A 288,358-nucleotide genomic window follows, 5' to 3' on the forward strand; every position below is an offset into this window, starting at 1 on the left:
ACCACCCGTAATTACTTAAGTAGTTTTGTTGTTTTTTTTTTTTTTTTTGGCCATCATTATAACTGTTCAGTGAAATCCACTATTAAAAAACTAATCATTGTAGTATTTGTGTTACAATTTTAGGTGTTCCGAACAGCAATTAATTCTTTAATGAGTATGAATGATTAATTCAGGACATAAACTGTATGAAATAATAACAGAAATTAAATCAGGCATGCTGCACCTGATTAGGGTTGGGGGAAGAAGTTGCTATTAAAGAAGAGAGCAGTTTGTGGATTCATAACAGTTACAAAAATAAAACTAAAAGCCCAGACTAATTTGTTCCTGTATGGGGCTAAACTGAACCCCTTGTGGGCTCAAATCAGGTGCTGAAATATAGTTTCCAGTGGCAGCCTGAGATGACCTCAGACACTGGAACATTCTTCTGGGGCTGGCCAATGTCAATGCAGGACCACCTGGAGATGCCCAGTGGGAATGTCTAACATGCCACAACAGCTATGAACCGAGACCCACCCTTTTCAATCACTTACAGGTATGTGTATCCCTAAGATACATATTTTTTCTAGCAATGGAACTAGGAATTTTTGTATTCGCTTAGTACGGGAGGACAGCCTTTAATAACCATAGTCACAATCTCTTCTGTTAATGATCTAAATATCAATTACAGGAATTTACAGATAGCCATTGGTTTTGAGGAAAAAATCTAGCAGGTATTCTTTATGTTACCATTTCAAATACATCCAATGCCAAATGTATTTATTTTATGCTGGAGTACCCTAGAAACTATATGAAAAACAATACAGAATATCTACACCCCACATCCACAGGTTCAATCAGAAACATCCCCAAGTGCTTTTTTTTTCTGTAAATCTCCTGGAAGCTCCAAATGCAATGAACCATTTCCTCAGGAAGACAGACATTCATAGAATCATACCGTGGCCTGGATGGAAAAGGACCACAATGATCATCCAGTTTCAACCCCCCTGCTATGTGCAGGGTCGCCAACCACAAGACCTGGCTGCCCAGAGCCACATCCAGCCTGGCCTTGAATGCCTCCACAACCTCCTTGGGCAACCTGTTCCAGTGCATCACCAACCTCTGAGTGACCGCATTAAAGTGGTCTGAGCTGGGAATCTTTCAGATTCGTACCAATGGTTCACATGTTCACTAGAAACAGTAAGAAAAAGAAGATTATGTTCTTCCATTTCCATTTGAAAGACATATTCATGTGTGCATGTGTTCATACGTACTTCTACAACCACACAGCTTGCTCTTTCTTTTCCTTTATTAATACTTTTAAACTTTTTTCTACTTTGGAGGAAGAGTGATACCAAATAAGTACAGGTGATAAGGACAGAGCTCTTCAGTATACCAGTGAATATTAATTCAGGAACCGAACAGTGACATATTTACCTAACAAGTCTTCAGATCAGGTAATTGTTTAGTTGTTGATACAATGCCAGGAAGCAAGCTCTGATGATCATATGTCCTGTAACTATCTCAGAAGTTCAACAGTCAAAACAATTACTTTTTAATTTCCTTCCCAAAATCTAAGTATCTCACAAGATATTCAAACAGAATTTTGCTAGAATTGGGAAATCTAACCAAATGGTTTACTTGCAATTTACTGTTTAATTTATATCTGTACTCTAAAAAATAAAACCTCATGACTAACACTGGGAATCTATCTGCAGTTAAGAAGCCAATGCTCGTTGGTTCCTTCTTTTCTAAACTGTTGACAGATGTAGAGGAACAGTTTTAATACAATAAGGAGTGGTGTCGACTCACCGTTGGCATCTTAATAGCCATTCCAAATTAATGTCCTTGACAAGACAAATACGACACTAAGTACAGGAAAAAGAATCACTGCGAAATGGGATGATTTTTTGAATAATGATGGCTAATATACTAAAAGTAATACGTTTGGAAAATTACAATTGAGGAAATTGAATAGTATGCCTTGTAAACCTTTTTACTGAAATTAGAGTTTGCCATTAATAAAATGTGTAAAATTGAAAAGAAGAGTTTTCTTAAAAGAATGGCTTTTGGAGATGTCTTAAGAAGCCTTATTTTGACAATGTTAATTGTTGCCTCTTTTTTGATAAATGGATTATGCAAAATTAATTCTCTCAGTATGTAGATCTAATCCACAACACGGGACCACTCTGTCAGAATTTTAAAGTATTTTGAGTTTTCTAATGAATAGATACAAAAAGCCATTCTCAATTAATTTATTAGTTTGAAATTTGAAATTGTAAATCCATCACTGTCTTTATCTACAGTTTCCTGCATTTGACCAAATCCTACTGTAAGAATGCCCGGAGAAAATCATTATAGGATATTTTTGAAGATAGAGTTTTATCATAGTATTCCAAAATGTTAAACAGCTCTTCTTCCGATAGGTTGATTTTGTATTCATGAAGAACCTGTAAAAGACAGAAGCAACTTTAAAATTTATTCTTCCTTTGGAGAGGAAGAAATAAAAACACTGCTATGCTAAAATTACTTTACAAAACAACTTCATGATTTAGTCCTATCCTATCTTAGGTTTCTTAGAATAGTAGAAAATCAAATCCTCTTTTTTATCTTTGACTTCCATGTCAATATTGGCTTCCTGGGATACATTTCTGAAAACCTGTGTATGCAGGGGGTTTCGTTCATGATCCCAAACAGCACTTGCGTTAGGGGGAGCACTGAAGATGGGGAGCCCCTATGTGTATAGAAGCAAATGTACAAATAAAGCATGTTTAGAAGGCTTTAAGTACTACTGGGAGATGGGATGGAGAGATGGAGTATCTTCCTTTGTATCCTTCTTGGATGATCTACAGTGTTCACATCCAGGGAAACAGAAGGAATAACACTGTCACTCAAACTGTGCGAACCCCAACGTACATAATAATGCCCACATGTACTCCGTGTTTTTACTTTTCACAGGACAAATGCTTGGCCTGTAGGCATACCTTTTGAGCAGTTTAGGGATTACCCAGTTTGAACAGGATTAATCTGGTTCACCTAATGTTAAAAATTAGTGCATTTTTCAGTACTTCTGCAGTTTTAAATGTTCATAATGCCCTAATATGAAAGCAAGCAAGACATTAATTTCTGGGTGTTACTTCTGGTTTCACGTGAACTTGAGAATTTGGACCCTGCCAGTGACCAGCAAAGCTATTAGTACTGGTATGCCATGCCACTAATCACTGGCTTTCTGGAAAGATCTTACTGGTTTTGCAACTCCCTCCCAACAACTCAGCATCTGAAGTTGCTAATTGTGCATTTAGTACAACCGTAAATAGCAGTGTTACTGAAGTTAGGAGGGTGCTAATTTCTCCATTTCAGTAAATTTAATTTTCCTAGGAAATAAAGGGATCTGTTCCTTCACAAAACACCTTACACCTTGTCAATGGCTGACTAACACCTTTGTAGCAGTATTCTGGAACTGGGGATGGCTTCTTCATCTAAGCCCATGAAGTGTCACCGTATTTATTTATTTGTTTATTTTAGCCTAGCTTAGGTCATGTTAAAGACGCTTGATTTGCAATTGTTGACAATGCTTTAACTTGGAAAGATAATCATCACATGTCCTAGAGGAATATGACAAATTAACAAGTCTGATCTTCATTCCTACTCCCCTTAGCTTGATGTCCTGAGGCAGTACCCAGGCTGGCAAAAAGCTGTAGTGACAGCCAGGGAGCTTGTGGCATGAAGATTATATGGCTACAGTGGTACTTCTCATCCCCCAGTCTTCACGTAGGGACTTAGGTTTCAGTTACATGGCTGTGCCAGGAAATATCATGTTCCCACCAATACTAAATAAGTAAAGATTTACAGAGAAGTTCAGTGACTGGTATAATCTAAAGGGGTTTAGGCTGTTCTTTGCAGTGCCAGGCAACAGGCTGGTTTTCTGCAGCTCCAGGGAAGGCAAGCTTCAGAATCACACCCCACGATTACTTACTGCATTTAAGCATTTGCTTGCTGTGATTGAGCATCCTTTCCACCAGTTTATCAGTTCTTTAAAGCAGTAATAATACCAAGGGGTGTCTCAATGCACACAGCATTAAATGAGTTTAGGGACCCATTGTAATTTTTTTTTGCAATTGAATAGCAAATATTCACAATTCTTCTAGAACACACTGTGATTACTAATCCTAAATAAAACAGTGTAGAATACATTGAAATTTGTAAAGATTAAACTGAGTAAAAATCAGAATCCCCATAGATCTAGATGAAGAAGCAACTATTAATTCCAGATGTAATATACATATATAGAATACACAGGTATTTGCTATTTGAGGGGATACAAGGTGCCAAAATATTTGCAGAGCTTTTGGATCCCTCCCCTGGTACAAAACTGTACTCCACACAAAAGAGTGAAGAGAGAAATGAGTAATAGAGACTCTCAGATAAGGACTGCTTGGGTCCATTTCACATTCTGAAGGGAAGACACCAGTTGGAAGTCTACAGGATCCTGCAGCTACTTTCCACAAAGGACTTGTTGGGTTCAGCCAACACCTCTATTCTTATGCATTTGTGAAAGCTCTGTATTTAAAGGTTGTATAGGAGCAGACTGCCCAGAGAAGCTGTGTATGCCCCAATTCTGGAGGCATTCATTGCCAGGTTAGATGAGGCCCTGAGCAGCTTGAGCTGATGCGTAGCAAGCCCACTCACAGCACAGGGTTGGAACTGGGTGGTCTTTAAGGTCCCTTCCAACCCAAACCATTCTGTGATTCTATGATAAGGACTAAGATTTTCTCTGCTTTATTTATGCTGTTATAGCAGGACCTCACTAAGACCCTCAGCCTGATGAATATATAATCATATGTGGAGAAAGATTACCACAAGTAATAGTCAGAGCTAAATTTACAGAGGGAAGCCAGGATGACTTTATATACCATAGTTCGGCACCATTTTCCAGAAAATGTTCAATCAGGAAGCTCACATTAAAGTACTGCAATTTTCTGACTGTTAACTGCTCAACACAGCTTACTTGTCTGAAATCTGCAACATTTAACAGTCCAGTACGACTTTCATCATAGGATTTAAAAGTGCGCTTCATTGGTCTCCAGCAGTGCAAGATCTGGGGCTGAATTCTCAGCATTGTGCTGTAGAACAACATGGATTGCGGTCCAGGACTCATCTGTCAAAGTTGGATGAGAAGGACAAGCATTAATACAATGGACACAACTGGGCAGAACAATAATGCAGAATGAGAAGGTATCGGAAAGTAGTGCTGGCTTAATTGGCGAACTGGCTGCCAAGCACTTGTTTACAAATTATTGCAAGATACTGTTTACATAAGATAATTTTAACCTATGACATTTTAATATTCTTGGATAGTGCAGATGGTATATTTACTTAATCACTGTCAACGCCCTAACTGTATTATTTGAAACTGATTCTGAAGTCAGTGTTACTTCTTCTCAGATCTGTGTTTTCACTTGTGTTGCGCTTGTCCTTGTTTCAACTCCCTCTTTCAGGCATTTTTAATTCCCTGCAGCGTTCATTTTCCAGAGTGAAATTTTTGCTTTAAAATGACTGAATGCATAAGCCAACTATGGGGGCAGCATGTGATTTAAGAAAAGCAAAACCCCACTCTGCATTCTTCCCTATAGCTATAATACCTTGTAGTCAGTTTTTTAACACCTCTGCAGTTAAATAGCTGGAACATAGAGTTAATTTTCCACAGGAAATGCCTTTCCTTGTTTTATCCTGGCTAAGCTCGTTACACATTGTGATCTGCACAACTATTACTGTAGTACTGCCATGAATAAGAGACTTTGGGAACCCAAAGTCAGCAGGCCTGGAGCCACCTTCAAGGTCTGGATCTGCTCTGCTGCCCTTTTATTTCTTTAGGTATACCTCAGGCTTCTCCCTTACACTTGTCATTGGTTATGTCACTTATGCCACTTTTGTGCCAGGCACACTTGATGCTACAGTCTCTACAAATGTCTCATTGTGAAGGAAACATACAGAGGATGTTATACCTCTGTTAGGTGGACACAGGCAGACACAAGCAGACACTGTATTGTGCCTATATGTTGTGTAACAGGCATGGTGGTCAGATACACCACTGCTCTGTGCTCATGGTGCGTTCTGCCTTCAGAATACGTAGCTGAGGAATGCATGGATACATGAATAATGCAATTTCCAACCCCAAATACTGAGTACTCTTGTGGATTGAAATAAGGGAAGGAGCTTTTTACAGCGAATGCAACTTGGATTATTTTCATAGTGTGGAGGCTTGATGCTTCCCTCAGGCTTTAGAGAAAGAACTGTGCCTATGACATAAAGGAAAGGTTTATTATTATTACCATTATTAATTATTATTCCTTTTGATGTGCATCTGTCTGCTTACTAGGTGGAATGGGGTGAGCAATCAATGAGGAAATTTCACTTTGAATATTACATTATAGAAAGATGCTCAAAACATGGACTGAGACCTTCATTGCATTTTCTGAACAGGAAAAATAAAAGTGATTTGAGACAACTACGTAGGGACTCAAAAATTCCTTCTTTATCTACTCTAGTATACTGGGATGAAATTTTACAGCATCAAATTTGTGTATAAAGGAAACCTTATGTAAGTTAATGAGGTTCTTTGATGCAAAACTTAATAGTTCTACCTTTCTGTCCCTACTGGTAGTGAATACTTGATAATTCCTGATGATACTCTCTTCATACCTTGGTAGCAAGCTGTTCGTTTCACATCTGAGAACAGTTCAGTAATGTAATTTCTCTATAAAATGCTGCTACTAACCATATCTAAACTAATTAGGCACAGTCAAAAACAGCTCACTTGAATGAGCAGATTTGGATTTTGGCACTGTTCCTAGTACATAATTTAATCGGGACACTATTACCAGTGCCTTCCTTTCTGGGCCTCTACAGCCAGTCTTCTATGCTTCTTTTCATCTTTCCTGTCTTAGATCACTACTATAGGCATTTGTCACGTCCTGCCCATAAGGGCAACAGCCTGTGGCTAACTGTTTTGCTGGGCCTCTTTTGTCTTTTGAGGAATAGGTATGTGTTAGGAGGACAGCTGCATGGATACAATGCGCTTGACCAGTCATGGCTACAACATGATTTTAGTGACTGGTAACAGTGGTGCCTCCATACTTTTCTTACAGGGCTGAGCATGGGGCTGGGACACAGCCTGCGGAATGACAGCCATCTCATGACACATCCAGAGCACTTTTTATTCCTAAATTGATTTTTATTTAGTTCAACAAAAGCACTTGAAACTTCAGGTCCTATGTTTTCTACTGGTAGTAATTATCCAAATTTTAGCACATTTAGCCAATTTACCATCCAACTTGGGTACACGGGAACATGATCACAAGGAGTTAGATCCTCAAACTGAAGAGGATACCAAACGAATACCAGAAATTAATATTGTGAGATTAAACAAGAGAATGCTGGAATACTCTGTCACTGCAGCAGAAACTGAAAAAAATGTAATTTTGATTTTTATAAGCATTGTACGTACCGGTTTTTGTGGCTTCGGTATAATCACTCTTTGTAGCAGTGTGCTTTTCTGTGGTTTTAACAACAAAATACAGCTCTGAAAGAAGTCATAGTATGCAAATTTTCCATTTTTCTTGATATCGTATTTTGTTGTTATTTGGCTAATTTCTTCTTTGCTTAAATCCAAATGGAACTTCTCTGCTATATCTGAAATAATAAAGAAATGCAGAAATAGCATTTACTTTGTCACTCATCAAAACAGACAATCGTGTATTGTGTTCACAAGTTTTAGCAGGGATATGTTGACGTGTTCACTTTCAGTGATTTCTGCATAAATATATTCCACAGCCATTGCTATATGCAGGTATGTACATACATCTAAACTTACAGAGGCAGCTGTTCACATTTAACAGGGCTTCAGCAGACTAATAACATGTTCCTTTCATTTTAAACACACAAGAAATATGCCTTGATACTGACTGTAAATTAATCTTCTGATAAGCTAACATATTTTTTTTTACCCAGGACTTTACATTTGATTACACAAGTGTATGTTGTGTTATCACGCGTGGACGTCCTGACAAAAGCACAGAACACTCTCTCAGGAAGAGAACACAACATAAAACAGCGTAGCTCAATTTCTCTGAGAGTAAAATCCAGGGTCCTTTCAAATCAACAGGTATTCAGCTGTTGCCACCAGAGAAACCAGAAGCACGTGCAAGATCACAAGGAAGAGACTGGCAAAGTTATTCAAACTTCACCAGGTACAATAAGGGCTGTGTACTTGGAAGGTGAGGAGATAACTTGGCTACAAACCAAAATTATCAACAAGCAAAGCCATGTACTCCTTTTCTAAGTGGCAACTAATTCTAAATAGGAACAGGAATTTTATTGCACCCAAAGCTACAGTAAGCTGTTCTTCCTTGCACAAGCAGGGTGGGACCTGGAGCAACCATACGTGAATGCAACGTGACTGGAGGCCCATAGCCAGAACACCAGAAAGAAAACAGAACACATCTGAGAATGAATAAAGCACTTTTCGGATGGTAACAAACCTGGGAAGTCAGACACTGGGATTTCTCCTATCTTGCTGACATCCTTCTCTTGACACAGCTTCAGTATATCTCTCCAGGAACACTGGATATTCTTTCTTATCTTATTTTCTATTTCTTCCCAGTTAGGGACAGGCGCAGAACATTCTGTTGTTGTCTGAGGATGGCTGGATGCTGATGTCTGAAACCAAGAGATAACAGTAATTTTTCTACCAAGTCTTATTGATTTTGTAGATAACCAACCAAATGACAAATTCGGATCCTGGCCTTCCAGCATTGAAACTAATGCACCATCTGAGCCATTTCTGATTTGAATTGTTTTTGCAAAACTGTAGGTAGAAATGTTAGAAAACTCGAAGTGTTGAAATGACACTATTCGCTTACTCAGCCTTAACCACTTTTTAAAAATTTATCTTACTTGTAAGTCATTTACAGTTTCTCCAAACTTTTTTTTTTTTAAATAAAGAACAGATACTGTATTTAGAAAAGCTGCGTAATACCATCTTAGAACAAAGAAAATAATGAAAAATCACTGAATAATGCAATAACAGTGCTTTGATTTCTTACTGAGAAACTCAGTTCTGCGGTCTCACATGCAGAGCCACAGAAAGAACAGTGTGAGAAGATGCCAGTGCTTAATGTCTTTTTGACTGCTGTCTCAGCAGTACTTTGGATGTATAGCCTCAGCCTACTTCTATATGCTGGGTGCACAAGTCATAGTTATGCTCCTAGGTCCAACAAATAATCTCATGTTTTCTGAGATTTCCCAGTGTTCCTACAGGAGTCTCACTGGTGCAGGATTGATGAGGACTCACACATTTCCATGCAACGAATGCTACAGAGAAGAATCTTAATAGGTGTTCAGGCTGGCTGGGTCTTCCCAACAGCCATACATTCTGGGAGACTTACATTCCTTTCCTACGGTCTTGCACCATCCAATCAAGCATTCACAGACTGTAATGAGAAATTTTCCAGTACTTTCTCTGAGAACTGGATCAAAGCATGAAGGACACATGCTAATAGCCTGGCTTTTCACGAAAGAACTTACAGTTAATGCATTAATTGAGCTAGCAATGGGCCTATGTTTAGATTTACCAGCTGTGACAAGTTGTTTGCATCTTTAATTTGCTCAATCTGTTATTTCTTTTTCAGTAGTTAAACATCTCTATGTAGAAGTAGTCAGAAAACTCAAGCATTTTATAGGACTTTAATAATTTTAGTATTTTATTTTTCTTTTGTAGGTTTGGTCACAGTCAAAGAACATGGTACAAGCACATGCAGCTCCACAAGTGGATAGCAAATACTTTTGCCAGTAATTATTTCTTAATGTTTCTGTCAATTCTGCCACTAGCATAAGAGGCCAAAATGGCAGTTGAGGGGACCAAAGTGCATTACTGCCATAGTAAGTATAGATAGGGATGCCAAAGTGAAACAAGACTACTCCCTTTCCCATGAAATTCTCTCATTTGTCTTGGATCAGTTGTCTTCATAGCAAGTCTACCAATCTGACTCCCAGCCATCAACAACTATAATTTAGCATCTGCCAGAAAGCAGAGCAAGACCACAATGTTTTGCACAGGCTAGCAAACTGCAACTACCAGTCCTGCCTGGCTTTGTCAGGCAACCACTTACATTTTTTTATGTGCTTTACTGCTTTTGCAGCTGTTGGGCTGTTGTAGTTTGGGCAGATCACTTCGTTCTCAGAAATGTGACTGTACTTAAACAACAAAAGAATTTTTGCCATATAGATCTGATGGATGTGTCCAAGGTAATAGCAGAGAATGCTATTGGTATAAATTGATATGTGTGATTTTAGGGGAGTTACTGATTAGCCCAATTTTTTCACTGTAGCAATTATTTTGCAAGTAACCCCATTTGTTTATTAATAGGCTTTGTGCCAGATCTCATGGGCAATCAATAGAAATACTGACTCTAAGTTCCAAAACTATTATTTTCAGTCTATGCACAGGAGTGAAAATTGATAAAATTCATAAAACAACCATACTTACACTCTCCTGCCCCACTAGAGAAGATGATGTCTTGGGATGCTCAGGCTGAGAGGATGCACAGGTAACTGGCTTGGTAGATGTCTCAGGACTAGTAGCACTGGGAGTGGTTGATGACATTGTTACCTGTTCTGAGCTGAATTTCTTAGAAAATTCCTGATATTTCAATCATCCACCAACATCGACATCCACTGTGTTCCAAAGATTTTCAAACTGATGAAGAAAGATAACTGCTGTAAATGCTAGCTTTACGAAACCGGAATCCTCTAAGGTACTAAGGATATGACAAAGTATATTGAAAAGAAAGGGAGAGGATGATTTGGAACAGAAGGAATCCTAGGGTCCATCTTATTACAAAAAACATTAAAAATCACAGCTTCTCTACAGAAGCCTGAGCAAGGCTGGGAAAACAATGAAAAAGGGATTTCTGCGGGACATTTTTTAATTGAATTCGGCCCTCGGTGTACGTTTAGACTACTTCGTCTTGTGATTAGACACAGAGATTAAGCTGCCATATAGAAGAATAATGTTTTATCATGAGATGTAAATCAAATCCACAGTGCACATGTATCCTAGCTAAGTACCACTGCGGCAAATTTCTCATGCTATCAGCTACACCTAAGTTCTACAACCATCTCAGTAGGCCACTAAGGTTCTCCAGTTATTGTATTTGCATCAACAAATTATTTCACCCTGAGGGCATAAAGGAATCAGCAGGAAAGAATATAGCAGAAAATCTTTACAGCCTTTAGAATCACATATAGTTATGATACACTGCTGAGAACCATATCTGTACAATACAGACAGCCTATAGAGGTCTTGGAAGCAGCAGCTGGACTAAAAGCATATGTGGGGATAGGGTGTCTGCTTGGCACAAAGCAGGGCAGGGCAGCCCTGCCCTCTGAGTGATGCATGGCTCTGTAAGGACAAGGCCAGGATGTTTTCCATTGAACAGCCCTTCATTCCATAAGTAGCTGCACTGAATTTAATGGGACTACTCATGATATAAGCTACTAATCAAAGCAGGGATTATCACAGTCTGCCCTTAAATGAGCTGCACTAATTTTGCAAGTGTTTCAAGAGTCATCAGTATGCCTTTTTAGGGTCTTCATTATTGATTTTTAATATAAATCTAATTGGGAACCTCAGATTGCTTTTGATTTGATCTTTTTCGGCAGAGACTTAAACCCTAAAGGAAACTAGTCACCTCTTTGATGCATGAGCCAAGTTGCAGTCAAACTTCAAAGGGCAAAGGATACATTTTGAATTTCCTTTCAACTTTCCCCCATTGGCCTGGCTGCTACCACATTATGAATTATAAACAATTCTATTTAGCACTTGTGATTACACTTCATATGAGGATCTCAAAGTGTATTACAAACTTCAATTAAATACAACAATACCCTGATGAGCTGGGTTAGCTATAGTTAGAAACTATTTCAACACTCAACGAAATTTGGGGGAATTGGGGGATTGCAAGTAGTTCAAGCACATCAAGGTAGTTCAAGCAGAGAGGAGAAAAGGCCTGTTATAAAAAGGGGGGTGTCAGTTGGGAAGATATTAATCAACACCCCATTTGCTCCATAGTACTTTTTACGAGAAAGGTCACAAAAATTCAGAAGACCAAGAAGCTAAATTTTAGGAAGAAAGTATTCGCCTGCGACTTGATACAGATTTCAACTTAGCCTTGCTAGCAGCAAACAGTAAATGACTGTTATCCAGAAAAGGATAAAAGACGGCATTTTCTCTGAAGTCATCTAGAATATTATTGCTAGTAACACTGTTGTAACAACTCTGAGCAGCTATTACAGCCTGAACAGCAGGGGTTTGGTTTAGCAGTGGCAAATCCTGCACCCAGATTGGAAGGCCCTCCTGGGGCATCTTCATATAGCTATACGTAGGCATATCCTTGGGAGGCCTGTCAAAATCAAAATATCTCTGAACATACAGGGCTTGAATCTCACAGAGAGGCTGCTGCTTATATAAATGAGGCTCTTCAGGCCTGCTTTTCATTGCTATTATGGATGACAGTTTCTATCAGGAAGTTTTTTCTTAACTTGTCTGAGGTTCTTTCAAATTATAAAATAGCTCCTCTGCCCCTTGGCTTCCTCTTGACTGTAAAGTAGACAGGATCTTGTCTGGAGGACTTTTCAGCAGGAGATGCCTGCCTTACTGCTTCCAAAAAGGAAAGAAACGAGATTTTTCACAACACAGTTGGTGTATGTTTGCTCTCCTGTCTTGGCGTGGTCTCAGCCATAAGTCAACCCTGGCTCTTCTGCTCAGTGCTTCACAGAGATGAGGAAACAATATCACTAAGTTTTCTCTTCTGCTTTTGTCTGGTTTGGAAGCTCAGGATTCACAAAGCCTCAGCAGTTGTGCTTGGTGCCTCACCAGCAGTATGACTACTAGGGCTGAAGCACAAGATCATTTGTTCTTTTATATAATTTATATTATTTTCAAGGGTAAAGCAGAAAATATTTTGATATTTTTTCACCGCTTTAATTTGCTAATTTACACATGCATAGCACTGCCCAATAATACAGAAGACTCTACAGTCTCTCTGATGTAATTACAAGCAGGCCCCACTCCTATCTGCAATTTGTAGTCAGAAGTGTTGGTGAGAAATACAGAGCCAAAAAATAAGAGCACGTATCTGCAATGAGCAAAGTACCAAAATAATTTTCTGGCTTGTAGACATGCACAAGACTCTGGAGACTGTGTCTTGTCTTTCAGTTTGCTGCCAAAAAACACTGACACAGTCACAGGCATGAAGGCTGGAGTGCTGTTAAGTAAAACCTTGTAGTCAAGGTTCACTCTCTCTTCTTTATTATTCACCTTGTCTTTGGACCAGCAAAATTCAAAATGAAACAGCATTAGCAAAGATAAAAAATTACTGTTTTCGCTGTAAGCTCAATAGAAGCAGAATCTTAGGAAGGACAAAAATATCAAGTTCCCTGAGATTAGCATGGGATTAATCAGGTGGTTTGTAGTGTCAGATTCATGTCATGATTCCAGTCACTGGAGCTAAATTCAAGGTTACGTAAACCTTGCTGGTGTTAATCTAGGAGAATCTTTAATTCAGAAAAGTAGCTGAGAGATGGCTGGGCAATGTCAAATACTTGCCCCTTTCTTTGTCCAAGGACAGCAGAACAAAATATCTACCAAGAAAAAGGAATTTGCATTAGATCCCCAGGGAAGTATTCTCTGTTCTATGCTGACAATGCCTTTTCCCTCCCATCAACCCTGGAAGTGAATTAACTTAAAACTGTAAAAAGAAACTTTTAAAACAGCAAATACACAGATGAGGAGCTGGGCAAAGAAAGCTGCTGCACTCTCAATTCACACCTTCATTATTAGCAATAGCATCTCCGTAACCTCGCTTTGGAAAGCCTCTGATTATTACAGTTCACAGCCACAGTCAGAGATAAGGAAAAAAATATTCTCAAGTGTAGCAAGAAATGTTCACGGGATAGTCTTAAAACATTTTCATTTATTCCAAACTGTTAAACCTCTATCCTATACACAATAGCATTCAAACACATATCTATAGCCATAGCCAATTTACTTAGCTGTACACTTAAATTAGCAATAAAAAATAAAACAGTTGTCTTACTTGCTCTTCTGTCAGATGCTGAAAATGTTGGTTACAAATATTCCAGAACACCTCTTTTGATATTGTGTTATCTTTTGAAGAGTCAATATCTTTAAAATCTCATGCAATCATGTTCAAGCGAACGGTTGCTACTTCTGGTATCCGTGAGAGGATGCCTCTCTCTGACAGCTCCCAAGAAAATTTAGGCAGAATGACTTTTTGCCCTTCCTCAGTCTAGACAAAACATACACACAGAATCAGTAATGGATCTACTGAATAAATTATAAATCATGGTGTGGCACTCAGCCAGCCGAAGAGAGAGAAGTCCACAGAGAAGGCGGCCTTGGAGATCCCGCAGGCAGTAAAACCTGCTTCCAGGAATTCTGGCTTATACCACAAAAGAGAAAAGGGGCTATGCAAGTAGTTAAAGGGAAAAATAGACTCACTATAAACGTGATCCAACTGGTGACAGGCCAACAAAAGCACAGAATTCCAAGACTGATCTAAACTTTTACAAAGGTCTAAAAAATTGGGTGATCTTACAAAGAGGGCTATTCTGCTAATGCAGAAAAAGGGAAGTGGGGCTAACTAGCCCAAATATCCCAAACGTATTCTTCTCATCTGAATAGTTCTTAGCACACAGTGAAAATCTCTTTGATTTACAGGGCACTTCAGTACTGAAATGAAAGAGAGGGCAATTGTTTTCCTTTCATTTCTAAGTCCCAGGTATATTCACTGCGGCCCTTTTTGATCTGGTCATCCACATTAGGAATATGGCAGCTAAACATTGCAGCTGAAGTCTGCAAAGGTACAGAATGTACCTTTGTGTAAGGGAAGAGTAGAGAACTGTGTTAAAGCTTGCACAAGGTGTGCACCGATCCTATTTTCCGTGTGTTGCTTTCAAACTTAATGCCAGTGTGCTGCCTTTAAAATCTAGCACCAAAGCTTATTCCTAGTAAGTAAACTCCCATTATGCATTCTGCAGTGAGAAAGTCCACATCTTGAGTAAATGCAGTAAAAGGTCATAAGGCAAGCAGAAACAGAAGCTACAAAATACAGTTGGTTAGAAAAAAACGCAGAACGAAGAACTGCTATGCTTTTCTATAGACATACCTGAAACACAGAAGTTTCACTGTGCATATGAAAAACTATATTTCATAAAATTAAACATCAGTGAAGTCTATTCAACATTTGCATTCTGCCTCCAATAAGCCTCAGTTTTTAAAATGAAATGAAGATTGACTCATAAAATTAGTCTCAGGAACGGCACAATAATAGTAATTAAAAAGCAGTATCAGAATTTTGAAAAAGCAACTACTTATTTTCAGGAACGGAAGCCAACCTCCCACCCACCAGCACTGTCTAAACTAAATATGTAAAATATCTTGGAAGTAAAGTTTTCCTAAACACAAGTGGTAGCCATTTTTACTGCACGGTGGTAAGAGGTTCTGGTTTTAAAAACATAATAATCTGCTTTTGGTTCAAAGACACAAAGACATTTCTTTAGAGCACGTTGAATGTTAATACTGTATTTTATACCTCCGTATTTAAGCGTATAAGCTTTGCCACCTTCTTGCTCTATGCAAAGCAAAATTCCAAAGAAGAAACAGATGGCTTTTTGGTCCTGAGCTCCTGTTCCCTTGTCACGCCTCACATGATCGTTATAACTGACTGGAAAAGAAAATATGTTTCCTACAGAACCGCGAGAAGCCTGCCTCTCATCAGAAAAGACTCCCTTATTTTCAGATGCAAATAACACTTTTCACAATTAACCACGCTTTACATAAAACACATCTGCAGGATAGGTATTACAGCTGCACTGCTCAGAGAAGAAACGCAAGAAGTGGAACTGTGCGTGCAGAGCCAGGCCCTTTCTGTTGTCAGGAAATGAAGACTGCCAGGCTCGGTCCAGCACTGGGTGAACCTTCTGCCTGCGGACTACCTCTGCTTTTAATTATTCTAATGAAGCCAAAGACTTAGGGAAAGTATTACTGCTGTGCAGCCCTTTAAAGAAATACAGTTGGAAAGTGGGAGCTTTCCTAATTTATTTAATTTCAAGAGCTTTCTGTTTATTTCATAAGACCTGGTACTCTTTGATCTTAAAATGGTTAGAGAGCCAATAAAAAAAAAATCACTTGTACTTCTTGGAAAGCATAGCTCAAAAACTAGAAAACCTTTTATATTAATTCATTGCCTTACATTCATCTACTACGTTCAGATAATGCATTCAGTGTATGCCATCAACAGCTAAAATAACCATGTTTGGCTGAAGTAGCAGTGCTGGAGCCTAGAATTTCAGATTCCAGCTTGGGCATTTATGTATTTAAATGCCATTTCTGCATCTGAAACAAAGCTTAGACGCAGCACATTCCTTAGCTTCTGTCTCACTTTAACCTCACGACTGAGATGGAGTAACAGAATTTGGGGTGCCTTCAGAGGATCATGTAAATCCACTTTCCCCTCCTGCTTTCAGTGAGAGAGACGAGGCTTTTCTCATGGGCGGCTCTATGTAGATCACTAGCTGTTCAAAGCAGTACTGCATTTTTCTTCTTTAAAAGTTCCCTGCACAGTCTCATGTCCTTTTCTATAAATGGCATAACTATGCTGATTAGTAATAAAAGAAGGCTCCACCACCCACACCTGCTCAGTGAAGCTCCATCCCTGCAGCTCCTTCTTGTTTCTGGGAAATTTTTCTATTAAGAAAATTTTTATTTATAAAGTAAATCAGAACACCAGGATAAATTACAATTTCGCTGGTCCCGTCACATGTCTGACCTCTCCCCTTTCTGGGAAGGTTCAGAAAACAAAGGTCTTGGGAAACTGCTTGTGTAAGAAGCCTCTTGTATCTCCCCCGAAAAAGGATGCATTTTCCTTTTTGTAAGTGAGAATGACCTTTGCCAGAAGTAATCATCCTTTTGACAATTTACATAGTTGTTGGGGTTTCTGTGCTTAGCCCATGGGCCTGTCCCTTACCCTCACAACAAGTATCTTCAGGCTGATTTCCATGAACAATGCTCCTGCCTGGTATGCGGCAGCCACAGTTAGTTGTCTGAGTGGGGTTGGTGTGGAAATGCATTTTGTTTGTATACTCAACGTAATCAGTAACTCACTGGCCAGCCAGATCTAGCTCTCGGATTCTGATCAAAAAGCTCCAGTATTACAGAGAGGCTTGTTTTTTATCACTGGCATGTAAGTGGAATTGTATTCTCATCTGGCAATGATCAATCTAGCTTCATTAACCTGAATGCTGATTTAAGCTGGCTGATGATTTGATACCTGGTGTGCAACAAGAGCTTGCAATAATAAATGCAATTATAAAAAAAAGATGAAAACTCCATTGGGGGTCATTTTGTAATGCACTATTTTCCTTTTGACCAACAGTTTGCAACAGACAAATGCAAGTTTTGAGGTCACAGTTATGGGGTAAAACACTCTTTGTAATGTTTAGCATTTGTAATGGCACATGATGATTTGACAAAGTGATTTAACACAATGCTTTTGATTACTTGCCAAACTTGATCTTATCTAGAAAAATGCCACTATCCTCTACATGTAATTAAAATATCTGCTGTATTAAATAAGCCTAGGTAGAACTGGATAGAGAACTAGGAGCCACAGTGAGAATTCCCTACTCCTCTGTGTCCCCACCAGTGTCTAGCCCATCAGTAGTACATCTGGTGGCCCAATACTGTGTTCCCAAAACCATTACCCCTCCTTTCTCCTTTTCCACTTCTCACAGTAAATACAGAGTGAAAGAAAGGCTTTAATTGCAAAGAACAGTTCATCATTTCAAAATCTTGCTTTCCAGCCTTAAGTAGGTGCATAAGCATCATGAGGGACAAGGTGGAAAGCAGGGATGAAATTAAAATTCCAAAATACGCTGGCTCTAGAGTGCCAGGGTAGTTTGTCTGGGATTTTATTTCAAGAAATAAATTTTCTGAGCTGCTTTGGTTGTGGCATCCTCTAAGTATATTGTTAAACCTTTTGGTTTATTATTCAAAGTGGAGAAGGAGAGGAAGATACAGCTTTGGGGTATCTCAGCTTGACCTGGCCTCTTCCTTCTCGCTGCTGGACTTGACACTTACAGTTTACCAAGTGCTCAGCAAATCCCTTGACAGCCCCAGCTCCAGGAAGGCCATTTGACAAACAGCAATTGATCCCATTCCCTCCTCCTCTCATTGCAGGTGTGCTGGTCTGTTGATTTTGTGTAAATCCTCGCTGTTGTAGACCTGACCAGCTCTCCCTCTACTATTGCTTTTAATACACTCTTTAGTTTTTTCCCTTCCATAACTGAAATAGCTCACAGAGGGGAAGGACGTGTGAGTACATTCTCTTTTAGTGGGGGGATGTCTGATTCCCAACTGTAGTTTGCATTAGAGCAGATTGCATTTTATTATTTTAATACAGAAGAGCTCCATTCAGGTCTTATTAATCGTTAGATTAGAAGGTGAGCTTATTCCCAGCTCCAGAGTCTGGACTTTTACAAAAGTCCTCCGAAAGCCCACTGGTGGTTAATAGCATCCCACCCAAGACAATGTCCTCTCTGTCTCCTTCCTCCTTTTTCAGCTCTTCTTCTTCCTATCTTCTGTATGGTTAGCAATATCAGGGCTAAGTGACATAACCACAGTTCTTCCTTGCCTGAATACTAAGCTGCAGTCATACGGCATAAAGTATTTCACATTTCTATTATTTCTTTTATTTACAGTTCTATTTTCATGTTGTGTAGCCCTAAGAGCTCTACAGAGCTGTAATTCAGTGGGCATCCTACACACATAAACCAGATTAGACATATAGATGCCATAGACTGTATTGTAGAGAGTTAATCAGAATGTAAAGCTTATTAGCATATGTCAAAGCCATCAAAACATCCATGTGATGCATATAATATTTAGAAACAGTTTCCACAAGATTTTAGCATCTCCTCTTATCCAGCTATTTTCTATACAAAAAATGAAAAACCATTCTAAACCTGTATAGTTTTTGGGTTTGTGAATGTTTGCCTTTGTGGTTATGGGCTTTATTTATGAGGTGCCATGTGAGACAAAAGTCATCCCAGGCTCATACTTTACTAGTTCAGTAAATTTTCCGTACTTTAATGATCAAGCTGCATACTTTACTTGTTACTTTTTAATATACTTCAGTGATCAAATTGTATGGCATAATGATCAGTTTTCCTAATGTGCCTGAATGAGTTGCATATCTCATTAATTTACATACATACTTTATGGGCCCGAACTGTAGCATGTTTGGATGAAGTGAATAATTTAACAACCAGACTTCTCCCTGAGCGTGCACAGGAGCCCTGGAATACATGTGAACCTGAGGTGGGATGAAATTGCAAAGGCATGGGAGATGTGGGGTTGAACCCAAATGGTTAACATGAGATTTGAGAGCATCTGGAAGCTGAACCAGTGCTGTGAATCTGGTTCATATTTGTTTTGTCTTTCCAAAAATGTTCCCTTGTGGATTAATTTGGGGTTTTAATGATGGATTTATCCCTTCTACACCAACACAGCACAGAAAAGCATTCAAGGAGAATGTTTGATTTTGAAAAAAGCCACACAGGCTCCAGTCCTGCCGTGGACCAAATACTTCCTGAAAGATGTGGAGGTAGTTTATTTTTTGGTAAGTTGAAGTGGGAGGTACTCAGGGTCCTGGAGGAGTAACTGCTGAAGAGATTTCATATTAAAATGTGTCTTTTTCAGAGTTTGAACCTAGGAGTGTGCAGCTTGTCAAGTTGTTATGGGAGCTTAGCACCTACGTGGAGGATGAGAATGCATCACAGCAAAACCTTCCCTAGCAAAAGCAGAAATCCGCTCTAAAGTCAGGATGAAAGCAGATCAGTAGTACAACACAAAACACAAAAACATTCTGAAAAAAATCATATGGGTGTATTTCACGCAATTGGTCCTTGGGCTGGTACAACTTGGTTGAAAGCAACTGAAATTATATAAGCAGAAAGCAGGATAATGGGGAAATGCAGCCCTTTCTGACCTGTAAAAAGTATTCCAATGTTTTACATTTGAGAGCCATGTGATGTTATATCTGCTAAGGCTGCATATTAATTTCAACAAGCTGAAAACATAAATATTTAAAAATTCCCAACTATTTTATAAATAACTATAATTAAATGTAGTCCTGCCACCAAGGACAAAGTAACAGTTGCACTACTATAAATATTAATGCTAAATTTACAGAGAATAAAATACATTTAAGTATCCTTATAAAATTTTGAATAAAGCTGCACTTATAATAAGCGCTATGGTAAATCTGTGCCTATTGGTAACTGATTTGCAAAAAGTCTCTAGCACGCTAAAAAAGTCTGTAACACAGGACAAACTTTTGGAGCTGCTTGTGGGTCCTCCTGTATCGAAGAAGTCTGATTCCTCCTTTTCTTGTGAAGCATTCAAACCCTGGCAGACTTCTGACTCAAATATGAGGAGGCTAAAACAGAGATCTCACTAGTTTTCCAGCTTCTGCTTTATGACACAAAATGCAACCACCATATAGCTCTACACGGATTTGTTTAGCACAACGTTCTATTATTGCCATGGCAATGAAGTGTTAGGCTTTTTATATGGTTTTCCACTGGGTGATGATTATTATTTTCCACATTTTATTTGTGCTTCGAGCATACATTTTTGTAAATGAAACACAGTTACTTCTTAGAATGTAAGATTAGAGTTAGTACTTGCATATTTAATTTTCCTTAGAACTGCCATCTACTTAGTAACAGGCCTTCAGCCCAATTTGAAAATGAACTGCAAGGTAATGTCATTTGGACACCTGTATATTCACTGTTATACCTGATTCCCACTGGAAAAGATAGAAGATAGATGGAAGACACTAAAGGGAGGGGAAAAACTTTGAAATTAAAATAGGATAAAAACTTCTTTTATTTACATATTTTGACACACTCCCGTAATTTACAAGTGCAGTAAGAATTTCTGCCTGACAAAAAAGGATGATGTGAGTATGAACTGAAGGATCTGTTCCTGCAGTCTGCCTCAAGTAAACTGAGACACTGTAGATACAAACCTCTGCCACAGAGAACAGCAACTCTAATTTGAATTATTCCAGCATACACATTCAGAGCACCAGAAGAAACTGTCTATGGCTGCAGTTCGAGATTTTCTCTGTATTTGGCTGATCACCATGTCTGACCTTTTTGCTGCATCCATACTGCTTTTACTGTTTGGTGCCACTCGCTTTCCTCCCCACCCTTCAGTCCATATAGACAGGTCAGGCATATTAGGGTATCCCACATTCCACGTCATCCTGCTGGGGTGATCTGTCAGCATCTGTGGCCATGCTCTCAGCTTGCTGTGTTTAACCCTAAATCTACAGGAGTGCCAGACTTCTGAGAGCAGTTCATAAGGAGATAAGGGTTCTGTGGACCTCAACAGAGATCAACTGAAAGATGCATGAATTTTGGATGCTTAGGTTGTCAGTCACTTTTAATACATCTTATCTGTTAAAGAAAATAATAGCTTGGTGGCTACTGTTACCTCTGAAGGGAGGTTTATGTTTTTTAGGAAAGCTTACCAGTCTACTGTCAGCTCCTTACAAAGGTTAAGGTTCTTGAGAAGGTTCCTGAACTGCTTGTGTGATAATTTAAAGCAGAAACAGTCAGGCACTTGCTGAAATTCTAGTGTTTTAATTACTCTAGTGTCTCCTTTATCAACTAGAGAAAATGCCTGAGAAGGAAGAATTCAAAGTATTTAAGCAAATGTAGACAGTCCACAAGAGAAGTCTGTTTTCATATTCATTTAGCAGTTCCTATGGAAATGAGATCCACATGCCTTTCCTTACGGGTGTTTTAGACATGAAGAAACAAAAAACATTTTCCAGAACCTTACTTAGTTTGAAGTTTTCCATTCTTCCAAAAATGAAAAGCAATTGTTGAAATAATCCAAAAATAGCCTGCATTTCTGTGCCACAAGTATAAATATGCAAATAAACAACAACCTGCAGTAAAAACAAATAGGAATCATACAAAGCATCCAAACATTCCAGAACAGGCAGTGCTTAAGACAAGAGAGAAAGCGAACAAAAATATTTGAGGTCTGCCTAATATATTTTTAATTAGAAATACTTCTAATGAAATTCGCCTGAGCATATTTGATCTGCCTTTTGTTCCCAAAAAGAGTTCCTAGTACAGCAAATTTATTTTCCTCTGCCTATTCCCTAAAGGACTCAGCAGTCCTTGCTTCTCATTAGTGTCAGCTCATCCTGAAAACTTGTTTGCTCTGTTCTCATTTTTCCTTACACGCAGTGCCCAGCCTGTTCTTGGTGGAATATTTCCCCATGTTTCCCTGGGCAAGTAGGTTAGATTCAGCACAGCTGCAGCAGGTGACATACAAGAGAGTAGTACAGATGAGTGGCCAAAGTGCTGAGGTCTGGACAAGTTGTAGGTCATACCCACTCCCAGGCTGCCTGGATGCTACCAACTTAACCATGCCCCTTCATTCTGTTCTGCCCCTCATTAGTGATACTGCACGTGTGCACCACTCATTCAAAAAAATGTAGATGATTACACCTTTCAAAACTTCATATTAAGGTCATACTACTCGGCTAACAAGGTGTCTTGTTACTGTAATACAGCAAGTTTTGGTTTAGTATTAGAACTGTTCTAAATAATGAGTTTAAAACTGTATATTTTAATGTACATGAAGCGTGCTTAGCAGTAAAGCAAACACCGCTATATCCAAAGGACATTGGATCCAAAGGAATCTTGAACACTAGAAAATCTTAAACTATTTGTTATAAGACTTCAGAGATTGTATTCAGTTGTAGAAATGTCATGGATGGGATGGGATGTACTCTCTTCTCAACTAGCTGGACTTCAGGAATTGTGCTTTCAGATCTGCCTCTTTCTAACAATATACTTCCTTCTAAGCTTCTGTTGTTAGAGACCCCCATAATGTAAGAGGGAGGGACTTCTACTCAAAAAAATGGCTCAGAAACAAAGGCATAATTTACTTATTCTTTCATATAAAGGGAATGAGGAAAAGTTTTGCTTTTCCCACAACAGTCTGGCTCTCCATGGAGAAAATGAGTCAATCTTTGCAGTCAGGATAACACTAAATGATATACTGAAAGATTGAATGAATTATTTGTTCATACCAAAAGTAATTTTCATCTCATACCTTCAACAGACAAAACTGTGACTTTTCCCAAAGTACCTAGGGCTAACAGTACAGATACTACTGTCCATTTTGAAGCCAGGTGTGTCCCATTAAAATATAACAAACACCAACTTGTGCTATTGTATTTATCAGCTTTCTATTTTAATAATGCAGAGCACAGCAAGTATTTTTTTTTCCCTTACTGTGACAAATGCAAAATAATCATGAATACGTCAGTGGCCTGTCCAGTGGTTAGTGGCCAAAAATGGCAAGATAGCCCTAGGAAGTTTACAGCATGATAGGTGTCTCCAAACATCATGAAAAGAGATTTCTGTAAAGAAATAGCATCTCCCATGGCTCCGTGTTCTTTTCCAGTTGTAGCAGTGACATCATTAGTGATGTCTTTGTTGCAAGCCTGTGTTGTTTGTAACCGCAGAGCCTAGAGATTGAGATTTCAAAGATGCAATCATTGATGAAAAGAAACTTCAACCCCCATCACGTTCCCAGCCACTGTTTCCTTCCCCTTCCTTGTGCTGGCAGCAGTTTTGCTGTAGCCATGCATAACTGCTCAGGCTTTTGTCAGGCTGAAGCTCCTGACCTGCATCACTGGGCAGGAACACAAGCACTAGCTTTAACACAAGGCCAGTGGGAGGACCATATAGCTGGGGATATGGGAGCAATGAGACAGAAGCCTACCCCTAAGACCACGAGCTTAAACTGGACTTGCAGCTGCAGAGGAGATGCCATGGCTTTACATTTCTTTGTGGTAGGAATGTTTCCTTTAAGGTCTTTTTGATTATTCTGTTCCATGCTTGAAAACAATCTAACTGTGGCATCAAGAACTATTTAGTCTCGAGGCTGCTGCATTTCAGTAGACTCCAACACAACAGTCTAAGTCTACTTAATAGCGTTTTCTCATTCAGGGCTTTCAAAATTCTATAGAAAATGGGTTAGTTTTATCATCCTCATTTTATGATGGGAAAACCAGGAAGCTTGCTGCTTGACAGCTAATGCGCCTTATCTGTCTATGTCAGAGCCAGGAGAGGCCAAGTGCATAAATGCAGATAGCTGCAGAAGCCCGGCTGACAGGTGCTAACTTCTGCAGCCACTATAATGTCTTCTCATCTGATCATATGTCTGCAGCTTCTGTTGCTACATGCTCTTTCATCTCACACTGATAAAGCCATAATGCCTGCCTGCAGTAGCACATTATATCTACCTACAGTAAGTTTCAGCTTAGGAAAATCAACAGAGATATTTAAAAGACAAGACATTCACAGGCCTCCATGCAGTTTACAAAAAAACAGAGAAGGCAGAGGGGGTTTGGGGAAGAGGGAGCGTCAGATAATTTGCTGTTTTTTTCTTTTTCCTTTCCAATACTTATCTTCACAAAACCTTGAGGCTCCATATGATTTGTTTGTTCTGTGGAGTTACCAGAATGCAATCATCAATTAAAAAGTCTGCTGTTGTCAGAAGATGCTGCTCCTACAAAGGCCAAGGTTTTTGGTAACACTCAATTAATAGTAGAATAGTTCTGAAGCCTTTGGACTAGTCTCCAGCCAGGCAGAAAAAAGAGAATTAGAAAAACGCAATGACCACGTGAAACTTACCTTGTACAACAAATCACAAGATGATGCAACTATTTCTTTTATCTTAATTAGGGTCTGCTCTAAGCTGAGCGCTGCAAAGCTTGCAGGTGGTGTGGCTTGCTTTTGTCTCTGTTGGTATTTAGATGCTCTGCCATCATCAATTGCTCTCAGGAAATCAAAATAAGAGAGCTTGCTGTCATGAATGCTGATTGCTAGGCTAAGGGAAAAGCTCAGAATGAGATATCAATGATTTTAAGTAATTATCTCACTGTTGTCTGCACTGATTAATTATTATGATGTATTATTTGTACTGCAGCAGTGCTTCAGGATATGTTTGTGCTATCAGTGTATGAATCCTGTTAGCTCCAGCCCAACCTCTTTCTCAGGTCTAAGCCACTAATCCTATCAATTAAATGCAACTGCGCTCCCAGTGAAGATTCCAACCTGTCTCCAGATGCTCGAGACCTGCTTTAGCCTGGGCCCAAGCACACAACCTTCCAGTCCATCAGCATTAATATGGTGCTTTTGAAGCACAGCAGAGTATTTCGATCACAGTCTGCGACTGAGCTTGTCATCACCGATGTGGCCAGAGGACACGGGTCCTCAGCTGCAGCCTTGCAAAGCCCCATGATCAGTATGGGATCCTGAGCAGACCACTTGTGGTCAGACAGCACTTAGGAGACCAGCCCAAGGGCTGTGCGGACTGCATGCACGACTTGCTGGATTTATGTCTGCTGAAACATCTGCTAGATCAGGGACACTGGGGATTTTCCTGTTCTGCCACATCAGAAACTGAGTGGGTTACACAGCTGACTACAGATAGCTCCAGGTAACAACACTGAATATATTTTTGCATCAAATATCACCATGGGAAAAGATGAGCTCTTGCATATGATTTTGGGATTTTTTTTTTTTATTTTGTGTGTGTGTGTGTGTATGCGCAGAGAACTTGAGTTACCAAACTAAATCAATTTTTATTCAATGATGGATAGTTTCCTTTAAAAAGTCTAGAATTAAGGCAAGTTTCACATATGCAGATAGTATATGAGAATAAAGGTTATTTAGCACGAAAAATTAAGATGAAATGAGTAGCATTAACCATAACACGAAAAGCTACTTTCCTGCAATGTCCTGTGACTCATGACCACTTAATGAAAAGACACCTGGTGTATTTTAAGCAAGGACTTCAAGCCCGCCTAATGAGCCTGTAGAATTCATTACCACAAGGGAGTACAATAGCAGCAGCTTGCTCTACCTTTACCCAGTACAAATCCAGTGTAGTCAGCTTACAGAATTTTCTATCATTCGAAGACAACGAAAGTCTTCAGATTACAGTATACTTTGGGACTTTTTCATACAGGTTCACTGGCTTCCATGAAATGATTTCAAACTGACCTTAGAATTACCAGCAACAGAGAGGTCTTTTTTTAACAGACTTCAATCAATACTGAAGATTATTTTCACATATGCATTAAGTAAGCAGCTCCTATGCTACAAGAGAAAGGCTGGGAGATTTTAGTTTTGCATTAAGCTTTTTTTGGTCAGAATAATGGTCAAGGCAAGTCCTAGAGAGCCAAGCCTTGACAGAGAAGATATCTCCACTAAGCAAGCCTGATTTTCTTGTGTAAAAATGAATTACTCTAATGTACTTTCATCATCTGCTTCCACAGTAAATCACCAGGGACCAATGCCTCAGCTACCAATCACCAGAATATCCAGTTACAAGAATGTCTAATTAATGGGGAGAGCCAGTAAAACAAAGAGGAAGCTTTATGAAACAGGCTGGAAAAGAAATTAACTATAGACCCCATATCTGCTACCAAGAAAAAAAAAATATTCAAGAGCCCTGATTTTGCATCTTGCAGCTGCACAGCACTCCCACATACTACCCATGTCAAGCTGGCTCCAATATTGGAGACAGTGTGTGGAAAAGGAAATAATCAACACCATTTCAGCTGAGAAATAAATTGCCAAGTGGGCATTAAAATTTTAGTAATAAAACTAAATGCATATGCTAATCTACTCTGTATTATTTAGAAAAGACTATTTTGGATCAAGAAAGGAATAATCTGCACAAAATTACAATGAATGGAGGTGTTTATCATCAAGAGGTCTTTGAGAAAGAAACAAGCAGCAGATTCCTATTAAGGTTTCAATTCATAAAAAGTTGATCACCCAATTAAAGGTGAATTGTAAAAAGACTTTGCTAACATTGTTTCAAAAAAAGAGTCTCATTTGATAGGCTGTAGACAAAACTGAGTGCTGCCAGGCCTGTGACCTGTGGGGGGCTGTTTGGGGCAGAGAAGCCCAACTACCCAATGGTGGAACAGGTCCTTTGTGTTCCTCAGCCTCTACCATGAGAATTTTCCTCTCATTTTAACATGCAGAATTAAAAGCTGCTTGGCAGCAGTATTGGATCTTTTGAAAGTTATTGCTATTTTATAACCTGATTTATTTCTGGTTTTGTTTTGAACAGGGTCCCTTTCACCTGTTTGCTCTATTACAGTGAAATAAATACATAAAACCAGCAAACAAATACGCAGATTCAAAGCACACCATCTTTCTTAAGCAGTCCTTTCACTCTCTTTACCTGCAGAGCCAGTACCCAACCTAAAAACATTTTTCACCCATATGCAGTTTTAAGCATGGGGTCCTCTCCATTAGCTTTGTCAGAGCTTCTAATATGCTTAACACTAAATACAAGCTTGTACATACACACCTATTTAGAAGACTGCTGAACTGATCATGATCAGGGTGATAGTTGAATTCTTGTAGAAATCTCTGTGGGTCACATGCTGTTACATAGCCATCATTATTTTTATCCATTTTATGAAAGGCCTTCTTGAAATCTTGGAAGTAATTCCTAAATTTATCCCAGAAAAGTAACAGATGTTTATTTTAGCTCATTTGTTGAATCAGATGGAAAGGATACAAATAAATATACAAAATAGGCGTGAAGGGGCAGAGAAGGATTTTGATCTTATTCTTGTGTGGTAAGTTCACATAATTTATTCAAAGAGTGCCAAATTGTTCACAAATAAACCTCATCCCTCCCTCACCCCCATTTGATTTGAATGTGGAACCGTGTGGCTAAAGCCTCCCCCTGCAAACAAATGCTACTTGAGTGATTAACTGGCTCCTCTCCTCATCCAGAACTGCAAACAGAAAATACACTCTTCTCTTTTAGAATCGTAGAATGGCCTGGGTTGAGAAGGTCCTCAAATATCATCTAGCTGCAACCCCCCTGCCCTGGGCAGGGTTGCCAAGCACTAGGCCAGGCTGCCCAGAGCCACATCCAGCCTGGCCTTTAGAGCCTGTCCTTATCACTTACAAAACACTTCGTACAGCTGATAAAATTATGTTGAGCAGCATACTTTCAGCAATTTGAAGCCCCTGGAACTTTGAAATAGTAGGAAGAACTGTTTTAACAGAGTCAGAGTAACACCTGCAGAAGTACAGGGTCTGATTCATGACCAAGGGAAGAAGTGCAGAGCTTCGGCTGACTCATGGAGACTTTGGATCAGCACCTTAATATTTCTCTGACATATTTACAGCTTCTTACAAATGATTAAATCCAGGCCTGAAAATCTTGACTCTTCCTCTCACTTTATATTGTCTCTTATATTTCATTGACATCAGGGTTGATCAAAGTTTGGAAACCCAAGTAATATCCCTCTCTGCCTTTTGATTCAACAGAAGCCTCTCCACATTTGGGCTCAGGAGGATAAGGCAGGCGCAAATATCTTTCCTTTCTGCATGTTTTCAGCTGGTGCAGTCACTTAAGATTAATGAAAGATCAAAATAAATGCAAACTATAGCTTGATGTAGATAACCAAGTATACATAAATTAGCTACATATATTCAGCACTTCGAAGCAGATACCCTCATAGTAAAAATGACAAGTTTTTATCTGGGTTAATAACTACAGCTGTACTCCATTTGCTTTGGGTTTGCTCTTTCTGACAGCCCCAGGGTACAGAGAGCATGGAGTCTGGGTTCTTGAGAGAATCAGGATTTAGAGTATAAAAGGTGTATGACAGTGATAACAAAGTACAGCTGTGTAGCACACACAATCAAGCACAACTGCCTCTGTCTCTCAGTGAGCTGGTCTGTGGATCTAACAGCTCAGACCAGCTTATTTTGCTCCTCCGTAAGCTACCGTCAATCATCAAGCATCCAAACTTTTACATCTTTTTTGTGTGAACAAGGGTAACCTGGAACGTGCTAAATCTCATCTACTTTTTAGCAGCACCCAGCAAGTCTTTCCTCCTCAGAGTCATCTGCTCTCAGCTCCATTTGCTGGTGCTGTATTTCTTCTTACAGCATCACAGAATCCTTGATTTTCCATTTGTTTTCAAGAAGTTGTAAGTTTTGTACAATCCATACAATAATATTTTCCTTGCCAAATATTTCTCCTATGAATCCATCCTTTTGAAGTTTACATTTGATATGAACAAAGAATAATTTCCTCAGGGTCCATGAAGCACCACTGTGTATGCAAACAGCATACAATGTAAAAAATCTGAATTATTGTATGGCTTCGGTGGGTTGTTAGCAATTTATTTTGTGTTTCAGACCCATCACATCCTCCAGTGTTATATGGACTAAATTGGGAATACTAGGTCTCTCTGCTTAACAAAGTTTCAGCTGTCAATAAACCATTTTAAATACATTCCTCTCAAGTTTTGTGAAAGTATGGATCACTTCTCACCATCACAAATTACTCAAACTGTTTTTCAATAGTTTTAACTCAGCTTGTAATTCAAGATATTTGACTTGCATGTCGTGTCAAAATCCTTCATTCCATACAAATATTTTCTGGTCCGGGATGCTGAACAGTGCACCACTGCCTGACAAAATTTCTGGGAATCCATACCTTAACAGATTCAGCGTGAGTATATGAAATAACATGCTCTGATGTTAAATTCAATCCAAATGCAATTTCAGGTTAATGCCCAAGTCAATTAGTTACAACAGGTGGAGATGTACCGACATATGATGTTTTCTTTCACATTTTTAAAAGGTCTCATGAGCCTCCTGTACTCTGTGAGGCATATCAGGTCATAACATATTGACATCACTCTACTGTTTACCTCTAAACTGTAATGCCACTCAACACAGAAAGCTGATCTGAGTTGGCTATGTGGGCTTGATGTGTAATGCCTTTGCTACCTAGCAGACAGTAACCTTCATGACGTTCTGCGTTGTGTTACCTTCTCCACAGCTTCTCCAAACCCAGCCCACCTTCTGAAATAGGGCAATCATTGCTTATAAAATGTATTTCCAGGTGTTAGGTCATTTTCAGTGCTGTTTTCAAGAATAGATGCATTTAATGCTCTATAAAGTATGTTTTTGATTAGTAATCATCTTTCCAACCTAAACTTTATTGTAAAATTGAACGGTTTTAACTAAGGAAAAACACTAAATAGTCACAATTTTGATACTTCGGAAGCCAGTTTGTGTGTGTTTTGTTGCTTGTTTGTTTTTGCCATGGCTAAAAAGTGGTTTGTGTCAGCTCTGATCATAGCAGATCAATAAATAAATGTGTGACATTTCTTAAAAACCCACTGCAGAGCCAGAGATCTGATCCCTCAGTCATTTCCTATAATAATGGTGTTTAGAAGCACTCTAGAAACACAGGACACACATTTTCACTGATTATTTTTTCAGTGATACTGCCCATAAACCATTTGCTGAAGACTGTGTCTATCTTCTATTGCCAATATATTTTTGGGTTCTGATATTTCTTCATGATAACTTTGAAGAGCATCTTCAAAATTTTCTCCTCATTTTCTTTTAGGATACATAGAATGTTCTGCTGTACTTCTGATATTTTCCTACTGTCTCTTATGAGTGTCCTAACTTGACTAAACAGATTGTCTTCTTTTTTAACATCTTACTTTCCTCACGTTTTTCCTGTATCTTTGAATCTTTGATTCCAGACAGTACATTATTCCTAAACTACTTGGCTGATTCATTATTTGAAGATCCAACAAAATTCTTCAGAAGATTCCTCCTTCTGCATTCTCATATGAAACCTGTGTCTTTCAAAAGTTCCATTTCCTTGAGAATGCACTATTAATCATACTTTTTGTGGCTGCATGCGTTGCTCTCTTACCCTCGCTAGCCATTAAAAACATTGATAGATTCTACTCCTGTAATATTCCAGAAGATAGTCTGAGCTTTCCTATGATGAATTCAGTCGCTGCATATTGGTTTCAAAGCATGATGTGAATTTTTCCATGGAAACCACAATATTGCTGGTGTTTTTTAGAGCCTCTAAAGGCCCCTAAAGAGTTATCACCTTTTTGCTCACTTTCAAATATCTTTTTTTTCCGTTATTTGCTTCCTCTTTTTCACATTCTGCTCCTGTTACCACGCAAGATTCAATGCAAAACTTATACTGGAAAGAACATAGAAGGATCCTATGTGCACATTAGATGGTGCCATTGCATTCAAGTTGGTTTTACTGTTTTGAATCTCCAAGTACATAATTACTGCCTAATCAGCTTAGTCTTCTTCACTCTCAGATTTGAGATCCTATAGATCCAATATCTCCTAATTAGATCTATAGGTTTCAAGTTTCATTATGTTCAGAAGCCTGTAGATTTTCTAACAGAGACAAAATTCTAAAATCTGCTGGTAGTTATTTTGAGTTATTGCAAGGTGCCACAGCTTAAGAACTGTGGCTTTACAGAGATGGCAAAGGGGGAACAATAGAGGAGGATGGATCCTGGGTCTCAGCAGCCCAAGTGACCAAGAGAATCAAACCTAGGAAACAGCATACAGAAACCTGAAAGCCAAAAACAGAGACTGGGCACTTACAAAAATCACCTTGTGCTTTGTGATTTCACTGAGATATTGATCTCCTCCATCACTGGATGACTGTTTAGCACTGCTCCTTCCATCTTCAAAGGGTGTGCTTTTAGAATATGACATCATCTACATCATACCTTCATTCCAGAAAAAGATGCTGGAATTCTGTTTCCTTCTGTGCCATACAGTTAAATGATGGCTTTTCATCATCACTGCAATCTTCCACTTAAATCTTCCCAATGAAAGGAAAGGCTGGGGTAAAATCAAAACAGTTTCTGAAAATCATATTTTTGGAAAATTGAAGCATTCATCATTTTTGATTTAAAATTTCCAAGCAGCGATTATTCCACTCACAGCAGTAAATACGTGTGTGGATAAAATGAGGATTAAAATCATAGAATAAGATATGTTGCCAAAAAAGGAATATTTTCTTACAAATGTTTTGTATTTTTCTTGAAGAGCTGGTGAGCCACTGTTCAATGTCTGTTTCTAATTTAGGCAGTTTGTTCTTGTGAGTTACAACAAAAGAAAAAGAAAAAAAAATTGCACAGCAGTATGTTTTGGACTGTAAGAGTCCAGAGCTTTTGTCTGCCTCACTGTGCATAGCACAGGGCATTGAAACTTCTCCAAAGCAATGAGGGTGAGGTTTGCAACCCCTGCATAAAGCCAGAAGAAAGGATATGGATGAAATGCAGCCACTGTGCAAAGAGCAGAGAGACAGCTTAAGCGAGATCACAGAAGAGTCAGTGGGTGCTGTTCCCAGTGGTACTAAAGTGGGTCCTTTAAAAGTAAATGTATTGACTCCTCATGCAACTGTCTCCTCCCAGTCAGAACTGGACAGGAATCAGTGAAATAAATTTGTTTTTCAAATTGTTTAGAATGAAATGGGGGCTGAGGCCCACTTGCATTATCAAGGTTAGGTTTTGCAACTATTATATCCATTATTCTGACCAAGAACAGATCTCCTTGTGCTGATTAATATAGTAGGAAGGCACAGTGCCCACCTCCATTTTCCATATTTCAGCTGTCCTTCAGGTCTTGGAAGCTGACATTTGCGGGATTCCTGCCTTCACAGCCACTGTGCAGCTGGATTTCATTCACCAGACAATGACTCCAGCTTAAATCATTTATGTCTTTCTCAGGTCTAATATGAAATCTGAGGAGTTCAGAGACCTGGACTCAAATTCTCTTGCCCTTTTAGTTTTCCAAGAGAGAAAATCAGACAGAAACCACTATGACATAACTGCTTCCATTCGATGTGAAGTGGATGGGAAAGTGCAGCAGACAAGGAGAATATTCAAGAGAACAGAAAGGTGACAAGAATAAGTAACGAGACTTACTTTTGCATACTGCAAGTGGTTAAGATGTGAATCCATTCCCAGAGGAAGGCACAGATGCCAGAAATTTGAAAAGATTAAGAAGAGAATTGGATATTTTATACATACAAATCAAGGAAAGCCAGAATCTACCAAATAATTTTAATATAATTTTTGAAAGTGATATGAAAGTCCTATCTGACAGGCTTAAACCAAACTTCGTCATAACCCAGCATGAGACAGCCCCAGCACAGGGGCAAAGTATTCCGCATCCACCTACTATTAGACTATACCTACTAGACTGCTTCACCTCAAGCAGAAACATCTGACTCTGGTTACTGCCAGGTAACTGAATCCAGTTACCCTTGGCTCAGTCTGCCAATTTCTGTTTTGTTGCATACAATGATAAAGCAACCGCTATGCACTTTGAGCTATGTGCTTGTGTATATTGTTGTCACATACATAGTTACATACACATTTGTTGTTACGGTGAGTTCTCAAAACTTCATAATTCTAAATGATATGGAGCCAGGATTTCACATCACTATGATTTATATTAACCCTGCATGTCTTCCCCATTGGATTAACTACTCTCCAGCTGCTTCAGAATGAGTATTTGTGTCTTTGTGGCACGCTGCACAATTTCTGCTTGCAGTACAACATCTTCTTTATTTACTTTCTATTTATAATACTAAAGATAGTGCCACTTTGTAGTTGGCATTGCATTAACGGGTCAAAAGTTGGAGCTTCCTGACTAAAGCTGCTCTTCATCCAAGTGTAAGACTGGAGACAATCAGCTGCTACAACAAAAGGAGCAGGAGCCCAGTATGAGATTTCAGGTCTAAGTTTCACATCAGATAGTTACATCTATGGTAATAAGCAAAGGCTGTAATAGTAGTGCTTAACCATTTCCCAAGCTGCCACTTTATCTGTCGGACAAGGCTGCTCTTCTTTTTTTTTTTTTATAAGTGTATCACCCTACCAACAATGTCATGGGGAATTATTATTATTAGTATCAATAATTTATTAGTTCCTAAAACACCTAAGGCACTTTCCAAGCACAAAAGAAAGCAAATTTGGGTTCTTGAGGTGTACTTTTACATGTGTTTTGCTCCTGAAGGTTTACAGTCCTAAATAAAAATATAAAAAATAGTTCAGGAGAACAGTGAAAGCCTGAGCAGAAAACATTATATTCATTCAGGTGTTGTCTGTCTACAGCTTGGTTTTAACTGTGTTGTAGTGGGGCAGAGGATTCTCCTGCTGCCCCATTCTGTTCTCGTGCTGCCCCATTCTGGTGGCAGGAGTGGGAATCCCATAGCAGCAGCAGGCTAATCACTACCCACTCACCATGGCAAACGTGGATCATTAGACTCCACTCGGAGTAGGGTATCATTTTGTTGTTTGTTTGTGAAATGCTCTTCTCAAGAGCAATCATCTATTAACTCTGTGCATTTTCTTTGAGGCAGAGACTCTTCTAGCTTAGAGATGTTTATTTCTCTCATATGGAGCAAGGGCCTACCCTTATCATGGCTGTCTTTTGCTGCTTCTACGCAGTCATTTACTGACAATTTAAGTAGCTGCTAGAGGGTTGTGACTGTACTTGGCGCTCATCTGAGGGACAGGGTAGGATATGGGACCAAAGCATGCTACATGCTCAACCCTTCCAGCTGCAAGAGAAACACCCAATGATCATGATCAGATTGGTTTAAGTCTACATTGCCTGGTCTCAGACAAGACCTGCAGGGTGACAAGACTGCATTTGTTCTTTTCCCTCAAATCGTGCTGATAGAAGTGTTTGGACTGGAACCACAAGATTAGACTATCAACAAACCAGTCCAGGAGTGCTTTCGACACAGAAGTCAGGTGGCACTTCTCTGCTTACTGAACCTTCTCAGCCACTGCAAGAGAGCAGCTGCCTGCAAACAGTCTATTAGGAATAGTCCTCGGGGCATTCTTGCTCCCAAACTGTGCTGGGAGAGATCAGGGAAAGCATGAACTGACATAGGCCAAAGCATTGGAGGGGATTGTTTTGGCAGGTTAGCATCACAAACAATGGTGTCTGAGACTTTCCGGACATGGATTTCTCAGAAGACACACAACCATGATGTCTGTAAAATAAGTAATGTACTTTCATGGAGAATATCTTAAAAATGAGACACTGAGTTAGGCTTGTCTCTAGTGAGTCAAGGGAATACCACTGTGCATAATTCTAGTCCGGTACCTACTGAAATTCCTTTTCAGAGACTTTTTTTAAATTATGTTTGTTGCATTTGTATTGCAGCAATGCCATCTTAAACTAAACACAGGAATAGAAAGTTACATACAAAACTCATAAATATTTCACTTGATCTGTTCCCTAACTTTTGTTACATGCAGAATTTTAGTTTGCTGTTGGTGCTGCTCTTCCAGCTTTGAATGCTTCTTTTGTTGATTGTTACAGATTGTTTTTACATATGCATTGATGCCTTCTGCAATGAGTCTGCTGAGCCCTGTGTCAGTGGGTGCAAACCCCATCCCCAGTTTCTGTAAAAATTCTTGCTAAGATATTCTGTTGCATCTTTATCATACCATGAAAAAGAAATGCTCTTTTAAAATATTCATATGTTCCTTCCTCATAGAATGGCATTACAGATGTCCTTAAGTGCTATAGCAGCTTAAATCTCATTGACTTCCCTCTCTTACAGAGGTGCCATACCACACGGAGAATAAGTGACTTTCTACGAGACTTGAAAGATAGGATTTAGCTTTGTAATCAGAGAATCAATTCTGAAAGCACTACCCCAAGGACTAAATAGTCAGGAGTGCTCTCCAGCTCTCAGAACTGCTGCCTTTTAGTGTTTGACTTGAGACACAGAGAACTGGACTCGTAAAAATTCAGACCCATATGTCTCAAATGGGTCACACAACTCTGAGATGCTCAGAATTGTAATCATCCTTTAGAAATATGAGTTTAGATTCATAAACACTCTTCATATTTTCTTAGGCATAAACCCTTCCATAGATTTTTCCCCTGCAGTTCCCTCCCACCCCCCACCCGTTAGTGCTCCAATGCATGGTAATGCCTAATTTAGCTTCAGCTTCACTCTAATTCCTTTATTCAAGTTACAGACATAACGGCACGAAAGAGATTTGAGCTATTCTATAAAAGGAGTGGCTGATGGGAGTGAAGTTGTGCAGCAAATAACTGCAAGAAAAGGATACTCTTCACTGTGCCGTGGCATCCATGAGGAATAAGAATGGAAAGTAAAATCTAATGGAGTTGAAAAAAATTCAGAGATGAATCAGCTTTAAGAAAAAAAACACGCAGTTAATGTAGTCTGTAACCAAGAAGCAATACACTCAGGTTCTACATGTTAGAGGTTATTATTTTTTTTAAATAGGCCTGTAACGAAGGCAAGTTTTAATATTATGTCGCATACAGCTGACATCTATGCCATCTCAAACAGTCTGTAGCACAGCTCCTCTTTGTTGAAGGCAGACAAGTATTTCTAGCCACTTCACAACAAATTGCTTGTCTATAAAAACATTTCAGGATATTATTTGCCATCTTTACACAGCATGAAATTACTTTACCCTCTTTTGTTACGTTCTTGGTATGTAGCATTTTTCTTTTGACTGAATCATTTTTGTTTAGGTTGAAAATACTGTAAGCAAATTTAGCACTTTGAAAATGAGAGGCTGGTAGCACAAACACCGTCTCTTACAGGTATGTAATAGACTCTCTAGGACCTCCTTGATAGAAGCTTTGTGTGCATTTCCCACCTGACTAGAGACACCTGGAACTGATTTTCACTCCACACAAACTAAGGTAGGTATTCTGTGTGTATAAAACAAAACTGATGAAAAACAAGCTGATGATAGCTGGTGACCTAAGGTGCCGTTCAAGGAAAAAATGTATATTGCATTAAAGGGATCAGTAAAACTGAAGTCAAGATAAAGTCTTGTCCTTGAATTCATGGGAAACTTATGGATCTAATTGTATTCCTGAGCTCAGTGTGATAAGACATAGCCTCCTGTTAGACACTGTCATGATCTAAGGTCCTAACCATAACAAAATAAAAGATTTCTTGTGCAATGCAATCTATTGTCATTCACTGCACTACCAAAGGCTCTGTAATCCTATAAAAGATGCATTATTGCAAGAGCTAATCATTTAGAGTTGTCATACCTTGCCCAAAGCTTCTTAAATTCCTCTGGGGTGATTGCAATGCCAATCTGAACAAGACTTTTTTCATGTTCCCTGGCTGTATAGTGCCATTTCTTTCACTGTCAAATTCCTGAACATTCTGGAACGTAAAAGAAATCATCTCTAACAAGAACCAACAAGTTTGACAAAATGCTTGATCTCCCTGTAAGCCTAATGAATAATGGGAATTGAAAGAGAAATGGAAAATCATGCATGTCTGATTTTCATTTAAATTTTTTTTTTATCTGCTTTTTTACTCCTTCCTACATGAAAGATGTGCAACTCCCAAAAGTCCTAATCGAGATTAACATCACAGGTGTTTAGGTTATATTCTCTGTGTTGCAGATTTCTTCCTGATGGCAGAGAGAGAGATATGAAGGTAAGAACTGCAATTGCAGATGTGGGTACACCCAGTGCTGAAGCATGCCAGCAGGAGATGAAGACATTGGAAAAAAGGCGGACCTGCAGATTTTCTCACTGATGTGTTCTATACTTAATATAAATGAAATTTTGCCTTTTTATTTTAAACCATTCATTTTACAAACGGAGTTTATTGTCCAGTTTACACAAACATTGCTCAAAAAAATTACATTCGTTTTAACTTGTGCTACCTTATTGTCCAAGCATTGCAACTATTCAAAAAAAGCTCCAAAAATGTTGAAAAAGTTTTTGTGGGATGGCTCTGTGAGAGCCTCTTTGGATGGTGTAAACATCCCAATCAGTGCTTCACTGTGCAGGGCAACACTGGGCATCAACATGGCAGTAAGTGTGTGGATAGGGCATAATCAAATGGGCTTCAGACAAAGCCCGTGACTATGCTTATAACAGAAATATTAAATAAAAACAACAGAAGTAAAATAAGAAGAAAGTTTCAGAGATAACTTATAGCATCTACTATATAATTAGCAGTACAAAAATTGAGCATTATTGAAATTGTTCATTTTTTTTTACTCCCATAGTAAGTTTTTATCATTAATGAGCTGTTTTGCACGGGTCTTTTTGAATATTTATAGAATCTGAAGATCAACATTGCATAATGTTCTGAAATCTATTAGTGCTGCTTATTTATTTAAAGAAAACATTCTTCTTACCCTTGCTAGGTCATGCCATCTGGTTCTTGCTTTGATAACAAGGTAGTAATGAGCCTGATCACAAGCTAGCTCTGCATCCGTTATCATGTTGGTTGTTTTTTTTTTTCCTCAGAAAAGAAAAAAATAAAATAACAACTACGTTCTGCGCTAGTGGAATCTTTAATCTCCACAAGTTTCCTTTCCTTTTGTTGTTCTTCACGGTAGCAGTGGTTTTATTTCATAGTTTCTAAGATACCCATTAAAGACTGTTACTTCACATCTGTGTAAACTTAATTCTTTAAATACTGCTTTATTTCCCTAGCTGCAGGTTAGCAAAGATGCTTTAAATTTTGTAATTCCCTATTTATTTTCAAATCAATGTTGTTGATTCTCCCTCAAACTCAAGAGCCAGCATGGATCATCTGTACGCATACAAAGAAATGTTAATTATCTCAGAAACAATTATATCCTGGAGTGACTCCAGGAAGATTATCCTTGATTTACATCAATAGCATAGATCAAAAACGTCTTTGTGAATCACCAAGGCATGGCTGGTGAGTTTAGGGAGTAAGACCCACACTTGCAATCAAATTCAATCACCATTACAAGTGGCTGACTTCTGGGCCCTGGTGCTTCTGGTGGAGTCCATGCATTCAGGGGCAAATGGATGCCTCAATTAGCATCCAGCACACTCTGCTATACTATGCAGAGGTGACCACATCCACACGCTGTGCAAGAACACATTTAGAATTGAGGAAATCTTAACATTTCACCTTTCTTTGAAATGGTGCGCCATTTCAACCATTTCAACCCTTTTGGCAACCAACTCCTCTTAGACTTTCTAAGCACTTCCAGTTAGAAAACTGAGAAAATCTGTTCATTTAACACACAGATGCCTATCTCATGCTATTTCCTAGCATGTTTCTCTCTCATGTATTTCTTTATAAACATGTACTTCAAGCACAAGGCTTCAGAGCCTGGTTTAGCTGTACTCTTGGATGTGGTCTCAAATAAGACACAGAGGAATACTGGATCTGAAGACCTGGCAAGATGAGATAAATACACCTGCTGAATTCTATGGCACACAGAGAACCAGAATCAGGTCCTGGAGAACCATCATCCTGCAAAATCAGTCCTTTTTGCGCTCCCAGATCTCTGGACATCAGCCTTGGCTCCATCTGGCTTTGGAAAAATGAATGCCACAGTAACCTGTTTTAGGTGTGTGGGAACCTGTTGACTTTTCCTTACTCTCACTGTTTAAGATAAGATTCCATAAACCTTAAATATTGACCAGCAGAAACGGTCTAAAACTTAGCTGGGAAAATGCAAAGTGTTCTCAGTGCTTTCAGTCACTATGTTTTTTAATTATTGGACTTCTAAATGCGTAGCAGTATTTGAAAAGAGGGAGATAAATCCCTACTGTTTCAATTTCTAGCTAAGTCCAAACTGAAAGAGAAAGGAGAGTAAAACATTAATTGGTCTAATGCTCCAACTGTTAGCAAGGCCCAGTCACCATCAGTTTCCTTTCTTGTTTTATAGCGATGTCCTTGATTCACTCAGTTGTCCAACTCAGGAAATAAGAAAAACAAACCAAGCAGATAAATATTACTAACATCAGAGCCAACTGTAATGCTGTAAGAGACAAATAGAAACTGGGAAATAAGCCTATGTGTATATATCACATCTTCATTGCCACAGCAGAGATGAGTTGCTGATCAGGATTTTTTTCAGTCTGCTGTACTCCTGTATCTTGTCATTATGACTTTCTCTCTGTTTGCATAGTTAAACAGAATTTCACAGCGAGTTTTCAGATTAATTTGTAGGGTCCAAATGCTATTCATTATTAAAGTTGAGCTTAAACTTTAACATTCTGAACATATTAGGCAGCATCACTTCCCAAAGTCAAAGGAGTTGTTGCAGTATTCTCCCTGTCCTCCACCAATACTGTCCTTGTCCTACAGCACCTCAGCATTTCTGTGCACCGCACCTGATTTTGTCTACACTTAGTACCCTGATGGCATAAAGGTCTGGAGCTTAGGGCCTTGGGCTAAGGCAAGAGACACTAACTAAATGACATTAGAATATATTTAACTATGTTGACTACATATTAAAAACAAAACAACAACAAAAAACAGATCTTTGCTCTAAACTTGTTTTGACAACAGGCAAATATTTTAATGCAGTTATCAATACCATATTGAGAGGTGACTCATATCTACCCTTTGTCCTGCACATCCTTAGAAAATCTGTCATGAAGAGAGACTTTATAGCAATTAATCTACAGCTGAGCATTCTCCCATTTAAAACAGCCATAAAATGCTCCAACACCTTTCAAATGGTGCAGATCTACAGGAACCTGAAGTAATGTTGGTCAATACAGTCAGCTTTGTTAGGGTTGCCCAAGCTGCTCTGAGGAGAGTGCCCCTTTCCTCATTGCTGATCTTTCCACTTCTCCCAGGAAACGGAGATAGAATGAACTGAGCAAAAGGCTATAACAACTGTGGGCTCTCTCCTTTTGTAAAATGAGATTTCTCTTATTCTGTGCATATCCATGGTGGGATTTCAAGGAGTACATTCTAATGCTAATTACAGAAAATAATAAGCAAATGTAAAAAAGATGGAAAACAACTCTTGACTAAAATCCCTACGTTGTAGACTCTAGGGACTAAGAACCTCTTCTTTAAAGCTCACTCTCGTGAATAGATGGACTGCTCCATGAATGAGTAGTACAGAGTTATTTTCTTCTAATTGCAGAATCTTTAATAGCTTTGCTCACAAGAAGGATTTTTTTTTTCCTAGCAGAGACTGCAGAGAAGACAATTAGGGAAAAAGGAGTTTTTGATTGTATTTGAACTAGAAGTTTCTGAAGACATAGAACATACTAACTCAAATATATTTTTCAGACTCATTTTTCTCACAGCCCCTCCAAACCAATGTTTAAAACAAATGTTTGTATCACAAATAACAACCAGCTTCACTGTCAAAAGCAAACCATGGCTTGATGTGTTTACCCCATAGACTTATGTCATCATTAAACTGACTGAGAAATTCCTCAGCAGTAATGCAGTGATATTCAGCATTATTTACTCTGTGGTTTGGGCTGTTTCTAATGTAGCTCCTGGCCTATTTGGCATCTAGAATAGCAAAATCAAAATATAGCAGACTTTGAAAAGAACATATTAAACATTATCTGATAAATAGTACTTTAATACAATGAAAATAAAACAAGAAACTCTTCATTCATGTTCTTTACAGACCAAATATGACAAATTACAATAACTGTATTAGTAGTGTCCAGCCAGTTTTCAGCCACTGTCACAACTGCTACAGTTCTCCCAGTATGACGTGAAGAAAGTTCCTAGTGGATAATCTCAATTGAAGAAACCAGAGCCTAGACAAGGCCTTCTTCTTTTGCTTTACCCTTCTCTGGAGCCTGGATGTTTTGAGGAAGGGAAGAATCAGAGTGGAGAAGGGGGAAAGGAATACTGTGAAAGCCGTTTTTTGTAGTCATATTGCCTCTCTCCATGAGGGAATGCGTGGATAGAGGTGATATATATGGTATAGGTATGAAACTGCTGCAGACAATTAGTTTGTCACGTCCTTAACTGTGCATCACAACTACTGCATGCTAGACCATTCCCCTTGGAGTAATTCTATCATGGCTAAGTCTTCCTCTGCTCTGAAATCAGCATGAGCTATTTCAGGAGATCTGTCATCAAAACTCACCTAATTTCCAGCTCTTAGTGTCACCTCAAACTATTCTGCCTGATGTTTCTTTGCAGAATGATTCAGTCCTGCACAAATGGCAGCTTCATAATTTTGCAACTTTAAGTTTTGTTATAGCACAGCCCAGTAGGATCAGGAAGAGGAGACAGTCAGCTTCACAGCAGGGCACAGGTGTACTTCTAGTCCTGAAGGGCTACAGTATTTTTAGGCCATAGAAAAGCTATTTTGGTCACTGTTCCAGATCTTTGTGATTCTGTCTGCACATTGCACAGTGATACTTCAGGAATCTGTTTCATCATGGTTTTGGAGAGACTAAGTAACATATTTTGAATTTTCTTGAGACTTTTAGAATTTTTCTGCAATACAGAATATATGTATATATGTCATATAGGAGATACATAGCAAAAACTGAAGTGTCATGGGACAAAAGGTGAAGAGAATTTGCTCGGAATGAGCTGTTAGCTATGAAACCTTCACAGTACATTCCAGTGTTCCATCTCACTTGGATATACACACTGTTCATCAGTATGTTTGAATTCCTGAAAGGCTATTTTTACCCTAAATCTTTTCATACGTTGATAGAGACAGTATTTCATTAAGACTGAACTAACTTAACCCCTAAAACTTAACAAGATGAGCCATCTCCTTGCAGCAAAGTGGTTTATGTAGAAGGACCACACTGTATAGCACATGGCCTCTCAAACCTTTGGATGAGAGAAATACATCGTCACCAGCACACCTTCCCATTGAATAAATACTGTTACCAACTTGTAGGTATGTCTTCCTTCACATGTTTAGCAAACTTCTATTATGTTTTATAGTAACTTCAAAGAAATTCACATCAGATTTTAAAATGGGAAAACTTGCCAAAAAAATGTACATGTTGACATTTCACTAAACCGTGCTCCTGACTGATAAGAAAAATCCTAAGCTAATAGTCTGATCTAAAGGAGTGTTTTCTTTCTTTCCAAATGATTTACATACACCTCCACACAAAGAAATTCTGTACATACGCCTACTCCGGGAGATCACTAAATTGTATTCACTACACTGCTTTTTCATTTCTCCAAATTTGATTCTGTAAAACCTACTTCTCCATACTGACATGCACTAATCCCTCCCTTTTTACAATTCCACTCTCTACTGAAGTCTAGTAAAGAAAACTTATATTTCTGTTTTATTCCTACTAAAGCTTACGAGAAGAAAATCAGGTCTCTTATCACAATGCAGGTCACTTATCACAATACAAGCCAAAGGATCAGATTTCCCCCTACCGTAAAAAATTATTAAAAAAAAAAAAAGTTAGGGGTTCTTTTTTCTTCATTTTCTAATTTTTGAGACTGAATTTATATCAAATATTTGTTACTTTTCCTTTTTACAGTGATCAGAGATAGTACCATCCTGAAAGAAAATCTTTGAGCTTCATTACTGATAAAAGCAAAAGCTCAAATACAGGCAAAATACTGTTGATTCTTGACTTAAACCAAAGAGCTAGCATACTTGCTTTCACCCAAGCTTATCTGTTTCAAACATCATTTATTAGGCTAGTGAGTGAAGGTGCACATATTTTGATGGACAGATGTTCAGCCAGCTGTAGACACAACCTTCTAAACTTACAGGTCTGAATGAAGAAAAACTTGAATATTGTGTCAGCCAGCCAAAAGTCAGCTTTACCTTTTGTCTTGTTTATAAAAAGGAAATAATGACAGTAAAAAATAATAGTTACGTTATGGAAAAACGCACATCTGAGAAAAAATAATAGATGAATAATACAGAATTTAAAACAGAACTTGAAGCCAGTGGTAAAATTCCCATTGAATTCAGTGGAATCAAAATTTTATGCAGAAAATCTATATTTAAAGCACTAAAGAGAGATATACAAAAGAAATGAGAAATGAATAATTACTGACTAGCTTTAGCCACAGTTCCATCCTAAGAAAATGAATTCAGATTCAATCAGATTTATTCTTAAGAGTCGAAAATTGAAACTCTTACTCACACTGCCTTGGAATCAGTGAAATTACTGATGGGACAAGGCAAGTAGTGGAAATTATGAATATATTCTTCTGGTCTGCTTTCCTCAGCAACAGTAAATCAATGGAGACCACATCCTCATTATGGGTGGACTATATATCTACATCTATAAAAACAGTAAACCTAGAATCTCACTGGAATTCTTGATAATCCAATAAAACTATCAATTACTCTAGTAGAAAAGTCCCTTAACAGCTTTAACATTCAAAAGCACTACTTTAAATTAAAACCATAAACCAATAAGTAACCAGATCACACCACGGAGCTCCAGTCGTACATACTGCCACTAAAACACATCACTAATGGCTTACTAACAGATTTTTCATTCCTGAAAGAAGCAGTTACTGTCTTCTCTCTTTTTCATACAGAATAAAAAATGTTTCTGGACATCATACTACAAAATCATCCATTGTAATTTAGGACACGATATAATCCCAAAACTGTGAAGAAGAGTAAGAAGTGCTGGGGACAAGGGTCTACTTGAGACAGAGAGATCAGTCAGTCACTTTTTGCAGTCTGGTAGTTACAACTTAATCACGCATCTCTGTGGACCGTCAGCTTACATCCCATATGTTCCAGTTTCCCTCCAAACGTGGGTTAGAAGTTTAACTTAATCAGAAATCAAAGATCTACAGAGAAAAAGGTCATCCATGTGCTAAAAGTCACATCTCTAGTCTCTTTCTTTCTAATTTCACTGATTAGTACTTGCTAGAAAGAGAAAAATTCTGGATCTTCAGCAAAATCTTGTTTAATGTTGCATTGGTGCTAAAATTCCTTTACCTTCCAATATTGCTAGAAAAACGAGGTAACTCAGTCCTCCATCAACTACCCCTAGCTTTTCTTTTAGTAAATTGAACTGACAGTAATCCATGAACTGACAGGCATGCCATGATCTTCCAACCCTGTTAGAAGAGAAATAAAATAAGCTATACAATGGCCTATTTTGTTGCTTAATATACCATTTTGAATAGTAAATGTCTAGGTGTTTTATCCTATGGCTTAACTTGAAATTACTCTGAAAATTGATCTCTCTTTTTTACTTTCACAGTAAGCCATTTAAATATAAATCTATTCTGTACAATTTCAATTCTACGTAGAAAGAAAGAACAAAATTTCCCTGCTATTGAGGCTGGTATTTTTAGTAGAAGCAACAAGTAACAGGTAATGACATGGATGTCCAAACTTATGGCCTGCCTGGGCCACTGTGAATGAAGAGGTGGGCTGCATAAATGTAAGTTGCTCTGAAAATAATTTCTCGTATCTATTTCTATGGAAACCGAACCGATACAAAAAGTACAATAATATTATCTAATAGAGATAATTCACAGCTACAAAACACTATTTTTCAACACAGTCACCACCATTAGCTATGCATTTTTACCAACAGCAAACAAGTGCCTGCATGGCATGCTTCTAAAAATCTGCATGGCCATCCAGAACATGGCCTGTCTTCCACATCACTGTAATCACTGCTGAAACCCACCACCCTCTGTCTCACTGTGCTCACACTCACTGCTTTGTCTCCGTAAATGTTCAGCTGTTGATCAATGTAAACGGGTCAAATTTAGTCTTATTAATGTGATTGGATGTAGCCCATTAATGTAGCCAATTCAGACCTCTATGCAGAGTCTTCCTACCCTCAGTCATATCAGCAGTCCTCCATTCACTGCGACACTTTCAGCGCAGGACCCACCTGCTTCACAGCCAATGAAATGTACACCTGTCCAAGCTGTGAGCAGCCAGTTACTCCCAGAGATGGCGGTGGGAAAGTGTCTGGTTCCACACTGGGCCAACCAAAATTCAAACCACATTCTGGTGACTGATGTCCAGAAGCTTCTTGAATTCTGGAAGGAACTTCTTCCTAATATCCATCTGTTCTTTTAGTCCTATGGGGCTAATCCTTAGGGGAAAGGAGCACAGCCACGTATGTGGCTGTCCCCTATCATTTGACTTCTATATACCTATAGCAGCATGAAAGTATTCCTAACATCAAGTAAAGAGCAAAGGGGGAGTGTTTCTGTTTCCTGTGCAGTGACTAAATTGCAAACAGTCTGCTAAGAAATTGAGCAGACTGTTGTGGAATAACAACTAAGCTAGTTGTGTTGGTGTTTCTGTTGAGGGGTTGTTGTGCCTCTGCTACCATGTTGTCAGGGAGACCCAAGATGCTTCCTTTTCCAGGATGCTTCCAATGTTTTGCTTTCACGCACTGTATAGATGGAGGAGGTAACAGACTACTAAACTGTGCACTGGACAAATGGAGGCAGGTGTCCCCTCTCAGCTACTTGATAGTGTCTTTTCTCCCTTTGGCTCCTGTTGTTTTTTGTAAGGTCACCAAGAAGACCCAATCTCAAGAGTACTGCTTGTTGGTTCTTAGGGTTAGATTCATTCCACCCAGAATGGTTTTTGTTATCTGATTCTAAAATTATCTAATCCCCTCCTGCCACATGCAGGGACATCTTTCACTAGATGAGGTTGCCCCAAAGCTCTACCCAACCTTGACAGGCTGAGGAAGCTGGGCTTGTTCAGGCCAGAGAAGAGAAGGCTGTGGGGTGACCTCATTGCAGCCTTCCAGTACCTAAAAGGAGCCTATGAACAGGAGGGGAGTCAACTCTTTACAAGGGAACAGCAGGATAAGGGGAAATGGCTTTAAGCTGACGGAAGAAAGATTTAGGTTAGATATCAGGGGAAAGTTCTTTACTAAGAGAGTGATGAGGTGCTGGAACAGGCTGCCCAGAGAGTGTGCGTGCCTTGGCCCCTTCCCCACCCTATGGCCTTGGGCTGGGCCCTCACCCCATATGGCAATGTCTTTCCTGTACTGGGAAGACTTGAAGAGGACGCATGAATTCACACAGTCTCAAGTTCAAAAAAAAAAACCTAGAAGAAAATTTATTGTTTTCATTATCTTTGTGGCTTTATGTGTTGTTGTTTTTTTCTGCTTGTTTTTCTGTTGGTTTTTAATTGTTTATATTAAATTTTCTATTTTTTAAAATCTTCTGCTGTCCAAGCTTGAAAAAGTCCTTCATGCTGAACTTCCTGTCACAACCAAAGTCCTCTGCTTCTCCATAGGAACAGCCACCCTCGGTGACACCTTTGACATCTCCTCACGTCCCCGGGCAGCTCAGGTCCCTCTGCTGGACTCCTGCTGCCCCGGTGCAGAGGCTCAGAGGCCCTTCCTTCTTCCTCTTGGTGAAGAAGAGATGAGAGGACTTGGGAAGGGAGAGGAGGTGGGGACGGGAATGATGGGTTCAGAGGAACTTGTCTGTCAAAAGAAGAATTCACAGGAAATGAATGTCTCTCTGCCTCTGCAGAGAGGTCTGAAAGCTGGGGCTGTATCAGATAATGGCAAACTTACAGGACGGGAGGATCAGGGTTGGCATCGAGGCGGCTATCTGCAGGGAGGTGGACCGGACCTCAGGCCACTCCAGTAGTAGGGGTGGGCTCTGGGTCTGGCTCTCCTCTGCCACTTCCTGAGAGCGATGGGCTGATGGTGGCTCTGCCCTGATGGAGGTGGATCCACCTCCATGGGCTCCTCATCGCTCTCAGGAGGGTCCACCTCCATGGGCTCGATGGTGTCAAGCCTCTCCATTAGCCGCCTCTTCTTTGGAGGAAGACAATCCATCCTGCCTCCTTCACAACAAAAACACCACTCAGCTCTTGAGCTCAGTGCAGCCACTGGCGTCTCTCGCTCAGCAACTGGGGTTCTGGGCCCAGGGTTCCCCTTTTCCAAGGGTTTGGAACACTGGGCTGTGAGGCAACCTGTGACATTAGGAGCCCATGTTGATGCCATTCTTAGAATGTGCCTTGGTGACCAAATGTCAACGGTTTACAGGCCGGTTTGGACCGGTTCCATGACTAAGGGGGCACGGGGACCGAGTTTTGAAGAAGAGAGGAAAGATATTTTTGTATAGGAAATAAAAATACAAGAGACAGAGATATACACAGGTTGCTCTGAATTTAATGTCTCGTATTTATTTCCATAGACACTGCAACAGAAACAAAGAATGTAATAACACTATCCAAGAGAGCAAATTCTCAGGTACAAAACACTGTTTTTCAACATAGTCACCATCATTAGCTGATCTCTGTGTGATCTGATCAAGATGCTCTTCGTTTTGTAATGTGACAACTATGCATGGCCATCCGGAATGTGTTTGTTTTTCACATTGCTGTTGCCACTGCTGGAGCACACACCCACTACCTCACTGCTTTCACATACACTGTTTGCTCTCCATAAGCATTCAGCAAGCATCAATGAATGTAATCGGGTACCATTTTTCACTGGGGGAATTCAGTTGCATACCTTTGCTTCATGCACACTTCCATGTGAGACACCATTTTGTCAGATTGCCTCTCTGTTGCCATCTGTCACATAGCAGCAAAACATAATGGAATATTGCTGGGCATGTTCAGCCTCTACTTCCATACCATCATCATCCACCTCTGACATTACAGACCAACGTAATAAAACAGTAGGCATTACTTTTGGAGCAGCCCTTGTAAAATACATATTTCTTGCACATATGTAACAAAGCTTATCTTAATTTCTGATATTTTTAATTAAATCTTAAAAAAAAAGAAGAGTAATAAAACTTTGTGCTTTATCCTTGACAATAGCTGCTCACTTATGTAAGTACAGCCAAAAAGTGCTGTCACAAATAAGGTGTGATTGTGAAGTGAGGGACATTTTTCTCTTGTAAGACAGGTCTTGTGCTGTTAGAGACACGATCAGATTTTTGAGTTGACTATATGATTGCAACTCTGTACATTAGAAAATGCATAGGTAACATATTAACATTGACTGAAAACAGTCACAAATATTCCAAAAAAGTGATGATTGCTTTTTTGCAATCTTGAAACATTTTTTCAAATGAATTTATAAAAATGAAAAGCATGGTTGTGTATTTTTCTCTATTCACAGGACTATATTTATCCAATGTATGAAAATGCATACAATTATTTGCTGTAACTTGAGTTAGCACTGCACTGTGTCCTCCCCATGCCCTGGTTTCAGCCCAGACAGTGCCAGTGGCACATCAGTTTTTGGCTCTTGCTGACCGTTGGGTGCACGCCTGGGGCCAGGCTGGGCTTCTTAGTGGTGAAGAGCCACTGCCATGATGGCGCAGGGTTGGGGGTGGCCACAGAGTGGGCTGGGCTGGGCTGGGCCACATGCTGCCTGTGGCCATGCATTGAGCATGTCTGGTTTAACAACTGCAGTGGCCCAAAGTGACTGCAGTCTCTCAGTGCGCCCTTTCTTATCACAGAATCATAGAATCATAGAATCACCAAGGCTGGAAAAGACCTACAAGACCATCCAGTCCAACCATCTGCCTATCACCAATAGTTCTCTATAAACCATGAACGCTCCAGGGATGGGGACTCCACCACCTCCCTGGGTAGCCCATTCCAGCTTCTGACCACTCTTTCAGAGAAGTATTATTTCCTAACATTGAACCTGAATTTTTCCTGTTGCAACTTGAGGCCATTCCCTCTAGTCCTCTCAGTAGTTACACGGGAGAAGAGGCCAATGCCCAGCTCACTACAACCCCCCTTCAAATAGTTATAGAGGTCTAGTTATAGAGTTATAATAATAATAGTTATAGAGTTATAAGGTCTCCCCTGAGCCTCCTCTCCTCCAGACTAAACAAACCCAGCTCCCTCAGCCACTCCCCGTAAGATTTGTTGCTCCAGAACCAGCTTTGTTGCCCTTCTCTGGACATGCTCCAGGGCCTCAATGTTGTTCTTGTAGTGAGGGGCCCAAAACTAAATACAATACTCGAGTACGGCCTCACCAGTGCTGAGTACGAAGGTACAATTACTTCCCTGCTCCTGCTAGTAACAGATTGTATTTCTAATGTAAGCCAGGATGCCACCTGAGCACACTGCTGGCTCATGTTCAGCCATGTTACTTCTGCACTGTCTTCCAGGAACTCTGCCCCAAGCCTGTAGTGTCACCTGGGGTTGCTGTGGCCAAAGTACAGGTCCCAGCACTTGGTTTTCTTGAATCTCATCCTATTGGCCTCAGCCCATAAATCCAGCCTGTTCAGATCACTATGTAGGGTCTTCCTACCCTCAGGCAGATGGACACTTCCTGCCAACTTGGTGCCATCTGCAGACTTACTGAAGGTGCTCTCAATGCCGTCATCCAGGTCATCAATAAAGATATTGAACAGGACAGACCCCAATACCAACCCCTGGGGAACACCACTTGTGACTGGTCACCAGCTGCATTTAACTCCATTCACCACCACTCTCTGGGCCCGGCCCTCCAGCCAGTTCCTTACCCAGCAGAGTGCAGTGTCCAAGCCCCGGGCTGACAGCTTCTCCAGGAGAATCCAGTTATTTCTCTTGTTATTATATTTTTGTTAATTGTACAGATTAAAAGAAAAAAAAAAATCATTTAATGGCTGAACATGTAAGGAGCATTAAAATAGTAAGAATAATTAACAAATTGTCAATCTTTTCTATGAATGTAAAGCTTCTGGATAAACAAGGATATTTCATGTTCAGTTGAAGAAGTATCTAGCATTAGATAAAATGTTTAATAGTAGTGATAAGGAAATCTGGCCATAAAAATCCAATCAAAGCTGGAGAGAATCAGTCACAATAGTAATGTTGGCAATGACAGCCTCAACTATGAGCACGTTCATCTAGAGAAAAAAAAAAGTGATAAAATTCTCCCCCAAACTGCATACAAGATTAGGTTATATTAAATTCCAAGATTATGTCATAGTCCTGTGCAGAATGGATCACAAAACGCATGGTTTCTAAGTTTTGTTTAAAGGAAGATGATTGATGACAACCTCACGGTGAGGAAATACTGTAATCCTTCACAAAAAAGAACACACACACACATAAATTGTGGATGTTATCCCAGGATACCTGATAAAATTTCAGTTGCCAACTTCCTCATTTTGAAATCTATGAATAATCATCCAAGTCCCAGGGCGTAAAGGTAAGGTTTGTGTCTATTGCCTCTTCCCCAGGACAGCCAGGCCAGTGAAGCCAGAGGTGCTATATGCCCTTGTTCCTAGTGTCACTGTGATGATGTGATATATCCAAAACATTTATATGCAGGCAGCAGATGAAGATGATGGGAGTCCCACATTCTTCTCAGGCAGTAATTGGAGGTTAGGGTAGATTTCCCACAATGGTGGTATTTCTAGATGCTCATTATCTACTGCTGAAATTCCACTAGCTCTGGGATGAAAGCAGCTGTGTTCCTAGACAAGTCAAGAAAGCAGCTGATGAACATCTTGGTAGAAATGTCAGGGAAGTTAAGGCAGGAGCAATGCAAAAACTGCCAGTTGGAATTTTACCTAGACAATGTTATGTTAATACCACTTTGTTTTGCAACAGATGCAGGAATCTTTAAGGACAAGCGACTGTAAATCAGTTTCAGTTTGCATTTCACCTGAAAACATATGCCCAGGCAGTTTCCAGAAACATAAGGTATTCAGTGGCTTCAGTTCTAACAACAAATCCCTTTTAATTACCCTTATTCATACAGAACTTTCATCCTCATTTATTCCAGAGTGGGCTTATTTCACTCAGCATAAGAAGAGTAGAACAAGATTTGCAGTGATTCAAAAAGGACAAGATTTGTCCTTTTTGAATGATTAAAAGCAGAAGCAGAGCAGAGTGCCTGGGCAACATTCCATCCAACTGGACTGTGCTGAGCTTTCAGGGTCCAAGAATACAAGTACAGTGATGCACATACCTAGCTGCAGGTATATGATGATTTTTTATCCTTTGTGTACTGCCAAAACTTCAGAAATGTGTCATCTCTAGTGTAATAAAAGAACAATGAAATCACAAAGACTGACTGTTCAATGGCTTCTGGTGTGATACAAATAATCTTAAATGCGAGTTGTACACAGACAGTCAATGGAGAAGAAAAGCAGCAGGTAGAACAAGTTTGTTCTGCCTAATAGTGACAAAATGCATGTTACTGCATTAGCTGCAGGCAACATATAAGTCTCTTAGGTATCACACTGTAGCATAAATTGCAGCATCCAAAGCCAGTATCCCAAAGGTATGTGCCACTGATATCAGATTTTATTGGTAGGGATGGGTTGAAGCTTTACACATTCTTAATAAGTGTACTATTAACAAGAAAATTTTAAGATAAATGAAAAATGTTTTATGTGTTTTACCCTCTCTCTTTCCCTCCCCTCTCATTTCAAAGCAATTTTGCTTCCTATGCACAATTGCAGAAAGATATCCACCTGAGGGTAAGAAGATGTGCAGCTGGATGTAGGTAGTGTTCATGGGGAAAGGCTCTGTAGTAACAAAGCATTCATCTTATCATATGATGGGGAGCATATGTCTCATGTGTCTATGCTGTGAGGTGGGGAAAGGAATGCAACAACTCTGCCATCCCCTTACAGCTTGCACATTCTGCCCTTCAATGGTAGTTGATAAAAACAAGCATAGTCCACAGTACATGGATGGGAAGACTGCTGAATCATAGTAAAAACAGACTGGAACAACCTTTTCTACAGAACTATGCAGACTGTTTTCAAAGGTGTGGTTCTGTTTTGATGCTTGCTGAGTTTTTATTTACCTCAACATCTGGAAAAAGGGCAAAGTAAGAATTACTGACATAACGCTGCTTAGCGGGAGCTCTTGCCTAAATATAAGTAAACTGGGGAAATATTACTGCCCTCGTGTTTCTTCTCCCGTCCATTGTCAACTTTCAGCAAAGTATTTTGCTTTGAAAAGTGGAAAAAAAGAAACGTACAGCTGGGCGCCATCAGCATCACAGCTACAATCCCAAATCTATGACCTCATCCATCTGTCTGAAGGACAGCATGCAGAGAGAGATAAGTGGTCAAGGCTGTGATAGGCCCTGGGAGCACCACATAAAAACATGCCTCAGAAAGATACGTACAAAATCCAATTGGAAGTCTTGGCAAGTAGAAACTAAACAATTTTAATGTATTCATATTGTGGATTTTTATTTATTTGTTTGCTTATTTATTTATTTACTGAGATGCTGTGTCCAAATCAGGTAACCCAGTTTCAAAAGCTATCCAACATCAAATAATTACTGTGGAAAATTACAACATAACAACATACTCAAATTAACTCAATTCAAGAGTTACAGAAGGGTTTTTCTCTCTTGCTGTGGACCAGTCAACATCCTGAAATGCTACTAGATGTCTGGAGGAGATTTCTCTGACACAGCCACTGCAGGCTCCTTTGAAGTAAGAGCAAGAGTGAGCAAGAAAGAGAGCCAGAGAGACCAGGGAGCTCCTCCAATCTCCAGTTTGATTACAAGCCACACTGCAGTCCACAAGTAGTTCAGAGAAGGCTGAAGCTTAGAAATCTGAAAGATGACACAAGAGCAGTTTAGGTCGTTCATCCTAAAGTTTCTGTTAAGAGACTTATTTTTCACCTAATCAAATACTGCTCCTATCAACTAACACTGTAGAGCTACAAAGAGGGCTTAAAGACTCTGAGTTAAGGCTAAGTAATTAATCAGGAAACCTCCACCCATTTTGCATAAGAGGTGTACTGCATGTTGACATTAGACCTCCAAGTTCCAACAGTGTCTCATCATTCCCAGGTCATACAAGTTCATTTTGACACCTCGGAGCAGTGGAAACTTTTAAGGTAAGATGCTGCTACAGGATGACAATTTTATGTTTTTAAACACAAGCTGAGATTCCCTTTTATACAATAACCAGGCCTGTTTAGCCTGTCAGTGACAGAAACAATCCTAGAGGATTTAACTCTAGCTGTGTGAGCAGGCAAAATAAGACAATAACCATCCTTCTGGGAAAAGCTCAGGAGAGGGAAAAATAGCTAACATTTTTCCTACCTTCTGCAAGCCAGCTTTACTGATTTTCCCATGTGACTACTTATAGAAAAAAACAAAACCATCTTGAAAAATTACTACTATCTGAATAATAATATCTGATATTGCTCTATCACTCTGTCCCTCAGCCTTTTAATTATTTCATCAACTGTTTTATTTTTGGAAAGTTTGTTAGCTTGATCTTCAATCTGCTTCTTTCTAAAATTGAAAGACTGTGCAGACAATTTACTTATTTTTTGGAGTTTCAAACATTTGATTCAGCAATAATGAACAAGACTTTAACAACAAACAAGACATGGACATGGAAGAAGCTTTTTTGATGCAGCAGTAAATGATAGGTTGATCAAGTAATAGCACACATCAATTTCAAGGCCTATATTGTGCAACTATTTTAAAATGTATAGCTGGTTCTTAATAAAAGTTTGCTTTTTGATACTACTATGCAAAATTTATCTTGCAAATGGAGATCTTAGACCTTCAGATCAGAGGCTTAGATTATAATGAGTCTAGGTTTTTACATCAGCTACAGAGCTATCTTTATCCTTTAATACATACTCAGTTAATGTGAGTGGGCTAAGCCTACATAAAAGAAGTTAATGACTGTTTTCTACTGGTTTTGAAAGAAGAAAATGTCTCTTAGAACATATTCTTCCCTCCTATGAAGGTGAAATTTCCACTTTCTGGATCACAAGTAAGACACTTCCACATTTTTTCCTTTGTGAGCAGTAATCAGAATACCTTTTTTTTCTATAAGAAAATCTACATGGACAGTATACTCTTTCTGCTGAAATACCACAACCTTAATAAATAAGTCACTAATGTAAATAATGGTTAAATATTTAATAACTTTAAAAGACAGAAAAGAAATTAAATTAAAAGGTATGTAACATGTTCCACTTGTACCTATTTCACATCTGCTATGGATTTACTATAGCTCGTGAAATGGAAAGTTAGAACAATTACTTTTGTTAAATCTTGAGCATGTATTTCCATATAAGCAAAATGCAGAATTATTCAGCAGTCTTATTTTTATAGATTTATTAAGTATGTTTTATAGTATTCCCTCAGCTTGAAGATAATATTAAAATTTTAACTCTCTTTCTAAGAATACACCCCTGAAAAGAGTTTTTCTTTGATCTGAATGGCATAGAGAATATTAACTCTAAGCATTCCAAGAGGGATCAAAAGATGACAGTGATTGGTGGCTCCCTTATTAGGATGTCAGATGGAGTCATCTGCTGAAGTGACTTTGTCTTCTAAGATGTCTGCTATCTTGCCTGAATACAAGAGATTGCTAAAATATTACCAACTTTATCTGCCATATCCCACTGACTATTATATTTTCCTGTTAGCCCTGCATTAGCACACAGAGGATGATGTAGTTAAACTCAAATTTTCTTTACACTATTCCTTGCTAATTAAGTTTAAGACTGATGCAGAGGCAGTATATATCCCGAAAATAAATGAATTATTACTTGCAGGATGTCATCTGGAAGACTATCTTCCTTGTCAGTGTTTTTTTTTTTTTCTTGAAAAGCTTAATAAACCAGTAAAGAAACCTTGTATTGGGATTGAAGAAGGGAGCTGTCATAAGAGCGCATGGGAAAGTATTAACCACGGCCATCTAGTAGAAAGGCTAAAACTACTTGGAATAGGGTTATACATATCTGGATCATACAAGAGACAAAAACAGATAGAATGGATTAAGTATGATTTTTGTCCATGCATGTGTCAGCAAATTAAACCTTTCAGAGTTTAGAGTTCCACAGATAAAAGACTAAGAAAATATGAGTATTAAATTACTATGTCTATCACCAACAGGGAAAACGAGATTTAGATTCAAAGCTTTGGGAGAGAAGGGGTAAAATCACAAAGTAAAAGAGTGGGTTGTAATCGGTTGGGTAATTATCACTAGCAGAAAATAGGTTGTTCAGTAGATTATCAGAATGTGTCAGTGATACCCTGTTGATGCTGCAAAATCTAGTGAAGGGAAATTTTTTTCTAAATTTTATCCTAATCAACCCAGCGAAAGTGTTTGGAAAAGCAAAATGCAGCTTAGGTGGGACTGTTGATAGAATGACAGAGTTCACAGGTCTTTTGAAAGGAAGGCAGGAGAACAGTAGGAAAATAATGGAAATTTCTACTTAGTCAAGGAATTAAGGCCCCATGGGAAATGTGTCTATAGGAAAAATATCTTGAAGTAGTGCATCAGTGAAACACATCATTGTAGTATAAAAGAGAAGCGTGAATACATATACGACTAAATTTTAAGAGTAACTAGAACTCATTCCATAAATACTTCAGTAATATAAGTGTGGTCAAGAAATGTTTGGAGTTTCTATTTAATGGGAAGGAGAACTACCAACAAATTACATTAAGGGGAATGAAGCATGTAAAGCCTGTTTCTGTATCAGTAATTGAAAAAAATCAAATACAAGCAGGTGGCTGGAACAATGAACACTAGTAAAAAATAAGGCAAGAACGAACTATAAAATATTACTAGGTATTCAAATTGGTACTTAACTAACTAAAATGGTGTCCCAAATTTATGCAGAAAAGCAAACACACCACCTAGCTTTAAAAAGAGGGAAAGAGAACTGTAGAGTTGCAAGAAATTTATTCCTGCTTTCAGGCAGTAATTACAGAGTCACAAAGAGTTCAAAGCCTGTTAAAAGACACAAGAGCCACTAGGGATCCTTGCAATCTACCCAGATTTCAGGCAAGCTTATTTTTAAAATTACACTACCCTCCAACCAGTGCTACTTTCAACTTGGTTTCCTAAAGAAATAAGCGTAATGCAATCAACCTTTTAATCCAAATCTTTGTCAGCCTTTCTCCCAGATTTGGAATCCATCTACCAATTTCATTTAAACCTGAGATTGGTAGAGGTCTTAAGAAAAAAAATGGTTACAAGTTTTGCCAAACTGACAGTCATGAAAGGAGAGAAACTGTTCATTCTCCTAGTTGGAAAGGCAGGGCTGTTATCTCTTCCATTCGTCAGCAGCTAGACAAGCAATCAGCACATGTTTCTCTGGGCCAGGTCCGTGTTGTGTTGTTTCTTGTCCAGTTTCCAGCTTAAAGTACTCAGTGAAAACTATGTTATTTGTCTGCTTTCAAGTAATAAGTCTCAAGTACATTAACCATCTATGTGAGAGCCTAAACACTACTCCCTGCATATTCCCATCTCACTGGAACTGGGTCTTGAAGTTCTTCGTTCAGAATTGAGAGCTGTAACTGAACAGTTTGCTGTGACAGTCGATTTTGGAAGCATAATGCTTTTTGTAAGTATGGATATATCTCCAGATTTATCAGCAGAAGTGGAAGACAGAAATACTTATTAATGTGGTCATTGATTTTGAGTTTAGTGTACTGCATCCTACTGACAGTCTGTATTCCACGTTGGTGAGTCATATGCATTATTTTATCTTGCCGGCTCTCTGATAGTCTCTATGTAAAAATGCCATTGGACATCTCAGCAAAGATAACTTCAGGGAACATGTGGAAGATCTGTTCTTCCCAGCGCAAAAAGAAAGCTTTTTTGACCTCAAGAACAGGATAGACAAACTCAGCTTGCAAAAGACAAACAGGCTGATTTCTTGACTGAAGTACAACTTATATTTTGCTTTGGGGAAAACTTGGAATGCACCTTCAGGAACATTCTTTCCCTAGAAAACATGATACAGAAGGAGCCAGTCAAAAGGTCTCAGATAACTCTTAGTGTCTCATAAAAGCAAATTAAGAAAGACTTCCAGACTTTGAGACAGTCTGCTAAAAGTCCTGAGGACTAAGCTACAGCTAAGGCTATTGTGGAACAGATACGGGCACCTTAACCATCCTAATCTGCTAAAGAATTTACAGGTAGAGAGTTGTGAAAACATAAAAGATTTAATCACTGGCAGACTGGCAGACCAAAATCAGCACTTCAAAAACAAGGGATTGGGCTTAATTCTCTGTAAACTTCAGGTAATATTCCATTTCTTGCGCAGGAATGAATTCTTGCTCAAGAGAAGAGCAAGTGTAACATGGTACATGACAGTCAAACAGCATCCATTATATGACAAGCAGAGAGATAACAGTTAATAAATATTCTGAAATTTCATTTTAGCAGTTGCAGGATGAGAGACAGAAGTCTTAAAACAAGGCTAAGAGGCACAGGAAGCATTGACACCAGAGCTTACTTGGCCAGATGGACTGAACAAAGTTATCAGTGCTGCAACAGAACATCATCAGGACAAAATGAATTGAAGAAATGATGTAAACCACTGTGTATACATATGGGAGCAACAAATCTGCCATGGATCCAAAACAGTGACCAGTTCCAGAGCTGAGCATCCAAAGGTGATGTTTTAACTTCATCAGAACACCAAAACCAGTAGTTGTTAATGTAACTGTAAAAATATCAGACTTAGTGCATTCCCAGTATAGTCCCAGCTTTCTGCACATGAAATTGACTCACCTCTGTGCTGGCTTGACATAGTAAAATGACTCAAGACATATGCTTGAGAACTTGCCACATATGAACTGCTGGCAGGTAGTCAGATGACACTTCAAACAGTTTACTTCCTCCCAGTAGCTAGTGACTGTGCTATACAAAGAGGTTCAAAAGCTGCAGAGCCAACAGACATGCTGTTAAGAAGGTAAAGGAGATGGTGGTCTTCTTAAAAACATCCCAGAGGGCTTGCAGAGATCCCATGTCGTCATTAGTAGAGAAAGAGAGAAGGATGTCCCAGTGCCTGAGAGGTCTGCAGCAGACAAATAGGATGCTTCTCCTCTACTTTGCTTTCTTTACAGCAGAGCTTGGCAAAGGGTGATAAGCAAATTCTAGTGACTGGAAGCTGTCCTTCTGCAGGCTCTTCAGGAGTCCTGTTGCAATATGAATCCTCATATTGCTGATACAAATACAAAATATTCGTCTCCAATTATTTTTATCTTAATGGCAGAAACTTGAAGGTCCCGGTGGGCCTACAATCCATTATGTGAGAGCATTGTTGAAGGACGCATTAAGCACGGCGCTGAAAGTGGTATTCAGGGTCAGAGTTCAGAGCTATAGTTAAATGTATGTTTGATAGCCCTACAACATTTGGCCTCTTTTGAAAAGTGTGTGGAGGTCCTGTGGCAAGGCTCTGAGACAAAAGAACAGACTACAGAAATGAGCTTTTGGAGCTGTAGGAATAAGCTGCAAGTTTTGAGGATGTGTGACAGCAAAGACAAGGCAAGCTCAAGTGCTGCTTTAAAAGATATGTGGGTGGGGTCTTAAGAAGAACAGAAAGGTCAATTAGTTGGAGAGGAAACAAAAGTTTTAGGATGATATGGGATAATATGCATCATTAACAAAACTGCTGACTTCAGATATTCCTGTCTTGTGAACTGCAGTCAGAAATATGAGCTTTGTTCAGGGTATCCTCTGCCTTATGAAATACCACCCTTAAATTTGAGAGAAGATAGGCAGTGGATATGCCTCCAAGGATGTATTAGGTTAATGTATTACTGGGGTTAAAGCAAGAGGAAATATGTGTCCAGAGCTGGAGTATACATCTTGCAAATATAAAAGATATATATATTTTTAAGGGAAACAAAGCTCATCCCACTATGATAGGCGATGGTTTGTTTGGTTTTGTCTGGATTATGTACACATTTCCATGTATTCAAAAGTAAGAAGTGAGGAAAATCAGTGGTACATGCACCTTTGAAACCAGGGTGCCAATATCAATGACACTGGCTGGTTCAGACAGATAAAGGCCATAGATCAAGGCCTGCAGTAGTCACAGTCATCGGATGCACCACTGTCCCTGATCCCTTGAGAATGTTCAAATACAGTTCCTGAGTAATGAGCCACACTGATTTGATAGAGAATCACAAGCTTACTCATCAGATGTTATCTAGAGGGCAAAACCCCAATTGTTGAACAATGCAGTGAAACATAGTCCTTATGAATTCTGTGAAGTGAGCTCAATCACTTTTTTACCTGAATCCTAGAGTCTTTGATGAAGGATCCATATGTGTTTGCTCTCCTGATGCAGTGCTTTGAGTGTTGTACAGTTCTGAATATATCTCTGAGAAATGAGAGATCAGCCTAGGACAGTACTTAGCATTACAAAACCACTATGTACCCTCAGTCTTTCTGAAGGCCTCCTTTCTATACATATTTTTTTCTTTACATTAAATAGAACATTGTCTGTATTAATAACAGCACCTTTTTGAAAGCTGTTTGCCTTTTTTCTTCTCTTTGTTGGCTTCTCTTTGATATATGTGAGCTGATACCATTTAAGTCACTACGAAGAACAGCAACTTTTAAGTTATCCCAAAGCATCTTATAAAAAATCCCATCAGACGAATTATCCTGACACTTATAGCACAACTTGGATAAAATGAGAATTTAAAAATAATTTGCGAGGTTAAGAACAATGCATATTACTATGTCTTAAGGCAAAGATGATCAAAGTAGCACATATACAGTTAAGGTCATTATTCAGAAGGCTATCTTTAGGTATTGGAAACCTGCCTTCCCAGCTCCTTCTGAAGCCTACAGAGAAAGGAGGAACCTAATTCAAACAGTACCTGGAAGAGCAACTTTTACTCGAATAAGCCTAGGGAGAAAAGACTCTCCTACCTGCAGTAAGCCTTTGTGAATATCTTGTGTAGTTAAGACTTGAATTATAAAATAAACCCTTGAAAGAAATTCGGCTTACTCAAGATCAGCCTGTCAAACTTCGATGCGCTGGTGGAAAAGGCAGCTAAGATCATAATGATTGCTCCACTAAACCTGACATAAATCATGAATGAAAGCCCTTGTTTATCATAACTTGATATCTGGCATAGGAATGTAAAATAAAATCTTTAGTGGCTTAAATTAATACACCTAGCTGTGAATGCTGGCAGCCTGGGAGCAGACACGCTGTTGTTCAGCCTCCTCTGTTACACTGCAGGCATAACAGGAGGTCAGGTGGGTAGCTCCTCAGACCTACTGAACCACCCTCTCAAATCATTCCTATATAAGTGAGCAGAGGTCATGAATTAAAGCCCATGCCATCAAGCCCTCATTGCTACTTTGTTGAACTGTTTAGACTTCCAGGATTTCATCCATCTTCACAGAGTTTTGGGGCATTCATGGATGGAAGGAGAAGGCTCCTGTCCCTGTGCTGTGGAAGCATGGCATTTTCTGCACTCCGCTTAGTGCAAGGGCTGGACTTACACTAGAAAAACAGCTGTGGTAAATGACACTGGTAACTTAACATGCCACGTGCCTCAGTACCTTCCTTCTGAAAAAAAAAAAATGGAAATACAAGCTTTCATTTATTTTGAGAAATCTAATCCACACTATATACATCACAGTGGAGAAAGTATCAGAAGGGCAGTGAGAGGTAGAGAAAAATGTTTCCATCTTCTAGAATTTGTTAAGCCCTGCTCAGTTAAAAGAATACTTCTTTTCTAAGCCTTCACTTAGAAAATGGCTGTGAACACTGCAGAGCAACATCTGTTTTGTGAGTGCAATCCATAAAAGGCTTCCAAATGCCCTTAAAAATTGTTCCCTCTTTTCTCCAGTCTGAATGTCATCTCACAGGAAGCCATCTGGGACAAGCATGCTAGCTATTCTGCTGCAGTGATAGCGGTATTGTCCTCAAGTGCCTCAGGATGAGTCACATCAATGCAAAAGTCCAATTTTAGTAGAAGCCCCCCAAAGCAGAAGTATCATTTCAAATAAATAAGACTGATGTAGCTGAATCCACTGGATTCAGAATGTAATTCAGTCACTTCATCACCTTTTGCTCAAAAACCCTGCATCCCTTAAAGCACCTGTGCTAAATCCCCAATCTGGTTATGACATTCCCAGCACAGATGTGATAGTCTGAAGCCCAGTATGTATGCATGTGGAGGAGCCAGTAATAAGAGGTTTTGATTATTATTTTAAATAACAGCATTTTTAAACTTAGCATTTCTTATCACTTTAGAGCAGCGAATGAACAGTGCCATCCACTGTTCCTCTGCATAATCCACAATACTTTCTTAGGATAGTTTTAAGTAAATTTCAACATTATAAGAAAAAAAAAAAAAAGCCAGATTTACAACAAAGAAATAGACAGCGGTTAAAAGATGCAAGTAAAAAAATATTTTTAAGGATAAATCATAGAATTGCAACTCTAAAAGCAGATTACAACAAAGTAGATTTTCAAAATATCTCTCAAATGTGGACAAGCCATTCTAATTTAATTAGTTAGCTTTTACTCATTTATCGTAAAACTAAATATTTCTCCTATCAATTAGGCCATCTACTGCCGTGTTAAGTATAAATTCTCTCTTCATCTTACTATAAGAACTACATTTCTTCTTCAGTGTGATCATCAGCTGTCTGGAACATGACCGTCATGAATGATACTGCTAAAAACAGTACTTTTAGAGAGGCTTACTAGAGAAGAATAAATAATACAGTGTTAATGAAACTCTGTATTCACAGATTAGTATGATCAATACAAGACTACATGATCCTGAATGTCTTTGACAACATAATTCAAACTTTGCCTTTTAGATGTATATTTTAGAAGCCATTCCTATGAAAAGATTTCAAAGTCATCCAATCTGTGGTGATGCAAGTTTTGTTTGCTAAAAACAGGTAGCCACACTCTATAACAGTGATGCAGTTCAATAATGCAAATATGCTCTATGTTCTCCAACCCAGAAATCCTAAAAGTATCATACCTGATTTTCCTTTTTGCTAGAGCACAACTTCAGTGTCTAGCATTTTGCTAGACAGATTTCACAATGCTTACTTTGCATCCATTTAAAACAAAGGTGTAATATTCATTGACCACAATGATGGATGAAGTAAACCCTACCAGTTTGCCTTTCACTGCTTTACTCTATATTATTTTCTTGCAGCGTATGTCTAGACTATCAAGTAAAGACCACTTTACAATTCAAAGTGACTATAATTCCTGATTTTTCTTGCATTACAGATCTCTCATTGACACAAATAATGATAGAAATACTATTTAGAAAACTGTATAACTGCTGAGTCCTAGGTAATTCAAAGGATAATTACTTGTTCATGATCAATGGCCACTGATTATATGCTGCACAGTACAGAGCTATAAAACTGACAAATTATAAAAGCATATACCTATAATACGCTGTACTGGCAACATGACTTTTATGAACCCGATGCATAGCACCCAAAGTTTTTGCCAAGACATTTATAGAAAGGAGAAAACATACAGTAGAATTGCTTTTACTGATCAGGCTCATGCTCATTCATATTTCAGGATCAAAGATTATTTTCCAAAAGCCTTTTCCTATTGATGCTGTTGTGTTTGCCGCTCACTCACAACGATCAGTAGGACACCAGGTTGTAAGGGTCAGACTGGAACTGATTTCTTTGATTTTCCTATTAAGTTTTCAAAGGTGGGAGAGCATTTCACGTCTTTCTGAAAGTCACTGGCTGTACACAGAGAAAGCTAGAGCTCCTGTGAGAGTAGATTAGACCTGATTATAACTTCACTGAAATGTTATTGCAATAAAATATCTAGTACAATTCCCTCTACTTTGGACATAGATATTTTGACCCATTCTCCCCATACTTGTAGCTGTTTAGATTCCCCCAACTTGGGCAGTCTACTCATATTGAAAATCAGTTTTAATGTTAACAATATTAAATTTCAATGTCATGTTCTTTACCACAATAGCCTACCGAGGAAAAACATAACATAAATTGAATTAATTTTTTATTACATTGTGTTTGGAATTACTAAACAATGACTATTGATAAGTGATAATGGCTTGGATCTCCAGCACATTCATAGAAGAGGCTTCTTTCCTACTGAAATGGTGAAATAATGCCAAACTCTCAAGTTTCCAACATGCAGTTCTCATAGAAATAAATAAGAGATTTACAAGTTGCTCATATGAGGAATGGGTTGTCTCTTCTACAAACTTCTTCTTTTCCATGTGCTTAAGATAAACCAAAATCCTTAATGCCTCTAGATACAGCTATCATATTAAAAGACAGGAAAAAAAATTGTGGTAGGAAAAATAAATTATATTGTGTATTGAAATTCACACATCTGTAAATTGTTGATATGTCAAAGAAGGACAACACAGGTGCAGGACTTTTCTGAGATAATTTCTGTTAATAGTGCCAGTACACTTAGGGTCATATGATTGCAAAGCCTTATGAAACTCTTTCCAATTTTCTGTGATTTTATACAAAAGGATCTTCTCCACCTAACAACTGAATGCAGGAAATGCAGGAAATAACAAAAGCACCCCTGAGATTAGGCATTGATAGTGTTGCCTCATCAAAAAATGTACTACAGTGACAAACCTAGTGCTGGAAGACCAACACTTGCTAAAAATGCATCATGTTATTACTTAGAACATAGAACAAGAGGAACAGACTCCTTAAATCTTTTTTCTACTATTTATGAACTATCTAAGTTAATAGAAGGTTATTTTCAACTAAAACAATTTTAGTTATTGATCCCAAAGCATGATACAGCATCAGGCCCCAAGTTTACTTTTGGAAATGTTTGTTCTGCAAACTGACTAAAAAGTGACTGCAGGAAACTGAATATCTCACTTTGTTGATCTGCTCCCTTAAGTGACCGAAGAGTCACAGACTGACAATGACGAGTTTTTACTATTTCCCCACAGTCTTATAAAACACAATTCACTAAGACTGAATGACTTGCAAGAGGCACTCAACTTACTCAAAGCATAATTTGAAGACAACAGGCTTCCACAGGAGAAAAATCTAGTTGTAGATGTCCCTGTTCAATGCAAGGGAATTGGACTAGATGACCTGTAAAGGTCCCTTCCAACTCAAACAATTTTATGATTCAATGAAAGTAATGACAACAACTGTTTTATTCCTTTGTTCCTTTAGGATCTGCCTGTAGCAATAGCAATTAGAAGTAGTTTTTCACTTGTAAATTGAGTACATTAAAAACAGAAAATTCTGAGAAGAAATAAAAACAGAATCACAATTTTGACAGTAAATCTGAGATCAACAGTAAAACTGCACCAAGCCCTCTACCATGCACTTTCAGGTGAAGGGAAGGAGGTGGAGAATCTTTTAGGATTGCCTTGTTTTCTGGAAGCGTAGACAGGTTTCAGGTTCTGCGCATTACTTCTTTTAGTACTCCTCTGACTGAATATCTTCCTAAAGGAATGATGAAAGTGGTTTCTTGAAAGAGCTGTCCTCTTGTACAACCTTTAATCTGCCTTTTATATAAGAGGAAGCCATGATGATGACACAAAGGATGCCACTCAAGACATAAAAAGTAAGGATGCCCAGATACTCAGGCTTACTTACAGTTGTTTTCATCAAAACCTAGGAACAAATCAGTCATGTAGTCCAGAACAGATCTACTCCTCGGAGCAGAATCACTCACCAGGTTTGAAATTAGGGCTGACATGGTAATATGTGGCTACTATGTTATCCCATGTTGTATTTCATCCCAAGGTGACAATGATCCATGATGTTTAACATTTACTCTACCTGCCTTCTACTCAAAACCAGCTAGAATGGACCTGAGCTGATGCATGAAATATTGCTATTGTTGAAGCCATCAGAGTGGAATTCAGCTCCTCTGACATCAAAGACTTTCAAAGCAATGCACAACATTCGGAGCTGTTTAATGCAACCTTCTTTTTATGCATCTAATACCTCTTGACACTACCATGCTCCTTTGATATCTCTTCAAAACACTGTCCAGACTACTCAACAAAGCTAAACTCAGCTGATACACTAATGCAAACCTAAGAGATGCGATACTGAAAATTATGAACAGCTTCTTAATACAAAGAAGTAGACAAACCACAAACTGCAGCTTAGGTTATGTCTTAGAAGAATTTGCTAACCAAAAATGTATTGACATCTCTGTCAAAGGAACCTGGCCCAATGAACTGAAGTTTTGACTGTAGGATTCAGTATGTAGTCTCTATGTATGCATAGTGAATGGTTCTAAAGGAAAACATTAGGAGGCTGCAAATTTAGAAGATGACAGTGCTGTTCTCAGGAAAATAACAACCTCTGCATAGCATATAGCATACATTTTTAACATACATATATATTAGAAAGAATAATAGATAAAACAAGTAACAGCAAAATCTCAGTGAAACGCATCTGACACCTGAAAGCTAGGAACTATTCCTGTCCCTTGTGTGCAGTATATACAGACATAAGCTAGTGATTCTGAGAGAGATTTCGAAAACTTTCCGTAAGCATAAGTCTGCTTCCCAACTGATGACTCAAAAGAAAGTTTCTAGAAGTAATGATTATGAAGAGGATTTGTTGCTGGAAAGTATGTGAACATACGAACATAGACAAAAACTGTATGCAGAGTGTGAATTTTAATAAGACACAATCTGGCCTCAGTCATTATAGAAAAGGTTATTAAAGAAATGGCCCTTACCACAGATTCTTTTTCTTCAAACAAACTGAAAAATTCATGATACCTACATGTCTAGAATTATGGAATGAAATTATAATGACCTTTCCATTACCTTGATATAGATTATTTAGTTTGCTGATAAACTGTGCCACCAGTGAATGAATACATAAACTTGATTTGCACAGACCAGCTCAAATTCAGTTCAGCTTATCAGCTGCGTTTCATTCCTTATTTGATTTGGAATCAGTAAGTACTTGGTGAACCTTGAGAAACTCTGAATCTTAACAGTAGTGTGTTAATTCAAAACATCTGAGACCTACTCCACGGACTTTGCCTTTCTTTTCTCATGTTCCTCTTGCATCTTAAGATGCAGTTTTTCAATCAATTGTGCCACTAGGTTGGGTTTGTTGGCATTCTTGACCTGGCTACCAAGAGTGCATCAGCTTTCAGGGAGAATCTTTGGCTAGAGCTTGATGACCTGTCACATTGTCATGCCAATGAATATGTATTTAGACTATAAGGTAACAGGCAATGGATTCATGCAAGAGAATCCAGATATTTTTATTTTGCTACACTTAAAACACAGGTTTCCATAGTTCCCATGGCAAGTAATATCTATAATTTATGTAGGAGAATTTTAAATAAAGGTTTGTAGCAACACTTATCTATGATTGTCTACTGCATTTTATAAATGTGTCCTTGAACTTTTACTTTTTTTTTTTTATTATTAAATTGTTTGTTTATTTTCTCTGAAGAAATCTAAGGAATGATAATGGAGGGAAAGAAAAAAAAAAGTGGAATAAAGTCTCTGGAACAATAACAGAAACATTAGAAGTAAATAGTTCCTTCAGTGATTCAGCTCCTGGCTAAGCACTAGACAAATATCTTTCTGTTCATAAAATTCACCCTAAGAAAATTCCATTTCCCTTTAGTCCCCCACAGAGATCCTGGGTGGCAGTAATAATATAGAGGATAAGCAATTATTTACTTCATCAGTTGGTCTGGGAAATACTTTAAAGTTTTGCAATCAAAAGATAATGGTCTTCTGAAACTACTTTCTGCTATTTGAATTTTCTTCAGAGACTGTTGTCACTGCATTAAATCATATGGAAACAAAACTTGATAATATACCTACTTCCCCCGGTAAATAAGTTAGGGAATCTGGTACTGAAGCTAGAAAGATAGCTTGTGCTTCATAAGAAACAATTATACAGTATATCTTATCCGTGAAGATGAAATATCTGTTAGGATACAAATATTTTGTTTAAACCTTAGACAATATGGGGAAGCTAAGATATACTGCATCAGTTTTTATTGAGTTGCTCACATTTGTTTTTTTCTGGCCAACTTGAAGTTTAATTGTATTTATCTAAAATAGTTTAATTTTATGTCCCAGGTCATTATCTAATTCAGTTCCAGCATCAGCAGTTTGAATGGAGATGAACCACATTCCAACCACAAAAAATCATTACATTATGTAGAAATACAAGCAATTCTTACAGGTCTTTCTTTCAATGTAGGAGCCTCCAGACGTTGGTGATTAAATGGTTGTTTCATCAGCTTGTCTTTCCTTTTTATAGTCTCAAACACCTTTCCCTTTGTTAACAATTCCATTCAATAAAGCCCCAATTCAGTAAATGACTTAATATCATGTAGTAAGGAGCCTTACTGAATGATGGCCTGAATGCCTCAGTTGTGATTATTATCTACTGCAATCTATGACACTGATTTCTTTTCTTATAAATTGCTAGGTGAATTCTTTCTTTCTGTGGTCATATATATATGTGTACAGATGATATACTGCAGAGCTAAGGAGAATAGTTTTTATGTAATTATATTAGAAAGGAATTGTGATACATCATCTATATAAAACAATCTAATAAAAAATGCCAACAGTCCTTCTGAAGATATGCCCAGTGCTCATTTTGCTTGTGTCAACCAGACTGAAAGCTTTAATTTTTTCCAGTCTATTATTTGCTCATTGGATTCAGAAATAGAGTCTTCAATTTAAGGAGTGCAATATGTAGCAAATCAAAGTAACAAAAAAAATCCAGCTGTGCACTTCAGGGACGATCACACCATCCACTGCATGAGACATACATATCATGACATTCCATCAAAGCTGACAGAAAGGCATTTTAGCATAGTTCTGTACATTGTGAAGGCCACAGAACTGGTGAAAATAGACAGTTCCTTATCAAAAGTTCACGTTCTAAAGATAGACATAAAAAGGCAATTCAGATTACAGAATGTGAGATTAAGTTATTTTTGAAAATGAACTATGCAGCAATAGGCTCAATACCATGTCCGTGTCAGACATACGTTACAATCTGTCAGATGACAAACTGCAAATGCAAATATGTATATGTAGAGAATATAGTACACTATAGAAATGTGAGCTTATAATAATTACTGCACAGTTATAATTCTAATTAACTACACGTAGCATACTAATTTTATCCTCTCATCAAAACAGATTCCCTTTGTCTGTCATTTCTCCTATGTGTACAAGAACATGGGGATATATATTTATTGCTACACGGCGTGTTTGGATGTACGCACTTATGACATCACCCTTCTTTTCCAAAATGCTGCATCTCAAATTAAGGTGTAATGTTATCCTGCATATATTTATGCCTATCTTTGTTTTAAAAATCAATCGCAACTAGTTGCATTAAGATACAATACTAAAACTAGTAGCTATGAGCTATAAGCCTTTTACAGTTCTAGGAACACTCTAAAGTATACCTGATGCCAGGCTTCAGCACAAGGCAGGAAACAATTTAGCTTCTGTTACGAATCTCATGCATCTAAGAACTTTGAGTTAGGAGACTTTCGAATAACAGCAGTCTTCCTTGCCCTGAGATAAACAATCTCTTTTAATAAAAAAAAAAAAATATTTTTAAAAGATTTTAAAATAATAAAATTTTGCAGATGAAAGATGACAACCCAGTACCGCAGTTCTAAATTTCTTACACACAAAGGGGATGACAGTGAGTCTGAAAAAACAACTGTCACATTTTCAAATGACACAAATGAGAATGCCTTAGATAGCTGGGACACCACATGCAATCGAGAACAAGAACGATCAAACAATGCACTCCTTATGGTGGGATGTATAAAGGTAAGAATATAATAATAATGACTAGGAAAAAAAAGCACACAAAAAAGCTCAGAGCCCAACTAATGTATACTGTATATTGCCCACTCAGATTATTTTCAATGTTTTTCTTTCTGTGCTTCAGAATATATGGATAAACATTTTCAAAACACTCTAGAAGCTAGCTAGACAGTTTGCTTTACTATTAATTCCTTGGTGTTGAAATACTCGCATAACTATTTTTGGGGTAGATTTTTTTTTTTTCTGAGAATGTCAGTTTTAAAGTAGATCACAAATTATTGCAAAACTTGACGAAGAACATCAAAGGGAAGTTCACTCATCTTTCATAAAACATCCATCGGATTCAACATTTTAAAGTCAAATTTGTAGCTATAGTTACAGGAAATACTGTAATTCTAGACTGTACATTAGAAAGTGCTAGTAGTAGGTTAGGATTTAGTTTCAGAATATGGATTAACAGCAAGGAACTAGTGGCATTTTTTTATTCCAACATGACAAGAATAGCTCAGGAAAAAAAAAATTAGTTGGAAGAAAAAGGCTGCAGGCAGTTGCCCCTGAGCTGGGCAGTGATACGAAGAATCCAAAGCGTGCTGAATAAACCTATTAAAACCTTTTAGATAAGAATTTGAATTCATTTTAAGTCCTGGAACAGAAGAAACTCAAGTTTAAATCTATTTCTATCTTCTGAAATAAAAAGAGGAAGAAACATACTTTTGTTAACTCAAAGACATGATAAAATTTCTTTACTTGGTTTGTATGTTTTTTTTTTACAGAAGCTGAAAACCTGCTCACAGAACTGCATAAATATTTAAGAAAACTATAGATTCACACACATTTAGACATTAAATGGTGAGTTCACAGGTGAGATCAGTACTCTGTTAGACTACTGCAAATAGGAGATGAGCAGAATAATAGCATTTGCTAAATGTTACTCTGTGGACCTTAGCATGAAAAGGAAATATGGCATACAAAAAGACTTTTCATGTGTTGATCACATGATATTCAACATATTTCATACAATTGTTTTTACGCACTAAATGTCTAAGCCAGTAGCTATCACATTTCTTTTTACCAATATGGAAATCTTCTAGCATTCAGCATTTCTAGGAACTACCACACTTGATGAGAGACTGTGATAGGCAGAAAGAGGCAGTGATCTACTTGGGCCCAGGGACAGCCCTGAGCAGGGAGAAGATTGAGGAGAGAGGAAACAGAGATACAGGCTTGGTGATGAATACTGCATAAACAGGACATAATGCCCAACACAGAAAAAACTAATTGTACCAGTCAGCAGAGGGGTAGTAATAGCTACAAACTGACACTCCCTTGGTGGCAGTAGCCAACAAATACATCTGGTCTTTATCTGAGCCACTATCCCGGGGCAGTCTGCTGTCCTGGGAACTGCATACCTTGCTTATGTCTTCTGACGTGCCTTTTGATGAAGAAATGAGAGCAGTATAGAATAAAATAGAAGATATTAAACAAATGTGATAGATAAATCAGAGAACAGAAACTTCCACATGGAATTGTAGATTATAATCTATTCTGAAGCAGTTCTGTTTTCAGTCTCGCAGCCACTGATCTGCACCTTTCTTATGCATACATATGCACATACTTGCTTCTGTGTGTGACTGTGTATAAACAGAGAAAACACAGCATTCACACCTTCTCGCATCCTCTCCATATGTATTTGTACAAACAACCTAAAAAAATAAAACTTTTAAACATGAGAGGACCATAGATAACTGAAAAATGGATAGTAAAATAACAAATGAAACAAACCAGGGATACAGCATGCCTAGGAAAAATAAGCACAAAGAACAAGATTTCTAATAAAACTCTACGTTGAGAAACTGAGAAAATAGGCCAGAATCAAAGAGGAATCTTAATTATAAGCAGCAGTAACTCAGAAAGATTTGCAGGTCATAACATACAATCAAAGCATAAATAAATTGCCAGCATGATGTTAGGCCTCAAGGACTCAGGCAAGTGTAGAAACAAGGGAACACTTAGCTGTATCTGAAAAGTTATTTTATTTACTTTTCTGTTACCAGTAAAACTTCTATGAAAGCACCAATTCTCATTTCTATCGTAACATTTCATGAAATATACAGAAAAACTAGGAAGGGTTCAAAGGGAGCCACAGAGATTATTAAAAAACCAGCCAACGTGACTTCCAGAGAAATTCTAGGAGGTCAATAATTTCTGTTTATCAGAGAGGTTGTTACAGATTATTTAGTCCCAGGTTGCACATAGCTATGTTAAAGAAACTTGAACAGCAGACTCTGCAAGCTACTGTAAAACAAAACAAAGACTGGCAACCACTAGATTGCTTTAAAGCTGATACAGACACAAATGGTTAGATGTAAGAGTGGTTAACCAAGGCAACACCTAAAAATAATTGCTCTTACTTCATCAGGGATTAGGAATACCTGCTTTAAAGAGGGATGGGCATCTGGGATGTATCCACACAGCTTCTGGAGAACAGTGTCACTGGGAAAAGCTTCATCTCATCTAGCTAGATTTTCTCTGCAATAGGAAAAAGTCTTAGCAGCGCTTTCATGCCTCACCCTCTTTTTCTCAACATGTTCTTCCTAGACCTCATTAGGGCTCAGGGTTTGACAGCACTCAAAATAAGTCTTCGCTCTTAGACAAAGCACCGCCAAAAAATTATTTAACTGAATTTGATCTAGGGTGATCACCAAATGGATATGCTTTCCTCATTTTCAATAACTGTGTATGTCACACATTACTCTGAACTGATACAAAAAAAGGAACTTCCTACTTATTTTCCTGCCTGTTTTCAAAGGTGCTTCCAGGATCTCTGAGTTTTTCTAAAAATTGTTGCCAAGCTATTTTACCTGTGGCTTTCAGTCCAAACCTGAGAAAAGGAAAACAGAAGAAAAGATTTTCTTGTAAAAACACTGTGTTCCAAGAAGAATTTTGAAGCAGAAACATTACAACATCATTACAATATCAGCATGTGCAACATTCACGTTTAGAAAAAACTTCCATAGCTTTTCTTTGTTACTAAAAACGTAACTGAGCCAACTTATTTTCTCAGTTCCAAATGTCTAGCTGTGGAAGAACTAGACCCCAAGCGAGAATTCATCTAACCATATGTACATGCCTGCACCTGAGCAAGTCACACTGTCCCTTTATAGTCATCAGGAAGAACAGACACTTTCAGGACAGAATTAATCTCATTCTAAAGTATATAACCAAAACCAGTGAGATGAATCCTGCCCGTTGTTTCTCTCCAGTGACTATAAAATGGAGTCTAGGAGGAGCAGTTCAGATGTAGATGTTCACATTACGGATGTCTAGAATGCATCCCTTCTCATTATTTACACATAACAGTGGAGGAACTAACTAAAGGGAATGTATGTTTGTTTTTACTTTAATCTTATGGTGCTAATTGCATCCACACTTGAAAACTCCAAAAGTATTGGAAATGTTAAACTGTGTTAAAAATCGTAGGAGTTTAACTAGAATCATATTCAGCAAATAATTACTTGAAAATTAATAAGGAACTGATCCCATGACCGTCCAAATTATTGGCATATTTCCCATTCAATTCCAATGGTACTGTTGAAAGGCCCAAGTGAGCATGGCTAAAAGCACTCCTACTTCATAAAGTTCTTCATAGGCAATTACATCCCTCATATATTATCAGAAATGTGCTGACTTGCTACTCTAATAATCTCAGAAAAGCTTTTAAAACTTCTATTGCTCCTTAGAACGGTGGCAGATGGTGTTTAAAGCATTTACTAATCCAAAGTGCCAAGGACAAAGCTAAAAAATATTCAGACAAAATCAGAGGTATACAAGACTTTCTGGGTCTTTTACAAAATAAACAAACAAAGAAGCAAACAATACCCACAAAACAAAACAACCTCCAGTTTCAGGATTATATGGCAGTTTCTCAAGCTCAGTCAAGAAGGCAAAACACACAAGTTACTGGAAGCACAGAAATAACTCTGGCTGTCTGAAACTAAAGACAACATAGAGTATTTAATGGGAGGGAAAGGAATTGGTCAGTTCCTGCACAAGAACAGAGGATGCACCACGTTCAGCAGCTCAAGGGACAAACACCTTAGAGTGCACAAGCAGCATAGTTGTACCAGAGCCCAGAACAGGGGCTGGGAAGGGCCAAGCACCAACATATCATGGTAAATGAAGGAAGGGGCAGCACTGGCATTTACGTTTCACCACCTCATTCCTTCTTTGCCAACATTACTACTGGACAGTTGGGTTATTTAAAAAAAGCTGTAGAAAGAATATTTCATCTCTGATTATTGTCTAGGATAAATGGATATGAAACAAACAGTATGAAATAACAGATGATCTTTAAAATGAAAGCCAAGATAACAACTGTTATTTTGAACCCCCAGCTGAGATCCCATCCCACTCAAATGTCTGTGGTCTACTAAATCACTCAAATTACGCTGTAGAGAGTAATTCTGCATGAAAATGAGCAACTAGCCAATGCTGCATCTATCAGAGCAACAGATCGCTCCACTTCTATCTCCTTTCTCAGAAGTCCTACACTCACCTGTTGGACTTCGGCAATTATAGTTGCCAAAATCTTGGGAGCTGACATAAACTTAGGAAGAAATGCTAATGTGATTTTAAGATCTGGCATGATTAACCATAATTTGTGGTGCCACTGATTGTTCCACAGGGTATGGTGTTTTCCCCCAATCTGCAGGTGGTTAATGTATCATGGAGCTCTTCAAGTTTAACTTGTCTTCCCATGGCAGTCCAACACAGTCTAGCAAGTTGGAAAGGGATGAGTCAGGCCTGCAAAGAGGGTGAATAGGAACTTCCCAGCAGTAAGCTTTGTTAAGGAAAGTCTTATTTAGACAAAGCTCATTAAAGTCAGTGGGAATAAAACCTGAGGAAGGACATCAGTTTATTTTATTGATTTCAAAGCAATTCCTCTTTGTAGATGCAACACTGACCCTCAGATTTCCAACTGCATTAAAAAGGCAGTAATATGTACAGTACTTAGATGAAGAGTATCCAACTTGCAGTCTGTGGGCTGCACCTGGCCTGGCGCAGTTCGTAATGTGGACCACCCTCTCCACATTATAAATGTGTCTCACGTTATAAATGTGGTGGCTCTTCTCCACCAAGTGGCCCAGTCAGCCCCAAGTACACACCCATCACTCAGCAACAATCAAACATTGGCATCCTATTAACACTGTCTGAACCTAGGGCACAGGGAGGGCGCAGTGCATTCAAGTTATGGCAAATAATTTTATGCACTTTGATATGTTGGCTAAACACAGTCCTGTGAACAGAGAAAAATATGCAGCATTGCTTTCCATTTGGATAAAAGAAATTGAGGTTTCAAAACTGCAAAAAAAAAAAAAAAAAAAAAAAAACAACAATTTATGTTTGCAACTCCATAGTCAAATGACATAAATAAACTAGCTGTCAATTTTCAAATAGCTGCAACCTGCTACTCAGCTCAAAAATTTGATCGTATCTCCATGCCAGACTTTACCAGATTAGAAAAATATCCCTTGCTTCACAGTCATGCCTTATTCATGTCATCACTTGCCAGTACACACATTTGTGAACAATTGTTAAGGATGAAGCACAGGAAGAGAAAAATTTCATCAAAAATCTCTCATGAATGCCTTAAGACCTCACTAAGAACAGCAGCCACTGCCATCGAAACAGACTGATGTGTTATTTTCACAGAAACAAAGTCAAATATCCTACCAGTTTTATGGTTTTGTTGCCTTCTTTTTATTCTTTTAATAAAATTTTTAAAAATAAGAATGTTTTCTTATATGTAAGAAATATCTTCTCTTATAAGTAAGTAATAAGTAAGTAAGTAAGTACTTATCTTATAAGTAGTAAGTTAGTAATTATAATTATCTTGCTTAACTTACTTAAGTATGTTGTATATTTTATGAGGGCTGTTCCAAAAGTAATGCATCCTGTTTTATGATGTTGCCCCACTATGTCAGAGGTGGATGTTGGTGGTATGGCAGTAGAGGTTGAACCTTCCCGCCAATGTTCCATTACATGTTGTTGCCATGTGACAGACAGGACAGTCTGACAAAATGGTGTCTGACATGGAAGTGTACATGAAGAAATAGTGTGTCAATAAATTCCTCAGTGCACGCATTGACATTCTTTGATGTTTGTTGAATGTTTATGGAGATCAAACAGTGGATATGGGCACAGTGAGGTGATGGGTGGTGCATTTCAGCAGTGGTGACAGAGACCTTGAGTCACCTGCACTGGTGTAGGTTTTGATATGCATGGCATGCGGACTCTTGTTCATTGCTGGTGAAAATGCACAACTAATGGTGGTGACTATGTTGAAAAATAGTGTTTTGTAGCAGAGAATTTTTTCTATTAAATAGTGTTATTGCCCTCTTTGCATCTGATGTAGTTTCCATGGAAATAAATAGGAGGCATTATTTTTGGAGCAATGTATGTATATTGGGCTCAAGACAATTCCTCTTCACTCAGTGCAGCCCACTGAAAGGCTGGACACCCATTATTTAGATGCTATAGGTGGAATAACTGACAAATGTAAAGATCATTCCGTTGCAGTGTTAGAAAAAGCAAGCATTTTTAGAGTGGTAATCCAGCATTTTATCTACTATAATATGTCAACTTACTTGTTAAAGTAATTAAAAAAAAAAAATCACTGCATGCCTTTTTGGAAGTATACTTATGATTATATCCAAATGAAGAGGAATAAACTTCCAAAAAAGAGAAGAAAAGAGAAGAAAAGAGAAGAAAAGAGAAGAAAAGAGAAGAAAAGAGAAGAAAAGAAAAGAGAAGAGAAGAAAAGAGAAGAGAAGAAAAGAAAAGAAAAGAAAAGAAAAGAAAAGAAAAGAAAAGAAAAGAAAAGAAAAGAAAAGAAAAGAAAAGAAAAGAAAAGAAAAGAAAAGAAAAGAAAAGAAAAGAAAAGAAAAGAAAAGAAAAGATTAGAGCTGTAATAACATGGATATGTAACAAAATCGTTGGATAAATCATCTCATAGTGATTTTTTACAAAACGTTTCCCACTGAAAAATTCAGTCATCACTGCCCTAACATCTGGTACTTTCATACAAATCTTAAATCAAAGAAATAAAACATGAGGGTAACAGAAAAAGTTTTTAAAAATCCTGACAAAGTGACAAGAGTGAGTTTCTTTATATCACAGATGAAATTCACCAACTTGAAATCTGGGGAGAAAAAGAAAATTAAGTCTTAGAAGACTCAGCTCTTCATTTAGACTGCCTTCATACTGGTCGTGTATGATTTGTCAACAAGAACACCATCCTAACCCTCCACCTGTAAAGTGATGTAATGCACAGCAAAACTCTAAAACACAATAAAAAATACTTATCATGTGGCAATACTAAAATACTGTGAAATGAAATCCTTCAGTTTGTACCACTTTGTATAATCGCAAGTTCACAGTGTTTTATTTCTGACTCAGTTTTCAAGAGTAAAAACTAAGGAATTCAAGGAATCTGGGACTCACTTTAGAGATCTCCTTCAAGTAGAGTATACCTCAGTAACCTGCCTCGGATGTATTTGATCTTGATGCAGTGGGGACATGCACTGAGAGAGAAGTGTGTAGGTAATCTGGTCCTAAATGAGTCAAGGATGAAATCCTTGCTGAAGTCTAAGGCAAAATTGCATCAACTCACAGAATCACAGAATCACAGAATTGTAGGGGTTAGAAGGGACCTTTAGAGATCATCGAGACCAACCCCCCTGCCAAAGCAGGTTCCCTACACCAGGTTGCACAGGTAGGCGTCCAGGCGAGACTTGAATATCTCCAGAGAAGGAGACTCCACAACCTCCCAACCTCCCTGGGCAGCCTGTTCCAGTGCTCCGTCACCCTCACCGTGAAGAAGTTCTTACGCACATTCGTGCGAAACTTCCTATGCTGCAGCTTATGTCCGTTTCCCCTCGTCCTGTCTCCACGTACCACTGAAAAGAGACTGGCCTCACCGCTATGGCCGCCACACCTCAGATATTTATAAACCTGGATCAGGTCCCCTCTCAGTCGTCTTTTCTCAAGGCTAAACAGACCCAGTTCACTTAGCCTTTCTTCATAGGGGAGATGCTCCAGGCCCTTCAACATCTTTGTGGCCCTCTGCTGGACTCTTTCCAAGAGATCCCTGTCTTTTTTGTACTGGGGAGCCCAGAACTGGACACAGTACTCCAGATGAGGCCTTACCAGGCAGAGTAGAAGGGGAGGATCACCTCCCTTGACCTACTGGACACGCTCTTTTTAATGCACCTCAGAATGCCATTGGCCTTTTTGGCCACGAGGGCACACTGCTGGCTCATGGCCAACCTGTTGTCCACCAGGACACCCAGGTCCTTCTCTGCAGAGCTCCTCTCCAGCAGCTCATCCCCCAGCCTGTATTGGTGCATGCAATTATTCCTCCCTAGGTGTAAGACCCTACACTTGCTTTTGTTGAACCTCATCCGGTTTCTTACTGCCCAGCTCTCCAGCCTGTCCAGGTCTCGCTGAATGGCAGCACAGCCTTCAGGCGTGTCAGCCAATCCTCCCAACTTCGTATCATCAGCAAACTTGCTGAGCGTGGCCACTATCCCCTCATCAAAGTCATTGATGAAGATGTTGAACAAGACCGGACCCAGCACAGAGCCCTGGGGGACACCACTGGTTACAGGTCTCCAGCCAGACTCTGCACCACCAACGACGACCCTCTGCGCTCTGCCAGTCAGCCAGTTCTCAACCCACCTCACTGTCCACTCGTCTATCCCACACTTCCTCAGCTTTGTTATGAGGATGTCGTGGGAGACAGTATCAAATGCCTTTCTAAAATCAAGGTAGACTACATCTACCGCTCTTCCCCCATCCACCCAGCATGTGACAGCATCATAGAAGGCCACCAAGTTGATCGAGCACGACCTCCCCTTGGTGAACCCATGCTGACTACTCCTGATAACCTCCTTTTCTCCCAGTTGTCTGGAGATGGTATCCAGCACAAGCTGTTCAATGGGCCTGAATTTTTTAACAGGAGCCCATGAGATGTAAATACCTCCAACATCCATAAAATGCTATAATGTATTATTTCTTATAAACAGCTCCCTGACACATCTCATGTCATGTTATTTAAATATAATCCTAAAATCCTTGAAATCACGTCCCTTGCCCATCAATTACTATTACACTTATAATCAACTATAATGAAGTTACTTTGTTGTAAGAATTAGATAACTATGACGAACTTTTGTCGTTCCCTTCAACTGGTAGATCTTTTGTATAACCTTCTCTGAGAAGTACCACCTGAGAGATACAGCATACACAGACTCGAACATTTCTGTTTACAGCATCATTAAAATGTCACCATATTTTTCATGTGCTAGAGAAGGTTCCAGTGAAAGAACACATGCAGAAATCTTTCCATTATGTAACTGCTTTTAAGAGCAAGATTTACGTGAAGATTTAAACATGAAAGTGACATGAATTGAAAGAACTATAATAGCCATTTTTTGACAAAGCAGTAGTTGATCATTGTTATATCGTACTGTGAATGACTAGAAGCAAATACGATTTATCTGACAAACACACAGAGCAATATGGTTACTGCAGATGATACTCTCCAGCAGCACCTGCTGCTGTAAAACATATCTGCAGTGAGGTCCTTACAGCTAACTATTTCATATAAAGAAAAATTAATTCAGTCCTTTATTTATATGGATGATTCCATTATTCAAACAATTTCCATATAAATTATGAACTGTGGAAACATTGAATAGTGATGCATGATCTAGTAATTGGCCTCCTCACACTCTGGTTTGGGTGCCTTGTCTTATTGCTGCAAGTTCAATCAGTGTCTTGTAGTAAAAATAATGTGTAAGAGTTAAGCCGTTCTTCCCTTCTCTTTGGCCATATGCCCTTGGCAATGTTGCCAAGGAGTACAGAGTGTATCCTGGAAGTTTCCTTCTCACAGTTTTTGCTTTCTGAGTATAAAGGATTAATCATGAGAGATCCTGGTCTAGATTTAGCCGAGAGCCACAAAAACATCCATTCCTGTGATATTTTGGCTTTATAAAGGAAATACGAGTTTAGGAAGCTAGTCCCCGTAAACAAACTGAAATAATGTTCAGGAAATCAGATTCTGGAAAGTGTCCCATGGCCTAAACTCAGATCTGCTGAGATTCTCTAGGCAAGGCAGGAAAATGTTTTCAATTCATTTATCTTCTGTATGCTGCACTGCCCACAAGATCATTTTGAGTTTTGGTAGTAATACTGAGAAGATGCCTGGTTAAAGTAAAATAGCATACTGTCTTTAATGCCAGCAATTGGCATTATTTCTCAATTGTCACAGCAGATGTATAAAAATATTTGCCTCATTTAGTTTGCATTCAAATTCCCAGGTATGAAATTTATTAACTGTGCTGCACAGGAGGGTCCTTTCGGTTCTCTTTCTCAGTGGCAAACAATGAACAGGGCAGAGTGAAAGCTTTCAGCATTAGCTCATTCATTGCCCTTAGTTGTTGTTCTCCTTGTTTCTCTCTGTTTGTTTCTTTTCCTTGCCACACTGCTGTGCAATTATGGTACTAACAGTTGTGAAGCCGTTCTTCAAGCAAATTCACACCCTCCCACATCACTAGTCATTCGAACACAAGACAGTAATGCTCCCTTTAAGATATTAAATACAAATTTGTGAGCATATAGAAGTAGGAAAGCAGTAACTTAAAGCTTCTACTCCATTAAATCTATATACATTACTGAAGAAAACTACCAACAACAACAAAAAACAACCTAAGCTTTACATCCTGTTTTTACCAGCTTTTCACACTATGACATATGCACTGCATCACAGGTGTAAGTAAGATGAATTAGTGATGGTAGTCACAATAAGCAATAATAAAGTTATAAAATAGTGCCGCTAAAAAATGTCCCCTAAGAAAATATAGTTCTTACCTATTCATTAGCTCTTGAAAAGTTTCATTTAGTAAAGGAAATACAAAGCTATTTCTGACTGACTTCAAGTAATACAAAGATATAAATCCACTCCAACTGACATCAATTGCTCTGAAGGCTTTTTCAGTGTCCTGGTAGGCTGAACACAACTGTAATGAATACAGTTTACCGTATTTTGTTCAGAAAAATCAAGCTCATGAAGCTTTTAAAACAATAATGCATTTTTTACAAGACCTTTTCAAATGTTTCTCTTTGTGAACTGATCAAATAGGTTACCCTGGCATGCTCTGACCGTCAGATGTTTAATTAATAAGCTCACTGCAAAACAGTATTCCCAATCACACACTCTCAAATGACAAGTCGGACAACTTTCTCAAATAATAAATCTGCCTCAAAATTCCAAGCTAAAAATGCTTGGTGCATCAGCCTGCTTGATAACATCTCTCTTAAGTAGCTTTAAATCCATCGCATAACCAAGTATCAAAGTTCCCCTTATTAAAATGGGTCCTTAGCACTATGAATACTGGAAAATTTTAGTAAAATATAATAGTCAACATAGCTTGTATAAAAATATTACACATTTCTTTGGTTATTTCTTCTTAATTCTCATGCTGTTGCAACAGAGCTATGTGGATGTGTTTTTACTTGTGGGACTTGTAAAACGCCTGAAAGTTGACTTACTGCAGATTTTGATAAGGCTCGTGAAACAATAGAAGTCTGGTTTGTTTTCCTGAAACGTTAGCTCATACTGGGTTGTTGAATACTGCAAGCATCCCTGAGGCTTTTCTCCCCCCACCATTTTTTGACAAGTACCCCATCTGCTTCTAAGCTGATTATTGTTTATTCAGAACTGCCAAAATCACAAAGTGAAGATAATGTATGGAGAGATTTTAGCAAGCCCAAAATAAACATGGAACACTGGGAGTGCTTGTAAGGTGAGATGTACCATACAATCCAGGCCTTGACCTCCATATCAAAGATAGAAAAGACAAAAAAGGGTCAAGAAGTTGAATGTCCCTGAGGCTTGTTTGTCCCTCTTGTCTTTTCAAGGTTGAGAAAGCACAGCTACAGGTCTGTGTAACCTAGTTTGTAGTAAAACATGAAGTTCTTATGCACAGCCTGACTTCTGAGTCAGGATTTCCATGGCATGAAGACACATGAGTGAGTACTGGAAATATTTTTCTTTTCACCTTCCCATAAAGCAGGCAAAACACAGTAATACAGTGACAGATATGTTCATCCATCATACTCCACAACTTTCTTCAGTTAAGATCACATCTAAAATCAAAAGAGGTCATTGGTCATATCTATTCCATCTTTAATCTCAGTTCTAAGCTTGCTACCACATATAAAAAAAAATGTGTTTCTGCAGCAGCACCTATCCACTAACAATTTATTTCATGTAAGTCAGAAAATAATTGTCAAATAGTGGTAACTAGTCATTACTTGGAGAAGTCATTACTTACTTTATCTGACAGAGCAATCTAGCAATTCACATTATGAAATACTTTAGCCATCAAGCTTCAATGCACTCACATTTTGTTTTAGCCCAAGGAATCTGGAGTTCTAATATTGTTTTTAATACTGTGAATCTAAAAAGCAAAATTGGAGCATGCAAAATAAAACAGAAGTTCTGCTTCTGCTATCTGGCTTTAGAAGCAAACGAGAAACCCTGTGAATGGAACACATTTATTCCCATGATGTCTTGCTCATCTTCTCCACCTATCAAAGTATTCTGAATTATTAATAGTATTCCTTTAACTTTTTTCTAAATGACCTCTCTGCGCTCTTCAGACCACACTCTGTTACAGACCACTCAGCTGGTAAATGCTGTCAAAAACTTTTTTCTGGTGAAGGTTATAGAAAAAGTTTTGTGCATCTTCTCTTTTACCTGCTGGCAGAGTAGAACTGATTTAACAGAGTTTGTTTCAGTCTCATCTTCAAAGAAATAAAGCTACCTAAAATTCCTAAGGCTGTTTCTATTTTTGCATAAATAATTATATACAAAAAGAATAAAAACAGAAATAAAACATTTGCATTTTCTTGTATTTCAAACTTGATCAGTATTTAAAATTGATGGTAACTTATCTGCATTTATTGTAGTAGCTTTTAATTCAATATTTTTTTTAAAACATTGACTCAAATTCCTTACAATCTTAATAGGTAACTTTAATACATTTAGTTTTCTAAAAACATATCAGAAGGTTCTTCTAGAAACTCTCTCTCTTTGTCAATATGAAGCATAGAATCATTTAAGTTGGCCATCATAGAGAGCTACTAAGCAGGGCAGGACTTGCCCTTGGTGAAGCCATTCTGGTTCTCTTATCACCTCCCTCTCTTCCACACACCTTAGCATAGCTTCCAGGAGGATCTATTCCATGATCTTCCCTGGCAGAGATGAAGCTGACAGGTCACCAATTTCCTGAGTCATCACCTTGACATCCCTGCCCTGCCCAAGTTTACCATCTTGTCACCATCTCAGAGTAAAAGTTATTTTTTTAAAAAGATCACCTACCAAACTTGGTATTATTGAGTACTGAGCAAAAAACGATGTTCCCACGTGGTACAAGATTCCAAACTGCAGGAACAAAATCACTATCTGGGATTCATGAGCTTGTAGTGATGATTTAATTTTTTGTCACGTGTAAAGTATTGTCTTTTGATTTTAAAGGCAGATTTAACACGCAGTTGATAGAATTTCCCTGGCCAAGGAAGATTGTCTTTCTTCTCATCCCCATACTAGTTGGAACTGCTGAGAATCAGGGCTGTAAAGACCAACAAAATTCCAAACTAGATCCATCAAGACCAACAGAAATACTTTTATTGATATGAATGAAAAGAGGAAAAAGTATACAAGAATTCCACTCTTTTTCTGAGACATATCTGGAATTTGGTTTTCTATAGTGTTTTTTGTTTGTTTGTTTCTTGCTTAACCGTATCTGTACTTATGCAAAAATTCTTCAGAAATTCTTTATAATTCCTCATATCTAGGATAGTAATGGTTCCACTTTGAAAAGTCCCAGGTTTTAGAGAACACTGCTATTCTATATCACACTTGCAGTGAATTGAATAAATATTTATGAAATCTTTAGAAAAGAATAAATACATAAAGAATGTGAAAAACAAGCAAATAATGACTTTTTTCTAAGTCTCTGTAACAATTTTTTTTCTGGTCTCTTAACTCCCCATTACATTCTTTTCTGGTCTCTTTTCTCTGCACAAGATTTTGTCTATAGTATGTGAGCTGTCTGCATAATATCTTTCAAATCCAAGATACAGTGCCATTTGGTTGGTCATCTACATGAACATGAATTTTAATATAGCTGCACAAGACATCCCTCCCCCAATAATATAAGAACATTATGGTATTCTTAAACAAAGTCTAGCATAACTTATGATAAATCATGCCTAAACTCTGTAGCAAGTTGTCTAGATGTTATAGTAGGCTAAAATTTTTGCAGCAGCTTTATTCAGATTAAATTGAATGGCATTTTGCAGTTAGAACTCATTTCCACATGGTATTAATTTCCACCACTTTGAAATTAACCTTTGATTGCAAGCGGTTATTTTCCAGATATTTCCCATGATCAGCGGTGAAACTGTTAATGCTGTATACACATCTCATCCTTAAATTGTATTCAATTGCTTGGAAAGAATGAGCAGTTTTCATCTTTCAGAAAGAAGAAACTTCTCTGCTGTAGAACCCCTAACCAGTTTATCACATTTTACTGTGGGATTTACCTCCAATCTCCATCAGACAACGGGGTTGTGACTCATGTTCGTATTTTATCTTCCTAATAATAATTACAGAAATATCTAGTTCTTAAAATTCTGTTGCATAAAGAGAATGCATAAACTCTGAAGTTAAAATGGTTTACTATTAGAACATCTTGTATATCACAGGCAATCAAGATTATCTCAATTTCCTTTGCATTTAGCTCCATAATTATTATTTAAATAAAATTAAACTCATGGTCAATTTAAGATTTTCTGACAACTCCATCCAGCTAATCCTGATCAATTTGTTCTAAAAGTTAATAAAGCTAATAGCAGGAAAATTGCCTTTTTTTTTAATTTGAATGTGTCTGTTTAGCGAAGATACAACACCAGATGATGTGGTCACCTCTTAAACTCCGTTTTCAAATCTAAATGGATTGTCTACTAATATCAAGCTCTAAAGCATTTGCATCATCGTGATGGTGACTTCTTTGTTGTACAATTTTCCAGCATCCTGGGAATGAGAGTACCCGATGTGAAAGTGTTCAGGTTTTGACTGTCAACATATGAAAATAAAACCCCTCTTTGGGACATTAACATTTTCACAGCCTCATAGTAGAAGCCAAGATCTCATAAAAAAGAGAAGATACATACCCTGCTATTCGCATCAGCATGGGAGGCCAAGATCTGCTGGTGATATATGGGACCATTGATGTGATAAAGAAGAACCAGGTTGGCCATTTTTCAAATTCCATTTGCAACAAGTGGAGAGAAAGCTGCACAGTAACATTCCCTGCTTACCTCTCTATTAACAAACTGGGAAGGAATAATTAGCTGCTAAGATCACCATATACTAATCAATTTTGAGGGGTACTGAAAGAGAGGAATTTCTGATCCCAGTATTAGATTTTCTTAAATAGTTTGCAAGTCTTTGGCTTGCCTCTTTCCTCAGTTTCCCATCTGTAAAACTAGAACAATAATGCCATCCTATCTATAGGCTGATATTGCTTATCACAGTAAAGCCGTGCACCTTTGTTTTGATGCATATAAGTTATGATTATATTCATGGAGGTCTTCAATTCTTCTCCTTAGCAAGAGGGATTCCTTCACCTCCTATTTCCCCTTAAGACTTTTCTTAGTGTCCTATTAAAGGATGAGGATTGTCTGTGAATTTATTTTCAAGGAAATTTTAAAGGAATTAAGATTAGCTGTGATCTGTATATATGGAAATACAGAATAAACATATAGACTGATGTCTGTGAAGTGCAGTAAAAGCATACATGATAAAATGGATAGATTTGCTTCCAGTTTGAACAACCTTTTCACACATAAATTCAAAATAAAGGAAATACTTAAAAAACAATTGTGTGATAAGACTATTTGAAGACTAATAGCTCTATCTCATAAAAATGCCATGAGAAATATCAGGTTAATAGCATACTTCACCATCAGGAATGATACTTGGGAATATTTGAGGAGTTCCTGAAATTCTGCCTTGTTTATAGCTCCATTATTGATTTACCAAAAAAATCCATAACTTACGAGAAAAATATGTATACATATATATACAAAATATATATACAAATTACCACGGCCTTACTACAAAACAAGAACACTCTCCAGTCATTATCCTACATTAGTGACAGTTTGCAGTAACCCATGGGGTACTGTGCACTCTGTCACATGGAAACTGTTGCATTCCCTTCTCTAGAAACTTCTCAAGCAATTTCTGTTGTTTTGAATAAAATGGCTTATTATAGATTTGCATATATCAAGGCTGGATAGTTGATTTCATTTAGTAAATAGAAATACAGAACTAATATTATTGGTACAAAATTGCACTTTTGCCAGTGTAAAAAAGTTCTTCATATTCCAGCCCTAATACAAGAGCACAGATCTCCAAGAATAGGCAAGGATCTCACCATCATGCAGTGGTGTTGACACATCATTATCGAAGCTGTGGGATACAATCTGGACATGCAGTGCATAGAGACTGAGTTGGTCTGAGCAGTAGATCCCAAAATTGGACCAGAGCTTGTTTGGTGATAAGAATCAACAGACTTGCTATTGCCGTCATATGGGCATTTAAGGAGAAAACACATTATGAAACTTCATTCTTGATTAGTCTATGTTACTATGCCTTAGAAGATCAATTATCAGCCTTTACCATCACAATGATTAGCTTACTTGCATAAATTTTCTGACCAAGGAATATATTCCCAGTGACTACCTTTAAACACTGACAGAAGTCTTTTTTCCCCTTCTCCGTAGAGCGAAGGAGGAAAACAAGCATTCACACAGGGTGTCTCCAAAATCCAAGTTATGATCCGCATATGCTTCCTCTATGCAGATGTTATCTTCCCATGTATGAGAAAGAGTAACAATGTGGCAGTGTTTTAAGTTAGCCTTTGGATTCCTTTGTCCTTCTTGTTGTTAAACAATTTTACTATTTATTTCTATTCTCATCGTATTAATTCCTGCATTTATATAACTTAAACCAATTCATAAGTTATTATCAGAAAAAAATATTCCAGTAATTCCTAATGTCCAACACATGTTTACATTTGATAACTGTTTCCTCTGTACAACCAAGATGGGAGGACTGAATTGAAACAAGACACAAACAATGAAAACAATGGATCAGATACTCTCTTAAGCCCTGTTCTTGAAAATACAGTCTTTCAGAGTACACAGATGACAGCTACATTTAACTTCAATGCTAAGCAGGTCACTCTGAAAATAATGCCTCCTATTTATTTCCAGGGAAATCACAACTGGCATGAAGAGCACAATAATACTATTTGACAGAACAAATGCTCAGCTACAAAACACTATTTTTCAACATAGTCACCACCATTAGCTATGCATTTTTGCCAGCAATGAACAAGAGTCTGCATGTCATGCTTGTAAAAATTTGCATAGCCATCTGGAGCATGGCTTGTTTTTCATATCACTGTCACCACTGCTGAAACACATCACCCACCACCTCACTGTGCTCACAGCTACTGTTTGGTCTCCATAAATGTTCAGCAAGCATCAATTAATGTCAATGGGTGCCACTTTTTTCCATTTTTTCAACCTCTACTGACATACCACCATCATCTGCCTCTGATGTCACGGGCCAACGTAATAAGACAGGAGGCATTCATTTTGGAGCAGCTCTTCTAGTTCTGGCTCTGATAAGTTGAACCATCAATCACATGCAGCCATAATATTCAGGAATCAGTGCCATGAATACAGCTGGACTACACAGACCCACAGTAGGAGATCTTTGCACAAGTTCTTAAAAATCAGAAAGCTAGCACATATCTCAGTGCTGACACAATCAGGCAGAAGAAAGCTAAATATTGTCCTATACACTTTAAAGTTTGAGCTTGCTTTTTATTTCAGTGTATATTCCTTAAGCAACTCTCCACCTGAAATTACTTTTTGGTTAGTAATATTCAAAAAATTGAAGCTGACAGTGCAAATCTAATAAATGTAGAAATAGGTTCTGGTTTCCTAAGTATAAAAACAAGCTAATTGTAAACACAACTGTTAATTATTTTCCTACTTGCTATTTTTACACATACACAAATATCCCTCTAATTGTTAAAATTGAAAAACAAACAAATATACCCATTATACTTTTTATGAATCCAGCCAATTGTTCAAGGAAAAGAAATCATTCTTTACACAAAGATTTGCTCTGAAATTGCTGCCAAAGCAAATAACCTTGAGTTATTTGCTGCATAACTGCCACATGAGTACATTAAAGGTTTCTGGAGAGAGTTTTGTCTTGAGCACGTGATTTTTAAGGAAAAAACTTTTAAGTTCAGTATCTTAAAATTGCTGCTATATCCCTTTCCTTTCCCTGATTTTTAAATTAACTCCAGTTATCACATATAGGAAGAAATCAGATGTCGTTTGTTCCTATGCTTTCAGTCATTTATCTAAAAATGAAGGCTCATATTACTTGGCTGCAGTGAATTTACAATATTATTGGGATGTTAAGGAAATGGCATATATATATTTCATAGGTGTTGTTTCCCACAAAACGAGTAATGCAGCACTGGTATGGAATTTTAGTAACTTTCCAGACCATCAGGACTAGCTGATCAAGACTGCCTAAATGTGAAAGCCTAAAAGCTTCAGGATCTGGACCTCGGATCTGCTCTTAAGGAGAGTTATATTTTTCACATAATAAAGCAAATCCCTAGATGGGTGGTCCATCTAAAAAGGCTTATGTCTTCCTAACAGAGACTTGGTTTCACAACTGTTGAACTTCTGGGTGTTTGGTTGTGGGTTGTTTTTTTTTTTTTTTTTTTCCCCCCCCGGTAAATAATTAATGTGTTTTTGGTGAGATAAAGCAATTGTTCTGTCACTCTAGGTTTGGGCTGACCTATTGCAAAGAAATGCTATGAGCACAAATAGAGCTCTCTGGCAGAGTTTGTGGATCCAAAATACATCTCTGAAAATGAATATTTTCCCCAGATTGTACCATAAGCATCCCCAGCCCAAAAGATATGATCCTTATATCAGGGTCTTGACAGAAAAAGCCCTCCAAATAATTACAGGACGAGTCCAAAGTCCATTGAGAGCTAATTGAGAGACTCGACACTATATCCCAGAACAACTATTGCAGGATTATGGGAAAAAATAATTGTTAATCAATCCAAGGCAAATATTCATCAGGCACTGGCTTGAATCAGAAACAGCTGCAGAGTCCAAAAGCAGAAATAAGTTCAAGAGACCACACTTCAGTATGAAGAAAAGTGGCAGCAGAACTTGGTCCAGGGAACAATATTATTTTCTTTTTCTTTCAGCTCTGTGCAGAAAGAAGAATTTGAAGTGGATTCTATGATCATTTCATTCAACAGTAGAAAACTGAAGGACAGGAGCGTTCCAGGCCCTATCACGTGAGATGCATTTTCTCTAAAAACCACATTCACAGGCCTATGTTATTAAAGCTGTATTGTCCAGAGAAACAAGATCGACAAATATATGGAATAAACATGGGGTAGCAGCTGGTTGAAGAACCAACAGAACCCTAAAGTATTAGTAGAACCAGTTTTGAAGCAGGGTCTTTTAGATTTACTGAAACAACAGTGGGAATCTCTAAAATAGAAAATAAATTCTTTCTGATTAAACCAATTTTTTAGGCTACTGGCTTTGATACATGGCACTCCAGTCACTTGTCTGAGGGAGAGAGTAGGAATAAGAGGGCACAGATGCATCTAAACAAACTCGAAAGACTGTTAGCATTTATTTCACCTACCAGCTTATCTGCCTCCTGTGTACTAAAAATTGAAGAGAGACAGAGACCCTCAGGTATTTTTGCTACAGGAAATTTCCTGGATGGTGATTTGTAGAATCCAGATATTCCATTGGAGACCCAGAAATCTGGTTTACTGTTTGCTTTGGATTTCTGCCATTTCTCAGCTATTATCACCACTGTCAACAGTGCACATCTTTGGAGTGGTCAAATGAAACAATGAAGTTCCCAGTATGAGAGGAAGAAAGTATTTTTCTTGCTCAGTTGATCAGGATATACTCAAAAGAGAGCTGAGTACATTTAGATTCAAATTTCTTGGGCTGCCCCTGCCTTCCCAACCAAATAGGATACACACAAAACAAACACAGTCAGCCTGATCTAAGTTGCTCTCTGGGACAATATTCTTTTAAGGCATAATGATTAGAGGAAATACAACTTTCTTATACTAATAAATGTGCAGACAGAAGAGTAGATTATACCTGCTTCATGTTTTCCTTGAGGTTTAACTATATCAGTGCAAAACTACAGCACAGAAATGAATTTGACTCATGATTTTAACTACACTTTCAAAAGAAAATCATTTTATTCCTTCCTTAAATGTATTATTAAAATTAATGAACTTGAACTTTAGGGAAAAAAACACACTTTCAGTTGCTTTAAGATTTATCAATAGTAAGAAATTCAGAGATATTTATTCACTCTCAATTTCCATTGGCTTCTTCAACAGAATATTTCAGTTAGTTTGTGTGATATTGTTAGTTGTGTGATAAATGTTACAATTCAACTGTGTTATTTCTGATATTCTGTGGTTTTGTATACAGGTGACTCTGTAGCATTCTTTTTATTTGATAAGCTTCAAAAGTTCTTCTGATAAGATTTCATCATTTTAGAGCTTTAAAACTCCCAAAATAAAAAATTGTGATCGTTTTTATTATTCAGTACTTATGAAATGTAGTAACACTTTTATAGATTTATTACCTTTCAGATTGCAATGCCAAACACAAGGTTTATTGTCAAATAAAGCATCATTTTGGCTTTTTTGATTGCCTGCTTTAGAAAAGTATTGCTTCTGTTCTGTAATTGCCTGTACCAAATTATTTAATTGGTTTTGTTGATTTCTAATTCTGGAAAGAATCTCAACCAGAAAATAAACAGAAAGTGTAATAGCATGGCCAAGCAATATGAACTCACAAAAATTATTTTGGAATTTGCTCATAATGAAAAAAAATCCAAATCCAAATCCAAATCCAAATAAAAAAGCAACAAAGTACCATCCTAAATTGCTTAATTTTCTTTCAGATCCATTTTCAGTAAATGTTGTTTCCAACTGTATTTGATGACGAATTTCATAGACACCATGGAAGGTCATTCAAAATTATAAGACACTAAACATTCTTTGAAAACAGAGTATGGAGATTCAGTTTTGCGTTGGTTTAATGCAGCTTGTAGCTGATAACGTGCATGGATATTAGCATCAATTCATAGGCATTGTCATCACTCACTCTCTTTCAACGTTTCCATCATATTGGTTAATAAGCACAATTTCACAAAGATGTTAGCAAAGATATGAAGGAAACACTCCACATGCTCCTTCCCTATCACACCTGGGCTGCTTTTTTTTCCTGCTAGCTCTATTAAATCTTGGCCTCTATCCCTTTCTCACACCTCTGCTCTGAGAAAGCAAGCTCTGCTACAGCTCCTGCCTGTGCAAACTAGAAGAGGAATGTCTGAAGTATCATATACACTCTCAAGATTAATACCTGTCCATTACTCTGACACCAGGATCTTCCTGGGAGATCATCTCTTGGGACTCATCTTGGGAGTCCATATGATTGAAGATGGCAGAGTGATCCTGTTTCCAAATGCTTAAAAACATTAATTAAGGTTCATATTGTTCTTCTGAGGTAAGCAAGTAATATTCTCTCATGCAGCTGTGCAAACTACAATCCTAAAAGTTTAAGTGTATTTTTCTGAAGTTCCCAGTGAATCAAGTGCCAGGTTTAGAGTACTGCAGCACTGAATCAAGCCTCTCCTGGCTTTCTGGCTTCCATTCCGAGTTTCCATTTCATTGTATCATTTTACATCAAAACCATCCTAGGGGGAGAGGAAGCAAATTAGAGTACCCATGATAAAATATTTCCCTGTTTACTGCCTCAAGTCGCACAGGATGTGGAGATGTGCCATAGTAGCATCCTATTTCAAACAACTACATTCTTCTACTCTGCTGTAAACCCCCCCCTTCTTCCCCCCCCCCCAAAAAAACCCAGTAATATTCACAATACCTGCTGGAATTGAGCAAAAGCATGAAACAGGGTGAGAACTGTTTCACTGCAAATGAACGAGTTCTCTAGTCACCTGGTTATGAGAAGGTTTTTTTCCAGAGAAAGGAAAGGATTCATGACTTCCACCACTCTGATCTCAGCAGGAGTGGGACACCACTTTTTAGTTCAGAAGCCAACAATTTCAAATCAGCTGTAAAAGGGAGGAGGCCTGGCTCCAGCAGGTTATATTTGCATAAACATTTAATCCTCTTCACCTGGTAAGCGGAATATTTCCAAAAGGTTTTATGTATATCCTACATCAGCCAAAGGAAACAAAACAGTCAAACAACAGGCTGTCCTAACACCTCTTATAAGCAGAGTAAGGAAATCCTCTCCCCTGTTTACCACATCTTCCTCTGAAAACAGCCTGTGTGATTCTCACTATCTCATCAGTTCAGTTTTTAAAACGGAATGAAGAGGCACCAGCATCTCTATTCAAACTCCTCAACTCTGCCATGATTCTGAGGCCAAGAAAGTCCACCCCAAATGAGAGTGCAAGCAAGCTGATTTAATCTGGTACAAATTCTGATGCTATACTATTACATACGCATAGTCAGAGAAAAGCTGAAGGATGCAACTTGCATAAAGATGATAAACGGGCAAATTAGCCTGCTGCATTCAGCCACTGTCACTCAGAACATCAAAAAAAGCCCATCATTTACTATTATTATTACTACTACCAAAGAAAAAAATCAGCTGTTTCTTTAGAGTCCTTTGCCCTAAAACAGGCAAGAATTTTCCTTATGCAGGTATGCCCAACTCGTGGCCCATGGGCAAGATGTGTCCCTCTTCAGCCCGTCCTGTGACCACTTGGCACAATTGTTTTATAAAAACTTGTGATTCCATTTCCAACTGACATAAATAAATTACCCGCAAATTTTCAAATGGAATGTACAGAGTTGCAATCAGATATTCAACTCAAAATTCTGATCATGTCTCCTTACCAGACTTTCATAAGATCTCTCTTACCGGAGAAAAGATATCACTCGTTTCTCCATCATACCTTATTGAATGTCATTGCTCTCTGGCACTATGTACATTTGTGAACAACTATTTTCAAGAATGAAGCACAGAAAGAATAGAATTTCTTAAAAATTCTCATGCAAGCACCTTGAAAACTCACTAAGAATTGCTACCACTGCCGTTGAACCAGACTGATGCAATAGTTTCACAAAAGCAAGGCCACATGTCACACCAGTTTGATGGTTTTGTTGCCCTCTTTTTCAGATTTTAATAAAAAGTACTAAAAAATAAAATAAAAATAAAATACTTTTTCTTACTTATACACAGTAACTATATTGTATATTTCAAAAAAGCTGCTCCAGAATGCCTCCTGTTTTATGATGTTGGTCCAGGACATCAGAGACCAATGTTGGTGGTATGGCAGTAGAGATTGATCCTTCCTGCCCTTACATTTTGTAGCCATGAGACAGATGGCAGCAGAGAGGCAGTCTGACAAAATGGTGTCTGACATGGAAGTGTTGATGAAGCAAAGGTGTGTCATTAAATTCTTCCATGCAGAAAAAGAGACACACGCTGTCATTCATCAATGCCTGCTGATTGTTTATGGAGACCAACAGTAGCTGTGAGCACAGTGAGGCAGTGAGTGATAGTGATAGTAGATCATCTCCACTGATGCAGATTTTGACAAGAGCGGCATGCACTCTTATTCATTAGTAGTATAATAGATAACTAATGATGGTGACTATGTTGAAAAATAGTGTTTTGTAGTTGAAATGTTCTCTATCAAATACTGTTATTGTGCTGTTTGTATCTGTTGTAGTTTCCATGGAAATAAATAGAAGACATTGATTTTGGTGCAACTTATTATGTATATGCAGAACAAGGCAATTCCTCTTCACTTAATGTGGCCCAGGCAAACCAAAAGGTTGGACATCCATACCTCTATGAATCTGTCCTGCACAGCTGCAGTCAAAAAGCCTGCAGCACTTGATAATGTTTTTCACATTCATTGCAATCTACAAATTACAGTTGATTTCAATAAGCAAGAAGCTAACACTGACATACCTGACACAAATGCAAGCACTGGAAAACTGCTAACATATAATACAAAATGCTATTTTATAGCTATTTTGATCATACAGTATTACCTTTCCTGGTACAGCAGGAAATGTTACAACAACACTCCTTAAGAAATGAATATTTTGCATATAGTGATGGTCTAAGGCAATTTCCTCCTCACATGGCACTAGTAAGCTTCAAAACTCTTTTAGGCAAGGCAATGAATTTCAGATACAATTCATATTTTTTAAACAGTAGGCTGAGGATGATCTTCCTTCAATGACTAAGCCTAGAGATTTGCTAGAAAACCCAATACCAAAGATGAAGGTAGGTATACACTTTATAAGTATCAATGCATTTCATAATACAAGTCAATTCTTTGTTCTTACATATATATTGAGATTTTTTTTTCCTTGTCACTTCAAAAATTGTGAGAAATCAAGATTTAGGGCATTGAAAGAAAGAGTTTACATGAGAAAAACTAATAACTACACCTTTAAGCAATTGCAACTCTCTTCACCAAGTCTATTAAAAATTTTAGCAAGCTGGACTTTAGAGTAAGTGTAAACACTGAAAACTGACAATAAAAATAATATCAAAGGGTTCAATGCTTACTTTGTCCTGTGTTGAATTTTCTCAGCCCACAACTATAAAGCCTTGTTTAAAAATATCACTCTTTGTAACTGCTATTTCTGCAAATACAGCCAGAGAATGGAAAGTCAGGCTGTGGCTGTGTTCCTTCTGGCCCACATAATGGCAGCAATCATCAAGATTCTGCCACTGCTCCTTTCTCATTCATTCGAACACAGCTGCCTAAGACAGAATTAAAGCTAGCTCAGTTGCGTATGTTCTGCAGTGCTACCAGGAGTAAGGAGGAATAAGGTCCTTGGAGGAAATCCTGATCATAGCGAAGTCAGGATTTCAACAGAGCCAAGATTTTATGCCTCAGATTAATTGAAACAGTTGAGATTCTAAGTCCAGTACTCCCACTGCTAAGCATCTAAACAGAGTGAATAGGCCTATTTGTGGCACTAGCTATCTGCTGATGTAAGCAAAGGCTGCCCAAAGGTGGGAAGCTATGAATAAGCCAGATGTTACTGCTCCTAGGCAACTCTGCCTCGTGAAAAAAGATGAAAGAAGAGAAAGCTTTTTATCTTTCTAAAGATGCAAAGAACGAAAAAACAGCTTTTATTCATAAAAAAAGTCATTTCCTTGTAGTGATAGATAGAAGACAAGGGAAAGTCAAATAAAAAAGGAGTAGATTCTCTCAGAGTAGGCTACAATATCTTGTCTTGCTGTGATTGGCAAAATATTTTCACCACAACTCCAGGTTTCTCATGGAGAAAAAGTACAGCAGTCTTGATTCATTTCTCCCTGTAAACAGACTTAATTAAAATGTTTTCTTTAATGGATGAAACAAAGGTTTGGACACTGTGGTTCCTGGCATTGTTGGTGTATTCTTCTGCCAGTTTGACAGGAATGCTTGTCCTTACAGGTTAGATAAGCTAAGTACCAAGTAGTTTATGCTATCCATATCTTTCAGCAGAGAAAGGCAATGTTCCTGTTTGTTCTCCAGAGAATTAGTGATATCGCAGCACTTTTAGCAACCACAAGGCTTTGCCACAGTGTCTTTGGCATAATGTTCTCTGTTGTCACTGACACATGCCAGCTGGCTGCTGCTCCCCACCCCAGCAGTGACTGTATTTCAGCGGCGTTTATGCATATGAAGCAGTCGAGGATCCCTTGGGAAGAAAGAATACAATTAATATTTAAAATATTATCTTTTACTTCAGGAGAAATATTTTCTTAGACTTCAGGAGCACAAAAGATATCCATTGAAAATACATCCTCTACAGACATTGTAGCTGAAAGAAGTTTAAAACATATCTTTATGCAGATCTTCTGTCACAAATTACGAAGTTCATTTTGCTTGTAATGCAAGTATTGCCAACCACTGTATATCAAAGCATTTTCCTCAGCAACCATGTCCCATGGATCTGGGCTTAGAAGGCATCACCTGCATCACGTGCTGCTTCGCTCACACAGCCTTAAGGAAACACTTTGGTGTCTTAGAGTGTTTGTCAAGGGCAGGAAGGAGATCTGGAAGGGGGCTTTCCTGAATTCCCATTACCTCAAAATCTTGAATTCTGCCTACAATAACACATACAAACATTCTTTTGGGTGCTGATGGGTCTGAGAAGCGTTTCAGGGGATCCCTGAGACAAGCAGGCCCCTAACATTAAAGTTAGGAGAGGAATTGCACTTTGCAGAGAAGGCAGAAGGCTGAATGGGAGGACAGAGAAGATCTGCACAGATGTGCTTCAATGCCTTGTCTCTTTAGGGGGATATGCATGGAGGAGCCTGGGGAAGACCCAGCGTTTCCTCTGCAGGAGACAAAAGCTGCTTGCCCTTAATACAAGGATCAGAATCAAAAATCTGTGTTCAAACTTGTGACTGCTGCTCCTCATAGGAGCTGCACAGTCACCCTAATAAACAACATATGGGAAATCTGGGGTTATTAGCTGCCAAAAATGCAAAAATAGCAAAAATTTAATGGCAGCAATGGCATATTCTACAGAAACATGCTGCAAGGAATAATTTGGGGACAGAGCAGTAAAACATGCTGCTTTCTTCCTTTTTTTTTTTTTTTTTTTTTTGTGAAAATGTGTCAAAAATGCATAAATTAGTAAAGTAAAACCCATAGTATAACACCTGGCACTCTCTCTGGCAAAGGCACTGGAGCTCAGATGTGCTTTCAAGGCAAACCTTGCAATGTAAAACAGCTTGGAAGCTTACCACCCTCCCAACCACTCCTGAAGGGACTGTGCATGAGATCCAATCTCCAAAATGCCTTTTTAAAGACTGAAAGAGGTGCAGTCCTCTGTGTTAGGGAAGGGACAGAGCAGGAAAAGGAAGGGCCTCAGTCATGCTGCTTCCAGTCTTCTACCTCAGCATAATCTGACAGTTGTTTGTGGCAGCCTTTGTCTGTCCCCTTCCATTCAGCCCATGCAGAGATATAAAACTGGATTTCTAGCCCTTCGTGTCATCAATAGGAACGAGAGGAAGAAAAGGGATGAGGAAGAAGCTTTTAGAGTTATGGTTGTGTGCCTTATCGCCAAATGGAAGATTTCAATGTGCAAAGATCTATCAATCTTACATATTATGCGCAGAGAGATGCATCAGATTTTGTGTGTTTAAAAGAAAAAAGAAAGAAAGAAAATAAATGCCTGAAAAATATTCTTCTCTTGCTATAAACACATCAGTGCTCATTTTCCCTATATTCTACTTTGGGCCATTTTGTGTAAAATCTTTAATTAAAGTTTTTCTTTGAAATTGTCATCATCAAACCAGAAGAAAGAAAGTGAAAAACGGAAGGACACAGCTGTGCATATATGAAGTGCTATTCAGTACCAAATGAATTGGAACAAAATAAGTATCGTGACTGTTATGCTCTTAGTTTTGGCTCTGTATTCTCAGTAGCACAGTCTAACTTGTCACTTTATATTGATTCCATCTGTTTACACTCTGCAGAGTATTGGCTTCCTACAGTGAACATTTCCTATTTACCAGCTGGTAAAGATAGGCCCAAACCAGATAGAAAAGAATTAGACTATTTTCAGTCCCTCATAAACATAAAATCAAAAATTAATGGGGGAGGGGAGAGAAGGGTAGAGGGAGTGAGGAAAATGTATAGGCCTGATGCTTGTTCATATGGATAGCTTTTTATAAGCCATTGGCAATTTTTAGAGACCTTGAAATTGTGCAAAGAATATACAAAATAAATCAATTCCCAGTCCTCATTTACACTGCAATTTACATGAAGTGCTCTGTTATAAATGTGCATCAATCCCAATACTTTACTAATCTTTAAAGAGAAATACTCAGGATCTGAACTTAGCTAACATAAGATTCCCATTCACTCAAGCCAACCATGGGCTAAACATCTCAATATAAAATGGACATGCACATGCAGCAGAGAGCCATCTTTTTAATCTAACCATTTGAGTTTTCATGATTTCTTCTTCATACTTGCTGGATTCTTTCTTAAGGAAACACTATGATTTGAGGAAATGACTCCCTTCAGGAGAGCCCCTTTGCTGTCATAAAGCAAACAAACAAGCAAACAAACAAACAAACAACAAAAAAAGAGAAAAACCCTAGAACACCACCACCAACAAATAACAAAACAAAACAACAATCCAATGGTTCCAGGTTGCAAGCCTTTCCTGAACAGTTTTATTTTCAGAAACACTATCTCCTTGAAGTCTAGGCTTCTTTTTGTGGTGACATGTTCTTTTCCAAGTATTACTGGGAAAGAGTAATACTTGGCCCCTGTATCTGCTGTCCCAGCAGTCAAATCAGCACTCTATAAAGAAAAAGAAGGTAAACTTGGCTGCTTAGAAGATAAGCTGCCCTTTATTGAAAAGGTCTCAGACAGGCCACCAGCCATCCAGAAGCATGGGAAATAAGGATCTGGACTCCTGGTATTATATGTATATTCTGTTTCTTGTTATCCATAGCACATAAAGAAGCACATAACTATCCCAACTACACTGCTGCCTTATCTTCTTGAACGCTCACTGAGTCACCAGAAAAAGAGCTCATTCATGCATCATCATTTACTGTCTCAGGCTCATATCTGTTCAGCATTTGGCCCTCCTTCCCGGGCTTAGTTCTTAGCTTAGTAGGCAGCATGGGGGATCCTAAACGTCATGGTCATTTTTCTATTGTTTGCTATTACTTCTCTTTCCTGATCATTTTTTCCCACTCCTTTATTTAAATCTGCCCTTCGAAAGACTGTGATCTTCAGCAGCTGCATGTGACTAGAGACGATGAGAGAACTCCTGTAGTCAAAACTAAACTTAGCGCTTTGCCCTGGCATTTGAAATATTCAAAGTCTTCCTGGCTTATCATTGCTTTACTGAGCAGGTAAGAATAACTATAGAGGCAGTAAGGCTTGCTTCCTGCAGATACAGTGATTTGATGCATGGATCATTTGATTAAATGAACTGTCGTCATGGCTTGAATTTCTGAGTTTAGGACAGTGATGAGAAACCCAAGGTTGTCTGTCAGGTCTTGGCTCCCCTACGTCTTTTCACTAGCTAGAAGATGCTCTGTATCACTGCTGCTTTCTTGATCTCTTCATCATCATTAGTTACAATGTCTAAATACAAGTATGTATGATAAGTGGTCCTAATGTAGCTTTCTGCCTATACAAGGAGATACTTACTAATCCTTATTTTATTGAAGACATTAGTTACTTTAAAATTAAACAAACAAACAAATAAACAAAAAAGCCATGAATGTGTATACAAATTCAGAACCAACCACAATCACCAGTATAAATGTACCCTTGACTGATGTCGGGGATCAACAGAAGCAGAAAAAGGTTTAGCTTAGAAAGAAGACGAGTAATATGTTGAAGATGAATATCTAAAAGATTGTATGAACTTTTAGTGTCTGAATAATTATGTGTACGTAGTTCCTTTACACATCTTGCAGTACTTAGTCAACTGAATTGTTCCTAGAAAATACAGGTAGCAATAACCTTGCCTTAAGTTAATGATGTTTTCTGTTAATGTACTAAAATATATATAACTGCTGTATTTCACAAAGCTGTTAATATATATATATATATAAACCTTGTAAATTTAATGTAGCAGACCTCTAATTAGGACTTTGGAGGATATTTTCAATACATAAATTCTGTAATAAGAATATATTTCAGCTGTTTCTTTTGTGATACGGAATACTTAACATGAAAACGTAAATGTTAATCTTCAGTTAGCTGCATATAGCCAAACGAATAAAAGCTATGACATTAATAACAACTATACCCAGTCATGATTGATAGGCCTTTCTACAGTGAGAAAAGATTGTCTTGGATACAATCTGTCCTAACAGCCTTGCGATATGTTAATATTTTATTCAGGCTAGAGTGAGGATATATTCAGATGTCCTACCCAGTGGAAGGGAAGCAAATGGGTTGCAAATACTACTGCAGCCCTGAGGTGCAATAACAGCTGTGAAATCAGAAAGATTTTATTTCTTCCTCCCAAATTACAGGCCAAGTCCATGCCAAGCTCAGCAGGAGGTAGAAATTTCCTTGAATTTTACATCAGGTTATGTTTAATGTATTTCTTCTTCTACGAAGTGTCTCATAGTAGAGGCAGTAAGACTGCCACACAGTTCTCTAGAAGGGACAGAATACTTTTCGGTGTGCTTGCAAATAGCAACACTTACCAAGATATGTGACATCAAGTTAATCTGTGAATGTCCAAATGCAATAGGTTGTAATGCTAATGGACAGGTTTGCATGGTTCAGTTTCTTACATAAATTAGTAAATTTATGTTTCTCATAGCCATATCACCACCTCTTCTTCAATTCAAAAAAGTGTTTTCATGCTGTTCAGCAATGTGTCTGAGATGTAAGAAGCCTGAGCTCTTAGGCAGCTGAATACTTTCAAGAATACAAAATGGTTAAAATGCAATTCTTCCAATGCGACTGAACTGTTTTACTTCAGTCTTGCAAAGGGCTAAGCAATTACAGAAGTTGTACTGGTATGAAGAATCTAGTTTCATAGCTAAGTCAAGCATTGTAATTCAAGCCATAAGTATCTTGTAACTAAGAAATAAAATCACAGTGGGAATATGCTAGTCCTATGCCAGAGGTTAATTGCAAGACTTGAAGAATGCTTCGGTTTTTGATGTTAAAAAGGGATTCACAGCATAGATTAGAAACAAGAAGCTTTTAAAACACTTATTACTTTAGCATAATAAAAAACCTGGTACAACCGAACCTTAAGCATACCTATATGATAAGATCTTCATAATGCAACAAGTCAAAATCCTCTTACGTACATTACTAAATTGATAGCAATACATCGAGAGCACTACCTACTTATTATCTGAAATGAACTACTATGCCAGCATGAGGTTTCTGTTATTACCGTGGTCAACATACCTTCTTGGTGAGCAGGAATTCCAGCTGACTTAATGTCATTCTTTGGTAACCTTGCTTTAATAAACCAAAAATAATAAACAAAAAAATGAACATAAACCACAAGTGCATCACAGCACTGTTGAAGACCATTGCAGGGACATCACTGTGAGAGTTTTGTCTTAGTATGCAAACCAATAAAAAAGCAAGAAAGCAGCTTGATCCTGCCTTCGTTCCAGCTGCTCTTCACCGTTCTGTGCCTCTTATAGACAAAATCACAAAATCTGTCCCTGAGCAGGACAGATGTGGCAACTGTCTCTTATCCACAAGCATGATGACTGTTAGAATGGAACTTTTTTTGTTCAAGGATGCTAATTTTTATTTTTTGCTGCTGTACGGGACACAAACGGATGGATCTCACCCTTAGGATGATACAGGAATTCCATGGTCAAGAAGTAGCAGTGACAGTTCTCCCCTCTTTCTCTCATCAAGTGTTCCTTAGAGAACTTTAAGCAAGCCTCCTGCCCCCTCCCCTGCACAACTCTGAGATCTACCATCACCAGAAACATTTTAAATTAAAAATCTTTTTCAAAATAAAAGATGTATTGCCTTCCCTTTACCTTTCTATCCATGATCCATTGACTTGCACCAAGCAACAGGCCAGGTTATTTTCAGAGTCAAATACTATCCAAGTGTACTTTCCTTGTAGTCTTAACAGTTGCCAAATCCTACTCTTTCCATGCTTGTCTCGTGTCTCAACCTTAAGTAACTGCTTCTGAAAAGCTTTGCACAGTTTTATTCATATTGGTATCTGTGGGATGAAGTCCTCAAAGCAAACTTCTGCCATAATTTTAGCCTCTGATTTCAGTGGAATAGGCAGATTTTTAAACAAGGGGATAAAGTCGTTCTCAGAATCCCTCTTAGAAAAACTTTTGGAAAACAGCACCTGTACTGCCCTCCAGTGGTGGACGTGCAGATGTCTATTTCTAACAGCACTCAATTCCACCATTACCTTTGCTTCCCCATGCTGCACTGTTTCAGAAAAGATCCCTAATCAACGAACTGGTCAAAAGACAAGAGCTTCAAAGGATGGCCCCTATTTTCCACATTTTAGCGAGTTTAAAAGGAAATCAAGAGTAACATTCCCCTTGAACGTTGGAGGAAAATCCAACCCCGAGTGTATAAAAAGCTTTACCATTTTATTATATTCCATGTAATAAAGAAAAGATTAACCTTTTATTCCAGGAAAGATCCTTCATTTGTTATTTAATTAGTTTTCACTAATTAATTAGAATTTTTAAGCTCTCCTGTCTCACTGGGAGAGAGTCCCTCCCTTTTTCTGCTTTTCTTTTGCTGCTCCTCTTCTTCCTCTTGCCTCCTTTCAAATTTTTGTATCCCCAGTATTACACTCCTTCATTCTCTCTTTGTCTGAGAGTTTTCTTAGCTTTGCACTTGCTGGGAACAAAGTTGGACTGGAATGTACAGCATATTTTTTGAAGCCCAGATCATACAAACCCACAGTACAAACTGAAGGAAAAAGAACTTCCCTGCAGATCCCCTTTCAAAATTACAACCTTTATATTTCACTGGAAGGAACAGGGAGGGGTAGAAAGTGTGGTGGTGAAAAAATATTTAGTGCTTCACTAAATATATGTGCTGCTGTGAGAGCACAACTTTGTTTTTTATAATTATTATTTTTATGTAAAGTGCAGATCTATTTTCCATTTTACTTCTCAAGTATCATCTTCCATTAAAAGTGAAGAACCCAGACTTAATCCTAGGTCACACAGAGTTGGCATCTTAATTTTACTGTTGAAAAATTAATTGCACTGCAAACAAAGAAAAACGTGAGCTATTTAATCCTAAGGAACTGAATTCTGAAACATTTCAACATTCTGACTCCCTTATCTTGGCTTCAGTCTTTCCCTTAAAGGCATCAACGTTAGCAGCATGCTTTTGAATCCTTATGAAACTGCATTGGTTATAATTTCTTTCATATAGAGTAATTTGCAGTGTTAATTCAGTGAAGAGATAGTCTTAAAGATTCATATTTTTCCAATAGCAGATCTGTTGCTTAAGAGACTTGTCCCTTCCCTTTGGCAATTAGTCAATATTCCTACAGCAATTACATCAATTAAATATATAGGAGAAGCATTTTTGGAAAAGAATTTATTGTATGACTATCTTACTAGAAGCTCACATCAGCAGCTAGATTCTGCTATCAGAGTTAGATTCATGATTACAATTTAGGAGTAATTTGGCTGTGTAACATAGAAAGTTTAGTTTTTTTAGCATGCTGCTACCTCCAACATCTTTAGTGAACTTTGACAGGAAATCAAGATAGGGCACAGTAGCTCTGCCAATATTTGAGATCTGTATTTCAATATACATAGATAAGTACATGCATAAGTACATAAATGTGTTCTTCATGTGCATAAACATGTACATAACATGCACATAGCATACACGTACATAAATATGTCCTGCAATGTTCAAGTATTGGAACAGGCTGCCCAGGGAAACAGTGGAGTCCTCATCCTTGGAGGTGCTCAAGAAAAGGGTAGATGTGGCACTGAGGGACGTGGCTAGTGAGTATGGTGGTGGTAGATCGATGGTTGGACTGGATGATCTTAGAGGTCATTTCCAAGCTTAATGATTCTATGATTCTTCAGTGATAATAGATAATTTAAATACTTCATTTGTATTACTAACTTATTATTTTCTTAGTAAAACTAAATTCATTTTATTTTTTCTTTTGTTCTGTATATTATGCATTACTACTTCTCAGCAACTTGTCTATAATTAAGCAGAACATAAATGTAATGCCTCATAAATCCTCCAGCAAGAAAGTACAACCTAAAAGACTTTCCATCAAGTAAGACAAATATTTCTCAACTCTTTAGCTCTGTGATCTTTCACATGTACATATGAAAGCAGATTCATTCCCTTCAGCTCCTTTTCTTGCTCAGAAAGAGTGTTTAAAGTGTTTCAGGTGTGTGTGTCCTCCTAGGGGCAATTTATTGTTAGCAAGGAATTTTATAATAATCTTAGCTGAAATGGGCTTAACCCATTAAAGACTAATTAGTTCAAAATGCAAATATTATTATATTTAGTTCAACTATGTTAGGGGAAGGGAAAAAAAAAAAGATATAAAGCAATTGCCTACATTTACAGGACAAAAAATAAAGTGTATAATAATACTGGTACCAATTCTGCAATAGAATCCACTCTGTTTATGACCAATGTCTCAGTTACAATATCATATTAATGCCCAACATTCCTTCAAGTTCAGTCCTACTTTGGTTCATAAGTTAACAAATTGTAAAGTGTGCTGACAAACTCCCCATCCAGACTGAAAGCATCTGGTCTCCATCTCAGAGTTCACAACCTAATCCATGTATGTTTGTAACACAGCATGTATATGAATTTAAGCTTTGAGTGGTGTCTCAGAGTCTGGTAATAAATTGCAACTCTTTCAAATGCCACAATCAAATCTTTCACAAATCTTTCAACATGCCACAAACAAAATCTTCTTATACATAGGTTGCTTTTAAAGTAATGCCTGCTATTTATTTCAGTGGAAAATACAACAGATACAAAAAGCACAATAGCTCTATTTGATAGAGCAAATTCTCAGCTACAAAACACTATTTTTCAACATAATCACCACCACTAGCCAATTTATTTATTCACAATGCTTTTGCAGGTTCTCTATTACTTTCACTTGAACTACTCATATAAGTAGTTTCAACCATATTTGTCTTGAACCTGCTCCCCCTGGAACATGGAAATTTTGCTTCTGACAGATAGGAATAGCCTTTAAATGGTTATAAACAGCAATGACTTAGCATATCTCTGCCAGCATAGCATCAAATTCAGATTCTGTTAGGTGGATAAGAAAGGTTTCAGTCACTCTCCAAAATTCATCCTTTGTGACTGTCAGGGTCTGAGCAACATCAAGCATTTGAAATGCTTTTTTTCAGTTCATCGTCTTTTTCAGTTGTCTTTTGAAGATCTGTCCAACGTCCTGGGAGAAGAAAACAAGACCTAGGACAGAGCTCACAGATGTAGCTGTAAAATATATTAGACAGTCATCAGATACTCAGCTGAAGTCATATATTTTTTCTGAGAATTCAACAGAAACTAGTTAATTTGCAGACACTACTTGCTACTGCTTGCCCACAGATTTGGATAACTTACAGATCTTTCATTCCTGAAAAGAATAGTTACTATTTTCTCTATTTTATGCACAATTAAAAAAAAAAAAAAAAAAAAAAAAAAAAAGCTTCTGCACATCATTACTATAAAATCATCACATTCTAATAAAATATATAAAATATTCCAAGGCCTGCCTTTCTGGAACTACAGCCAAAACATTGACGTTTTAAAAGTTGAAAACAACAAAGTTGAAAACAAAGCATAAGGGTGTTACATGACAGTATCCCATTACAGATCTCTTTGCCCTGTATTTTATCCAGTTACCGAGTTTTCTGTAGAGGCATCACATACTAGAGGGTTCAGCATTCATTGTTTGTATGTTGAGATTACAGGTAGCATGTATTTTAGTTCATGTCAGCCTCTTTCCCTCAAAAAACTTGCCCAGCAATGCAAAAAGAGCAATGTCCCTGACAGTGCAGTGTAGTGTGCAGAGATGCCTTGTGTTACTTTAGACACCTCCAGCTCTCATTGGACCTGAAAAAGAACTAGAAGAGGACCAGAAGTTTTTGCCTGATGTTTCTTTTGGATTCATAGTGAGTGAAATTCAGCTGCAGCAAAAGCATTTAATTACCTGCAGAAATCTGAAAACAGAGATGAGCTCATCTGCATGTTTGCTCCAAATTTAATCTAGGATCTGCTCTTAAAGAAAAGATAACTGCCTTCAGAAGAAACTTTGTTTACAAAAATGAAAATGGCAAAATACAGGTTCTTGTTATTGACATCCTTGCTGTATGGGAATCCTCTAGTAGCGTTCTTATGATCATCTCTTTCTTGCCCAGAAAAGATACAATCATGGATGCCATGTATATCTAATTTCAACTCCTACCCTTTCTGACAAAGGAAAGAATTCAGAAAGCATGGTTGGATACAGCTTCAGTGAAATCAGAAATGCTATCACTGCTTACTCCTACTCGTACTCCCTATATCTGAAGCTACATGGCAGGAGAGGAGGACATGACATGTGCCATGACAGAGGAAGCCTTGCATGATAATAATTACAAATTACTTGCAAAAGGAATGCCCATGTGGGGATTAACAGCAAGTTCATACTTGATTGGAACAAACTATTAATCTTACTGCTTCAGAAAATGAACTCTAAAGGGAGCAGTCATTTCAAGTGAGTACCAAGGGACAAGATGTGTATCATATATGGTAATGTATTATAACTGGCAACAGTGATCTTGTAAGTGATTTAAGAATATAAATGAGACAATAGTCCAAAGATCAAATGGACTTCAGAGAAGGGAGTAAAATACATTTTATATTGTTTACCTACAAATACAGAAGCAATTGTAACAAGAATTAGATGAGAAGGGCCATGGTTTCCTCTTCCTCCCTCTTTCCACCGGTAGATCTAGATTGATGTTGTTAGGTCTACAGCAGGAATGTACAACCTACAGCCTGGCCCAGACCGTCCTGAGACCTCCCCCCATCCCACAACATCATGGTGGTGCCTCTGCCTTGCCATGCAGCACAACCCAGCCCCAGGCACGCACCCATCGCTCAGCAACAACCACACATCAGTGGGCTATTAACACTGTCTTGGCTGAAGCCAGGACATGGGGAGTGTTCAGTGCAGTGCCCACTCAAGTTATGGCAAATAAGTGTACGCGTTTTGATACATTGATTAAACGCTGTTCTGTGAGCAGAGAAAAATACACAGCTGTGCTTTCCATTTTGATAAAGGAATTTGAAAACGGGTTTCAAGATTGCAGAAAAAAATCATCAATTTTTTTATATGTTTGAAACTTCATTTTCATTCATCATAAATACAGTTTTCAAACTGTCTGTATAGAGAATATAGAGAAACTGTGATATTCAACTCAAAATTTTGAACATGCCTCTTTACCCGACTTTTGTAAGACCTCTCTTGCCAGATAATATCTCTCACTTCACAATCGCACCTTATTCATTTCATCACTTTTGGCAATATTTGGCACTTGTGAACAACTGTTGTCGTGGATGGAGCACAGGAAGAGCAACATTTAATTAAAAAGACTCTCTGATGAGTGCCTTGAGAGCTCACTAAGAATTACAACCACTGCCACTGAACTGATGCATTTGTTTCACAAAAATCAAGAACAAATGTCAGACCAGTTCTTTGCTTTTGTTGTTGTTTTTTTTTACTGTTTTAATAGAAATATTAAAAAATAAAATGTGCTTTCTTATTTATGTACATTAATTATATAACATATTTCAAAAGGAGTGCTCCAAAAGTAATGTCTCCTATTTTATTATTTTGGCTCACAATGTCAGAGGCTGATGTTGGTGGTATGGCAGCAGAAATTGAACCTTCCCACCAATATTCCATTATGTTTTATTGCTGTGTGACAGATGGCAGCAGAAGGACAGTGTGACAAAATGGTTTCTGACATGGAAGTGTTGATGAAGCAAAGGTCACTGAATTCCTCCATGAAGAAAAAAGGCAGTTGTTGACATTCATTGACACTTGCTGAACATTTATGGAGATCACATAGTGGATGTGAGCATTGTGAGATGGTGGGTGTGTGTTTCAGCAGTGGCAGCAGCGGATCACCTTCACTGGTGTAGGTTTTGACAAGCACAGGATGCAGGCTCTTGTCCATTGCTAGTGAAAATGGTGGTGGCTATGCTGAAAAATAGTATTTTGTAGCTGAGAATTTGCTCCATCAAGAAGAGTTGCTGTGCTCTTTGTATCTGCTATAGTTTCCATGGAAATAAAGAGGAGGCATTACTTTTGGAGCAACTTATGTGGTCTAAGTCAATTCCTCTTCATTTAATGCAGTCCGGGCAAGTCAAAAGGTTGGAAACCCATGGTCTACAGGATCCTATAACCATAGTTTATCTGCGTGAGAGGACTTCTCTCAAAGTGCTGAAGGAAATGTGCCCCAAACTCCAAATGACAGAAGGGCTCCTTGACCATCACAGTTTGCTACACTGAAAGACAGCACTGAACCCCAACAAATCGTTCAGAAAAGACTGAAAAGACAAGGCTATTTGAAAGTTACAATTTGTCCTCTAAATCAAAATCCTTCAATCGCTCAGAGTCCCAGTGCTGTGAAAGCTTAGACTTGAGTACAAACACACAGCTGATTTAATTGAGTGCTGCCTATTGCCATGCAATGATGCTCTGTTTAGCTTAAAGTGAGGTCCTGGAGTAAATGTGACTCCTTGAGAGGATGAGTGTAAGGCACTTAAGTCTTCCATGCTTGTCACTCTGGCCATAGTCTCCCCTGGGTTTCTACCAGAATTATCAGAATATACAAGAAATTAGGACATGAAAGGAAGTGGTGTGTCTGGCAACAGCAATGAGAGAAAAAAAAATCATTTCTTGTAGTGAGACATAATTTGCTGATTTTGACTGTAGCAGCATCCAGTACAACCACTGATACTTTGAGCTCCATCTGCTTGCTTCTAGTCATCAAGAGCTATCTCCTACATGAAGACTTTTATACAGTTTAGAGCAGGAAACTAGCAGTAAACTAACATCTTTACCAAACAACACAGAATTATCAGTAAAAATGCTTTTAGCCACTATCTTTAAGGCTATGCACATTAATGCACTCAAACTCATTTAAAAAGAAAAAAGAAAAAAGAAAAAAAACAACACAAGAAACATTTTTCAATTAGAAAAAAAAAAACAACTGCTGTTTTATTAAACAGCTAAGTTGCTTAAATGTTTAGACTTCTAAGCTTTTGCAGGAGAAAAACACATGTACCAGACATCAGTTTATTACACTAATTACTTGTTTTATGAAGAGCTATTATTAATTTTTCTCACCAGGAATCTGAAGCAAACTATATTGTAAGTATGAACAGAAAAGCCAGCTGGGAAAATAACAATCAGACAGGGACAGTATTGCATGATATATACAACAGTTTCATATCTGTGGCTCACTGGTGACCTATGGGGCAATGTTAAGCAATGTTAAAGGATCTGCATCTGTTCCATACAACCATACAGCTTCAACAGGCAATTGCAAGCACTGTTACGTGAGCTTCTGGCAGAAATTCTGAGAAATGACAATGCTCTATAGCTCAGAGCTTTGGGAGCTGTTGCTCTTTGGCATATTCAGATACGATGAGGCATAGTTTACACACTACTGTGCCCAGTTCTGAGCCCCACCATACAAGAGAGGCAGGGGGTCACTGGAAAGAATACATCATAGTGCCACCAAGTGATTAGGTGATTAGGCTGGAGAGCAACTTTGTGGAAAGGGATCTAGGGGCTCTGTGCCTTAGCAGACAAAAGAGTCATTCATACTCTGGGGAGCATCAAGCACATCACTGCTAGCCAATTCATGCTGGTAGTGGGACAGTTTCTGCACAGTGCCCTACAGCTTCTCCAGAAGAGAAAAAAAGGGGTGGGCACTGATCTCTGCTCTCTGGTGACAGCAGTGGTGCTCGAGGGAATGGTACGGAGCTGTGTCAGGGGACAGTCAGGCTGGGTGTTAGGAAAAAGTTCTTCACCACAGGGTGGTTGGGCATCAGAGCAGGCTTCCCAGGGTAGTGGGCATGGTTACAAGTGCCAGAGTTCAAGGAGCATTTGGACAATGCTCTCAGATATAGGATTTTATTTTGGACTGGTTCTGTATGGAGACAAGCATTGGATTCAATTGTCATTGCAAGTCAGTTCCAACTCAGGATATTCTATGATTCTGAGGGACTGGAGCATATCTCCTGTGAGTAAAGGCTTAGACAGCTGAGGCTGTTTAGCCTAGAAAAAAGAAGGCTCCTCAGTATGTACAGATACCTGAAGGGAGGGTACAAAGAGGACAGAGCCAGCCTCTTTACAGTGGCACACAGTAACAAGAGCTGAGGCAATCATAAAACAAATCATAGAATGGCTGGGTTGGAAGGGACCTTTGAGACCTAGATTGAATTCCTCTGCTATGTGCATGGTTGCCACCCACTAGATCAGGCTGCCCAGGGCCCCATCCAATCTGGCCTTGAAACCTCCAGGGATGGAGCTTCCAAGCTTTTTAGGCAGCTAGTGCCAATCACTAAACACTGTCCAAATAAAAAATTTCCTCCCAACATCTAATCTAGATCTCCCCTCTTTTAGTTCAAAACCATTCCCCTTTGTCCTATCACTATTAGACCAGGTAAAAAAGTCAGCCTCCATCTTGTCTAAAAACTTCCTTTAGTACCGAAACACTTCAATGAGACCTCCCTTCTGTTTTCCAGGCTGAACAAGCCCAGTTCCCTCAGCCTTTCTTTGTAGGAGAGGTACTCCAGGCCTAAGAGCTTCTTCATGGCCCTCCTCTGGACCTGTTCCAACAGCTCCATGTCTTTCTTGTGCTTGGGGCCTCAGATGGTGCCTCAGACAGAGCAGAGAGGGATAATCACATCCCTCATTCATCCCTCATTCTGCTGGCCACCAGTCTTTCGATGCAGCCCAGGACACAGTTGACTTCCCAGGCTGCAGCTGCCTACTGTCAGCTCATATCAGGTTTTCGCCCACAAGAATCCCTATGTACTTCTCTGCAGGGTGCTCTCAATATATACCTGGGATTGCCCTGATGCAGGTGCAGAACCTTGCACTTGTTGAACCTCATTATATCTAAGTGACTTCACTTCTCAAGCTTGTCCAGGTCCCTTTGGATGACATCCCTTCCTTCTGTTGTATCAACTCCACCACTCAGCTTAGTGTCATCTGCAAACTTGCTGAGACTTCACTCAATCCCACTGTCTTGGTCATTGATAAAAGATGTTAAATAGCACTGGTTCCAAGACAGACTTAAGGGACAACCTGTCACCACCTCCTCTGGCTACAACCATCTAACCAATTCTTTATCCGCTGAGTATCCCACCCTTCAAATCCAACTTAGAGATAAGGATGTGGTGTGGGACCATGTCACAGACCTTGCAGATGTCCAGGTAGGCAACATTAGTTGCTCTTCCTTTGCCCACTGATGATGTTACTCCATCACTGAAGGCCTCCAGACCTGTCAGGCACAGTCTGCCTTTGGTGAAGTCACGCTGACTGTCGCCTTGTCTTGCATAAGTCTTAACAAAGCTTCCAAGAGGATCTCCTCCATGATCTTTCCAGGCACGGAGGTGAGACTCACCGATCTGTAGTTCCCAGGTCTTCCTTTCTACCCTTCTTAAAAATGGGAGTGATACTTCCCTTTTTCCAGTTACCAGTCAGCCATGACTTCTTAAATATGATGGAGAGTGGCTTGGCAACTACATCATTCAGCTCCTTTAGGACCCTGGGATACGTTATCAAGTACCATAGCCTTGCACTTTTTCAGTTTCATCAGGTGGTCTCAGACTTGCTCTTTGCTTACAGCAGGAGGAATTTTGCACCCTCAACCTCTGCTAAGATGTTCAGGGATGTGAGAGGCGTGGGAAGCCCGACTGCCCAGTGAAGACTGAAGAAAAGAACTCATCGAGTACCTCAGCCTTCTTCATGTTCGTTGATACCACTTCTCCCTTTTCATTTATCAGAGGGGGTACACTCACCTTGGCCTTTGTCTCCTGCCCAATGCACCTATAGAATCTTTTTGTTATTTTTCAAATCCCTTGCCAGGTTCAGCCCCATCTGATTACATCTCTACACATCCAGAGGCCATCCCTGTACACTTTCCAGGCCACACACCCTGCTTCCACCGCCTGTGCATTTAATTCTTAGCCAACAAAACGGCAGAAGAGATGGTCACCTTCTAAGATAACATTTTTATTCCCCTTCCCGCCGGATGACACGGGGCCTTTCTGTCACTCCACTCCGAGCGGATCCTGCTGCTCCCGGACGCATCTCCTTGCGGGCTCTGGGTCCGGCACCTGCAGACTGCAGACGTTACATGCCGCCCAGAGGAGGAGGGAAGCAGAGTCACCGGTGATGGCAACACGCCGCTCTACTTCCGGCTTCTCCTGTTGCCGGGACGCTGTTGCCATAGTAACGACGCTCCTCGCTCCTGATTGGGCAGAGGGGCCCGCCGTTGGCATGGCAGCAGTAAGGCGGGCCTCTATTGGGTGCGGGGCTCAGCTTGGGCTCACATTGCTCTTGTAAAGAGAGGAATGGAGATTCATAGGATCGTGGAATCATAGAATGGCTTGAGTTGAAAAGGACAGCAATAATCACCTAGTTTCAACCCCCCTGCTACGTGCAGGGTCACCAACCACCAGACCAGGCTGCCCAGAGCCACATCCAGCCTGGCCTTGAATGCCTTCAGGGATGGAGCATCCGCAATCTTTCTATTTTCCACAAGCAGGTTCAGTATGTCCTGACAGAGATAACCTGCAGGATGAACACTTTAAGAATTTGAGTAATAGAATCATGGAATGGCTTGATTTGGAAGAGACTTTAAAAGATCGCCTGGATCCAATACACTGGCCAAAGGAGGGATGAGCGTGCCCTAGGGAGCCTGCCATGCACAGAAGCCCTGACTTCTGGGCTCTGGAAGCCTACCAAGGGCCCTCCCTTTCGGGTATGGGTCCTACCTCCTTGGCAGAGAATAGTCAGGATCATCCTTCCTTTCTCTGATACGTTTTTCTGTATTCACTAAGCCCTGTTCTTTTGATGAGGCATAAATAAAATACCATGGGGCTTGAAATCCAGATGTTTTCCTTGGTTCTGTTGTTGTTCTGATCAGACTGCTCGTGCCTAGTGCTTTGTGCTCATGTGTCTATGGCAGCCTTCTTCCAGCTGTATGGAAGCAGAGGTAAAACTTGTGAAGATAGTGGTCACAGCACACAGTTACACTGGTTGCATTGCCACTGTGTGTGAGGATTACATTATTATATGTAATTGTTCAGTGTTCAGTGTTGGCACAGGCTGGATTATGGGACCAAAGCTGATGACCATGGGTTTAACACCCGCGTGGCGGGTTCTTTGTAGCTCATAGCAGAAGAGTTGTGATGATTTGAGGAGACTACTATTGTGTGAGGTGCAGGACTGGAGGACATGCTCTGTCTCCTTGCAACTGCAGCCCACAGATCAGCCTACACTGAATCCACTGCCCGTATCTGTTTCAGTTAATATGTCAGACTGCATTACAGCAGCTGAGGAGACAGCTCACATTTGCACCTGCTGTCTCCCCTCCACAGTGGCCATTTCTGACATTGAGGCAGAGAGAACAGCTGCAGGTGATGGCTTTTAAAACTGTTCTAGCATGTATTCCCAGAGCTTGTCATCTGTGCACAGGGAGAACTCCAACAAAAGTTGTTTTGAGGCATTATGATTTACTAGCAGATGAAGTTGCAAAATCCAGAAAAATTATACTGGCAGTTTGTCGCAGGAACCTCAATTAGGTCCCTGCATTAACAGGAAGTGCAAAGGCTTCTTTTTGTCTCTTGGTATCAACAGCTTCAATGTTTATAAAATTAGCTCATGGTAAGGAATCCTACAGGGCTAACAGAGAATGATTCTCACATAGAGTCATAAAGAACAGAAAATCATCCTGCATTTTTGTAAACTTTTCTTGCATTCATGCATTCTTGCAAGTCCACGCAGCTCAGATTTTTTCAAGATGCTGGATGTTATATGCAGCTGTGTATGAGTTAAGCATGAGGTCTGGAAAGAAGTTTTGTTTGATTTGCTTGCAGAATCTGTTGTAGCTCTGCCATATTTGTGAGAGGTTATTGATATAGAGAGAACCCAGTATGGACCAGAATTGCTGCTGATTTCTTTGCTGCTCCCTGAAGACAGAACAGCAATTACATTGAAGTGTGACTCAGCACTTGAGGTCTAAACCTCATTATGCTGAGATCTGTTTAAGTCTTATTTTTAAAAGAAGGTGTTTGTTTTGCAGACCCCCTTTCCATTTCATAATAAAGTAGATGGCAGGTTGCAATTTCTTCTCTCTTCTCTTTGTGATATACAGCATTACAAGCAGCAAAAAATACACACCTGCATACGTTTTATGATTCAGACACTAGAGGACAGCAGTTTGCAGATCCTGTGGCTAAAGAAAATTAGCAAGTGAACACACTAATAGCTGAGAAGGATGTAGTGAGATTACACACAATTGTTTCTGTGCTATGTCCTTTCTGTGGGTCACTGAGTCTGTGGTATTTTTGTTAATATTACTTGATTCAGCTATTGAATCTATTTTGCCTTTGTATTTTGATGGGAGAGGCGAATGATGTGACTCCCTCTAAACCTTTGCTTCTAACTACAAAGTGGGATTACTTAGAATCCAAGCAAGTCTGAATGGCTTATGAAAATGGTGATTTGGGCCTAGAAATCTTTATTATTATTGTCAGAACTATTTATGCAATGTTGTATATACAGATTTATATACAAACACTGAGAATCTTTAATGATCACTCATACACTTCGTCTTTACTACCCAACTTCACTGCAAAGAATACTTTAATCTTTTATATTCCAAACTGCACAAACATTTTTATCTAGATCAGTTCCCATTTTGGTTCTTCATGCCAGCACTTAGGCAAGCCAGTTAATGCTGCCAGCATTTTAGGCACCCTTGGCTGAAGCTGCAAGTGTAGATAGCCAGTGCTGACAAAGAACAGGTTAGAGGTTTTGGCCCTATTTCTTTGCTTCCATTTCTTTAAGAAGTAGCAGCTAGAGAATTTTGGCTAAGCACTTTTGAGTGCTGCTTAATGTGCACCTGCTAAGTGAAGGACTGAGCCTGGGAGGTGTTGGGTGTGTCCATGAATGCACATGACAAATGAAGGCCAATTTGTACTAATTAATAGTAAGAGTACTCAGTGCTTTACGGGTCAATTGCTGGCCATTTGAAGTACCATTGCAATGAAACCATCCAAACCTTCCCTGTATATCTTGCTGATTTGTACCACTAAATGGGTTACCAGCTACGTAACAGTGATAAATCTCACTAGCAGTGACTTCTAGTTTTGTAGCAGCTAGAAAATTAGCAAATTTGAATGTCGAGGGGGGAAAAATAACTGTTAATTTTATGGTGTTTTTCATTTACACTAAGTTTATATCAGTAAGGCATTCTCTACAGATACATCTTGGGCCACTTGGTCAAGGGACTTGTACAGAGTCACACTGACATTGGTTGAGCCCTGAAGGTTCAAATTGTCAAAATATGGAGTTCACCACCTATTGCTTTTAACAGATTGAAATGCTTGGAAAGACCTGATATCCAAAGGTAAAATTTCAGCATGGCTTCTATGGGAACGGGCTTTGGGCAGGCTTCTGGTTTAGATGAATTTCATCTAATGGCTCAGGGCAATGAGGTCAAGGGATTGGAGAGATGAAGTCTGGCAGAGGAGAGCCTTTCTGGAAAGCAGATTCTTAGCACACAGTAACTTTGTTGTCTAATATATGGAGTTCCAGAATAGTTGTAGATACACAATGGATTATCATAGAGGCTCTTACTGTCTGTAGTATGTAGTTTTTTTGGAGTGCACTAGCCGTTCCTCCTCTAGCATGTTAGCTGGTGACTGTATATACTAAATTTGGCATTAACGCACATAGACATAAGTGTTAAAATGTGGGCTTAGAAGCCACCAGCTTTTGTTTGAGGCCTGAGGGTGGTTGTCTTCTGCAGCAAAGAAGATAGGCTATGCTTGAGAATGGGAATATGATCTACTAGTGTCTTCAGAAACACAAGAAGCCTTTTAAGTGACTGGTAAGTATAAATTGTATGTCCTTAGGTTAAAGCAACTTCAGTGGATTTTTTGTGCTAATTAAATCTTTCTTCTGACTCAAACTTACATTAAGTGTGGGAAAATTTTGTCCTCTCAGTAGCAAGACATAGGAGACAGCTATTCCTTCTGCTCCTGCCTTCTTGAAGGCTTACCAGTTTGTGGGTTTTGGCCTTCTGTATGACAGACTAGGACTCCAGAATAGAGCTGCCTGGGAGCTGTAAGATAGAAGTGTAAAATCCTGAGTGGATGGAACAGTGACTGTATCAGCCATCACAATTCAAGAACAAAGGAACATCAAATTATACTACGTGATGGCAGCCCCTATGCAAACAAAGGAAGTCCTTTTTCTGCACTATGTGTGGAGTCTATTGCCACAGAATGCTGTCAATTCTAGCATAAAGAAAAACTCCACAAAGAGCTACTAAACACAGAGATGCTCACAGAATCCTATGCTCTCTACTACATTTTTGCATAGGCGTTTGTTACTAGCAGTGTCAGAAACAGCTCACAGGGTCAGACAGTGGTCTGATTTGATATTGTGTTTTCTGCAATTCTTGTGTCTTAAGTTTGGAAGTGTTGGTAGTGAAGAGGATACATTTCCCATGATGACATGGCTTGAATAGGAGGTCTACAAAATGAGCAAACCACAACGCATGGAACACATCTTTTATTCAATAAGCGAGCAAGCACAGAAGTATAATGTGTAGTGCTTAATATTCATACAGTACTAAAAATATAAAAATAGAAATAAAATTTCACAGAAAGCGTTTTCACTCACAAATATACAAGGAAAAGTGCTGTCAAGCCACATCATGCTACACCACTTGCCAGCTGAACTGACAGTTTGTTTCCCAACAGAACTGAAACACTAAAAATCTGCTAGTCCTTCCTCACAGCTTTTGGTGAGATTGAGTATTTGACCAGCAAAAATGGGCCTCCTGCAGCTGAGAACCTAAAAGGCATTGATGTCATTACCTAACAGAATAAAATAATTCTGGAAAGCTTTATATTGATAGTAGCCTACTTCAGGCTGTTTGCATACCTGTCATAGAAAATAAAAAAGATAAAGTAATAAACTTGAATTCTGATTATAATCCAGATGAGTCATAGCTTACAATTACTGAAACTATCATGCATACAGTACTCCCACCTGGTGATGTATTTTTAAACTCTCTTCCTTCAACGCTGCTGTTTCCTCTCCCTTCTTACTGTGTCACATACAACCAGCCTTAGGTTAGGTGTGATGGAGTCCAGTAGCACAAAAACAGTACTGCATGCTTTTAACTTTTGGTGGAACTGGAGGATATGCAGCACCTTATCTTCTCTTCCTGTATCTAACAGGTGAAATTCAGATCTACACAGGAAACCAACATTAGTCAGCCTGATTCCTGGAGAAAAACCTCTGCATCAGATGTTATGCTTTTAAGCCCAGTTTTGAGGGACTGAGCGAGAGCTGGGGACATAGAAAGCTTCTGTTTTCTGACCTTCTGCATGGAGCTGAACTTCACCCATCAGGAAGACATCCATCTGAAACGTGGGTGGGTTTTGTGATTAGAGTGACAATCACAGCTGTATTTCATAACAAAGCCTGTCTTGCAGAGTATGCCAGTACACAGAACCTACTCAGAAATTACACAGATATGGGTGCGCAGAACTTAGTGTGAACCCCACTTTGATCAGCTACTATTTTGGAATGGGATTTATTTATACTTGATTTACCAGCTATAAAAATAAATATGATGATTAACCCCTGAGATCATTCTAGCATACAGATTTGGCCTGTTACTTGATTCCCTCTGAAATAATTTATTTGGTTTATGGACAGTTATTTAGGTTCTAGTGAAAAGCTTTTATAAAACATTAAATAATCAATGTGGGGCTGAAAAGGTGTACATTCTAGTTGCATATATAATACATACCTTATACTGATATAATACATTCCATAGCAGCTGAATATTCTAGTATTGTCTAGGAAGTTCTTGTGTGTGGATGAAGAATTAAAATACCAAAAAATAAACAGCTGTTTAGGATCAAAGATAACTGTATCTGCTATGGTTTACTTAGATTGATTTTCTTTCTTTAAATCTTGTTACACATAATAGCTACAGTAGTTTGTCCAGCAGGTAATAAATGAATGCATAAAGCACTTCTAGCTATATCTGGATATCATATGCATGCATTTTTTATAAATAAAAATCAAATGTGAGGTCACATTTTCCCATCTTCTGTTTATATACTAAATCAAATTTCTCATTCATTGAAACAGTGAAGATGTCTTTCCACAGCCCAACTCGACCTGAAACATAGAGAGGGAACACAAGTCAGAGAGCAGACAGAATACCAAATTTCTACAGTCTTATTATGCAGGGCACTAAGTATTATTTGTGAGAAGCTGGTCAGTATTAGCTTTCGCTGAAACCTCAGTAAGACCTGAGTCTACCTTGTATCTTCCCCATTTGCCCACTGCTACAACTCTTGCAAAACCCTAAAGTGAGTACGCTACACCTTGTGGTCTGGATTTGGAGAGTATTATTCAGGAAAAAATTAGATTACAAGATCTTGAATTAGCCTTACTGAGCATTAAATACAGATTTTGTTTTGGATGCTAATTAACTCAGAACTTGATTTCTGGTGTCAGTGCAAAATATGGATGTTTAATAATCCCATCACCTAACAATACACTTCAAAATGACTGTGGCTTTACCACACACGAGTTGGAAAACTATCCAAAAGGTGCACGGAATACAGAGCATTAAACAGATTATTGAGTATCGATGAAATTTTAGCATAGCAAAATTATATTATTTTACATTTAAAGATCAGTTCAATGGATGACTTCATGTTTTTCAGAACTGAGGGCAACAATTTGCTAAATACGAATAGTTAAATTATACTATATATATAATACATATAATATATATATAAAATAATAATACTTAAATTATTGAAAAGAATGTGTACCATACACCCAGTTTGTGCCATTTAATTTTGTACATAAGGAGCAGAAAGCTTTCAGTGGATGTGCTATGGACACTGAGCACTTTTTCAGTGTATGGAGTATTGCTTACTGAAGCCAACTAGTAACATAACTTGCTGATATTGCTGAAATCACCAGTCAAAAGCTACAGCTCCCTTAGGCGCTGATTCTTTGCAACAGATTTTATTTATGTCATAGTCAGTCAGGGTTATTTGTTGGTGTCTCACTGATACTGGGTATAAATAAAGACAAAATCCAGGCTTGTTCAGCTGGAATAAATGAAAGGAAAACTGAGACTGTGGTACCACTGAGTTTAATCATAACAGCAAGAGCAAAACTACATGCAGGGAACTTAATTATGCATTTGATGCATACAAAAAATACCCATTTAATTTAATTACTATTGCTTTTATGCAGCAACTCTATAATTGAACCCTGAGACAAAATTGCTTGAAACCTCAATAAATTACACATTTACATGATGTGTGGCAAGGACCATTATATGAAACCAGGATTGCCCTATAATTCCCAAAAGTATGACAGTGTTGCAGTTTGCTTTCAGGATCCAAAGGTCAAAAGAACATGAAAGTTACAGAAAATACATCACATATATTTCTTTTGCAAAATTTGTCCTTTATCAAACAGACAGTTAAAACATTTCTTGCAACCATAAATATCTGATAATGAAAATTAGTTTTGTTCTCCCAACTATAATTGCATAAAAGCCCGTATTTCCATTTCAATAATGTTAATAAAACATTTTCTTCCTGTGCTTGGGAAAGATAAACCTTTAATTTCTGAGTCTCCCTAACAACACATGTAAACAAATGACAGGTATTATAAAGGGCATATGCAGTAGATTATTTGTAACATACTTTTTGTTACCATATGAATGGATAGGTTGTCAAAAAAAGTCACCCACCTGGTTTATGATTTGAATCATGCAACTGTGTAAACTATGATGTGATATGACTCAAATATAAGTAATATATCTAATCATTTTTCTGCTTTCACAGAAGCTCAGGGTTATCTTCAGAGTAAAGATCAATGTGCTAAAAGAAAAAAAAATGAAGAACTAAAATAAAGCAAAATAAAGTAAATGTAACTAATGACAAATTAAAAATATTTGAAACAAATTACAATAAGCTGTCATGTCATTGCCAGAATTCTTTGTCACACAAATGAAGAACAAAGCTCCGTTAATGAAGCTACATTCTGAAGTAACAAAATATTGTAAAAGCCAAAGACAGTGAACAAAAGAAATTCAAAATAAGAATATTTTAATAAAAAGCACACAGAGAGCAAATGACAAAATATTAAATTTGCTGCAGTAGCTGCCTTTCTTGTATACTGCAAGACAGAGGAATCTTTTGGAAAGATTTGTAGAAGAATAAGAGGCTCAGAACTTTGGGGGTTTGCAGGCTCTACTACAAAACAGTGAACACTAACACTGCATATGGAAGTGTGCACGCAGCAAAAGCAGGCACTGCCCCATTTGTGTGGATGAACTGGGCAGTGGGGACAGTAGCTGACCTTTCTGCCTGCTGAAGGCCTCAGCAACAGCTCTATTCACTTTTCTCTGTTTTTTCTGATATTACAGCCCTCACCTTCCTTTCATAACTGGCTTTCCGGCTTTCACTACAAGAAGGAGGGATTTTAGCTGTGCACAGCAAGTAGCTGTGATGCTGCTCCACAGATCTCTAAGACAACAGGGGCTAGGTACAAACCTAGGTTTCTATGTTACTTCACACAATTGAACAGAGGAGAATATGGCTCTGTTGATTGCAAAATCTTGCCTGAAACTCCAACGTGCTCAGGATGCCTTACCAGACTCATTTTTTGATCTTGTTTTCACAGCCAAGAAGTGGGCTGGTAATCAGACAGGTAACCTACTGTAAAATTCTATGAGATAGTTTGTGGCTTTCACACAAGATGCAAGTTGTGTTACATGCTGAATTTTCAGTCTGAAGAAGTGGGGGGAGAGTAGGATGAGAGTTAAAATATCTAACAGCAGAAAAACACACTACACTTGACTGAAAACTAGAGGTCTTTCAGTAAAACTTCACTCTTTTGTCCTTACCAGAATTTTAACTCAAGCTAGCAATCTTGAGATATTTATTTCAAGATCTCATCATTTACCGTAACATAACTGCACTGGAGCAAAAGAGGTGCCATATCACAGTTACAGAACTGCTCATAGAAGTTCAGTTTCCAGATCCTACTGTAACAACTGGAGTGTACAGCTACTACATAATAATAACCTTTCCATGCCAGGTTCACAAATTCACAGATAAAAGCAAGGATGTCTGAGCAACGCCTTTTTTAAAGTACGACATTCTGAAAAGTATGTGACAACACGCACAGAATACAAACTAGTGAGGATCAGTTACTCTGACCGTAGTCTGGGCAGGGGAATGAAAACTGGCATGAAGCTCTGCCAAAAAAAGACAAAGGCAGTACAGAATACCAGTAAACCTGCTTTCATGGGAAACAGATCATCTCACACAAACCTGACCGAATGTTCATATGATTACAGTCTGACTGATTAAAGGTGATTGCAAAGTACAATGGACTTTAAGGCGTGTGATTTTACTGTTTTTTAGTATAATTATAAAATGTTCTATTGAGTTTACACAGAAAGGTTTGAAGGAGCTGCAAAGGTGGCTTCTGTGAGAAAAGCTCAGGAGCTGCTCCACACATTGGACAGAATCAGTTCCAGATGGCTCCAAATCAGATTCACCACTGGCTGACAATGCCTCTATGATATCAAATTTAAGGAGTAAGAAGCTGTAAGAGAGGAGGTCAAAAAATATGAGAGAAACAACACAAAGTGAGGAAAAAAGGAGTAGGAGGAAGTGTTGTTCCAAATGCCAGAATGGATATTTTCCTGCAAGTACATGGACAAGACCGAGGTGGAGCAGGTTGTCCCCCTGCAGCCTAGAGGACCATGATGAAGCAGATTTCCATGCTGAAGCTTTTTATGGGTCACCGACGCTATAGCAGTTTTTTCCTGAAGTACTGTACCCCACAGTGAGGCCCATGGTGGAATGATTCTTTGAGAACTGCAGCCTGTTGGAAACACCGGTAGTGTAACAATTTGTGAAAGGTTGTGTCCTGTGGGAGGGATCCCCACAATGGAGCAAGGGAGAAGTCTGAAGAGAAAACAGCAGCAGAAAGTAGCTGTTGTTAACAGGTTTCCCATTCCTCTTGTGCCACTCAGTGTTGGAAAGATGTGGGAGAACGAGGACTGAAGTCAAGACTTGAAGGAAAAGGGCATGAGAAAAAGGTGTTTTTTGTTTTGTTTCACATTATCATACTCAGTTTTTAATTGGAAATAAATTAATCTTCCCCAAGTTTGCCCATGATGTAATCTCCCTTTTTTATCTTGACCAATTAGCTTTTTCATTCTTTTTGTTCCACCAATATTGCTGAAGGGAACTGAGAAAGCAGCTTGGTGGATATCTGGCAGCCAGCCCCACAGTAATAAATAAAATGTACGATAAACGGCTAACTTAAAATAAGTAGTCAAGAAGGACTGATGATATTTGATGTTTTTATCTGACATTTGAAAATACGTGTAAAAATTACAGTTAAGAAAACTTGTAGATAACAAGAAGATTGGCTGAGAGAAGTAATGTGGAAAGGGCTCCTACGCAGAAACCTAAGAACTAAGTATTCAGGTCACACTGCCTGCATAAGGGACAATAACCTTTAAATCACTTCCATTGAAAAGACTCTGCAGCCATGATAAGCACAAGTTTTACATATGATGCTGTAACAAAAAGTGGTAACATGGCCACAGACAGACAAACGAGGGGAACCGAAAGTTCCAGTTAAAGTTGAATTGTATCAGTGGCTAAAGTGGTTTCTTTAGTTTGAATTCACTTTGGAAAAGGCACTTGTGAAGCTGACACAGGAATTCTCCATCATTTTCTTAAGCCCTCATTTTCAAAAAGAGTTAAGTGCTATGTTAAATAAGTTGAGGGGCTTCTTGAGTTTACTCTTCCATGCTTATCAGTAAGAAGAATTAGAAAAGAATTGATTTTTTGACACTGTCAAAGGACTAGATCAAAGAGCACTTTGGATTCCTGCAGAAAGGCCTCAAAAGAACAAACATCTATAAACTAAACACATTTTAGACAGGCAAGGCAGACAATGAAAAAAGCACATGAGAAGAACTACATGTTCTTGTCATTTGATGACTTCAAACTAGAATTACCTGCTATTCCAGAGAATCTCATACAAGGAAACACAAAGGTTTTTAAGCCAAGATAAACTGTAAGAAATTGTACGTGCTTTGATGTTCCAATGTCAGAAGGAGCTAAGCGGTCTTCTCAACATCAATAGCTTATTCAGTTGAATTAAGCCAAAGACATCTTGTATTCTTGAACAGAGCAGTTTTGATGGTGTTGCATATAAGCTGTTGAGCTTGAATGTTTCTGTTCTTTTTAGTCATTTCTATCTTTATTACAAAACAACTCCCAAGATTACACCAAAAATCAGTTTTCCTGTCATCATTTAAATAGCAACATTTTGCCAACACCTTAACATATCTTGAAGGTTACTAAGCTGTCAGTTGCTTTATTCAACTTCCACTCTTAAGATTTTTACTGTGGGTTTTAAACGTACCCCTGCCAACAGGAAGTGCTTCTGCATTACAGCACTGATCAATGAGTTGATGGCAGTGTTCCACCATGGATTCCAGCTGTGCTTTGTCATAAGAAACTCCTAAGAACCTCACCAGTTGCTCAACCATTGTTGCCAAGTCCTGTAAGAGAGCATTTAAAGATGAGTTTATTTTGCAATATTTCAAGTGGATTTATAAAATGATTTTCAATATTTCAAAACGATTTACATCACGATGAATGGGAAAAATACCAGTGCAGAAGTTCCAGAAACATCACTGTCTTAAAATGTTGCCACCTTCTGATTTGTGGAGAATAAGCCCACACATTCCAAGTAATTAGAGGAAGACAAGCAGGAGGCACAAAGATGCTGTGATGCTACCAGCTTTCAGCAGCATCCCTCAATGTGCAGATGAGAATGAAAACGTTATTTATAAATCGTGGGTTTTACATCATTGCTACTAAATTATCAACATTATTCTGCTTCACTACATCTTCTGTCAGAAAGTACAAGAAAAATATAAGCTGAAATTGTATGTTTATTCAGCTTTATTGAGTTCTACCTTGCTCTTGCCTTTTTGGAGGTTTAGACATAGGAGCTGGGTTCATCCTATGTCTGCATTAATTTTCCAGTCAAATATTACAGAAATCATAGAATGGTTTGGAATGGGTTGGAAGATAACTCAAGGATCATCAAGTTCCAACCCTCATGCCACAGGCAGATCAAGTACTAGATCAGATTGCCCAAGTCCCTTTAAACAGCTCCAGGGATGGGGGCATCCACAACCTCTCTGGGCAGCCTGTGCCACCACCTCACCACTCCCTCAGTAAAAAACTTCCCCGACATAAAATTTAAACCTCTCCTTTAGTTTAAAACCATTCACCTTTGTTCTATTGCTATTTGCCTTTGTAAAAAAGTTTATTTTCCTCATGTTTATAAACTCCCTTTAAATATTAAAAGCCTGCAATGAGGTTTCCCTGCAGTCTTCTCTTTTCCAGGATGAGTAAGTCCAGTTCCTTCAGCCAGTCTTCATAGGAAAGGTGCTCCAGCCCTATGATCATCTTTATGCCTTCATCTGTACCCTCTCCAAAAGCTCCACACCATTCCTGTGTTGGGGGCCCCAGACTTGGACACAGTACACCAGCTGGAACCTCATGAGGGCAGAGTAGAGGGGGACAATCACCTCCCTCACTCACCTTACTGGCCACTCCTGACAGAATCCAGGACACCACAGGCCTTCTGGGCTATAAGAGCACACTACTGGCTCATGTTAGTTTTTCATCAACCAGGATCCTCAAGCACTTCTCAGCAGGGCTGCTCTCAAGGTGTTCTTCTCCCAGGTTGTATACATATCTGAGATTACCTTGACCCAAATGCAAAACCTTGCACTTTGCTTTGTTAAACTTCATTAGGTACACGTGGGCCCACCTTTTGAGTTTATCAAGCTCCCCCTAGATGGCATCCCTCCCTTTGGCTGTATCACACCACTCAGCTTGGTGTCATCCAAAAACTTGCTAAGGGTGCATTCAATCACATCATCTATATAATTGATAAAGATGTTAAAGAGTACCAGTCTCAAGATAAATCCTTGGGGAACAGTGCTCACTTTGAAAATTTTTATTAATTCTCAAAAATATATTACTGCTATATAGGAAAAGGAAAATAATGTTCAATGTAGTACTTTCATTACATTTCTGATTAAAAATAAAGTAGATTTATCAGCCAGCATGCTGTAACAACCCTAGAAGTTCACCGCATGCTACATGATCACCTCAAATTGTTTTTAAGACAGATTCACAGCAGACAGTAAGGACAACCGAATAATCAGAATAAATGTCAGATATGTAAGACAAACCCCTAACGAGAGAGACTTCAGTTCTCATTGATACAGCACACACAGTAAGACATTTATTTTAAATGAAAATCAAGGGATGTGTAGCAAGAGCACCTCCCTGCTCTGTGTGAATTGCTAACCACCTATGCAAGCAGGTAGATTCCTGAGTAAATTACTAGGTTTACAACAGTGCTTATAGAAGCTATGAATGCCAGTGCTTTAAAAATGGTATCAGAGATTAGAAAGCCCAAACACGGGCACAAGAAACAATTTGTTAACTTTGAATATTTTAAATGTTATGACATTTAAAGTGTTTAAAATACCTCTTTGTTACATCTAACCTACCTTGTGCATATCTTCGTACTTGAGGAAAAGTACATTGGCATCCATATGATGTTCCCAAAACTCTTGGACATGTTCAAACCACGAACCATATCCTACTATAGATACAGAACGATTGGCATGAGGAAAAATTAATACTGTTTGACAAAAATGTAAAAATGGGAAAACTAAATTAATTAGGGTTGTTAACAGCCTTAGGAGAGTTGTCTGGTTTTGTTCCATTGCCATGCACAGTGACTAACTTAATTGGAAAAGAACATTTCTACCAGTTTGGAATATTCAAAAGAGCTAACCTACCCTAAAGAAAAAATACTCAACTGAAAGTGCAACCATGTTTCACTATGGGCCTCTCTGGAGCTCAGTATTAGTAATGCCTGATTACCGTTCCAAAGTTGAGCCAACATAAAAATTACAGAGATTTATTTGCAAAAAGTAAATTTTCAGTGACTCTGACCTGTGTGAATTCCTGCAGTTGGTGTTATCACACTGCACCTTCCATTACTCAAAGCTATAGACAACATACGTAATGGAAACCTATATATAGAGGAAAATTCCATAAAGCATCTGCTGTGATGGACAAAGAACTGCTAACAGCCATTATCCTTTCTTTATTACACAAGTACTGAAGAAACACACATATTAATATGCTTCACTGTCATTCTCAGAATACTAATGGTGTACCAACAGCATATTCTATTTATCTTTTGTTTCCTCTAAAATCTAAGACTTATTCTCTTCTGTTGTTGCTTTCTTAGCATTTCCATGCAACCTATATAGGTATGCCAGAAATGGTCTCAGATATATTGTAGCTAAGTTGGTACACCAGGAGGGCCCATGTTCCCAGCACTGCTAAGGCAGTAGTTAATGGAAGCTCCAACTCCCTCAATTTTTTTCCTGTTTTATTTTCCACTTCTCTGATAAAATCCACATTTAGAGTGGTTTTTGTCTATCTTTGTGTGTAGCAGAGGTACAGACACTGGCATTTATTATCTAAAGAGTATGTTTTCTGCCAACATTATCAGAAAGGAAAGCAAAGGAGAAATGCATTACAGAATCACAGAATTGTATAGGTTAGAAGGAACCTCAAGAGATCATTGAGTCCAACCCTACTGCTGAAGCAGGTACCCTAGAATAAGCTGTACAGGTAGATGTCCAGATGGGTCTTGAATTCATCTCCATAGCAGACTCCACAACCTCTCTGGGTAACCCGTTCCAGTGCTCCGTCACACTTACTATAAAGAAGATCTTCCAAATATTTGTACGGAACGTCCAACATTCAAGTTTTAGGCAACCACTCCTTGTCCTATTGCTACAGACCACCAAGAAGAGCCTGGCCTCGTCCATTTGCCTCCCACCTCCCTTAGCTATTCATAAAAATTTATCAGATCCGCCTCTCAGTCTTCTTTTCCCCAAGCTGAACAGACCCAGGTTATTCAGCCTTGCCTCATATGGGAGATGCTCCAGGAGCTTTATCATCTTTGTGGCTCTCCACTGAACTCCTTCTATGAGATCCCTATCTGTTTTGAACTGGGGAGCCCAAAACTGGACACTTAGCACTCTAAATGTGGAAGTGGATCACCTGACCTGCTGGCCATGCTCTTTCTAATGTATCCCAGGATACCTTCTTGGACACAATGGCACAATGGAACTTCCTCAAAGTGTCTTAGATAATCAAGGTAGAAGCTAAGCAAATACAGTGAGCAGTTCTTCACATTTTCTCAGTATTGACATTTTTATCTTTACAACAAAACAACTTCAGAAAAGTGCTAAACATCGTTTCTATTCTTTATAATTTTAAAGAAATTCATGCATGGAGATTACACATCAGTCAAGCAAAAAACCCTTTTCCTAGCTGCTCCTAACTGCACAGGGCAAGAATCCGTTAACATTATGGTAACAAAGTTTACCTGCATTTTATGTAAGAAATTCCCTTAAGCTCCAGAAGGTAGTGCCAAAGAATTAGCATATTTAAGATTAAACCCCCATTCAAGAGCTAACATGTACTAAATCTGTTTCCAGATGGACAGATATAAGGTAAGGGGTAAAAAGAATTGTTGTCATTTGGATTTAGTGCTTCTCCTTCTTGCACCACTTTGAATGCTTACTTTTTTTGCTTCTATATTGCTTCCATGAGATGAAAACACTTAAATAAGTACCATATTTATTGTATTACAAAACACGTGAGTTTTTGCATAATTATGGACACAGAACACACTCCAATGTTTTACTGGCTCTAGAAGGTAATGATAAATCACATAGCTGCTATAAGATAAAGATCTAAATAGCTCCTGGGATATTTACATGAAAAAGAATGCAGAACCTTCCTCCCATCTTAGAAGAACCTATCTTTAATATATCTCCACTGTAGAAGCTCCTGCTCATGGGTTGCAGACAAGATTCCCATTCTTGGGGAATGCAGAAAAAAAAGTTGAAGGTGGGTTGGGAATGGAAGGATATTTACCCTCCTGCACAAAAGAAAGTGGCAAGCATTATAAAGCCTGTTAACTAACCTCCATTGGCAGGCTTTTACCATTTTCCTTCCCTTTAGTATTACACAGCTTCTTTAGAATCAAGTCCCCTAAATTCCAGATTGAAATAACATTTTCCGGATCTAAAGGAAATCCTGGTCTCAGAGCAGACCAAAGTGTCTGGCGACTTCTTAGCATCATATTAGGGTACATAAAGAAGATTTTGTAGAGAAAGAGAATGCAGTAAAAAAAAACATGCATTGTTCTGTTTTTTGATCTTGCTAGCTACAAAGCATGGCAATCCATTGGCAAAAAGCTCAGTGACAGCTACTTACATGAGAACACAAACCTTCACTCGCTGTAAGGTTACTAAGTTCGTGCAATGGAGTTACTTAAGGCAGTGCAGCCTGAAGGGAACACAGTGGGTTGGTACATAATGAAACAGCCTTCGCTCACAGGAGTTACTGAGCAAGTAGCTGATGAGCTGTTGTAACACAAGTTACATTACAGTAGTAAATTTTCAGCCTACAATTACCTTCTTACAGGTAACTTACTAACGTATTCCTACTGATGTGTGAGCTCAGTCTCACGCAAACTAGAATTTACCTGAGTGAAGTAGAACACAATTGATCCCACAGGGTCAAATATTCTAAGACAGTTATTGACCATAGTTTGCACAGACTAATCTAAGTTCATGCAGCATTGTATCTCTAGTAACCTCCTTGCAGTATAAACAAAATAAATGCATCTTTATCTACTTCATTTTTGTACTTGCAGAGATGAAAATAAATGTGTATCGCTCCTTACACTTGTCATTCATAAACCTTCTGCAGAACTCCTGAAATGTTCCTCTGTAGCTCATGGTCCTTAGGGAGCGGTGAAACTGGTAATAAGACACCACCAGGTCTTTGGGGTTGCGAGCCATGTATATTACCTATGACAAGGGAGGGAAATCATCTTAATGAACGTTTGTTTTTTTCGTTTCCCTAAGCACATAAACAACTGTTGCTGGTTCAGTTGAACAAGCATGAATTAATTCTCACCTTTGAATTGCCATTATGGAGGTCTGAAGGCAAAAAACGATATGGTAGGTGGCTTTTTATGAGGCGAGGAGATGTCAGTTCCTAAAATAAAGCAGAGAAATGTTTCTCACAGTGTATTAGTTTTTGGCACATCCTGAGTTCTCCTGAACTGATTTCTTTCTTTTATTTCCTTTTTTTTTTTTTGAGCCAATGCAGAAATTCACTTCTTAAATTAATAGAGGTCTGGACTAGAAATTTGATCAGAGAATTTCATCTGTTTTAAATCAAAAGGGTGGATCTTTGAAACTACTTCAATTTGTAGGATCCTCTTAGGAAGACTAGAAGGGTTGAAGATTCTTAGCATAAAAATGACCTTGTTTTCACTGATGCTCCCACTAAAATTCAGTGAAAAACATTCGAAAGGCTGAATAAACAGCTTCAAAAAACCCTATCCTTAATTTTTCAACTTCAAAATTATAATCAAAAGCTTACTTTAGCCTCAGAATTAGACTCAAACAATCTGAGTCTATATCTGAATACATAAACACTTTTAAAGGTATTTTTCTATCATAATTTGGAAAAAAAAAAATGTCTTATGACACAGATCATCTTCCAGTAGTTAAAAGCTGCATAAATACTGCTGAATCAAGTTGTTAGCAGAGAGTATCCACAATGCGTGATCTCAAACTAAACCTTTCATTATTGCTCCTGCTTATTTGCGTTGACATATCACTGAGGTCTCACTAGACTACGGTCACGAAGCAAAAAAGGAAAGCAATCTCTGGCCCCTGAATACTCATCCTAAGGAGGGCCAAATGCTGCAGCAGTAATTGACTGGAACCAGCTTTGATCTATCCATACTAGCCTTAGCTAGCTCAAATCAGGAAGCAGTCCTCAGATGGAGCCTGGTATTTTGCATATCTTGGAATGATTAGGCCTGTATCTAAAGTAGTTAGAGCAATAACAAAATCACACTTAACATGACATTCCACTAATCTGAATAACTCTTAACAATGTCAAAGTTATTTCATGCAAAATACTCCAAACTCCTCTAACTCCGCTACAGAGTTCGTAGATCCTCAGACCCTGAGTCTCTTGGGAGCTCTATGTTCAAATTCAGATCTACAGATTCACAGATCTCTGTATTTGTAGTTCTTCTGCAAATTCAGGGAACGGATCAGAGCAAATCAGTCTCATTTGGAGAGCTCCCACTTACATAAGTAAGGTAGGCTTGTAACTCTTATTCAAGAAATCTGTTGTCAATATGTTTAGGACATTGAGAAATATGTTTTAAAGCACTGGAATATAATCAAGATTAATAAAACCAACTTCAAAATAACCTAGTAATACTCTGAATCATTCCAACAAACTGAACAAGGACAAGGGCACAGGATGAGATGAAGTGATAAATATGGAGCCTACAAAAAGATATCCAAATGCTGAGTGAGTTTCTTTGTAATAAATTGTACCTTGATGATGTCCAGACCAGGCTGAGGGTACTCTAGGACTGGAAGTTGTTCATCTATATTCATTAGTCCAATCTCATCTGGATCAGCTCCCTGACTCACTAGATAAACCACTTCCTGTAGCAAGCCTGTGCCTGCATAAACCAAACAATGAAAGAGAACAGATTGTATTACAGTCCTTATCTAAACAGAAGCATATGAAAGCAGATCCAGACAAAGAAATAATAACTTTTTCCTCAACAGTCTGCTCTGATCTCAGTCTACAGCTACTGTTTTAACATAGTATGTCTGCTCTTTTTATTTTAAATACATGAAAATCTCCAACCACATCAAATATCTGAGATTTTTCTTTAGCAGTAACTTAAATATAAATGTTTGTGTATCCTAATCCTTTTAACCTGTGAATTGGAAAGCATTTTACATACACTGAGCCTTTCACTATGGATGTTAGTTAGGCAAATCTCACTATTTCAATTCTAGAAACAAAAAAAATGAAGCAGACAGAGGTCATCCAAGTTCACAAAATGCATTAGAGGCTGTACAGGGAAACAACCAGTGTCCTCTATCTAAATGGTAGGCAATTCTACTGTTATGTAATGATTTTAAAAGTCTATTTATACTTCCATTTTATAGATTGGATAAACCAATGAACACATCAATGCATAGTGAGTTAGAAGCAATCTTTAGAGGCCCCCATTATGTACCACTCTCCAGTCTGAAGACTCTTACAAAGCAACCGACAGATAATATAGCCTTAATGACTGTGCTTTGGAAAGTTAAAAGGTATTCTAAACAGCAGTTTGAGCAGAGAAACTATGAGAGTTGCTCCAAAAGTAATGCCTCCTATTTTGTTCTTTTAGTCCATGATACCAGAAGCAGATGATAGTGACATGGCAGTAGAGGTTAAACCTTCCCATCAATATTCCCTTACATTTTTTTGCTGTGTGTGGCAGCAGAGGAGCAGTCTGATAAAATGATGTCTGACAAGGAAGTGCAAAGGTGAAGCAAAGCTGTGTCATTGAAATCCTTCATGTGGAAACAATTGCACTCACTGACATTCATCAATGCTTGCTGAACATTTATGGATACCAAACAGCAGCTGTGAGCACAGTGAGGCAGTGGGTGGTGAGTTTCAGCAGTGGACAGCAGCATGAAAGTCCAGCCATGTTCCAGCAGGCTGTGCACTGCTGTCACACCACGAAATTAAGAGTCTCTATCACTTATCTGCTCAAATCAGCTAATGGTGACAACTGCGTCAAAAAGTAGTGTTTTGTAGCCAAGAATTTGCTCTATCAAATAGCGTTATTGTGCTTTTTGTATCTGTTTGTTGTTTCCATGGAAATAAATAGAAGGCATTACTTTTGGAGCAGCCTATACATTTTAATTGGTTTTACCTTCAGACAGATAGATCTAGAGAGCAGGAAATTCTCTAAGCAGGCAAAATAAAATTCAGAGATATCTGATACTAAAAAGGCACAGGCTTTTGGTAGGATGGAAGAATATAAAGAGCCAAGATCAGTAAAGTAATAAGCAAGAGACCCCATGGTTTAAAAGATAAGTTGAGCAGACATGGAAAATCCTGGATGCTGCAACAGACTGACTAATTATTTAAGACTTGTAAGTGGTAAAATAGGATTATTATTATTTTTTTTTTTGCTACCTAAAGTACTGAGTAATGCAAGCATGCGAGCCTATCTATTTCATATCCTTGGAAAGATAAGCTAAAAATTCATAAATCATGCCTTTTGGTCCCATTTATGTTTGCAAAGAACTTGCAAGTTGCAGGTAACTTGTAACAGTCACCAGGTAACTCATGTTAGTCAGTATGATCATACACAGCAACACAGACACACTCTGCTCTAACTCCCGCATGGTGTTCAAACAAAAGGAAAATTTGAGTATCGTTATTCGGATTTTTTCTTTTTAATTTAAACTAGCAGTAAGGAAAAAAAAAAAAAGAAAAAATTTCATGTACTGTAGGTACATTTAGAGATACATTTAGAGGGAACATGGTCTGGATGCAATATGAAAAAATATACCTCTCCAAGAACAGATTGGAAAAACACTTCTGTATTTCCTGACTGATTGTTGGGTAAATTAAAATGGCTTGGAAAAAAAGAAACTCTCACATTATCATCACCGACAGAGAGGGCTGTCAGAGACTTAATATACACTTGCCCTTGAGGCTGTTCACTCTGCATTTTTAAGTTCAAGCATGTATTTTATATATTAAAATTAGCATACACATGGTACTTCAATATCAGTCCTTGTGACTCGCAATGAGCACAACCTTATTCTCATTAAACATTTATCCTGACAGAAGGCATCCTGGTTCTCTATAATTTATTTCTGTATTTCCAATTCTGCTTGTAAAGAAAAATGCTATCACAGCAACTCTCTTCCATGAAAGGAAAAAGACTAACTGTAAGGATAAACACCAACACCAATGCTTTCTCAGTCTCAGTCTTCCCCTGCTCAGCTGAACCTTGACAGAATCTCTGTGGTGCCTCTGAATACAGAACGGATGATGAGGCAGGACTGTTGAAATTTCAAGAGAGTAGCATGCTCCCTACCAGCTCTCCAGCAGGTCAACCAGAGAACTAAGAGATGAAGTCTGGGGAGCAAAGCCTCTGGGGTCTTACCTAGTTCTCTTCAGATCTATGGACATGAACTATGTCCATGCCAATGAAAACTTGGAATTTAACTCTTGAGGGAATTCTGATTTTTTGTTTTATTTGTCATCCTTTATTATCATTCATCTCTACCACACGCACACACACACACACAAAAGCTATCACGTAAAAAATGATCGACTTGGTTCCCTGTGTTTGAAAACAAGCACAGAACATATTAATTTGATTTAAAATTTGATTAAAATTTTTGATTTAGAACAAAAAAAATAGTTAAAAGTCTTTATAAAAAATTAAATAAAATTAAATATATTTAACTTCCTCACATCCTCACTAAGATTAAGAACAACTCAAATCTAAACTAGAAATATTGACAGAGTTGAATGCCCATACAGCTTAGAAATGTTGACTTATCCTAAAAATAGTCAAATAGCAGCCCAAATCCCAGCCCAAGCCCCTAGGGCCAGGTTTTGTAGTCCCTAGGAACACAAGCTGGCTGGAAAGCCAACCAACTGGGGTACTGTACACATGCACATGATGAGCCACCCAGACCTAGACTGAGGCTTGCAGAGTTTATTGAAATTGTCACTGTGGAAGGTGAATGAGTCTTCCGGCATAGCCTCCGATTTCCCAGCTGGATGTAAAGCATCCAGAAATTGGCCATTTAAACCAAATGAAAGACCTTTTTCTGTTTCTGAATGCATGCCTCACCTGGCACTGCACAGAAAGAGTTAAAAGTCACAGACAGATTAATCTGTCAGCCTTTGGGCATGAGGCAGCAGATGCAACATTGATAAGTACCCATCAATTCCACCCTTCCTTCTTGCAGCTGCTGTAAAATTCACATTTCATGCCGGAGGAAGAATACTGTCCCTGCTAGCTCCAAGGTCATACTGCCAAAACAGATATCAAAGCCATTTACATCTATCCAGTTTCAACAATGAACCCAGTCAGCACCAGGGGAACTTCAGTGCACTGTACCTGAGAAACACTCTTCCCTGATAAGCTCTTCTGTTATGTCTATACAATGTCTCAGGAGAAATAGTGTCCCAGTTTATCACATAGTATCTAGAAGAGATGGGATGGGAAATGGTAGTGATAAACTACTGTCAGAATTGGTAGGTATTTAGGAGAGCCTTCTACATTATCTGTGAACTTGCACTTCTACTCTTTGTAAGAGCATCTACAGAAGAAGCCCAGGCACAGCAGTTTGAAACTGTGCTAACTGGGCTGCACTGTCCTTTGCAGTGCTGCCTAATAGTACACAGAAATAAGGAACTTAGGAGTCCTTCCAAACTATAATCTTCCCTACGGGAGTCCCTGCAATAAATAGGAACTCATCATTTGTACCCTTTTTCATGGTCGATGCCTCAGCAACTCTATTAAAGTTAGCTCATAGACATAATGCCTCTGCTTATCAGTAAGGCTAACTGCTCCAGCAGCAACTGAACAGCGTAGCAAGGCAGACAAAACTGTGAAACATCTCACAGTTATTTCTTCATTTCTACGGAGGGAGAAATATTCTGTAGCGCAGCTGTTCTCTGCCTCCTCTCACTGCTTTCTGGCCACTGATAAATTCACATGCAGCTACTAAGCTTCCTAAATGTGGTCAAAATGAAAGGGCAGAAAGATGGATGCTTCCTGTTAATTTTCCCTTTCCTCCATTGTTCCTTCCTTTATTTCCATTTCCTCTCTTCTACATCAGCTAACACTGGACAAATCTGCAATTCAAAGATGTGAAGGACTCTAGTATATTCCTTCTATTCATCCCTTGTTTGGGAAGTCACACGGAAAAATATAATAAAGAAATACTAATGTTAGCATTAACAATTTTGTAGCACTCCCTATCAATTTCATCTCACTTCCCCAACCACTGCCTGATCAAGTTGCAGCTAATACAATGCAATAGACCCATTATGACTCAATTTTTTTAAATAGCATCAGTAGATATAAGCACTCACTATAAGTGAGGGCTGCAAAAGCTGTCACAGATTGGTCTAGCAAATGCTGTAAAACAATTATCCACCTAGTTCTTCCAATTGCTTGCAAGCTCATTCCTCTTTTACCGGTTTCACAGAATCATAGAATTGTAGGGAATCTGGAGGAAGGGACCTCCAGAGATCATTGAGTCCAGCCCCCCTGCAAAGCAGGCCCTTACAGCAGGCTGCACAGGTAGGCGTTCAAGTGGGTCTTGAACATCTCCAGAGAAGGAAACTCCACAACCTCGCTGGGCAGCCTGTTCCAGTGCTCCATCACCCTCACTGTGAAAAAGCTCCTTCGCAGAACTTCCTACACTCATTTTCTGGCAGTTTCCCCTTGTCCTGACCTCACAGATTGCTGAAAAGAGGTTGTCCATGTCCCTTTTTCTCCCACACTTAAGAGATATAAACATTAATAAGATCCCTGCTCAGTCTTCTTTTCTCAAGGTTGAGCAGTCCCAGGTCACTCAGCCTTTCCTCATAAGTGAGGTGCTCCAGGCTCTTTATCATCTTTGTGGTCCTCCACTGGACTCCTTCCAGGAGATCCCTGTCTTTCTTGTACTTGGGAGCCCAGAACTGGACACAGTACTCCAGGTAAAGCCTGACCAGGGCAGAGTAGAGGGAGAGGATCCCTTGACCTGCTGGCCATGCTCCTTTTAATGCACCCCAAGATGCCATTGGCCTTCTTGGCTACCGAGGCACACTGCTGGCTCATGGCCAACCTGTTGTCCACCAGGACACCCAGGTTACTCTACATAGACTCCTCTCCAGCAGGACACCCCCCAACCTGTACTGGTGCATGCAGTTATTTCTCCCTAGGTGCAAGACTCTACACTTGCTTTTGTTAAGCCTCATCTGGTTCCTCTCTGCTCAACTCTCAACTCCAGGTAAGTATAGCAGATTCATCTTCATCCTACAATAGTAGAGGGAAAAACAGATTTTTCCATTAGAGGAAAAGTAATTCTAACCCATAAAAAGTGTCTTCTCTTGACCTCTCTTGAAGTCTATGTGTGCTAGCTCTCCTGCTTTGTGGAATTCCAACTTGCTTAACAATGTGGATTTTCATTTGTACCAGTGTTTTAATAATAAAAATAATTTATACACTTTGATACCATACTTTCCAATAATTTTATTCCTAGATATGACTCATGGTTTAGAATAAAAGCTGGTTTTTTTCATGTTATTTGTTCAGTATTTTTGACTGTCTCACCCCATACAGATTAAAAACCTTGATTTTCAGAAGTAACTGAAAACTCATCCTCTGAGATTAATGACTGTTTTATGTGGTATAAATTGAATACAGGTCTTCTGAAATCGTCAGCAGTAGCTTAAATAAGATTGGATTTAAAGCAAATATTAACTGAATGATTTCCAATAATATTTAGTAAGTAGGGTTTTGACTTGTTAGACTTATTAATCAGTTTATTTTTCATTTGAACCTAATAGCTTTAAAAAACCAAAACTGTTAGGCTCTACACTGGTCTTTCACTTGGCTTACATGAGACAACACAAAAATGGGTCCGTTAGGTCTGAGATGTCTTTTGAAAGTATATCACCAGAGGCTGTAAACAGAAAACTACAAAAATGGTATTCTATTTAGAACTCAAATGTACTTTCTATTTGGTAAAACTAACAAAATAAATAAATGCACTGTCTCTGAACGGATTATACACATATATTAGAAATATTGCTACCATATATAACAGTATCCTAAAGCAATACCTTAATAAACTACAAAATAGCATTATTTTCAGTTCATGCATTAGTACTGTTTTTAAAAAATGGTCTGAATCACAATTCTCCCTTACATTAGCACAATAACTACTCAACAGAATACAGGATGAGAAGTGCAGAACAAAATGTAATGCATCTCAGTCCAGACACTAACTATAAAGACTTATCACTGTTGTAGTGGAAGGCAGGTAATATGGAGTGCTTCATTCTCAACACCAGCAGAAGCAGCTCCAAAGAAGGACTACTGACACCTTTTAGGAGGATGGATCCTAAAGCAACAGCAGTAAATAAAACACATCAGGCCCTGCTCTTTGGAAGGACAAGAGGGGCAGGCTGGACCCATATCCATGGAGATTCACATGCTTGACTTGATAAAACCAGAAAAAAAATAGCTTGAGTCACATGCTCCCTAAACAATGCATCCTAACCATGCCTAGGCCAATTTGCCCCAATGGGCACAAGGCCAGGCCTCCTGTTGAGGACAGCTGGCACAAAAAGCAGTTCTCTTCCATCCCCCTCAACCAGCCACAACATCTTCACAGCCAAGGGAACTGCAACAAGGAGTAGGTACAGGCTAACAGCACTAAGAACTATGGGTCAGGTCCACAGACTGCTTTTAATCCCTACATTTTGAACAAGATAATAGTGCTTTGTCTGTTTGCCTTTTGACTGATGAGTCATGATTTGAGTTTTCAAGCTTGTCTCCACATCCATTATTCCACCATAACTAGGTCTTACAGATTTTGTTACAGGTCTTTCACTGACAGCTGACACTAGTTGGTAGCTGATATCCAAAGGAGAGAAGTATTTTAACTGTGGACATATTCTTTAAGCTTTAGCTATATTGGTAAAATATTTCCATGTCCGTAGATGCTCATTGCACCTGTACTATACGTCACCACCAATGGAAGAATTTGCCCCAGTTCACTTGAAACTGTGTCAGACAAATTAGCTTAAGGAGTTTGTCTTTTAGGCATAAACTCACTTACCTAATTTTGCTGAAGACAAACTAGAATGCATTCACACATAATGCTCTGCAGGCAGTGCTTTAAGAAGTGACAAGCAGCCGGCTAAGGACACTAAAATTTTGCGCTACTGCAGATGGTTATAAAAGAGGACATCTATCTGCACCCTTAGATTAATTCTCTCTCTTTTTGCTCACCAAATTAAACATGCTCCCATGGTATAAGGCAGCACAAAGAAAAAATGTGCAGTATAACCTCTCTGAAAGGAACGTGAAAATAAAAGATAAATGAGTTAAAGTTCCATTCTTGCTTCCTACCTAACCACACTCTGGCAGATGGAATTACATCCCTCTTTTTACCCTTTTCCAACTAACTCAAGGCTGATAAGGTCAAAAGTCAACCCGGGACATTCAGTTGTCACCCTCTTTCCCTGGGCTTCACTTTTTGAAATTCCTACGATCCAGAGACACAACTCCTTTCATAACTGCATAGGAGCACATCGGCTCATGCAGTCATACCAAAGGGTAGGCTCACTAGGACAGTAATTCATGGAGAAAAGAGTGCTTCCAATTGGCTAACATATGCTACAGGGCAGATCCTACCTCAAACATGAGGAAATAATCTGGCAAATGGTGGCCATATAAACTGGCAACGGCATTTCCTCAGGATATTCCTAGATTTTTCAAATCCTACCTTCTCTCTGGATAGTCAAGAAGGTGCAGGTCCTTACCCCAATCTTACCTCAGATGTGTCCTGCTCTCTCCTCTAGTAGTCTCATTCCCTAAATGAAAAACATGCCCAAACTGCTTAATACATTACCCCAGCAGGAATTCTAGTAATGTGTCCCCCACACTGGGTCTCATTTCCCTCCATTTTCACACAGGTGACAACACTGTTCCAAAGGATAGAGAAGAAGAGAACAGTAATGACAAGCAAGCCATTGTTTTTAAAATTCACCCTCAAGGACTGCATTAAGTTACAGAGAAGTGCTTAGTTATCCTTAGAGTCACTGATTTCCTAGGACAACTATAGCACTATGTCCTGTTCTACACTGTTGGAATATGCTCCATGACTAAATGCAGAGCAGCACAGTGAGCTCTGCTGATTGAAAGAAGATCCGAAGGCAGGAGACAATGGGCCACTCATAATAGAAACCTGTATTGAGGTTGTCCTCATAACCTTTTGTTGTGAACCTGTTTCCTTCTCCTACAATAAACATATTCTGGAGGATGTCTGTCACCTCCTGAAGTGCCTTGGTTGGCATTCAGAGTTGCATAGTGAACCAAAATGCAATTCCATGCCTTGGTTTCAATCCCACAGTTTCCCAGGAAAACTGTTAGACAAAACATGCCTACACATTTATCTGTGTTTGCATATATTAGGCAGTTAAATCATAAGAAGGCAGTGCACCAGTAGCATCATGTGAAAGCATTGCAGATATGAGATGTGAAAAAAAAAAAAAATGGAAAAGAAGCTGTTTTGGAATTTCAATAAACATTTTTAATCTATGCATGAGACTACGTAACCTCTTCAGTCAGCTAGTGTAACACCAAGGAGGAAGCCATTTGATGCCTGACAGCAGCCCCCTCATTGCCCATCATAAAAACTGCCCTAAGCAAAACCATTGCTTGCATGGTAGCCACGCCCCCAGTCATATTTAACACACAGTCATTCCTTCTGTATGCTGAATTACAGAATTGCAGTTCTAGACAAGCTACAGTCATTTCTATTCTATTTCTGTTATTGCTCTTCATAGAATCATACAATTGCTCAGATTGGAAAAGACCTTAAAGATCACTGAGTCAAAAACGGAAATAGATCTAATTGAGAGTACAAACGGGCATCTGCCAATCTGTGTCATCATGGGTTAACTCAGTACTGCTGCAAAATCCTTGAAAAGAGCACACTATGTCTCATAAATACTCACATTAATCATTATTAATGTGCACTTCAACTACATATGCATAAAGAAATCCAATTTTAGCAGAGCCTGTAGCTGTTCTGTGCTACTCTGGCAGCAGCAGTAAACAGGCTTTTAACTGAATGGTTAACCTTAGTTTATGATTGCCTTACATCAACAAGACACTGCAAAGCAGCCAATGTACTGATCAATCTTGACTGCTGCATATACGTCCAGTGTTTATCTTCTGAACGTGTCTCATCTCACTTGCTTCACACTTGCCTCATTTTGTTGGCTTGGATGAATTTATTACTCATGCATTTGGACACAATAAAGGGCTAATTCCACACCATTGTCTATACCCCATATAGTGATCTAATGTAATTACACATCACCCAGAACGTGCAGCCTTCCACTGGATGACAGCCTTCACATTCCGCACCATAAATGGTACGCAGGTAACAGCACAGGAAATCAGCTTGCATTTTTTAAATTACAAATGTGTTTTGATATCTAGTAGCAAAAATCCCTGCTTAGTTGGTTCTCCAGTGGTGTTCTTTTTCCTTTTTATCTTTTACTGTCCCAGGCCGCTTCCCCTAGCTAAACTTTCCTTCCACACTTTCAGTCCCCAATATGCCTCCTTTCCTGACATTCCTCAGTACACCCCATTCTCCTCACAGTGGTTCTCATGAGAGTGCACGTTCATTTGAAATGGTATTAAGACATTGCTTCTTCTGCTGTGCTGTCTTGTCTGCCAATACACAGCCACATTTTTTCTTGCTACTGAATGTGCAGGATTAACATATGACATAAATGGTCTATTTATTCTGTAGTAGTCTGTAAAAGACTTAGATATACAGAACCACGATTCTCTCAGCTCTTAAGCTCCATCTCTCTGGATTCCCTAAAGTGTTGCAGAAGTTCTGAATGGGGTAAAAACGATGACACGCTGGCTGCTTCACTAATGCTTTGCTTGTTGCCTCCTCCCATCAAAAAACAAACAAAAAACACAAAAAAACCCCACCACCAACAAAAAAGAACACACAATAAAACAATCCAACATACTGGCATTCTTATGTGTTTAGCTTTTCTACCAAGATGCTTACTGCTAGATTATCTATAAAAATACAGATAGTAGATGACACTTTTTGTCCAAGATAGTTTTTTCTTGCTACGTGTGAATTTGGGCAGAGACTAAATTCATCCATACACCTCAAATGGAAAATGCAAATGAAAAGATTAAATGACTTCTGCAAAGTCACAGAATCTCTAGAGAAGTTGTAACAAATGTCCAATATACCAAACACTGCATCACTTTTCCTGGGACAAAACAGGAGGTAGTTTCTTCACTTCAGTATAAGGTGTTCATTTTTGCCGAATTAATAGGAATAAGAGAAAAGTCATTTAATAAAAGTCTACATAACAAGAAGGAAGAGTCATATGTGCTTAATCCAATTAAGTCCTACATTCAAGCATTGTGCTTCCTTTCATTAACATCTTCACTATGGAAGATGAATATTAACACAAAATGAGAATAACCATTTGTTTGGTTTCACTGATTTATGTAATTTCCTAATTCTTCAGTTTTTGAGGTCATTTTCATCTAACCCAGTCAACACTGACTTCACTTATGTCCAGAATACATACTTTACGCAGGGTAAAATCTTTTTTCCATTTTCTTTTCCTGAGCCAGCCTTCACAAAGCAAATTGGTTGAGTTTTGCACTACTTCATAGTAAGGAGGCAATTACGCTACATTTGCAGGAGACCTACAATACCTATTAGGTAACAAGAGAATTCTTCCTCTTCTGAACCATTTGTTCCGTCTCCAACAACACATCTTCTCTGTCTTGATATATGACTCATGAGAGAAACACTGATAACTAAATAACCAAAACAACTTTTCTGTAATGACACATTTTTCCTCTCCACCTTTATTTCCTGCTGTAGGCACTTAAGAACCTATTCAATTCCAATCCCACTGAAATCAAGTCAACCACGTCAGTGGCAAACTTTCAATTCTCAATGACTTGTTATATGAAGTTTTTATTTATCACTTCTTTGCCTAGCGACATTTGGGACTGAGTCAATAGCAGCTGCTATTTTGAGCTACACATACACTGAACAAAAGATAATCCCATTTCAAAAGGGCTTTCAAAGCACAAGAATCCGAAGGCCCTGACCCCTACAAACACTGGTGTACAAATCTAACTTTCTGCACCTGGGTGGTCCTCATTGGAGTGCATTTGAGAAGCAGAGTATTTACTCTTCCAGTAGTTGAAAAGAATGAGATTTGCGTCAGCAAAACCAAGAGCATGAAATTCAAATATGAACCCTAAATATCAGCCTTGAACAAGACATCTCACAGGAAGTATCTCTATCACCCAACACAGTTTGCTGATCCTTTTCAGTTTGCACAATTCCATTCTTTTCTATCAATTGGCATGAGAAACGAAGCACCCTCACATTGTATTAAAGAGGTATATGATACCTGAGCTTCACATATTACTCAAGATGGAGAAACTGAATAACCATGATGTTACTGGAAAAGAGAAAAGGTATCAACATTCTGATTTCCAAGACATGAAATTGTTCATCCACCTTCACAAAACTAACAGAGGCCAGCTATCTTTTCAAGTTCTTCCCTGTGACCTGTAAGCACACATAATGTTGCCTCACAAACCAGAGGGCAAAGGTAAAGAATCCAAAGTGCATTCTGTTTAAAAATCTCTCGATTTTTAAGTTAATTTTGTGACTTTTTAAGGCATGCCTCCAGGCCAGTAACATTTGAATTCATTCTTTAGATGAAAACTGATAAAACTCAAGGCACCAAAATCCTGCATAAAGAACAGAACTATAAAACCAGAATAGCATAGTCTGGCTATTCTGCAAGAGAATAAACTTGTTAAAAAATATGTAGGCTGCTCCAAAAGTTATGCCTCCTATTTATTTCCACAGAAATTGCAACAGATACAAAGAGCACAATAGCACTATTTGATAGAGCAAATTCTCAGCTACAAAACACTATTCTTCAGCATAGTCACCACTTTTAGCTATGCATTTTTGCCAGCAAACAAGAACCTGCATGCTGTGCTTGTCAAAATCTGCACCAGTGGAGGTGGCCCATTGTTGCTGTCACCACTGCTGAAATGCACCACCCACCACCTCACTGTGCTCACGTTCACTGTTTGGTCTCCATAAATGTTCAAGCAAGCATTGATGAGTGCCAGTGGGTGCCATTTTTTCTGCATGGAGGAATTCAATGACAAACCTTTGCTTTGTTGGCACTTCCATGTCATATGCCATTTTGTCAGACTGGCTTCCTGCTGCCATCTGTCAAATGACAATAAAATGTAACAGAATATTGGCAGGAAGGCTCAACCTTTACTGCCATACAACCATCACCCACCTCTGATATCATGGGCCAACATAAAACAGGAGACATTTCTTTTGGAGCAGTCCTCATATAACAACAAAATTCTTGGGAAGAATTCCCTGTAAGAAGACTGGAAATCAAGGCAAATCAACTAATTTAGCACAGACATCCATGTGGAGGGTCCCTGCTCCCTGAGGATCTTCAGCTACACAGCATAAGGCCTTCTCAGCCCTGCCATTAACCAGGGTAAGCCTCTGTGACCCACTGCAGCTAACTCACTTCCCTGTGTCTGACAGCTCTCAGTCCATAAACTCCTGTAGACAGGGCATAACCTCAGCGAACCTTTCACCCTATTTCCTCTCCTTTATGTCTGCACAAATCAGGACTGACTGTCAGCACTGTTGGGCCTGCACATGTCTGGCTAGGTGGGAAGAATCGTGTTCCTCATGGTCACATTTGTCAGTCTGCTACATTCCGGGGTAGCAACTGGAACATGTTTGCCAGTTAGACAGTAAGCCAGGACTCCGTAGAAGTACAGCATACTATGCCACAGCTGGGTGTGCTCATGGGTAGGCAGAAGGACAGACGCTGTGAGTCCCTGAAATAGCATGTAATTATTGCAGCTCTGTGCAGATCTGTCACCTACTCACTGACTGCTAAGGCAGGTAACTGCAGATACATGAGTGACTGAGTTAGATGAACATGAAGCGTAGGATGCACCCGCAAGCATAGTTTATGCGGAACCATGTAATCCTAGTTAAGAAATAATACTAAACCTAGTTAAGAAATAATATTCATGTTGAATAAGGGTGTTTTTGTGCAGTACAATAACACTCAACCACCAGGACTGGTTTCTGCTTCAGGTATGTGCCTGTCAATAAATTGTACCATCTGAGGACAACAAGCAGGGTGGAATTGCACAAGACAAAGATTTCCACACAAAGTATAGTCACTTGGTACACTTTCTTCATAGTATATTAAATTGAGACTTTTTTCTAACCTGTTTTTGTAACATAGTCTCACAGATAGTTAAACAGAAAGTAAAGGGGAAAAAACAAGCGACGAGAGATAAGAAGTCCCTGAACAAATTTCACAGCTAGAGGAAAAGTATATGTAGATACATCCCTCCTTTTGTCTCAAGTATAATAGCTTGAGCGCTGAGTCTGATAAAGACAATATTCTAGATGCTTATGAGCATAAATCTGCTAATTTTGTGTGGAGAATCAGACAGGTGAGAAAGATAGGGCTTACACTGAACACTCTATATCTAGTTCACAGTCTAGAGGTTTCCTCCACTATTGTAACTGCCAATGGATCAAAGAGCTTCCCCTATAACTGAAAAAAAAACGTGGGATGCATAGCGACCCTAGCATGGAAAGAATAATAGAGACTATGGTAATAAAGGTTATGGTATGAGGAAAATAGGCTCTTGAAAAATGTACTCAGAGCACCAGTATTTGACAAGGGAAAGGGAACGGACAGTATGATAAACCTGAGCTCCTCCTGGTCAGAGATGGCAATGTCCCAGCAAGAGAAGGTGCTGCATTCAGGAGCACTGGAAATAGAAGAGGTTAAGCAAGTGGTATGCATGCAGTGGGAGAGGCGTGGGCAACTGGAGCAGGCAGAAAATCAGCGATGTGTGCAATACAATTATCAACAGATACAATGGAAGCGACCTTCTTCTGTACATATAGATTTAAATTAAGAAAATAAAATAGTGGACAACTCAAATGAACTTTTTCTGGTTGATTTCACACAAGACTGAAGGTAAATGCTAAGCAAGAATTTGAAAGATAAGAACATATGCATAGGAAAGTTATTCCTGATCTGATCTGCAAACTCACTGTTGGCACTTTATAAAGCTTAAGGCTTATAGTGAGCCATCATATTCCCTCAAGTCAGTGGGTAGTAATAGAAACATAGCTTGGCAAGGAAAATTCAAAATGCTATCTACAAACAGACAGACCTCCAGACAGGTGAAGACCATACCCAGCGCCTGCATTCCATACCAGACAATGAGTCAGAAGAAAAAGAGTCCTCACGAACTGACTGGACGTAAAGATGATGTCTGCCACAAGATTCCAGAAAATTATTTGGCAAAATAATCAACACTGGAGAGACAGCTTTGTTAATAATGAAAATAGTTCACTTTAACAAATTGCCAATTTTGCAAAAGGCATTAATCTGTGGGCTTTGACCCAAGAACGCACAATGCACATTCCTTCAGAACTAATGCAATATTAAGAAAGCTAGCCACTGCATACCACTTAGCAGTGAAGCAAACGGACAGATCATGTACAGTCAGAATTTGGCATCATAAGGCATGGCGAAAAAAACCTAAGTGAACATGGAGTCAATACTCTATTTTAGGCATGGATACAATTCCACTGAAATCACTGACTTTAGCCAGTAGATAGACTAACTTTCGGCCATAGGTCACTGAGGAAATACCATGAAAGACCTTGCTTCATCATTAATTTTATACTTTATTAAGTTTATAGAGAAGAATTTTAATAAAAACCCCACAGGATGAGAGTTTTTGAGGAAAGCTATTACAGATGTAAAATGTACTTCCTCTGGAACAATGCATCTCATCTGAGAAGCAGTCTGCTGTGTGAGCTCCAGTTATTTAGTGCAATATAGAACGATATTACTACACACCTGCAGCTACCATAAATCTCAATGAATACTGTTCAGCTCTGCCCATTGTATACTACAGAGTTGCATGAAATATAAAACTCAACTTAAGCTTTTCACTGATTTTAAATTGTGTACCGTGACAAAAAAGTTTCTCTATAATTACTGTTCTAACATATACACATGTAAAAGCATACATGCACACTGACATTTACGTACGTCTGTATGTAAACGAGCCTCAAGATTTTATGTGCAAGTTTCTCCTAGTCCAGCAGCTACCAAAAGTTGTTACCATCGATTGGGTGCAGGTGTTAGGATTAATTAATGATACAAGGAGTATCATTATTCAGGCCTCCATCAGTGGAAATTACATTAAAGCAGAGTAATTCTCCATTAAGCTTATCACATTACTCCCAGTAAGGCCACTGGAACATTCAATTTTCTGCCATTATGGATCAGCTTCTTCCTGGGTCACCCCCAATGTACCAGTGTAATTATTTCCAAGCACTATTTCCATCTTTCATTTAGGGCAGACTCATCCAGTCATCCAGATTATGTCTGCAAAATGGTGCATGTGCTTCTTCAGCAGTCAGATAAACAAGCACGTGGTCAACAGCTACTGATGGAACCTTTTGATTTTACACTGGAGTATTACACAGGGCTCAGTAAGAGGTAGGAATTCTGGCCTCCCACATTTAGCAGAAGGGCTTGTTAGCATATTCTTTCCACAACTTGAGCAGACGAAAAGCTGGTGGAACAATAAAGAAAATTCTTTTTTCATAACAAACATTTTCCATCCAATTGATCTGAAATAGGCACATTTTTCTTTTCTTAAAATTCTGTTGTTCTGCTTTTCATTTAAAGATTCCCCAAGAGTGCCAAAGTATCTCATGCCAAATTCATGGGATTACTATACTTTGTGCACAAAGTATGTTTTGTAACACTACTTTTTGATTACAAAAATTCTCATCACCTCCAGTTAACAGAAAAATCTTTCTCAGCGCTACTGAGAGACAGGAAGATGGAGCTGTAGTTAAGGTAATAGAGAAGAATATGAAGTTCTGGATGTAATGTCTGGCTGCACATTTTCTGCATGACCTTGGGTAAATCAATGAGAAATGACATCAGGACTGTCTAACTTCTGGTGATAATCCTGTCCGTAGTCATCAGACCCTTTCACATTTGACTCAGAAAGCCTAAATAAGGCACTGAGCTGTATGCCATGTAGGATCAGCAGACAACGCAATTCCCAAGAGTTCCAAAAGCACTCAGGCCACTTGAAGGTGAACTGTTTTCTCCCAGAGACTGCAGACATTATGGTTGTGTTTGAGAGCTATTTCCATGACAAGAACACCAGGTTCCTCAAGACCCACTCTAAATACTCTCCTTCCTGGCAAGTAAAATACTCTGGCATCCATTTTCATTCTAAGGCCGCCCTCTACCTCCTCCCCACACCACTGTAGGTCCAGTTTGGGTATCCAGCTCTTAGTCTTCTATCTCCTTTGCTTTGAGGCTGCCTATTAGTTACTCTCTCGTCATCCTCTAGCTCTGTAAGTAAGCAGGTGCCTGTCACTGACCTCAGGGCTGCCCTGAGAGACCTGCTATATTCATAAAGTAATAACAGTAAATCACATCTAACTCTGCAAGCTGGCTTCCCGTGGCCAATTGCATAGCCATCTGAGCTAATCTATTGCCAGGTGCTGTATCAGAGCTATTTTGTGCCTGAAAAAACTGAGGTTAACTGAGGATATGTAGCAATGTGCCAAGCTGGGTGCTGTACTAGCTCAGGAATCCAGCTTTCCAGAACAGAAATTTTAAAAGTAAAAGAACTGCACTCTGCATGCTAAATATGTCTTTAAAAGAACAGTATGTCTGTGGCTGTCTCCTTCTAATCACAGCATTTCGGGGACCACCCACCAGCCCATAACTTGTCCCTGCGCTATACTGATGGATGCTTGATGCATCCATCAAGCTTCAGATAGCCTTTAACAGCATCGTTAGTAATGAATTACAAAAAATAAAAGTGAAGACAAACATTTCAAACTCCTTGAGAAATGGTAATGTAGTAGATGCAGCATTTTTGCAAATGTGCATCTTTCTGAAGTGGCACACCAAGGGGAAACAGAAAAGAACCACTTTTACAATGAACAGCGAAATGATCACACCTGGTCAGTAACCTGTGATACAGGGGTATTTACAGAGCTAAGATCAGTCACCTCCAGCACTTTGAATTTTCTAGAAAGAGATCGTCCTATTGCCGGGCAGTCACTCAGAAGCGGGCTTTGTAAAGAACCTGCTCGCTGCTGCTGGCGTTATCAGGTGCTAACAGAGCTACCATATTGCTGCCTCTCTGCAGACAGCGCCGTACCCACGTTAACTCTACTTCAGCATCTTTGCACGTTAGTGGGGAGGATAAGAAGAGAAGAAATACGACGTGTGAAGCAGGAAGCGCTCAGAGGAGGAACGCACACTGATGGATCCGGCAGGGCTATCTGCGGCCAGCCGGCGCAATCACAATGCACTCGGGGCACATGTTCGCAGCCGCCTCGGGGAGGCGGCACGGCGGGGCTGCGGAACAGACGACAGGTACATCTGCTCACGTCAGGAATAACGCGTGCCGTATCTGCCCCCACCGGGCGGCCCTCCTCGCCTCCAGCGGCGCCTTTACCCGGCGGCGGACGCTCTTCCCTCGGCCCCGGCCCCACCCGGGGGCCGCCCCGGGCGCGGCGTTCCTTTCCGGCCCTCAGCGGACGGCCCCCGCCCAGAGGGCTCCCGCTCGCCGCCCGCCCGCCTACCTGACTTGGGGTAGGTGACGATCCAGACGTCGCTGTCCCTCACGGGGAAATTAGCGATCTCCTCCATCTTCCCCCTGCAGAAGGGCGGCAGCCGCACCCCATTGTACTCAAAGTACTTGCTCTCGAACTCCCCGGGAGTGCTGGGGGTCTCCGCCTCGCTTTCCGCCATCCTCTTCCCTGCCGGCCGCGGCAGGGCGAGATGCGGCGGCCCCGGGCGATCCGGCGGGAGGGCGGGCTGGCGGCAGCGGGCGCGGCAGCCGCGGCCCCGGCACGCCCCCACGCCCAGCGGCGCATGGGCTCCGCGCGCGGTGATGTCATGCGCGGCAGCCGCAGCGGCGCCGATGAGGGCCGCGGGGGCGCTGCCGTCTGTCCGCCCGGCAGGGGCAACGGCAACGGCGGCGGCTGGCGGTAGGGCGCGCAGCGGGGACTCCCTCACAGCCCCTCGCAGGGCGGGTGAGGTCTGCCCATAGCTGCCATAGCGGCCCTAGCGAGGCCTGTGGGCTGGCGGCTCGGTGCTGCTGCACAGCGTAAGGCCTCCTGATGCCTTACAGGAGAGCAGAAAAGGTTCAGTCTCTGCTCAGCTGTTTTTATACTAAAGAAATCGCGAGTGTTGTAGCTTTTTGGTCTGCTATGGATAAAAGCCAGTAGTTCAGCAAGCATCTCTGCTGGACCTCTCTTAATTCCAGAGGGGTCAGTAAGGAGTTCAGGTTTTATTTGCTTTTTATTAGCTTCTAATGGCTGCTTTATTTTGTTTAATGGTGTATGTTTAGCTAGTGATGTTAAACTGTAATGTTCTTTGAAAGCTTTAGATGTGAAGTGTCTATAATAAGCACACAGCTTAAAAAAAAAAGTAAAAGCAACAACATAGTACACGAAGATACAGTGAAATGGAAAATATTTTCAAGTACTAAGAGAGCAAACAATAGCTAACTTCAGTTTAGCATACTAAGTTGTGATGAGCAACCACCCTTGTCAAGCTGTCCCTAGTGTAGGAGCACCAAGGAAAACAACTGTGCAGATGGCTGAGAGCAGGAACTGATCCCAGCCTTTACACTTTCTTCCCCCATGGTGCATAAGTCAGTCCTTTGACTGTAGATTATTTGTTCTTAACATTAATAAACAGCAGATGTTAAAACTGTAGTTACAGCAGCTATGAGAAGTTCATTAAAAACTATTATAAGAAATACAGTTTCATTCAATGAAAATCGTTTGCAACGTTGCATCCATTTGAAAAATATATGTATTTTAGAGAGAGCAATTCACCCCAAAGTCAGTAACTGGCTTGCAAAACCTTCTGTAGAAACTGATGTTATATGTTCAAGTCTGTCATGCCAGGTGTGGTTATCAGTCTATTTCTGCAATGTACCAAAAGTAAAATTCTGTAGATGTCAAAAATAACTTTTCCAGTTTTTAAAAAAGTACATATTCATAAAAAGGATTGAAGGTATTATCCAAGGAGCTGATTGGTATTCTGTATTCAAGATAATATTGTGAACTCAAAAGCGGTTGGAATTCTGGAACTGGTGCTTCTTTTCCTCTTCTGTATGATGTTTCGAGTGGTCAAATTTCTTCTTTTCATTCCTTGCTTTAAAAAAAAGTTCAAAACAGCTATTTTCTACAGAAAGCTGAGTTGTAGGATTTTCTAGCTAATCTTTAAGGCAGAATTTACTTAATAATTTTTTCTGATGATTAAAAGCACTGTTATTTTGCTAATGATTTCAAAGCCCAACAAAATAGACTTGGATTTTAGTCTCTGTTGCTATTTATTTAAGTTTGTTGCTGGAACTCCTAACTTAAGCCTGAAGTGTGCATGTTTTGCTCTATATATCACATCAAAAATGCTTCATTGACAATGGAAAAACTTTTTCTGTTTTCTCTCAACAGAATTTGTTCAAATGTATCTCAGACTAGAATCTCTCTAGGCAGAGCAAAAAGCCAGGCAGGTATTGCCAGAAGGGATACAGCAGTAATTGGAGCATCTTTTTAGCAGTAGATGTTTCTAAATGAAAGAGCAATTAGAGCTCCAAGTGGCTGAGAAACCAGTTGCCCTGTATTAACTGCACCTGCCAAGATCAGGTACAGTTTTATATATATATATATATATATATAGGCATTTTGGACCTACAGTGTGCTACTTGCTCAGCTGATGTATGCATGTGGATTTATACATGCTGGAATTACTGCAAGTGTATGTATGGTTCATCTGCCCAGTGCTTACCCAGATCTGACAGATGAGATGCATGAGACTTGCTAGAAATTCAGACTGCTGAGCTACAAAATGCATGAAAGCATGTCAGTGGATCACCTTCTGTATAACTTGGAGTTGGAAAAGGAGATTTTAGAAAAATAATGAAATGTTTCATTATCATTTCATCAGGGAAAAGATTTCATTTTAAGATCAGAAATAAGTATTTAACCCTGGAAACAGATGGGAACAGCCAATGCTGTTTAGATACATCTGTGTTTTTGTGGTCTGCACCTACAGAAAGTACTCCTATAGACTCCAGAAGAGTCAGGAGATATGTCCTTGTCTTTGCTATCAAATTTGTCTGTTTATCACATGAAGCTGTTGTAAAGAACATCCTTATCCTGAGGGGTGTATCTGTACTGTTACAAACAAAAATAGTCTTGGTTTTCAAAGTCTATCTGATGAAAAGATAAATTTGGCAATGTTCTGCCCTATCTTTTTATTAAACCCTTGTAACAGCAACCTGCATCAAATTTGAAGATATGAGGATATTCAGAATGGAAAAGTTCAGAGGAACCTAGACTGTTGGTACATGTTGGAATGCCAACTGTAGTTTAGATTTTGACATCAAACCTATAAACGCTATCACAGGTATTAGAAGAGGCAGATTTAGTGAAATATTAGTAGTGGTACATAATACTGTATTAATGCAGCAAAAAGCTGTGCGGTAGATAGATGTTTATAAAACATTGCTTTCTGCTAGATATTTATTAATGTTCAGTGTAGAGATGAGTGATAGTCACATGGGATTTGTGCACATGATCTTAGTACAGCATCTTAATTATTCCAGGGGATGTGGCTGATCATCAGTCGGTCTTGGTTTTTGTCTCTGGTATCCATCATGGAATGAGGAGTGAGTGCGCTGGCTGCATAGCCAGGACAATAAGAAATTGGATCTCTTCTTAGATCCCTGTGTAATGGTAACTCAGTCTCCCCGTCCTTCAATTCCCACCTCTAAAACGGTGGAAGTACTTAGAAGGCTATGTGAAGAGAAACCTCTCCTTATTATTTAAGTGCAAGATTCAAGGCCTTTCTAGGAGGCAAAGATTGATGCAAAACATGTATTTCTGATGCAATCCTGATCGATACAGCCAGAATGTAAAGGTTTCTACTTCTCCAATGTGTTCATAAGTAATACTTGACAGAACCAGTTGTTCAGTGTCCCAGGTTGCAGAAGACCAGTGTTACATTTAGAGCAATGTAAGTCACCTGGTGTTCAACTGAGGGCAGGTTCTTACAGTATACCATATTTCACAAATATAAAATGCTGATGAGATGATAATGTGCAGAGTTTCAAATTTAGCAGAATTAGATCATGAATACACATAGACTTCATGCACAGTCTTCATTCTTAGTCCAATGCTTCCCAGCAGGCCACAGAGGAGGATGTATAGATAAGATGAGCCTGTCTTACTGTCAGTCAAATCAGTGCGAGAAAGCATGTGATCACTTTGCTGATGAGTCATATGCATCAAGCTTGAAATGAGGGCAGGGACGTAAAAGGCATGTGAGTAAAAACAATCAGCACACTGTGGTATCACCTCAAAAGTACAAATGCAAGAGGCGCACAAATAATAATTTTAAGTGAGTCAAAGCGAAGTTCACATGCGAAAATGATCAGGAAACAAGTTAACAGTGCAGATTAATGGCTTTGCTTTTCTAAAAGATCAGAATTGCAGTTTTGTGAATTAAATCCCCACCTCTCCCCACATTATGTAATGATAATTCCACCGGGTAAGAGAATGGGAATATCATGCATATGTGAACTAGCCACACTCTCAGTACTTCCCTAGAGGGTTATAGATTGCTTTTGTGATCAGCATATTTCCAGCTCTGTTTCATCCACCCAGAATTTTGAACTTGGTGCTATTTTTAACACAGCTTTTATTCGAAAGAGTGCTACTGGTAGATAACTCAAGGCACAATATTGCCTGGGACTGAGCCATAAGAAAAAACAGTTTTCTACTTAATCTGTTCTATGTTTCAGTGGAAACCATAGAAGCCATGTGGCTTGGCTGGCACAGTGCTGGGACTTAAGCTATCTAAACTCTGTTCCAAACTCTTGATCGGGCATGTCTGGCTCATAGGCCGCATGCAGCCCAGAACACCTCACAATGCAGCCCACCCCCTGCCCTACACCATCCCAGCAGCACTGCTCCGAGTGTGTACCCATTGCTCTGCAGCAGCCAAACTATCAGTGTAATCAGCACTGGATTGGAACTAGTAGAAGGGGTGGGCACAGAGTAGTGCTGTCTTTTCCTCGGGTGCTGTTTGCACACACTCAGTCACACGTAGCATGTGGCTTGTGCTGCTTGTTGACAACAATGCAATGATTGCTAGTGCTAATATTTCAACCTACCTCATGGCATCTCAGAAGAAATCAGAACTCAGAAAAATTCTGGATGAAGGAAGAGTGTTTAACAAAAAATGGGCAGATGAGTACTTTTTTTTTTTTTTTTGGTCAAAGCAACTAATATGGCACTATGCTTAATTTGCAGGGAAACACTGTCAGTTTTCAAAGATTACAATTTGAAAAGACATTATCTGCAAAAATATGCTGCCAAATTTGCTGCATGTTGAGGAATGCTTTGTAAAGACAAAAAAGCAGAACTGACAAGTCTGTCATCTCAGCAAAATTGTTTTTAGAAAGTTAAAACTCAGACAGACTGTTATTAAAGCTAGTAAAGTGCTAGCAAAACTGACTGCAAAAAAAATCAAAGCCATTTACTATGGTGAGTTTAGAAAGCAATGTTTGGAAAATGTGGCAGATGCAATGTGTCCTAATATCTGATACAGCTACTGATCGTGCTCCAGCGATGGTCAGTAAAAAAGAGGAACTTATGAAATTAATAGAAGAAGCAATTGCCACTGGCAACTCATGTTTGATGAAATATCATTGCATCATACATCCAAGAAAATGTATGCAAAATGGACGTTGTCATGCAAATCATTACAAATCATTGGAACAGGTTGCCCAAGGAGGTTGTGGATGCCCCATCCCTGGAGGCATTCAAAGCCAGGCTGGATGTGGCTCTGGGCAGCCTGGTCTGGTGGTTGGTGACCCTGCACAGAGGAGGGGGATTGAAACTGGATGATCATTGTGGTCCTTTTCAACCCAGGCCATTCTATGATTCTAAGACTACCAGCACTGAGAATTGCATAAACTCCAATAAACTCCAATGGATTGAATCATCATCAGTTCCAGGAGTTCCTTATAAGTATGGATTATAAGGACATCATTTACTTTTCTGAAGGAAGGTGAATGTCAGAGTAAAATTCTAAAAAGATCTTATGATTTATGAAAACAAGTCTTTTATGGAATCAAAAGGAAAATTTGTGGCAGAACTTGAAGATGAAAAATGGCTCACAGTTTTAGCATTTTTGGTGGATCTGAATGCTCATTTAAATGAGTTAAACGTGTTTTCAAGTTGAAAATCAACTTACCTATTCTATGTTTCAAACTATAACAGTGTTTGAAATGAAATTTAAATTATAGTGAGCTCAAGTTGTGGCAAATAATTCCATGCATGTTGATGTGTTGGCTAAGCACGAGCTTGTGAACAGTGAAAAATATGCAGCCTTGCTTTCAGTTTTGATAAAGGGATTTGAGAATAGCTTTAAAGATTTCCAAAAAACTCATCCATTTTTTGGTATATTTGTGACTCCATTTTCAATTAATATATTACTTGCACATTTTCAAATGGAATATATAGAGTTGCAATCAGATATTAAATTCAAAGAAAATTTTGATCATGTCTCTTTACCGGACTTTTATAAGACCTACCTTAACAGAGAAAAATATCGCTCACTTCAGAATCACACCTCATTCATGTCATTGCTTTTTGGCAGTATGCACATTTGTGAACAATTGCTTTCAAGGATGAACCACAGGAAGAGTAAAATTTCATCAAAAATCTCTGAGGAACTCACTTGAGAACTCACTAAAAATTGCAGCCACTTCCATTGAATCAGACACAGATGCGTTAGTTTCACAAAAACAAGGTCAAATATCCCACTAGTTTCATGTTTTTTGCTTCTCTTTTTTTTTAATATGTTTTAATAAATAAATAAATATATATATATATAAAAACATAAGTTTTATTACTTACACACATTAACTCTATTGTATATGTTATATGGAGCCCAAGACAATTCCTCTTTACTCAGTGTGGTCCATGCAAGCCAAGGGTTGAACACTCATGCTCTTGATACTTCCATGGTGAACTTGGATGACTTAGTTCAGCACCTCTAGCTTCATTCGGCCTCCTTTGTACAGGAGGACAGATATAGTTTGTCATCAAGTATAATTGATATCAGTATATAACAGTGCTATCGATTATGATTATTATTTGTGTTGTTGTTAAAGTTGAAGGCAAATGGGCTGGGGACAACTTAAATAGTCTCTTAAGCAAGATCAGGACTCTGGATATGGACGGCCTTTTTGAGGCAGCAATTAATGTGGCTTTCGCTGCATTCTTATGGTAACTAATTTTAATTCTCACTGTATTAGGAGAGGCAGATTACTGAGTAGCTTTTGGGTGTCACTGTCAGCTTTTTCACTGTCCCTGCATAAGAGTTATCTTGTATAGTATCTGTTTACTTCAGTGGAACCTGATTTGAACATCTCCAGTGGTTAAGTATCACAAAACCAAACCAGTTCTACAGGAATTTTAGTAATTACAATTGTAACACCATAGCAGCTGAGCAAATAGAAGGTGAACTGGTAATGGCTGTTTTTTGAGTTAGGGGCTCAGTTTCCCAATCCTTCTGAATTTAGCTGAAGATGTTGTTTCTCAAAGCAAACTGCTCTAGAAATGGGACAGATGCTGTTGTCTCTGAGAATTAGTGAGAATATTTATCAAGTATTTTATGTTTCTAAAGGTCTATTAGAATTGGTTCCTATGTAAAAATTGGCTAAGTGGTGCGATGATGGATTTTCTTCATATCACAGGACTTAAGCCACGTGAAACCCTACGTGTTCCTGAATAGACATTCTAGTGCATGCTTTTGTATCAGTTCTCTGCTGTTGAAACAGCTGCAGAATGTCATGCCCAGTTAGTTGAGTGCATGTATACCTGAAAAGACAACGTAGCTGACTCCCCACAAGCCAGGCTATGGCATAGCCAGGTTTGTGTTGTGATACAGGAAGGATTGACTGCTTCCAGACAGCATCTCAGCCTTCCATTTACAACTAATTAACTGTGGATTTAAAAGCTTGAGATGGTATTGGACAAGGAACTCTGCACTGTACCTACCCTTTAGGCATTTCTGTAAAGCCACTCAGAAACCTGATGAGTGTCCTAGCAACTAGAGCTTTATAAATCTGGCCTCTAGACTTGAAAGCTGAAAAGATGTGTTAAAGGGAATTAGCTGCTCCTGCTGTGCAGTCATTTTCACAATGAGGATATAGCTATCAACAAGAGGACACAGATAAGAAAGGAGCCGCTCACCTGGACTTCTCAGTAGTGTTCAGAGATGCTTTAGTTATCAAAACTGGTGCTGATCATGGTTTAGACTTCTTACCCCAGAAAACAGTAAATATGTCATCTTCCACAGTTTGTTATGTGAATGCAGAGATGTACAGAACAGTCTCCCCTACAGGTTAATTACAAACACTGCCTCAAACGAAAACAGAAAACAAAATGGATATGCACAGCAGTGAGTCAGCTTTCTGCCTCATTTATTAATGAATTTGTGGAAGAGGAAAGGGCAAAAGGAATGGATTGACGGGAAGGCATTAAAAATAGATAAACAGACCTCTGCTACTGAGGTGAGCATGTGAAGATGACAGGGAAGGAACAGGATGAGAGAGACAATATGAAGGTAGTGTGTGTAGGAAGAATAGAAGTGTTTAACAGATAGAGATGGATCTGAATGCTGCAATGAATGTGCCAAGTGCTTTCAAGTCTGGGTGAAGGCATTGCATGGCACTCAGCCTGTTGCAGTCAGGAGCATTAAAGGTCTCAAAAATAAAACAAATTGAGGATGATAGAAGATGAAAGACCACACAAGGGGCCTGGAGGAAGGAAAAAGATTTATATAGTGATCTCAAAATAAGCTAGTCTAATGATGACTAGCATTTAAAATGCTGACATTGAACTGTATGTAACCTGAATTATGTAATCCTTGTCATCGAGAACTTGGCTATTTACACTTAAAATGACCATAGGCATCATTACTTTATTACACTGAGTTAAAGACATTAAAATATGAAAACTGAAGTGGAAACTGGTAGTCTTGGCACAACTGACGAAGCATTCTGTGTGGCACATGCATACTTAAATAGTTATTTACTACTTCAGAGCAGATTTGTCAAGCTAATTGATGAATAGTTGCTATTGGTTTAATTCCCAAGAGTCCCTGTGTCAAGTTACTGTTTTGTTTCTCTATTTTATATTCTGTGAGCATGTGAGCACATACCTATGACAGTTGTTAGACTAATTCTCAAAAGCATTCCCAGAGTGGTATTGTAAGTAAAATCAACTGATCACCGAAACACACCTCAGGAGGTGTGATGAGAACCTTTATCTGAGACAATGAGCAATCGGCCAAAATTGTTCTCACAAATATTTCTGCTTCTTGCTTCTTGTTTTTAACTTCTGGGGCAAATCTGGGCTAATAAATATCTTCATTTCATATGAGACACTAAATAGCAACAACACACTTCTGTCATGTAAACAGCCTGTTTGTGGTGCAGTAGAAAACTGAATGTAACTTTTGCAGACTACAGTCAATGAAAAATCTTCCTTTCTTCTCTTTGATTGGAGCCTTTGGGCAGGTTGGGCCTGATGCATGTTATCTGTGAACTTTAGATATAACAGTGCTTCCATACAAGACCACCCTCAGCTGCATATCTTGCATTGTGAATAAGTAACAGGTAGCACCATGTATGATTTAATCATACAATTTAGCTTACTTCTTTCTTATCCTTAGAGGAAGCTTTATTTTTTTTTGGTTGCCTAAGGCAAGAATTTGTCACCTGTACTGTGTCCTTGTTACTAATTTGGCTCATAGATGTGTGGAATACATACAGAGGAATTGTAAAAGACTTTTTCGTTCCTCACCTCTAATTCTAGGCAGTCCAGGATGACAGATTCTACAGAGCTAAATGTAATAGAGACCTACCAACTTCAACTGCAGCTGGTCTGAGGAAAAGGGGATGCTAGACTCTAGCAGAAAACTCAGCAGTAGGAAAACAGTGGTTGGAAAGAACTTGAAGATGCAGAAGGAAGTGTGGTGACAGATGCCTTGAGTAAGGTACTTACTCAGAGTATCAAAATGTCATTCCTGCGGCTCACACTAGAGAGCACAAGTCATAAATGTGGACTGTTACCTTGCTGCCTGGTGAATGCAGGGCAAAGTAAATCTCCCTCTCAGTTATTCCATACGTTTTTGCTGTAGCAAGCAAATACTGCTGAAAAAAAGGGAGATTTTCTCATACAGTTTTTGAACTACACTTCTTATCTGTGTAAATAACAGCGGACAGAACAGCTGCTAGCACTCGAGAAATTATGTGCTAGACTTCTCCTATGCCTTGCTAAGGCTTATTGTGTAAGTAGCAACAGCCACTTTATGACATCTCTCTAATACCAACTGTTGTCTTGTGCAAAGTGCACTCCCCAAAGGCCTGTGTTGAGCAGGAAGGAGAAGATTGGCTCTCTCTTTTTTCCTCACACAAGGAATCCGTTCCCCAGGGAGCAGGACAAGATGTGAGCAATGTCTGCACCGGTGCCTGCATGGATTGTTTAAGGACTAATGAATGACTACACAAAACTGACAGCCTTCCCTGTGTAAGAATTGCCATGACTGATTCTGTGACACTACCAATATAAATTCGTAGTGGCCAGAAGTATGTAATGGAAATTAACAAATCACGTTATTAGTGTACATGCTATATGACAGGCTTCAACACCGCTCTTCCCTTCAAATTCACAAGGGAAAGAGCTTGGCTGAATATCATCCAATGGCACTGTTTTTGAATCACTGGTAGCTTTTGGAAATGAAACAGCTCATCTTTCAGTTGCCAAATCCACATGTTGACAATTGCAAAGTTCAGAGATTTGGTTGCAGGCCATCAGCTACATCCTGATCTAGTACTTACAGATAGCAATACAGATCTTCAGACAAACAGTCACAAGGACTAAAGCACAGTATTGGTTGGCAGGCTGGTGGTTTCATAATAATACTGGATGTATCATCAGTTACATCAGGAAATCGCCTGTGAATAGTTCAGATGTCATGTGTCTCCTGCAAATGGTTGCAGTCATTTCCGGTGGGTGGATCTGTAATGAGGATAGAGGTCACAGTGTTTCATGAGCATGTCACATGTCCAGATGTAATTCAATAATTTGCCTGGCCAATAGCCTTATTATTTTTTTTTTTAACACTGTGCATTATACCTTCAGTAGCAAGCCTACCTGCTAAATATAACTTGAAACCTTTGAAATATAGCAACCTGGTAGTGTTCCTAACTACCTTTGTTATTATTGGTTAGGTTCCAAATATACAAAATATAAGTGCTAGATTAAAATAAATAAATAAATAAATAAATAAATAAATAAATAAATAAATAAATAAATGCTAAATCCTCTTTTGACTCTTTTTCTCACTAATTCCTGTGTAAGTTATCATATGAATTAGGAATGTAGACTTATCTGATTTGTATTGCTTCTCTTTTTAGAAGTTATATTCCAGGAAAGTTGATATTGTTTTACCAGCACATGGCTGGTAAAAAGAATTCTTAATTTCTTATCCCTGATTTGCTTTTATTAACCTTTCTACTCATGCTTTTCACTACTTATGAAATGTATGGAATACCTTTGTTTTAGGAGTTTTTGTGATGGATTTACCAAAGCTTCTTCACTTGTAGCAACCTCTTCAAAGCTAAATGTAGGAGTGTTTGCCACGTGTCCAATACTATGTTCTTTCTGCCACAAACTGACTCATGATATTTCATGGTTGTTTAACCTTCAGCTACATGGCAGGGCAACAGATTTCATAAGAATATGATAACTTCTTTCTTGTATGTGTCTTTTGTTGTAATGCTTAGTTTCACACCTCCCTCTAAAATTATTGTAACTGTACCAGCAGGACATGTGTGCATGCCTATTTAGTACATATGAACTCAGGGAACACCAGATGCCCACGCATAGTTTACATAAGACAGGAATGATGTATTGGATTAATTGGAGAAATTAGGCTGCAGGGGAGCTACTTCTGAAGCTAAGCTGAGCAAAAATGCCATTTTAACAGAGGTTGCTGTAATAAGCTTATAATTAAAGCCTTCTCGGAATGATTTAGACAAAATGACATTTGTTTGTATAAAATACTACCATAGAGAAGACAGTGTCTGGTGAAAAAGAGTGTTGAAGCTCTTGACCAGAAGTTCTGCACTGGGAGATATGAGTTTGGCCTCATATTGCAAGCTGTTCTGATTATGTCCAGTAGCTTGTGTGATAGGTGCAGGAAGCTGTTTCAGGAGCAGATGGCAAGGACTATGTCTGCCTGCGTTCTGATGACATCTAAACCTGCTACACTAAGCCTAAGGAACAAATCTATTTTTCTTGCAGATGAACCTTTATGTTTACACCAAAGGAATCTGGATGGAGGTCTTGTTAAGCAAGGTGCAAAACACATGTGAGAGATTCAAATCCCTATCATCCATCTTCTTGGACTGTAGCCCGTCATTAGGTTGTACACTGAGTAAGAATGAAGGGACATCCTATATATCATAGGGATGCTGTGGACTAGAAAATTCTTGTGGCCAGGAGGAAGAAAAGCTTCAGGAGTGTCTCCCAGGAGTCTCTGGATAATTTCTTTTGATACTGGACAAACAGAATGCTGGAGACCTTGTTTGTTTAAGCAACCTAATTCTCAGCAGGCTGGGAATTAATTCACAGCTCTAGAGCTCTGCAAGTAATGCTTCTTACCATGTTAATTATTTTTTTAGTCCTATTTATTCTTAAAAAATCATGATAGAGTTCACCAAACTGAATGTCTTGAATTTTACTGAAGAGAGTTCTAATGAATGCAATTCAGACATTCTATGTATAACTGCAGATATTATCACACAATCACAGAATTGAAGGGGTTGAAAAGGACCTCTTGAGATCATCACATCCAACCCCTTGCTAAAACAGGTTCCCTACAGCAGGTTGCACAGGTAGGCGTCCAGACAGGTCTTGAATATCTCCAAAGAAGACGACTCCACTACCTCTCTAGGTACCCTAGTGCTCCATCACTCTCGCAGTAAAGAAGATTCTCTTCTCAAAATATTAAATAGCAAATAGAAACCAGGTCAAATTCATCCATCATTGAATCTTTCTCACTACTTTGAGATGGATAGTAAAGGAGATTTCTTTGAATGTGTAGGAAAAATTAACATGCCTGAAAACACTAGGTACACTTATTGAACATAAAATGCGTTGCTTTTCACCTCTCCTATCACAGGGATGAAGCAGTCTTGGATTTAAATATATATTTTAGTGCTTTTTCTTTAAAAAAGGATACCTCAGCCTAAGTAATAAGTGCAAAGAGAAAGTGAACAGAAATTCAGCTATAATATTCTGTTTTCCTCAGCAGTTATAGGTACTGCATGGCCTAACTCTTCTAACATTTGTTCAAACTACTCTTTAATAATACTGTTGCATTTGCAAAAGCTGGGCACATGTTCAATGGGGCTGTCAGTGCATCTTCATGCAATCATTTATTAAGAAATTCAGCTTGATGGATTTTGAACATCTGACCTTAAAGGGAGTGTTCCTTCTTGCGTGACAAACAGAATTCAATTTTAGTTCTCTTGCTCATGTTTTTTCTCACTTGCCTAAACCAGCATTGCATTCTATCCCGTTACATGCAGATGAAACAAGAAAAAATAATAAAAAATAAAAAATTGGCTTAATAGATCTAACTTTGGATTTGAGAAACCAGAACTACCATTGCTTATATATATATGTATTTTAGCTGCTGAGATTGTAAACCAAGCTTTCAGAACAAGACTGCATTAATCTGTGCTGTACTTGCTTTCTAGATTATTGCATTTATAGGAAAGATTGACGAATTAGTCAGTGATGGTTACTGGAATGTTTGTTATATATTTACTTGTAAATACTGTACCATCATTCACTTTTTTGGTCTATCATATTCCAGCTCAGCTAAATATTTGAGCACTGGTTTCTAGAGAGATATGCCTCATCAGATTATAACAAATCTTTGTTAGAAGTACCAGCAAAGGTCTGTATATGATTCTTTGTGCCTTGCAAGAAGTGGTTGATGGGTTAGATCTTAGATCTGCTTTTTTGTTCCCCTTCTGCAAAGAAAGCTAATAGTTAGAATGAGAAAAATACTGATTTCCTATGCGTGTAACAAATACAGAAACATTCTGTGATGCTTTGAATCCTGAAAAATGTAACTGGATCTTATGATCTGCAGCAAGAATGCTTTATTACTAAATGTATTGTACTTGCAGATTCATATACCCTTGATGTATGCTTCAACTTGTGAAAATGACTGCTGCAGTGCAGTGTTTTCCTGAATGCAGCATTCTCTGTTCTGTCATCTCTTTTCTGATATTTTTGTTTTAAGGGTCGCTTAAGAATTATAGGTTACTCAGTGCTTCTTTATATGGTGCTCTTATCTATTTGAGAGTTGAAAATTTGACAGACTTGTTTGCATTGTCAATCTTTGCAGTGTTCTGAGAATCAAATTCATTTTGCTGTTCCTGGGAACTGCAAACTAAAGTTGACACAGGACATTTTTAAAGCAAAAGATAAAATCTATAAATAGAATTAGGATGGTCACTTAAACTAGTTAAAGCAGCTGTTTTGTGTGCATTACACTTAACCATTCATATTCTGAAGCAATGACAGCACATGTCCCAGATCTCACTAAGATTAGCTTATGAAACAGCAGTTTTCAGACATCCATTTCACCATACTTTCTCTTGAACAGCTACTTCCCTATGCCCTCCCTTTATCCAACCTCAGCTGTTCATTCTTACTTTTTATCTTTGCTTCTGTGCCAGCTTCTCAGTGGTGGTGTTTTGATCTGCTTCTGGAGAAAATAAGTTGCAGTCTTCTGTAAGTGCAGAGTTTATTGGGAGGAGGAAATAAAAGGTGCAAGGATGTTGATAGTAAGTGCTTCAGTGAGAATTATTTTCAATTAGGGAATCAGGCTTGTTGATAGAATGTCAGTAAACTAATCATTTATATGGAACATGAGATTTTTCTTTACAAGAAAAAACAGAAATATGCATATATTAGGAACAATGCACCATAGAAGTAATTCCTGTTGGAACTGCAGGACATGGTTTCTTAAATCTAGAGCATGTGCATTACTGACAAGCCAAAGTACAAGAAAACAAACTGAAAATCTTGGAAGAAGTGAAAGTAATCTCACGTGATTTGTGTTCTGGGAAAATTAAAACATTTTGTAGTCTAATACTACATGGTGACTGTGATTACAATACTGCACAGATTTTTTCAAGTTCATTTTGTGAATGGGTAAGTATTCATCCACTTGGGTTTTTTTTTGGCATTTTTAAAGGTGATGGAATTTGGCCACCTAGCTGCAATTGGAAATCACAGGGAGATCCAGGGATGGTTTTATTTCACCTTTTCCTTAGCTTTTTCTTAGCTGAATCTGAAGTGTGCACACATTCTTCAGAGTGAAGAATACGTTAATGCTAATTTGGAAGACGTGGTTTATTTTGAGGATAGGTTTGGTCTGGTTTGACTCCTCGGGAAAGAAAAAATAATAATGGTGTTGCATTAAGCAGAGAAGTAGAACTGAAGTTCTGGGTTCACTAAAGTTAACAACAGATAATAAGGGAGGGAATGGATGCATCCCCTCAGTGGAACACATAACAAGAGCTCCCAGGATTAGGAGCAGTGGGAATACTTTTTTAGGTATTCATTGAATTTTGAGAGGTTTGTTAAGTTCTTGGGCTGAGAGCCAATAGAGTGCTCTATAGCTCAGTGTAAGTAAACTGCTTAAGTAATTTGGAACATACACTAGGCAAGATGTATACAATAGGTCTCCCACATGTAACCTTCTTGTACTGGGCCTTCTTGTGCTTTATCAGTGAGGGATTAACAGCTGGACAGTCAAGAGCTTCAGTAGAACTTTCCCATCAAACTATGAGGTAAAAAAACCGCATATACTTTCTGTGCGACATAGCATTTGGAATATAAATTATGTGAAATTGTATTTTTTGAAATGAACAGTGACTTGTAGCTAGTTTGAAATGGTCTTTAGACATCTCCTCACCTGCCTGAATTAAAAGCACAAGTGTGGCTTGTCTTAACATGCTCCTCATCAGAATTACAGCATTATAACTAAGCTGAGTTGACCCATCAGTGGTGACCTCCATTAAAATACTTTCAGCTGTAGACTTCATAAACCTCTTAAGGCCTCTTAAAGACAGCATCGATGTAAAGGTTTGTTGGATTATTTTTTCCATGGAGTGGACAGTTCTTGGAGTATGGGTTAAGGGCTAGCTTTCATAGCTTACACACTTCTAACGGATAAGAAGAGATTGCTTGTACTCGACAACAGGAGCAAGTTCCGTATTTAATATTTCCTCTTTGAAAAAGTCCTTTGGCCAGATTAATAAGGACAGAACTGTAGCACGTGCTGGAGGAAGGTTGGAGGGTTGTCTGTTGTTAAGGCAACAGAGCAAGTAGTCTGCTACCTACAAAGTCTAAAAGGTGAAGGAAAATATTTACCAATGATATGAGTTGCATAAAATACCACATACAACATACACACAGTGACATGCTACGACATATGAAAAAAAGGGGACATTCAAGGACAGGCAGGAATATAGACATTAGCAGTCCTAATACCTGAAAGATAGTAGTCCTTGTAAGTCCAGCTGGTGTCACCTTCTTCTAAGACTTGCTGTAATGAGTCACCGTAAGACAGCAGCTGATGAGTCTTGAGCAGGTGCTTCAGCTTGTACAGCCATCTGAGGTCACCGGGAGTCACCTGGCTTGCCACAACAAGCTGCATAAGCTAGCTGAGTGTCCACAAAACAGTGTTCTGTAGATTGATCGATTTGTTTCCAGGCTTCTCTGTCTTGCCTTCTGACCTTCATCCTGTCCCATGTATAGCTATGTCTAGCTAGACTTATCATTATCCCAGCTTCCTGGCTTCTTATATGCACCTGTACGCCTTTTCTTTGTGAAAAGGCATGTGGATGTCAAGTACCTCTTTAAAAATAACCTCTCGTGTTGGTATAACAATTAGAAGTGGGAACTTTAACTTCAGCTGTTCCCTCTTACACTGTTTATAATGTTAATGACCATTTCAATCTCAGTAACTTCTTTGTGTGAAATGCAACCATAAAATAGATGCTTATGGAGCTCTGGATATACTTGCTTTAGGATTCAGTATCATCTCCTTTCTGCTTGTATGGCTACGGTCAGAGAGATCTGCCAAAACTGAATTAACTGCTCAGTAACAGCTAGTGGACATGGACTGAGACAAACTGTAGACATCTCTGTGGCAACTGATCATGACTGAATCTTGTTATTTCCAGATTTGCATATTTGCATCTTGCTGTTTGAGACCAGACTTTCTATGATAGGAACATGAAGCAGCATTCTCTTGATACTCAAAAGGCTGAAAAATGTAAGCAGACACCAGGGTTAGTATGTGTCTGAGCATTTATGTGCCTATTTAGTTAAAACATTTTTGCTAATAATCCCAGCTTTGTCACATAGAGCTTACATGGGTATTTGAATACCCAGAAGGAATTAATCTGTGATTGAGTAACATCTCAGTCTATAACACTGAGGCAGTGAAGGTCCTAAAAATGTATTTCAGTACATATGTTGTTAGTTCTCCTATAGATGTATTAATTTCTGTGGCATTATGGCAATAGGCAAAGCTATATGGAAGTCTTCTCTGCGTGAGGAGAATAACAGCTTATCCTGGCAATAAACTGAAACTTTCTGTACATGAAGCATGATTATCTAACTGAATTTTGAAATGCACCCATAAAATCACGCAAAGCTTCTAGTTTTTCGTGGCAAAATTGATACAAGATAAAGATGAAAACTACCCAGTGTGGTGTTTTTTGTTTTCTAAATATGCAGAACTTGTGTTTATGTTGATCTTGGCAACAAATGAGGTTAAAAGAGGTAATCTAAAGACAAGATTGCTTAACTACCTGTGCTTTTTGTTTCTTCTAGTATTCCAGTTAATCTTCACTTGTACTACTGAGTAGCTGGGGGGAAGAAAAGTAATGATGTTTTTTCTTACCTAGTTTAAAATTAGCTTCCCCTTTCCATGAACATGGAGAAATTTTGCTGAGGCAGGGAAAAACTGTTATTGCGCTCGCAGGATAAAAAGTATAAGAATTTGCTGTAGGAGAGGGAGTGTACTTTCTGGCATATGTTGCTGTCTCTACAAGCTTCCTTTGCCCTTGCTATGTTTCTTGGGAGTAACCAGTATCATCTTAATCTAGTGTGCAGAGATGCATAGCCACTTTGAGAGCTAACAAGGAAGGGGTTAATCTAGGTACCAGGACTGTGGTCTGAGTGTTATCTTTGATTGTAATGAGAATCACAGTTCAGCTGTTGATGTGAAGAGGTTTGGTCTGTGTTTCACCTATGGGGCTGAATAGGAAGTCATTGGACAGCAGACTGCAGACAAAATGCTTTCTTGAAGAATGGGAATAGAAATAGAGACTTTTCTTATTTAGAGCTTGACTTCAGTGAGATGAAACCTTTTTCTTTGCTTTTAAAATTGACTGAAGCAAATACCTTGCTCTTGGCTTATCAAAACCATGCTGTAATATTATTTGGTTAGGGGAAGGATGATCATTATCTTTACTCCTATTTCTGGAGTAGTGTCATGCATTCCATGTGACAAGTCAGGGCCAGATCTATCAATGGGGTAAAGTTGAAGTTAGGAATTTATCTGAATATACCAGTTGGAAATTAAGATCACAGTCCAATTGTTTCACAACATAACTGACATATCAATCCACAGCCAAATTTCCTTCAGCAAGTTGACATTTGGCAGCTAGAGAGGGATGGAGGAGAAACACAGTGACCTAGATTAGTCAACAAGAATGAATTATGGGAGAGAAGAGAGACCATGACTTTTTGGAAAAGAATTTAAGGCATGAGACAATGATGAAACTTACTGTTATGTATGACTTGAGATTACTAAATTTTAAGCAGTGTGGTCTACAGTAGAAGTATATAGAAATGTATCTGGACACGTGCAGGTTAAACAGCAGATCTGTGAGTAGAAGGGAGGAACAGATGAAAAAAATCCAATTTTTTTTTCCTTAACTTTTTTTTGTCATGCCAGAGGCTTCCAAAAGAATGAAGGTATATAGCCATCTGGTTTCAATGGTGTGTTTTTAGGAGTGAAAGAGGGCAGAAGAAGTAAATATTAGTCAATTCTCATGCCAGGCACAGCCGAATGACCCACTAACTAACTTGGAATGGTACCGTGTTGTGTCTTCTCATTTGCACACTGAAGGGAGGGGAAGGAAGGCTGCCCACAAATCACAAGATGATAAATGTGCATCAGCGTCCACAGCCTCACTGCACTGACCCCAGTCTTAAGTTGAAGTTTCGTTAGACACAGCCAAGCAAACAGCTGGCTCATGCCGAGAAGGGAAAAGACTGTCCCTGGTACTTGCTATCTAGTTTTTATTAAGCCAGTTCAGCTTTTTAAACCAACAGTCAATTCACTCTTGTTGTTCTGAGTTTAGCTAACTGAATTGGGTAAGCCTAAGATCAGAGAAATGTCAGAACAGTGACAGGAGAATGAGGAAAGGACATTAGGCATATGAATGTGGAAGCAGATGAGGAAAGTATGCAGAGATTGGAAGGATAAGGGGCAAAGGGATGAAATGTGGAAGGATCAGAAAGTTGAGGATCCTTAGTCTTGTACTAGAGTAGAAGTGGAAGGATGTCAGTACTCCGGGTCCAAAGGAACACCTAGCAACAAGCTGCATAATTACTTACTTCAGAATAAGAAATCTGTAAGAATGAAAAGATGTTAAGGGGCTTTGTGCAATTCTGGCTGAGAGAATGGACAAAGTGACTATTACCAAAAAAGTGACAGAGAAGAGATGATAAACAGCCACTGGTATGTCATAGGAATACATTCAGATATTTTTGTTACAAAAACTATTGCTATCCATGGATGCCAATGACTCTTTTTAGTGAGGAAAAGATAGCTGAAGAGTAAAAAAGGCTGTGACTTGCTGAATGTGGTCTGAGCTGAATTGTCGCTAGTCTTACCTACATGTACAAATAAAAATCAAGAGGTTTAAAAGTTCAGCTAAAGTATTAATAGTTAATAATCAGTTTATGTGAGTTCCAACTAAATGAAAGACAGCTCAACTTCATGGAGATGTGACAATTTCAGCAAAATTGCCTTTGCACTTGTGTTTAACTTCAATAACCAATTTGCTTCCAATAATGTAAAATATTTCATTTAAACCCATTTTAGTTGCATATTATTTTTCATTTGACGTGATTGACTTGGACATGGAAAAATAGCAAATGTACAATGGCAGTGTACATGCATTTTTCTTTTGAGAAACAGCAACAAAAATATCTATAGCAGACAGTACTGACCTTTTTGTTTGTTTGTTTGTTTAAAAAAATGCCTCTAAAACGAATTTTCTGCATATACAAAATCAAATGCCTGGATCAGCTACATGTATTAGTTTCAAAACGATTCATTTAACAGGGAAATGAAATGCTTGTATTTTAGCAGATGTATCTTAGGATGGCCTGTAAATTACAAAGGTTTGGTCTCCATACTGTGTTAAATGAGGCCTTCAGCATTTTCCTGTGGAGGCCAGTAGAAGTCTCTCTGATAGTACTGGCTCTACTACATTGTTTATGCAAATTTTCTCTAGCCAAAGAAGTGGCCTCAACTATAACTATGATACTAAATACTTACGTCACTCTTACAGTAATGCCTCCTATTTACTTCCTTGGAAACAACAACAGATACAAAGAGCACAATAACACTATTTAATAGAGTACGTTCCCAGCTACAAAACACTATTTTTCAACAGTCACCACTAGTAGCTATGCATTTTCACCAGTGATGAACAAGAGCCTGCATGCTGTGCTCGTAAAAAATCTACACCAGCAAAGCTGACCCACTGCTGCTACGATGGTGTTGTTGCTAGGAAAATGTTGCCCATGCAATGCATTTTTCATCAGGCTGAATAGATGGAAGGTACCAAATCCAGACTGTACAGTGGGTGTGGTAGGACAGTCCAGCCAACATTGGCAATATGCTCTATGGTCTTCAGAGTGGTATGAGACCTGGCTCTGTCTTGTTGCAAGACAGCTTCTCTTCTCCTCTGGCCTGACTCCGGAAGTTTGAATGTTCAGCTTAGACAGCATCAGGATGTAGAAGATAGATTTTATGGTTTGTCCAGGTTCCAGGAAATCCAAAAATATAACTCCTTTTCTTTCTCAAAAGATTGTGGACATTGCTTTATCTGCCGAGGGCTGCATCTTGAACTTTTTCTTCAATGCAGAATTCACGTTGCAACTCCATTGAGTGCAATTTTGACTCCAGCTTGTAACTGTATCACTACATCTCATCAACAGTAATGATGCTGTTCAATACGCCTTGACAAACTTGCATATGATGTTCTTTCTGTTCCTGTGTGAATATTCATGAGACCCACTTGGTACAAACTTTGCAGTATTCCACCATCATTTTCAATACATTGAAGTTGATATTCAACTCTGTGCACAGTTCTGTGCCTGGTTGCCTAGAATGTGCCTTTTCTTTCACCTCACTGTTGTCACTTCTGAAATGTACTACCCACTGCTCACATCTACTGTTTGGTATTCGTAAATGTTAAGCAAGTGTTGATGAATGTCCATGGGTGTCATTTTTTATGTATGGAGGAGTTCAGTGACACACCTTTGCTTCTTCCACACTTCCATGTCAGCATTTTGTCAGACTGCCCCTTTACTTCCATCTGTCACATGGCAACAAAATATACTGGGATACTGGCTGGAAGGTTCAACTTCAACTGCCATAGAACCATAATAATAATAAATTATTAATAAATAGGAGGCATTACTTTTGGAGCAGCCTTTGTATTAATTTCTAGAGGGGGCAAAAGTCCGTCTTCCAGTTGTCATCCTACATGCTCTTAAATCCTTTTTAATTTCTTCAGCTGTGTTACTGACAAGATTGCTGCACAACAATGTGAGAAGTAGCAAGCTCAGACAAATGCTTGCTTTGTCGAAAGATTAGTTGTTTAATTCTCTCTTCACCATCACATTCTACATTCTTGTCATGTGAAACCCATGTGAAATCTTCCAAAGCCTTATGCCTGTACTTAAAGGATATGTTCCAGAATCCTTCGTCAAAGGAAAGACTTCCACTGACTTATTATAGGATCACAGAGTGAGTTTGAGTACAATGAGAAATTCCTCCTCATACAACTACTTCAGAATTGATAAGGGGGGCTACCTGGTCCAAGCACACTAACCATGTACAGGGGACATTGGGTGACTTTGCCTTGTACGTGTTAGAGAGAACTGATGTTGTTAAGCATTTCTACTCTCACAGTCTGCCCCTCCTATTTATTCTTCTTGGCTGTTCTTCTTCCAGGTCAAGTGGAGGTACAGCCCCTTTCTCTTAAGTTTCAATCACAAAAGAGAGATGGTAGTCCCTGTCACAGCTCTCTCCTCCTCTCAAGCTGTAAAACTACATGCAGTCCATTTTCTAGTTATCCCTGGTCTCAAATGAAGTTCTAGAAGACTTATCATGTGGGTGTAAGTCATCTGTCAGCTAATCATTGTTGTCAAATTTTATGGGTATAGAACATCTTTCTGGTACTACTTTTCTCAGAGAAAAAAAAATCACTGAAACGAATGAAGACCTATTCAAAGTAAAGGTTTTACTCCAGTGGAGTGATTTGCTGTTTTTCAAAACTACATGCAAGTTCGCTAGCATGCAAGTTCTAGATTTGAAGAATATGTTGATTTACAGCAGTGCAAGATTTGGACCTGGTATTCATTTTAATTGTAGTAACAACAGATAGGTCACTGATTTACAATGGCACTTAAACACCTAATGACATTGGAAGTCCAGAGTAAAATTCTTGCTGACTGTGAACTTCTGTAGGATTCCTGGGTAAGCTGGGAACACAGAAGTTTCTCAGTTTCCGCTGTGCATATAATCTGCCTACTGAACAGCTAAACAATTAGATATTATCTAATGTCAGCTAGATAATAATGAAATAATTACATCTGCAAGAGGAGTGGGGTGTACTGTGTGTTTCAATGGCTACCTTGAAAAGCTTGATCCCCTGGGATAAAATTTACAGCCCTGAGTTTAGGCTATGCTTAAATTTCCTATGCAACAAATGGGAAGAATTGTGAATTCCTCAAATAGGGATTTTCAATAAACAGGGCTCCGCACAGTTAACAGCCTAAAATAATAGATAAGAGAATGCGAGGATGGACGTTTACTTTAAGCCAATAAGAGATGCATAGCTTAGATGCATTCCTCACTGAGTTTAAATAACATCTTCCCTCTGTAAACAAATAGAAAAAGCCTCTATTCCTGATAAGCAAAGTTATAGGATGAAGAGCCTTGCCCATCACTCTCCTTACATTAATTCAGAAATTAAAACAGAGGCTGAGGCTGAAAAAAGTCATTTAGAACCACTTCTGTAACATCTCCTTGGCCCACAGATGGAGCTGTAGCCAGCTCTGATATTTTCAGCTACTTTCTCTAGTGGTATTCTCCACGGGTTGCTCCAAACTTCCAGCTCTTCAGCTTACTTCAGGGTCCTCTGAGACCTTTTGGGAAAAGGCAGACTCTACCAATTGCCTTTTTCATCCTCACATGTAGGAAAACTAGAAACTAACGAGCTACAATATTAAACTAAGTCATGACGCATGATCATCTAGCTTCTCTGCCACACCAGGATAACTACAATCCTACCAATATATACAGCACAGCTGTTCTGCTCAGAAAGGTTGCTAAGCGCTGCATTACATGCATTGTGCATTGCATGCATTGTACATCACATGTACCTAGGCTGTCTCCAGCCTCAGCTTCCCTTCCCCCAATATCTTCAAGGAATCTTCCTTCCTTCTGCTATTTCTTGTACGGCCCTTTTCCCCAAGTCACCTAGCTTGCAAAAACAGCAAGAAAGTTTGACCACAGTGAAGCTGTGTGTTCACTGTCAAGGAGCAGAACTGCTTATGTTGGGAAACACCCCAGAGGAGAACCAGTTATTTCTTGGTGCAGTAGTTCTTCCAGTCAGTCAACTGTACACAGATGTTTGTATGAGCACAGCAAAGAGTACTGACTTCTCAGGTTAGTATTGCTTTCCAAAAGCTCAGTATTTAATGTACTGAAAGACTAAAATTGTCTAAACTCCTTGGGTAACCTTCTGTGGCATTCTGCAATCCCTGCTCCCATTATATGGTTCTGTCATCCAGTCATTTGCAAAGTACAACTGTTTGGTGTCCATTTCTTCCCTTCTCCAACTGGAAGAAATAGACAAATTTCAAATCTGTGACATTTAAAGAATCAAGGGAGCTAGGACTACTATAATGAACACCTGCATTTGTACGCAGTGTTTACTGTTTACACCCACATACTCTGTTGACAGCATCTTCACCTATGCTCATCTCCTTAATCCTCTCTCCAGAATTTCGTACCACATTTTCAAATGTTAAGAAAGGGGCTAATGCATGATAAGCAGCTTACTGGTTACTAATTATACTGGTTCCTATTTACACAAGCAATAATTTGCTTTTATTACAAATGCTAGTTCCACAATTTTCTATTTTCATCTCTCAGTGCTGTGTGAAGGATCAGCTGTTTCTGTAGCCAATTTCTCTACAGAATGGAAACTTCTGTAAGTAGGTGAATACAAAATAATACAGAATAATCTTAATGTAGATTATCTTGAAATGTATCATAACTCTTGAGAAATTTTTGGCTGGATAAATGATTCATTATCTACATATCTATCTCCAGAGCAATTTCCTGAATACCATTGATACTAGAGTTGGGAAGACAAGTACCTAATTTTTGGAGCAATAACAGATTTGCTTCTTAGGTCAAGACCACAGAGGAGGCTGTGACACTGTCTCAGCAGTTGTTGTAAGATGTTGATTACTAGGCCTTTTTATAACAAGATAATTAGGTTTCTAAGCCACAAAATTATTTACCACACAGCAGTTAACATATATAGTAATAGCTAGAATTATTATTTAAAAATATTGTTAATGTAGAAATGACACAGCTTAAAGAGAGAAAACATAATTCCAATCACTCCATTACAAGCAGAAAAAGGAACTTGTGCTTTGCAAGACAAGATTTGAACAATCTAACTCTAGTGGAGGTCTGAATTTTCCCTTGAGTTTGTTAGCCATACTCAATTTTATTAGTTTTCCATCTCAAGAATTCCTAGTCCTTTAAAAATAACTAATGAGAAAAGCAAAGGTTGCAAATCAGCAGTGGGCACAGGCATTGCTGTTTCTCATTTAGTATATGTAAGATATATAAAGCAGCAAGTGGTCTTTTGCAATAGATTATTGCCACATAGAAATCAGGCCACAAGGTTAGGAAACAAAAATGCTTTGAAAATACAGCAGACCAATTTTTGACCATATTAATGTGAAATAGCAATAAGCCATTTGTTCTGTGTAATAATTATGAAATTATGAAGAATAAAGGCAACAGCTGTGGTATCAAGCCTGAGAAGCAAATTGCTACTCTCAAGATTTATTTAACCTGGAGAATGAAAAACAGATCACACCAAGGAATTCAAGATATGAAAACTCAATGTTTCTTCTATCAGAACTACTTATACGGGTTCCAGCCACTCTCCAAATATGAAAATATGGACAATTTTAACTGATTTTTATTCAGTCACTGTTATAATTCCTTTAGCATGAGGTGAATACTTGTACTTTTGATTTTAACCAGCTCTTGATTACTGGTGAGTGGGTTACACATGCTGTCAATTAACTAGACTCTTCCTAGCAGCACCATGACGCAGAGTGCATGATACCTAAAATCTGTTCTGTTCTTTACAGAGACCTGCTGACAAACAAGCTAGTCAAAGGCAAATGCGCTGAATGTTTGTTAATTAGCACGTTTTGAAAATGGAATTAAAAAAAAAAAAAAAACCACTACATTTTCTCTTTCCACATCACTTTTAGTGAAGGTTGGTGGTAGAAGGAGCATTTCAACAGATGGTGTATTTAGATGAACGTTGCTCAGAAGATCTCCTGTTTGGAGATTCAACAATACTTATAAAATAGCTTCCTTGTTACCAGGAACCAAATAAAGTTCTTCTAATATAGCTTCCAGTACTGGTCTTCAATTTTCCAAGAGCATACAGCGTAATGCACTGCAATGAAATTTTCAAAAGCTGGCTCTATTCTCCTCAGCTTCAGTCATTACTGGGAAAACAGGAGTTCATCTTTACAGAATGACTTAGTGCTGGATCCTAGCAAAAGCTATGTGAAATTGCTGTTTTATTTTCTAAAGTGAATTGCATGCTGTTGTTAGGGCTGTTTGTTTGTTTGTTTTTTTCCTTAAAAAACATTATGTCAGAAACCCACAGGAAACTCCAGAGATAGCTTTACCTGCTTATAGATTTTTGTATTGCTTCTGTCATATAAATATTTATAATTGCTTTCCCATTGCCTAAACCAGTGTCTGTTAGTCCACTGCCAAATAAAACTCAGAACAGGCCTCTCAGTTTAGTTCAAAGCATACATTAGAACTATGAAGTGAAGCTTGGAAGCTGTATTGAAACTGCTTAGAAACTGTCAGCATCTACCATTAGCTGTGTACAAAGCAATTTTTGAGAATATATGCTGAAATTTGTGTAGGTTAATTACTCCTTACTAAAATAGCTTAGGAATATATTCACCAAAACATTAACCCAAACCCTAAAAATTGTCTCAGAGACTAGCAAGGTCAGACCCAAGGAAAAAACAGGTCAGTGTCTTTCACTAAAATGACCTACTTTCAATCTCTTGCCAGTGAAACCTGAGCAGTTAACCTGAGGCCTCTGCAAGCCTAATGGACCGTGTGAACAGAAAAATATTGCCATAAACTGTCTGTCTGTTGGTCAATACAGCTGTTTTAGGAAGACCTGGAATCCAGTTGTTGGTCAAGAATTATGTAAAGGCTAATAGAGTAGAGGGTAATTTAGCTGGTGCTGCTAATAGATGAAAAACTATAACAGGCTATTTTCAGGAAAGTGTAAATAATGTTCTCAGTCCTTGCTCTCCAGAAATAAATCTTGTGGCAGAAGTCAGTGAGCAGAGCAGCAGTGTGCATGTGGAGCCTTGGTACAAGGAACATAATGGGACTCCCTTCCAGGTTATGATTAGTATTTGTCCTTAGCTCACCTCCCTCTGTAAAGCAACACTTCCTTGCCCTGGCCCTGCGGTTCCTCATGCACTTTTAACAGCCAAGGCTTTGGACTTCTGACCTCCAATTTAGAAGATAGCACCCAAACAGTAGTAGGATGTGCCCAAATAACACAGGTTGACTATAAGATATGAGATCCATCTGGTTTTGATTATAATTAATTCCTCTGACAAATTGGCATATTCAGGGTACATAAATGAGAGTTATGGAATAACAAAAAGATTAGAGCTCATACTCTTTCTCCCCGCAAGATCTCAGACCTGATTACTTGTCACCTGTCCAGCAGTGCTCCTCTGTTGCCTCCTACTTATGCTTTGTCCTGTGTGGTTCCTCTATCTATAAATGATATGCCTTCAGTAAACTTAGTACTTCAATGGTATCTTTCTTCTAAGTAGTGGTAAGTACTGTAGAAATACTTTTTTTTTTTTTTTTTTTTTTTTTTTTTTTTTTTTACAATGGATTTCATCAGTCTCTTAGGAAAATGGCACACCTAAATAAATCATAATTCGCATTGTAGCTAAGTGGAAAGGATTAAGGGAGAAGCTTACAGTGGCTACATAATGGACAGATGGCACGCCTGTTGAATTTACATGCCAAGCACTGGGCTTGGTTGGCATCTGTAAGCAGATGTTTAAGCTGCATGCACATTCCTGCTACTCCGTCAAACTACACTAAATTTCTATTACTTTGCTTGAGGCCTTACTTCATTTCCCTGTACTTACTGAAAAAATGACTATGGAGTAAAGGATTTAGGATGCCTGCAACACTGATTGCAGCACAGTATATGTGAGATATGTGAGATGTGAGATAAAATAAGACAATTTTGAAATTGCATATTGTACAAGCGCAGTAAGGTTAGTTGGCAGGGCTTGTGAAGAGGTTGTATCGGTTTTCTCAAATGGCCAGTTTTCAGAGCTAGCTTGTAGGATTTTTATACTATGAGATTCAGAACAGATAAACCCGTACGTGGGATTAAATGAATAAACCTAATGTGAACAACAACAACAACAACAACAAAAGATTTGAACAGGTTTTGAGAGGAAGAGCAATTATCTTTATAAGCCTGAAGATAAAAAGGAGACGAGATAGGCAAGTGATTAGCCAAAGGCTCAGTGTTTTAAACAAATTTACCTTTTTGATGAGACAGCTGGTTTTCCAAGCAAGGGAAATAGGATCCATCCTGTCTACATGTACCACTGGTGATATTTTGCATGAGAAGCTGTTTAAAAAGCTGGAGATGATATAGTAGAGAAATTATAAGATCTGTTGCAGAGCAGTCAAAGGAGATAAAAACTGGTACTGAAAAAAGAATGGGCATGTGCAGGAGGGATGAGTAAGTGTAGAGAAAACTTGGTGTTGTGTAAAAAGGAAAATATTTCTAAAAAAATAATAAAATAAATATAACCACTCCAAAAATAGCAGCAACAACAATAAAAAATCACCAAACCAAAAAATTTAAGCTGAGATGAGGAAGGACTTGGATGTATTAGTCAATCATATAACTAATCACAATTAGATTCAGCTTCCCCAGTAAAGACTATAACTATATGGCTTTAGTGGTGCCCTGTCCAAAGGACTGGTTACAGGACTGGTCAGGGCACATTTGCAGAACCTGTCTCATGACAGAGGGCTGGAGGAGCCCAGCTACCTGAGTGGCACAGCCAAGGGCTGGCAGAGAACGAGGCTCATTACTCTGTGCATTGTCAGTGAAAGAAAGAGTTACTAAAGTAAAAGAACAGAGTATAAGAATAGATCATTATGAATGGCTCTGTACCACTGTATGGTAGAAATGCAAAGACTCCTAATTATTAAAGAAATAAGGTTCAGGAACAGACTTGTAGTGACAGCTTTAGGCTAAAAATAATTTATAAAATTGAGTTGATCTCTGCCTGCAAAATTGAGATTAGCACTGGAAAATCTCTTGATGGAATAATGCTCTGAGAATCCCTTGCTCCCCTGCTATTTAACTGGCTCTCCCTGTCCAGTTCCTGCAGCTGATCAGAGCTGTCCCTCTCTGAGCCCTTCAAAAGTGTGGATTAAAAAATGGTACTTTCTTGTATGTAAGCTCTGAGTAAATAGTGTGAGAGCACAAGTAGATAGAATATAAAAAACAAACAAACAAACAAAAAAAACACACCAAAACAGAAGAGATGGCTCTTCCTTTTAGAAGAAAATGGGGAGGGAAAAGTGGTCATTCACTTTTAAATTTAGGAAGTATAGGATGTGGCTCCCTCTCCATTTTCAGCTCCTTCCTTCTCTGTGAGCTGAATGAAGAGAAGCACCAGAAGGACATGTAGGATTGGGTTGAGGACATTATCTGCTCTGCTTATGGAAGTGGTGAGATGAACGAATGAAGATGCATGGGCCAAGCAGATGCAGGTGGCTGGAGAGCTGTTAGAGACAGGGAAACTGAAAATATAGTCCAGTGCTTATGGTGTTCATTTAGAGATAAAATTCAGACTTCTTCATGATAGCACATATTTTGTCCAAGGATTATTCAAGATCTTGCTGGTAAAACTACCTTGTGACTTTTCAGAATTGGCTTGAAGCCACTCAGGTTGAAAAACAGCTTGACTCTTGCTCTGTCTTCCTGGCAGTGTTCCCTGCAAATAAATTGCACAACACAACCACCCCTAGGTGTGTTTTTGAAAGTGTGAGATCCTCTCTGTCACTTTTAAGATGTTAGGATATGATGGTGCATGCAGGCGGCTGAATAGGTTTACAGCAGCCCTGACAGGCAATTAAATCCGAAAGGGTTTTTCTTACAGCACAGCTTTGGGGAGCACATTGTGAATTCCCTTCTGAGCCACTTGCTTTCTACCAGCATTACAGCAGGATCTTGATGGAAACTCTGGGATTTGTGGAGTTGGATGGGAGTCACATACAACTACTGGTTCCTCTTATACTACGAGAGGAAACTGGTGCCTTTTTTCAGGGCGATAAAACCCGCCCTAGATGCTTTTGAGATTTCCAGAGCACTTGAGCACAGAATCATTTAAAGCACCTCTCAGGCCTGCAGTGCAACTCTCCACAGAAACATCTGAGCTAGCGGCGAAGAAAACACCCTGCAGACCTGAAAGTGTGATGGTATTGCTACACCAGTCTGGGTGTGCTGACTCACACAGTCAGCACCTTCTTAATCTGGGCCATGAGACAGCTCTTCCACAGCGCTGTGCTGGGTCCCTGATGAGTTAGGGGGGTGACACAGCAGTGCACCACACAGTGCTATGCAGACCATTGCAGGTGGCTATGAGAGGGCATGGGTTGGTGGTGGGTCTTGGTAGGTCAGGTGGTCGGTTGGACTTTGTGATCTTCAAGATCCTTTCCAACTCAATGATTCTACTTAATCATCTATTGTCAATCACTGCTGCTGTGCTGCAGAACTTCTGGAGGTGTTCAGGCACGTGGAAGTGCCTGGCTCCTGCTGGTTGCTTGGGCTTTGGATGAATTGAGCTGCTCTCCTTGTACTTGTTTGCAGTGTCATGAAATGCTGTTTTAAATCATCACACGTACACTATGATCTTTTGAGCCTCGGATAATGGGAAAATTGCTAAATCTGCACTTTCTACCCCATGCACGGGGTCCGCGGCCGAGAAACGCAGAGACGAGAGCTTCCCACCGAGCTACACTGTACTGACCTGGACCACAACGCAGCACCCACCACAACCTCCCCCCCTCACCTACAGACTCAAACGCGCGGGGCCTCGAGCAGCCTCCTGGCCTCAGCGTGCCGCTGCCGCGCCCCGAGGCGGGGCCTCCTCTGAGGCCACCCGCGGATTGGCTGTGCAGCCTTTTGCCATCGCGACGCGGCGAGGGGCGGCGGGCGATTGGCGGGCGGGCGGCGCTGGGCGAGGCCGCCATGTAAAGGCGCAGAAGGGCCCCGCCAGCCGACCGGCGGGGTGACCGCGGGAGTGGTGCCGGCCCGGTGCGGCGGCGCCCTGCCTCGCTGCTGGCCATGCTGGACCGCGAGCGCGGCTGGAGCGTTTCTTTTGCCGGCTGCGGCTTCCTGGGCGTTTACCACATTGGTGCGGCCACCTGCCTGCAGGAGCACGCCCCGCACATCATCCGCGACGCCCGGCATATCTACGGCGCCTCGGCCGGGGCGCTGGCCGGTGCCGTGCTCGTCGGAGGCGGCTCTCTGGGTCGGAGCGGGGCGGGCGGGCGGGCGGACGGGCGGGGGCGGTGGTGGCAGCGGCAGGCTGGGTGCGGGCGGGGCCGGCGGCGCGGCGTTGGCGGGCCGCGTTCCTGCTTGATCGACCTTGTCCGTCCGGCAGCCCGCCGAACTGAGCGGTGCCGGCTGCCCGCGGTTGTGCAGGGGTCGGGGCGGCGCTGAAGGCTGTGCGGGAAGCGCCTCTCACGGCCCAGCCTGCGGCTGGAGGCAGCGCAGGGCGCCTTGCTGAGAAACGAGCGCGTCCCTGCTCCGGTTACCTTTGCGCTAGAGTTTCAGTTAGCTTTGCTCTGCTGCTCCTATAGCTTTGCTTGCCTTCCCTTGGGGTGAGGCTGAGTGAGGTGCGATCAGCGCTGAGGTTGGCTTCAACGCGCTTCTCTTCTCTGGCCTCGGTATTGCCAGCTAGACAGTGGGTTGGTTAAGGTGGTTGGTGTTGATTTAAGGTGGTTGATGTTAATAAGTTGTTAGGAACAACTCCGGAGGGAACTTGGGCACTGGAAAAGGCTCTCCAGGGTCGTGGCACTGAGCTGCTGAAGTTCAAGCAGCGTTTGTCACAGCTCTCAGGAGTGGGGGTTTGGTTTTGGGTGGTTCTGTGTACAGTGCAGTGGGTTGGACACCATGATCACCGTGAGTCTCTTCCAGCTCAGGATAGCTAGGTGTTCTACCAGTCTGGCTGTAATTTAAGAAATCGAGTTAGTGCTATTTTGTGTCTGTCCCAGATATTTCTTGATGACAGATACTAGTTTGCGAGTAAATGCAGTCTCTCTTATGAAATATTGCTTGCCTGGCAGTGTGAGAAGCGTACCACGCTTCCACCTATTGAGGGCTTGTGAGAACCCCAAAATATTGGCCTAGTAAATTTAACATGTTGAATTGTTAAAGCAGCTTGATACAATAAAATATTAAGCCGTTTTAAATAGCAGCTAGAATGTGTTTTGAGAAGCGTATGAAATTCCTGCGAATCTGTTAATGATTTTCCTTTTAAAACAAAAAGATCTATTGCATAAAGGCTTGTGACTCAAAAGTGAGAGTCTTTGTTCGTGGTACCCCTAACAGGCTTAGAACTGTAAGACTGTATATTTACATTTCAGAGGGAGAGGAGGAAACAATGAGAACATGTTTTGAACTGAGAGAGGGTTTGGTTTTTCTCTTCAGAATTCTGGGGAGCTCTTCACTAAAATGACAAAAGATCTCTGCCTGCAAAGGGCTGATGCGGTGAAATGCTTCTCCCTGCTGCTCAGTCGCTGGTCTCTATCACTTCTGATTAATTTCTTCAAGGCTCTAGCAATACACTTGCACTACTTAAATGTTTCAATTGAGCCTGAAGGTACTAATGTAACACATGAGTTGTTACGAGCTTGATACCAGCTTTTAAAACAAATGATGTTTGTCCACAGTAGTGATTTAGTTTTAGTACATGTCTGGTATTAAGTTCTAATTAATTGTAGATTACTTGAAAGGTCTAGGAAGCTGCATTGAATGTTAAAAATGCTTATAAGCTGAAAAACAATTCATATTGCTCATCTGAAAATATTTGGTATCAGCAGCTTTTAAGAATTTTAGTATTTTAAGAACTAAGACTCGAAAACTTCATTTTATTCCAACATCATCTCTTTTTAATGTGCCAAGAGGAATTATCTGTAAATAATAGAATAACTAGCATGTGTGTTTGTGAGCATACCCCTGGTACTAAGCTTTATGGGTGAGTGTCTCTCCTAGAAATTATCTTTTCTAAAGACACTTGAGGTTATTAGAAGACATCAAAAGCAGCCACGTTCTAAGATCTTTGAATTATTACAATAAGAGGGAACACCCATGTTAATTCTGCATCCTTTTACTGCTAATTTTGTATGGTTCTGTGAAAGCAGAGGGTTACCATTAAGGTTTTAAGAAACATTATAATAATTTCATATACTTCTTTAGTTTGTACTGTGTAGCTCTTTTACACTGATATGGTGTAATACACAGTATTTATTTCTGCAGTTGTGGCTGTATGTCCCACGTTTTCACAGTTGCCATGCACTGTAGGAAGAAAGATAGTCAGCTCTTCTGAGAGATGTGTGGTGGAAGGGCGAGCAGCAGGGGCACAGCTGGAGCATGGGGAACTCTGAGCAGATACTGGGAAATATTGATGATGGGCAGACAGTTGAACTGGATGATCTGAGAGGTCTTTTCCAACCTTGGTGATTCTAAATGTAAGCAGCCACTGAACATGGGGAGGAGGAGGGGGGGGTGGAAAGAGTTCTTAGCTGGGCTGAGGGGGAAACTTTCTACCGTGAGATCAGGGAAAGATGAAGGGAGGAGGTTGGAGGTGGCTGTACATCAGAGGATGATGTGCATTTTAGGTTGATCCAAACATGGGCCATTGAGGTGCTCACAGTTTAGATCTTCTCCATAGGTGTCTTGGATACCTGATATTTTTGTGATGATGTGGTCACCCACACAGATGGCCATGCTTAAAAGAAAACTATGTGACTTAGTATGCTAAGAAAGGTTGAAGTATTATTACATGAGAGGAGAAAATAATACTATAAAAAAACAATATTTTCAAAAAAACTGAACTCAGAAGCTTAAGCGAAGTTCTTTCTAGTGCAGTGTTGATGGTTAGGTTGGTAAGTTGAATGCTATCTGTTCTAGAAAGAAGCTATGCAAGTTAAAATTTGCAGGTTCTGACCATATTTGTGGGTGACCTTGTAATGTATCACTCAGGTTAATGACCTGTTATTTTGACCTTCCTTCCCCCTGCTCCCCTTCCGCTTTCAAGCTGACTGGCTTATCAGGCAGTATCCCCAAAGTATGCCCTGGAGGAGCATAATAGTCAGTATTTAAACAAAACTTTGTCAGGTGGATGAGCTGTTGTGTTAGTCCTGTTAAACATGACTGTGTGTGTGATTGTTAGAGCACTTTAGGTGTTCTGTAGGAACAATGGTTCTCTGTAGTGGTTTGCTCTAGTTTCTAAATGCTGATTTAATTGGAGAAAATTTAAGCCAATAACTAACAGACATTTTATTAAAAAAAAAAAACAAAAACAAAAACAAAAAAAAACACACCTATTTAGGTGAAGACCTGTGTTGCAAATCTCCACTGTGTTCCTTACTTTACTTTGCTTTAAAAACTTACTCTGCTGAGGTTCCCTACCTAAGTTTCCACTAAATGTTTCCTTTACTGTGTCCTGTAACCCTGTAACAGTATGTGTTGTTAATGCCAAACAAATTCTGTTAGCTGTGATGAACCAAGGCTTCTTCAGCAGAGATAGTGTGTTAAGTAATCTTTTTGGATATTACATATGGAATAGTCTGTGCTGGTGGAAGGTTACTCATTTTCGTTTCTTCTTAAAGAACATATTTCCAGAATGAATAATTTTTAATAGGAGTATTTCACATGGGTGTTTTACATCTGCAATCTATGCGGAAATAACAAATATAAATAACTTAGTGGCTGGGTCCTCACCAGAACACAACTATTAGAATGTCTTAGTGACTTTTTTTTTTTTCCCCTCCTCAGGAAGCTCAGTTAAACACTGATGGGCTGTTAGTTTCTGTGTTAAAAATCTCTTGATATTTTTTTTCATGCTGACAGCCAGTTGGAGCTCTAGACATGCTTTAGTAATGGAAGTGTGGGTTTTGTTTGTTTTTACTTCCATCTTTAAATGAAATGTGTTTTATTTGCAGCTGAAGCATGCGCAGATGTTCTGGCATTAGCCAAAGAAGCTAGAAAGCGGAATCTTGGTCCTTTGCATCCTTCATTTAATGTGATAAAAATAATAAGAGATGGCTTGATGAGAAATCTGCCAGAAAACACTCACCTGTTGTCATCGGGCAGATTGTGCATTTCACTAACTAGAGTCTCAGATGGTAAAAACACACTGATATCTAATTTTAATTCTAAAGAAGAAGTTGTCCAGGTATGTTTGTTTTTGGCAACTTTGAGGTTTTGGTAGTCTTGAGTCCATTTAATGTCTTCTGTTGCATTTTGATTTTAAACAAGATATCTTAAGTCGCTGTTAACTTTGACTGTACTTTAAAAATTAATTCAAACTTTGTTATGACACTCATTTACAAGTTTTTCCAGTTAATGTAACTATGAATGGAGTGAGTAGGTGTGCAAGAGATCAGTCTTAAAAACAGATATGCCTTTAAAGTGATTTGCATCTAAAGCAACTGTATTTGTCACAAAGAATATTTTGCAAAGTTATTCTTAGAAAAGCAGTGGTCAGGAAGCATTAAAAAGTAGCTCTTTTTAAATAATTTCTTAATATCAGTGTAAAAGCTAGTACAATATCATTCCTCTGGAATCATGCAGGTTTCCTGAAGTGGTTATATGGCTTACTCAGAAAATGTGTACCTTGAATGAATTAAAGTAAACTTTTTCTTTCTAATTAACATTTCTACAGATGGTCTTCTTGTAAATCTTTTTTTTCTTTCAAGATGAAATGTTATTACATTAATAACAAAATTGAATGTCCTCATCCTTTGTATGAAATAATATTTGATTATAACTTCTTTTTTTTTTTTGTAATTATGTAAGAGTTTTTTATTTTGTTGCTTGTTCAGTTAGCTTTGCTAGCACTTGAAGAGATAAATATAAGTGATAATTTCAGTAACAGAGCAGTTACTGTTTAATTTATATAATCTCGTTTTCCCACAGGCATTGATCTGTAGTTCATTTGTCCCAATTTATTGTGGCCTAATTCCACCATCATTTAGAGGTGTGGTAAGTCTCTGTTAACAGCTGGAACTATTTTTAGATCTTCTGAAAATAAAAGAAGAAAGTGTATATTCTTTTTTGTTATAATAGTATAAAAAATCCTCTCATCAAAGCACTTAGTACTGTACCTATATGTTTGTTACAAGTTGCTTGTCTGTTTCCATTAATGCATATAATCTCATGGTTACACAATCTCTTGATACTTCATGGCTATCCTGAGTTTTTTACTAAGTTGTGTTTTCTTTCCTTCCAAATCTCATTTCCTTTAAACAAGGAGAGGGGAGGAATGCATGAAAAAAGAAAGAACATTTAAAAAAAAAAAAAAAAAAATCCTTAAAAGTGTTGATTACAGTCTGTTCTTGAGGCTATCTGTAAGTACGTAAAGGTCAAGGATAGCCAGGAAATGCTTAAATTAAAGCAAAAGTGATTAGAACTGTATGGGGACTTTTCTTTATCTGTACTTCTAAACCTTGTATGTCTTTTTAAACTCCTCCAGATTAAAGGTGTTATGAAAACAGGACGTTGGACTGAATCCAAGGTTTAGGTGGATCCAGGATTATCTGGCTCTTCAGTCCTTGTCACCAGACAACAATGTTATTTTAAAAGACCTCATTCAGAGTACAAACATGCACAAGTGATGCTTTATTTGGCCTTATTTTGAGGAAAGGGAGAGGGGAGGGACCTTATCCTTTTGTTATTTGCGATGACTTTGGTATCATTTTAATGCTTAGGAGACATGTTGTAACTTGGTAAGAATATTATCCTACTCCTGTAGGACTTAAATACTGTAGAATGTCCAATATTTAAACTTCGTAGATTCTTGCCATTTAGTGGCTTGGTGCTTCCTGCACATAATACAGAGACTTGTGGGAAATGTTTAATAAGTGTGCAATACTAGCAATATGAACAGCTCTTTGCCTGTGTGCATATGCTGCAACAACTGAAGTTTGGAGTATTTTCAGAGCATTACCCTTCCAGACTATGTTGCGTTCCATTTGACAGCGTCAGCAGAAGAAGCAGGTTTGCTGAAGGACTTCGTAATATAAAACAACCTCAGTCCTAGGCTAGCTATTCTCTAACTGGTAGAACTGCAGGAGGCTGGTTTCTGTTGGATTTGAGGTCCTTCCCCAACATGAAGTTTCTTTCTGCCTTCTTTTCTCCCTTTTGTCTTTAGTAAGAGACAGTTACGTTGTGACAAGGCACACCAGGCTAGTGTGCACTTAGCAAAGTGAGTGATTGAGATCTACCAGTCTTTCACTTGCTGGGGAAAAAAGGGATCTAAGTAGAGGTCATCTTTTTACCTAACTGCCAGTTGTGAAGCGTGTTGGGTTGATGCTTGTTGTTGTATTTTGTTTGGTTTTTGTTTTATACCTTTCAGGTATTTTAGATTCAAAACATGTTAAGGGGATCAGGTAGGCAGAAACTGCAAAAAAAAAAAAAAAAAAAGCAAAAAAAAAAAACCTCAAAAATAATAATAAAAAAAAAAAACCAAAACCAAAAACAAAACAACCAACAAAAACAGTTGCCATTGCCCCCCCCAAAAAAACCAAAACAAAAACCAAAAAAACCCACTGAAAACCAACCAAATAATTTAGGCATGTGCTTCTACGTCTGAATAATTTAATGAGAAGGCTGCATTCTGTGGCTGTGCATTTCCTTCTTGGCCATACATCTTATGATGATTCCACAAAGGGTTTGGTGATTGCATTATATGCCTGTAGGAAGTTTGTCAGCAGCTGCTTACTGCTGGGTCTAAAGAGTGTCCAAGAAAGCTGACAGGTAGGGACAGGCTTCTCTAGAAGAGTATGTTGAATAAATTGCTCTGAGCTGTCCTTTTCCTCATTCCTAATTTGTTTCTCACAGTGCTTGGGGAGCAAGCATCAATCCATATTAAATTGCTTTGAGCAGATTGCTCCTGCTGAAAACCACCTTGCCTTTCCGTTTTATAAAAGGACCCACAGGTTCTGTCTGACGCCTGGTTAGGAAGGAGGAAAATGGAGCCAGTGGAATAGCAAAGTTGGTAAGGAGGTGATCTTTTGATGCTGTTAGAATATCTGTCAAAAAATGGCCCCGCTGGAGAGAAGGCTACTGTGAGTGACTGGTTAAGTTTTGCAGCTGCTGCATTGCAGATCTGTTACCTCAGTGTAGAACTTTTCAGTTCTTGGATCCTGAAACATTTGAGATGATGATCCATTAAAACTGTGGTCATGGGCAGCTGAACACACAAAAAAGTACAACTTGGGAAACTTCTAAACTTGTGTGCAAAGCTTTGTTTCACTTTTATTTGCAATTTTGTAATGTCTGAATATTTATCATCCTTTGATTGCAAATTCTAGTTGCAAGAGCACTTAAAAGCAACTCATTTTAAACAGAATGTTTTAATAGTGAGGAACCTAAAACTTTGAAGTGTAGAGCTATTCTCTTCTGTTCTTTCTACAGAAGCACCGTGGTACCTCTTAGGTTAGTGCAGTTCTTTGAGGAAGAGGAGACAATTGTGCCAGTTACTTTAGAGCACGTTGTGTGGGATTATCATCCTTAAAATGGATTTGCTCTTTCTTAAACATACCGAAGAAATCCCAAATAGAACACTCAGATTTTCTGTGGAACTACAGGATAAAGCATGCTATTCAAAATGTTTAGTCTGGGAGCATAGCAGAGACCGTTCTGCTAGTTGTAAATGCTACTTAATTCCTACATGGGAAATCTGCTAGCTAGAAAATGTCAGTGTTCTTTTTACTTTTAATCTTTGCAGCGCTATGTGGATGGAGGAATCAGTGACAACTTGCCTCAGTATGAATCTAAGAATACCATCACCGTTTCACCTTTTGCTGGGGAGTGTGATATCTGTCCAAAGGGGAATTCTGCCAACTTTCATGAAATGAATGTGACTAACACCAGCATTCAGCTCAGTTTGGGGAACCTTTATCGTTTAACGCAAGCACTCTTTCCACCAGAGCCTAAGGTAAGTCACTGCCTTCATGTATTTTTTAGCAAAACGTTTTTCTGTATAAAAGCTTTGCTTTTGCACAAAGCTCTGGGAATCTCAGCACTTTATCTGGTCATATAAAGTTTTCTCGTGACACTTCTTATTTGCATTATTCATAGTCTGTGCTAGTAGGTGTTGTTTTTTTTTTTTTTGTTTTGTTTTTTGTTTTTTTTTTTAGTTATTCTGACATAAATTGGCGTTGTCTTGCTCTATTTCTTTAGGAATTACCACAGGATTCTATCATAAAATCCACACTGGTAAATTAATAACTGTCAGTTTAGAGTCCTTTCATGTTTACCTGTTAACCAGCTTCTTTGGAACTTTGCAGAAGTTCTAAACTATTTACATTAGATATTAGTCTTGCTAAGCATTTAATTGCAGACTTGATGAGGGAAATCACTAGAATTGCAGTTGCTGAAGCTGAAAAAAAATTGAAAACAGTCTGCCAGTTGACATGGGATACACTACAGAGAAGTAATGTTTTGATCGCTGTAGATGCTTTTTCTTTTAACCACTTTGAAAAAGAAAAACATTAAATTCTACTTATGTATATGTTAATTTTTTTCTTTTGTCCAGGACTACTGTGCACATTAGTAGGTGAGCTGGTGTTGCATCTGCTGAATGTGGAAGGCTGAGTTTGAGCTGGAACATGAGAATTGCACAGCTGACCTCTTGTAGTTCTGGGAATTGGGAAGAATGGGGAGGGAAGAGGGGAATTGATGTATTCTACCAAGCCATCCTGTTGCTTTGTTACTTGCTTCTGACATTATGCTAAAGACATGAAATGAGAGGAAGTTCTTCTAAGCCATTAGAATGCTGTCCTTTTTACTGAATGATTCAGCGCATCTGTTGGAGATGACAGATAAGCAGTCGTATGTGTGGCTGTGTGTGTCACACAGTAGGCTTATTAACCTGAATCTATAGGATTACGGCAACTGTAAGAATTTTACACTAACAAGGGTGAAAGATAGTTGTAAGTGGCTTTTTATTTTATAGACTCTTGATCTGAATTTTGAATTACTTTTATTTGGTTATTTGGCTGACTTGTTTACCCTCTGCTTACAGGTACTAGGAGAGATCTGTGAGCAAGGATATTCAGATGCTTTTAAATTCTTGAAAGAGAATGGTATGTTACTCTTGTGGATAATTATTGGTGATATGTTGTTAACCTGTGTGGTTTTTGTTGGTGTTATTTCTTTAGAAAGGGTTGAGGGGGGGATCAAGGGGTTTCATAACTTATAGTCTCATTCTCAATTTCAGCTGGTAGAAATCATACAGTTTTAACTACTTGTCTGAGGTAGTTGTCACACAAAAACTGCACTTTAGAGTTTTCAACATTCTTGTATTAAATCGGTACTTGTATCGTTTAGTGAAACTATCAAAGAATTCTACTCATAATTCTAGGAAAACTATATCAGTTTCTTTTGCCTTAATACCAAAGGATAGGAGTAGACTATGCTCTTGTGCAATTTGCATCTTCTTATTTCCTCTCTTGTACTGTCCAAGTAAATTTATAGGAAAAACATTACAGTCCAGAACTGGGAACTGTCTAACAATAGTATTAAATAAGTAATGGATAAATCCTTTGTGTATATCATAAAAGACTTTATGAGTAGTCTTACAATGTAGCAGTTACTGGGATCCAGACCAGTTTAGGAATAACTGAAAGATCTTCTCTTTCTCCTGAATCAAAGTAAAATAATTATGAATCTCACTCCTTGCTCAAATTTGAGACAGACAAGTTAAAAACAATCATTTACTATTTAGCATGGAGATAACTGTATGTATGAGATGCTATCCTCATACTCTTTGGGTGCAGAAGCAAATAGTCCTGGGTCAGATGATAGGAATGGAAATTATGATCTATGTACTATTAGAGTTAGTGCCAGCTAATGTGCTGTAATGTAGTTGTAGCTTGATGTGCTTGTTGCTTATTCTCTAAGCACACATTATTCCTGCTTCCTTGAAACAATTTCTTCATGTTCAAGAACATCCCAGTTCTGCTTAAGAGCTTAATTTCTAGTAATATTGTTAAATAATTTTTAAGGGAGTCCCACTTTAGATCCTTTGCAAGATAATTAAAAGCACAACTTTTTGCAGACACAAATATGCCTATAGCTTGGGGCTGCCCATGCTAAGATAGGCTGTGTTCATGTACTGCACCTATGAGTTTTTTGTGTGCACGCTTCCATCTGATGCTGTATCTGAGATTGCTTGCAGGTCTTTTGTGGAGTCTTCTCACATCTCCTATGCATTGCACTATTTGTCCTCATTCTCATACTACTGATGTGATACTTCTGTTTTTACCACAGCCTTTCCAAACTCTTTAGTTATGCATCTACTTTCTCGTTAAGCTGTTTCAACTATAGGAGCTCCTATTTTTTTTTCCCCATCCAGAACACTTTGATACACATAACTTCTCTGCTAAAGTCTTTTGTATATACTTTTGACACTTATCAGCTACAAATGCTAATTTAGTTTAGTTTACTTTGAATGTATCTTAATATTTAGCCTCCTTCCTTTTGTACCTTGTGACAGCACCTCAAAGTATTCTTACGATACCTTCTGTGTCAGATTTCCCATTCTAGTCTGATGCATTGTAGATGTTTTCTTTCAAATGAAAATAAGTCAGTTTTCCTCATCTTGTCTAAACTATTTGCTTTGCTGCTGGAAAACTACTTTGGCAAATGACTATGTTTCAGATTCAGTTTCAATTAATTGTTCACTTTTTTCATTTGCTTTAGAATTTCTTTTAAAGTAAGATCTAAATCCCTACAAGAGTAGGCATAATGATGAATAAATCTTTGTATGCTTATAAGAACAAGTGTATTTGACATTAGGTAGGTAATGTTCCTTCAGGATAAGACCTCCTGTAATGATAAACAAAGTACAGGTACTCTGAAGACCTGTGAATTGAGCCTAAGTGGAAGCTCTTGACTCTTCCAGGTATTCTCAATGACTCAATTTATGTCAGCTTGTCCTTCACAAAAACAAATCCTCATGAAGCTGCACAACACATTGGCTATATGAAGACAAAAAATATGTCTGAAAACAACAGAGTAGAAACTTCACAGGTGGAAGTTCTTGGTGACCAGCTGAAGCAAAATCCGTGGCCTCTGGAGAAGAGCATATTTGAGAGTTTACCTCCTAGGCTTCGTAAAGGTACATTCTTCAGACTGTGTTCTGTAACTTTAAATGGCAAATAGTGATTTTTCCATCTTACCCCTCAACCTTACTCTAATCTTACAATTTACAAAAGCTATTTTATTTAATTGTATTACTCCCTATGACATCAGAGATCAGCTGAACTCAGAAATGTTCTCAAAGTATGTAGAAAATGGAAATGTGTATCTTGATTTAGCTACAAGAATAAGACTGAAACAGGGCAAAGGAGTCACTTTGTGGAGACATGAATTAAATTCTCATGTAGTTTTGAATTTAGTTTGTAAGTCTACAGTATCTTTGTAAATGTATATTTAACAATAAAGTTAAACTTCAAATTCAAACACTGGTTACCCCTGTCTTATTTTTATTATCATACTTCAGTAGATTTCTAATTGCCTGGTTTTCCTGTTGTCTTAACAAGGTTTTAATAGACCAGGAGCACTTCTGATATTTCTTAGTCTATAATTGTTACCAAAATTTTGTTGTGGATGCTGATCAGTATTTTCAAGATCTGAAATTTGTAGTCTTAGTGACTTAGGAGAATAAAATATGAAGTGTGAAACTTCTGAAAGCTGTATATAAAAACTGGAACATGTGGAACTCTAGAATTTAAACTTCTTAAAGTTCCACAGTTTCAGACAAGGCAAGAATGCTGTCTGAAATACATAAGGTTCACATCTCCAAAAATACTTACATCTCATAAGAAGTTAATACTTAAATTTACTGCTTAACAGTTCTGAGTAATGTCTTTTTATTTGTGCTATTAACCAGTGCTTCCCATATTTTAAAATAGCATTGAGAGTACTTATCAGAAGTGCCTTGAGATTGCTTCTTCCAGTTTCTATCTGAGCCTTATTCAGTAATACTTGATCATACTGACTGAAGATTACCAAAACTTGAGTGAAATAATTGAACAGTTTCCAAACAGTCTAACATCTTTCTCAAACACAATTACTCTTAAGCGCTTCAGGAAGCTTGTAAAGAACCAAATGGATTCTATGCTCAGTTCTCTAAACTCTTCCCAATGCGGGTGATATCCTATCTGATGCTACCATATACATTACCTGTGGAGTCTGCTTATTCTGCTGCTTTACGGTAAGAAAGTTTTCATGAACCACTTGGTAATTGCACTTGAGTACAATTGAATGCTTATTCAGTTTTATAGATACTCTGGTACTCTGTAATTCAAATGTAAACTGTCCAAAGAGTTATTTTTACCTACATAAGGTGCATCCTCCTAAAGCCTCTACAATCTATATAAATAATCCTGCTAAGAAAAAGTCTAAATAATGAATTTACTGCTAAAAGCTGTCTTTTAATTCCTCAAAAGAAGCACCCTTAATCCTGTGATTGGGCAGGTTATTCAGTACTATTTCTGTATTCTGCAGTGGTATTTGAACTCCATCTGGAGTTCTGTGCTTTTGCTTCTTCCTGAAGTCAGGAATGAAATCTAAGAGCTTCTTTGCCAAATGAACTTTCTTATTGGACTTGCTTAGGTTTACTGAGGGTTGTTCTCTTGAAACAGTGCTGATTTTAAAGGTTTTCTGACTCTTGCAAAGAAGGAACTATACTCCATGCACCCTAAACTGTTGTGTTGCTTAATTGAATTCTAATATTTGCACTACACATGCTTTTACCTTACTTTGAAAATACTAGAAGAAATCATATGTTCTGTAAACAGATCCAGGTAGAACTCCAGTAAAATATTTCCCTGTGCCACTTAAAATGATGCAGAAGTGCCATGTTTCTCAAATGAGAGGCAATCAACAGACTTACGTGAGGTTTTTCCCCTCTCCCCCTCCTCCAGTGTAAATGACTTGTTAGGAGCATCTTAAGGGGAAAAGGCAAAAAACATTTGTAACATTATTCTATGTCTGCCTTCATTGTTCTTCCATTGTGCTTTTCTTTTGTTCTTGTTTCCCATGTAACATTTAAACTCACCAGGAAGTTCCTACTACACAGAGGGCTGAAAGAGGAATTTTTTGTAGTCTACCTAGAATTTGGTAGAATGCATATGCTGGTCAGATGCTCAGCATAGATCAGAGACCTAGTGATATGTGCTGCTCTTTTCTTTAGGTTGTTGAGAAGAGATGAGTGAATTAGATGGAATTCTAAAGAGGTTGTGAAGATCTGGAGATACTGATGAGGGAGTTAACACGGCTGTTGTTCTCTCCAAGCTGTTTTGTTGGATGCATTATGTAGGAACATAACGTGAGCTCTCTTTACAAACTAACTTGTGTATTTTGGTTGTAGGTTAGTAAACTGGTTTCCTGACATGCCTGCTGATGTTCGATGGATGCAAGAACAACTTCTTCAGATTGCTGGTACAGTTTATTCCCAGGCAAAAAAGAGGCTGTTCTGTACATCCAGGTAAACTGGTGTGCTGCTGCATGCAAATTATGTATTTTTAAAAGCTCTCTCTTAACAGAGCTTCAAATACTAATAAGTTTCCCTCTTAAAAGGATTTGATAATTTTCTCAAGAGTAGCATTAAATGGTTCTTATTGCTTCTGACTCTTATTTGTTAAGTATACTGTATGGAGTTCTTTGTAGTTCATCAGTGACTGCTGTGTGTTGCAGATGACGGGTGTTACCTATTGGTAGAGTTATACTATTTCTCTATTTCCATATAGAGAAATAAAAACCCTCTGTTTCCATGGAAGAGACCTCTTCTGTAACCCAGTTGTAACTAGATACATTATGCTTCTCCTATCAAACTGGTATGGGATTTAACCTTCCAGACTTAATGCTTCTGTTAGTCTTCTTAGTGCTGTGTATATGCAGGAATCAGTGACAACTTGCCCTGGTATGAATCTAAGACTGCCATTTGTTTCACCTTTTGCTGAGGAGCTTAGTGTTTGCGCAGGGATCTTGAACAACTTCTACAAAATAAGATGACAGCCCACATTTTCCATTTAAAATAGATTTGTTGCTGTAACAGTGAGTTGTGCAGCCATGTCAGAGTAGAGCTGGTGTTTGCAGGCTGTCTCTGAAGTCCAAATGGCTATAAAAATGAACTCTCCTAAGATTTGGATTGAGAAGGCAGAAATCTAAACTTAACAGATCAGGATGTGTGATGTGCTACAAATAGCTGAACATCTGCCTGCTGATGGAAAGTAGTGAATGAATCCTTTGTTTTGGTTGGCTTGTAGCTTTTGCTTGACCTGGTAAACTGTGTTAATCTCAATACATAAGCTCTCATGCATTTATCTCTCCATTTTCTTTCAACCACTCACAGCTAGTGACTGTGTAGTACTTGTATGCCTACTGGGTTAAAGCACAGCAATGATCACTACCCACAGAATCATTTACACTGTTAAACTTTGAAGTTTTCTGAAGCCTTTCTTTAAATGGATTGCCCCTTCAGATGGCTAGGTCCGGAGGCTGTGTATGTAGAATCCTGCACTATATTCTATAGGTGACTCTTTGTGGGCTTGTACTGTGTTTGACTATCCATCAAGAACTTACTGCTGCTTTTCTAAAAAGAAATAATCCCATTGTTTTTTCCCTTCTTCCTCCTATGTCTTCAGATCTAGCTTCTCTTTTGCAATCAGACTTAAATCTCATGAAAACTTGAGCAGTTTAGGCATTCTTCTGGGAGCTTCACCAGCTGGGATGGTATCTTCTAGTGCACCTGAAATTCAAGTATAGAAACTGATGTTGAAGCATATGTATGGGCAGTTTGTTTAGAGGAGAGTGAATGGTGTTTTTTTTTTTTTTTTTTTTTTCTTTGTTTCCCTAAAGGCACTGCAAGGGATGAGAGAGAACTTTTAGGGAAAGAAACTGTCTTTCCTGGTGAATGTTGAGACCGTGCTTGTTACTGTCCAGTAATTGCTGTGAGTCATGAGTGGGTAGCTAGGGGAGATCAAAACTGTTCGAGTGGTACCACACCAATTGGGTCTCCCCTTCTAAACATATTAGAACAGTGTGGTGACTTGTAACAATTTTATATATACTTCTGAGGACATCACATAATGATAGGATGCTTTTCTTCTAGATAAGGTTGTTTTAAGATCTTTTTCCTGTTGTTGTGTCCTAACTCATTAAATACATCTAGAATTAACCTTTTCCCTATAGTGTTCTTTGTTATGAAGATTCCCTGTAAGAAATCTGAGTAGTAATAGAGACATCATTTAAATGCTATTGATTTTTATCTTTTTTTTTTTTTTTTGCATTCTTTCTTAAACAGGAAAGACAATTACGCACCACTAAGAAAATGTCAGACTGCTCCATCTGCTGTGGAATTTCATTCTTCATACTGTCATCTTAAAATGCCTCATTCTTCTGCGGATATTGAAACCTGGCTCTGGGAATCTTCATGCTACATGGACTCGGTTATGAAACATGCTTCTCCTAAGACAAAGGAGGAGTCAGACTTAAACTCCTATCCTAATTTTCTCCCGAATTCTGATGAGTCTGGTTTGGAAATAGATTTTGACTCCTCCTCAGAGACAAGCTTCCAAACTGCTCCTGAATATTAATTTGGAAATAGATTCCACAGCTTCCAAAATTCCAATTTGGCAGAGAAATTGAAATCCTAAAGGACTAAAGGTCACTTTGTTTATTGCCAATAAGTCTTAGAAAAATGTTTACAACTTCCTGAGAAATCTGCCTTTGGAATTTTGCTGTTTTACGGATCATTAAAACAGTGGCTCGTATAGGAAGAGACAGACGACGTGCCTGTCAAAGCACCAGCTCAGTAAACTATAGTAAGGTTTGTAGTAAACAACATCTCTCTGGAAATGAGATTTTTGTTTTTTTTTAAATCTACTTTGAGGACAAAAATGTAAATTCTGTAAACATCTTGGTAAACAAGCATTGATAACAAAAGCTTTTTAAAAACATAATTTCCAATAACATGTTTTAGGATCACTTTTATAGCACTTAATGAAACTGGATTTGTACTTCATAAAGGGAAATACGCATTTGTGCTTTTTAGTGGCCTCCTATGTCTGTATGCCTTATGTTAAACATACTGTTCTATTTACGGAAAAGTTGTCTGCATGAGATAGTGTAGGAAAGAAAAGTGTTAGTCTAGGTTATTGTCCATATTGCACAGCTGACAATGACTGCTCAGGTTCCTCTGTGGCTCTTTCCCTTGAATACTTCAGTGGAAAAAGTCATGAGAACTGGGATGCTTTCACCTGAGATGCAATCAGGTAGTTTCAGTGACTTCACAGGACTTCTGTGTACTCAATAAGAGCTTAATATTTGACTAAGTATTGAAAGGCAGGTAAAATAGTGGCTGTGATTAGTAATTTCAGGTGTTAAACTTTATGGCAGATGTTAACGTACCTCAGTGTATATTGAGTGGTGGCTAATGTTTTGGTCTTCTCTCTAATTGCTACCCAATCATTCTTGATCTATCTATTTCACTTGTAGCTCAGGATGTTTTTCTGCTCTTCCTTAGCTTTCCTCTTGCTGCAGGCAAGTTGGGGGGAAGAAAAAAGGGTCCTTTCTGGCTCTGGAAGGCCTGACAGCCCCAGGAGAGTTTTTCAGGAACAATTGTTGCACAAAGCAAACCTGTAAGATTTGGTGGAAGCAGCAGTATCCAGGGACTGTGCAAAGGTCTCAAATAATGGGTTGAAAGTGGACAGGATCACATCTGTATTGAGTGATAAGTGGTGTAATCGCTTCCCTCAACGAAGGTTCTGTGTAAATGTAATAAAGACAGTGTATCAGTGTATGAATACTTCAGGAAAAGTAGTTCCTGTTGAGATTAATGACCAATTTTGCTGTTTTAGTATTGTGTCTTGGGTGTGTCTTTTCCTCTTAAATGGAAGGAAGCAGCTCTGTCTTTGGAGGTCAGGTTGCCACGTGTTTGCAGCAGGTGTGTGATGTTTGGAGGCTTCCTGTGTGTGGATACGAATTCTGGGCAACCCTGCAGGGGCCCAGGGAAGAGATGGAGGGGTGCTCAGGGGGAGCACTGCGGCGAGCGAGGAGCAGGGCTGAGTAACAGTATGTAAGGGAGAGAGAAGGGAATGTTTCCTTCAGGAGTTTCAGTGTGGGTACATAGTTTTCGAGTGTTTCTGCATTGGACCAGCCTTCAAGCAGCTTTTCAGCTGCCATTCCCCTAAGCTTGAAGTACTAAATGGTACAGCATTAAAATGATATTTTGTTGGGGGCCAAACAGCTCCGCTGTCACGTTCTTGTTACGGACACCTGGTGCTATTCTATTTCGCCTGTTCTGTTCCTGTCTAGTGTGTATGTATCCTCAAATGGAAATGTTATTGAAACCACAATTAAAAGATGAAATGTCCGGGTTTGCTGTCTCTGTGCGTTACTTTACGTTCCCGCGCCGCAGGAACACACTCCCAGGAGCGCCACCCTAACTTCCGGTCGAGCTCTCCCGCTTCCGGGCAACGTCCCTTCGCCCCGCCCCTTCCTCCTCCGTTGTCCAATGGGCGCTGGGGCGGGGTCTCCTGTCATGGCCGCCCCCGTGCCGCGGCCTTGAGCGCAGCGGTCCCGCGCCTGCCTCCGCCGAGCGCCCGTCAGCTCGCGCCGCCATGGGCACCGTGCACGCCCGGGTAGGTGAGCGCCGCGATGAGGGGAGAGGGGAGGGGGAAGGGAGGAAGGGCCTGCGAGAGAACGGCCTTGGGGCCGCGCTCTCCCGGCGACCTTCGAGCGGGTCGGGACAGCGGCTCCTGTCTGGCGGCGGGGATCGCCTGTGGGCGCTGCCATCCTTCTCGCTGGCCGTGGTGCCTGCCGTGCGGGAGCGCCACGAGATGAGCGGGCGGCCCTCGGTCCCTGCTCCACCGTGTCGGTGGGTGGAAGGCAGGCGGGCCGCGAAGGAGTCGGGCCGTAGGGGTATCGGAGGACAAGGTGGGAGAAGCTGGCGGTGCTGCTGGCTGTATCGTAAGGAAATCAGAGCAGATCTGCACCCTGCTTGGTAAAATGTGAAGTGTGGTTTTGCTTAAGTTGCTTTCCCCTTAAAGCAGCCACGGGAGCCAACCTTGAGGCCAATACAGCGTGGAATCACAGAGTGCCCCAGGTTGGAAGGCACCCTCAGGGATCATCGAGTCCAACTCCTATCTCCACACGGGGTCATCCCAATCCAAACCCTATGTCTCAGAGCGCTGTCCAAATGCTCCTTGAACTCTGGCAGCCACTGCCCTGCTGAGCCTGTACCATGCTCCAACTTGGGACCAAGTTCACTCCATTCCAGGGTCTGACCACCCCGTGGGAAATAACATCACTAACCAGGTGTGGTCATTGAGCAGCCAGCCTATCTGGGGCACAGATCTGGGGTGGGTTTCCAGACCCTCAGCCCATCTCTTTCCTCCACACACCTGTTAAATACAAGAAGGCTTTTATATGGCACTTATTCAACTGAGGGACACATTGCTGCAGGGGACTCTCGTGGTTCCACAGCATCTAATTGCCATGACTAACTTCTTCTCATATTCTTAGTTTTGTATTCATAGAATCAAAGAATGGTTTGGGTTGGAAGGGACCTTAAAGCTCACCCAGTTCCAACCCCATGCTGTGGGCAGGGCTGCCAACCAGCTCAGGCTGCCCAGAGGCCCATCCAGCCTGGCCTTGATTTCTTTCAGGGTTGGGGCACCCACAGCTTCTATGGGCAGCTGTGCCAGGGTCTCACCATTTGATTTTATTCATCTGCAGTATGTATTGCTTCACAACATTGTGTGGTTGCAGAGCATTTCATGTTTGCCTCAAAACTTGTGAGCTAGAGAGGACACCTTGTTTGTGTAACTTAATTCTGATGTGTAACAGCAGTTTATTACCCCAGTGCTCCTTAAATAATTCAGCATGGACTGTATTAGTAACTTAAGACTAAAAGTGGATTTACTGAGTTACCCAACCCTGACCTCTGCTTCTACAGGTAACCCTGCCTTCACTCATGCTTGAATCTGTCATCTTGTGATAAGAGTCTTACTTTAGGACTTCCTCAGGTGTAGTAAATAAAGCCATATTCTTTAGAAACAGTTCTAATTAAAAAGTTCTAATTAAAACTATCTAATTAATAAATAAAAAATAATCTAATTAATTCACCTTGAGAGCTTTGATGACTGGGACCTGAATGTCACATGGAGGGATACTTTTAAATGACATTAAAATATAAAAGCATAGAGATATATGTAAAGCAAAATAGTGCACTGAAAACACCTTTTTTCTTCATTGTTCATCATTCACGCTCCTCCCAAAAACCCAAACTAAGTATTGGCTCCCTGATAAAAAAAAATAAAATGTGGAGTTCATGTTTAACACAGGAAGAGTGCTTTAAAAGTAAGATTTTTCTTGGAATAGCTAAGGATGTTATTTGTGAGAGATTATTTGATATAGAAGCTATTTAGCTTTCACTAAAATTGACAACAGACACGGTGGTAACAAATGTGCTGGTAACTCCCCCCATTTCATGGTTCTTTTCAGCTTTTTTCCCCTGTGACCAGATGAGCACAGGGTCAGGAACAGTCACCTTTGTCCTTTGCAGAAGATAACTTGGAAATCACATACTTCATTAAATGCCATTTCCTTGTGTCCTCCCAGAGTTTGGAGCCCCTTCCAGCGAGTGGGCCAGACTTTGGGGCCTTGGGAGAAGAAGCTGAATTGGTTGAAGTCGAGCCTGAAGCCAAGCAGGAAATTCTTGAAAACAAAGATGTGAGTACCCAGGCAACATCCTGGCTTTTTTCTTAACAGGTGCTGCTCTTCACCGTCCCTCATAAGAAGTAACCTCATCCACAGTGCTGTTTAGTAGTGAGCCATGCAACTGCCCTTAATCTGCAGGGTGCAGTATTGGCCACGTTTGAGTAAACTGCCACCGCGTGAATTGCGTTACTGTGGTAAATGCTAACTTCAGCAAAAGATGCTGATTAATTTTTTTTTAATTATTTCACTTGGAAGGGGATCTCCGCTTTGGCCCATACTATGTTTAACCTTGCTAGACGGAAGAGGTATCATGCGTTATCTTTGTTTCTATATAATTTATTTTTCCTTTATTCTATAGTCTACTCTATACAGTTTTAATAGAGTTTGAATATTAATAATTTGTGGTGTTGTGTTGCTTGGTTGTTTTAACTCTTTCCATATGTGTAGCAGATAAAACACATGGCTAGCTACAGCTACCTACATATTCTATCTTAAATGTCTAAATATCTTGATGTGATTTCTGCGGTGACTTCTTTGTTCATATAACACCTAAGAAATCCCAGCAACAGTAGTCCACTATCTCTTCAGCTTGAAACAGTATTAGATTTGCTATTAGAACCTTCTTCTCTTCCCTTGATAGAGGAACAATTTTCCAGAATTGTAGGCAGCACTGATTTCTCATAATATAAATTAGCAGTAATTGACATAGGAATCTTTGGGTTTTTCATTTGGACAATAGTATGGGTGATTTTATGTAAATTTGTGTGTGTGTTTATTTTATGTGTAGATGGTTTTGATAGTTGTTATTAGATGCAAATTCAGTGTTTGTGCTTAAACATGGGTTGCATTTAGGTGGTCGTTCAGCACGTGCATTTTGATGGACTTGGAAGGACCAAAGATGACATTATCATGTATGAAATCGCAGATGTTTTCAAGGCTAAAAATCTCATTGATGTAAGTACTGTGGTGAATAATGGACCTACTGTTTAAAAATTCAGGTCATGATTTTTTCTCTTTTCCTGCATTGGGCTGCTCTTCTCAGACGTGAGGCAACTTTGCCAATTTTTGTAATGATTTTAAACTTGTCAAACAGAAACCAAACTGAAACAGACAATACTGGCAGATACTGTATTTTCTGATGTATTCAGCTCAAAGGTGGTGAGAGATGGCAGACAGCACTCCGAGATATTTTCAGGTTCACCATTCCTGTTTGAGAATTGCTAATTCCATAGGTGACACTTTCAGTTAATTTGCTTAAGAAAAGTACTCAGTACAGACAACCAGTGCCCATAGTGTGGCTGCCAGGAATTGTCTTCCTCTGGCTGTACAGGGCAATTGTATGCAATTTCTTTGCAAATGTCTCCTTGTAGTGCTTGGTTACACTGCTGAATTTGTCATGAAACTCACTGAGTTTTATCTCCAGATGGGGTAGAAAAAGTGTGTGTATGTGAAATTAGCATGCAAAGTGTGCATGCTACCTTTTTATTTAGGGCATGTTTGCTTTCAGAACTTTAAGAAGTGCAAAAAGGAATCAAGACTTTACCTGTAAACTAGTCTAGATTTAAGTGGATTAATGTGTGTGTGTTTGTTTTTTATCAAAAGCATGGGCCTAGTAAATAGGTGTATAAGTTTTAAGTACTGAAACCAATTTGAATAATAGGTTTAAGCATCTGAACAGTTAGGTTGCAGGCTGGATAGGAAATCTAGCCAGATGCTCTTGGTTTAATTTCTTTATGGATTTGAGCGTTAAGGCAGTTGCGATCTGATTTGAAAGCACATATATGTCTTTGTATACATAAGCCGTGAATATCGTGTGATTTAGCAGCATCTTAACTTTCATCCTAGTTATTTTCAGTAAGCTGAAAGACTGAGCTATTTATCTCATCCTATAGGTAATGAGAAAATCGCATGAAGCTCGTGAAAAGTTGCTTCGTCTAGGAATTTTTAGACAGGTAGAGGTTCTGATTGATACCTGTCAAGGTATGTATTGCTCATAAAACTCACCTGTTTTACATAAACTACTGTAATGTACATTTCTCTGTCTCACAGGTCAGATTGTTTTTGTTTATATAATTTCCAAAGCTCTCTCATATACCTCTATATATTTTATTTGAAAACATAGATGATATATATGAGAATATGTGTGTCTATATCCATCATCTATATGAAAGCGATGTATTTACATCCAAGCACACATACAGATTGGGCAGCAGATGGCTTGAGAGCAGCCCTGAGGAGGATTTGGGGATGTCTGTTGATGAGAGATTCATCATTAGCCGGCAATGTGCGTTTGCAGTCCAGAAGGCCAACTGTATCCTGGGTTGCATTAGAAGGGTGACCAACAGGTCGAGAGAGATGAAGAAATTCTTTACTGTGAGGGTAGTGAGACACTGGAACAGGTTGCCCAGTGAGGTTGTGAATGTCCACTCCCTGGAAGCATTGAAAGCCAGGCTGGATGGGGCTTTGAGCAACCTGGTCTCGAGGGAGATATCTCTGCCTATAGCTGAGATATGGGCTGTTGTAGCTAGATGATCTTAAAGCTCCCTTCCAACCCAAACCATTCTATGATTCTGTGATTCAGTGTGACTGCATATATGTGTACGTGTGTAACTATTACTTGTATATATGCAAAAATGAGTTAACTACCACAGCTGAAATAATTACGGTACCCATGCCTTAATCCAAATTTTCAGAGGAGGAATAAACACTTGAGGAAAAGCTTGAAAATACCTTCTGTACTTTCATTTTATGGGTGCCTTATTAATCAATTTGTTGTGCTTAGAGGAATTACTAGTAATTGTATCAGTGCTTCTAATTAAAAATGACCTTGTAAGATATATGGGGCAGCTGAGTGTGTGCAGGTTCCTCATTAAGGCATTAATTGCATTTTCTGTCTTGTGGTTGCTTTGCAAACTTGTCAGTATTCTTTCCAGCAAGAGAAAATTACACTATTGAGAAGCAAGAGCACTGCAGTCCCATAGGCTGTTAGCAATGGGGTGCTGTCCCAGCTGCTTCAAGCAGAATTAGGTACCCTTGACATCTGTGTTTTGGAACAGCTGCCGCATCCAGAGCCTGAAGGGAACCAGGCAATTTCTGTTGTTTAGCATTTAGCTGTAAAGTGCTGAGAATTCTGCTCTAGTGACAGCATTCCTTTTGCTATGTCTGGACCACTGTACAAATTCTGTATGCACATGCAAATGACATAGAATCATAGAATATCCTGAGTTGGAAAGTACCCACATGAGTCATTGAGTCCAACTCCTGGCTTATCACTCAAAAACCAAACCCTATGTCTGAAAACGACCAAACACTTTAACTCCTCTCACCCTGGCGCTACGCCCACTGCCCTGGGCAGCCTGTTCCAAGGCCCGACCACCTGCCCTGTGGTGCAGCCCCTGTCCCTAACCCCAGCAGCCCCTCCCCTGACACAGCTCCATGCCGTTCCCTCGGGCCCTGTCGCTGTCACACAGAGCAGAGCTCAGCGCTGCCCCTCCGCTCCCTGTGAGGAGCTGCAGCCGCCATCCGGCCTCCCCTCAGCTCCTCTGCTCTGGGCCCATCACAACAAGGTGCCTCAGCTGCTCCTCATACGTCTTGCCCTATAAACCCTTCCCCATTTTTTTTACCAAACCCTTTTTCTTTGTAATATAGTTTCTTTATAATCATTCAGTTCAACTAGCTTTCAAAAAACTGAAGTGTCTTCTGTCTGTGTTTATTTGTTTTCTAAATAGCTCTCAAGAGATACTGTTTTTTCTTTATTTAGGAGATGATGCCCTTCCAAATGGTTTAGACGTAACCTTTGAAGTAACAGAATTGAGAAGGCTAACTGGAAGCTATAACACTATGGTTGGCAACAATGAAGGCAGTATGGTATGGATCATTTCAAATTGTTAATTCCTTTTGATAGCCCTCTTACTTCCATGTTTTAAGCACAGCAAGGAATTTAGTGATTAAACAAGTGAGGACTTGATCCAAACCAAATTATTTTCTTGATCCTGCTTTACTAAAGCTTTGTTGGACTTTTGTCTTTAAAGAGCCTTTGTATTAGTCAGGCTTTCATTCAGCAAAAGCCTGTTTTGTGTTAGGGAAGTGTTGTACAAATGCAACTCAGTTATGCCATCTCAGTATGTTGGATTTTTTTTTTAATTCTTAAAATTATTTCAGTTATTTTTTATAATATTTAAGGTACTTTATCTACTAAAGAGACTAGTAGTTTGGCATTTAGCTTGTATGAGATCTATTTAAACGTTGAGTTTTTTTTCTTCTCAGAATGCTTTATATTTGACTTAGAAGTTGTTTTTGTTTTTCATTGATTTCAGCCCAGTACCAGTTATTTTGGGCTGTAGAGCACTGGGTTTTTCACAACCAAATAAACTGTGGAACTTATTTCTATTTGATTCACTTCAGAATGCATCCGATTAAAATCTTGTGCGAAGAATATTTACCAACTGAAGTAAATGCTGTGCTGTTTTGTTACCTTGATGTTAACAGTAGTGCTAGTTTAAGTACATCCTGCTTTCTTACGCTTAGTCCTGCTCCCATTCTACCTTTGCATGTGCACAGCATGGCTCTTCCTGGGTCTGGTCCATAAGCCAGATCAAGGGACTCATCCTTTTCTTCTTAGAAGTATTTTTAACCTGGATAAGTTACTGCACGAGTCAGGTAATGGTGTTACGTAAGTGCGGGGAGAATTGGAACCAAGCGAGTTGAGAAATGCTTGTCCACCTATGCTGCTGGGAGCAGTGTCCAGGATGTTGCAGTCCAAAGGAAATCAGTAGGGAATGCTACTGGAACTGGCTTCTGTCTGATCTCAAGCAGCTTCTGGACTCTTCTCACTGAGACTAATCCTGCAGCTCCCACCCGTGAAAACTTTGCCACATAAATCCAAAACGTGGTTGTAGTGCATTTGGAAACAGTCTTAGAGCTGCCTTGGTTTCTCTTTTTGAACTCAGCTTCCCTTTCTACTTGATGTTATTTTGTTACTGAGAAGTAAAATATTTGGGTGATAAGAGCATGGCACAAGCATACACTGGTCTTGACAGCAGCTATTGTTTCTTCAAGAGTTGAACTGATTTGACATTTATCCTAATCCGTAAATTCATCTGAAACCTGGAAAGTTGTAATGGTATGTTGTATTGCCATAAATATATTGTTCTTGAGAACAAAAATACCAGTGTGGCTCTGTATTGATAATCTTCCATTGCTGTGGTTCCAACGGTCCCTACCTGGTAGGTAGCTTCCCCAGTGATCCGCTGAAAAGTCTGCAGTTGCCAAAGATTTATCCGGCCTTTTAGATTGGTTGGGAGATTTTGCTGGAAATAATAGCAGTACTAAGTATACAGTGAGAACACACAGTGTCAGCAGGCACTGCACAGCACTAAAAGTTGGGTGATGATACTAACTGTAATGTGTGGTATCATGATGGCTGTTGTTGCCACTGCAAAGAAAAACCTATTTTATAAGAAAAAACTTGTTCAATTACTAGTATATTTAATGCCTATTTTTCTCATTCTTAGGTTAGAGGTACCTATCTTCAGCACGTGATTAAGATGCAACTTAGCAAACTATGAAATGGTGTTTTGGTGTTTTTTTTTTTCCTAATTTATATAGGTACTTGGGCTGAAGTTCCCCAATCTCCTTGGACGTGCAGAAAAGGTAACCTTCCAGTTCTCCTATGGAACAAAGGAAACTTCATATGGCCTGTCATTCTTCAAGCCACAGCCTGGAAACTTCGAAAGAAAGTAGGAAATACATTTGAGTATCTCTTTTTTATGAAGAAATATGGAACAGTTAGTAAGATGTTTCACTGAGTAGTAATCCAGTCTGTTCCTTTGCTGAGGATCTATTAGTCTTAAAGTATCAGAGCTGGTTTCTTAATTTTTTGTGATAATGTAAAACTCCACCTACTTAAACAGTTTCACTTTCAAACCTACCAGTAACGTTGTGGTTCAGTTTTTCAGTTAACCTGTATAAAGTAACTGGACAGTTCCCTTGGAGTTCTCTTCGTGAAACTGATAGAGGAATATCAACAGAATTTAATGTAAGTGTAGCACAAGTGTTTGTGGAGCACATGCTTCCTTCATATTTAGTTCAGGTCACAGCTGGCTTTCACAAATATCTGCTTTACTTTCTTAAAGACTGAAACACTTTGACTTGTGCAAATTTGTCATTGTTTGAAAGAGACCTTGGAACGTAATCTTTATTTTCGCCATATAAAAATGCCACTGCATTTTTTTGCAAGTTTTTAATGATTAAAGCACTGTTTTAGAAAGACAGACGGTTGTTTTGCTCACCATATTCACCCAGTTCAGGATATTTTTCATCTGGGCTAAATGGAGTTGTGTGCACCTAATTGGAGAAACTCCCTTGGCTGGAGCAGAATTACTCCAAAATGAAAAATTATTTCTCTCTGATCAAAATATTATGGAAAGAAAAAGCATAGGCTCATGTATGAATAAGCTTGAGAGAGAGACAGTTTTTTTCAGGTAAATGTTTGTTTTAATTTTGTAGTAAAATTGTCTTACTGTCTCAATTCTTTTCTTTTTCCTTCTCTTCTTTTTCTTTTTTCTTTTGTAGTTTCCAATTTGGAAGACCAATCACACACTGAAGTGGGAGGGTGTGTGGAGAGAGCTTGGCTGCCTTGCTAGAACAGCATCCTTTTCTGTTCGAGAAGAAAGTGGACACTCTCTTAAATCTTCTGTATCTGTAAGGCTTTTTCCTGTCTTAAATGGGCCGTATGTTATTTTGAGTAATTGCAGTCTTACAAATGATTCCAAAGGAGCTTTTTGTCTGGCTTTCTTAGTAGGTACTGTGTTTTTCTTCAGATATGTCTTCTGCAGTGCTCGGTCATTCACACAGTCATCCAGGAGATCCAAAGGGAAAATATTTTTTCAAAGTTGGCTGTTGCATTTTGACTGTTACATATGCTTGCCTGTTCTTTCTTCAGAACTGTCATCTAGCATCTGTTGCTGCAGCATTGGTTACTTACGTGTCAGCACTATTAACCTCTGCAAATAAAGTTGAATTATTGCAAAGTAATGAATAGAGCACATCCAACAAGTTGTTGCTGGGGATCTTGCAAGGCCACATTTCATTGTTTTTCTGAGCACTGCTGTCTTACATCCCCCATGCTGCTCCCACTTTACGTTAAAGAAAATAGGTTCAACGACCTTTTTCATCGTACAGTTGCTGTGCCATTTCTAAATACTGTTTCCTATAGTATTTTTTTGCTGATTTTTAATTTGTAGGTCAAATTGTGGGTTATAAACTATTTGCAGGCTAATGTCACAAAATTGGTGATACGCACTGGGGCATTGTTGCTGCTATGTGTGTATCATAGCTGAAAGTTATTACTAATCAAATAAACAAATAAATGTATTTATTTGATGTGGCCTCCTCTGAAGTTAAAAGTAAGTTAGACTGCTGAAACATTTTTCTCAAATCCGTGGAGCTGTGTAAGCCTGGAGCTGTAGTCGTCTCCTTCTGTGTGCACAGGTTGTGTTGGAAAATAATGGTGTCACTTTGTGATATTCAATGGATATGAGAACTGAAAAATAATTGTTTGATTCTTTCCAGCATGCCATGGTAATTGATTCCCGGAACTCTTCAATCTTGCCAAAACGAGGTGCTTTGCTGAAAATTAATCAGGTAGGATTAAATCACTGCTATTGTTACTGGATATTATCCGCATATGCAATCATAAACTGACTAGGATAGAGCGATGATGAATAGTTGCTTTTTATCTTTAGAGTGTGCCATTTAAAAAACATGATTTTTTTTCTTAATGGAGGCACATTTTCATTTCTGTATCATGCTGAAACAGTGCAGTCAGTTTCTTGCCATTAGCACTGACGTATTTATTAGCAGAGGTGCTTTATCACAAGACAGTATCTCTTCTTCACTCAATAGGCAGTAGTGGCCCCTTGTTTTCAGTTGATTCCAGAAGTTTCCTGCCACTATACTGTAAAGCTACCAGACTCTGGTCATATTACTACTTGAAAAGTAAGAAAGATGGGATGGAAATAACTCTGAGTGGTGTCCACACGGTTTTTACTCTTGTTGCATTTTGAGCTTTTCGAAAACCTGTCTCTTGTGCTATACGGCTTAGTACTTCAGAAGCATTAACTTCTGCAGGGCTGCAGAAGCAGATTGCTTTGAAATGCCATTGAAACTAGAAGTGCTGCTGCTGCAGAGAATTCCTCTGAGTGAGAATGGCAGTTATAATTCAGGGTTTAGTTAACATACCATTTCTTAGATGCTGTGCGTAACACCAATTCAGTCATTTGTTATATTCAACTGTGGCTTGTGTAATACTACTATTTGTATTCAGTTCTTCAGCCCCACTTTAGCTCCTAAGAAGATTTCATAGGTACTAAATAAACATCACAGATTTGATTTTGGTTGCTTGAAGTTTTTTTTATATTGTGCTCTTGCTTAGAAAGCAACAGCCTGATTTAATATGTAGGAGACAGATAAGTTCTGAGAGTCAAGTTGCTTTTTCATTGGTTCAGAATTCATTTGTCTCAATATCTGATATGCTTCTTACACAGAAAATACTGCTTATGCAGATGCACACATGATGAATTTTGCATGGGAAGAAACATGTAATACCAATCACACAACTCTAAATTTTGTTGTCTTTGCAGGAGCTGGCTGGATATACAGGTGGAGATGTGAGCTTTCTAAAAGAAGATTTTGAATTTCAATTGAATAAGCAGCTTCTCTGGGACTCGGTAATTTTTTTAGAAGATAATTTAGTAATTGAAATAATGGATGAGTGACTGAATCTGTGTCTTATGATGACTGTGGACTGAAAAAAGATGATCGAAGTTAAAGGTGGATGGTAGAGATCTTAGTGCGGGTTTTTTTTGGAAGTGAAATACTCTTATTTCTAAACTGATGTTTCTACCATGTACATTCTCTTGAGAATTGGACAGTTTGGAAAGAAAGAATTGTCCTACAGTTCCCCATAGGAACTATTTTCCTTTCAGAAGGAATGTTGGGCATGTCTTTTCTTTGTAGTTTTTCTAAGATTGACTTTTGAAAATGTTTTTCACCTGACTATGAATAGTCTGGCTTCTCTTTAGTCAGGTTTAGTTAGCTTTCACCATTTGAAATTAGGAACATATGGCTACTGATTCTGGAGTCGTAGCATGTATTACATGATAATTATCTCTGATATGTAAAACTGCTGGGAAAGAAAGGAAAAGTGGCTTCACTACAACACTGAGAGCAACTTCCATTATGAAGATGTAAAAATTGAGGTGGCAATAATTTCCATCCCAACATGTTAAATTTAAATAAATAATGTTTATAAAGTTGAGACAGTCTCTGTTACTTAATAGCTTTCTGAAAAGGATTGGTATAATGAAGAGACTGGAAATAGGTTATGCCAGTGCTATAACTGGAAAAACTCAAAGCTACTTTCATAGTGCAGATATTAATAAACTGGTGGTTCTGTAAGGGTCTGTCTGGTGTTTCATGCTTTTATTCTGAGGAGACTCAGTTCAGTGAAGTTTTGGGTTAGATCAATGAGGCCAACATAGAAAGGCATTTTAAAGCAATTTGGTTATACCTCTTTCTCATTACATCATGTGGTGGAAGAACGGGCATAGCATGATGAGCTTTTAGTCATCTTACATGTATTTGCTGATTTTCCATTGAACAAAACAGCATGTTCTCCTATGAAGTAATTTAATAACTTCTTGGCTGTGCAAAAAGGACTTCCTTCTTTCTCAGTCATGACTAACTAATATGGCTACATCATGAATAAAAGTGAAGAAAATCTCATCCTAAGATATAGGCATTTTATGAGATCTATTGCTTTTGAGTATGGACTGCCGTGCACCTGACCTTTGCATATGCTGGGTACTGCTTAATGAGATGTGTATGCACTTGATGATGGCTCATCTCTGATCATGATACAGAAATCTGTTGGGCCTCTGGGGATGAAAGGTAACAGGAACAGGCTGTACACCAGAGAAATTGCCCAGCACCTGTAGCCTAAGTGTTGACAGTAGATCTCACTGCTTGGTACTTGTGCTCTGTACACAGACTGCAAGCAGATGATTAAATATATTTAGTACAGTGATTTGACTTCCAGGAGTTACTGCATAGATTAGCAGTAATTATATGTATGTATTTGATGCCTATATAGTGATTTGTGGAGAATGGCTTCATTTAGTTGTAAGGCTAATTTACAGTCAGGCGATAATGTAAAATTATTTCTATTTTCCAAATTTAACCTCCTACTGGTTTAAAATTGCCTGGAGTAATTTATGTCAGCAGGGTTTGTCTCATTTCAAGGCATGAAAAATTGTAGGAAAGAGCTGGACGAGTGCTCTCTTTAGCTATGGTGGAAGCAGTGCTTGGTTTAAAATTTCCTACTTTAAACTTTAAGGTGCAGCACTGCATAGCGTAGAAAGAGGGCAGCAATGATCAAGAGTTGCCTAAAAAATACAGTTACTGAAGATCCTTGTATGCACTGTGATCACCTGAAACTTTTGGTCAGACTAAAGGGAGCTGTGCCTTTACTAAGCAGTGGCATTTTACTAATGATTTTTTTTAGGGAAATAGAATACTACATCTTAGTAAAAAGGAAAAAAGAGAAACAAATTTTTTTCTCCAAAGGTTTTTTCAGCATCGCTTTGGGGTGGAATGCTAGTACCCATTGGAGACAAGCCATCCAGTATAGCTGATAGGTAAGGTTTCTTTTTAATGTCTCTTGATTTCTTTCAGTCAACCCAGGTAATGTATGAGAAAAAAATTATACAGCAGAATAGAGAAGAAGTAGCTCTGATTTGGGGGATAATAAAAATAAACTACTAATTAGCTTTACGTGCATGTTAATAATCAAAACATGCTTTCTGGCTTTTATTTTCATATTGGGGAGGGATAATTCAGTAAGTAGTAGTTCTGCCTACCAATATTTGCCATTTCTAAGAGGTATTTACCATCTTCAACATTTCATACTGGGCATACATAACACTGCAGGTATTTTCAGAAGTAAAGTCATGTAATAACTTGGCTTTTTAGGCAGTTTTGCCCTCCAGTGCCTATGTTTAAAGATCATCAACAGAAATCATTTAGACTTTAATTTATTTACAGTAAGTACTTATAGTCAATTGTCTTGGCTTCACATGTAATAGACCTTAACTAGAGTATTTCTATCAAAATTCTTATAGCAGACTTTACTAGACTTGTTATGAAGTCACTTGTAATTTTGAAAAACAAAGTTAAAAGTATGAGTAGTTTCAAGTGAAGTACTGAACTAGATTTGTTTGTATTTACTAGGTTTTACCTTGGTGGACCAACGAGTGTGCGAGGATTCAGTATGTACAGCATTGGACCCCAGAGTGACGGTCTGAAACTTTTAATTCCTGCTCTTCTGTCAATACTGAAAATATTAGTTCGTAACGAATCCTCAAATTCTGTCCTTAAGCTTTCTGTAGCTTTAAGATAGTTGCTCCCTTTAAGTTCTTTGATTCTGAGAGGAGTTATGTCTCTGATCTGTCATTATATTTTAGTTCACAGTGGAACAAAACCCAGTAGTTCTTAGCGAAGCCTTTGCTACTTCTACAAACCAAACCTACCTTCAGACTTTTGTAGGTTACTGTTATGTTTGTTTTTTTTATTAACTCAGACTTTTAGTGTATATAGAATACACGCAGTTTTCTAGTGCTTCTTAAAGTGAATTTCACCAGTGCATGGTTTTACCTAAAATAAATCAAAGATATGCCAGAACTCTTTTTTTTTTTTTTGTTTTTCCTGGCACCTGTTTCTTTTACTTATGAGGCTCAAAACTTCTAAAATCATATTTTTATCTCCAGGTTTACCTGTGGTCTTTAGCAGGGATGAACAAGTTTCAAACTTCCAGTATGTCTCTTTAATTAGTAAGCCTTTGAGCTTAAAAAAGTCCTGAAAGACAGTAACAGTGGCATTAAATCTCTTTTTGATTCAGCATGTGTTCAGGTAGCTTATGGGAAAGGCAATCTGATCATCAGAGGTGTTTTGAGAGCGAGGAATTTCCTCAGTTCTATTCCTTACTCTTCTGACTTGCCATTATTATAGACTATTTGCTTAGCCGTATCAATTTCCCATTTTTACAACTGAGGTAAGTCTGTGGAAGAGCTTCAGAAGGTAACCTCTGATGAACTGCAAGTAGGTGCATGCCACAGGTGAGGGCGTGAAGAAAAGGACTGGTTCACTTGGAAAGCGTAAAGAATGGTGTAAGTCCTAATTTCTACTTGAGTTGTGAGGTTGGGGAGAGCTAGAAAGCAATTGGCAAGAGCTGTGAAAGGGGTAGCAGTGCAGTGTAGAGCAACTTAAAGGATGTATTCTTGTCTCTTTAAGACCTGGTTCTTCTAAGATATTCCACAGTAAATGCTTTCATTTTCAACATTCATTTCAATATTTTCCGTAACTAGGTGATTACTTGGGAGGAGAAGCCTACTGGGCTGGAGGTTTGCATCTCTACACTCCTCTACCTTTCCGACCAGGCCGAGGAGGGTTTGGAGACCTTTTCCGAACACATTTCTTCCTCAATGCCGGAAACCTCTGCAATCTTAACTATGGTAAGCCTCAGAACAATTGTACATAACAAAATCTGCTTCTTTCTCTCTCTCTCTCTCTCTCTCTCTCTCTCTCTCTCTCTTTATATATGTGTATATTCTCTCTATATATAGAAGCAAAAAGGAGAGAACTGCTAAGGGCCTATTGGCTCAAAAGCATTTTGTTTACTACATACATTTCAGTGGCTGTCAAAAAGCTGTTGCTATGAACTTGTGTATTTGACATATTGCCAGTAGTTTTCTTAACTCTTCACATAAATTATAGCACAATTATAAGAGAGCTGGCATGGTAGCAGTGGTATCTTTGTCATGGTGGTGTTCACAAATCAGTGTGAAAATTGATTAATTGATGTTATAGTGATATTCTAATGTTTTTTGGAGTTGACTAAGTAAAAAGTGGTGGCATAGATGGTATAGATGTGGGTAGTATAGGTGAGGGTGTGGTGGCTGATGAGAATTTTTTTTTCTTCCATAGCCAACTTTTTTCAAGATGTATTGCAGTGCATTAGTAAATGCTTTTTCAGTATCTGTTTAAGCAGTTTTGGGAGGTGATCTTCCAACCTCAAGCATTCTGTAATAAATAAAAGAGGAGGGGAAAAAAAAAATAAAAATAAGCAAGTGATATAAAAAGCAATTGTTGGCTACCAGCTGACCGATGCCCAGCCAGGTGCTGAGGAACAGCAACCCATGGCAAACTCCCAGGCAGTTTTATTGCTGAACATGGTATTGTATGGTATGGGCTATGCCTTTAATCAGCATGGCGCAGCTGTCTTGTGTGTTCCCTTCCAGCCTCTTGTCCATCAGCAGCCTACTCCCTAGTGGGGACAGAGTGGATTATAGAGAAAGCCTTTGTGATGTGCATGCAGTGTTCAGCAATAGCTGAAATATCAGTGTGTTATTAACATTGTTTTAGTCACAAATCGAAAACACAGCACCTATATGGATTGCTATGAGGAAAATTAACTCTATCCCAGTGAAAGTCAGTACAGGGATATAGTGATATTTGAAGAATATCTTGCTTGATAAAGAGGGGTGGCATCCGTATGGGAGTGAAAATCAGATAAATCCTCTATAAAACCAGTAGAGGTCTGCTACAGGATTTGGTTAAGGCTTTACTACTCATTTCCTGCAAGTAGGTACCCTATGCTGGGAAATGAAATTCAGCCAGTCTTAGAAGTGGGTGGTTTGAGTCCAGTGTCCTTGGCTTTTGTGAGAATTGTGGGTAATACACTTTTAATCTACAGGAGGTGCTCCTAAGTAATCTGGCTTCTAGCTGTGAAAATCCAGCTAGTCTTTGAATATCTCAGCAATCTCCTCTGATTCTTTGTTGTCCTGGTCTTTTGCATTCAGGTGATGGTCCCAAAGCTCACCTGCAGAAGCTGGCAGAGTACATCCGATGGTCTTACGGTGCTGGAATAGTGCTCCGACTTGGAAACATTGCTAGATTAGAACTTAATTACTGTTTCCCCATGGGAGTACAGTCGGGTGACAGGTTTGTTTTTTACACTGGCTCCTTTAGTTGTAATTAGTTTTAAAAGTATCTGCACTTCTGTCTGGTTTTGGAAGAGAAAATTGTTGTCTTTTGTTTCTTCCATGCCAGTTTTGAGATATTTTTTTTAGCACTTTTTGCTCTTTTCTTTCAGCTGGCTATGTCCACATTTGTTTCACAGTACTTCTTAGTTTAAGACTGTTTATATCTCAAGTTTCATAGTTCATTGAACTTGAGATCAGCTGTTGAAATGTGTGAATAGCTGTGTAGCAGATTATATTTCTTTAGGAGAAATGATCACTCAAACAGCTCAAGGGATTTTCCTAAGCCTTCCAAAAACAAATGATTGGATAAATCACAACTTTAATGTCTTTGCTTGAAAAATGAACACAAGTGTAATTACAGAAAAAGAGAAAGGGAGAACAAATAATTTGTTAGCAACCAATTATTCTACACCAAGAAAATATTATAATACATAATAAAAAAGCTTAAGGAAGCTCTTCATGCCTGAGTAGTAGCAAAAATACTGTGTGAGATACTGTTTCATACAGAACTCGTTTATGTTTCTACTTGTCATTCATGTGAATTGTAAACAAATAGGAGCAATTTGAAAATTATGGATTTTATTTTGAAAATGTAAGTGCTCCATATGGTGACACATTGACAAAGCATTTATTTAAAAGAGCCTTTGTCAGCTAAAGTTTGAACTGTAACCCTCCAGACATTGAAAACCTTGGAAATTGAGGCACAGGGAAAATTGATCTTATCAGTACCTTATTTTTCATTTTTGCTGTTTATTATTTATTTCTTCTCAGGATATGTGATGGTGTTCAGTTTGGAGCAGGAATCAGATTCCTCTAATGTGGAAACAATTCACATCAGTAATATGAAGATGAAACCTCTAATGGATATGAAGACTTCAGAATAGCTTGATACGGTCTATTTTTTTTCTTGAAATACTGATAGACATCTGAATGATTTGCCTCCAATTCCACAAGAAACTACATTAAAAAATCATGCTCTAAAAGTTCTTTGTACCTCTGATTCTTATCAAAGATAGGAGAATATTTTTTGGGATCCTAGCTATTTTAATTTCCGGCTTTTACTTATTTTTTGCTTCTTAAAATACCAGAACTTCACTGGAAGCTGGTTGTTGGATTCTTTTCAAATGGTTGTAGTTGTCATTGGCCTGCGCAGCCTTCAGACTTCTAATTGCAGGTCTCACGAGTGTTGGGATGACCAAGCATGTATGTGGTCAGTTTCTTTACCATCATCAAAGTGCATAAAAATGATTTGATGCAAAATTAGTGGTTATAGGTAAAATAAAATGTGCTGTTTCAAATGTGTTTCACTTCTGTAAAATTACCTATATGTAAGTGCCTCATACAATCTGAATTGCATACTGCGCTCAACTCCAGCTGTCTAGGATAGTAAGTACTAAAATCCAAGAATATGACGTGCTAGAGAGAAGGGATGCAATCCAGAGGCACCTGGACAGGCTTGAGAGGAAGCTCATGAAGTTCAACAAGGCCAAATACAAGGTCCTGTACTTGGGTCGGGGTAATCCCAAGCACAGATACAGGTTGGGCAGAGAATGGCCTGAGAGCAGGCTTGAGGAGAAAGATTTGGGAATGTCGGTTGATGAAAGACTCAACATGAGCTGGCAATGTGTGCTGGCAGCCCAGAAGGCCAACTGTATCCTGGGTTGCATTAAGAGAAGTCTGACAAGCAGGTCAAGGGAGGGGATTCTGCCCATCTGCTGTGCTCTTGTGAGACCCCATCTGGAGTACTGTGTCCAGTTCTTGGTCCCCTACACAAGAAGGACATTGAGGTATTGGAGCAGATCCAGAGGAGGGCCGTGAAGGTCATAAGAAGGCTGGTGTGCCTCCCCTATGAGAATAGGCTAAGCAAGCTAGGGCTTTTCAGCCTGGAGAAGAGAAGGCTGTGAGGAGACCTGATAACGGCCTTCTGGTACCTGAAGGGGGGCCTACAGGAGAGCTGGGGAGAGACTTTTTATAAGGACATGCAGTGACAGGACAAGGGGAAACAGCTTTAAACTGGAAGAGGGTAGATTTGGACTAGATATGAGGAAGAAATTCTTTATTGTGAAGGTTGTGATACACTGCAACAGGTTGCCCAGAGAGGTTGTGAATGTCCCCTCCCTGTAAACATTCAAGGCCAGACTGGGTGGAAGTTTCAGCAACCTGAACTAGAGGAGGTGTCCCTGTCTATAGCAGGGGGTTGGAAGTAGGTGATCTTAAAGGTCCCTTCCAACCCAAAACATTCTGTGATTCTGATACAAAGCTTAGGATATGTCTGTGCAGAGCTCCAGTTAACATCCTTCCCCTTTTTATAAAGTTTTATTAATTTACATAAACAGGATCACAGATGTTCAAAACAAAAATTTGTGTGAATGACAGAAGTCAGGTCTAGTTCAAATAACAACATTTAATATAAATAACATCTTTTCAGTGTGTGTATCTGACAGCCCTTATAGCAAATATGTTTAACAAAGCATTTCTGATTTTTTGTTATTGTAAGATAAAAGATGACACTATGTTAAGAATGTCAACAAATGTTAGTTTTTTTCGCCAACACCATCCACATTTTGACATACAGAAATATTTTTAGTGGGAAGAATGGAAATGTTTAGATACCACAGTTCTGTTAGGATTTTCTCCCAGAAGTTCAAAGTTCATTTTGCTCATATTGATAAAATTAGATGTATTTTATTGCCCTTGGAACTTGGGCTTGTGGATGTTGCTATTAAGGTCTGCTCAAGTTCAGTCCTTTAGATTCCTAGGCTATCGTCACTTGGCCATTTAGAGGGCAAGGCAGCCTTCCTGAGTAGAAATAGTCTCAACTTCAGTCTCTGCACGCTAGTAAGCTGATCCACAGTTGAGAAACTGTGATCTCTGCAATAAATGAAGGAACGGACAGGGAAACTTTGTTAAAGGCTGAACAGGCGTTTTAAGCACATCCACTGACACCTTGTGCTTTACCACACATTATAGAATTACCAGTAATAATAAACTGAGGAAAAATCACAAACCTTTACGTGAGTCACTGTTTCCCTGCCTGTATTGCAGTATGTTGAAAGATCACATTTTCCTAAGGCATTTAACAAATGCAAAAAATAGAGAGGAATGCATTTCCATATTCCTCTGGAAGCAACAGCCAAATTGTGCGGTTACCTGAGTATAATATAGATATGAAAAATTTAACCCTTAGTCCTATTTGAAGTTTGTTGCAGATGTTTGTAGATGGGATGTATAAGATAGATAGAAAGCAGAATCCCTGCAGAACTGGCTGTAATGCTAAGCAAAATCAGTTAATGCATTTCTGGTCATAGAGTAAACGACTGGAAAAGGATAAATGGCGTAAGGAAGGCCTGCAGTAATAATTTCAATCCAGAAGCATGATGTTTGCTTAAATGGGCAGTCTTGGATACCACAGTACTTACAGAGAAGTTGAGCCGTTACTGCTTTTACAGCCACGGTCCCAGTTTGTGACAGCGAGATGGTGATAAATAAATATCTGCAAGTGCTGTACCTGAAGCTGGACCTCATGGCTGCAGGCCCTGAATGTTGTGTGAACAGTGCTGAGGTGGCAGGTACCATCTGAGGCAGTTTCTTCATCTGTGTAATTACTTCAGTGCTTATAGTTCCTCCCAGGGACTGCAGATGCATGATGGATCTGCATCCCCAAAGCTGTTCTGCACACAGCATACGTTTTGCAGATGCAGGGCCACTCAGCAGCTGTGTCACTGCGTGGCTGTTGGCCAGCTAGATTGTTAAAGACTAACAAACACTTGATGAAGTCCTGACATAAGTTCTTCACTTCCTATTTAGAAGATCACTGTTTGTTTGAACTCCACATTTTGCCTTGTTTTTTGAAGTGCGATCTTGCATTCTATTGCCATAGATGTTTGTTTTTTTTTTGGTCTCAAACAATCCAGCTTCTTTTCATTTTACAATAGGTTGACGTGTTTTTTATTTATGCAGCAAATTGAAAAGTTTCTTTTATAAACAAACAGGATACCCAAGCGGGAGGTGAACGGACGTATCTCTGTAGTTTTCTTTCAATTATTGACAGATATTTGCATGTAGGTCTTTACATTTCAAGTGCTGTACTTCAGTCAGTTCAGTTTCATATGTCATTGGACTGTGCACAGCTTATGAACCAGCTTTCGCTTTCTTGGTTGGTGTTTGTACTCAGCTTTCCTGATTACAGTTTCATTAAAAAAAACATTCTGCTATGAGAAGCGATTGATTTTTATTTTCTCTAGAGGTTGGATAACAACAATGCCTTAAAGCTAAGTGTAAGCTAAGACTACAGTGTTAATGTTATGACATGAAACATCCACCGTGCAGTCCTGCTGCAGATCAGCATCTGTGTGCCTCAGTGTGACCTGTAATTGTTGTACACAGGTTATTTTGGATGCACTGAAAATTACATCTGTAAATGGTCTGACCTGGCAGTAGAATGCAAATGACTTCCTTGCTAATTGTTTAATTTTGCAAGACTTTTTTTTTCTTCAAAAAGATGTGTAATAAATGAAACAGGCAATTTAAGCAATGAACATCATTCTTTGGCCTAAGTAAAGCTACTGCTAATTCCCACTCCCCCAGCTCCTACCACTGATTTGTTTTATTGTGTGTATTTTTTTTCTACTTACCCAAAATATCGATCTTAATATTAACTTAAAGAGTGGAAATAACAGCAGGGACTATTGCTGTCTATGGAGACAATGCATGCTTGGCCTTGTGCTCTTTGCTGCATGGAGTTAATTTTACACAAGTGTTTGTTCTGTACACACAAGTCCTATAGATCGTGGGTACCACTCAGTGAAGATTTTTAAAGCATTCCAAAATCTGCAGGAGCTGTGTTAGAATGAACTTATTTAACAAATTTTGCAACATTTAACACTCTCAGCATTGACACAGCCACTGTACACGATGCAGGCACGCTTTGCTGGCCAGCCTGGCGCTGTGGGTTTGGGGTATGGACACTCTCTGTGTGAAGGATGCCTGTATTTGCACCACATGTGAATCTGGGTGGCAACCTTGCATCTCATTAACAGCTCCAGTGGTTGAGATGTTCACTGGAAAAAATGTGTTCTAATTGAAGTGCATGTATTTGAACACAGGCAAATACTTGAAGTTTTTGGTAGGAGAACCCACTTTTTCCACTAGCAAATGCATGGCATAAAACTCCCCTGCCATGAGCAACACGCCTGTTTGAGGAAACAGAACATATTTGTTCTTCCAAAGAAGGAGTATTGATAAAAAGTATTCATCAAAAGGTCCTTCATGTGCAAACACAAGGCAGTTTTACTTGCTGTGAGGTATTTGCAGAAAAGAAGGTGTTTGAGGAAGGCAGGGGTTGTCTAATCCAGAACAAACTGCCTCATTTTTAGCTCAGGTTTACCATACATGACAAAATCAAGAGTAGCACAGCATAAAGCCTACAAATTGTTAAAGGCAGTGTTACCAGTTAGTTTCTGTACCAAAGCAAGGTATGAGCGTCTGGTGCAGCAATAAAGACAATCTGTAAAGACAACCTGAGCAGGCTCGGGGAGGGAGGTGCGCATGTGAGGGGAGTGTCTCATTAGACAAGGAGCCAGAGTGATGAAGGTGAGACCATGAAGACACTGCTGTTTGCATCAGCTCCACATTAAACACTGTGTGCAGATGGATCCTGATAGCACCCCCTCTTGTGTGCCCCATGCAACACAGATCACAGGACCTTGCAACACAAAAGATCAGAACCGAAGGCTGCTGGCAGGCCTGGGATACTCTGAGGAAACAGGAAGAGAAGCTTAACTTATAACCGATGTCTTAAGCAGGATTTCCACTTATTGAAATTAATTTCTGAAATCATGAGTAAGAAATTCTGGAAAGGAATGAGAAAAGAGGTTTTGCGTAAAGTTTCAGGACTGATAAGTACTTAAAGCAACAAATGAATTAAACATGCCGACTTTACACTTTGTCTGAACACCAGTTACTCACATCACTAGTATCACTTTTCGGTTATGCTGCTCAGCTTGTGCAGCTCTTAAATCTGGCAGGGTTGTTCTTGTTATTCCAGGGAGTGCAACTCATCCTACAGAACTGCATATTGCTCAACACCACTGTGAAAGCGCTTTGGATGGCGGATATGGGAGAGCAGGGCAGCTGGCAGAGCAGGCTGGGGTGCCTTACCTGTGTGCACTCTGTAACGAATGGCTGTCACAAAACCAGTGGAATGATAGCATTGTGTCCATGATGGAGATCAATCAATCAGTGAAATGCACTCAAGTTTGGGGTCACAGGTTACCCTGATATACATTAAGGCTTGCTGTGCTCTCCTACAGTCTCAAGCATAGAGTCAGAATCACAGAACAGCTTGGGTTGGAAGAGACCTAAAGCCCACCCAGTTCCAATCCCCTGCCACGGATAGGGCTGCTACCTACTACATCAGTCTGCCAAGGGTGACTTCCAGCCTGGCCTTGATTTCCTTCAGGGATGGGGCATCCACAGCTGCTGTGGGCAGCCTGTGCCACTGCCTCATTGCCCTCTGAGTAAATAATAAAGACTCACTGGAGTCTTCTCTTCTTCTAGCTTAACAAGCCCAATCCCTTCAACCTTTCTTCACAGGAGAAATGCTCCAGATTTTTGATCTTTGTGGCCACTCTGGGCCACTGTGGACGTCCTATGAACCTATGGACCACAGGATGGTCACAAGTTGTTTTTTGCCTCACTTGTTTTTAGGGGAGTCAGATTCTATCAGAGAGGCTTTGCCTGGGTTTTCCCAAGCTGCTGGTCTGACACCAGTTCATTTTTAAGCCTGTGTGCCAGGGGCTCCTGGTGGGAAGCCTAGCAGTGCAGGATCACTGCTCACCAGCCCATCTGAAGGAGCCTGATGCAAGAAATCTGGCCCACAGGGATAGCTGCTGCTGTGAAGATCTGAAATAGACACTATTTAGTAAAGTATTTTACTTAAGCTGTACGGAAACACACACTGTAGTGGTAGTGCAGGGTTGGAGAAAATTCCAGATGGGGCAGCACTGCTCAGAGAACCTCATTCAACTGAGGAGAAGCCTCGATCCAAAAGCCTGCGATGCAGGACATGGCCAGTGCTCTCGTTCCTGGACTGCTCTGAGTGCTGGAGCAGAGGCATATGATAACCTCTAACCTAATCCATTAAAAAGAAACATTAATAGCAGCTGCAGGTCTGCAGACTTGTAAGTACAGCTCAGATCCAGGCTTTGCATAGTCTCTGTTGCTCTCCTGTTGACTTGCAGAATGAAGCAGGAGGTGTGAAGCCCCTGAAGGGATCCTGTGGTTCCAGTGCAGATAGAAAACCAAGTAGAGGCACACTGAAGTGAGAAAGCATTGTTTTCTTGAATGCCATTAGTCATTGTGTAAAATAATAATTTCAACAAGGAAAATCAGAACCATTACATGCAGATGCAATGGTAAGTAACGGTGTCCTTGTGCTGCAGGAGACTGGCCGGGGTCACGGGCAGTCACGGGCACAACTTCAGGTACTGCTTCAGGAGTTAAGTATGCGCACAAGAGCTTGCAGGGTCCAGCCTGACGCTAGGAACTCTCGTGGATCTGTTTCCAGCTCTGTGCATTTCACAGATCCCCCGTCAGGCTGCCCCGCGCTGTACCGAAAACTCTCCGGGATCTCCCGTTTCCGTGCCCGCCAGCTCCGCCAGGGGCTCTCCTCAGCCCTGCTTTCCTCGCCGCCAGCAGCACAGCTGGCTGAAACTTCACGTTTCTACGCTATTTTAATTGCGTTCTTTGAGGCGCTCTGTCTGCCGGCCCCGTGAGGAAGCAGCCCGGCTCTCCCCGCGCCCTGCCGGCTCGCCATGCGGGCCCGCCTCCCGTCGTGGCAGGGCGCTGCGGACGGCGGCTCCCAGCCCGCCCCCTGCCCTCCGCTCGCACGCCCACCGCCACCCGATCCCGCTCCCCGCCGGCTCTTCGCCCTCACTCGCGGATCGCCGGGCGCTTCTCCCGCTGCCGGGCTTTGTTCGGCTCCGCGGGCCGCTTTAGCCCCCCTCGGGCAGGGCAGAGATCGGGCGGGCTGCCCGGGCGGAGCCCCATGTCCTCCGCTCCCATCCGTTCCCCGACGCTGCGGCCGCACAGGATGAAGAAGGACGAGTCGTTCCTGGGCAAGCTCGGCGGGACGCTGGCGAGGAAGAAGAAAGCCAAGGAGGGTGAGTTCGCCCGCGCGGGAGAGGGGAGAGAAGAGAGCTCATCCCAGCCCCTGTCCCTCCCGGGCAGCCCGCGGCGGGAGCAGCGGGGCTGAACCCCCTTTGTTCTCCGGGCGCGGGAGGGCCCCGGCCGCCGCGGGTGGGCGTGGAGGCGGTTGGGGCGCTTCGGTGGCCGCTGAGCGGCGCCGGTCCCGCAGGGGAACCCCGGCCCCTGCTTCTGTAAAATAAACTTCTGGGAATAAAGGTGACTGTGGGCGTCTTTATTTCTCTGTAGAGGCACGGGAGTGGTAAAGCTGTGAGGGAATGATTAAATCCACCTGTGTTTTGTTCCCGGTCTATCCATGGCTTTTACAGCTGTCTCGCCCGATGCTCTTTCATAGAGGCGCAGTCCCAGTGCGCCAGCGTGGGTTATAGAGGGCACGAGGGTGCTGGCGTTCCCCGTCTGTGGAAGAGGTCCTGACAGCGGGGCTGCGCCCATCCCCGGGCACACAGCCTGACGGGCCGCCCCTGCCATGGCCTCCTGGCCGGGTGCTGCCGCCGCCGCGTGTTTTCCCGATCGCCTGTTCGCACCGAAGGCTGTGCAGAGATAGGACTGTGTGCTCTAAAGCGGCGCGGCTCCCTATCTGCAAAAAAGAAATTGTCGTCTTGCCAGTGGACTTGATAAAGATGGCCTGGCCCTGTGTGTGTGCAAACTGTAACTTTTCCCCTAAGTGTCTGCTCCTCCAGGACTGCGTGCTTGTCGCCCTCTGATTCCCTTACTGACCCAACGCTCACTTCTGTGGTGGAACTCATCTCCTTGTTCCAAACTGTGGCCGTCTGCACATGTGAAATCTGAATGTTGGTTCCATGTGCTGCAGTGCAGTTGGGCTTTCTGGTGGGCTAACATCAGCCTTGGCTTGTTCTGGTGCCTGATGGATGTGGGGCAGGGGGGTAATTCCAGTGTCAGTCTTCTGAGCAAGTGTGCTTTGCTCTTCGTTTACTCGCTGCCCCTGATATTAAGAAGGCATTTTGGTAATATTGGGGATATTTGCCCTCAAAAATGCAGCTTGGGGAAATTGCTTCCCTTCTCATGGCTGTTTTGGTGTGGCTCTCTGGTATTTCCTCTGTTATCTATTTTTAATCAAGTTTCTCCGTTGTGGTTGTGCTGAGGAGCTGCTGAAGCAGCTGTGCCTTTTTGGTGATGTCATTTACTGATGAAGGAAGGTGATAGAGAAAGCCCGTCCCCAGGAGGGGATGGTGGCACGTGCTTGGAAAACATACTTCACTTGGAACTGACTTTCAAGCCTGAACAGGTTGACAGCTTCACTTCTTCAACAAGAAGCCTTGGGGTGGCAAGGTGATGTTTATTAGGGTATGGTCTGAGGCCACTGGCTTGGTTTGCTGAGTTTGCTTACTGCTTTGGCAACCCGTGTGGCCACAGCTCCCTTTAGCTCTGGGGTAGCAAGTTTTAGCAGCTGCCTTTGCTGCTCGTTGGGGACTTGTATCTGCAGTGACAGCGTGGTCATGCTTTTGCCAGTGTGAAGGAAATGGAAGTGTATGACTCAGCTTTTAGTCAGAGTATTCCTTCTAGTTTCACAAGGGGAACAGAGAAAAGACAGCGCCCACACCCGGAGACCACCTCCTCTACACAGGTTATGATGTGTTTATGCAGAGCACTGTGGTGCTGCTGTTTTAGGGGGAAATAGCTTACTACTCTTCTAGATTCTCCTCTGTTGGAAGCTTTAAGGCCTGTGGAAGGCATGCTCTGCACGTTATTGCGCACCATAGTGGGATGGCTCTGACATGCAGGCCATGGAGAACACAGCTCTGACCAAGGGGACGAAGGGCTCAGCTGTGAAGAGATGCTGGGCTGGGATCAGCGCTGGGGAGAGAGGCTCTTCCAAAGCTTGCATGGGACATGGACACAGAAGCAAATTGCAGGGCTGGAAGCTCAGTCTTGGTATGCGATTGTGAAGCAGAAGTAAGTTGAAAGCTCACAGAAATGGTACTGAATTGAGTTGACTGGCCACATAAGAACTGTACAGGCAACTTTCTCCTGGGCGGAGGAACCGCTCCACCCGTGGGGACTTGCCTCCTTTCAGGCAGCTGCTGCTCAGCTCCCAGTGGACCAGCAGAGGTCAGTGATCTTCCAAGACTAACTACTGTCCTTCCCACCAACTGCTGTCCCCAGTAAAGCTGGAAGGTTGGCTGCTGACTTGCCACAGGCAAACCATTCTTGCCTCTAATAGCATGAGAAGTAAGCAAACCAAAGCTCTTAATAAATTTTGCTTCCACTGGCATGTCTTTAGTATCACAGCATAAAGACAAGCCTGCTATGTGATAGAATAAGGGGGAGTGGTTTTAACCTGAGATAGGAGAGGTTTAGGTTAGATATTAGGAGGAATTTTTACGCTCAGAGGGTGGTGACACACTGGAACAGGTTGCCCAAGGAGGTTGTGGATGCCCCATCCCTGGAGGCATTCAAGGCCAAGCTGGATGTGGCTCTGGGCAGCCTGGTCTGGTGGTTGGTGACCCTGCACGTAGGAGGGGGGTTCAAATGAGATGATCATTGTGGTCCTTTTCAACCCAGGCTATTCTATGATTCTGTGATTTTATTGCCATCTTGACTGTGTATGTATACAGACCTTTAAACTGGTCCATGCAGCAGTTGGAGTCCAGTTATATTAATCCTTTTATTGTTTGTGCATGACTTGGCCATGAGCTATATAGCTCAGAGAGCCATAGAATGATGCTGAAAAAAGGTTTTGGTACTTAATAGAAGTTTCTTTTTTAAATCGTGATTGGCAGCCATGCCATAAACAACTGTTATATGTGGCTATCAACCCATAAGCAGTGGAGTGTAAATATTTCTTGGCAAAGTCCTTTATAACATGCTGTAATCTATGTTTAGGGAGCTTATATTCAGAGAGGTGTGTTCACTAGGCTTATGCCACTGTAAGCTTGTAACTTTTCTTTACAGTGGGATGGTAAATACAATTCCTTGGTATGGTGGTGATAGTGACTATGGTGGTATTCAAGGTATTGACTGTGGCTTGTTAGTAACTTTGCTGCTACTCCTGCTTTAGCAGCATGGCATGGTGTAGTGCTTTGTTAGCAGGTGCCTGGAGATGAGGTAGGCTTACGGTTTCAGGTCCAATTTCTCAACATTTTAAGAGTAAAATTCTGTAAGTTGTTTAACTGCTTAACTATTTGGAATTTGTCCCTTCAACCTTTGGTTTACACCTCTGCTTCTTATACTTTTGTTTCTGAATTGTTATGACTAAACCGGCTTATTAGTCAACGCTGGCTTAAAAGAAACAACAACCACTGTTGTTCATTGGGAAACCATTTTTAATCCAATTTCCTACAGCCATGGTGTGTGATCTCACTGTCTGACTCCTTCCTTCCTAGAAATGTTTTTAACCCATCGTTTGGCTAAAAATGAGAGAAAACTGCCAGCCATCAGGGTTATTAAATGACCACAAACTTTGTCAGAGTGAGCGACCAGTTAGAACAGAAAGACCTCAGTGGAGCACCAGTGCAGGAAAAGCTGTGAGTGATCTCGACCCTTGTAGGATAGGAAAAAACCCATGTGGGAGGGAAGCTATAAGGAAAAAGGAACTGTCTATGGGGAGAGTGCTGGGCGGGGTCGTGTATTTCTTGATGTAACAATAGGTTGTGACACACATTGTGAGAAAAGCAGGATGTGTTAATTCCAGTGATCATGTCACCACCTGGATTACAGTTTTTCCCCACATGAGGTTATATGGAAATGTGCATAAAATCTGCATTTGCCTGGTGTTACTGTGAAGTACCTTTGTCTTGGTATCTTGGGCTTTCAAGGCAGATCTGTGCCAAATTGGCTTTAAGTAGCTTAGGAAACTACTGGAGTGCAGGTAGAACCTATAGCAGATGCTGGCTGTGAGCTACTTTTCAGACTCTCTAAAATATATTGTTTTGAATAATGCTGTATTTTATCTTCATCAATAAAAGGAACTAAAACATACATGTCTCCTTTTTCCTGTTGTTAAATGAGTGGTGTCCTTGAACTGAAATAAAGGAGCTATTTTGCTGCAAGTTTCAATGCTGGTTTACTTCCAGTCCTTTGATTTCCTCATGACACTGTAGGAAAGACGTGGGCAGCAGGTGTTTGGCAAAATAAATGTTCTATTATTATCTGTGTGTATATCTATACATAGGTTTTATGGAGGAATCAGCCAGAGAAATACAACATGCTTAATTGCTCAGTGTTGTTTCCCAGTGACACAATTGGGGGTGGACATAGAGATTAGGAAAATGCTCCAAAAAAGAGCAGTGTGTGGTGCTGCCTATTGTCATCAGTGGTGGAGAGAACTGATTGCTGCAGGAGGCAGCTGCATAGTATAAAGCTTTATGCACATCAGGGCAGACTGAAGGATTGGTTTTTGGGTCTGTGCCTCTGTGTAACAGTGAGATGCTGTGTCTGGGAATATTTTCCTGCCTCTCTGATGTTAGGGTACTTGGGCAAAGATGCTAAATTACCAGCCTGTTTCCAGCAGCACTGCACAAGTAGAAGCTCATCTCCAGATTGTTCTGATAGAACTGCTTGTGCTGCCCAATCCATTTCAGCTTTCTCGAGGGAAGAACAGGAGGAAATAAGCTCACAAGCAGAATTAAATTGGAAGAAATTGTTTTTTCATAGTTCTTTAAAATTGATGGGGCTGCTTGTGCAGGTAATTGCTCTCCGGAGAAAGAATTGGTTCAGAAACATGTTCCTTAGATCTACCTCATCGCCTCTTTGTATGATGAGTACATCTCAACTCCGAGGCGTCCCCTTGAACACAACAGGATGGGAGAATTGGAGTTAGCTTGGGAAACAGATCTCATCATCTTTCATTTGAACAGGATACGCTGAACGCTGTTAGAAGCTCTCTTTTCAATGCTGTCTGTTGCATAGTCTCCAGAGGTGTGTCAGTGTGAATGCGTTGCAAAAAATTGAACTCCTCTGTCTCAGTGTGTTACAGCTTTGCTTTAGTGGCTGCTTGAGACTTCTAACAGAAGTATTTAGCTTTCAAATGATTCTGAGAGGTGGCTTTGATGGAGATCCTAGAAAGATGCAAGGCTGTAAGGCAGTCTTAACTTAATCTTCGTTCACTTTGCAGGTGGCACTCATGCTGGTGGTGTTATTTATGTTGGGGATGTGTCCTGCTCACAAGCATTCTTTGCCATGTGGATGGCTTTTTGCGCTGGCTACGCCCATGCCTCCTACCTCATATACTGGTGCTGGAGGAGTAATTGCTTGAATTGGTCTGATGTGGAACTGGCCTTTGGCGTTCAGATGGTGCCCAGAACGCTCAGGACAGAGTGTGCTGCTGCTGAGTGCCTGTGCTATGCTCCTGAGGGGCATCTGCGTTTCTGACAAGCAGTGAAGTGCTGAGTGACCTAAAGATACCGGCTGCTCCTGCATTTCTCACCTCAGAGGAAGCCATTCTGCCTCCCATAAATCTCTGAGATACAACATGATATAAGCTGCTTCTGGTTGCTTTTGACTATCAGCTGACCTGATAATCTTTGTGTTTTAAGGCTTTTCCTTTTAAAAGACTGGTGGTAGAACTTGCTCCATCTTCTGTTATTCTCCATCCTTGTAGTGTATGGAATTGAGTTTGCAGCTGAATGGAGAGACAAGTACAGAGTGCAAAGGGTCAAGTTCTGTGTTCTTGGTTCACTCAAGAATGTTTGCTGCAGTCTGAAAGGATACTCGTCAGGAAGCACACTGATTTGTGCATCATCATGGGCTGTTGCTGCTGCAGTACTTGATCAGAAGACGAGATGGATGCTGGTTAATCAGAATTACTTGCTTTTAAAGAGAAGAATTGGCATATAACGATATTGAAGCCACATACCTTTCTAGATAATGCATACACATCCATATGTGCAGACATAAGCAAATTCAAGTTGAACTTTCTATTGTAAATTTAAACAGAGAGAGTCCTAAATTTCCAGTCAGAACCTGCAGCCTTATTGCTGAGTTTTGCTGTAGGGCTCATTTGTACCTCTGACCAGATACGTCTTCAGTCTTGTCTTCCTGATTCAGTTCTGATGTTGTATTCTGTTCTGGCAAACATTTTACTGTAGATAGTTTATGTCAGTGTCTCCACCAAGAAAAACTTAACATGCACAAGAATAATCTTTTTAACAGTGTTGTAAAAAAGCATGCTTAACTCTTGTAGCCATGTCAAGGTGAGGATGGTTTGTCCTGCACAACTTTAGGCATCGCGTCTCACTGACTCAGTAGAGTTTCCAGTTACAGTTGAAAGTTTTTCTTCCAGACAGGATGCAGCTAGTGTATGCAAAATAGCTCTGCTGCTCTGTGGTCTGGATTGAAAAAAAGTGACTTGCTTTTATATAACAAAATCAGACATTCTAAAATTGCTTTATTTTTGAAGTTATAACCATTAAAATAAAATTAACTGTAAGAAGGCTGGTATATTTTATCATAAAACCTTTGCAAGGTGCTTATATATGCTTTTAGTTTTCCAAAGCCAGATTTCAGTTTCTTAGAAATACTAATGCAAGGAATTAGAGAGTGACTTCTTTTCTCCTTAAAATCTAAGCTACCTCACTTCAAGGCAATTGTCCAGCGATAGCTGTTTCTCTTCATTTCTTCTAAAGGATTTGCTGATGTTGACATCTTGGGAGAGACTTCTGCACGCAGGCATCTGGCAGTTTCTGTTATGAGGAGCATATGGATGAGCCCTGTGAGACTCTGATGTATGGAGGGCTGCACGTGGAGCTGATGTGGAGCGGGGGAGCTGCAGGGTTGTGCGTGACCTCATGCAAAGTCTGTGCAGATGCTGTTTGCTGAACAATGTGAATGGGGGATCCCTGATCCTGCTGGTGGGTCTGTGCAGGGAGATTAGGCTATGCTCTGCAGTGCCTGTTATCACACTGTTTTAAGTGCCTGTTTTTTCTTTAAGAGTTGTGGTACTTCCGATCTCTTTATAAATACAAATATACCCTACTGATTTGCATGTCGGCAATACAGGAATGTAGAAGACTAAGTATAGCTGTGCGTAGCAGTGCATATGTATTTTAAGAACTGCTACAGGCCAGCTGATCCAAAAAACACAAGAAGCTGCTCAAATTTTTCAGTGCAGTGCCTTGAGCTTTGGATCATACCTTGATGTTGGAAGATCTGGGAGATTAGCTGGCAAGCTCTTTTCATTGCAGAAGCATGTCTGAACAACTTGTTGCGAAGGGATGTGAGGTTATATGGTCAGCAGTGAGGCCAGTGAGAGGCAGAATCTGCTGGTTAGAAGGACTAGAGTTTCAACAGTTGAGTTTTGCTATTTCATTGAGATGAAAATTTTGTGCGTATATCTTCTGTGTACAGTTGTCATGAACACAACTGAGAAGCCTCAAGTTTGTAGGCTATAGAAGCACTGTAGCTGGTACTTGAAAGCTGCTCACGAGGGATTTGCTTTTTGTTTTCAAAAGGGAATCATGTGGTCAAATCTCTGCACTAGAAGTCTTGACTTGCCAGCATAAACCTATGAAGGGTGGTCTCTATTGGGGTTCCTAGGAAATGATATGTCAGTGGGGAAATAATAGTAATGATAGATAGATGTAAGATATGAACAAATAAGGAGGAAGAGTCTTCTTCATGTGGCATAATCTGTTTTTGTTGTTGCCCATGCTGCTGCTGACAACGCTGAAGGCTTCAACCTTTCCTTATAACCCTGGACTCTCTTCCCATTTTTAGCCTTTCTGTGCTCTTATCCCAGTGAGTCTTGGTCTTCACTGCACCAGCAAGCTAAAGGCCATCCCTCAAACTCCTCACAATTGCTTTTGGAGGCCAGAAGGCTGGTAAAAAGAAAGGAAGGGGAGATGGTGTCTTTTTTTTTTTGCGCTGACCTCTGCTCATTATCACAAACATCCATGTTCCTTGTGCAGATAGTTTGGTTGAAGAAAGCAGCAGTTTAAAAGTCAACCGCATGTTTCCAAAGGAAGATCTGACCTATTATCAACCCATGCTAGTCTGGACTTGATTGATGGTATGGGTTCTGTCATGGTACAGATTATCTGTCATGGTGTTCACTGAAAGGTGCCTTACTCTGCACCACGCTCCAGTTGCACTCAGTTGTGGTGGCTTTTGTGTTTGCTTATCTGCTCTCTTGTACATTCTCTGTCTGCACTGTGAAATGTGCTGTATGTGTGCATTGTTACTGATGAAGCTTAGCTTCTCCCTCAGGGCACTGCAAAATCAGGGGATGCAGTTGTCAGAGCTGTTGGCTGCAATTTGCAAAGTATGCATGTCTGCAGCAGGTTTTTCCCTCAGTATAGGGCACATACGTGCAGTGGCCCTTGCTTTATGTGCTGCCCCTGTGACTGAGGTGTATGTGCCTTTAGTAGTCATCAGACGTGACACTGGCTCTTCCCTAGGCTGGGGATGGGAGATGGAGGGATGTATGGCATGTGTTGTAGCTAGGAGGAGAGAAGGGGAAGGACAGGGTAAGCACTGGGTTGGCTCTTGAGGCTTGTGCTGCATGACAGGCTGCCCAGTGATAGTACACACCAACCCACCACTGCACCCTGGGCTGTGGGCAAGGGAGCTAAACCAGCCTGACTGATGTGGGTGACAGTGACCCCTATTTGCCTTTGGGAGTGGGCTGAGTGTGGAGGGGAAACAGGAATTCTGTATTGTGCAACTGTAGATCAGTGAGCAGGGGATCTCTCTGGGGTGAAGTGCATTCAGCCTGCTCATATGTAGGCTTCCTAATTTGGGCTCTTGTTGGCAAAGTAGAAAGCTGTGAGAAGACAAAATTTTTAACTTCTCTCGTTATATATGTATAACATATTTTTAACTTCTCTGTGTTATACATGTATATATACTTAAAGTGGAGGAATATTATGGCTAATATGTGTGGTTTTTGTATTACGTAGTTGTGAATCTGTCTAAGTCTTGCTCTGAAAGCCAGATGTGGAGAGAACTTACACACCTGGCAGCGTGTGCTGGCCAGGAGCTCTGGGTGCTTAAATCACTGTCACTTCCTCATGGGAGAACATACATCTGTACAGCAGAGCTTCTAATTATAGGTGCTGGACATGTAATTTGTTACTATACGCCATCTGTGGATTTCTCTCCAGAGCTCAGAGGCTCAGAAGAGAGGCCTTAGCATGTTGTTCTGGTTTTGGCTTCCTCAGGGGCAGTTGAAAGGATCTTTGGGAATTCAGAGGTAATCTCAGTGATTTTTTTTCTACAATCTGGCTTCCTGACAATCCCTGAAACCTGTCTGGTGATCAGATACAGTTTGTGTTTTGTTTATAAAATAGGCAAGCTGTTCTGACTCCTGGAATTCCAGTTCCTTCTTTAGTTCTTTCTTTCAGTAGTTAAACCGTAATGAAATACAATGGAAAAAATAAATAGTGTTTTATCCATTATAGCTGCCATGTGGCCTTATTACTAATCTTTTTATTAGCTGAGGTGGTTGCATACATGATCTCTTTGGAGTAGGAAAAGAAACTGTGAGAGCTGGATGAAGAGGAGAGTGATTCTGATGTCTTCATGGAACACAGAGTCTTTTTCACTGTCTTTAAATAGAAAAATGAGTAATCCTCAAAGTGTCTTTCCACTAGGTCTGTTTGGCAGATGTATGTATATATGTTATTAAACAGATACAGACTCTTGTCATTTTTAAAATAGAATGGTGATGCTTGGTTTGAGGCTTGCCTAGTCCAGGACACAGATTTAGGGACAGTGAAGCTTTGCAAAATTAGCAGTGTTTCCTTCAGAACTTGTAGAATAAAAGAAAGTACCAAGGTATACAGGCTTGCATTTCCTGATTAATATTCTTCCTCAGGACCAGGGTTGTAAAATCGTCCCTCATGGCTATTGTTGGCCTTCTTCTCCGTGCATTGCTCCCAATACTCTTGTAGTGAATTAGTTCCACTGGAAAATTAGGCAGGATGCAAGAGTGCATAGCTGTGTCTTGAATCTGTACCGAATTCTGTCTGTCAGAGATCTTGACTGTATAATGGAGCCTTATGTTTGGGAAAATAGATTTTAATAGGATGCAAGATGTCGTGCTCAGATTGGTCCTACTGTGCCAGATGACTGTATCTGTCAGCAAACCAAGTTGCCTCAATTGCATGTCCAGCAGTCTCTGCTGCATGAACTGTTAAGGCCTTTTTTTTGTATGTGAAAGCGGAGACACAGTCTCAGGTAATCTCATTAACGTGGCAGTAGTCCAAGTTCGAGCTGGACCTTTGCAAGTCCTTCCAAACAACGTTTTTCTGAATCTGTGGAGCTGAGACCTTTGAGGGTCCCTTGACTGGGGCAGAGAGATGGTACAGGAAAGATGAGAGGCACCGGCCTTTGGTACCCACTGTCTACTCCGTGGTTGAAGTAGAAAGGTATAAACTTGTTTCCACGAAGTGTCTGGGATAAGTGGGTGCTTGTGAGATTTTCTTCTTACTACTCACACAGATTCAGACTTACAGTTTTCCCTCTTGGCCATTTACAATGTGTCAAGATTAGGCCACAGTCTTGAAAATATCTGCTTTTACTGCAGTACTGCAGGTGTAGTTGTATTAACTCAGTGAGGGGCTGTAGCTTAAATAATCATTTTGGATCCTATGTTTCATTTAGTTTAGCATCATCTAGTTTAAAAAACGTGGTGGCTGTGGCTGTTCTCTGCTGACATCAGTATTATGAGCTGTAAGAAGGCTAAGGAATTGTGTTTGACTGAGCCATTATTTTGGCATTTAAGATGTTTGTTTTATATACTGTCTTTTCAACTGTGTATTTCTGATTCCTTAATTCCTGTCATTTACACGTTACCAGACAAGTCATAGGAACCAGTATCTGCTGATGCAGTTCAGGATCTGTTCTTCAACCAAAAAGAAGTGTGTATTTCTTTTCTGTAAGTAGTGTGTATGTCTTTTCTGTAATTGCAATTTTTAGTGACTTTCCCTCCCATTCATGGTGTTATATGCCAGAATCCTGTAGAAGGCATCCTCACTGGGCTCCTTTATTTGATAAACAAAAGTGATGTTGATCCAGTAGTTGGTAAGAGGACCGTCAAAGAATGAAAACACAATTACTGTGAAACCACCTGAGCATGTGAATTCCACTTACAAGCTGAATGCACAGGCAGTGGTGAACACTGCTGTTCCAGAGAGGCCAAACATTTTGCTGGATAACAGCACAGCTATCCAGATGATTCTACAGAGCAAGATTTGGAATGTGAAAGATTTCATGTGTATTATATTGGAAGAGCAGAGTAACTGATCCGTGTGCAAGAAAATGGGGTTAAAGATCCTGCTGTGACTTTACACAGAGTCTCTGCCTGGGGGGTGGTTCTGCTGGGCAGGCCCTCAAGCTGACCATCTGCCATGCAACAAAGATGGCTAGCTGTCTCCTGGGCTGTATTAGCAGGAGGACAGCCAGTGGGTTGAGAAGAGTGGTTGTATCCTCCTGCTCAACATTTCCTAGATCCCAGTTGGAGTACTGTGTTCAGTTTTGGGCTCCTCAGTACAGACTGTACTTTGGAGCACGTTCAACAGTGGGCTACCAGGACGACTCAGGGCTGGAACATTCCTGCTGTGAGGACAGGCTGAATGAGCTGGGCTTGCTGAGTCTGGGGAAGAGGTGAGTTCAGGGAGATCTTCTATAAGCAGCCTTTTAGAACCTATGAGGAGATTACTGAGAAGCTGGAGCCAGATTCTTCACGGTTGTGCATATGGAGGAAAGAGACAACAGGAATAAACTGAACCTGGTGAGATTCAGACCGGATAAAGGGAGAAACTTCTTAATGATGAGGACTATGAAGCCATGGGACAGGATGCACAGACACTTTGTGCAGTCTCCATTCCCAGAGGTTTTAAGATGTGGCGGGATGAAGCTCTGGACAGCCAGGTTTGATCTCAGAGCTGACTGTGTTTTGAGGAGAAGGCTCACATAGAGACCTCCTGAGGTCCTTTCCACCCTGAGCTTTTCTGTGATCTTCTGTGGCTTCCTAGGGAGTTAGATTCTTCAAGGGCTGGAGTAAGTCCATTTCATGAAAGGCACAACAATGACAAGTCTATGGCATAATGATTTCTGAGCATGTGGGTGTACAAGGGAGCTATGTTTTCCCATCAGGGGCCTTTGACTCTTTTTTCATAAGGTACTAGTAAGAGTACAATTTTTTTTCTCTCTTTTTCTCTGTCTGCCTTTCCACTGAGAAGGAAGGCATGGATTCTACTGCTCTGCTGCACTGACTGCTTCTTTATGCGAGGGAGCGTCAGAGAGGCTGTGTAGTTGTAAAACTCTTGGGACTGATCAGAACTGAGTTCAGAGGTCCTCAAGATGTCTAGCCTGACTGGAAAATCACCTTTTCTGGCTTTGAAGACATGATATTATCTATGTAAAGCCTTTAAAGGAGACCACTGAGAGTTGGATGGCACGCTGTATGAAACATTGGCATGCTAACCAAATAAGCAGATAATATAACTGCACTTGTTTTTGACACTTGGTGAAACGTGACATTATCTTGTACTGGCTTTTGTTTCGTGATCATGTTTTGTTATTGCTTGAGGACTGTGTTTGAGAGACTGAACTGGAATGGCAATGTGAGGCCTGGCTTCTTTTTTTCAGTGTGGTCTTCAGCAGCGTGGTTAGGAAATGATAGTGTCTTGTTCTTAAACCAGGCAGAGTTAAGTGTCTGAATAGTCTTATTGGTGCTATTACTTTCACTGTATTTTCCCTTGTGGACTGACTTTTATCTGACTGTGGACTCTGAAATGTGGACTTTCTGTTACTGTGGGGTTTGTAGCTCTTATCACTGAAGTGGTTGCCTTGGCAGTCTTCCTGTAAGCAACAAATGAAATAATTTTCCACATATCACTGATCTGGAAACCACTGAGGAAACTTCTTTGTATTTTTTCAGTTTGCCTGTTTAGTGAGATCTTTCAGTTCGTTTGCAGTGCATACGTATACTGCCTTGGATGCAGGTAGGTAGGAGCAAAAAGTACTCAGAAAATGTTGTATTGGCTGTTTAGAATAAAGTTTGAGGTCTGAGGCACTGCATATCCCCTCGTTAGTCCTTTATGTTCTGTTGAACTGAAATCTAATAATCACCAGAAAATCTAAATATGTGTGTTGCAAACACATAAGTTTTTTTCAGAGTTTTCCTTGTCTTCCTGAGTGACATTTGGGCAACTCCATCAATTAGGCACACGCAGTTTTTGTGGTTTCCAGGATCATTTATCTCAGCTTACTCTTCCTGTAGAATCAAGCTGCACTAGCAAAAAAAAGATGCTTTTTTTGAATTGCAAGTCATAGCTCTAGCCTCCTTTCCATTTGTGTAGAGCTTGTTTGTTGAGTTCTGTACCATCAGCTGGAGAAGACTTCTCTGTTACGTTGCATGTTCATCTGCCATCACTGCCTTCAAAAGTGAGTCTGTTCCTCTGTACTGCTCTTGACATATTCAGAAAAAGAAATAACATGAAATGTTTATGTGTTTGCACAGTAGACTGCTTTTGGTGGTTGTCAATCTCTTTGCCACTTTGGAGAAGGGGGTTAAGGATGTGGGGAAGGTGGTAAAAGCAGGTAAAACTACTCTTGCTGCTAGTTGGCTAAGTGGGTTTCATTCAGGTATCTACAGATGAAGTCTCAAATCATGAGGGAAAGGCAGAAAGAAGGCAATGGAAGGATGGAAGTAAATTCAATTGTATAACAAATTAATTACCATGAGCAACAGTAATGACTTTTTTGATACTGAGCTTGATGAATTTTGAGCTGTTGGATTTGTATATGGGGTCAGAGAAAAAGCTTGGAGGATGCGTTAAACTTCAGTGCTGTTTTCTCTGATTTTGTCATGTTGGAGAAAACAAGAATTGAATGAATGGACTAGGCATCTCTATGCCTGAATGATGCTTTCAGCTCTGCTAGTGACTCTTGGTGACTGGTTTTGGCAGGGCTCATCAGACTTGCATACCTTAATGAGTTGATTCTGTTTTTTGGAGTTGGTTTTGATTAAAGAAGTCTTTGTGATGCTTGGTGCTCCTTGAAATCAGTCTGCTTTGGTGGGGATCTCAGACCAACCCCCTAGACTGTGAATGTGTGGTTCCCTTGTCTTTGGTTTTAGAACTTGTGACATTTGCAGTACTGTGGGATTGCTACTGTAATGTCAGTGCTGGGAGACCGAAGCAGAGCTGACTAGTTTGGCCTGTCTGCACAGTATGTTACTGAGTGCCACTTTCCGTACTTGAAAACCTGACCTGTAGCTTTATAAATATTTTAAAACATCATTCTTTTCCTCAGTCTTATTTCTGCCACGATTTTCTATTCAGCCATTGTGTATCTGCACAGTGAAAGTTAACTTTATTTTTTCCCTGTCTCATCTGGTTAGTTTTCAGCCACACTGTGCCCGTGCTGTGTCATAGCATGGGTTCTGTGCATGAAGAGGAAGGGGTGTGTGGCAGCAGGGGATGGAAGCGAAGTCTGGAGTGCCCCTCTGCTGGCAGCCTGGATGCCTGCCCAGTGCAGACAGCTACGTAAGCATGGCTCAGCATGATAATTAAGGAAACAGGAAGCAGGGACTCAACACAAAAGTGATGAGTCCCAAGGTGGAGTTTTTGTTTTAGCTCCAAAGCTCTCTATATGCTTTATTTAAGCATGCATCTTGCTTTTCTGCCTTACAGAACCTATTTCTTTGGGTTCCTGATTAAGTGTTTAGTGAGTTGATGTGAGGCTTATTGCATAAGTGAAGCAGAAATGCACTAAAATAGACGAGTTCTGGCCTTGTCCTGTGCAGCTGGAAGACCGGAGGAGGGTCGATAGGTCTGCTGGAAAGATCCAAAGCTGTACACAGTGGCTCTGCATTGACACTGTGGGCTCACCTTGGTTTTTATCACTGTCAATCTGTGCCCATGCAGCTGTGGGTCAGCTCCAGCTTTGTCAGGTTTTATCAGAGCCAACTTAATACCTGCATAGGGGTCGTTTTTTGTTATTCAGCAGTACAGCGGCACTCGTCAGTTGGCTGCTGTGTTGCCTACAGCTGATAGGCCAAGGAGAGGTTTCACAGTGCAGTTTGTGGCTGGATGAGGTCAGGGGGTTCCTTCTGGCATGGCAGCACCTGTGTTAGCATCCACGGGGCCGTGTGGAACATTGAGTTGAAGCAGAGAACTGGTTCAGCAGGCAGCAGCTGGCTTTATGTAGGATTCAGTTTTCTTGCTGCGTTAAAGTGAGCCCTGCCATTATGGCTGAAAATCTTTCTGCTTAGTAATAACAGATTCTCATTTTGTTTGGTTTGGTGTAGAGTTGCCAGTGCTGGCAGTGTTGTAAGCTGCTTGTGGTTGCTGTGGTCTGCTCGGAGCTCTTCTCTCCCAGGTTATTTCTTCCCACCCTTAAGGTTGCCTTCCTCATTCTGGGGTACTGCTACATATGAATAGCTTGCTTAGTACAGCCATAGCAAAGTTGGTATTGCCTCAACAGAGGTGTCACCCACCAAAACTGCAATATTTTTTTCATCACCATAACTAAAAATAGCTCGCTAGGTAAGAATTTTCAAGGGAGAAAAACTGAAAACAGTATTTCACTGTCCTGCACAAAACAAAGCTCCAGTTTTTTGTAAACTTTTCTGACTGGCTGACAATATTGCCTGCGCTAACATCGCAACAGTTACTGTTTTAACACTGACAAAAATAGGGGGTGATCTTTGTTCAGGCAGTCACAGAATAGGCTGCGCTCATCCTTTTAAGTTTAACTTGTCCATATCTGCAACTGTGGCTTGCTTGTTGAGACTGAAGCAAAAGGATTATTACAGCACTTTTCTGAAAGCTGTCTTTTAGCTTTAAGTTTCTACAAGTGGCAAAGTCTGGCTGTTGTGAGTGCCTTTTTTGCTTGCTGGGGCATATAAATAATTTCCCTTATTACTATTCTGTTTTGAATGCATTCTCTTGGTGCAGTCCCTTTATGTGGATTTGAAGCAGTCTTTCCCTTTGATCTGCCCGGGGATTATTAACTTGCTGTTGTAATTAACGGAGGCTTTGTCTTTCTCCTGCAATCTTTATCAAAAGATCTCAGAGCCTTTTGTAAATGTTAAGCGATTTGAAATGCGGCAGAGGCTGGTGAATTGTGTGTGTGGTTCATCCCTAGAACAGAGACAAAGAGTCTCACTGTATTTCCACGCACTGTGCTTGGGGACTATTTGACATGTGCCAGTACAACAGTCTTCCTGAGAAATGCCAGTTTTTGCAAAACTCTCTCTTTTTTTTGATGTTGGCTGCTCCACTAGGAGGAATTATCTGGTGTGTACATCCCTCTGGAGGAGGGAAGGAGTGTTGTGCTGCTGGTCTGCATGGGGTACCAATGAAGTTTTATATCGACTTTCCAGTTTTCAGAACTCTCAGGATATGAGTTGCAGGCGAGCAAGTGGCTGGTTGAAAAAGTACCTCTGGTCCTGGTTGTGTCTCTGTGAAGAGCAGTAAGACTGGGGGCATGAGAAGAGCTTTCTGTGCAGCGCTGGTTGTACAGTCTGTGCACGTTTCTCTTCTACATGCTGTACCAAAGAGGATGACAGTTACTTGAACAAGTCGTGAACAGTAGAGCCAAGAGTAACAGAGCAGCACAGTAACTTCCAAAGTTAGGGTTTAGTCACGAGATGAAAGTATAAAATGTAAAAGCTGTGGTCCAGCAGTGCTGAGGAGACAGCTCAGCATTGGTTGAGTTAGAAGGAAATCACAGTACTCGGAGCCCTGTGATGGTTCTGTGGCAGCTGCTGCTTTCTGTGGGGGAGACTGAGCCCTGCAGTCAGAAATAACCAGGGCTAAAATTAAGTAGCATTTGCTTTTATAAGAGGCCGAAGCTTGTGGATGGCTTTTGAATAGCAAAGCAGAGACCAGTAAAGACTTAAGAGATGAACTGCACTATGTCCTTTTTTTATATATATATAGATATATATGACTAGAATTATTAAGTTGAAGAGAAAAAGAATGAAATTGTTACCATGTTTGCTCCTTCTCAAAAAGGAGAAAGCAGAAACTTCTTTCAGTGCTCCTGCTAACTTTAAAGGTCATTTCCCTACTGTGAGAGACCCTTGACAGCCATGGTGGTGCTTCCACCATCCTGCAACTGATTGCTGCTGTTCTGTGCAGTGTGCATTTAATCCTTTGCACCAGCACAGCCTGCCTGGTTTACAGATATAGTGCTGTTTTGCATGTGTGTGTGCAGTCTGGTTGTTATATTAATTTTTTGGAAAGGCCAGCGCAGCTCCTGCCGTGACAAAATTGTGTTGACTGCTGGTACTGCCAGGGACTGTTAAAACGTCATAGAGCTGCCAGGAAGCCCTTGCTGCTTTCCAGGGGACTGGTGGAGAAGTGACCTTTTTCTTTTGAATTTGAATTTCTGGATGAGGGAGATACTTGGGGCTTTGGCTGAACGCCTTGGCCACTTGCCCATCCATCTCTGCATTTGGACTTTGCTAGAGCTGGCTGCCAAGGGCCCAGAGGAGTTGGGATGCCTAGCCTGCTAGCTGAGCATCAGCTCAGAGAGGGGATCCCAAGCCAGACATCTGGGAGGAATCCCAGCTACTTCTGCCAAAGCTCTTTCCAAGGCACTGTCTTTCTGGACCTGTATTTACAAGTGGGTTGCCCTGTGCAGGTTCACAACTCGGTCATTAGACTGTCAGCCAGTGTTACCTTAAGGCTGTAAGCATTTAGCAGAGCCTGTGCTGGAAGTCAAAGTGGGGGCACGCTGTCTGTGAGCAGGGGACCATTTCCTGGGTGCTAGGGCAGCTCACAGGAGATCTGCTGGCATGGCTGAGTGATGTCTGCTGTGGCATGCTGTGCTGGTGCAGCAAACAGACCATCTCAGAGCAGAAACTGTGTCTGCTGGAACCAGTCTGGGCTAAGCAGTCACAGTCTGTGTCTGTGCTCCATCTCCTGCCTCTGCTGTTGTCCCCTACTGCAGGTTTCCTGGCTGCCCTGTAAAATGGAATTATTGGGCTTTAGAGAAAGATGTTTGATGCAGATCTTATTGAGAGAGCAGACAAAGAATTACTCCAGTGCAACAGGAGAAAACATTTCTTGCAGGAAAGGGCAGAGGAAAAGAAGAGGATCTGTGAATGGGCAGGTGGATAGCAGGCAAGAAGCAGCAGCAGTACCTCACGTGGGACTTAGTGTAGCTGATGTGCAAGTCCAACTCTGATTGCACTAAGATGTGCTCTTGCATGGGCAGCTTCTTTCTTTACTCTAAGTATAAACCTTACAGTGAAAATACGGTTTCTGGTAAGTTGCAGAGGCTAGCATTTGCCAATCTGGCCACAGAAAACTCGTAGCAGAGAAAATGCCAAAAATGCTGTCTGTGAAGGACTGTTAGTGTCCTTGCCCTAGGCAGCCAGCAGCCAGCCACGCCAGGTGCTTGGCCATCTCCAGAAGTGACAGGGACAGGGAGGATTCCTTGCTGGGAGCTAGTCTCAGGGTGCCTGTTCACTTCTTCTGGCGCCTGCCTCCACCAGACAGCTGAGAGCTATCTGAGTGCCTGCTCTGATATCATTGGGCCCAAATTAACGAGGCGTTGGCAGCCTCGAGGCGTCAGCCTCTCGTCCAGTTGCTGCTGCCCCTTCAGCACTCAGCCCACCCGTGCCATTTGTCTGCGGATGCGTGTGACAGACGTCTGGGTGCTGGAAGGGGCAACATGGCAGGACTTCTGTGTAAGCGTCGCAAAAAAGGAGGTATGCGAGGTTACATTTCCAGCAGGAATCTTTTCCTAAGCTAAGGAGATGGCATGCAGGCTCCCTGTAACACAGGCTCTCTGGGCAGCAGGTTTTGGGAGGCTTGCTACTGAAGCAGCAGGGGAGGATGCTCTGGTCCTGTTGTGGCAGAGCCTCACTGGGTTTGAAGGCAAGTACGAGGGCTTTATGTGGCTCTCCATGCCATGAGGGGGTGTTGAGGGTGGGGGCTTAATACACTCATCTATATTGATGTTTTTTTTGTTGTTATTGTTTAGTAAATTGTTTAGGAACAAGATTTGTGTTAAGAAGGGTTCTTTTTGATATTTAAAAAAAATGAGCAAGTATAACATAATGGAACTTTTGAGGATAAAAACAGTTCGGCTGCATTTAAAAATTTTATCTCTTGAGATGTATGCAGTAATTTGTTTCTGTAGCACATAGCATGCCTTCCTGGCCCTGAGAAGCTCTCTTCTGCATTTGTAGAACACTAGGTAAACCAGTACCCTGACCTTACTGAACACTTGACGTTCACAGATAGAAGAAATGCTGTAAGAATCACAAGAAAGGTACATCTAGAAAGAAGTGTGATTTTAAGTGGCATGAGGGCATTTGTAGTTAAGAGGCTTTAAAAATATTCACCTCTAGTAGCCAATTTCCACATAATTTTTCTTATGCCTTCTTGTGGCTGTATTCCTGATGGCAGGTCCTGTAGGAGCTGCTTGAGGGAGGAAGCTGTAGTTGGGAGCATGCAAACAGGGCAGAGTAGGGCATGCTTTGAAAGCTCTTTGGGCTGGTGACTGAGGCCGCTTAGCTCCCTGACCTTTGAAGAGCTTTCCCAAACTAAGAATGAATGCATGAAAGGGGCAATTAAGTGTTTATTTAATAATGGTGTTTAATCAGGTGATTAAATCTCAGCCTGCAGATGCTGTGTTCGGTTTGCAGTTGTGAGCTTTACTCTGCTCCTCTTGCAAAAGCTGTGCAGTGTAGAGAGCAAGCCACACACAAATGCTTTTAGCCATTGCTTACACAGAACTGTCACTTAATGAATGAGTTATTGCTGTCTCTTTGTATCTCCTGTTTCAGATGCACGTATTTTAAAGGTAAGTAGTTGTTTTCTGTGTTTAAGGGGAGGTAGACCTCAGAGACCATAGAAATACTATAGTTCTGGTAGGACTTTCCTTGCTGTTAAGTCCTATGATACTAAGCAATTGGTTTAATTCCTCCCATGTGACATTACGTAAGGAGGTATTTTAATGTTCTTCTTAATGATGCAGAGTACCATACTAACTTTCCAAACTGAGAGCCGTATGTTTGAGAGTGTGAAAGATTCCAAATTTGTCTTCATGAGACCATGCTACATCTATTCTTCAGCCACTGGCAATGCAAGAATTAAATATATTTTCATTAGTTGGTAGGATTCTCTGAGGCTTTTAATGAGGCCAGTAGCAAATAGTGACTCTTGTGTTCTGCTTTTGGAAAAAGTAGTGATGAATGGTGGTAGTGCTATCAAAAATGAATTAGGTTCTACAGTTAATTGTCTGCTCTAGATCGGGCCATTCTCCAGCTCATACCCCTTCCTTCTGGAGAAAGAAGCACTCTGACATTACTTCTACCACAGAGTTGGTTTCTTGCAAAATATTGTCAGCTGGTAGACAGATGACTCAACTCAATTTAATAAGAAGCTGTAGATGGATGTTCCTTGGATTTTATTTTCCACTGCAGCTGCAGTCCTTCATTCTGTAAAGTTTGGGTTCATTTTGAAATGGATCTACAAGATATTTGCTCTTATTATGTCTCTTCTACCTCTGCATATCCGCAAACTTTGTATTTATTTCTGTCTTTCTATTTTTCCCTTCTCCTCAGTGAGTGACCTGCAAGAAGAAGGCAAAAATGCTATCAATGCACCAATGAACCCAAGCGCTGTGGACATCCATCCAGAGGATACTCTCTTAGGTACAGTATGCTACAGACCTTGACTAGGCAATTACTAATGAAGGTGGCCACTGTGACCCCATCTTGATTGCTTTGCTGTTCATTACAGATTGCTCCCAATTGAAACTGGGAGAATTGAGAACTGTTGAATGTCAGTTGTTGACTAGAAACTAGAAAGTCTAAAATGGAATTTAAAAAGCAGTGCCAGCTGTGCAGCTATTCTTAAAGTAGGTAGCTTATAGGAAGATTGACTTGCTCAATGAATTTGCAGAGGAATTCCATTCTTCTCTGGTCATCCAGAAAACAAACAGAAAGTTGCAATTTTGCAAAGAATTAACTGGAAAACAGTGCTGAGATTGTCTGCTTAAGAGTTGCTTCGGTTTTATTAACCCATGGTCCAAGGACATCTCATTCTATTTTTCTTAACAGACGTCTTCCTTTGGTAAAGAAGAAGTATCTTTACACATATAGATGGGGAACTGAAGGATCAGCTCACATAAAGTCTGTAGCAGAAGAGTGTATTGTGGTTCCTGTGGGACCATTAAACTGCCTTGACTCAAATGTATGTGCTTCACTGTCCTTAACTGGTGGATGTTATTACTTTAGTTACTTTTGCCTCTTTTAAGTGATAGTGCAGCAAAATGGGATCTGATAACCAACAAATCAGCATTTATGATGCTGAAATCAGTAATTAAATATGATTAGGATAAAAATATGCAAAGCAAGCAATGGTTTGTAGAAAGAATATAAGTATTCACCCTCCTCACCAAGTCTTTTAAAGAGTAGCACCATAATTTTATAGATTTTATAGATTATATTTGATTCTCAAACAAAACTTTGTGGTGAATTGTGTACTATTATGAGTCAAATCTTGTTCTGGATTTCAGTTAGAAGCTTTCTGGGTGTGTAGTGGGTGCCACTTCCTTACAGCAAGACTTCTTGACTCATCCCAGGGAGTAATGGGGAAGTAAAGGAATGGGGAAAAAAAGAAACAGAAAAAAATGAGGTTTCTGTGTAGGTTTTTTGGAAATTTGTGGTGTGTCTGGATGGAAGGACCTTATTTAAAATATGAGACTTGCTCCAGGTGTTTTTTAAATATTAATATCCTTATCTACAGGAGCATTTATACATGCATGTGATGTATCTGTCCACACGCTTTTGTAAAGATAATTCTGCCACAAGTTGGTTAGTTGTTAGCCTTACTGAGCTTAAGCTGATTTTGCTTTCAGTTGTTCAATATTGAGTCATCCATCCTAAATGTTAATCTTTACATTCTTGCCTCTTGTGGTTGTTCTGCTGGCCATTGGAAAACATTTCTCAGATCTTTCCATCTCACAGTAATGGAAGAAATAGACTGTTCACATGAAAAATGTATTTTATGTTCCTCCTCCAAACATAAGTTGAACTGATGTAAATTTGGGTCATTTTCATTTTCTAGAAGTTAAGCAGTTCTTACACCCAGGGCCATGTGCATGTGACCCTTGCTATGTGCCAGCTTTCAGGGAAGCACAAACTGTCAGTTGAGGTCTCAGCAGCTGTAGTATCATAAGCTTGCTTTCCTTTTCAGGATAGTGTAATTTAGGAAGGCTTTTTTTAAAAAATAAATTACATACAAATTGAGGAGAGAGAGGAAAGTAACCGACTGTCCTTTTTGGCATGTTAATATTACCATGCCCCACAGAATGTGGAGGATGGTGATTTTTCTGATGTGTTCTAATCTGGAGAAGTTCAGTGGGAACAGTCTTATTTTAGGAAGTTCTTATCTTTCTGTGTCTAAAAATGCTTAACACTTTGGTCACTGGATATTCCCCTGCCAGCTTGATGACTGGACAGTCATTGCTATATCAGCTGACAGGCCACTTCATGAGCAGTAATTGTTGCAGTATTTCAAGTGTACATTTCTTCTAACTAGTTTCCCATTTTATTTGGACAGAGGAGAATGAGGAACGCACTATGATTGATCCTAACTCAAAAGAAGATCCTAAGTTCAAAGAACTGATCAAGGTAGGATATTAGTTCTTTGTCTTTCTAAAAATCTTTAACTACTGAGCCAAAATCATTTACAAGCTGGTTACCAAGCATACAATTAAGAAGGAACAATTTGTTACTGAAGTGTGTCTGTGAAAACTGAAGACAGACAAGGATGGTATTGGTAAGGCTAAAAGCAGCAATGAGAGAAACAAAAAAAGGCTGAAGGTCAGATTGCCCATGGTAGTTATGGAGTACAGCTCTGCTGCGCATTCTTATATTCTTGTGATTATTAAAGTGAGGCTCAGAGCTTAACTTGGATCTACCTGCAGGTCACTGCGTGTAAATCTAGGTGTCTTATCTCTATGAAAACAAGAAAAGAGCCTTGGAAAGCATTAGAGAGTTTTCAGAGAAGGCAAGAGTCAGACCAAAATGAGCAAGTGTGTGGTAGGGGACACTGCTATTTTTCTTGCCCTGTATTCTGTTGTATTAAAAGAAGAAAAAGGGAAAGAATGCTCCCACAAATTGTTAGTTAAAGCCATTAAAATTTTTCAGCTATTTTCCATGTTTAGTAAGCTGCTGGTCTCCAGGGCATGGACAAAGACCAACAGGTGAGTGAACTGATGGACAGCTTAGGCTAACTATATACACTTTGAAGCCATTGTATATGCAAAGAAGAAGGCATTAAGCTAAACAGTGATTTGCTCTTCCATGAGAACTTGCTAACTAACAACCTGGTAATTCAGTTGCTTACAAGTTCCTAAACATCAGAGTTTGTTCTGATTATCTTTTATGTAATTCCTATTGTTTTGACTTGATATTTTTGAAAAGAGCCATCTCTCTCCTAGGTCTTCAGTTTTGCTTTCAGTGGCTTCTTGGAGCAGGGAGTTAGGTCCATTCTGCAGTACTGCTGCCCTGAATGTGGAAAGTGGCTTTGGTTCTTTTGTTTTGCACGGTTCTGCCTCTTATTTTTTCCTTTTCTTGATTATCTCTGTATTTATATTTTATGTGGCAGAGAGGTAGGAAGTAGCCAGTAATTTAACCGTAGTCTAGGGCAGGGGCCACAGTGTCCTGAGTGTGTATTGTGGCTGGAGACACCTGCCCAAGATGCTAGCATGATGATAATGTGTTCCCAGCTGTGCTATTGTGGTGTATGGCTTCTTCCCTTCTGGTAGTGCTTATAGTTTCTGCCAGGTATTTGATCACAAGTGCTGGCAATTCTGAACAAACATAATATATATTAAGAAGTGTTTTCGCTTATGATTCCTGCTGCAACTTCTCTTTGTTAATTTAACATCATTAAAAAATACATATCTTTTTGTTGTTGGAAACAGCAATGCAGCTGTAGCTAGGTGGGTCTGATAGTGTGTCCATCTCCACATAGAGGGCTGGGTTGCAACACATTCATTTCAGGAAACCATGTTCACTCTTTTTACAAGCAAATGCTTCACAAAATGTCTCAGCAAACTGTTCATCTGATAAATCTTTAAAACAAGTGGAATGATCTATTATTAACATTACAAGGATGTGTTTAGGATTACAAAACCACATCAAGAGGAGTTTAGCAAGGAGTTGCCCTCAAATTTTCTTTGTTATTCTAATTTACCTGGGATGTGTTCTGTTTTTTAAATTAGGTGAATTTGCGCATTCTTTTTTTTTTGTTAATTCTCAAATCCATTAATTCTTCCATAAGGTGCAGTGGCCTTGCACCACTCTTTCAAAATACACTGTGGTTTTGTTGCTAATAGAGCAGAAATACTGTAATGAATAATTCAGATGAACAAGAGTTGTTGCAGTAAAGGAACCGAATGCACTCTGTGATGTAGAGACTTGATAGAAATCAACATAGCAAAATTTTCAACTTAAAAGCAATTGAATTTAATATGAGGTGGTGAGTTTTCCCTGGATGTCGTAGACTATCGAGGTTATACTTTTCTTTTTTGAAAGGCTGAAAACCTTCGGGAGGGATGGAAATCAGACCTAGAGCCTGAGCATTTCAAACGTACTGCAGAATTACACTCTGGTTCAGTACATCAGTTTGCACTTGCATGTAGTGAGAGTAACTTACTACCAGTTAAACTGGAGCAGCTGATGCAAGGAGCAGCATGTAACCTCAGATGGTTTCCTTGGGATCATCCCCCAAGGGAGGAGATGTGTCCTGTGGAGTGCATACTTGAAAAATGATCTGATTTAAGTAATTGATAGCATTTGCATACCTCTCAGAGTTTTTACAAAAGCTTAGCAGAGAAACATTTAATACAGCGTTGGTGTGAATCTGTTTAGGCAAAGAGAGGTTTAAATCATGTTGGCAAACCCTATTTTGTGCCACAGAAGAACACACACAAACATGCATTACACACACACACACACACACGCAAAAAAATTTATTATTTATTTTGTTTTCCTTGGTTGGGTTTTCCAGGAGCTCCAGTGCTAGACAAGGAATTAGCCCCATTAAGTGCTACACAGCAGCAGTCAATAGAAGAGGCTTTCGGCCCCAAAGAGCTTGAAATCAAAGATCTCCACGGAATAACAAGGAATCAAGGGGTTGAATGGATTGGGGTTTTTATAGTGCGAAGTGGTTCTCTGTCTTTTCCTCTCTAACAGGAATGTGTCAATAGCAGAAACAGGGCCTGATGCCTTTTAAAATTTGGCAGTGTGACTGAGCTTCATTCATTCAGCCCAAATCCCTTTCAACACCATCGTATGACATGCCAATGGTTTGCCATCACTGATTTTGAGTGTTTCTGTTCCCCTGTCAGTCACATGCAGTTAGGGTAGGTGGAACTTAGTGCAAAGGGGAAGCAGAGATATCTTTTGCTGACACTGCTGTGATATCTCTTTGTCTCCACAAAATATTGTTTTAATTTCTGCTAGGCCTGGTGCCATAGGAATTATATGCGCAGTGGATTAATCAGTACAAGCTTTTGTGAGCACTTGGAAGTGATTTTGACAGAGCTGTTGGGAGAAAAGCTGTGTACTATTGTGGTAATGCAGAAACCAAAAGAAAAGAAAAAAAAAAACCACCCAATTTCTCATTTGTACTAAAACAGATATACAGTGAATAACCTCACAGAAGGCTGCTTAATTGGGGTTGCAAAAATATGTACTTTAAATATTCTTGCACATATGAAAATCACCAGTAACTGAAATGATGCCTTAAAGTGTTGTTTGTTATCATATCACTGTTATCATATCACAAGGAGAATATCACTGTATTCTCGTTGACAGTTTGTCAGTATGAAGTGATATGTTCTGATGTGTTCAAATAAGTTATCTCTGTGGCCAGCAGCCTTTTCTTCATCACTTCATATGCCCTGTGTGTAAATACAGTTTGGGGCATGGCTGAACAGATCCAAAGCTGAAAATTCAGGTCAGGGAAAGATAGGAGTTATGTTTCTATTTATACGTATAAATAATTTACACAAAGGGTGCTTTATTTCTAGTGTCTGAAGTGCATGAGCTTTTCCTCATCACTTATTTGCCAAGTGACAAATGACCAAGGTTTCAAGTAGAACTAAATGAAACCTTACTTTCTTAAAACTCACTAGTCTGCTTTTAAAAAGAAGCCTTCTCTCTCCTTTCAGTCCTGGCAGTGCTTTGTCTGTAGTCAGTAGTTTCCAAGGCCGAATATTAATTTCTGATGCTCGTTTCCATTTTCAACCCTAAAGTCAGTTAAGCTTTTGTGCTTCCTAATTCGCCCAGAAGTCAAGGGCGAAAAGGGTCATTAAAATCAAGGTTTTCTTCTCTTGCTGCTTTGGTGAGTGAGTTTCCTGTTTTCTCATTGTGGCAGACTCATTCATGTAGTTTGCTTTGTTCTTCATGTTATTCTTTGCTGTTGGAGCAGTGGCCATTGGGTCTTTATGCCCTTGAACTCTGCACATTAACTCTGAATGTGCCTCACTGCTGTGGGAGTAGCCAGCCTGTAGAACAAAAACACTTCACAAAGCAAGTGAAGTTTGAAGTGAAAGCCCATCTTGCACGAATTAAAAAGCAAATAGCCAGGCAGAAGACTCATTTTTACTTCTAGATTTCTGCCACTTTTGAATTTCAACTGTCTCCCTCACAACAAAATTCAGTTTTCAATCCAGTGTTTAGTAATACACCGTGGCTGATTTAATCAGACATATGCATTTGGCCGAAAGTGATGTAATAAGTGGATGTGTCAAAATTTAGAGCACCACTGGAAATTTTGGAACTATAAGTACACATGCCTGAGCATTTGTCACAGTTCTGAGATGCTTCCCATGAGTGTGGATCTGCATGGAAAGGCAGGCATGGTTTTCAGGATGTGCGAATATTACACTGAAGTTTTCAAATCAGTGCTAATCCTGAATACATAGAAAAGCAGATTTTTTTTTAAAGATGTGATCTGGCTAAGAGGCATAAGCATCCTTGTGTATCTGTATGCTGCTTTGTGAGTCTCCAAGTACTGACCAGGGTGAGCCTCAGGTACACAGAAGATTGCTAGCGATTGGGATCTGCTGATGACTTCACCAAGTCATTACATATAAGGGGAGGCATATTGTTGGGGCTGACAGTGGGACAACAAGCTTTGCAGTGAAGCTTTTCCTCAGTTCTGCAGTGTACCTCTTTACATCTCTTATTTAATGCAGCAAATATAGCTCTAACTTAGTTGAGCATATTCTCACTCACTGGAAAAACTCTGGCTGCTCCTTAGGTCTGCTTCCCTCCAAGTACCTCCATGCCTGTGTCAAGCTATTTAGATTTTTAGACATTCAGGTTACTGAAAACTTCCAGCTTCTGTCTTTGCATGAAAGAGCAGCTACAAAGATCTGGAGCATTGACTTTGTGAGAAAAGAGTCAGATAGTATTTTTCTGTGTTAGTCATTTCAGTAAGCAAAACAGTGCTTTATGTCCCTTGCAAAAGTTAAAATAGAATTAAAAATAAGTGCAGAAAGATTTTCCAGGATCCTAATTAAGACGTGATCAGGAAATTAAGAGGTAAGACAGTAAATTTTGGGGAGGTTGTGGGTTGTGTTTTTTTTAATTGGTACCATTGGTGAATAGTTTGAGGCCTTATTGTCTTTCAGCTGTGGCAGTTTTTTTTATTAATTTGCCTGACTCTTCAGCCCTTCGCCATAAATGTCCTTCTGTCCCCTGAAAAAAAAGATTGAAAGAGACAAAAATAGTTAATAAGAGTTTTCTCTCCAAATGTGGTCACAATTTCCCACCTGCAGAGCAGAGTTCTATTGCTTTATTTGGGCTGCATCTTCTTGCAGCTGGCTGTAATCTCCAATGAGCTAATTGTGTTAGAGGTTTTCAAAGGAAATGTAAAGTCTGGGTGCCCTGTTCCTGATGGTAGATGACATGGCATAAAGTTTTAAATCTAGAAGAGAAATGAGCAGCTGAGGGTTTACCTGATTTACAGACAGCTGAAGAGGACCTCAAGAGCTGCTAGAAGATAAAATGCAGGAAGAATAATCATCTTGATGTTCTCCTCTCTATCTCCATGTGATGTCTCTATCAGGCTATGACACCAGAGCAAGATTACTTAAATGTCCTTGTGACCTACATAGTCAGATATTCATGTCTCCATGAAAAGACATGTTTTTCAGTGCAGTCCTTTATTTTATTTGCCTTTTATTTCATAATTTCTTGAATATTAAAATAGAATGAAGTTCTTAGCTATTGTAACTGCCAAGAGGCAGAATTATAGGATCAAATCAAAAAGTGAATTTGAAGAATCCACAGTTCTACATAGGTTGCTCCAAAAGTAATGCCACTTATATATATATGTTTATATATATATAAAAATCTGCATGGCTGTCCAAAATGTGGCTTCTCTTTCATGTCGCCGTTGCCACTGCTGATACACAGTATGCACCGCCTCACTGTGCTCACATCCACTGCTTGTTCTCCATAAGCATTCAGCAAGCATCAGTGAATGTCACTGGGTGCAATTTTTTCCGTGTGCAAGAATTCAGTGACACACCTTTGCTTCATTTGCATTTCCATGTCAGATGTTACTTACTTAGACTGCCATTCTTCTACCATCTGTCACACTGAAGCAAAATGTAAAAGAATGTTGGTGGGAAGGTTCAACCTTTGCTGCCATATCACCAACATCTGCCTCTGACATCATGGACCAACTTAATAAGATAAGAGGCATTACTTTCAGAGCAACCCTTCTATATGAAGCAAATAAAAAAGCAGAGCTTTTTAATTGAGGCACATTATTTTAGGTGGCTCTGCTTGTATTTTGCATATATGCAAAATATTCTTCTGCCCTTATGAGTCAAGGATTTAGCAATACAACTTGTCATCTCTTCTCACAGAACTGTATTATTTCACAAAAGGCATTTAATTTTCCAAATAATAAATTGGAGGAAAGCATTACTGCTAACTTCAGTCAATGCTTTTTTTCCCATAACTGTTTGGAAGTTATCTTTGTCACCTTGAAAACTTAAATCAGTTCTGTGGGTTTTTTTTGTTTTTTTGTTTTTTTTTAAAGGGGTTTTTTAATGTTTGTTCTTGTTTTGCAGATAGGTATGGTTGTCAGTGTATGGGGACTGTTACTTACTTATGTTGCAGAATGGTTGTTAGGCCCAGATGACCAAAATTATAATTACAGACTTCTGTATTTTGTAATACCTGAAGTTAAAATGCCTAGTTGCTTAATGGCAACAATTTCCCTCATGAGTGTGTTTAGTTCCTTTTAGTGGGAATATTCACTTTTGCCCCTCTGAAGCTTTTGTCTCTTCCCTACCACTGGTGTCTCCTCAAAGATGACAGTGGGAGTGCTGGGAGCCTTACAGGTTCAGGGGTCTGTTGTCATCTCCTGGCAGGCCTGCTGATCACTTAAAACAGGTAAGGCATGAGGCTTGAGACATGGAGAGCAGGTTTGCTAGATATTGGCAAAGATTGTTGCTACAGAGCTACTGGTTACTACTTGCATTAGAATTGGTGCAATAAGAAGATATAATACAAAGAAATACAGGGCACTAGAATTGCCATGTTGCTAGACCTGAAATAAAAACAATAACAGCAAAAACATTTATTTATTTGTTTCTGTAACTTAGGAATACACAAATATAGTTATTCTTGTTCTGTTTTCTGTTCCTGGTTACTGCCTGAAGGAACATACTTCGGTGGTTTTTAGACATTTGCTTCCTCTTTCTGTACTCCCAGGTTCTAATTGACTGGATTAACGATGTGCTGGTGGAGGAGAGAATCATTGTGAAACAGCTTGAAGAAGACCTTTATGATGGGCAGGTACTGCAGAAGCTACTAGGTGAGTTCACACAAGAGAAGGCAGCTCCAGAAAGTGAAAGGAAGCACCAAATTAAACCCTTTGAAAGATGTGGACTGTCATGAGGCTGTGCAGTAACTCACTGTCTCACCGAGGGTATATTTTGTTTTGCTGATAGCTACAGTGTCAGCTTCTCATCTGTTCTTCTTGGGCACTCCTCCTTTGAAAGGGGAGGATCATTCTTAGGTAGCTCATTTGGGAACTTTCATTTGGGAAAATTCAGTCCAGAGGGCTGAAATGTGGCAGAAAAAAAGGTGAAGAGGAGGTCAAGCAGAAGCCCCATGGTCCAAACTTTTGTCTTCATAGTTTGCTCCTGAAAGTTTTTTTGGGCTGAGAGGTTTTTTTGAGTTCATAAAGAATTACTTTTAGGAAAACAAAACAAAACAAAACAAAAAAAAAGAGAATGCTTAACAGCAGGCACATACTCACATACTCACAATGTGCTTTTAAGTGCAAATGGTACATAAGGATATATATTTAACTAAGCAGTTCTGATTTTGCAACCCTTTTGCATCTTTGCAGTGTGTGCTTTTGCAAGAATCAAAACCAAGAAAAGCTGAATGATAATGTAATGGTTTACTAGGGTGTTTTCAGTAAAGAGAGACTTGAAGCTTCAGGTACTCACTGTAGATCCCCCTGTTTCTTGGAGACAAATAAGTAAGTTGAGTGCTGTCTGCCTATGTCATGTTTTCAATAGTTGAAATAGTTTTCAATAGGGTTGAGATATGGGATAATTGTCAGAGTAGCGGAAAGAGGATTAAGTGATGCTAATTCTATTGGTGGTAACTGAAGCTACTTACTGAATTTTGTGCACACATTCCTCAAATAAAATGCATGCAGTGTTTTCGCAAATATAAGCTTTTAAAACTTGTAAACAACAATTTGTGTGCAATATTTGTGTGAATACAAAATTGTTCCCAATTTGGGTTAGTATCTGGTAGCTTATGTCACTGTAAGAGAACTTTCAGCTGACCCTTGCTCTGGTGCTGTACTCCTAAATAAAGGCATTCAGAAAAGGGAGCTGAAGTCTTTCACTGTTACTTAAATCTCTCTGTGAATTACTTTGCCAGTCTTAACACCAGGGTGTGCACCTTCTTAGTGCTCTGGAAGCTCTTTGAAGTAATTGGGGTAAGCTGGCACTGCTCCAAGTTCTTTCTGGGCTTTAGGGAAAAGTAGTGGAAATGGATTTGCAAATTTGTCTCACTGCTGAAGGTAATAGGGTGTGACATCAGTCTGATGTCAGAGGATAATAAGAGGGCAAAATGGTACTTTGGATATATACATGCTGGTGTTCTGGCAGATGGTAGTTTATTTTATAGGAGCCATTTGTCATTGGGAACTTTAAGAAATTGTGCTCTCTTTGGAGGCCATGGTTTCTGCCTGCATACATTTAGAAAGTGCTTTGTTGTCCATACATGCACGACCAGTTGGACTTATACAGGAGGAGAGGTGGGCATGTACATCTTGCAGGCCTGAGACTTTTATTTAGACTGACTTTTCTTTATGTTCTCCCTGTTTGGCCTCTGACTGGAGAGCAAATGCTTCTTCCCTGGCCTGAAGCCATCACAGCTCAGCCCCAGTGTGGTGTTGTCTCAACATGAATTTTTCAGTGGTCTCTTAATTTATTCAGCAAGACTTATTCCTGAAACTTTTCATCTTCATGCCCTCTCAGTGATGTGAGATGCAGCAAAGCTTGTCATGCCTGGCGGTGGTGCTCCTGATGCTTGAGGCCTCATGATTAAGACAATCCTCAGTTTTACAACAGTCTTCTTTTGCCTATAGGAAAGGCTAACAACAAGTAGGATTATTAAACTTCAAGTAGCAGTTACCATTCCTTGTCTGTGAGAGGTATTTAAAGAATATCTGTCTTGATGGACAGACAGAAGGATCTGCCTTGATGGGCAGATGAAAGACAACAGCTTGTCAGTGGGGTTACTTTGAAGCTGTTTGAAGTGAGAGATGAGCAAATGATTATCAGATCAATTTAGGTAGGGCTCCTTGCTTGGTTAATTTTATCAAAAAAGTACAAGTAATGCCAATGAGAGAGGCTGGGGTGGTGTAGTGCTTTTGGTGTCAGGGTAAAAGGAAATTAGTTTCTGCTTGCTGATTGGAAGTTCATGTGGGCTGAGAATGGATTGAGCTATAACTTGTGACAAAAAAAAAAAGTCTTGTAGGATAGATTATTTTTTTAATAAAAGATCTAAGATAATTTAAAATAATGCTTACGTGTATTGGCAGCAGCTTAAGAAAGGCTCACAGACATCCTGGCTAAGGAATGTTTTTCCATTAAGATTATTCAGATACTGATAACAAATTCATAGATTGATAGAAACCATCAAAATGTTGAAAGCATTCATGAGTTGATAATCTGCAAATCTCTTCTGTTTGGGGTATTAAGGAAAAGCTATATTTCTGACACTTAAAAATATATATACAGCTGTGTAAAATGTCCAAAAGAAAGACATTCTTGAACTTGAGACCAGAAATATTTCCACTCTTGAAATAGTATGTTTTGACAACTTCAGAATGTTTCTCCAGCCCATCCTGTGTTGTGTTAAAGGTTTTGATGAAATATGTTTTTTTGTTTTAAAGACTGGAATACTTAGTTGTTATATGTTCATCCAGTCCTGACTTGCTAGGACAGTGAGTTTGACCATTTTTTCTCCAGAGTGAAGAGAGAAAAGAGATTAGCAGTTTCCATTGCTATGGTGGATGGAAAACTCTATCCCCAATTCCTCAGCCCTCTTCTTTGAGAGAAGGACATTCGACTCCTGCCTCTTTGGCAAAGGCCACAGTGCAGAAGAAGAGAAAAGTGGTTTAGCTATGATTTTTACAACAAATAATTTTATTATAGAAAAAAAGTTAAAATTTTAGTTATGTCATTTTAGAAAATAATGCAATGTTAGTTCATTTTTTGGGAGTAATCAACTGTGACAGTATTATGACAACACAACAATATTGTTCCAGCTTACTTATTTCTTTAAATCACTTCCAGTACATCAGTTTGAATCTATGACTCTCTTGATGGGTTGAGGAGGCACACGTTCTTTAGTTTAAATTCAGACCTTCAGCTAGCCCAAAATAGATTTCATTAAGCTGAAGAAATGTCCACACCAGCCTGTCCCTTCTTTGTCCTAACTTAACTTCAATTGTCAGAAAAGTCCATTAAACTGATGGAAGTTCCTTGTGTAGGAAGGCTGTGTTATGCCAAATGTTTTTCAGCAATGAAAGAAAACAGGAGGCACAGTAACCATTACTGCTAACTTGTTCCCTGTCTTAAAGTTACTAAATATTTTGTCACCTGCTTGGTGAGCGTGTTCTGCCAGACCTTACTTGTTTTCTGTTGCAGGGTCTATTGGAAGTGACACGCTTTGATAAAGGTTTGCTTTCAGTTATTTTGTTTTCTGAGGAAAATCATTCTGTTGGGAAATTTCTAGCAGAGCCTGGCTCTGATCCCCAATACTCTGCACTTGTTATTCCCACCCAGCTCCTTTATCAATCTGGTATTGCTTGTTTCATTTTGTTGTTGCTTTCTTCAAATACAGAAAAATTGGCTGACCGTAAACTCAATGTGGCAGAAGTGACTCAGTCTGAGATTGGTCAGAAACAAAAGTTGCAGACTGTCCTGGAAGCTGTCCACGATTTACTTCGACCCCATGGCTGGACAATCAAGTGGAACGTTGACTGTAAGGACATTTCTATGGTTTCTGTCTCAGCTTCATAGTCAAGAACTGTGTGGTAATAGGGTATTTATTTGCATAGAAGATATTACCAAATCCATGTATGAATTATAACCAGTACCACCTTCTGTAGACTTTAAAGACAGGCATACATGGCTATGGAATAATTGGAATGCTATTCCTTTAAGCATGTGCTTTTATTAGAAAGTTATTTGTTTGCTTCTTGATTTCGAATCCTACAAATATGAGAAATTCAACAATCATTCAATTACTAGAGGGTGATCTAAGCCTTCTGGCCACTACACTGTCCTGTTTAAAGATGTAGTTTCTAAGAGGCTAAGCAGAAAGTGCCCCATACTCCAGCTTGGCCAGTTATGATCCAAAAGTGAGAATGAAGTTTGAGAAGACGTTTTGCTGAGGTAGTGAATGTTGTTTGTCTTTTACAGTCAGGAAAGTTTGTGTTAACACTCTGAACATCTAAAAGCAGAATTCTCCAGTACAGTGGAAGAAAAGCGATTGATTCTGACTGTTTTTATTTCACTGACTAGAGAAGGAGCTGAAATGATTGGACTCCTGAATTAGCTACGTAACCTGAAGCGAATTGAATCTAGGCTCTGCTGCCTTTGTTAATTTAGGAAAAAGAAGGGAGAAGGAAAAAAGAAAGAAGATAATCTTCACTGTAGACATTTTTCAGTTCTTCCACCTTTTCCCCAGAGATGTTTGTTTAAAGTATTCTGTTTGCTTGCTTTTCCCTGCAGCAATCCATGGCAAGAACTTGATTTCCATTCTTCACCTTCTGGTAGCTTTGGCAATGCATTTCCGGGCTCCCATCCGACTGCCTGAACATGTGTCTGTACAAGTGGTGGTTGTACGAGTGAGTATGAACTTTGACAAGAATTTTATCAGAACAACAATTCTCTACTATTCTGATTTCATGCTGCTGGGCTGCTTCTGTCTGTTGCCTTCCTGTCTCATTCAGAAAATTCTTGTCCTGGCTTTTTAGTGAGTCCCAGTCCTGGGGATGCATTTTGTGTGATTAAGTATGATTCCAAGAACATCCTCTCTCTAATATGTTTAGGACCACTACTTGAGGAAATGGCCTAAGTTGCATGAGAGGAGGTTTAGGTGTCAGAAATAATTTCTTCATGAAAAGGGCAGTTAGGCATTGGAACAGGCTGCATGGGGAGGTGGTGGAGTCTCCATCCCTACGAGTATTTAAAAGATATGTGGATGTGGCACCTAGGGATGTGGTTTAGTGGTGGACATGTCAGTGTTAGGCAGTGGTAGAACTTGATCATGTTGAAAATCTTTTCAAACCTATTTGATTACATGATTTTCTATTGCAGTATGAAGTTAGAAGTGGGATGTGATTTTGTATAGAAGAGAGTTGTGTCTGTAACTGTTGGCACTTCAGAAAATGTTTTTTGCCATGCATTTTTATAGAGAAGCCACTGAAACACAAATAGCACAGAAAAGAGTTTCAACATGTACAATCTCCTCAGCCTGTGAAGCCTGTTACTTATGTTGTTTTTCTCCAATGACTTATTGTTCAGACTTAGATGCGTTGTTTTCCTTGGCGCACTAGTGTAGTTTCCATCATTTCTTGCACAGCCTTGTGTTTTTGTTAGCTTTCCTTAGATGTGCAGAACAGATTTCATCCAAGGAGCATTGACTTCTTCCCTCCTGCCCTAGATATTGCTATAGTTACTCCTTTCTCTGCTTGACATCAACAGTTTCCTTTCGATCTACAACAGCTCTACTTTCAGAGCATTTCTACTCTTGCTTTTTATCTTCCCTTCTATTCCAACTGAAGCTCTCATGGCAGTACAGTTTGCAGCATGTAAACCCAGCTTTCCTGAACAACGGTTGCAAAACCAGGCAGATCTGTTGCATCTGGCCATCCACTGATCATGCCATGACTGTTTGCTGTGGTGCTCAGCGGTGTTGTTGAGATGCAGGCTCAGCTGCTGGTAACAGGCTGTGGAAGTGCCCTTGTACTTTGCTTTGCAAGTGTTGATACCATTACAAGATGCAGTTGCATCATTGTTGATTAGGCAACCCTCATTTTGCTTTATGTTCAAATAATAGCATTTTTCAGACTCCATACCTGAATGCTGTAGAGGTACAGAGTAAGTGGGCAATTGGCAGATACTCCCTACTTCACAATAAATGTGAATATTGTGAATACTTCACAATAAAGAGGAAAGCAAGCAAGGAACTCCCGTGCCATGTACAAGGAAGGTTTATTTAAGCTTGAGAAATTGTAAACTCCTGCTCTTGGACCTAGAGTCTGGGGTCCTGGAAATGGTTATAACAACTCCTGCAAAAGGAGGTTTGTTTTGCTGCTTGTCTCATTCAGCTTTGTTTATTTAAATGGAATGCAAGACAAGGTATGAACTGAAGTGTGTTTCTTTTGCAGAGTTCCTGCAGAAGGAATAACTTCTGCCTTATAGTTTGGAAAAATGAATTTTTGTAGTTCAGCATTTTTAATCTGGTCTAAAAATACATGCTCTTTCAGTAACATAAATCTCTTTAGATGGATTGTATTTAGCCTTTTTTACACTGACAAAAATAAAAATGGTTATAAGGTTAGCATCATTCTCAATCTAAGTAAGGAAACTATTATAATGATCAGTTTTATTGTTAAATCATTTCTCATTACAGATCCTAATAATTGTTAGGATTTTTTCAAAGTAGATCATAGTTAATGCAAGATTATTATCTGAATATACATTTAAGGAGATTAATCAATAGTTTGTAAAGTGTAGAGGGACTAAGCTTTATGGAATTGATCCCAGAGCAAGAAAACCTTGGAAGATGTGGGAGAAGTGTGCAAGAACACACCAATACTGAAGTTTTCCAAAGTAGTTAAGTCTCACTTTCATGGGTGACTTTGGCACTTTGAATTAAACTTCTCAATTTCTGTGTTTACATGGTGAAAATAACTGTCATGCTGGCTTAGAATGTTGCTACTTAATGAACTTGTGCACATTTTTTAGCCAACCCAAGAATGGTACAAAGTACTTTTTATCTTATGTAAGTGTTGTGGGCTTTCTTCTCTCTTATTTTTCCTCTGATTTTTAGTGACCTTATCCATAAAATGAAGTAGTATTATGATAACACCATGCTACATGGAAAGTGTTTATCAAGATCTACACAGACCAGCAATGATTTGGCATCCTTTTGAATTCTGCCCTTTCTTTGGAGTCCTAAGGTGGCAGACTGAGACCTTCCTCAGTTGCTGTTCTGAGAAGAATCTGTACTTGGATCAGTATCTGTCAGACAACATACTGAGGTCTTTTGATCCCGCAGTGTATATTTTGCTCAGAAAATCCACAATTGCTTTGGAGGGGGCTTTCTGCTTTAATTTCCCTGTCCGGAAGAACCTTTATCTATATTCCTGCCTGCCCAGAGCAGCAACAAGACTAACACAGCAGAAAAACACTTTTGCTTATACTGTTTTATAATGGGCACCATGGGGTGTCTCTTGAGAGTGGGACTTCAGAAATCTAGTTAATTTCAAACCTGTTTTGAAATCAACACCCGAAACTGATTTTTTTTAGATCTTCTTTTCTTCCGAATAAAATATAAAATGTGAGCATGGCAACATAAATCCAAATTATATATGAAGTGTCTGAAATCCAAATTATATATGAAGTGTCCTAGCAGAGCAAGGGTTTCGGTGAGTCTTTTAGTTAAAATTCTGTTGACAGCTACTTGAAGTGCTGAGTTAAGAGTCTAAGATTGTACTTGTTTTAATAATGGTGTTAGTGTTTCCCTTTTGTTTCAGCCCTTCTTAATGAGGGCAAGGAGGGTTGAAACTTCATGGTTTCATTGTGAAGCTCCAGTTAGAATTTGAAATCCTGAGATTTTTCTTGCATCTGACTGTCTCCTGATATTTGAAACGTGAGCTTGCATGATGAAGAAATACTGTAATTCAGGAAAACAAAAATGTCTCAGAGGTGATTGTAAAAATTGTTCGTAAGGCTCCCTGGTCGTTGGTTATTTTTGCAAGGCTCAGTAATTGCCGTCTTTTGCACTCAGCTTTCCTATTCCTCATTTTTAAAATTGCTGCGTGTCCCACGTTGGTGCTGGTGGAAGATCTGAGATATTTTTACAGTAATTCCTCTGTAGCCTGAGTTGCAGAAAGGTGAGAGCAGCATGAAGAAGACATATCTGGTGGCAATTGTGCAAGCAATCCTAGTTTTATCGATGGATGACATTTGTTTTGGAATGCAAGGCCAAGGGACCTAGCCTTGTGCGTGTGCTCAGCTGCCTCTGAGAGGGCTGCATGGACGTGTTGCTGTTTCCACCCACTGGGAAATCAACGTGGGTATCCAGCCCTCTGTCTCATTAGCAGTTTGGAGGCATTATTCACTAGTCACCTCTTATTGAGGCTTTGTTCACAAGGCACACAGTGACCAAAAGAACCAGAAACTGATATGAGTAAAGCAGGGTCTCTGTAGGATGGAATATAGATAACATTGTTTCATACACATGAAAACACTGCACTGTCAGATACTTCCACATTTTTCCACCCATGCTGTCATCCTGGCTGTCTTTCCCAAACCTTTGGCACCATTCCTGTGGCTCCCTCGGGGGTGCAGGGTTAGATGTATTTGTGATACAGAGGTAAGGTGTTGGGAAGACATGGCCAGAGGGCTGGATCCAGCTCTGGGCCAGGCTCAGGAGGGAGCTGCTGCAGCACAAGGGTGGGAGACAGCGGCTCCCACTCTGCTCTCAGCAAGGCTCCCTGGGTGGCTTGGGAAAGTAGCACTGCCCTCATTTATTGAATAGGGAGTAGAAAGGAACAAATTCTTGTTACTGATTTTTTTTTTTTTTTTTTAATTGCATTTCTTATTTTAGATTGCTTCTGGGGAAGGATGTGCTTCTCTTCAAAGCTATTCTGCCTAATAAGTTCTTGTTTGGGGTTCAGCTGGTGAAAATGATTGAGATTGTGTATGTGCAAAGAGCTTGTGCCTGAGGGTGGCGGTTTCCCTGCTTACCAGAGCTAGCAGCTTTCATTATTATCTGTGTCTTCATCATTCTGACAGGACCTGGTTCCTAGATGACTGCTGATATTTGAGCTCCTGATGTCAGCTTTTTTAATGTAGAGGAAGGAGGGAAGAAAATAAAGCTGTGTGCTGTAATGTTGTAAGGGACCATAGACTCAGTGAAAAGAGATGCTGAGAAGTTTTTCTGAATCAGATAAAAACAGTTCCGGCCTCAGAAAGGCATCTACCACATGCCAAAACTCTGGAGTGTTGGTACCTCTGTATTGAAGTGCTGTGTCTTAACAGAGCTGAGGAAACTGGATTGAAATGGTCTTAACAAATACTAACTCTTTGTTGGATTAAAGAGTTCTTGCTCATACAGAAAAATATTGCAAGGAAAGAAAATCCAGTAACAGGGAAATGCTGTCTGTTGTGAAATCACTGCTGAGGTCTTTTGTGCTCTCTACATTTCTGTGGTGATTGCTGGCAGGAGTGTGACTGGTGGCTTCACTAACGTCTGCTCTCAGAGAGCCTCCCTTGTGCACTGAGGGCTTTGCCAGCACAACAGAGGCTTGGCCAGGGGATGGCAGTCTGTTCTTCAGCGCTAGACCTCTCCTGAGAGCCAGGCTGCCAGTAGTATCAAAGTGTTGGTTGACCCTGACCAAAATAAATAACCCTGGGGTGTTTAAGATGAGGCTGACAAGCTCTCTAATGGTGTTCCAGGCACAGTGTTGACCGTGGTCTCAGGCAGAGAATTGTTAGTGAGTTTATTGGCTGCAAATATATATACATTTCCCAAATACTCATTTGACTGTCAGCTTGATAAATGCTACTGTTGTAGGAATGAGCCCTTTTGTGTCAGCTGTTTCACCTCTACCCGTACAAAACTTTGCCTTAGCAAACATGGTTTACGCAGTTTTCTGCTCTGGGATTCTGAAAGATGATGAATGTTGTTGAGCCTCTAATGAGCTTCTCCTGTATTAATGCTATTTCTGTTTCTAACTCCCCCTTCACTTCCAGAAACGCGAAGGCCTTCTTCAGACAACTCATGTTACAGAGGAGCTGACGACTACAACAGAGTAAGCACAGAATGCTTTAGTTTGAGTCTGTGTCTGTGAAATTTTTCACAGGGACAAAACAGAAAAATAATCTTGTCCTCACCCCTGCTAAATTTAGAAAATCCATAATGTGTTGCTTTTTAACTATATAAAAACAACTGTACCTGGAAATACGTTACAAAGGAGAACAGCAACAGCGTCTTCTTGACAATCTTGTATCAAAAAAGCTTTTATCTGGGTACCTCACTGGAAGTGACACTTGGGGGCCTTTCTTCCTCCCTCTGTAGGTCACCGTACGTAACTCATTTCTGTCTGGAGATGTTGTCTCTCTTAAGTAAAGGACCAGTGCAGATATTCTGGGGGTAGATTACTTTGCTGAAAGGCAGTGACTCAAAACTGAAGTTATACTGATAAAGTTGTAAGAAGAGATGAGATCTCTTATTTTCGTAGAGTACCCGAGGGCTAGAGCTCAATAAAAATAAATAAATGTCTTTACTCTCGGTTTTTGCAATGGGTTTACTCTGCTTTCTGTTTTTGCTTTTCTTTTTATAAGGAAAAGGGAAGACATGCATTTTGGCTGTAAATAAAAGCTGAGGTTCTCCTTTATGTGGCCTGAAGTCAACTTTTCTAAAAGGGGTTACACGAGCCCTCCTTCAGTCTTTCTGTGTATTGGCTCCCTGTGGAGTTGGCTCAGCTTTCCATGACTTTGAAGATAAATGAAGTACCATGTGGCTTGCTCAGTGGGGAAGATATTTCAGATGGAAACATTCAAAAATGAGATCATAACATCTCTGTGTGGATGTTAACGATCCATAGTGTTCTTTGTAGGATCTGAGCTCTGCTTCTGTGTTGTGCACCAGAATTCCTCCTATACTCTTGAACAGTGTAGTTAGTTTGTCCTCTCCTTCTGATGTGGTTTGTAAGGTAGAATCTGTGTAGTAGGGTTTGGACTTTTTTTTTTTTTTTTTTTTAGCAAGAAAGATGTTTACAGTTACTTTTTGTGTGTTTATGCATGTGTTTTGCTAAGCTACTTAATGATATATAAAGAGAGGTTACTATTTAATGTGTGGCATACCTGGACAGGTACAGAAAATGCAGACTCCAGCATTAATTGAATACTTTCAAATTCCTCTGTGCAAATCAGGGCCTGATGCTCAGTTGATAAACATCTGTGGGGTGATGTCACTGGGCTGTGTATATAATTGATGCATGGCAGTATTGTTTATTTTCCAGTCAGATATTATGTATGTTTTCTTTCTTCAGATAAAATAGATTAAAGTGAGCCTTACTCTTTCTGAGCCATGCGTTATAGTTTCTAGTGACTATATATATGAAAACTGCCCACAGAAACGTGTGTTCATTCACTCTTCATCATAAAAACAGTGATGCATAAAAAAAATCACAATTCTGTATAAAACATAATTTCAATTCATTTCAAATGTATCTCCCTGATATCACTGGTGATCTACTGGGGACACTGCAGCACGTTGCATCAGGTCTGCAACATGCCCAGCCTCCTGACATGATAGGAGTGGTTAGCCCTCGGCATCTTGCAGGAAAAGACCTGTTAAGCCCATGGTCTTGCCTTTTCAAAGTGATTATTCGTGAACTAACACAATGTTTTTAATTTCTCTGTCTTGCAGGATGATGATGGGAAGATTTGGTAAGTAACAAAGCTGACCCTGAATTTTTTTATTTTTTATTTTTATTTTTTTTGTTTATCTGTTTATAATCCAGCACAGAAATCTTGTCTGCTTTTTCTCATGAGTTCAAGACACTGGATTGAGCAATGCTGCAGGGTTGGAGTGTGTTGTGGGGTTAGATTTTCTTACCCTGCACGTAATGGGTAGAATCAGATCATCTAGTGCACTACTTTTGTTTTCTAGACTAATCCTTGTTGGTCTGTTTTCACTCCATGTAACAAACAGTAAAAATGCTACATAGGGCAGTATTTCCTACTACCATTATTAGTGTCCTGCAAACAAAAATCTTTGTAGCCCCCACGAGTAAGTTACACCTTCTTCAGAGTGTGACTGCTTAGTTTAAATATAAATGGACACATGGAAATTAATGAAGCAAAGGTACCTGGTATGAGTGTAAAGAAAGCTCTGTTTATGTGTCTGTCCACTTGCAGGCACTGGTCCTAATCCCTTTACACACAGTACTTTCTCTCCTCCATGTTCATCAGATTTGACAGACTTTACCAACCATAGATCAGGTCTTCTAAACAAAAATTAAGTGTTCTAATGATGCTTCCCAGAGGCTTCTCTTTCTTTTTACATATTGTTTAGTTAGCAGCACCTACATCATTTACTATTCACTGGAGAGATGTGAGTTTCTCTGAGGAACTGTGTGGTAATGGACAAGTCATTTAGTTTCTCAGTTTCCCAGTCGTAATACATGAACGCTACCCTTTCCTCCATTGTAGAATACCTACAATAGTAAGGAATTAAGTACTCAAAAAATAAGTAATGAAAGGGAACTAAATAACATATCTTTATATACCAAAGGAACTTGTAAAATAGATATCTTTATTTAACAACATAAATCTATTAAAATGTGTCCAGTAAACAAAAAGAATTTGAACATAGGAAAACTGTTGAAGCTATGTTGAAAAATTTAACAGCCTTAAACTAGCACAGTTAACTGTTTTTGATTTCTTTTTAAATACAAATGCAAATGTTTAGATTTTTAGTTTTTCTTTCACTTGTTTCACGTGATGATGACAATTCAATTTAAAATGTCATCCAGACAATTCAGTGTTTAGAAAATTTGTCAGCCCTGAAATGCCCATGTGGAATACTGCATGAATCTTTTCATGTTAGTAGATTTTAGATTGGATCCAATGCCATAGTACAATGGTAAAGTCTAATTGCTCTATAGTGATTTAAATATTTATACTGCTCATAAGCTTTGCTCTTTGTTGAGTGGTGAATCACGTTCTACTTATGTGTTCAGTTTTAAGCTTAACTGAAGTCAATTGCATGACCAGTAGGAATGAAATTAACTGTATGAACATCTGATTTTGAGGCTGACCTTTGGGCGTGAATGTAGCTACGTTTATGGCTCTAGAGTACCATCAGGTGATGTTTCAGTGTCTCACTGATTCAGACATGGTTGGGGAACGGTCAAAATTTGTTTCACTTTATTTTTTCTTCCACTTATATATTTTGTCCACCAATTATGAAGGGCAAGAATGGGCAGTCAATGTATTTGCAGTTAACCCTGAAATTTCTAGTGTGGTTTGTTCTGGTATTTAAGTAGACACTAAAACAAAGTGATTACTTTTAGCTTGGTCTCTATTATGCATCTTCCTCAGACAGGCCCTTAAGCTTACAAAACATAACATACTTCCTGTACTTGGCTATTAGAGGTGTATTCATTTTAATATTTTTTTTTTTCCTGTAAAACCAGAGCGTGATGCCTTTGACACGCTTTTTGATCATGCGCCAGACAAACTCAGTGTCGTCAAAAAGGTAAAAAAAAAAAAAAAAAAAAAAAAAAAAAAAGAAACAGATTCTATTTTCTTCATTGGTTTCTTCTTATATTTTTGGAAAAGGTGTCCAGAGAAATCTGACAGTGGAAAAAAAGGATTTTAAAGTAATAAAAAGAATGTTTATTCCCAAAAGATCTCTGCTTCAGGGGCAGGTGGTAACTTGATTGATCAGCTTCAGTAAGGTTCTTGTCTGGTTACTGTTGTTTATTGTTCAAGGCTTTTCTGTGTAGTACTAATAGAGGCATTGACAGTTTGCAGCCATATACATCATTTTTGGCTGCCCCTAAGCAGCAAAAGATCAGTGCTTCATGTAGTTGTCTCACTATGTCAGCAGCTACTTCTTTATCTGTGATTCAAAGTGGTGCAGGTTAGAAAAAGCCATTCTGCAAAGTATTTGCAGTGATCCAGATCATTCTGTCTGGACAGTTGTACATGCTTTTATACCCCAAGTGCTGCCCTCCAGCAAGGAGGGGATGAACCGAAGGATAATGAGCATCAGGTGGTGGCAAAAGTCTCCTGGAAGTGTCTTGCTAAGGCCGATAGAGTTAAGTTAGCTCTACCTGTGCCACATAAGTGTTGCCTTCCAACTGTGTCTGTCCCTTTTGAAAGCGTTCTAAGCAGGCTATCAGATTTCTGCTTTGATATTTTAACTGGCTAAGCATCTTGCATGTGTGAATAAAAATGCACAGTGCAGATTTTGGTTAAATCATGACTGCCGTTTTAAGTGCACATCACTCCAGAAACAGAGGTGAGCACAGAGTTGTGTGCTGTTGGTACCGTCATTTGGGAATCTTAGCTGAGTGTTGCTGATGCCTTGCACTCAGTGGATATTCTCTAACAAACTGAAAAGACTGGTGGACAGTAAATGCACCTACTGCTGACCTCATCTTCACAAAGAAACTGCAAGAGAACCAATGCCACCACAGCTTTCTCCCACTACACTGAATTACGCTTTATGTACTGGGAAAGATAACAAGTGTGTAGTAGCACCACCTGGTGACTCCTCGTTTATGTTGCAACAAAAGGGATTATACGACTCAGTTGTTTTCATTTTTATGTACTTATTTATTTAAAAGCAAACAACACAGAGTTGTGTTTATTAAGCTTAAAAATGTCTTAAAAGTGTATATTAACATAGGCATCACCTGTAGTTCTAACATTACTGGTTCTGGTGTTTTATAGTCTTTGATCACCTTTGTGAACAAACACTTGAACAAACTGAATTTGGAAGTAACGGAGTTAGAAACTCAGGTAAGATTTTTTTTTTTTTAATGTAGTCTAAGTGTATAAATGACAAATGTAGACCCTTATTCCATTAAACTGTGTTACGGAACTGCTTCTCTTCGAGCACATTGATTTATAGTATCTTTTAAATAGTAATGGCATTCAGTGATGTTAGCTTCCTTTACTCATATTTACATATGCTTCATATTGCTGTGGATTTGCATTTTAAGGTGAAATTCGTGGATATTCACTATGTCCATTTTAATGACTGTAGAATACCCTGGATTTCAGGGCAACTTGTCTCCTGGATCAAAGTGTTATGCTGTAAAGCTGTTGCTATAGTTATGGATGGATGGCGGATTGTGTCTTACTAGCAGTGAGGGTTCCTAATTAGCTGGTGGGAGCTCTTAATAGCTGGCTGCCTGGGGCTCTCAGGAGGAGTCTGGCCTGCAGCATGCGGTTCGTCACAGCGATATCAGTGCTAGCTTTGATCACATCAAAGAGGGACTGGAAACAATTTTGCTATTGCCACAAAGGCTTTGTGTCCTCTTTATCCTGTGGGCACTTCTCAGCAGTGTGGATTAGCAACTGTGAGCTCATGTACTGCCGTGGCTTGACTGCTGTTGGTATCCAGGTTAGTTTGTTTAAAGCTCACTGAAGTGACTGTCTACCACCACAGTCAGCTTTGCAGGAGCTGCCCACCTCTAGCACTAAACTGGGTACAGAATATGCTTGGAAACATTAAATAAGTGTGAATTTAAGTGTCAGTGGGGTAGTTCTACCTCTGGAGGTCAAATTAAGTGATTTTCAGCTTGACTTTTTGGCTGAGTTTTAAAAGCAGAAACAAGTATTCTTTTAGAGTTCATCGAGCTGTGGAGAGGTTACCTTATTGTACTTGCAATAAAATAAAATAATAATAAAAAAATCATGATATCTAGAGTATTACTCCTGGAGTACTGGTAGCTGATTTGAGTGACTTGGTTTAGTACCAGTCATTTGCTGATATTTTATATATTTGCGGAAATAAATGGGTGACTTGATCTGCTCTGTCACTAGAAGTTGGTTCTTAATGTCTAGGAAGTATCCAGCAACTTGCTTTTGAAAAGGTTAGAAGACGTCATACATGTTGTATCAGGATCACAAGTGAGAGTTCTGTTTGAAATATATAGCATCTGCCCCCCTCCACCAGCCAGTAAATAGTCTTCCTGTCTGGTAGGAATACCGAACAGTACTGCTGAGAGTATTTGTGAGTCTATTTTGAGCTGGAGCAAATTCTTTATGAAGTTAACGTTCCTACCTGTGACAGGTTTTTTTTATTTAAAGTTCTGATTTGAGGCAGAGTGTTGAATATACATGACTTGAGAGGCGGGACTGCAGTTGAAAATTATTATGTACGGTAGAAATAGAACTGTGACTATACAGTGTGAAATCATGTTTTCCAGGAAGTCTGGTTGCTTTGTTTGTTTGTTTGTTTGTTTGTTTTCAAACTTTTAATCAAGAAAGCTCTGTTAAACACAGTAGTAAAGTTGGCAAGGCTCTTCAAGAAAGTCAAAGGAGCAAAAGATCATTTTTAAAATGAGCTTTTAAATAAAGTAATCACAACCAAGAACAAGCTTACATACTTCTACCTCATCCCGAAGTATTCAGTAGCCTAACAAATGAGGATGTTGAGTTTGGCCTCTCCTTAGTCAGACTCAATACGCAGCACCCCTAAGGAGTGGCAGTTGTATGTAACTCCCAGGTAAATTGTTTCTAATTTCTACTGCCTGGAAGTATTTACAGGATATAAGTGATTTAAACATTACTTGACAGATGCTCTTGAATGGATTAGTGTTATAGCTTGTTTTATGAAATGAAAGTAGAGGAAACAATGCTACCATATGTAGGGATAAAGCCTTGTATCATAGATGTATATAGCAACACACTTCGAAGGAAAGAGTGATTGAGTTTGCTCAGCTGTGCTGATGATTCCAGTGGTATAGGTGAATCCAGGGAGCAGATGAAACAAAGCCCTAAGTGCTAATTGCACTTGCCATCAACTTCTTGCTGCGCATGAAAGGAAAAGTCGGTGACTCCCAAACTGTCTGACGCCTCTCTGCTAGCAAACAACAGTGGCAGAAATTAACGTACATCGTTTGGACCAAGCATTAATTGTTCCACTTGTTTGTGAGTGCTTATTTGAAAACAGATGCTTCCACTTAGAAATGTCACCAATATTTCTATTTAGTTTGCAGATGGTGTTTATTTGGTTTTGCTCATGGGTCTCCTTGAGGATTATTTTGTTCCACTTCACAACTTCTACTTAACGCCTGAAAGTTTTGATCAGAAGGTGGGTAGAAATTCCAGACTGTATTCTGTTTGCTTTGTTACCGCATGATATTTTCCAGTCATTGTGTCCTTTCTCTTTGTTCCCAGTAAATACATTCTATCTTCAGGAGTTGTGGCAAAGGTATACTGGCTGTGGCACTTCATAGTTAATATGATCAAAAGTTGCTTGTGAAATTAACAGGTAAATTCCCCATAATTGAGCAAGAATATTTAGAAGAGATAAATTGATAATATGATCAACAAGTCTTTGTGCTGTGTAATATTTTGCATAATTAAAGTGATTTATTAATTTGCTGTACAGCTTGAAGTCTTTTTGTGCTCAAGGATTCTTGATTGTGTTAAATAGTAGAGCTGATGCCTGGCATTGCCTAGCATTTTCTATGTAAGTAGGCAAAAAAGGCAAAAGTTAAGAGATGGGAAGCTCTACTTCATCTGCATCCGTATACACTAGGATTGACATAGTTTCTTCCCAGAGTAAGTCAGCCCTAAAAAACAATCCCTCATCTCATTAGTGTCAGTTGCCTAACGCCTAATAGTCCTTTTTCTGTAGTTTATGTAATGGTTCTACAAACGAAATATCATTAATTGATACATACTTGATATGCTTGATATAGTGTAGTAGAAGAGGTGGTACCCAGACCATGACCTTTGGTTGATCTGTGGTTAAAAACTATGTGTTGAGAGCTCACTGATAACAAGTTTTGTAGCTGTATAAAGCCAAGATGGCTGAGGCCCTGATCCTGCCAGGGAGAGATCGTGCAGAAAGCACCAATCAATTTCTGAGGACAGATGTGTGTTTTCATGTCCAGCTCCTGGCAGGGTCATTACCAATACTGCTGACTTAAACTTTCGGGAGAATGTATTAGCTTGTCTTTTTTGGTGGTTTCCTTCTATCTAGTAAGGCTTGACAAAATAAGTATTGCGGAAGAAGAGTGGATTATTTGAAGTCTTAGATTGTTTTAATCAGGACTGGAAGGGAACAAAATAGCTGTCTTGATTTTTTTAGCCCCATTGTCCTGTATAACTCCTAACATTAGTGATGAAAAGAGAACTTTGCTATCATAACCAAAAGTTTGTCTCTTTCTACAGTTGTCCCTGAACTTGTGCACATATCTAGATATATTCAGTGCCTACTCTCAATCTCGTTGTGCTGGAGTAATTCATCTGTCCCCTGTTCTTCATTCTGCCAGGTTCTTTAGTGGGGACAGTACTTGTCTAATGTAGGCTGAACTGGAGCAAGAGGTAATTAGGTCAGGAAACACTGCAAAAAGATAGAGGATTGAAACAGCTTTGTAAGATGAAGTCTTGTTTATATTTTGTATGACTTCAGTGCACACTTTAGCAACAGTAATGCTCCCTGAGAGAGAGCACTTACCACTGATAGAATAACCCAGCTTTGCCTGAGTGGATCATCTCAATGTTGCAGGAGTAATTGGAAGTGTACCAGGTGAGCATAGTTACAGACTCAGCCTAATATGCTGAGCATGCCAGTTCTATAAGTTACATAGGGCTTGTTGACAGCCTTTGTAGGTAACTAGCTGTTTGGGAGCTTAAAGGGGTTTCCTGAAGGAAGGAAAGCAGGCTCTGGCAAGAGAGCTTGTTTAGGTGTTGAGTTTCTAGATAGGAGGAAATTAAATAATTTTGAATGTTCTATAATATACAGGAACTCGATAGAGCAGTGGAAAAATGTCGTTATATTACCTTCTAAACAATTTTGCTTTTATATCTTTCTCTTGCTTTTTTTATTACAGTAGCCTCAGTTTTCCTCTTTCTAGAAATGCAGAATGCTGAGTCATAGTCAGTGCTCTTTCAGATTTTGTTGTTAATGGTTTAAATTAGTGTTATCCATTATTCCTGAAGTAACATTTTGTTTCTGTGTGGAGACTTTGCTTTGAGGAAAGAGGATTTGTAACTCAAAGTGCAAGAGGTAAACTGTCTTTTGGGAAGGGAAAACAATATTTTCATTTGGAAAATGATTGGCTTTGTCACAATGAATGAGGGGAAATTGGAGCAGGTAAAAAGATTAATAAACCCTGAGCAATAAATGCCAGTGGAAGGGGCATTTCATCTTTGTTGCAGGGAAGCTTTGTATGCGGAACTCCCTGATTTCCAAGATGAGTAGCTTTAATTAAATCTCTCGTTTTTGCTGCGCATCTCCAAAACTGTCACTTGCAGGGATAGAACTGCACAGAATTCATAATCCAAATTACTTTGTTTATGGCAGAGAAATGTGCTGTGCAGATCTCTTTAAACCATAATGTTAACTTCTCAATGAGTATCGTCTTTTAATCTTGCCTCTTTCTTGTATTTTTACTTCTTGTCTGCTTTCTTTTCTGTGACTTTATGTTCATGTGTGGTCTTCGGAGGCTTTCTCAGAAAGCTGTCTGCCTTTCTGCACAGCTGTGCCTAGCTTATTTTGCAACATCAGTCTGCTCAGGAACTGCCACCACAAAGCATTTCATTTACCTTTATTTGAGAAATCTGATTTGAATTTTATCACTTTCCAAGTAGAAGAAAGTAAAAAGCACCAAGATGCCTTGTTCCTTGATGATGTGATACTTGGAATACATCTGATACAGCTGATAATAATGCAGAAAAGTCTAATATTAATCAGAAATATTTCATTTAGTGTCCTTATTTCTCACACACCTGTGTGTATTTTGTCATCTCTGGTTAGATCACTTCCGTTACATTCCTTTTACCAGGATGGCAACTCATCTCTTGCCTTGTAGTTGGAAATACTGAGCTTGGGTATGAGCAGGAGGAGCTCCACAAAACACAGCTTTGTTCCAGTTGTTACTGGGAGCTCCCTGGCCTCTGCTATAAAGACTGAGATCAGAGCTTAATGGACTTTCCTGATTCCTGTGGAACCCAGTTGTACAGTCAATAAGTATACAGAGGTTAGATAAGATGATCACTGTGGAAAGATAATCAAAATAAACAAAAACACTCAACAGTGTTGTAGGCTTGCAGTAAACTCCACAAAGAACAATCTCCCGCTAGAGATTCTTCCTCAGTGGCAGTCAGTGCTTAAATGGGATCTAGGAGAGGTAGAACCAGGCTCCACCCCTTCCTGGTAGCACAGATGTGCTTACCTTCACCTGAGCTCCAACGGCTGACTCATTGCTTCCCTCCGGAGGTTCAGGGTTCAGGCCGTGATCAACAATTCCCATACTCTAGTCATCTTTTTATATTTGGAATTCTGAAATTACTTCCTGTATATGAAAAAGCTGTATATGAAGAAGTCAGTATTTGACCTATGATGACACAAACTGTCTTCTCTTAGTCCCTCATGAGTGCTTTCTGTCACACCCAAACTTGTAGATGTGTTTTATTGATTTAAATAGAATTATCATTTTATATATCGAATAGAGAGACTAAGACATCTTTTAAAAATTTATTTAAAGGTTTTATAATTCCTGTGTAACTTCAGGATTCTAAATAGTTCTTTTTTTCAGGTCCACAATGTTTCCTTTGCTTTTGAGCTGATGCAAGATGGAGGACTCAAGAAACCAAAAGCTCGTCCTGAAGGTATGGGCATGACACATGTCTTTGAACTACATATGAAGACATAATGTCAGGTGCATTTCAAGTGTAACTTCATTTGAGACAACAGAGTAGTATTAAAAAATGGAGCTGTAATGTGCACCTTAACAATTTTTCAAAAGATTAATTGTCGCTGTCCAGACCTGTGTTTCTTATCTGGAATAGGTTTACTGAAATTTGCACGTCAAGTTTTAGGGAAAGATTCAGGAGCTATGCAGTGCTATGTTATAAATTTGACTGGTATTCTTGATCATTCTTGATCGCAGTCTAAGCAGGAGCTTTTCATGGTCTAATTCTCGTAGTTATTACAGTTAGTTTGTATTCTTGGGGTCAGATAACTGAAAGGCTTTTCTCCTTTATGTGATCTGGTAACAAACTCTTCTTGATTTATGCAGTACTGTCTTGGGCTCTGTTTGTCGCTGTAGTTCCATCAAACTCTCTATAGGATCAGCGTCTTGACAGTACAGTCATGTAATACATATTTCTTAGAACAAGAATTTATTTTGTCATAGACTCCAGCAATCTTTAGAAAGTGAGTATAGTATTCTCTGTTAATGCCAAACTGATCTATTATTCTTCCCTAAATAGGCTGGAAAACATGTTAAGTGACTTCATGCCCTTTTGTTGGAATTGCATTATAAATGCCTCTTGAATTAGTTTTAGGCCATGCTTTCTGTGGTGCTTTCATGAAAGAGGTGGTTTGATGTTTTAGTGTTCGTTTGTACCAGTTATATACAAAAAGAGGAGCATCTTCCAGCCCAATTCCATAGGTTGAAGCAGAACTTGATGCTGAGTTATTGCAGCAAAACTGTGTTTTACTGGATTAATTTTTTAGCCTCTAAAGGAGTTGTTATGGGATGTGAAAGTTTTAAAATGATGGAGTATTTTTAATATCTTCATGATTGACAGCCACTTCCAGTTAACACTTCATTAGTTATTGTTGGGGATGTTACGACTGTGTATGCTTCATCTTAAAATAAGAAACATGAGGCTGAGAATATGCATGCTTCTGGGAATGCCTGCAAGACATCAATAAGGAACACTGTAATAACCCACATAGGGAGGATGCATCTTAGAATACCATACTTTTTAATATAGCAAACAAAGGCATAACAAGGTCCGGAAGATAGGAAAATGTCAAAATAGAATTACAGTGTATCTTTTGTAACAGTGAAGGTAATTAACCATCAGCCTGAATTGTCAAGGGATATAGATGGAATTTCTACCACTGGAAGATTTGAAAAGAAAAACAAAAGTCAAATGTTAACCTTATATTTTAAGTTCAGCCAAGTACTAACCAAGATCGCTTGGTTAGTTGGCTCAGTGCAAGATCTTGAAGGTCAAGTTCACAGAATCACATAATAGCTGGAAGATACCTCTGGAGGTCTGTCTCCAGTGCCCAAGCAGGGTCAGCTAGAGACAGATACCCGGGGCACGTCCAGGCAGCTTCTGAAGATCTCCAAGGAGAAAATTGCACAGACTCTGGGCAGCTTGTGCCACTGCTCCATCACTCACACAATAAAAATAAAAAAAAAAAAGAAAAAAAGAAAAAAAAAAGTATTTCCTGATGTTTAGAAAGAATCTCCTGTGTTTCAGTTTGTACCCATATGCCCGTTGCCCAGTGCCATGCCAGTCATGGCACTGGGCACCACTGAAAAGAGCCTGGCTCTGCCCTCTTACACCCTTCAGGTATTTGTACACATTGATAGGATCTGCCCAAGCCTTCTCTTCTCTGGGCTGAACAGTCTAAGCTCTCTCTCTTTCCTCATATAAGAGATGCTTCTGTCCCGTAACCATCTTAGTGGCCATTTCTTGGCTTCTTTCTAATACGTCCCTGTCTATCTTGTGCTGGAAAGCTCAGAACTGTACACAGCGCTCCAGGTGAGGCTTCAGAGAGAGGAAGAGTCACCTCCCTTACCTGCAGTCAGTGATGCCTCCATTTCAGCCCAGGATACCATGATCCTTCCTTGCTGGAAGGACATACCCTGAGGACTGTGTTGTACATGAGTTTAAATTATGTGACCACAATTGTTTCTTCTGATTCTAAATCCACATAACATTGCACTGCCAAATAAAAGAGCTGGTTCCACTCCCTCTTTTAACAGTAAATACCCTCGCATACCTCTGATTCCTTCGGGATTATCAACACAGGTGATCAGCAGCAGTCACTGTAGCTCACAGTGCTTCTGGAGACTAGAGTGAGTCAGCCTTAAATGCCTCCAGCAACACAGTGAGGGCAGGTGGCCGTTGTCTGTCCAGCACGGTGCTGCTGGTTTGGGTCCCTTCCAGCCCTGCCTGTGTCATAGCCTGATCCTTAGCTCTTGCTCCTGTTTTTTCCTGTTGCCACTTACTGCCAGCACATCTTAGGATGTGCCATGTTTATGCAAGTGCAAAATACAACATTTTAAATGATACAGGTGAAGTAATACAGGAAAATTCTGAGAGGTTACCAAAAATCTCAGATGAAATTTGGAGGATATAAGATTGTTATCCAATTTAGGTGGGAGGGTAGGGTGGGGAGGTCCTGGCAGTGATTCTTCAAAACAAGCAGTAGCTGTTTCCCCTTGGACCTCATGTTAATTGTACTTGACCTGTTAACTCTTTGCAGTCGTCTAATTCCTTGTGTGATTTAAAAAAAATATATATTCTTGCTTCCTTCTCCTTCCATAAATACTATTTTCTGTGTATCTTTTGCTTCTTCCCCTGTTCCCTCTTTGCATATTTTACCCAACCTTTATTTTCACTTCTTCAGTCTTCACTATCATCCCTGGATTACTTGTGGCATTTCCTGGCATTTTATTAGAGTAATAGGATGGGAGGTGTTGGTGGAAAAGCTTTTTTATAGGAATTGTTTTGTTCCCTGGTCTAGCATGGTAAGAAGGATATTAGGTAATAGAAAGATTAGAGTCTCCTAAAAGAATTTAAGATTTATTTGTGGAGCATATCACTGCTGAGTTGTGAGTATCATAAAATCATTTGAGTTACAGGGGACCCTTAAAGGTCACCTAGTCCAACTCCCTTGGAGTGAACAGGGACAGCTAGATCAAGTTGCTGAGAGCGCCATCTAGCCTGACCTTGAATGTCTGCAAGGACTGGGCACCACCATCTCTCTGGGCAACCTGTTTCCAGTCCTCACCACTCTTATTGTAAATAACTTCTTCCTTACATATCTAAATCTCCCCTCTTTTAGTTTGAAACCATTTCCTTTTGTCCCATCGCAACAGACCCTGATAAGGGGTCTGTCCCCTTCTGTCTTATAGACCCCCTTAGATACTGAAAGGCTGCTATCGGATCTCCCTGGAGCCTTCTCTTCTCCAGGCTGAACAGCCCCATTTCCCTCAGCCTGCCCTCACAGGAGAGGTGTTCCATCCTTTGCATCATTTCTGTGGCTTGCTTCTAGATGCGCTCCAACAGGTCCATGTCTCTACTGTACTGAGGACTCCAGATCTGGATGCGGTACTCCAGGTGAGGCCTCACCAGCACAGTGTAGAGGGGCAGGATCACCTCCCTTGACCTGCTGGCCATGCTTCTTTTGATGCAGCCCAGGATATGGTTGGCTTTCTGGGCTGTGAGGGCACATTGCTGGCTCATGCCCAGCTTGCCATCCATCAGTACTCCCAAGTCCTTTTTGGCAGGTCTGTATTTTATCCTTATACCCTCCAACTTGTACTGATAGTGGAGGTTGCCATGACCCAGGTGCAAGACCTTGCACTTGGCTTTGTTTGAACCTCATGAGGTTCACCTGGGTCTACTCTCAAGCCTGTCTAGAGTATGTGAGGTTCAGGATCTTTTATGATGTGCGTGGGTATTTGTTTGCTTCTTCTATGGCTAGTAATGTTAGTGGAAACTCAGTCCAGTAGGAGTGATGTTGCCAGAATGCAGCATTTCCCACATCTCAGACAGAACTAGGCTTTATCTGTAACTAATTTTAGATGAGGGAGGAGAAGGGAATTATCTTTCTTCTGTTTCCCAGGGATGTTAGCTGTTACTGTAGCGTTATAAAGGTGTTTTGAAATGCATCTTGTATGATACTTAAATAGCTTGGTTTGTGGTGATTGGAACTTTTTTGTTGCTGTTCCTTACAGGCTCAGAGTTGTGAAGATTTGTGTTCCTTTGAGGACAAATGGTGGAGAACAAAATGCAAATTAAGGATTTTTTCCTTTTCTTCCACAGATGTTGTCAACTTGGATCTGAAGTCTACCCTCAGGGTTCTATACAATCTGTTCACAAAGTACAAGAATGTGGAGTGATCCTGGAAGCTGCTGAGATCTTCATCCTGCCAATCTTCTTAGGCAAAAAATCCAATGAAAACACCCTCTGCACATTCCCTTTGTGCCTTATGCTATACTTAATGCATTCTTTCCAAAATTGCTATGATCTCTGTAGCTGTTTGTATGACAGTCCCACTAAAAGTTATGCATGTGTAATCTCTAGGTCACTTAAAAATGTGTAGATATTTTATACTTTTACCAGGAGATATTCTTGAACCTGTTTGCTATAATCAAGAAATATTCTCTTGATAAAAGAAATATACCACTAACTATTTTAATTAGCAGGGAAAACTTGAGACTTTACTCGTGACTGTGGATTCTGATTCTATAATAACCTTTCTTTCATTTGATGATTTTCCAGACTTAATCATTAGCATTAGAAACCATTAACCATTAGAAAATCAGCATTGAAATTTACTGGGAAGCTGTGCCTTTTTTATTAAATAAAGTTTAATATGTTCTATTGAGTGAGTGAGGTTAAGGTTAATTACAGGCAATATCTGAAGCTTCAGTTTTTGCGTTAACCTCATACTACTCTGTTATTTCCATTCCGTGTTTACACAGAATAAGATTTGCAATGGCATAACCATCTAGTCTTTTGAGGTCTCTTTTTATTTCATCTCCTTTCTAGGAGAAATATGTTTGCTAGAACCATTGTCATCCTTTAGGTATGCAGTTTCAATCAAGTCAGTCATCAGGAGCTTGTCAAATACGCCCAGGTTGGATTAATGTTTTCTGTCCCGGTCCTTTCTGAGATGTGTGTGGGGAATAACGAGCTTAACAGTTCAAAGGCTGTCACTTCATTTCATGTAACTAAGATAAGGGGTTGGATTCTTCTTGAAGTTGCTGGCACCTGTACAGTTCTGGGGGTCAAGCATTTATAAACAGTTTTTAAGTATTTTCTTTCCTGAAGATTAAAAGTGAATTCTTGTGTAAATAAGAGTTTGCCTCGTTGATTATCCTGGCTTCTACAAAAGGCAAAGTGTACTTAGTGCAAGCCAGTGGTTAACTCTCAAAGTTGAAGCTTTTCAATGATGTTTAGTTGTGCTTCAAACTAATTTGAGGTTGTCCAGTGTCATCCCAAGAACGGAATTGTAGAATTTTACAATTGGCTTTTTCTCTTTTATTCCTTAAACATTTTTTAATCTCAGGAAGAAGGGAAATGGGCTTCTGCTTCTTCATTTCTTATTTTGGGTTTCTGAATTCTAGTAATGAATTATTTGTGCCACCTCCCCTCGTGCCTCCAAAATAAAAGTGAAAGGCAGCTTCTCTGTTTTTCCGTGAAAAATTCAGGTCCATGCATTCTGTAGGTTTCTTTGGGAGTCAATGTTTGTACTTAAGGAGCAACTAACCTCTTGCTGTTTATACAGTGCCTAGTACTATAGGACTTGAATTTCTGATGAGACCATTGGACTCTACCACGGTGCTGGCAGTTATTGCAGAGGAGACTTGTAGAAGCACTGAGACCAGGTGGGTCAGCTCTCCTGGCAAGTTAATTAAATTGATCTTACTTTTGTGCTATGAAATAGGCTGGAAGTTGACTGAACTGAAATGTCTCTCAAACTTTCTGTTTGATGCAATGCATTTGTGGGAAATGAGTCTGTAAAGAGCCATCATTCTATTCACCCCCTGGATGTGAAAATGCCAGTGCTATCTTTATTATAGACCTCCAGAGAATCTAGTTGTGAAATTACTGGCTATATTAATATAAAAAGCAAACAGAAAATAAGAAGAGGGAGGTGGATGAGAGCAGTTTTGGTTTGAGAGAAGAAAAGGCTATTTCTGAGATGGGAATTTACATCTGATATCTTAATTGCCTGTGAGCAGATGTGGACACCACAGATTTTAAGAGAGTCTCTGTCTTGTTCAGTTAGGTGTTTCTAGTTACTCTGCAGAAACTTGAATCCCTCCTTTGCAATCTGAGGCATGGATCTCTTTTAGCATTTCTTATGTTAACATCCCAGGTGGTCAAGACAGGATAGAAACATTGGGCACGCTGAGGGCAAGTGTCATATCCTGTGGGTTTTGTTATCTTTCTTTAAGATGGTACATGTTACACAGGGAAAATGCATTTTTCATTCTTCAGCTCATTGTTATAGCCAGGTCACTCTTCCTGAGAATGCTGTCTTTACTGTTGACCAAACAGGGAGAGGGAATAGACCTTAACTGAACTGGAACTTCATTGCATTACAGTTTACAGGAAGAGCAGTGTAGGCAAAGCCTTCTCTAAGCATGTGTTTTTGTCATGACTTTGTTATATATGCATGATACTTACTCTCAAGAAGAGAAGTTTAGAATGTTATTCACAAACTCTTTGCTTTACTGGAGTTTTAGATATGTTCCTCTGGGTACCAGTGGGGTAAATTTGAAACCTGTTGAATTTACCTGGAATGCTGAATGCTCTGCAACACTAAAGTTTCCACATTTTAAAATATTTAATGAATGTCTGTCTTTTCCAATTCATACAACTTGCCTTTTAGGTGTGTCCGCTTGACATACTGAGATCCAGTGAGCTGTATTACCACAGAAGAAGCCCAGATATTCCTTAGCTGCATCCTATTCCTCAAGATAAAAAAGCAGAAAAGCAGATTTTATTTTTTTGATCAGTTAAAACTTATGGGCCTTCTCATGCCTCCTTCTCAAACCCTAGTGCTTTCAGTATTAATGTATTTTTTTAAGAATCTTTTTTACAGTTTTTAACAGTGTTTACTCTTGATATCTTACTAAAAACTAGTCTTGCAAATAAAATTCTGGACTTGTCACTTGTGACAAGAATTGTGTACTGTAAGCAAGTTCCAATGCAATGCTATGTTTGCTAAAGATAACAGCAGGAGTGTTGTGCATGGTTTTGTGACTGTTCTACTATTTATTCAAATAAATAAATAAATGATGATCACATGGTTTTCCACATCTTTTTTTTTTTTTTCCCAGCTAAGCAGACAAATCAGTGGGAAGAACCTTTGAAAGATAATGGGCTTCAGCTCTCTTCTTTATCAAGGGTCCCAGGTGCATGGTGACCCATGTAGACCTAGCAAAGCAGTGGTCTCAGTTTGCTGGCCTTGGCACAAGTGATGTGATTTTACAGTTAGACACAAACGTGTCTGACTCATTTGGAGGATTCATCAACAGCATTTTTGTTACTGCCCTGCTTGATCATGTTGTTCATCTTCTCCCTTCCACAAGAGATAACTGAATTATGTTGTCTGATACTTTTAAAAGTCTCAGGGCCGAGCTCTTCCGGAGCTGAGTAGGAGGGAAGCCTGGCATGATGGAACTGGAGTCCTGTATTTGTCTGCAGAGCACTTGGGAAGCCAGGAGCCCAACAAAGTGTGGAATGACACTGGAAATGCCTGTACGTTTGCTCTGGTATTAAGGGGACAAAGAGCATCTCTTCTATAAAGCAAAGCCGTCTGGGAGAGCAGGAAAATATACAATCAGAACTTGTTACTGGTGGGAGTACCACCAATTCCTGAATTGTTCTTCAGTGGCTATTTTTATAAGAAGTCTAGGTGTGTGTGGTTGTGTGCATGACACCTGCTTTGAGAATGGATGGAAAGACTCATGGGGCAAGATGCAACTCTGGCACAGAATTAGTGCAGTTCTGCAGAAGACTGGATGCTTCATGCACTGCTGATGATATTTTGGAAGAAAAATATGCCCATCCACCTTTTGAGACTGTTCTTTGCCCTGTCTTGCACTGCATTGCATCTGAGGCTTTTAAGAAAGAAACATGAGTTGCTAGTTGAAGCACGGAGAGACCTAATAACTAGATAAATTTCCCAAATTTTAGTTGTTCTTACTCCCTCTCCTGCTGATAAGAAACTAGATTTCAGAAGTGCAGCATTTCCAGTTGTACTTCTTTTGGATTTTACTCCCTACGTTTCTAGGCTGTGGCATGCACTCCTATGTAGGTTAAAATGTACTCTTAGTCTTTTCTGAATTGATATAATGTGCTTTTTTTCTGCTTAGAGAGTATGCTAAGTTTGTACTTCGACTCCTAGATGAAAGTTTGGGAGTTAATTTCTCAGTTACTAAGAATTCATAGCACCTGGAAGTCTGTTTTCATCTCACTTTCCTTTACCCTACTTAGCTCATGCTGAACTATTAGTTCTCATCTATAGTGTGGAGCTAAAGACAGAAGTCAGTCCCTTAATAGTGTTAAAACAGACTGGCTTAATTAGTGTGGCTGTCTCCTTTCTTGTTCTGGGATTTCATGGAGGACTGCAGAGCTATTGCTTTTTTATTCTGGAAGACTGTAAGTGATACCTGAAGGAGATGTCCAGGGAAAGTGATGGTTGTTGAGAGCTTTCTCTCCTTAATCAGTGGTAAAAAAAGGGGAGGCAGAGTATCAGATCTGCCTAGCAGAGGTAACTCTTGTACCAGATGAGCATCTGGGCACTGGTGTGACTAACTAGCTGTCCAAGGACAAATGAGCTCATTTCCTTCTGCCTTTCTACTTTTGCCAGGTAGGAAGAAAAGTGCAGATTTGCCTTACAAAATGCTCTAAGTGCCATGAGTAAGAGGTGTGATGTATCGTGATGATTTTATCTGTCACTGGATCTTTTATTAAAGGCAAAGAAAACATGCAGTGCTGTGGACTAGCAAACGATATGGTGCTATGAAACAATGACAGTGTCTTGCTTAATACCTTCTGGCATTTCAGGAGTTGTGAGGATGCATGCTTCCTGCATTTGTATTTCTGTTTATTGAAGTCTCCAGCAGGAACTCAGCACGCAGACAATGAAGTTCCGCTTATGACTCTGGTTTCGTTTTCAAGTACTGTCAGTGCTGTGTGGTGCAGCTTCTACCACGCACAGTGTGCGTGCTTGGTGCTGCCCTGTGCAGGGGCTGCAATGGAACCAAGCCCCTGAGCAATTGCATCGCGCTGCTGTGACAAAAGCTTCTAGAGAAATACTGAAGAATTGAACAGTAAGTTTGCGACTCGTTCAGGGGAAGTTTTGGTGGTTTTTTTTTTTCAGCTGTAGAGCTTCGTGCTTCTTCGTGCTTTCACATGGATTGTTCTTGCTGAGACAGTGTCTCTTTTGATGCTAGTGACTAAATATTGCTCTTTGAAAAGTCTGATACTGAACAAGGAAGTAAAAATAGGTTTTAAACTGGGTGCACAGTGCATTTTCTCTTTTTTTATTTATTCTGCTTTTTTGAAGGCAGAAGTGTTATCACTAGCATTCAGAATTGGGTTTTGTTCGCTGTTTGTGTGATCTGTTTAGAAAACTGCTCCTAGGAAATGTGTTCATGCTGATGCAGAGCGGGGCTTTTGTCTTGTTCAAACAGGAAGTTCAGCAGCTGAAACAATTTGGTAACGTCGGTGAGTGCCTGTGTATATCCTACAGTCAGTTCACATGTCCTCTCACCAGTGCTTTATATCATACGTCAGGGATATCTGGGAGTCAGACTGTGAGAAGACTTGAAGTGAGATGAGCTGATGTTGATCACTAAGAGAATGAGTTGGTTTATCTGTCATTGTTGCAGCATTATGCAATAGTCCAGTTCTCGGCCTACCAAAAATCCACCACGGCAGGTGGTGCAAGAGGAGTACAGCAGCTGTTGCTTTTAAAGTGAACAAGCTGTGACATCTCAGTAAAAGAGAACGAAGGACCACATAAAGCCATTTCATTTGAATAGTCAATAATTAAAGCTCAATTTTATTAAAAAATTCCACTGTGAAATGCCACTACAATCAATATTCAAACAGTTGTCTCCTGGAATGATCTCTCCTCTTAATAGTGATAAATAATTCATGCAGGAGGCCAGAGAAAAATAGCATGTCTCTAACAGCTCTCGATAGTGAATTTGAGCACTAGACTGCAGAGGTTATGGGAAGCATGGAAGCTTTCAGGTGAGAACCAAATCTCCCATCCTTTCCGATTTCTCATTAACAATTAAACCCAAGGACGAGTCAAAATCCTATTTTGTTCTGTTTCATGCTGTTTCTGCAGAAGGTTACCTTTTGAAAGGCCACTACCTAGGATCAAGCCTCACAGCAATGAAACTTGTCACAAGAGACTACTCAGGAGTGCTAATTATTAGTAACAAGTAATGAGTCTATTAAATGCTAAGGAGCTGCAGTTCTTAGCCTCTGAAATGGCAGTTGGAAATTAGTGTAGGTGAATGCAAAGTGAAACACGTAGTGAGAAAACACAATACTGGTTCTACAGATAAGTGATGGCTCAGAGCAGGGTGTTGGTATTTAGGAATAAGATCTTGGAGTTTTAATAGACAGTTCTGTTAAAGTGTCAGCTCAGTGCTCAGCAGGGATCAATAAAGCAAACGATGGTAGGAATTAGGAGGAAAGGCAAGCAGAACAATGCAGAAGGTATTGTGGGCACCGCCCTAAACCTGTGCAGTTCTGCTTCCTAGCAATTCAAAAAGGTTGTGGTAGCATTGGAGAAGGCTCTGAAAAGGGTAGCTCAGATGATCAAAATTACAGAATGGCATCCCTGCAAAGGACATAGGGTGTGCTTCTTTGTGGAAAGAGATGATTTGAGGGTGTACTGTAGCAGTGCAGTAACATAAAGATGTGAAGAAAATGAAATAATGGCTCTCCACTTAGGTGTAGTGGGGCACTTCAAGGAAGTAGCTAAGGTCAGAGCAAGCAGAAGGGATGTGTTTCCTTATACCAGGTGAAGATATGCTCTTCAGCTCCTCACTGTTGAACAGTGAGAGAGGCATGCATTCATGGGCAGGCTGGGAAGTTCATGAGAACTAAGTATTTTGATAGCATCAAGTTATTAGGACCCAAGTTTTGGTTTAGAAAGGCTGAGCAGCAGGGTGTTGAAGCTTGTGAGCGTGTTTTAGGGAAGTAACTTGTGAACGCTTGCTCTATTTTCTTTTTCCCCAAGCATCTGACTTTGGGTGCTGCAAGGGACTAGCATCATCCAAATGATCTCTGATATCAGGTGAGACATTTTGTCTCACCCAGGATGGCCATTTTACCATTCTGGCTGAGTACAACACACAAGACCTAGTCCTTGGAGTACATTAACTTTTGTTAGAGTAAATTCTTAATTTCAGACCCTTTCCTATAGGCTTCCAAATATTAAAGGTAGCTTTCTGATGTCTGGGTTCCTTGGCCAAACAGATACCAAGGATGTGGTAAGGCAATATGCCTTATTTTAGTGTGTAAAAATTCAAAGAAAGTGTAAGGGATGTGCAAGTTGAATATTGCAGTGAAGTTGAGTTGGTAAGTTGTGGTTTACATGGATTATTACATAGGGCTTTAGAGTAGAACTTTCCAAGACAAAACAAGTGCTAGAAACCTAATTTAAGTTGGACGTAGGTTCCTCTGTATTAATTACCTCTTTCCTCCTACTTTCTCCTCTACACAGTCTCATCTCAGATAGTTCAGTTGCTCCCCAGGCACTAAATGACTCAATTTCTCCTAAGTATCTTAGTTTATTATCCACGTTTCTAGTGACAACATTCAGTTTTGCAGCCATAATGACAGTAATTGCATTGTGACTCTTCTTCCTTGATGGTTTGTTGGGCTTGTATCTAATTTGTTTGCAAGACAGCTATGCAAAAGTATTTGATTGCCTCTTCCTACCTATAATCGTGGCTTGGCAAGATCTGTGTTAAAATACACGTTCATAGTGGACTTTGACTGGAGTCTTTAATGTACACTGAGAGAGTCTGCAAAGGAGGATTATATGTTTTGGAGTGTAAAACTACCAGAGAAATACCACTTTGGAAACTGTCTCTGGGCAGTTGTGCAATGGCATTTGCAGCAGCTCTCTTGCTCCAGGAGCAAGAAGGGCTATGAAGATTGTGAAAGGTCTTGAGGGTAAGGTGTCAGAGGAGCAGCTGAGGCCCCTTGGTGTGTTGGGCACAGAGCAGAGGAGCTGAGGGGAGGCCTGATGGCGGCTGCAGCTCCTCACAGGGAGCAGAGGGGCAGCGCTGAGCTCTGCTCTGTGTGACAGCGACAGGGCCCGAGGGAACGGCATGGAGCTGTGTCAGGGGAGGGGCAGCTGGGGGTTAGGGACAGGGGCTGCACCACAAGGCGGTGGGCATGGAACGGGCTGCCCAGGGCAGTGGGCACGGCCCCAAGTACCGGAGTTCAATGAGCATTTGGGCAAAGCTTTCAGATATAGGGTTTGGATTTTGGGTGGTCCTTTGTGGAGCCAGGAGCTGGACTCTATGATCCTTGTCAGTCCCAACCTGGGATATTCCACGATTCTGTGATCTGCTGAAGTTAACTGATCTTTGGTTTACAGAAGAGCTATCCTTTTTGTATAAACTTTTAAAAGAGACTACTCAGGTTCTACTACTTTCTTTACTTTAGTCTTTGCCACGTTAAAGCATCCTAATTTTCTTAGTCTTGTGGACTTGGCTGATCAACCTTTACATAAACATACAGACTGCAAAAGCAAGCACTTAAATCAGAACATTTCCTACCACTTCAGCATCCTGTAGAGCCTGGCTCTGTCTTTCGTGTTTTGTAGGCATCATGGAACAGACTTATGTACGCATGGTTAAAAAATCAGACTTGTCTTTGCTTGTACCGTGGTTTAATTCAAGAACACTAGGGGACATCTTTGCCAGACCCTTCTTCACAGATCGTTACTGGTGTCAGGGTGAACTTCAGTTTGGTAGGACATATGTGGAGGGTTATACAGCCTCCCCACCCTGCTCCCACAGCTCCATTCTCTGCCTTCTGCTGTCCTCTGTGCAGCTCCTAGCCATTTTAGAAAAGCATGCCTGTAGTACTGTTTGTTGACAAGGTATTTTCATCTCTGTGTTGTGTATTTTGCCGTTCTGCTTTCATTCAAAGATGGCTAGGCTGCGTAGGGAAGTCATTCTCCAGTCTGTGTTTAAAGTACAAATCGTTGAGAAGCTGTGCAACTTAATTTAACATGAAGTTGAGGTTGTATACCCAGAAGGAAGCTGCTTTTTTTTTTTTTACACAACCGTTCCAGATGGTTTAGTAAAGGAAACTGCTTGTATTTAAAAGCTTGTGTCTAATTTAACTACTGCATTCTTGATTTAATAGTTCTTAAGAATCAATCATTTTTATATGTATTGATATCTAGAAGCTGAAAGCTTTTTTTTAATGTAAATTGAAAAAGGATTTTACTAATTAATTCAGATGAAACAATTGGTTGGAATTAAGGCGAGTTTTTGTGCTTAAGGGCTTCCTTCCCTACATTCTGATTATTAACAGAAAAAATGAAGCTTCTTTTTAACTTTACTTTTTTTATACACATTTAAAAATTGTTTTCAGATTGTTTTTAGAAGTAATCCATAGGTCATTAAATAATAACTAAAAAAAAAAGCCCTTTCATTTGATTCCTTTCTAACACTTATTTTCTTCTATTCATGCCTTCTTTACTCATGTTCCCTTTTACTCTGTATCTTTTATCAGGTAACCAGGAGTGAAAAAATACAATGGACACAGACTCCTTAAATGCGTTTACACAGCCTGCAGCCCTTAATCAATTCCTCGTTGAGAATGTCATCACTCCAGGTACGTACTTTGTAAACCAAGACAGAAAAAGGTCCAAGGAGTGACCTGAAGAGATAAGCAGAAAAATTGTAGTACAAATGAATTGTGTATTTTTCAACAGTAGTCTCCTGGCTTCATCAGCAGCAAGTAAATGCTGTGATGTGCATGTAGTTTGGTCTCTGACCTCTTGAAGCAGATAATGAAGAAGCAACACAAGTCCTAGCTGATTCTTTAACTGAAATTGAAATTTCATACATAAAGGTCTGCCTATCTTTTGTTTGTTTCCAGGATTGTCCCTCTAGATTTATTGATTTGAATCACGTTGAAATATAACTTCTGACGGCAGTGTTTTGATAAGCCATTTTCTTCCTTACGGGGAATCAATTGAAATAAAAAATGGCAATTTCTACATATGTCAGTTAGTGATACTGCAGATTTTATGAAAAACTTGCACGAGTCGTTTCTGATAATTGTAATTGATCTTGTTTCTTTCCTTCATAGGAGAGAAGAGGAAACTCATAAAACCCACCTCAAGCAACAATCCCAAACTGGAGGAATTAAAGCTGGTACAATTTCTTTTACTATAGTGTTTAACTCTTACCTGAGATTGCTGTACTCTGCCACATTGCTGCTCAGTCATGTAAATTACTCAGCTCCTTGGTCCCAGACCCTCACTCTCTAAGGGCATGGGCATGTCCTGATGCTGGCACTTGGTCTTTGTCAAGTACAGTTCTAAGCTTAATGTGCTGACACCACACAGAGTGGTCTCTGTTGTGCGTAAAGTGGAGAGCGGGTTTAAAATCTGGGATTCTTCTTACATGACCTCTCCCATAACTCAGGACATGTGTATGAAGGAGCCAGGTGCTACTTGGCTGTAGCAATAGTGTAAAGGCAATAAGAATCCATCCAGGACAGCCAGCTGTGATTGAAAGGCAATCCATGTCAACACTTGTTATGACTAACAGGAGACGTTCAAGTACATTGAAGTTGGTTCTCCTGATCCTATGATAACAGGCTGTGGAATTGCTATGGTGATGGTCAGCAGTTTTCTCTTGTCCTCTGCCTTATGCCTGCAGCACACTGAAGGCTGCTGGCTTGGTGCAAGCTAAGGTGCAGCCTGATGGGTTAATAAATAACAGAATAAGGAGGAGTGAGGATGTGCAAGTCACCAGTGAAATTGAAGAGAAAAGCCCTCAAGCTGTTGTGCAGTTCATTGTCTGCTTGAGGTAGCTGTGACGGATGAATCCTATTTCACGGGAAAGTGCTTTATTTCAAAGTAATTTTGAAAATTTCCCCTGTGCTTTCAATCACTGTATTTTTCTAGTGGCATAGCCCAGGGGAAGGCTAGCATACTGAAATTTCCTGCAAGAAAAGTGGTGTGTCTCTTTTGAGACTGACACTTCTTGCATTATGGAGATACTAAAAGTGTTAGAAATATTACAAAAACAAGCTTAGGCTTTGTGCTGTTGTGTGTGTTATATGGCATTCATAAATCCATAAATATGTGTGCTTCTTTATTATGTTTTCTTAAACCTTCATGCACATTTGATCAAAAATATTTAATTTCTGTGTCAGGCTTTCACAATGTTTTTATATGAAAGAGGAAATCTTGAAAGGTGATGCTGCGAAATGCAATTATGTTGTCTACAGAGAGATTGCATTTGTTCTTTCCAGACTACCAAAAATGAAGAGATTCCTTTCTATATGGAGATTTCTGTGAGCTTCAGTGCTTGATTTTTTTCCTCTCAGAAACTCCTGAAAGAATGTTTGTCACTGTCTGTCTTCTCTGTGAAAGATGATGAGGTGGAAATGAGGACCCAAAGGAGGGCATCTTCCATGTACCATCACGGCCACTGCTTACCCTCTTGATCTGAAGTGTTTGTGGCTCTTTTGGAAAAGAGCTTGGGATGGAGAGGGGGAGCTGTGGAGATCCTTACTTAACTTGGAAGAAGACGGTCTTGCATTACATTTTTGTTCTGAAGCTGGGAGCTAAGGAGTGTGAAATGGCTTGCTGTAGTTACTGTAAATATTGAAGAATGTGTAAAAGAGAAGATGGTTGCTTTAGAAGCCAGTAGCAAACATCTTTAGGTATTCCTTTTCTCTTTTCTCAATTTATTCATTTTTACACACTACTCTGCTCTGCAGCTGAATGGGACCCCAGTAACAGAACTTGAAAGAGTAGTCTGAGCTGCAGGCTGTGGTCGTGGTTGTGAAGAGCTGAGATACCCAACGAGGAGTCTCATAAGTCTATACTTAGCAGTACTTTCTGCTTTTTGGTGTTGCCTGAACCATGACACTTGGTGTGCATGTCTAGCCCTTGCCCACCCATACATCACCAGGGCTTAGCCTGCAGGAGCAGAGCTTTCTGCTCTAGAAAACATCAGTTACTTCTTTGTTGAGGCAGTATGCTACACACGCTTTGTCAGCTCCTCAGTTCGGGAGAGTGCCCAAGCTGGACATTTTTTTCTCATGCAGTTTCAAGCATCCCAGAGGTCAGTATTTTTATTTTTATAAACTGTTTCTTATATTTTTGTTACTGCTGGCTAACTTACAGGGACCTGCTATGAATTATCTCTTACATTTACATCAAATGAGGAGATCACCCATACAATATACTCCAAGCACTCACTTGCAGCAGTAAAAATAGCAATACAAGCAATACATGTCCTTTTTCAAGAGATTCTTATTGATAACCAGCTGGGGCTGCTGCTTTTAATTCTGCTTCAGCAGGTCGTCTTGCCTTTGTATTAGCATTTTTGACTAAATAAGGAATGGAGAAATGCTGAGGAGCTCCTATGGTCTTGTGCGTGCAGGATATAGCCCACAGAATGAGAGAAGGCTTCCACAAACTTTTTTCTGTGTGTGAATTCTCTGATGTGTAATAAAGGCAGGGGTTGGAGGTCTACTGTACTGACTTCTCCCTAATGGAAGTGGCAATAGGATCTGCCTTCTTCCCTGTATAGCTATTTCTACAAAATTCATGAGAATACAACTTCGGAGGCACCTGTCTCACTTAAAAGTTTGCCCAGAAGTGGCCAATGAGCCTTGTATTATTAGGAGGAACCAAGTAACGCTTAACTTCCATTTTCTTTAAAAAAATAACCAAGAAGCAAAAAGGAAGTAGAGGTTGAAAGCAAAATGAAACATGAAATAAGAGACTAAAGAAAGAGGTGAAGCATGGCATAGCACTGAGGACTTGTCCAGACAAAAGTGTAATTGCCAGCTGTTTTGTTTTCCTCCACAGCTGCTGATTGACTGGATTAACACGACTCTGAAAGAGGAGCACATAGTAGTGAAAAGTTTGGAAGAAGATCTGTATGATGGGCTAGTACTTCATCATCTCATGGGTAAGCTGCTTCTGAGTTAAGCTCGCAAATAAATAGCAGAAAAACTTTACAAAAGTAGGATAAACATACTTTTGAATGGAAAGAGCTGTGGATAAGTCGTGATGAAGGCAACTCTGAATGGATGCCTGGTGTTCCACTGTAGTCTTAAGCAAATGCAGTTTGTCTTCTCAGAAAGTCTTTAGCATCAGCCAAGAGCACAAAGGCAAATAATGATGCTACCAGAAATATCAAATGGGATCAGCACAATGATTTGTATGTTTTCCAGCTTTTTTGTTTTGTTATGTTTTTAAGTTTCAGGTCTAATACTCCGAATTGATGAATATCAATTTATTAAAGATGTGATCTCTTGGAACAGCCTCTTGGTCCATTTGTTTCTTCATCCTTGCTTTGCTTTTCTTTTTCGGGGCACTCCTTTCAAATCCCATCTCCTTTTCCTCAAGGTTGAAGACAGCAGAGTGGCTGTCTTCATTATTTTATTGGATTAGCTTATTTTCATAGATTGCTTGTTTGAGCAATGAGC

At 39.5% G+C, this 288,358-nt stretch overlaps 6 protein-coding genes across 15 annotated transcripts in view; 4 read left to right on the forward strand and 2 right to left on the reverse strand.

Annotated features, from left to right (window-relative positions):
* Positions 1–484: 484 nt before the first annotated feature.
* On the reverse strand, positions 485–111,575 carry EFCAB6 (EF-hand calcium binding domain 6). 3 transcript variants are annotated; one of them, XM_085232594.1, is made up of 6 exons: positions 111,352–111,575; positions 10,523–10,732; positions 8,517–8,694; positions 7,484–7,668; positions 4,985–5,134; positions 485–2,426 (listed from the first exon to the last, which is right to left on the reverse strand). In XM_085232594.1, the coding sequence occupies exons 2-6, from the start codon at positions 10,637–10,639 to the stop codon at positions 2,304–2,306; spliced, it is 753 nt and encodes a 250-aa protein (XP_085088720.1). In that variant the 5' UTR covers positions 10,640–10,732; positions 111,352–111,575; the 3' UTR covers positions 485–2,303. The 3 variants fall into 3 exon arrangements, with proteins under 3 accessions (XP_085088720.1, XP_085088712.1, XP_019477076.1); XM_085232586.1 differs by having other exon boundaries at positions 110,552–111,575; XM_019621531.2 differs by lacking the exon at positions 111,352–111,575 and adding an exon at positions 14,133–14,334.
* Positions 111,576–115,925: 4,350 nt separating this feature from the next.
* SULT4A1 (sulfotransferase family 4A member 1) lies at positions 115,926–148,499 on the reverse strand. Of its 2 annotated transcripts, XR_014885419.1 has the most exons (8): positions 148,024–148,491; positions 130,012–130,142; positions 128,564–128,644; positions 128,328–128,454; positions 125,056–125,150; positions 122,880–123,018; positions 119,173–119,302; positions 115,926–117,569 (listed from the first exon to the last, which is right to left on the reverse strand). XR_014885419.1 is itself a non-coding variant. In XM_085232605.1 (7 exons), the coding sequence occupies exons 1-7, from the start codon at positions 148,190–148,192 to the stop codon at positions 117,457–117,459; spliced, it is 855 nt and encodes a 284-aa protein (XP_085088731.1). In that variant the 5' UTR covers positions 148,193–148,499; the 3' UTR covers positions 115,926–117,456. The 2 variants fall into 2 exon arrangements, 1 of the variants encoding a protein (XP_085088731.1); XM_085232605.1 differs by lacking the exon at positions 119,173–119,302 and having other exon boundaries at positions 148,024–148,499.
* A 30,000-nt stretch (positions 148,500–178,499) lies between these two features.
* On the forward strand, positions 178,500–195,981 carry LOC109370509 (1-acylglycerol-3-phosphate O-acyltransferase Pnpla3-like). Of its 3 annotated transcripts, none has more exons than XM_085232624.1 (9): positions 178,500–178,839; positions 182,537–182,769; positions 183,513–183,578; positions 186,325–186,534; positions 187,624–187,684; positions 189,505–189,720; positions 190,686–190,818; positions 191,977–192,093; positions 193,912–195,981. In XM_085232624.1, exons 1-9 carry the CDS (start codon positions 178,653–178,655, stop codon positions 194,201–194,203), a joined length of 1,515 nt encoding a protein of 504 aa, XP_085088750.1. In that variant the 5' UTR covers positions 178,500–178,652; the 3' UTR covers positions 194,204–195,981. The 3 variants fall into 3 exon arrangements, with proteins under 3 accessions (XP_085088750.1, XP_085088759.1, XP_085088766.1); XM_085232633.1 differs by lacking the exon at positions 178,500–178,839 and adding an exon at positions 178,858–181,060; XM_085232640.1 differs by lacking the exon at positions 178,500–178,839 and adding an exon at positions 178,858–179,257.
* A 113-nt stretch (positions 195,982–196,094) lies between these two features.
* On the forward strand, positions 196,095–213,411 carry SAMM50 (SAMM50 sorting and assembly machinery component). The gene is made up of 15 exons (XM_010724946.4): positions 196,095–196,249; positions 198,231–198,341; positions 199,182–199,283; positions 200,222–200,309; positions 202,090–202,196; positions 203,937–204,067; positions 204,279–204,366; positions 204,903–205,031; positions 205,902–205,973; positions 206,972–207,058; positions 208,956–209,026; positions 209,619–209,686; positions 210,752–210,898; positions 212,246–212,387; positions 213,200–213,411. Exons 1-15 carry the CDS (start codon positions 196,229–196,231, stop codon positions 213,243–213,245), a joined length of 1,410 nt encoding a protein of 469 aa, XP_010723248.1. The 5' UTR covers positions 196,095–196,228; the 3' UTR covers positions 213,246–213,411.
* Positions 213,412–220,220: 6,809 nt separating this feature from the next.
* PARVB (parvin beta) lies at positions 220,221–277,927 on the forward strand. Of its 3 annotated transcripts, XR_014885424.1 has the most exons (14): positions 220,339–220,590; positions 241,125–241,214; positions 243,127–243,197; positions 250,314–250,416; positions 253,980–254,120; positions 254,873–254,988; positions 260,129–260,187; positions 261,810–261,829; positions 263,581–263,642; positions 264,845–264,913; positions 267,114–267,215; positions 270,673–270,745; positions 274,934–276,501; positions 277,512–277,927. XR_014885424.1 is itself a non-coding variant. In XM_085232671.1 (13 exons), the coding sequence occupies exons 1-13, from the start codon at positions 220,476–220,478 to the stop codon at positions 275,008–275,010; spliced, it is 1,098 nt and encodes a 365-aa protein (XP_085088797.1). In that variant the 5' UTR covers positions 220,221–220,475; the 3' UTR covers positions 275,011–277,927. The 3 variants fall into 3 exon arrangements, 2 of the variants coding, with proteins under 2 accessions (XP_085088797.1, XP_019467549.2); XM_085232671.1 differs by having other exon boundaries at positions 220,221–220,590; positions 274,934–277,927; XM_019612004.3 differs by lacking the exon at positions 220,339–220,590 and adding an exon at positions 239,132–239,261 and having other exon boundaries at positions 274,934–277,927.
* The window catches only part of PARVG (parvin gamma), a 25,047-nt gene continuing 13,051 nt past the window's right edge, over positions 276,363–288,358 (forward strand). The window contains exons 1-5 of one of the 3 annotated variants that reach the window (XM_085232694.1): positions 276,366–276,501; positions 278,251–278,383; positions 284,411–284,512; positions 284,993–285,057; positions 287,736–287,838. In XM_085232694.1, the coding sequence (XP_085088820.1) occupies positions 284,434–284,512; positions 284,993–285,057; positions 287,736–287,838 (247 nt within the window). In that variant the 5' untranslated portion in view covers positions 276,366–276,501; positions 278,251–278,383; positions 284,411–284,433. Of the gene's footprint in view, positions 276,502–278,250; positions 278,384–279,780; positions 279,961–284,410; positions 284,513–284,992; positions 285,058–287,735; positions 287,839–288,358 lie in introns of those variants that run through there. The other 2 variants (XM_010724930.4, XM_003203008.5) reach the window with 2 other exon arrangements.

The sequence above is a fragment of the Meleagris gallopavo genome, chromosome 1 (assembly GCF_905368555.1).
Source record: "Meleagris gallopavo chromosome 1, MGAL_WU_HG_1.1, whole genome shotgun sequence".
Taxonomy (NCBI): domain Eukaryota; kingdom Metazoa; phylum Chordata; class Aves; order Galliformes; family Phasianidae; genus Meleagris; species Meleagris gallopavo.

What these genes read in the sequence shown, in the direction of transcription:
- EFCAB6 (XM_085232594.1), bottom strand. Translation starts at nt 10,639, where the DNA reads ATGTCATCAACCACTCCCAGTGCTACTAGTCCTGAGACATCTACCAAG. An exon ending in CTCTAGTGGGGCAGGAGAGT is followed by an intron (nt 8,695 to 10,522) that starts GTAAGTATGGTT and finishes TCTTGGTTTCAG; the next exon opens with ACATCAGCATCCAGCCATCC. An exon ending in TACCGAAGCCACAAAAACCG is followed by an intron (nt 5,135 to 7,483) that starts GTACGTACAATG and finishes CAACTTTGACAG; the next exon opens with ATGAGTCCTGGACCGCAATC.
- SULT4A1 (XM_085232605.1), bottom strand. Translation starts at nt 148,192, where the DNA reads ATGGCGGAAAGCGAGGCGGAGACCCCCAGCACTCCCGGGGAGTTCGAG. An exon ending in CTGGTCTGGACATCATCAAG is followed by an intron (nt 128,645 to 130,011) that starts GTACAATTTATT and finishes GCTTTATTTTAG; the next exon opens with GAACTGACATCTCCTCGCCT. An exon ending in AGTACGAAGATATGCACAAG is followed by an intron (nt 123,019 to 125,055) that starts GTAGGTTAGATG and finishes GCTCTCTTACAG; the next exon opens with GACTTGGCAACAATGGTTGA.
- LOC109370509 (XM_085232624.1), top strand. Translation starts at nt 178,653, where the DNA reads ATGCTGGACCGCGAGCGCGGCTGGAGCGTTTCTTTTGCCGGCTGCGGC. An exon ending in CGTCGGAGGCGGCTCTCTGG is followed by an intron (nt 178,840 to 182,536) that starts GTCGGAGCGGGG and finishes TTTTATTTGCAG; the next exon opens with CTGAAGCATGCGCAGATGTT. An exon ending in GCTTATTCTGCTGCTTTACG is followed by an intron (nt 190,819 to 191,976) that starts GTAAGAAAGTTT and finishes TTTTGGTTGTAG; the next exon opens with GTTAGTAAACTGGTTTCCTG.
- SAMM50 (XM_010724946.4), top strand. Translation starts at nt 196,229, where the DNA reads ATGGGCACCGTGCACGCCCGG. An exon ending in CCTGGAAACTTCGAAAGAAA is followed by an intron (nt 204,068 to 204,278) that starts GTAGGAAATACA and finishes GTTGTGGTTCAG; the next exon opens with TTTTTCAGTTAACCTGTATA. An exon ending in CATTGGACCCCAGAGTGACG is followed by an intron (nt 209,687 to 210,751) that starts GTCTGAAACTTT and finishes TTCCGTAACTAG; the next exon opens with GTGATTACTTGGGAGGAGAA.
- PARVB (XM_085232671.1), top strand. Translation starts at nt 220,476, where the DNA reads ATGTCCTCCGCTCCCATCCGTTCCCCGACGCTGCGGCCGCACAGGATG. An exon ending in TACAAGTGGTGGTTGTACGA is followed by an intron (nt 254,989 to 260,128) that starts GTGAGTATGAAC and finishes CTTCACTTCCAG; the next exon opens with AAACGCGAAGGCCTTCTTCA. An exon ending in AACTCAGTGTCGTCAAAAAG is followed by an intron (nt 263,643 to 264,844) that starts GTAAAAAAAAAA and finishes GGTGTTTTATAG; the next exon opens with TCTTTGATCACCTTTGTGAA.